Source organism: Pelmatolapia mariae, linkage group LG22 (genome assembly GCF_036321145.2).
Source record: "Pelmatolapia mariae isolate MD_Pm_ZW linkage group LG22, Pm_UMD_F_2, whole genome shotgun sequence".
Classification (NCBI taxonomy): Eukaryota; Metazoa; Chordata; class Actinopteri; order Cichliformes; family Cichlidae; genus Pelmatolapia; species Pelmatolapia mariae.
This window is the reverse complement of record NC_086245.2, coordinates 26,114,597-26,345,154: the sequence shown is the minus strand read 5'-3', so window position 1 is coordinate 26,345,154 and position 230,558 is coordinate 26,114,597. Positions and strand designations below refer to the sequence as shown.

General features: G+C 42.0%; 4 protein-coding genes, 1 long non-coding RNA gene and 1 pseudogene across 14 annotated transcripts; 2 read left to right on the top strand and 4 right to left on the bottom strand.

Moving 5' to 3' along the window:
• The first annotated feature begins 6,752 nt into the window (after window positions 1-6,752).
• LOC135933210 (triple functional domain protein) lies at window positions 6,753-87,330 on the top strand. 6 transcript variants are annotated; one of them, XM_065471238.1, is made up of 63 exons: window positions 6,756-7,067; window positions 25,488-25,538; window positions 40,684-40,758; window positions 43,870-43,984; window positions 45,620-45,812; window positions 49,453-49,557; window positions 49,775-49,971; window positions 50,262-50,502; window positions 51,232-51,354; window positions 52,191-52,382; window positions 53,484-53,615; window positions 53,726-53,956; window positions 54,626-54,748; window positions 56,082-56,273; window positions 56,713-56,882; window positions 58,806-58,980; window positions 59,910-60,105; window positions 60,591-60,757; window positions 60,883-61,002; window positions 61,079-61,270; window positions 61,348-61,497; window positions 61,605-61,719; window positions 63,125-63,240; window positions 63,323-63,445; window positions 63,539-63,733; window positions 63,817-63,935; window positions 64,609-64,675; window positions 64,831-64,940; window positions 65,046-65,115; window positions 65,358-65,447; window positions 65,531-65,623; window positions 65,714-65,825; window positions 65,940-66,130; window positions 66,267-66,368; window positions 67,410-67,439; window positions 67,960-68,102; window positions 68,217-68,316; window positions 68,438-68,681; window positions 69,281-69,388; window positions 69,600-69,793; window positions 69,886-70,056; window positions 72,448-72,543; window positions 73,391-73,539; window positions 73,653-73,719; window positions 73,821-73,924; window positions 74,032-74,101; window positions 74,197-74,286; window positions 74,367-74,459; window positions 74,607-74,657; window positions 74,770-74,847; window positions 74,936-75,127; window positions 80,733-80,913; window positions 81,023-81,280; window positions 81,374-81,840; window positions 82,601-82,848; window positions 82,971-83,097; window positions 83,177-83,204; window positions 83,481-83,643; window positions 83,812-83,933; window positions 84,020-84,098; window positions 84,191-84,391; window positions 84,497-84,635; window positions 84,777-87,330. In XM_065471238.1, the coding sequence occupies exons 1-63, from the start codon at window positions 6,998-7,000 to the stop codon at window positions 85,326-85,328; spliced, it is 9,258 nt and encodes a 3,085-aa protein (XP_065327310.1). In that variant the 5' UTR covers window positions 6,756-6,997; the 3' UTR covers window positions 85,329-87,330. The 6 variants fall into 6 exon arrangements, with proteins under 6 accessions (XP_065327312.1, XP_065327310.1, XP_065327309.1 ...); XM_065471237.1 differs by having other exon boundaries at window positions 82,968-83,097; XM_065471236.1 differs by having other exon boundaries at window positions 69,266-69,388; window positions 82,968-83,097.
• Window positions 87,331-91,850: 4,520 nt separating this feature from the next.
• LOC135933201 (growth factor receptor-bound protein 10-like) lies at window positions 91,851-140,350 on the bottom strand. Of its 4 annotated transcripts, none has more exons than XM_065471214.1 (17): window positions 140,263-140,350; window positions 137,513-137,618; window positions 131,275-131,368; window positions 123,619-123,856; window positions 121,116-121,239; window positions 108,744-108,900; window positions 106,302-106,417; window positions 105,215-105,289; window positions 104,352-104,489; window positions 104,081-104,191; window positions 102,386-102,484; window positions 102,207-102,284; window positions 100,966-101,082; window positions 100,425-100,491; window positions 100,219-100,306; window positions 98,451-98,544; window positions 91,851-97,410 (listed from the first exon to the last, which is right to left on the bottom strand). In XM_065471214.1, the coding sequence occupies exons 2-17, from the start codon at window positions 137,561-137,563 to the stop codon at window positions 97,264-97,266; spliced, it is 1,794 nt and encodes a 597-aa protein (XP_065327286.1). In that variant the 5' UTR covers window positions 137,564-137,618; window positions 140,263-140,350; the 3' UTR covers window positions 91,851-97,263. The 4 variants fall into 4 exon arrangements, with proteins under 4 accessions (XP_065327286.1, XP_065327290.1, XP_065327291.1 ...); XM_065471218.1 differs by lacking the exon at window positions 140,263-140,350 and adding an exon at window positions 137,841-137,901; XM_065471219.1 differs by lacking the exons at window positions 131,275-131,368; window positions 140,263-140,350.
• Window positions 140,351-168,918: 28,568 nt separating this feature from the next.
• Window positions 168,919-174,203, bottom strand: LOC135932410 (uncharacterized). The gene is made up of 9 exons (XM_065469897.1): window positions 173,566-174,203; window positions 173,442-173,461; window positions 173,242-173,356; window positions 172,990-173,163; window positions 172,203-172,345; window positions 170,413-170,465; window positions 169,775-170,154; window positions 169,562-169,678; window positions 168,919-169,361 (listed from the first exon to the last, which is right to left on the bottom strand). The coding sequence occupies exons 1-8, from the start codon at window positions 173,566-173,568 to the stop codon at window positions 169,562-169,564; spliced, it is 1,005 nt and encodes a 334-aa protein (XP_065325969.1). The 5' UTR covers window positions 173,569-174,203; the 3' UTR covers window positions 168,919-169,361.
• A 4,347-nt stretch (window positions 174,204-178,550) lies between these two features.
• On the bottom strand, window positions 178,551-180,856 carry LOC135932409 (uncharacterized). The gene is made up of 5 exons (XM_065469896.1): window positions 180,776-180,856; window positions 180,652-180,671; window positions 180,452-180,566; window positions 180,200-180,373; window positions 178,551-179,555 (listed from the first exon to the last, which is right to left on the bottom strand). The coding sequence occupies exons 1-5, from the start codon at window positions 180,776-180,778 to the stop codon at window positions 178,941-178,943; spliced, it is 927 nt and encodes a 308-aa protein (XP_065325968.1). The 5' UTR covers window positions 180,779-180,856; the 3' UTR covers window positions 178,551-178,940.
• Window positions 180,857-208,385: 27,529 nt separating this feature from the next.
• On the top strand, window positions 208,386-209,756 carry LOC134615930 (putative nuclease HARBI1; annotated as a pseudogene).
• A 245-nt stretch (window positions 209,757-210,001) lies between these two features.
• Window positions 210,002-210,776, bottom strand: LOC135932407 (uncharacterized). 2 transcript variants are annotated; one of them, XR_010573517.1, is made up of 4 exons: window positions 210,741-210,776; window positions 210,276-210,475; window positions 210,132-210,191; window positions 210,002-210,049 (listed from the first exon to the last, which is right to left on the bottom strand). It is a non-coding gene; the product is annotated as an uncharacterized LOC135932407 (long non-coding RNA). The 2 variants fall into 2 exon arrangements; XR_010573516.1 differs by lacking the exon at window positions 210,741-210,776 and having other exon boundaries at window positions 210,276-210,513.
• Window positions 210,777-230,558: the final 19,782 nt, after the last annotated feature.

The following is a 230,558-nucleotide window of genomic DNA, read 5'->3' as shown; positions in this document are numbered from 1 at the left end:
TTTATGCAAACATAAGTGCTCTTTTTTCTAAATATAGCAACATGCTGTGGAAATCAGCATCTTAAGAGTATTCCCTCTGATCCACGCCAGAGGTTAGTTTTATTTAGAAATGTCCTCGTTTAAAGACAGCACATTCGGTGTCAGTGAAGGAGCACTCTTCCAGATTCCTTCTCAAACATTTTGATCACCCCGGGTTATATGTTGTCAAAATGTGCTGTCATTTTGGAGGAAACGGTTTATTCAGTGACTCAAAAACCTCACTTTGACACCATGGAGGAAAGATTCTGGGCGAGTTACAGCCTTTCCCGGTTAATGCTGGTGTTTTGTTGAATCTCCTGTGTGCTGCTGTTGTATTTTATACCACTGGCCCCTGCAGATTTTGACAGTTATACAGAGAAATGTCAGCACATATTGGAACGCTGTCTGTTTTCTTCAGATGTGCGACCGATATTGGTCCATCCAAACTGTAGACAACTCAGTCACCTGTCTACATTTCCTAAAGCATTTGCACGTGCTAACAAAGCATTCTCTTTATGTGACAAAACACAAACTTTTGCACAGAAATGGCCACAAAAGGAGCTTCTCGCACATGCACGCTTTAATCTATCAGTGTGCAGAGTGTGCACGTGTGTGTGTCTTGCACAGTAATAGTCAACTGAAAGAAAGCTTACGTTAGAGACATGACAGTCCAGTTAACCTCTTAGCCTTTTTCCATTTAGCAGCCGTGATGCACTGACACACCTCTGTTTCTGTGTGTGTGCCAGTCTCACCCACCCTTTTGTCTTTCTCTCCTTCCACGTAACTGTTACGGAGGAGCAGGAGACGGCCAATGAGAGGACACCGTTCTGCTGTTAGCTGGCCCTGACTGCAGCAGATCTGGGGAGCCCGGGTTCTGACGCAGAGGTTCGGCGGCACAGTTCAATAGGCGTGACGTAGAGGAAAGTCGGGGATGTGCGAACAAAAGCTGGGGGGAGGTGGGGGGGTGGGACAGACAGAGCAACGGAGACAGAGCCCATCACTTCCCGCTTCCTTTCATTTCATTTCAGAGGTTGTCTCAGAGCACAGGAGTAATTACTGCTGACATTTCAGAGGGATATATTGCTATTTGGCAGGGGTTACTGTGGGAATGAAACAACCTGAAGGAAGGAGTCAGCCGTTCGGTGGTCCCGAGTTATTAAAAGGAGATCACCACCACCAAGCCGCGTTCTCATCTGTATAGTTTCATCCCACCTCTTCACATCGTGTTTTATTAATGCGGAATGAAACGTGGCATATCCACCTGGTTTATGTCATTCAGAGCAGCGTCGGGTATTTGAAGTCCTCATCTGTGTGAGGCCGGATGCACGGCTTCAGCTGATGATGAGGGGTTTTTCTTGCAGAAGCGTTGTACAGAATGATAACTCACCTGAGCAGCAAATGACTCATGAAATGCTAATTAGAAACGATACAGGCATCAATTTAAATTCTAATCCAAACTGATTTAAAGTACTAAAGAAATCAACTTTGGACTCACAATTAAAGGCCTTGAAATTTGTTTTTCTCATTCAGTATCAATCCAAAAGCAGTTTGGTTCACGCTGAAAACAAGATTTTAGCGAAAGTTGAAACCTTTAACTGACCGGTCCCATATCTCTCCAGGCATGATGTCGTTATTGGTGTAGTTTCTTGTTCAAAGAAGAGACAAAAAAGGTTATATGAGAAGAATTTTGCAAGAGATTTCAAGCTCTTTTTTTATTTTATTTTATTAAAATCATTAATAACAACCGCTTAATTTAAAAGCAAGTACCTCCTCTTTCAGTTAAGTTTGAAAGTTTTAGTCTCTCCCATTGTTGTGGAGGAATTTTGGCCCACTCTTCTTTACAGTGTTGCTTCACTTCAATGAGGTTTGCAAGCATTTGTTTATCCACAGCTCTCTTAAGGTCCTGCTACATTATTTCAATGGGGTTGAAGTCTGGACTTTGACTGTGCCATTGCAACACCTTGATTCTCGTCTTTTCCAGCCATGCTGTTGTAGAACTGCTGCTCAGCCAAGTGTTAGCTTTAGGAGAGATGGCCTCACACATTTGACTCTAGAATACTTTGGTATACAAAGTGTCTGTGAAGGTTCTCAGTCATCCAGGTCATCATAGTCTAAGGAGCTTGGAAAGAAAAGCATCTGGACTTTAAGTTTATTCCTTTCATCTGAGAACTTGAAGAAACTTAAAGAAGTCCAGACGCTTTTCTTTCCAAGCTCCTTGGACTTTGGTATACAGAGGACATCATGGTCGACTCAGTGACGGCACAGTGTCCAGGTCCTGTGGCTGTAAAATAAGCCTCCACCACCGTGCTTGACGATTGAGAGGTGTTTGTGCTGATATGGCATGTTTGTTTCTTTGCAAACACGACTCTGTGCATTATCGCCAAGCATTGAGAAGATTCAGAAGTCTTAGGGTTTGTTCGGATGCAACTTTGCAAACCTAAGCTGCGCTGCCATGTTCTTTTCAGAGAAAAGAGGCATTTTCCTGGAAACCTTTCAAATCAAACCATACATGTTCAGTCTTTTTCTAACTGTACTGTCATGAAATCTAACGTTTAACATAACTGAGGCCTGTAGAGTCTTGGGTTTTTTTGTAGTTTCTCTGAGCACTGGCTGGTCTGACCTTGGGGTGAATTCACTGAGACATCCACTGCTGGGAAGGTTGGCAACAAGCTTTAATGTTTACCGCTCCTGAATAATCTCTTTCTGTTCAGACTGATGGAGTTCAGAATGTTTGGAAAAGGTCTTCTGTAGATGAGCCAGACAGCTTCCTTAAGGTCATTGATGATATTTTTCCACCTTGATCAGTTTATCAAATGCAGTTGATTAGCAGCACTTGGATGCCACTCACCCTCATTTTAAGGCCCGCTAAGAACCACATGATGTTTATTATATCCTGATATGTAAAACCTTACATACCCATGTGGAAGAAGACCAGTCAGTCACTAGTGTCAGCCTGCCCCCTTCTGGATGTTTCACAAGCAACACATGAGCACCTGCATAAGAAAGCAAAGTAGGTAATAAATGAACTTCACTTGCTGATTTAAAATGCTAACATACTTTATTTTAATCAGCTGTTGGTGAGTGAAGAATATCATTTATTTTCTTGTGATATCAGCACAGATGTTTGACACAAACGCTGACATGGTCTTTGTCTTACTGGGTTTACAGGTAAGAGGCTGGGAATGACATCAGCTGTAGTGGATGCACATTAAGCCACTGACACTCGTCATCTGCTTTAAAGCACGGGTGTCAACCTAATTTTATATTTGCACAGCTTTTATACAGCCCGCTTTGATCTTAAGTGGACTAGAGCCAATGTAAATGTCATAAATGTCTGTACTAGATTGTGGAAAAACAGAAACTCCCTGTTAGTTAATTGTTTATGTATTACTTATTACCACTGGTGAAGTGTGAGTACCCATGGAGGAAGTCTTTATCATTAATAAAAGCTTTAAAACCTAGAAAAATACAGTCTCAAATATCTCCCCCCCTTCATGTTTTCCCAAGTCGTCCAGCGGACCAGATTGGAGTCTCTGGTGGGCTATTTCTGACCCCGAGACCTGATGTTTGACACACCTGCTTTAAAGTGAGACAAGGAACAAGAATAGTTCTCATTTCAGAGGGATTTATTTTTCTATTGGAACATTTTTGACATTTTGTTAATGAATGAATGGGCAGAAAAAAGAAACCCTGTCCAAAGTTGAATTCAACACCTAAAAGGCCGTAAACTGTGAGCACTTGCATCATAGTTTGTTTTTGTTTTGTTGTTTTTCTCTCATTTTGCAAACACGGGTAAAAATGCATCTTTACTTGTAGAGCTGCATTTGATATCATGTTGTTAACAGCTGCTTCAGAGGAAAGACTGCAGAGCATCTCCAGTCCTTAACCTAGTGCAGCGAATACATTACAGCTAAAGGTCACTTTCATGCTGAACTCCAGTCATAAGAGGACATTATAATGTCATCCCACTGATAAATCAGTTTTGCTGTGGGACACTACACCTCCCCAGACGTCAATATAACTGTTTTCACTCACTCAATTATTTGTTAGCGTGCTGCGTATACGGGTGTAGGAGGTAAGGGCCTGTTTGCGTATTACTTTCACAGGTTACACAAAGTGCTTTACAGACATGTTCATGTTATAGAAAACAAGCTAATCCTCCTTGTGTAAGCAAGCATAAAAAAAAACAACAACAACACTTCCTTGAGACAGGAAGAACCAGCCTCTGGGTGGACAGACGTCCGACTTAACCGGTTAGAGTGAAAGGAAAGAGAGAAGATGAGCTTAGAAACCATACAAACAATGAACACCTAGGTTAGTGTGAGTCACAGTAGCCACACCCAGCTGCTGTTCAACGCTTTGGCCTGTGAGAGGCCAATCAGAAGAAAGCGAGCTCAAAGGAAGGGCAAAGGGAGCAAAACCAGTCTACTTTAAACTGAAAAATCAGCTGTGTGATGCTGGAAGACCTCTGCTTGATAAGCTCAAGCTATGTTCTCGGTCAGGCCTGCTGTCCCTCGCAGAGTCAAGTGATGGCTATTAACTGGCTCAGTCTTATAAGACCTTACGTCATCCATTTGTTCATCTGGATGTATCTGAATGTTTTTACATTACTTCATCGATCTTCATTTCACAAAACTGCACATGAATTCTGCCTTTACTCCAGCTCTTTTATTATTCTTTTCTGAAAGCAAATCTTCATTTGACACCAGTGCCAGTCCCCCTCACCACAGTTACAGCTCAGCTTTCATAGCTTCCTGCTATTTTGTTGCTTGTCATCAAAAAACAATGAACCGTGACTCTTATTCACAAATATAATGCAGACATGATTAAGTTATCCCTCCACATGACCCACTGTGAGATTATTAGAAAAACATGGATTTCTCCCAGCCAATCAGCAAAGATCAGGTTATGCTACAGATAGTGACATATTTGCATCTGACCAATCAATAATGGCCTGGAGCATTTCAAACTTCAGTGTTTTTCCGGAATTCGGGAAATTTGAGTTTTTTGCTCCTAACCTACTCCCACACTTGTGGTCGTCACATCAAAACTACCAGTGGTAAGCTGATGAAAACCACGCATTACATAGTTTAAAAGTTATTCTATTGGTGAGCCATACTTGTGTTATTTCTAAAAAACAAACAAACAACTTTATTATAAACATAGAACAGCAGCAAGTGGTATGTTGGATGTGTTTTGGTTGTTTTATTTGTTTTATGAGCTTACTTAGTAATTTACTAATTCTACGTTTGTAATTAATTTTGTTTTGATTGAATTTCATATAAGAAAAATAGGGAATACCATCAGTTATAATGCTACTTTTTAGTTCTTGTTATGTATTTACAATTTATCTGTCACTGTACATTGTTTTCTGCAGCTCTATACTTCACTGTTGTTGTTTTCCATCAAATTTGGCTGGATATTGACTCAAAAATGCACTTTTTTTCTTTTGCAGCTGTCTACTTTGCTCTTTTATGGAGGACAGCCCATCAAGTACCATCCGATAGAAAAGCACAGCCTGTATTAGGACATATGCACATGCTCATTTCAGTGAATTAACATCTTTGAAGAAAAGTATAAATGTTGAGACACATTCTTAACATATTACAGCAGCTTTGCCACATACTGTGAAGCAGTTGCCTGTGACTAGACAGGGCTGAACTTTGATGTGTTTTATTGTCATGAAAACTGCCAGTGTAAATTTAAGAAAAATGATTATAAATTAATGTTCCTTTAAATCAATGTGGGTTTTTTTTGTATAGGTTTTGCATATATGTAAAATGTACACACTCAAGAACCAATATATGGTAACTTTACTGACTTTAATTTGCACTGTTAAAAATTATAAATTTGGAATGTCGATGTATTTCAGTGGGCTTCTTTTGTGGAAAAAACCCCCAATAATTTCTATTTTAGACAGAGGAAAAAAAGAACTTTTCTGTCATGTATGTGTTACTTTTGTATAGTATGAAAGACTGGAGGAAGTGTTTATCAGTAAGACAAGCTGTAAAATTTATTAAAATACAGTTAAAATTCCAAAATACCAATGTATTTTTCAAAGCCGTCCAGTAGGCCAAGTGGGAGTCTTTTGAGGGGCCGATTCTGGCCCCGGGGTCTTATGTTTGACACCCCTGCTGTAGACGTTATAGTGGGGGATAAATGTCTTGCTTTGTAAACATATCACTGATACAGCAGCACTTCCAGGATTGGCCGGCAGATGGCGTGAGTAGTCCAGGTCACAATCAGCGCTCCGGGAAAATATTATCATGAGATGGCCTGAATCAAAACAGAGGACCTTTCATGTATGGCTGTATCCGGGAGGGTTATCTTATCTCTGCTCTTTGCTTTCAGTAGGCTAACGTAACATTTATACACTTTTTATGGTTGAGTCGCTGAAACAATCAGGAGTACTTGAACCATATGGAACGGTTGTATATTTTCTCCTTAAAAGTTGGTGCTTTCCCCGAAAGTGGCGCATAATTGGTGTGGATTAGACAGCTTTTAAACGGGTCCTTTTTATGTATTTACCGCGACTGTCGGACTTTATTTTCTTTTCAGTGTTTGTGTGTCGGCTTTTTGTGACCTATATTTCGCCGTAAGTTGGTCGCACACGCGTTAACAGTGACCGCCGTCGTTCGTCGATGACCCAGCCTCTGCTCATTTCCGAAAGCTTACGGAGATTCACCGAGCAGCGACCCAGCCCCTCCCGTCCCCCCCTCTCGTCACCGCTCCAGCGACTCTCCCCTCGGCTCCACTCCGAGGAGGAACCCGGTGCCCCCGGCTGATCGTTTCCAATTACGTTACCCCAAGATGGAGGTCTGCAGATGGCACTGCTAGCGTCAGCGACTCCCCGCAACCGTCCGTGTGGCTTTAATGACGCTTTTGTCAGGACAGGAGTGATTGTGTGCCATCTTTTTGTCGATATTTTGGGGGGCTCTACTTGGGAGATACCGAGCTCCAGGTTCGGGTTGTGGCAGCCATGAGCTCCGGGGAAGGAGCGGAGGAGACCACGAAGGACGCCAGCGACATAGAGGCGTTCTTCAAAACCGGTAAGCCCAGGAAAAGAGTGGGAGAGGTCGGACTGAGCTCCGCGGAGAGCTCTCCTCTGGTCCAGCTCTGTGAGGGACATTTTTTCCTGTCCATGTTGAAAGGTTTGGGGCTCGCACAGTGAAGAATATGGGAGGTTTTAGCCATTGAATTTCATAACTGTCGACATAAATGAAACTCACAATAAATGCCAGTGACCCACACAGCTGCGGGCATCTCCGAAATATGTTCCTTGACTTCCTTTTCTGAGCAGCTGCATCCTATAGCTCAACCAGACTATGGAAAGACAACGCTTGCCGGGTTGCTAATGACCAGAGTTCCATCTCCGGACACCTCGCCTAGATATTGCAGTGTTACCAACCTCCCGATCCAATAACTTAAAACCACTCGCATCGATGTAAACTGACAGCAAAAATAAGTGAAATGAAACAGGCTGGCGTTAGGAGAAATAAAAGAAGGGGGTAAAACAGCAATTGTAAATATGCGTTTTCTATTCAAACGCAGCCTGACTGGTTTGGATTCTCCCGACTTTTGGTTATTGGGGTTAATTAAGCGTTAAAGTGGCACAACTGTAATGTATATTTAGGTTTAAGCCAGCGGAGTAGTTTTAGAGTTTATTAGAAAGAGACATGGAGCCGTACACAGCTGTCCGACAATGGACCCAGGAGCTTGCTTATTCCAACAGCAGCTACCAGTGCTGCTAACCTCAGAGCTAGTGAATCCCGATCAGATTTGGTGAATCCTGTTCGCTAGCTGGTTTAGCTTAGTTAGCCTGGCAGTTAAAGCTGGTTTGTTGGTGGGTGGTTTTTTTGTGTATTGGGAGGAAACGTATATGAGGAGTGTCCGCTTAGCTTTGGTATTCCGTCAAGTCGGTTTTGTTTGTAGTTTTCCATGCTGTCAAAAAAATAGCACAACGGCGCAAGCTATGTAAACAATACCCGGCGTGGCACGTATAGCCTGGGTGTGCACTGTGCAGGATAAGCTAGTTTTGTAACATGGCTAGCAGAAGCGAAAGCGTCTATTTTTCCTCGGTCAAACCTCAGAATGCCAGTGACACACATTTCTCCATGTAACACACACTTTATTATCTCAATATAAAGATGTTACCCCGTCGCATGTGCATAATCGCTAGCATTAGCTAAGCAGGCTAATTTGTCAGCGAGGACTGTGTTGAAGTCTTAACACGGGCCTACAGTCATTGCATCGGCTCCAACAATAGCTCATAAAACATGTTAATTCCTGGGGACACTACCGGACGTCTGAGCACAGTGGAATACAGGCCGTACGATTTGATATCACTTTCACGATTTGACACTGTGAAAACATGACTTAAGGATGGCGTTTGTTATGCATTTGCATGGCTGTCAGTAAACGTGCAGCATGAAACACACACACAGTTTGTACAGATAATCACAATATACTCGAATGAAATGCTGATTCCTGGAAAAAGGTCTGCCTGCAGTGTTTGTGGGTCTTTCATATGAAAATCCAGTTGAGCCTGTGGACTCTTGCATGTGCTGGATAACCCTTAGCTCATCTCAGGGGGGCTGCTGAATGAGATCCAGTGCTTGATGTCATGTCTGCAAGTGTCATCATCTAACTCCACTTAAATACACCCCAGTGGTTACTGTTGCACGCTGCAAGTTTGTAAGAGTAACCTGCTGAGAAGCGCTAAAACCATTTCTTAGTGAATCGGTTGTTGATTGTGTAGCATGTGTAATGGTATTTGCAGTTTGTTTGTTTGTTTTCAGGTGCTATGCATTTTAGTACCTGACACAGAAATATACAATAGTGAAGTGTATGAGGAATAAAATGCAGAGGGTGCTAATGTACTCTGCCAAAAATCACTGCATGTTCTACTACAGTATCATGTGTGGTAGATTTTGAAGTACACTTTAGAGGGGCTGTAAACAAGGATGAGAATGCAGCGTATTGACATTCAGCCTCTGGCTCCTGTGGTTTTGTGTCTAGTGAGATAATAAGCCACAGAGGGAAGTTTGGTATCCGTATTGAGCTGATCTGATGGTTTCCTCTTAAGGACAGAGAGGCAAGAAGAAGCATCCTGTAACTCGCTAACGACCGCACTTTGTGTGTTTTTGTTGATGTTGCACAGCTGCAGCCATTCTGCCTCACTGTTAATCGGATCTGTTCCTAATTTATTTATTGTATAATTGAAATTTCTAGATATGCCCCCCCCCACTCCACCCCCTGTTCTTATTACCACAAGCCCATCTGCTCCAGTTTTAATTTGTAGTTTAGAAATGGCTCTTTAGTTACCAAAAGAGCTCTTCAGCCATATATTAACTTTTGTTTGTCTGCGAGAAGCAGTGAGAGCGATAATTAGCTTGTGTTGTGTGTGTGAGCTTAGGGGTTGAACTTAGTATGGTTTGGGCTGCCTCTGTCGAATTATTAGAACTGAAATTGTTGATACAGTGAGAAGAAATCACACACTCGATGGATCGCGAATGAACATTTCGTGCCATTATCTGCAGCTGGCTTTGTTTAATCGTATGAATATTTTAACACCAGTGTCATTTATATTTCAGGCCAGTCTGTACTTGATGCGTTCAATCAACCCGTCAATGGGCAAAGATTCAAATCCTGCCTGTGTTCAAACACTAACCTTAAACTTTAGGCGACTATTGCTGATTTTTAACACTATGTGAAGCTAAGAGTGACAAGAGTGTGTATCTGTTTGTGTTAAGGGAAAGTATATCCCTGTTTTTCCTTAGAAATGAGCTGATGTATCGGCCGATACTAGGCCTCTTGTCTGAAATCGACGGCTGATATTTGTTTATGTCAGTTCAGTTTTCAGAGTTTACTGTAGTTAAGAGCTGAAAGACTTTATGCCCAACAACTGGTCTGTTTTAATGGGGAACTTAATTATTACACAGAAAAATTAAGGAGGTATAAAAACAATATCAAACATCTGTATCCATCCAGATTTTCTTAGTCGGTACATTCTCCGTTTTCCTTACTAAAGCCCACTTTGATCAGGAGTCGACCACACCAGAAGTTTAGCTACACTTTTAATCCCTCAAGTATATTTATTTTAGTGAAATGAAGTGCAATTTCAACAATACATCTCATATATGAATATGAGTGGAAGATCCTAAAAACTAAGGTGAGCCAAGTCGAGTAGGTACTAGTGGAAAGGTTTCAGTGCTCGTGTGTCCGGCACTTACAGGGTTGCTTTCAGCAGGACAGTGATTGACAAGACCACCTACTTTATGAGATAATTCTAGTTATGGATGGAGATTTACTGTAAATGTAACTGGACTGGGTAACAACCTGCGAGCCACATCCAGTGTGCAGCTCTTTAGGGTATAAGGAAATGCTTATTTGTCTGATATGCTGGTTCACACTGTGCACAGTCTCCACTTCCTTGAGCTTTCTCCGTTCTTTCTGATAATAAATGAGCTTTTTCTTATTGTTTCAAACCATTTTTAAATGGAGCATCCCTGTATTGCTGTGAGTCAGCCATGTCTGTGGTGAAACCAGTATTGAAACTAATACAGGCCTCAGCCTACCACTGTTTTTATACAGCCAGCTCGGTGGGAGCTTAAGTGTCACGTTCGGGCTCTCCACCTTTTTTGTTTTGCTGCCGAACTTGTGGGAATCTTGTTCTGACACGCACAGGTTTGAGTGTCTCGCCACAGGGCAGGCTATGCTTTTTTTTTTTTTTTTCCTTTTTTCTTTCCGTCCCCAGCTCCATCCTCGTCTCTTTTTTTCCATCCTTTAGCGTTTGGTTTCTTTGTCTTTCCATGTCTTCTCTCTTTCCTTTCTCACCTTCCATCCGTCCGTCTGTCTCTCTGCCTGCTGGCTGAGCGTTCATTTGCCGATGTCTGTTTCATGTTTTCCCTCCCCATTCGTTCATGCTGCGTCGTGTCGGTCCTCTCCGTCCTGATGCAAAATGACAGCTAATATTAAAAGAGAAAAATGCTTCCCTGCGTCTCTATCTATCTCTTTCCTCTCTGTCTCCCAGACTGGAATTAATACCAAGGCCTCAGAGCTGTGATACAGGGAGCTTTGTTGTGGCATGTTGTCAATCCTCAAATTATTCCACTCCGAATGTATCTTTAGCTACACCGACGATGACTCAGAGATTGATTTGGTGTCAGTTTCATACATTTATTACTTGTTGGTAGTGCTGGGGCACCATTCGCAGCGGGAAAATTTACAGTCCTCACTACTGGCCCCTCGTGAATGAACATTTAGAGGCTACAAAGTACCGTTCATAATGTCGGCCTGTGTTTGAATGGACATCAGTGTGTACGTGTGTTTGTGTGCCTCTGTGTGTGCAAGAAATTGAGTGAAACAGACAAGCAGGGAAAGAGGGAGGGAGAAATGTGATCCAGAGTTTGCATTTATGACTCAGGCCCATTCACCCAGGATGAAGTCTGTGCACACGCTCAATGCAAACACGCGCACACACACATGCGCTCTCTCTGAGACTAATGGATATTGATCCAGGAGATGGAGACTGATTGAGGTCCCTCAGTGAAGGTTTCCTCCAGGCTTAAAGCTGCCAAGTCAGACGCAGAGCAGAGGCTAAAGCCTAATGCTGCACAAAGCAGATTTCTTTTATCATCCCGTGTTTGTTGGATGGAGGCAAACGAAGGGATTGGTGCATCGCAGATCAATACAGACAAATAAGTCAAGGCTAAGGTTGTTGTCACTTTGTTTTGCTCTTTTATCCTAGAGGGGCCAAAATCCAAAATAAATGACTAAATGAATTAAACAAAGAAGTGATATTAATTCTGTTCTTTAATTGATCAAGTTATTAAAATTTAAGTTGTATCAGTTTTATTTACTGCATTCATTTGCACAAACTGGTTTATTTTTCTACATTTCTTTCTATTTGCAATTTGAATTTTTATCAATGCAAATCAACAAATCAATAGTTTGATTTGTAATTGAGGCATCTATTTACTTTCTCTGAGAAATGTTGGAGACTTGTAAGAGGAAGAATTAAATAAAAATGTTGAACTAGCTACAAAAATCTCCTCTGTAAAAATCAACCTAGCATGTAGACTCATTGGCCACTTTATTAGGTGCACCATTTGCCTTTTGAAATGCCCTAATTCTTTGAGACATAGAGTCAACAAGGTGCTGTAGATATTCCTCATAGATTTTGGTTTATGTTGACATTACAGCATCACACAGTTGCTGCACGTCCATGTTTGGAATCTCTCATTCCATCAGATCTCTATGATTGAGACCTGGTGGCTGTGGAGGCCATTTGAGTACAGTGAACTCACTTTCATTTTCAGGAAACCAGTTTGAAGTGATGTGAGCTTTGTGACTGTGGGTACACAGTGGGCATAAAGGGATGGACATGTTCAGCAAGGTGTGACGTTAGAATGATGCACAACTGGTATCAAAGTGTGCCTAGAAAATATCTCATCATCACCACCCTGAACCACTAATACAGGATGGGTTCATGTTGTTCTGACCCTACCATCCAGATGTTCCAGCAGAAATTTAGCTCTTGAAACTAGACAACATTTTTCCAGTCTGTTGTTGGCTAATCTTGGTGAACTTGTGCAGTTAGAGCCCCAGCTTCCTGCTCTTAGATGACAGGAGAATGGGCCAGTGTGGTCTTCTGCTGCTGTAGCCCATCTGCTTCAAGGTTCAGCATGTTGTTGGTGCATAGAAGCTCTTCTGCACACCTTGCTTGCAACAAGTTGCTATTTGAGTTACTGTTTCCTTCCTATCATCTCCAAGGAGTCCTCCATTCGCCTCTGACCTCTGGCATCGACAAGGCATTTTCATTCAGAACTGCTGCTCACTGGATATTTTCTCTTTTTCAGAACATTCTCTGTAAACCCTAGAGATGGTTGTGTGGGAAAATCCCAGCAGATCAGCAGTTCCTGAAATACTCAGACCAACCCATCTGGCACCAACAACCGTGCCACGTTCAAAGTCACTTAAAAGTCACTGCTGAAGTCCCCCATTCTGGTTTGAACTACAGCAGGTCCTCCTGACTTTGTCTACAAGGCAACACATAGAGTTGCTACCACATGATTGGCTGATGAGATATTTGCATTAACGAGCAGTTAAACAAGCATATACTTTAACCTGTTTTTTTTTCTTATTCTTTGTTTTAATAATAAGTGTTTGCATTAAACAGCTATAACCTGCCAAATATCAGGTAATGGGACAGTAAGGGGCAAATGCAGAAATGACAAGCTTGCATCCTGAAGATGGCAAAGGTGGGTTGTATATGGCTGTACTGTTTAATTCAGTCAGAATTCATTAAATGTTTCAGAATATAGAAATCAGTGCGTTTGAAACCCAAATGTTGAGATGCTCCGTCTGAGTAATCAAGTGGAACTCGTCTCTGCACTCGGGCATCACGTGGTTCGCAGTACTCGGGGCTTTGTGAAGCCAGTAGTCACTGTTCTCTGTCAATGGCGTTTCACGCTTACTCACACTCACAGGAGCACTTTCTCCCAATTTGGTGTTCCCACTGACCCCCGTCATTTGTATTGGTATTGTCACAGCGTGCTACATTCTGTCTTGCTTCACTACACAGGGTGGCTGTTTTTTGTTTTACTCAGGCACACATGAAAATCAGGTAGTCGACACATCTCAAAGTAACCACGCAGAAGAGAGTAAAAAGGGCAGAGTAAATGGGAGCCAGCTGGAGGGAAAGATGATGGTTATGAGAGTTAAAGCTTTTATTTGCCGAAGCAGCTTCAATCAAAAGCAAATGGATGGTTGAGTAAAAAGCCTTTTTGAAAAGGGCCGGAGATTAGGCTAAAACACAAGGATAAAAAAAAAAAAGCCTCTTTCTGCTTGAACTGTTCTCTTTATTGTGGCATTAAAAATGTAATGTTTCACTTAGAAAGGCATTCATCCCTTAAAATGAAGCACAAATGTAACGCGGAGCACATGGCAACAAGACCAGCAGCTCAGGCACTTGGAAACCATTAGTGCTGCAGAGAGGGGCGAAAACGTCTTTATACGTGGATAAGGATGGAAATTTCAAGGGATTTCATCAACATATAAAAATTTTTTATATCTGGTGCTAAAACTATAACAAATAATATCATTGAGAGCCATATGTGATCGCTTTTGTGCCAGCATTTGCTTCATGTCCCAAATAAGAAATAACCCTGTGATATACTCGTGTTTTTGCTCAGAAAATGCTGAGAATCAGCCAGCTAGCAAAATTTGGCATAAATAATTTAAAGTGCTTACATTTCCCATGAGTAGCTAAGTAAACACACAATCTTTTTCACCCTTGTAACAGGTGCAGGCGCATTAAATTTTAAAGGCATTTTGCAGAGCAAGCCAGACCCCCTAAATCTGCTCTGAGGTCAGTTTGAGAGGAAGGTTAATGTTTTGTTTGTTTGTTTGTTTTTTGTGGGAGGGTTTTGTTTTGTTTAAACTGTAATCTGTTGAAAGCTGAGGCGTTATCATCAAAGTTTTGGTAAATGATTAACAGGTTGCGAAAGCCGTCCTAACGTCAAACAGTCGTCTTAACAATCACAACGCAGACACATAAAAGCAGCTAATCTCACACCAGCAAGGACGGCAAAGAGAAAGTAAATTAATGCTGAGAAGAAGAGTGAGAAAGTGCACTTTAGGGTTGGACAATTTGTTAAGTATTTTCAGCCAGCCTTCATCAGTCCAGCAATCCACCCCTAAAAATTGGCTGGATTAGGTTGCTTTTAGCTAGCTGGAAGAAGCAGAAGAAGAAGAATCTAGCTGCGAATCAAGAGCGTGAAGAGAGCCTGTGAGCTCGGAGAATTGTTTAAATGGACACTTTGGGAGGCGCTTTATTTCCAAAATATAAAAAAAATCAAATAATTTTGGCCAACTGGTCACTATAGGTCCATACCTCTGGTTTTAGTCTCCATTAGGTTGCTAAACACACAGCTGTGGTTGTCAGCTTGGCTCTTAACATCTGTGGGTAAACTTTCTGCCCAACTGCCACATTGCATCATCTCGCTCAAGGCATTTGCCGCTCATCTGTGTATCGTATCACAGGCTCGTAAAGACCGGTCATCTGGTTCAGTGTCGGACTGACGTGTTCTAGTGTGCCGACTCAGGATTTGCTCCCCCGACCATCTTTTTAGCATTTTTTATTCTGGTCGAATTTGAATTAATGTCATGAGATGAACCAAGAGGTGACTTTCTAATGGTCGTCTTGTCTTAACTGTACCAAGTTTATTGATTACAAGCAAATAGATTGAAGGGAAAAAAAAGGGAGAACTTTATGAGATCACAACCAACTGATCAGCAATTTTAAAATGCAGTCCAGAAAGAAGATTAGACGCACAATTCTCCTGTGCCAAATGGATATTGGGAAATATCATAGTAACAGACAAAGAGGGAAAGATTATTGTTTGACCTCAAAGACTTGGGGTCCACTGCAGAAACGATCGGAAAACCCGACTCACAGATGACTGGGTGGACTATAAAGGCTGTAATTTTTCAATCAGAAGGCAGTGAGTGAAGCCATCAAGAGCCACGAAGTAGAACAAACAGCGTCACTGGATTTGTTTGTAGCCTAAAGGAGAAATGATGTCAGTGTGAACTTTTAGTTGTACACAGTAATATAATACCTAAACTCGAACAAAAAGCCCTAGATTTCTTTTCAGAGGGAACAACGCTCACTTCCTCGACAGTCAAATGCCAGTAAACTAGTTTTGTATGTCTTCAGATGTGCCATACATGCCAATGCAAAATGGTCTGCCGGAGCTTACCAATGAGGGAGGACTGGTTTTGGAAATCTTTAAGTAAGGGGGGGGGGGGGAGGTGTTTCTGTATGTGTGCAGTGAAGTTTGCTGAAAGATTAAACTGTACAGATTTATTTCTATGTGATGTGTTAGGCAGCCGAGCAGTGTGACAGTGTGATGATGTGAGCTCTAACAGCATTAGGCATTTTAGAGGTGAGAGTTCATTGGATTACACACGCTGACCTAATCCAATCTGGCGTTTTATTCTCTGGGATTACTCTTTGTGTCTGTGTGTGTGTGTGTGTGTGTGTGTGTGTGTGTGTGTGTGTGTGTGTGTGTGTGTGTGTGTGTGTGGGTGTGGCACACATAGAGGTGGAGCAAAGGGTGGATTTGGTGTGAGTCTGTGTGTGTGTGGGTTTGGTGCACATAGGGGTGGAGCAAATTGGTGTGAGTCACCACCCACAGTTACACACGCACAGAGGGGGTGTGTGGAGTTAAACAAACATAATGTGGTGATTTGTAAATGTTAGCAGTGCCAAGCTAGCTGTATCCCTTTTCTTCCAGGTGCTTGTTTGTGGGTTTTCAGTGGTATGAGAGTAGTTATCATCCCCATCATCTGCTTAAGAAAATGAATAAAGTTTTGCATATATATATACATAAAAATTGGCAAAACTTTAATGGGGTCCTACCAAGCTAATTTTCAGCTTTTTTTCCCTTGAAGTGTTAGAGTAGCTTTGCATGATTCACAGTTCAAAATAACCTCTATTTATTTTATACTGGGGCCTGGTTTATCCTGGCCTGGAGGTTGCTTGTTCTCACTAGGTAAAATTGGTTGCAAAGAGGTGCACAACTCTTGACTGAAAGCCTCCTTGCAATTGCTTTGGTCAGTAGCGGATTGTTGCAATGTTGGTGCAGATCTATTTATCTGCAAACTCTCACCACCTGCTCCCCAAGTGGTAATGAAACTGAGAACAGTTTGATAAAAACCAAGAACAGAGACGGTTGCCTTAAAAGTAAAAGTTGCACAACCTTTACTTCTAAGAAAAATGTTATCTCCGTTTCTGGATGAATGAATGCTGATTGGTCAGCTGGTTATGGATTTACAGCAGGATATACTCCATACTGATAGCACCGTTTTCTAACTATACTCTAGAAACACTGTTGCATTACACCATTTTTTTATATGTGTAAAACAAGCAGCTGCTTGTTTTGCTCAGAGGTGCCCACTATCAGGTGGCTACTAGTGGAGATCATCTCCGGGTACTGGCTTTGTGCATAAAATCAAAAGAGCAGATGCCATAAAGCGGCTTGTAGTGCTGTGATGTTGTTAATAATTTACAGTCAAAACCTGTAAAAAATCTAAAAATGAAAATAAATCCATTGTCTCTTCCCCATCTATTGAAAACATACGGATATTTGTTTAAAAGTGTTTTCCTGCAGCTGCATAGCCCTGTCATTCTGGGCTGTCTTTTGAGTAAACTCTGTGAAACAAGAAGTTCAGTGAGTCCGTGTTCACGAGTATTTAGAAGTTCTTTGATTAAAAATCGTGTGGTTGTACGACTTCTTTATTTACAGCCAGACAAAAAAACAAAAACAAAAAAAAAGAGTCTTAAAAGGAGCATTTAGAGGCGTTTAAAGCCTGAGATTTTGGCTCACAGGGATTAATTACACAGATGCTGACTTCATTATTTGGAACTGTTTTGGGGTTTTTGTTTTTTTCATATAATGAGTATCCAGAATTGTCACAGTGTCTTTATAAAACAGAGAATCCTAAATGGTATGTTTTACACAGATTTTTTTATGCGAATTAATCTGTTCATGAGTGAAAAATACTTTCTGCACACAGCAGCTATAGTTATAACTACACTGAGTGTGCCAGGGATACTTTGTTTTCATATTTAAAGCAGCGTTGAGGTTTTATGCATCGCTGTATCCAGGTATGAACGTTTAACACTTGCACAAAAAAGGGGAAAAAGTCTTTTAGTGCTATAGGGGCATGTTTTATCTTCCCTTTTTTTTTTTAATGTCCAGACTGAGTTTTCAGTCTGTCACCATGGCAACAGCAGCTATCCATGTCATCCTGTCTGACCACGTGTTATTTTTTTTTAACGAACAGGTCTATGTAAACCAGGTTGGCAAACGCCTGCACTCTCACTGAGCCTTTACTGCTCGCACAGGCGCGTAAGTCACCGCCCAGATAAGAGCAAAGGCCAGCTGATAAGAGCTAATAACCACAGTGAGCTTCTGCAATCTGCAGTTCAAGGGCGGATCGCGCTCTGCATTCGGTTGCATTACAAACAGATTTTGCTGTGTGGCGCGAACATGAGGCAGAGCTAAAGGGCTGCTCGTGAAGCAGCGTGGCTGTCCACGAGAATACGTGTTAATCAGAACCTGCAAAACGAGGTATTTTTGTCTTTAAAACTTTTACAAGGCGGGCGGGAGTGAGGAGGGGTGTCGAGCAGCAGTTGGCCTTTACAAGCACTGTTTTCCCCCTGTTGAATTAAAGTTGCTTAAAATTAAATATAATAATGCCAAATATAGGCCATTAGTGTGGTAAAGTGTTTGTCAGATGTGCAAATGGAAATAATTTGGGCTTTTTAAAAAATCCCCCTCAGGAGCAAGTGAACTGCACACGCACGCACGCACCTCCGCACACGCACACACATATGCAAACCTCTCGCCGCTCGCTGCGTGTTTATAAAAAGGAGCTTGTCCCACTTTTTCCCTCTCATCTACCGCGCTCTCGTTCTGTAATTTCTCCGGCGCGATATCTAATTGGTGCGAGCTCGGGAAAGATTTGCCGCCCCGCTGCCGTCTTCCTTAAAAAAAACCAAAACCCAAAAACCCAAACTGGAACAAGAGAGGCGAGCAAGTCGAGGGGGCAAAGAGAAAAATGGAGAGAGGATGGAGAAGAAGGAGACAGGAGGTACGTTTTGAGGGGAGAGGAGTCGGGAGGGCGGGCACAGGTTGCGAGTTGCTGTGAAATCTTGTTTGCTGATAGCTGCTGTCTTTACGCAACCTCCTAAGAGGAGCATAAACAGCCAGCTTTTGGAGCGAGGGAGTGATTATTGGGTCGTGCTTGAGCGAGATAAGTGAGTCTGCTCAGTGCAGGTGAAAGAGAAAGAAGAGAGAGAGCTGGGAAATTCAAAGAGAGCGAGAGAGGCAGACGTTGGAAAAACAACGACGAGAGAAGCGCACCTTTGAGTGGCAAACTGTGTTAATGAAAGGGGTCACTAAAAAGACTGAATTACCTCACAATTGATTTGGATCGGTTTGAAATATTTGCCGGGATCTCTGGGCTTTTTCTGTGAGCAGAAAGAGACTGAGAGCGAACCGAACTAGGACAGGTCCTGAAAGACCATTGTACTCCTTTTTCTTTGGGCTCAAGTGCATTCAAAACTGCTATCTCACTGTTGCCCTCCCCATCTCGCTCACTTTTATCGCTTCCTTTGACTACTTTTCACCTCCTTTTTTTTCTCCTAGTATCGAGTAATAAAAGAAAGAAAGAAAAGAAGCCGATTCACTGCAAACATCACAATTTGTAGCTTTTTAGGTCTTAAAGCAAAAGGCTGTTGACTGCTGAGCTCCTTGAGATGGTCCCAGAGGTACCAGGCGAAATGAAGAATAGTTTAAAGCGGTGGCCTTTAGCTCTGATCTTCGGGGGCAGAGCCAGGCTTTTTTCATTGTTTTGGCATTCAGCATGGATACACCTGGGATCCATTCTGAGGGCAGATACCAGTGTGGCTAGAAACACGTCTTTAAACATATAAATGAATATAAAGTACATTCCCAACATTTAGTTTCCTCTTTTCTGCCACAGTTGAGGTTTTGAGTAAAGATTGAGTCAGCTATCTCTGGCGTGTTTCCTGGTGAGCAGCGTTGGAGTGTGGTTGATGTTTGAGTTATGGTGAATGATGTTTGGGGTTAGATAAGGGCTCAGATTAGCTCTGTTTTTCCTGAGTGTTTGCGTGTGCGTGAACGCCAAGCTCTCCGGACTGTTGGTCATGTATATTTTACTGCTTTCTCTCAGTAGTGTGCAAGTAAGCACGTATATAGTGAGGTTCGTATGCCAAGAACAAACGAGGACGTGGGAATGTCACATTCCTTGAACCTCAGATCAGTCGGAGTGATGAAAGTCATGTATATTTATGTTTTTTATAGAGAATTAATCATTCTGAAAGAAGGAATTGTGGCGTTTCTGTCCTGATCACTACTCATTCCTGCAAGCACACCGGCTGTACAGGCAAATATATTTCATTATCTCAGACATATGACATGCATATTTTTTACTGATTCTAATCTCCATATTTTGGTGTAAAATAAAGTTATTAACAGTTATTCGTTGCTTTTGACAAATTAGCAAGCGTACATGTGATGTTTTTCATCTCAGCTTCATAAAGCTGGTATGAAGGTGTTATCCTGAGATCTAAGGGCTACTGCTAAAAATATCAGGAGCCATGAGCAACACAAAATTACTTGACTGTAGTTGTCAGGACAGGCAGTGTTTCCCACGCTTAGACTTTACTTGGGTGGAATGCCAAAGTTCGGCGTAAGCATTTGGCAACTTGGCAAAACAGTTGGCTTTGGCAAAAAAGGTCTTTCTGTATTGTCATCCGCAGTTAGTACATTGGTGCATGTTTTGTGCCCTTTTATTTTGAAAGTCCAGTCACTGTTGTCGTGGACTTTAGATTATTTGGTTAAGTCTGTCATCTCCCAGTTAGAGACCGCACAGCTGGTGATGGTGGTCCTCGTTCCTCCATGGAGAAGTTCGCTACAAACTGCAGCTCTAACCTGAATCTGCAGGGGGTATTTGACTGCTTCCTGCACTGGCGTGCACAGAAAAATGACTCTATCTGTGCGACTAGAGGATTATTGCTCTGTTCTTTTATATTTTCTTTTAACAGTCAAAGTCTTCTAAAAACACAGCAATATTGTTAAGCTTGCCTCTTCCTCCTTTAAAGTGCTCAGCACTCCCAACACTGCTTTTGCCAGTAGTGGAGTCCTAATCTGTTGAAAGGATTGACACCTCACGCTGATTTAACACTTATACTTCAGCAATTAATCTAAGTTGTAGCCCTCGTATAGGCTGTATTCTTTCCCCCAACTGCAAATGATGTCCTTAAAGTTAAAGTTGGTCAGTACCTGAGTCAGTCTGATATCAGTCTGTGGCTGAATGGGGTCAAGTTGGCAATTATATCCAGTCTGATTCTGATAAAACAGATATTAACTGTGGTAAATGATTAAAAAAAACAAACAAACCGAAAAATCACATCTGTTTGATCCTTCGTTCTGTGGGAATATAAGCAGAATACAATCAGCTGGAGTTGAGTCCCCTTGTGTTGTGCTTATTGACACACTCATTCAGAGTGATGGCAACATGTTGATAATTTGTCTGCATTTGTAAATTAGACAGGAATTATTTTCAAAGCTTTGACAATTTCTCTGAGAGCGACTGCAGTCCGTCCAAGTCAGGCTGCGACTGTTTTCAGAAAGGTGGCCTTCTATCATGAGATTTGAGCCCTCTTGTTTATATCGTTCCCGAAGTATTTTAATTTATTTAGTATTTGGTATTCCTCTATAGATGCAAAATCACCGCGCAAAAGACCGTTATACTATACTGCATCAAGTTTCCACCCCTTAATTCAGTCAGTAGTGGTACTCTCTGTTTCCCAAATATCTGTGTATTGTGTAATGATTCATGGCAAGCAACAAAAACCCCTCTCACACAGATGATCCCTTAGGTAATATGTTGTTAAGTGCTCTCTCTGTGGCCTCTGACATTTAAACATTTTCTCCACCCTGCAGCTATATCTGCCTCTAAACTCTCCAAGGCAGCCTTGACAGCTGGGTATTGCTCATTGTTTTTAAGACACTCACCTCAGTTCAGTCAGTGTGAGCCAGACAGTCGGTATTTTTAAATGAAAGGGACTCTTTCCTATTTGTGTGTGAGTCAAACGATGAGTGTGCCTGCCGAGAAGGGGAAGGCAGGGGCCCACAGAAAGGGTGGTCCCGTGTTAATGCGGGCTAAGAGTCAGAAACGGTGTGTGTCGGGACAAGAGAGAGCTGTCTGTTTTTTAAGGGGCTCCATAAGGATACAGTGCAGCCAGTGTTCAGCAGGGCTCGGTGAGTTCACTCTATCTCAGTTTTTGGGAGAGGAAAGTTTGGATTTGTTCAATGGGAATCGGACCGTTGGAGTTTTCGCCTTGTCATTTCCTCAAAAGCCGTTTGGTGTGTATGTGTGCGAACTCTGTTTAAGTTCATCCAAAGAGCTTGGCTGACGGTTCAGCAGTGGGCTTATCCTACTATGGTCTTAACAAAGTTGGCTCAGAGTGTATGCATGTCTGTTTGTGTGCGGTTGGATTAACCCACTGCTGTAACGGCCACATCGCAGAGGAAGAGCCTGTTTTCGTGCACACGTGTTGTGTTTTTATCCCCCCCCCCCTTCATGCATGTTTGACTACTGGCTCAGCTACAAGTGTTGTTGTTTAGATTGGGATAAGCTGTGGGCTACCACTACTGTAAGTCTGGTATTACATTGTTGCACACTGTGGCTTAAGCGGACATCTTTGGCATGGCAAATATGTGAAGTATGTAGGTGTTTGGTCTTTCTCTTGCCTTTTCCCTTCATCTCTTTCAGTCTTTGTGAAGATTTTGTTTTTCCAGGTACACGGCTTTAGAGAACATTTCCTTGATATCTCGGCTCTACTTTCCCATGCAGTGTTTTATGCGTGAGGCTGCTGTTGCCTGCAAGTTAGGTCTTGTGTAGTTTTATGTGTACTCTGCTGCTAAATGTTCATTACTGAGAACTGCCACCAGCAAAATGTTGCTTACCTACTACCTAAGCTCACAGCAGAAGATGTTTGATTTTTGCATGAATGGAGCCAGGCTGGACCTCCTTAAAGAAGATTTTTGCAAAACAAAGCAGAGTCACTAGTTTCAATCTTGGCTAAAAGTTTGAAACTAGTGCAGCTTTTGCTTTTTACTGTTCAGTCACACACCTGCAGGTGCAGATTCCTGATGGATCATTGTTTAATGAAAAATAATTGCAATCCTGTCAAAGAGTGTTATAAATCTTTGTCCAGAGCATTATTCCGCTGTTGGACTTCCTGGTTTGGATTTCATTTTCTTACCTTAAACCACCTGATTATGAACATGGTATATGGTGGATAAATGTCTCATAAGTTTGCAAGTTCAGTGAAGAGCAGGTTTTGCTGCTGCTTTAATTAAAAGCTGACTCTTCTGGGTGCGATTTAAGGAATTTATTTAATGCGGCTTAAACTATTACTTCAGAAAAATCTTTTTTCAGCTGTAAGGGAGGAATTGTAATGCCAGTGTAGAAATTTACAGGGATGCCTTAGTGCCATCTGGGCTGAAAGGGTTTCCTGGTAAACAAAAGTGTGTCGCAACACAAATGATTTGCATGCTTTCCTCAGAGGGATCCAGGTAGCCTCTAGTTATGTCTCAAATGAGCTTCTACACTGAGGGTGTTTTCACACCTGTTTGTTTACTCTGGTCCGAATCATTTGATGAGTTTGTAAACGTGTAGCTTTTCCCCGTGATTTGGTTTCTTTTTACACAGAGAAAAATCTAAGTGAACGCCGAGCAAACCACAACGTGTCATTACAGACCACGTGAGAATGTCCTGTCCGCTTATTGGCCAGATGTGTCTGGGAGCGACAAATGTAAATACAGGAACAAGGTGCTGCGTTCTGGACAACTGGAAAATACTGAGAATTTACATTCATTTCACGGCTAGTTGCCAACTTATACTGACATTTGAACATCTACAGCTCCTCAACACATCCCAGTACAGAAGTATTTTTACCCAAACTTACCCAAACCTGGATAGATTACTTTGTTTACACAGTACTCAGACTAACTGCACCAAGTGAGAAAATGAACTGCAGTTTGCTTTAAAAGGACTAAACAGGCAGGTGTGAAAACGCCCTAAGATAGACCTGCCATGCTGATTTCCAGCTCCATATTTTTAGTGATGGACTCTACTAGACTAGGATCGACAGCTCGAAACATATGTTTCCACAACACTGCTTTGCACATAAATTTGTCATGAAGTTCTTTAAGCTCAGATACGCACAGAATCAACTGTAGGCGTCGGTCACACCATGTCATGCGTGAGTACTCCTCACCAATGAGCTTATGCTGCGCTTTGCTCAGTAATAGGATAGATAGGTTTCAGAGTGTAGTAGGTACTGCTTCCTATGTGATAAGACCTTTATGCACTCAGTCTAACTTGTTTGAAGCTAGCTGTTTTAGCTCCCTTGCCCTTCCTTTAAACATACTTTCTTTTGATTGGTTGTCTCTTGCAAAGAGAGGGTCAGTAGGTAGAGATTCTGTGCTCACAGCTGGAGATCTATGCCTGAGATGACCATATTAGGGATATCCGCTCTCTGTGATATCATAAAGGGGGAAAAACGGTCTTCTGCTCATTTATACACTGACCCTATTGTTTGAAACGTTGGCCATGGTTCATATGAGCACCTACCTTAACAGTGGAAATCAAACTGCGCGTACCTCAGTGCATGTTGTTAGATACTTGGTATATATCATGTACTCAGTACCGCAGTCAGCTTCTCTCTGCTTCAGTGAGGCGCTCTGTAACATTAAACAGGAAGTAGTAATCCTGAGTCAGAATAGATCGAGCATGTGTCAGTGAGTCAGCCAGTCGAGCGTCCAGCCTGTTTACATGTTGACAGCACATGACGCTGACAGTATCTTCCCCTCCGTCACAGCAGCGGCCTCACTCACTCACAGGCTATAGGCTGCATCAATGGACTGATTGTTGAATTTGCAGAGAAACCACCGGGCTTCGGTCATGAGTTATAGGCTGATGAGAAGATGACTCCGGCATGCTTGGGTCCGGTGTAAGCAGAACATGCTGTTTAGGGGTTGTGGGAATCATCACATTCCTGGTACCTTGGTATAATGTTTTACTAGTTAAGGGAGGAGAGCATGATGAAGGTAGTCTCTTCCCCCCATAGTAAGGTGTTTCCTGTGACTAAGGCAATATCACTTCTCTTATTAATGTTGGGGATTTTTCCATCCTAAGTAATGCGGAAGCCCTTTCAAGACAGCCAGTTCTTGTTTATCTTCTTTATCTAAGGCTTTGCTGGTAATAAACAGTATTCTTAATTATTGAGATTTTTTCTGGCAGTTGATTAGTCTTCTGTTTTTTAGCCACATTGATGGCATGTTAACCTGACAAGTTTGTGTTTGTTGTGCTTTGGAGTTTTAAAGCCTCAACAAATATGGGATGGATTTTCATGGAATTGATCGCTAACATTCTGATCCTCCTCAGATCAACTTTAATCACTTTGTAGCATAGAGCGTAATTGTTATTATTCAAGTACTTTACCAGAAACTTAAAACACAGACTTTCCTTCAGCAGTAGCCGTACTTACCATTTATTCTATTTAATAGCAAATGCAGGAGCATTTTAATTGTAAGTGTTTATGATACACTGGTAGTGAAAGTAACTCTGATATTGAAAAAACATTCATATGATGTTTATCATTAATGCTGTTAATAAAAGATAACATATTAAAAGAACATTGTTTCATGAAGTCATGCTTACAGGACTTCTTTCCACTTCCGTTTTGAGTGAATTCATTTGCCAATTTCGTTTTGGCTGCGATGTGTATTTTTATTTCTGTGTCATGCATTTTAATTGGGGATAAAAACAGTTGCTCTTTTTTTTTATCTGTGTTTCTACAGATGGATCCCTCCCTAAAGAGCCAAAAGGAGATGTATCGAGCCAGATAGCAGGTAAAACATACGATTTTTTTTTTTTTTTTTTTTTTTTTGCAAGGCCCGTTTATATCCATGTGTGTGCTGGTGGTGCAAGAGGGGAGTGTATTTTACTGAGGGTGGAGGGTCGTGGAGGTCGGTATATTTCAAAAGAAATATGGTGTATGGTGTTTTTTTACATGCACACGAGAAGACCTAAGCCCTTTTACAGATGTAATGTAGACCTTTTTTAAATTTAAAAAGCATTATCCTGCTAAAGTAATAGTACAAGGGTTTTAGCATACATTAAGTGGGTAAAGAGATGTTCTCCAGAGATGTTCAGTCAGATTCAAGTCTGGTTGGGTCACTCAAGGACATTTACAGAGTAGTTCTGAAGCAGCTGCTTTGTTATCATGGCTCTTTGCTTAGGGTTGTTGTCCTGTTGATGAACCTTTGCCCCAGTCTGAGGACCAGCGCGTTTTGGAGCAGGTCATCATCAAGGGTGGCTCTGAACATTGCTGCATTCACCTTCCCTTGACCCTAACTAGTGTCCCACTGCTGAAAAACACCCCCCAGCTTGCTGCTGCCGCCACCATGCTTCAGTTTAGGGATGGTATTGGCCAGGTGGTGAGCGGCGTCTGGTTTCCTCCAGATGTGATACTTTGCATTCAGACCAAAGTGCTCAAGCTGGGTTTTATCAGACCAGACAATTTTGTTTCTCATGCTCTGAGAGTCCTTCAGGTGTCTTTTAGCAAACTCCAGGTCATGTCAAGAGCCTTTTATTGAGGAATGGCTTCAGCTTGGCCACTCTACTATACACCCCTGATTGTTGGAGAGCTGCAGAAGTGGTTGTCCTGCTGGAAGTTTTTCTTCTCTCCACAGTAATGCTGGAGCTCTGTCAGAGTAAGCATCAGGTTATTGGTCACCTGCCTGACCGAGGCCCTTTTACTTCGATTGCTCAGACTGGCCAGCCAGCTGTAGGAAGAGTTCTGGTGGTTCCGCAGTTCTTCCATTTTCAGATGATGGAGGCCACTGTGCTCATTACTATCCTCAGTGATAAAGACAGGTGTGTGTCTTTCCAAATCATAGCCAGTCGACTGAATTTACCACAGGTGGGCCCCAACCAAGTTGCAGAAACATCTGACAGATGATCACTGGAAACAGGAGGTAGCTGAGCTCGATTTGTATGTGTCATGGAAAAGGCTGAGAATACATGTACGTGTTATATTTTTGTTTTTCATTTTTGATAAATTTGCAAGAATTTCAAGCAGAGTTTATTCACTTTGTCATTGTGGGGGGAATACTTTTTGGATGCTCTGTACTTTGTTAAATTTCACCCCTGTTCCTGTCCATTCTCTTGTCCGCTGGTGTTGGACATTGTAAGGTTCTTGTCTAATAGCATTGATGAAGGGCGGTTCAATGCTCTGCCCCTCCCAGTATCAATACAGGTCATTGTCATCCTAAATCTCACATGTCCTCACTTTTCCTTTCATCCTCGTCTCCACCCCTCCCATCTATTCCCAAAACATACAGGATGTGGACAGCTACCCATGTCTGGCACCTCTCCCCATAGCTATAACAGGCTATTAGCAATGAGTTGAGATGGACACTTATGCTGCCTGCTCCATGATTTATTCACACAAACTGCCATTCACTCAGAATCACTCACCCTAAATGACCTTTTCCTTGTGTCCTTTCTCCAATCAGTTGTACTAAATCTTCCTTTTTATTATCCTCATGGTGCAGCTGACACTTAAAAAGTAGGCTATTTTCCTCATGTGAGGGTTAATATGTGCTGCTGAAACGACACATTTAATGACCAATTTGATATATAAAGTTATTTCTGCTCTGTTCTTCAGTGAGAAATTTTACTATTTCATAGGAAATTAGAATAGAGCCATTTGTGCAAACCTCTTAATTAGAAACTCTAAGACTATCAGCAGTATTGGCTTTGTAAAGAGAAACAAAAACAGCCCTCAAATTCTACACACAAAGGAGGACAGTGAGTTGGCAGGTTGCTCCAAAGCCCCAGGGTCTTTATAGAGAAAGCTTCAGTGCCCGTAGGAAAAAGGCGATGAAAGCAACACAAACGCGGTTATATCTGAAAAACACTTGGCTTTAGTGTGACTGTTTAGCCTTTCTGCATGGTGCTTTTCTTAAGCATCCTGCTGCTTAACAGTTATCACTTCGTGATTTAGAAGAGGTGGTGGTGGTGGTGGGTGGGGGGGATTATGTCTGTCCATCTGTTGGGCCTTCTCATCCACTGGTCTGACTGGGTGACTTGAAAGTGGGTTGCGAGGGATGGGAGGGTGAGGCGAGTGCTGTTATGTAATGATGTTAAAGCTTTCGAACCCTGACAGATGTGCTTTCTATCACGGTCTCACTCTCTCTCTCTCTCTCTCTCAACCCTTTTTCGTCTGTGTCTGTCCAGAAGTACCCGGTGTAATCTGCCTCAGTGCTTGTTGAAATGATTTGGCATAAATCTCCAGCAATCAGCTGCATTCTGCAATCTGAAAGCATCGCCTCAAGATGGCGTGTTTGAGCAGATTGGAAGAGCTGAAGCACAAAAATACTGCAGGAGTGTCTGATCTGCAGCAGTAGTCTGTAGAAGAGCCACTCCTCACTCCATCACATACTATGTAATCTCAGTAAGTGACAGGAGCAACGTGTGGAAGGAAAATGAGTTTTTATTCTCACTATTACAGCAGTAGAAGGGTTTTTTGGGGTGGAGGGTTAAAAAAAACAAACAAAAAAAACCAAAACAACTTGTTGTTGTAACGGTCTTTTTCTCTCTGTCTCGTCACGGTTCGTCAGAATAGGATCAGGTGGCATTAAAAGACCCGGCCGACTGAACTCTTGGCACCAATAACAAGCTGCCTTTTCTTTCTCTCTGTCTCTCTCGCTGTCTTTCTTTTATTCCTGCTTCCTCTACTCTCCCTTTTCCCTTCTCCCCTGCTGTGTTTGGGTCGCTGGGGTAACCCTGGCCTGTTTCTCGCTCGGTTAGCCTACCCTGCTATTAGAGGTCTGGATGGATGGGGAGAACAGGAAGAGGCGGGGGTAAGGGAAAGATGGTGTGTGCTCTGTCTCGGTCTCCCAAGCCAAAACTCCGATTTGGGGACACAAAGGGGAAAATTGGGAAGGACACGGAGAATCTGAACAGACTGGAAACAAACACCCAGGCTGTGCTGTTCAGTCTTGGATGCTGTCAATTCGGTGTTTTAGATAGCTGCTCGTTTTCATCAACGGCAAATGATTTTCACTACAATGAAAGTGCTACACAGATACCTTATCAGTGTAAGGGTGGTAAAGGGAAAGTAGTGACACTGTCCCTGTATTGGATTGAAAGAGTGCATTTCATAGATTGGTACAGAATTTACTTAGATGGCACCTAAACATGGTGGCAAGATGAACACGTTCTTACTTGTAAACTGGTTTCTAACTTTGTGTGTATGTACAGTCAGTGCCAACTGTGGCCACAGTGAGGTCATTGTTATATTGGCACAGCAGCCAGTCAAATTAGAGCTACTTGCTTCTTTGTTGTCCAGTAAGGTAAGCTGTGCAGCAGCTAATCAGAGCTGCTTCAGTAGGACTGATAGATGGGACATGAACCATTTGTCAAGAATTCAAACCACGTATAGACAAAAGAAGATTGTTTTTTTTCATCTGCACTGATCTGGCGTTGCGGCTCTGTTCTGAGATCTCACAGAACAGGAGTCTGTGACAACAGATATGACTGTGATTAAATCATAAACAGCACTAAAGGAAGAGCAAGGGCACAGGTGGGCTATTAAGCTGCTTGCAGGTTGTGCAAAAGTAGCAGCTCAAGTAGTCCAGTAGGCCCTGGTCACGTAGACGCAGAGACCTGTAGGCGACTGCATGGCAACCACCAGTTGGTAGGGAAAAATTAGCATTAACTGACTGGTTTTGAGTGATTGCTGGAGGTTGCTGGCAGTCTCAAAGAGGAAACCTCACTGAATGCTTAGGTTGCAAGCAGATTGCCACGGTCACATTTAGTTTGTAGAGAAGACTTTTGTGCAAACACTCACTAACCAACCACCAAGCGATTGTGAAACTGTCTTTGTCATTCTTCAAAGCAGAAGCTGCACTTTTTTTTTTTTTTTTTTGAAATGGGTTGATTTCAGGTTAAAAATCAGCTTTTACTTTGAAGATGGACCTTCTCCATTTCCAAATGGGGTTGCACTCCTTTAGTGGTTAGTGAGCATTTGCAGACTGCTTGCAACTAAGGCAATCGCAAGGAGGTTTTTGGTACAGCGCCCTCTTTGTGGCAGTTTTCCTCCTAGCAACCAGAAGTTCACCAACCAGTCTCTAGGTGTGGCGGAGGCATCTTATTTGATATGTAGAAGTGTATCTGCTGATGTGCCTGCCTAAAACTAAGCAAAATGGCATCATTGCATTATAAAAACATTGCAGAAGAACATTAAAAGTAACAGAGGAGTTTAACCAACTGCTGACAAAAAGACAAATATAATCGATTCAGTAGAGCTGGAACTGCAGTCACACCTGCGAACACTTGTGTGTCATGTTTGTTATTAAGTGCGACAGATCCAGGTTAGCTGTAATAGAGTTTGAAAGGGGGAGGAGGGCTGCTGTTGTTCCCCATTGCGTCTCCCTTTCTGTTTGTTCTTAAAACAATATTCTTAATGTGTTTTAACACAGAAAAGCAGCACTCTGTGGAACAATGCTAGGGGCACTGTAAACTTCACATGCAAATTGGGGGGGGGGGGGGGCTTGAGAAGCTTAACATTTACTAAGGAGGTAAGGCTCAGCAGTTTAGGATTTATCTGAGATGAATCTGTCTGGAAGATTATAGTCTTAAATAAATATATTTCATTTAGATTTTTATAGTACAGCTTTTTCTTCATAGGAAAGGAAATGCCTTCAAATTAACATTTAGACCACAGGAAACATAAAATAGCTTAATGCACGCTTCGGTTAAATCAATTTAAAGTGTAGAAATGAAATTAAATCCATTGAGCGTGAAGTATTTATGAGTAAAATGGGCATGCAATCAAATAAAATTGCTCTATCTGGTATCTTTTTTTGTCATGGAGACACTGCTGTCCACTCCTTTATCCCAGAGGAATTCCTGCCAGTCCCACACATCCCTCAGCAGGGAATTTATGGCACGCTGCGAATGTGGGAAGTCCACAGCTATGCACTGATTCACACTCTTGTGCGCGAATCTGGTTTCTGTTGACCCGTAACAGCTGGTTTAGGAGCGATGGCTCCCAGTCAGCTGCTGGATAGCCATCATGAGATATAACTGCTCTTTAATCTCACGGGAAGATGCTGCGAGTGTTTCCTCCTCCTCTCAGCTGACTGTACCACCCGTCCCATCTGTTGGTGTGCACACAGCTGTCGCATTCTGTCTTCATATTGAACTCAGGGGTCGGTGTGTGTGTGTGTTTCTGAGGTATTTGTTACAGTGCCTCTGGGGAAGACTTGTTGTTGTTGTTGTTGTTGTGGTGTTTAGCAAACTGAGTAATGCCCACTCAGAGGCCACTACAAATCTCAGGCCTCTGAGGTGTGTGCCAAGTATGTACATATTGTAACACAAGCACAGCCCAGTTACAGTCGTGGCCTGCAACGAAAAAGAACTCGTGATCCGGGAGTTTCAGCAAAGGATGATGGACATTCCTGGCATCACCCCCATGGGTGTAGTCATATCAGTGATAACTTTGTCTCGCCCACTTCATACAGCACAGGCGACACAGGAAATGTTGGGACTTTCTGTTGCCTTGGAAAAATTCACCCAGGTGTGCTTTTTTTTTCGTCTTATGGGATTCAGTTTTCCTCTGTCTCAACTTCTCAGATAATTCTTCATTTAGTGATTGGCATTGGACGCCAGTTTCCCTGAATTCCTGAATGTAGACATCAGCAAGGTAATGACCTCCTCATTGGTAGCTAATGGCTTATTGATCATAAAGAAAAGAGGAATGTAATTTGTTTTTCACAGTTTGTCATTGAGTTGGAAAGGTTAAAATGAGTACTGGCTGTGTACTTCATTGCGCTGCGAATGGATCGTAAATTTTCTTGTAGGCTGTTTGATGACTCTCGTAGCAAGCACTTCCTCGAATTCAGCATTCCAACGTGACTCAGTTAAATCATTGGTTGTAACATAAACTCTGTGACATCATACGTCCTTATACAGAGTCATGGTTGTATTTAATACACTATCCTCTTTAAGTTTTAAGAATTCTTAGACTTGGTGAACTAAAAACCAATTTGCATTAATTTCTCTGCACTTACTGAACATTGCATGTAGTGCTGAAATGTAGTTACTATACTAAGACTTTAATCAGACGATTAAAGTTTTGTAGGTCCCTAGAATTAAATCACATCTGTTTAATGCATTAAAGATGTAGCAATAACGTGCCATTAAGCACCAAATTGCAAAAGTTACCTCAAAGTGCTTTATATTGTTAGCTAAAGAGTGAAGGTCCCGACAATCAGCCACCAAATAAGCAAGTATTTGGTGACAGTGGGAAGGAAAACCCCTTCTAACAGTAAGAAACCTCCAGCAGAAGCAGGCTCAGGGAGGGGCAGCCATCTGCTGCGACCAATGAGAGGTGAGGGGACGGAGACGAAGGAAAAGATGCACAGTGAAAGCGAGGTGAGATTAGATGAATAATAACTAATGTTTAATGCAGTACTTCGTACTGTTTTTGTGCTGACAGAAGTCCTGATATATAAAGAACTTCTTTGTAGTAAACAGATAAACATAACAACGCTCCATCATCGGGTCATACTTTGTTCCTTTTCGTTTTTCTGCTTCTTTCTTGTCAAGTGAACACAGCTATGATCAGTCTTTTTGGTGTGCAAGTCCCACTTTCAACCAGTCAGCAATCTATCTTGGTATACCATCACCATCGAGTTAAGTGCTGTTGGCTCTTGAGAGGAGGTGCCGTAAATCCAAGTCGATACAGTCAGCGTTTACATATACAATCCCAGCCTCTACTAGCATAGGTTAATACTGAGCGGCTGCAGAGCAACAACATGGGCGATTTGAGCCGATTGAAGCAACTACCTATACGAGTGAAGGAAAAGCACTCGATTGACATATGGCAATCTGCTAAGTACGTTAGAGGGTTAGCTACAGTAGCTGCAAAGCAGTGAACAATGAGAAGATCACTTTGTACGTGGGCGGAGCTGAAGCGTTTTGCCTACAACCTCACGACTCACTTCCTGTGCTAAGCGGCTTCTCCTCGTTCATAAATGCAGTGCAGGCATATTATAATTGCTGCCCCTCCTGCACGTTGAGGATTACCTCCATTTACCTGTCTCTCCAAAAGACAGACAGATTAGCAGCTCACCTAATGCCACACGAGGTTCTCAGTGATACTGTTTATCCACAGAGCCCAAGTGTCTGCACCGGTAACCCAATTTCTCCTTGGAAATGTTTGCTCCAGCTTTCCATATGGATGTGTAGACATCACCAAAAATGGGTGGTTTTGGTTGTCTGCAGGGTTGGAATATCTCCCCTCAGGAATCTCAGGATTAGCTTCAGCTGCAGCAGCTCTGCCCGCAGCGGACTGGGATCCCGTCGGCACATCGGCCAGTCACTCTATGATTAGATGATGCTGCGAGCGGGCTGCATTTCTTCAGCAGCAGCCGAAGCCAAATCCACAGCAATTTATGGAGGTTTTACAATTTAGGGAAGAATTTTCAAGCATGGCTTGCTGGACAGCCAATCACAAGTGGCAGTATGCTTATACTGGTTCCTCCCTCGTCCAGCTGACAGGTACAGTGTTGCCTGTCTGGTGATGCACAGGAGAGGGGGACGTAGAATCTACCATGCAGTCAGCACCATCCTTTCCTTTGTGCTCTTCCTCGTCATCCCTCAGTCAACCCAATGGAAACTGAACTTAGTCGTCCCTCCATCGTTCCCTGACATCTACTTTATTCCTCCTTCGCTGTCATACACCACTTCTCTTTTTCCCCTGTCTCTCTTTCCTCAGCCTAGTTATGACACAATGATGTGTTTCATTAGCTTACTAATTTTCCTGGTTCCTCCTAGTTGGTTTTGTTCATCATTTACCCAGAAACCCTTGTTCTCCAGTCTGCTTCTGTGCGGGTGTGGGTGTGACCTGGCCACTCTATATTTAGCTGCTGTGCCACTTTCTCTGTTCCCAGAGCACTGCAGAGTGCTAGGAAGTGATGGAGGGTGGGGTGGCTGTGTCTTTAAACTTACCTTTTACTTTTGATGGTTAAAGAAGAAATCCACTCAAAATACTGCTCAGATAAACTGTGGAAATAAGAAGGATGGGGTGTGTATGTGTGTTTTGGTCAGTCTGCATGAAACCTTAATCCGTTAAAAGTCGCCGTACAGTAGCAAATTCAAACAACTACAAGGCCATCACTGTGCGCTCTTTTTACACGCTCACACTCTCTTCCAAACACACAGCGGTTTTCTGCTTGTCGTCTTGTCAACATTAGGTTTTTCATTGACCTTTGATTATCCTCCTGCTCAGTGGCAGCCGGCCAATCAGACAGCAGGTTTGCAAGCAACATCAAAGATTGTCTTTGCTTCAGAAGATGAATCACTCTGTGGTGAAAACATGCTGACTTATCTGTTTGTGCGCATATGCTGCAGTTCACCTCGATAAGCGCGCTTCTTGAGCATTTAGCTTGGCATCGCTGCTGTAAATAAGTGGCGCTGATAAACATCGCGCTCGAGCTAAGCTGTGAGGTAATGTTCAGGGAGCAGTGTGTAGGCAGCTGCTACAAAAGCAGCTTTCTTGTAATTTAATGGCCGTATTGTCACATGATGACCATAGCATTAGACAATCTGTTCCAAAGCAGTTGTATGTGTCGCATAAGGTTGTAATTCATAGAAAGTATGATCATTTTCATAGCTGGTCTAGATCAGTGATGTCAAACTCATCTTCAATCAAAGGGGACGTACGGCTCATATAGATCTTAGGATAGACCGAACTGGTGAAACTCAGCCTTCTGTCAATGTAAAGACATTTAGACACTTTTAATTCCTGAGTTATCCTTATATAAGAAAAAAAATAGATTTTTTTTTTTTATAGCACAGCTCAGTTTTTCTGAAGTCACTACTGGGCCAATTCTGGCTCCCAGGCCACATGTTTTACACCCCTTTGTCTAGAAAATGAAAAGCATTTATCCCAGTTTTCTAAAATCCAGCCAAGCCTTTTCATGTAAGTCAAAACAAGTAAATGCTCACAATTGTTATCCAAATTCTCACGGTGTTTACAATAAATATACCTTGAATAGGTGTTTAATTTCTTGCTAATGTATTAATCACTCAATGTACTGCATTAAAAACACCTAAAAGAAGTATAAACATTTTTTAAGTGACTTTTTTCAGTTCTAACTCCACTACACTAGCTTTACATGAGTTAACAAACAAAACAATCCCTGTTTATCTTTTACTTGGGCCCTCTGCAGCTCCTCAGTTCCTCTGCCTGAAACAAGCTGCCTTAGCTCCCTTCCCCATGACGTTAAGACGTCTTTCTTCTGATTGGCTGCTCGTTGTAAACAGAAGCTGTGATCAGCAGGTCGGTAGGCCAAAGCTTTGTGCTTGAGGGGACCATGTTGGAGTGAGCCACTCTCACTCACATTATAGAGAGCCAAGGGTAGAAAACATCACTGTTTGTTATGACGGTCTGTTGTTGGAACATACCGTCTGTGACAGATGAGAAAAATAGGCTAGCTTTTACCCATATTGATAGCACATTTAGCGATTCCTAATATCTTGTCCTAATTTTTCATAAAGAGACTTAAAGATAAAGCTGCCGATACAGCAGGATCATATGGAGAGAGGTGGGGGTGAGCCTTTCCCAGCTGTCGTAGGGTGAGGCAGGGTGTAGCCTGCACAGGTCTCCAGTCTGCCACAGAATAACTGTGAGTGTCTCACTGGCTGCAGCTTCTCAAACGTGACGGATGAATGCCTCTTTGACATTTTGGAACCATCCCTTTTTGGCTTTAAGTGTTGCTCGGACAACCCATGCTTATGTCTTTTTAAGTTTGATGAAGTCGAATTTGAAACACAGCGATCAATAAATAATCCTGAGATTCAACCCAGTTTGACTCCCCCAGCGCTCTCCGTCTCCTCAGAGAGTGGATCTGGACCATGTGCAGCTCCCAGAAATAGAGCCAGAGCAAGCGCTCTCTGTCTGCACTCCCCTCCTCTCATGCTTCATCTATAAAGAGCTACAAGCTCATTCTCTACAGGAGCGCAGTGGGAAATGTAGTTGATCATGCTAATTTGTTTTTTGTGGCACCCTGAGGGAGGGAAGGAGACAAATGAGAGGAGAGAAGAATAGTAAAAATAGAGACAAGTCCTGATTCTCATCCATCTCCTCCGGTGGCAGGAATGAATTAGCATCTCATTAGCATACAGTCGCAAATACGACGCCATGCAGAGACCAGAGACTGGAGTACAATTTCAAAAACACTTCAGTGCCCGAGAGGGGTGTGTTTCTGAGCGTTTGTATGATAATAATAGTAAAGGGATGACAGAGAGGGTACTCCTCCCCTTTACAGTACTTGTTATGTAATATGCGGTAACAAATTGTGTGTAAATGTGCGTCTGTGTGTGTCTTACCACTTTACCACTACACCATAAGACTAAAATGGAGTCAGATGAATTACATTTTTTTTCTCTCTCTCTCTGCTGCTCTCTTAACAGCTTTAATTGCACATGTTAGACAGCATGTCACATATACTGCGGGATTGTACCTCAGATGAAGAGCACGTATTGAAGGTGCTTGAGAGGACGCAGCGTAGGGCTCTTGAGTTTAATTTGTAGTACTGCGTTCAATTTCCTCTGCAGCGGGTAGCGTTATTATTTACGTTAGCTCTGTCGTCACGAAGCTGAGCTGGATTTGGAGCTGATAAATCTTGGAAAATGATTTATGTAACTGAACTCTCAGAAGGAGAGAAGACTTAAAATTGCCAGAACTATGAAAATAATACCAATGGTGTGTGTCTACACACTTACTGCACAATAATGAGCTAAATACAGTAACCGCTTGTTACATTTCCTTTCATGGAGGTAGTGTACGTGAAAAAGTCGAGATCCATCCGTTATTTCTTTATATTTTCCTTCCAAGAAGCCAGTCTTTGTTTTGCTTTATTTAAAGTGGGTTTGAACAAGGCTTTAAGGTTTTCTTGGACATCGGCTGCTTTCTCACTTTAGTCCGTCGATATCTGTGGTTCGTATCTTTAGGCAGTTTTTTATTAGCAGCCTGTTTCTTTAACTGAATCCATGATAAATAATTAAATCACATTTTTGCACCAACGTGGTGATTCCCAAAGAGTTCCTAAAACTTGGCAAATCTCGGCATGGTGTGAAGTGTGTCCTGCAGGGCCTGGAAAAATGGAGGGTAAAAGAAGTGGGAATATCCAGGTCCTGGGAAAACCATGTGGCCCTTCAGTTGACCCATCTTTTATTCACTGAAACCTCATCAGAAGGGTGGCTGTCAGTTCAGTTCAGTTTTATTTATACAGCATCAAATCACAACAACAGTTGCCTCAAGGTTCTTTATATTGTAAGGTAGACCCTTCAGTAATACATACAGAGCAAAACCCAACAATCACATGACCCCTATGAGCACGCACTTTGGCAACAGTGGGAAGGAAAAACTCCCTTTTAACAGGAAGAAACCTCCAACAGAACCAGGCTCAGGGAGGGGCGGCCGGTTGGGGTGAGAGAAGAAAGACAGGATAAAAGACACGCTGTGGAAGAGAGCCAGAGATTGATAAGAAGTAAAGATTCAATGCAGAGGTCTATTAACACAGAGTGAGTGAGAAATGTGACTGAAAAAGAAATACTCAATGCAATAGGTATAGACCCAGCAGCCTATACCTATTGCAGCATAACTAAGGGAGGATTCAAGGTCACCTGATCTAACCCTAACTATATACTTTAGCAAAAAGGAAAGTTTTAAGCCTGATTTTAAAAGTAGAGATAGTGGCTGTCTCCCAAACCCAAGCTGGAAGCCAGTTCCACAGAAGAGGCTGAAGGCTCTGCCTCCAGCTTTCTTCTTTTAAATACTCTAGGAACAACGAGTAAGCCCGCAGTCTGAGAGTGAAGTAGTGTAATGGGGTGATACGGTATTATAAGGTAATTAAGATAAGATGGGGGCTGATTATTCAAGACCTTGTATGCGAGGAGGAGTATGTTGAATACAATTCTGGATTAGGAAGCTATTCAAGAAGCTATTCTTAAGGAAGGGAAACGGGGAGAAGGTATGCCAAATTGCAAAAGAACTTGGCTGAAAAGTGGTTTTCAGCCAGTGGTGTTGGAGATCTTGTCAAAATCGATGGAATCAGATTTTAATCCACCTTGTGATAATATCTGGTTGCATCTGATTGGCAGCAGCTTCATTCTTTTCCCTGATAATGATCCCAAACACACTGCCAGGGCAGTAGAAGCTTACCTGGACAGGATAACACACAAAGGAGCACCATCAGTCATGTTTCAATAACTCTCCATTTCCCATTTTCCTAGCAAAATGTAAGGAAATGGAGAGTGGCTCAAGATTTTTGCACAGCACTGTATTATCTTTGTGCTAATCCATAGACTGTGTTTACACTGCATATTACTGCCAAACACCTACCTGCCGCCATGCTGTGCAGTTATGTTTCTGGAATTGCCCATAAGGGGATAGATGTACACCATTACACACAGTGAAGGTTTAACTCGGTAAAATAAATCAGGCATTACTCTGACACCCAGGTTGACAATAAAAAGGAGGCAAACGTCAGTGGGACACAGAATGTCAAGGAGAGAATAAGAGAAAAAGATTCACATGGGTAATATAACTCGTCTGGGCCATCAGTCATATAAACTAGACCTCTGCTCTGTCTGAAGGACAAAATTGGAGCTTATTCTGCGTGTGTGTGTGTGTGTTTTAAGGCTGTGTGTTTAATCACTTCAGGGATTTCTGTGTGTACAGGAGTTGCTTGAAAAGGTTTGCTCTTATTGACTATCCCCGTCCAGCTGTTCACTCTCTTCCGGCAAGGTGTCTCTTGTTTGACGCCGTCACACCCATGAGGTTCAGCTTGACATTTCCATGGCGACAGTTTACAGCCCACATTATCACTGTGGGGTTTTTCTCCAGTTTATTCTCATTATCTGTTCTAGACAAACCAGTATGTAAAACACATCAGTCGTTATGGTCTACGCCAGAGGAGTTTTTCCCATAAGAGCGGCAGTATCGGAGAAGCCGTGATGAAGAGAAAGTTTATGCTTTCATAAGGAAACCAAAGGGTCAGCCACCATTGTGTGATTCATCAGTGAATACAAGCAAGTACTATTTATAGGAAAATGTCACTCATTGGGAGACTGAGAGAGGAAGCGGGCAAGGTAACTTTATTTATATTCATGTTTTGTGGCTGACAGCTCGATGGCCTTCAATAACCGTGCCATTTAGAACATCATCATGTTTTCCTCAGATAGAGGAAGGGGAATTAGGAAAGTCAAGATGCTTTCTACATTCGTTGCTGACAGTCACTTGGAGTTGCCCAGGATTTATGGGTTGCAGTCGCAGAGACGGAAGTGCTTGCGGTATTAAAACACACAGCTGTGTTAGGCTAATAAGGAGGCAGGCTTTGTTACTTATGTAGCAGAATCCTCATTTTTAGCGTGTTTGCTTTGTGGCTTTATGGTTAACAGTGTTTGTCTCTTGCCTGCTGTTCCAACATTTTGTCAGCCACCTTTTCTAGAAGGTCAGTCGTAATGATATGGCATCCCTGACGACCCCTAAAACCACAATGAGGTTGACATTTATAGATATTTGATAGACTGCTGTGCAGTTTGGTGCCGACTTTTATAGTCCTGCAAGGTGAATAAAATGCAGTCAATTTGGCAATCCGTAGACTTCATGTGTTATAGTCATCTGTTGATATATAGTACAGTGTAGACTGTGACGACTATGATTGGTCCGCTTGGTGCCATTATGGCTGTCCAATAAAAACACAGCACACTACTTTATAATTCTTAAGTTGGACAGGAATCTTGAGCTATAACAGCTTTAAACAGTTGCAACATCACCCTCTGTATAGCTGTATGTCTGAGCTTCTGTGCGGGACTATCTTACCTGTACATTTAAAAAGGACAAAGAAAGCAAAACGAATATGTAAAATCCCAACACTAATCCCTTAAAAGTAAATGCTGCCCGGCTGCCTTGCGCTTTCAGAGTGCCGCGTGTTCATTTTCGTTACCTCCAACACAATCTGCTTGCAATCAAAGTTGCAGTGATTACAGAGTGACGTGGATGTAGAAGATATTCTTATTGAATTGAATAATTAGAGTTGTTATAAAAGAACTTTGGAAAAATAGGATCAAAGTCCGTGTCACCACGTGGTAACCATCATAGTAATAGCTCTGCCCTGGTATGTGAGCCGTTATTTGCAAAGCCTGTATATAAATGAGTAAAACATTCAAAACTTTTATGTGAACCGTATTCGCCACTCTCATTGGTCGTTGCATCAGTCGCTCACCTGGAAGTTGAGAAAAGTTTATCTCTTGTCGCCACGTTGCTTTCACTGTGAACACACTTTATGAAAAGGTAGTACATATGCTTTCAGTGACTCTCTTACACGGGGGGTGTCTCCTATGCTCTCTACATGTCAGGTGAATATGTTAATTGCTACACTGCAGAGCAAAGTTTAGTCAAAGGTTCATTTATGCTTAATCTTCATAGTCTAAGCGTTTTCACCACTCACTGTTTGGTAGATGTGAAAATTCACCAGCCACTCAGTCTTTTTCAATAAATGCAGCATTTTATTATTACTCTAGCTGATGGGAACTAAAGTGGCCTGTGACATTTAATGTTTCTTTACCCCGTTTCACCTCTGTTACACTAAGAGCTTTAGCAGCTCTGCGTCTGGCCTCACAGTCTCACCATTACTGTTTCTCCGACCGCTGTCTCATTCTGTCTATGTGTGAGCGTGAATCTTACAGACTTTTTCCTCATGATGCAAGCAATCCAAAATTGGGACTGAATACGCCGAGTTTTAAAAGCCACAGATCACCAGATTACAACTAGACAAAATCTGCTCTGTCCCAAATAATCTGCGCTCAAGGCGGGGGCTCTTCAACTGCACAAGAACAGGGAAAAAGGGAAAAGCTTTTTTTATTTTGTTCTTGTATTCAAACCCCATGTTTTCTTTCCTCATCTCTTCACAGGTTTCAGGAGAAATGAGGAGATGAGAGCGATGGAGGTGCTTCCCATCCTCAAAGAGAAGGTTGCCTTTCTGTCAGGTAAGGTTATGTGTGTTTGTCTGGTCTCAAAAATGTACCACCGCCTGGTGTCTGATCATGGCAAACAAAGCTAATAGAGCCTGATGTATACTTTGTACTACTTAGTTTGTATACACACACACAAACACACAGTTGCTAGGTATTAAGCTGTACTTTTGACTTCCTCTTTTTCTTGCGCACAGACACGCACACAGTAACAAGCTGTGCAGGGGTCAGACTGAGGCCCAGACACTTGGCTCTTGACCTGTCTTTAAGCGCGTGCATGTACACCCAGATGACACACACCACACATGGTGACATGCACACAGATATCTGTTGTTTGACTGTCATCAGCAAGACAGTTAGCGTAGAGAGCTACAGCAGCCTCCCCCCCCCCCCCAGGAACACAACCACGTCCGACACACACTCGCACTCACACACTCGAGTGGTGCCAGAGAAAACTCACAGGAGGCTGAGCTGGAGATGCGGATTGCCAAGAACATCCAGCAGGATTATTTGCACAACACACAAAAGCATTTTTTGCGTGTGTGTTACTGTCACGTTTGTGCGTATTCGTGCAAATGCAAGCACTCAGATCTCCAAAGAGCCAAATGGAATAACAAAGTGAAATCGGTGTGTGCGTCGTGCGCTGGCAGAGAAGGTCACAGTTAGAAACACAATGACGAGGAAAAGGACTCTGACAAACAGCGAAATTGAGAGAAGGAGAGTCAGGGCAGCGTTGCCATGGAGATGACTTACTGCCAGCTTCCCATAGTGGACACTGGTGGAATAATTGGCTTTGAAATGAAGGTAGAGGAGGGGCCGCTAGTGAAAAGGAGGGTAAATAAGCTAAGCCTATTATCCCCAATTTGGCCCCTTAATAAATCGGCCATGTTCGCCCTCTCTCATGTTTGTCTGTTGCCACGTGAGCGTTTGATTTTCTCCTCTGAGCGGCAGGGTCAAGCCTACAGGCGCACAGCAACCCGACTGAACTCACTAATTTGCGGGCTGAGCAGAGAGGGCCTGTGTTTATGAGTTCCCACGTGAGTGAAGCAGCCTTCTTCTTCTGCAAGTGGCCAGAAACTAGGAGCAAAAATATTATTACAGTACAAAATATAACTGCAGAGAAGATAAAAGGTCTGAAAAATCCTTTAAAAGATCACAAAATATCACAAACAAACACTGCAGAATTCAAACACCATGTAGAAAAAAACAGTGCACAGTTTCTGCATAACAAAATGTATGCATTTGGCTTGCTTGTTGTTTGGAGAGAGCCAATCATATATACATTTTGGATTTATTTATTTATCTTTTCTGTTCTTTTAAAGGAACAGAGTCTGCTTCTCCTTATTGTGTCATATTCTGTTATAGTGGAGTGTTAATATTAGATATGGCTTTAATAATATTCAGAAAATGCTCAGTCTCAACAAAACCCTTTTAGACTGCGCTGCATGCTTCAATTCAGACAGTAGTTGTTTTGTTTTTTTAACATTTGGCTCTGTGACATCAGGTGAGATCAGTCACGTAGCTATGGCTATGCGAACAGACTGTACATAGAAGATGTGACTCAGAAGGGGCGACTAACTGAGAGCCTGAACACTGCACATTTAAATGCTACCATGTAGCCATTTACAAGCAATGTTGGGCCGTGCACAAAAATGGTGTCACAAATTACTCGCTACTTTGTTTCTAAAGCAGTGCATTGCCTTACTTAAATGTTGCCAGGAAAAAGTCATTTGATATAATAGACATTACATTGTTTTCGCATTACTCAGCAGCATGGCCTGAAATGCTTTGTCACATAATTACCAGTTAACAATATAAAGCTTAGGCTACAGTCTCACTCCCTAAAATAAATCATTATACTAACACGTGCGCACACAAGATCTTTCTTCTAGCGATTAATTACAAACACAAAGCCAATAAAACAAAGCAGCGTTGAGAACCAGCCCAGAGAGGCTTTAGAGCAGTCGTCACGGTGATCGCGCTGTAGAAAAAGGTGCAGGTAGAAATGTAGGCTACAAGCCCGACTGCTCATCACTGCCTTTGTGTTGAGCTGGGCGCATCTTTAACTTCACTCTGAGTTCTTCTCGGCTCTCTGCACAGATGTTGTGTTAGCAGTATAATTCAGTCGTTTCTGCCCTGGATGCGGTTTGCACTTGGCCATCGCACTCTCATCCTTTTTGTTTACTAAAAATCAAAGTAATCTTCATATTTGAAGAAACAGTTTCCTCCTGCCTGCACATGGACTGAAATCAGTCTGTTCAGCCATCGTTCAGATAATTGAAGAAACTTTGTGGAGTTACGCAGTGTCATGTTTCACTTAACACAAAGTAAAGCTTTCTCCTCCTTTCTGGCCCTAATGGTGACGATCATTTACAAAACAAAATGTGTTTAGTAACTCATCAGGAGTAATGGAGGTCATAGAGGGGAATCAGGGGTTATTTCTGTATGTTTTGTTTCAGACAGTGGATGAACTGAGGGTCTGCACAGGACTCTGTCAAAGATAAAAGGTCCACTTCTCGTCTGTGACCTTCATCCTGTTAAGATAGTTTTTCCCTTTTTTGCTAATAAATGAAACCTTAACTTCATTATCATCACCAGCTGTGTTTTGTGTTTATTCTTAATTAGTGGATGTAAGCACACCACTGCTACAGTGAAGAACTGCTGCACACGCTGCTCATCAGCTAACGTGACCGTGAGCGCTGCCGTGCCGCGGTGCAGTCTCAAACAGCCTGTAGCGTGGCCACGAGCCCATTGCAAGCAGGTCCACTTAATTTTTCACAGCTCAACTGCACAGAGAGACAACGAAAAAACACTTTCACTCTAAATTGTTCCTATAAAATTATCTCCTGTCCTTTTTTTAAAAAAAAAACCCAAAAAACTTCTGTTTTTTATTTTATTTATTTTTATTTTTTTTAGCATTCGGTTCAGCGGCCTCGGGGTCACACATTTATCTAGCCTGTCGCTCATTTTTGGGTTAGCTAACTGCCTACGATCATGTCTGTTATGCTCCAGTGGTGCAAATGATACCACTAAACCTGCAAAACTCTGTGCCATATACACACTTGTTCTTACTCCAATTTTTATCTGTGTGTGTGTGTGTGTGTGTCTGCGTGTGCATCACCTCAGGTGGGAGAGACAGACGTGGTGGTCCTGTGTTAACGTTCCCATCACGCAGCAACCACGACAGAATACGAACAGACGACCTGAGGAGACTGATCGCTTACCTTGCCGGCATCCCCAGGTTACTTATTTCATTGCATGTGATTTTGTGTGGGTGGGTGGGTGTGAGTGTGTGTGGCAGTGCCTCAGAATGACATGAACTCCCACAGCAAGTGCTCAAAGCTCTATAAGCGAACACGTGAGAGGGCTGAGATGAGCATGTGATAGGAACGGAGAGCGTAATAATTCAGGAGCAGTTATCTTGCTGCAGCTTCTCGGCTGCCAGAAATCACTTCTAGAGATGGTGAGATGCTGAGACAGAGAAGAGAAGCCTGGAGCTAACAGAGGCGACATGCAACAGAAAAAGAAATGGAGAGGGAAAAAAAAGGAAAGAGGTTTAAACAGAGAGAGAGAGTGGAGGATGCTGAGATGGGCAGAGGGTGGAAGGATTAAAACTGACAGAGATGGAGAGCGCATGTGTGAGGAGGTGTGTGTGTCTGTGTGAGGGAGGGAGCGAGCGAGCGTGTGTATGAAAGCAAAACAAAGTGTCGCAGTAGCCGAGGCAGTGCAGCAGCAGTTCCTGTAGGCGAGCAGCTCCTCACCTCCCAGGTAAAGCGTCGCTCATCCGCCTCCTTCTCCTTCCTTTTTTGACCCGGCATGCTGCTTCTTCTTCTCCTCCTTGCATATCTCTCAAAAGCATCCACCCTCTTCATCTACACTCACCTCCATCACATTATCCATGTTTGCTTTTTTTTTGCTTTTTTTTTAATTAGACTCCAAGTTGAATTTTGGGCTTTGAAAACCTCATGTCATCGTGTCACGTCTTGCACATCTTTCTTAACTTTGGGGTTTTTGGCATCCCTGTGTTTGTGAAAGGGAACATCTGCACATCGCTACACACTGTGTGTGTAGCGACAAGCTGTTCCACCGAGAGAGGGAGGGAGAGAGGTTTGGGAAAGGATGGAGGTATTTAGGGATGCAGTGATGGAAAGATTTTAAAGTGAAACACGATGACATACTAGAAGGGAACGCAGTGACCTGAGTTTGTGGATTGAATAAAGTAGTTGTGGTTGGAATGACATGGAAACGGACAGATGGCAGATGAGCTGCAAAATATTCTAAACCCTGAAGACAAATTCTGTTTGTTGTGGCATGTCAGATAACTGTGACAGGTTTCAGCTTCAGTGCGTGTATGCAAGCTTGTGCGGCGATAATAAAGATGATGATGGTCAGAGCAGAGCACCACAGGGGGAAGAGGCTGCTGACGCACAAACGTGCTGAACTGTATTTTTATATATATACATATATATGTATGCATATATGCGTTTGTGACTCATTCGTCGCAGGTTTCTGCATACGTGTGGGTGTGTGTGTGAGTGTGTGTGCATAGGGGTGCGTGGGTGGGTGGGTGTGTGGGATTTGCTGCGTAGGCTTCTCACAGTATAGAAAATGCGTCATCTCACTGTTTGTTTTGGTTCTCTTTCCTCTTCTTCTCTATTCTTCCTTCTTCCATCTGTCCTTTCCTTTCCTCTCCATCATCCCTCTTTCATCCTTTCCCACGACTGTCATCTCTTTCTCTCTCTCTCTCTCTCTCTCCGGATTAAACTCTCACCAATCTCTCTTGGCCCCCTTCCCCCCACCCACCCCATGCCCACTCTCCATCTCTTCTCTTTAATTCCTCCCACTCCCGCCGACCTCCATCCTCTGTCCATCCCAGCGAGGAGGTGTGTAAACATGGCTTCACGGTCATTGTTGACATGCGTGGCTCCAAGTGGGACAGCATCAAGCCTCTGCTGAAGATCCTGCAGGAGTCGTTCCCGTCCTGCATCCACGTCGCGCTCATCATCAAACCGGACAACTTCTGGCAGAAGCAGAGGACCAACTTCGGCAGCTCCAAGTTTGAATTCGAGGTAGGATGTTGAGCCGGTGTTCGAGGCAGTGATAGAATATTTCGATGTCTTACTCAAAAATAGCCTTTGAAGCTGTTGAGTGAATAGAAGCAACAGACAGTGATTTTCATTGAAATAACAGGTTCTGGTTTGTTTCGCACTGCCAGATTAATCAGTGATCTTAACACTGTTATATTTAAAGACTTGGACTCTGTTTGTGGAGGGGTTGTACTATTCACACTGGTGATGCGGCGCTTTATCATCCAAATATGAGCAGATATCAGCCATGTTGACTGAAATCACCAAATAAGATGGTAGTTATCGAGTGTGTGGCATCAGTTGTGCTCTAGTTTATCAATCAAGAGCTTAAAGACTTTAAAACAGGTTAGTTTGTTTTTTGTTTTTTTTTTTAAATGAAGATTTATTTTATTTCCCTGGTGCAAAGGGGAATAATAAATAACAAGGGGAAACAATATTGCCGTCAACTAAATTCTTACTCAGAATTTGTCCAGAATTTCATTACATTTTTTTCCCTCCCTCTAATAAACGTTATGCGATAAGCAATAACATTTGCAATAATCAGCTGCGTCTCCAGGGAGCCTCGCCTTCTTGGACTGCAGCTGCTAATGCTCGTTCTGCTGTGCAGCCTCGGTCGGTGAGCTTGGCGTAGCGGCGCACAGAGCAGACCTCCACCTGCTGCAGGTTCTGGTTAAAGTGGCCCCAAAAGAACAAGGACTGGCGTCACCAGCTGCAGTCCAAGCTGGTGGAGTTTGAGTCTGTTTGAATGTTGGCAGATGTTGGATGTTTAGCAGAGACTGAGCTTTCAAAATAAGAGCGAGAGGGTTTAGTAGGTGGCAGGGCTGGATGACCAAAATCTCATACCCTGATTATACTAAAAGTAAGAGTATAGTATATTTTCTGTGAAATAATATAATGACTACATGCAAAGGACTACTTGTTCTACATTTAAAATTTAGCATTTTAAAGTGGAAAAAAAATCCATCCAAATGATGAAATAAACACTGGTGTACACAGTTTTGCAACACCGTGAAATAAACAATAATATAAAACCGATGGTTCTATGTCGTCATCCGACATCGTCGTCTCCACAGCATAGTGGTCAAACGTTTACCTTACACCCAAAAGATCCACGGTTGGAGACACAGACCTTGCCCGGTGAACTCTTAGTGCCGATTCCGAGCTCGGATAAATGAAAGTATCCATCTACATGCCGAAAGTACCTTTTTCATCCAGTGTACATCACCTTAATCCTCAGAAGGATTAATAATTATTATCTAACGATTTATATCGGTCTTTAAAGCAAGGAAGATTTAGGACGAGGGCGTTAAACATAAAGCTCAGGGGATGGGGACCAGAATGGGATCGCCAAAGACTCCAGTCCGGCTCACTGGTTGACTTTGGGAAATGTGAAAGAGGGCATCAATTTTGGACTTTAAACTGTATTTTCTTGCTTTTTTCTACTGATAAGGACCTCCTCCATCACCATTCATGCTAGACCAAAGTTAATAAGTTGTAAACAATTAAAAGTAAGGAAGTTCCTGTTTTCTACCATAGAGATGTGTTATTTTGCACTTCTTTTTATGTTAAAATAACTTCTTTACACCAGCCCGGCCCACTTAAGCTCAGAGTGGGCGGTACGTTTCCCACAATGTAAAATGAGTTTGACATCCCTGATTTAGGGGAACTGTTGCAGTTGATATGTGAGCATATATATCTCACAGCTGCCTGTTCTCAAGCGTATCAGTTTTACATTTGGCATTTTAAAGGAACTCGTCACAAAAGCATTTTAAAAAGCCCCCACCCTCACCTCCCTCCAATTTGCTGTCAGCTGAGCTGTGATAACAACCGCTCTGCCGCCTCCCCTCCCTCCACACCCCCGAGCTGCTCATTGTCAGCACATTTCATTATTTTCCTCTCCCCGCTGCTTTGGGTGCGTACACCACCAGCCAGCTGTCTGCCATAGGAAAAAAAATTTTTTTTCATCACATCGAACCCAAAAACGGCTCGCTGCAGATCACGAGGATGAGTATTCGTTATGCTGTCAGTCAAGCGATAGAAGACATTTTCACAGCTAATTAAGTGATGCGTTCACACGAACAGGCTTATTTTTTACCCTCTGACCATTTCGTCGTCATACTCGACACTGAAATGTGCACCAGCGGAGCTCTCGACTTCATCTGATTACAAGCCTGTGTAGTAAATGTCTTCCGATGAGAGCGGAATAACAATTCCCCTCCTCCTGTTTGATCTGTCATTAGCCAACCTTGCTTACTACGATGATCATCAGCTCTCATTTGTTGTGGTGAAACTTGGGTTGGCATAAGCTCCTGTGTTGTCTTTATTGTTTTTTATGCAGTGTGTTTTTCTGATACAGAGTGGAAATTTTCCCCTCTAGCTTCTGATTATAGCTACGTAGGAGAACGCACGAGTGTGGAAATTTACTGTGATTGCTCACATGTGTATGCACACACGGCCTCACTGTAGTCTCATTATATCATATTAATCTTTTGATAGGAAGAATAGCCACAGGGAACGTTATAGTTATCCATGCACCGGTCTGTCATGCCGCACAGGCATTGATTGGATAGCTTGCATGTGCATTCATGTGCAGGCTTCATTCCCCCCCTGTCCATGCTTTATGTTTTATTAAGATTTCAGAAGTTTTCATCTTGCACTCTTCATGCAAAATTGATATAGGGCTGTTGCTAGGACTACAGTTGCGTGTATGTGTTTGAGCGTCCAGCATTCAGTGTGTGCATCAAGGATTTTTCTCTCGCTTCGTGTAATAGAAACCAGAAGTAGGACATGTTCCTCCCTTTTAGTGATCAGTTCATACACAAAGAAAGGAAAGCTCAGAGAGCCGGTCGCAATCTCTCTTTTTTCGTTCTTTCTTTTTTTTTTTTTGATTGTTGATAAATGGCACAGTTCAGCACAAGCATAAAATGCTACCCGAACGTCCCTGGCCGACTATCGCTCCATTCAGCGGAGTACAAATCGGTACAATAGCGAACGCGGCAGCATCAGTATTTTTCCCTGGCAAGAGCCGCTGTGCTTTTTTACCCAAGGACAACAGTGCGTCTCTGCATTGTTTGGCCTACACAAAGCCTATCCAAGCGATCGCTCCGACTCCATCCATCTCTGGCCATGTGTGTGGGGGTGTTTTGTGCGGAGGTGGAAACACAGGCAACACAGGGAGACTTTTCCTCGGCGTATCACTGAAATTGATATTGTGCTGGGGATTTGAAATTCACTTAAGTCTAACATCAAGGAGGCAAAGAAAAGTTGCGGCGGGCTGTTAAAGGTTTAGTTCTGAGTTTTGAAGTCTCAAAAACAACATATTTGTTTGTGGAGGATCTCTTTGGTAGGCGGTAGACGGGAGGAGTGTTCTTAAATTAGCAGCATCTCAAGGCATGTTATTAATCACGGAGCTTCTGCTGAAGGTCACATCTCTACAACTCTGCCATAATTGGGGGGGAAAAAAGGACTAGACGTTAGTGATGTCTTTTCTGTGAGTAAATAAAAATCGTACTTTTCAGCAACGAAACACGGCAGAAGGTGAAAGATTAGAAGCATTTACCACTCAAGTGTCCACCTATACTCCCTCCTTTAAACCCTCGTTCTTTGCTTCTCGCTCCACTAGACCACCATGGTGTCACTCGAAGGCTTGACGAAAGTGGTGGACCCCTCTCAGCTGACGGCAGACTTTGACGGCAGCCTGGACTACAACCACGAAGAGTGGATTGAGGTACGATCAGCTCAGCCGTCCTGTCACTTCAGACTGTCTGTGCCAAGATCCCCCAAATCCCCAGTGATGTCCAAATCGGATGATTAAGACACAAGTGGACGCAGGATTATTCATCTTTCTGATCTGATTGTTTCCTTCTTAAGACAGTCAACCAAACTGCCCATAAGTGGGTCACCATAACTCAGTGTTTTTTTTGTTTGCTGGTGTTTCCGTCCAGGTGCGTGTAGCATTTGAGGATTTCTCTGGCCATGCCACCCAGATGCTGGCTCGACTAGAAGAGATGCAGGAAACCGTGTCAAGGAAAGACTTTCCCCAAGACCTGGAAGGAGCCAGACGGATGATAGAAGAGCACGCCACACTGAAGAAGAAAGTCATTAAAGCTCCTATAGAGGAACTGGACACTGAAGGGCAAAGGTAAAAAAACAAAACAGTGGTTCTACATCTTTCTATATATCATATATAATGTATCAGAAATGCCTGTTTTTAAGTCTTTGTTCTGTTTGTGTATGTGAATCCAGGTCATTTGTATGAAAGATGGACAGGGCAACAGCTGATCAAGAGTTAGACATTTGGGCAGTGCTCTTTTTTTTCCCCTTTTTTCTCCTTTTTGGGGTTATCAGTTAACAACGGAGGCTAGCTTGACTGAAACAGCAGCAAAAACCTTAAGTCTTTGATGTTAATGCAAACATCAAATCTGTTTCCAGATTGCTCCAGCGCATTCAGAGCAGCGAGTCTTTCTCCAACCGCAATGGCAGCAGCGGCGGCAGCAGCAGTAGCGGCAGCGGAGTGTGCAACGCGGACACCCAAGGCCTGGTGCCGCGCATCACCCAGCTGCTGGACAAGCTGCACTCCACCCGGCAGCACCTCCACCAGGCGTGGCACGTCCGCAAGCTCCAACTGGATCAGTGTTTCCAGCTGCGCCTGTTCGAGCAGGATGCAGAGAAGGTCTGTGGCTGGTTCTCTGTGAGCTGTGATGTAGTGATAATCTATAACCAGAGCTGGTGATCACTGCAGGGCACACAAATGCCAATATACATATTTAAAAAAAAATGCGGTTACACACACTGAGAAGCATCGACTGATGCTGTTTGCAAAGACCTCATGTACTGTAATCGAGCCCTCGGGATCTTAAACACTAAACAGGTTTGCCCTCCTCCACCGTGAGAGGCGGGAAGATGGAGGCTAGCTCACGCAGGTGCACCGCCACCTACTCTGGCTGCCTCCCAGACAGCTCGGGCGATGACAGCTGCGGCACAAAATAAGAAGAGACAGGGAGAGAAATGCACAGATCCGTGTTGGAGTGAGTAGAATAAAATAGCAGGTTGCAGCAACACAGAGCGAGCTGCAGTCTTGGATACACTGCAGTAGTAGGAGCTTGTTGCTAGGACACCATAGGCAACAAGTTGTTCTCTAAGAGAGCCAGAGAGGATGCTCTTAATAGAGGCAGTCCATTTCTCTGTATGCTGGCCTGGATAGATGACAACTGTTCGAACACTGCAGCAGTGAGCAAACACACTCAGGTTTGCCCACACGGCTCAGTCCCAGCTGTTTGTGCCTGTTCTTGCAACAATCTGCAGGAGTTAGTAATGATCCCGGCCCTTGTGTGTCTGTGCTTTTATTTTTTTTATTGATATTTTTTCTGTGTGTGTGTGTGTATTTGTCGTCATGCCTCAGATGTTCGACTGGATCATGCACAACAAGGGTTTATTCCTGGCAGGCTACACAGAGATCGGCAACAACCACCCCCATGCTGTGGAGCTGCAAACCCAGCACAGCCACTTCGCCATGAACTGCATGGTGAGACACACACTGATTCGCAGCAGGAGATAATGCTTTTCTTCCCACTTGGACTCAAGTCGGTGCCCTGCACTGTATAATAATATAGTTATTGCACTTAGTGTCAAGCTCTACTGCTGGGTTTGAGTGTTTGTTTAGAGCAGCCTGCGCTTCCGTGCACTTGCACATTTTCTCCGTGTTAGGAGCAACACAACCAGGTATTAAGTAATCCTATTCTCTATCCACAGTCCGCCTTACATAACCATTATGAAACTGCTGAGACGAGGAATCAATCTAGCCACTGAGGGTTTCTGCTCACAGATGAGAGAAAAACAGTAGCAGACCAATAGTGTCTTTTACTTAAGCTCCTCAGTTTGCCATTTTCTCTAGCCTATTCACTTATTAAACGATGATGTATTAACCGTGTTTCCAGGTCTAAGGCACTTTTTTTTTTTTGTCTTTTTTTGCATATGGAAAAAAATACTTTTTTTTTTAAACCAAAAAACAATATTTATTGGTATTTCAGAAATAAAAACACAAAGAAATGTGCATTATTTTCTGGGTAATGTGCAGCCGTGTGACCTAATACCGATGTTATAATGTAACTTGAGTAATCGTGCAAGCTTTACCTTAAAAATATACCTGAGTACCTGAAGTAAACATGCTCAATGTGCAGAACGACCCATTCTCACAATAATATACCGCTTTAAACCTTCTTTTGGTTCCTCCTCTCAGTTCCTCTCTCCTCTGCACGTACCTGTGGCCTCGGATGTTAGACCAAGTTTTTGCCTCTTTATGAATTAGTGATTGAAAATATTCTGCCATTTCGCGCCTTTCTTCCTCATCGTCCTGTACAGAATGTGTACGTCAACATCAACCGGATCATGTCCGTGGGGAACCGGCTGCTGGAGTCGGGTCACTACGCTTCCCAGCAGATCAAGCAGATCTCAAGTCAGTTGGAGCAGGAGTGGAAGGCATTCGCCGCCGCATTGGATGAACGTAGCACGCTGTTAGAGATGTCAGCCGGTTTCCATCAGAAATGTGACCAGGTGAGTGTGACGGTTTGGTAAATGGCAAGAAATGTTCATGGACTGAATCTGTTAGAATTTATTGTTTGAGCCTTTAATGTTATGATTTGAAAAATGCTGGACTCATGCTTTAATTGTTTTCTTTATAAATGAATGGAAATGTAAAAAGAGAATATATCCTGTACCTTCACTTTAGTAATTAAGCTCAACCCTATCAATTTTTAGCTCTTATGATAAGTAGCTTGTTTCTCAAAAGTCTTAACTAGTCCTTGAACACTGGTTCAGTGGGAACCAATCGGTAAACCTCGTGCTGATGTGCTGTTCAGGTAGCCGAGGTGTTGACCTTTTGTAATGAATGCAAATGAACACACATGTGCACACTTTTTGGATTGTAAAGTACCCATTTGGCTTAATTGAATAAACCCTAGCACATACATTTCATTTACATATATTTGCATGAATAAATTCTGAATGTAAGTACTGTGTGTGTGTGTGTGTGTGTGTGTGTGTGTGTGTGTGTGTGTGTGTGTGTGTTATCTGCTGGTCTTTCTGCCTGTGCTCATTAGTCAGGCCACTATGGAATGATTCATGGCCTTAAAAAGTACACAAGCAGAATAACAGCCAGGGAACATGGGTGGTGCGACTTTTCCGACCTGGAATACTGCCGTCATCAGACCAGCCTTTTATGTTTGTAAGATGAAATAGAAAAGGGCATTTTGTTCCCAGAAGTTTTGCCACTCCACACATACATGAAGAGAACAAAGACTTAAAACAAGCTTCTCTTCTGTATGTGATTCCAATTATGATGTGAGAGGTGTTTAAAAGGCAAATCATTAAGATGGAGATATTTCTCAGAGGTCAGTCTTAATGATTGTTATGTTTTCCCCCATCACTCCTACAGGGGGGTACAGGAAGCTTCTAGGAAGTCACCACAGGTCAATGAACAGCAGGTTCAGCCCTAGATAATTCTTCTAATAGATCTCATGGGCAAAAGATGATTTCTGCAGGTTTACACCCAGGCGATGTCGTTTTATGCTCTGCTGTTTCTGACCCCTGGGAAGAGCACACAGATGTATAAACCACCAGTGTGTCATGTGAACTATGCTTCTCCTCTCGCTGCAGTACATGAGTAATGTGGACTCCTGGTGTAAGGCATGTGGCGAGGTGGACTTGCCTTCTGAGCTACAAGACCTCGAAGATGCCATCCACCATCACCAAGGCCTGTACGAGCACATCACAGCTGCTTACTCGGAGGCAAGTTCACACACACGATGGAGTTAGTCTGCTGTCCAGAGGGCAGGGTTAGCTTTAGTGGCATTTATCTTTCCGATTCACCTCGAGTTCAAAACATTTTCTAACCTCAGGTGAGTCAAGATGGCAAAGCTCTGCTGGACAAGCTGCAGCGACCTTTGACCCCGGGCAGTGCCGATTCACTGACGGCAACGGCAAACTACTCTAAGGCAGTGCACCACGTCTTGGACATCATCCACGAGGTGCTGCATCACCAGAGACAGCTGGAAAACATCTGGCAGCACCGTAAAGTGCGTCTGCACCAGCGCCTGCAGCTCTGCGTGTTTCAGCAGGACGTCCAGCAGGTACGCACACGTTTCCAGTTTACTGCGTGTATTTTTGTTTATATCTTCATGCATGCGCGCATTTGTTCGAGCACACTGCAATTCCAAGGACCAAGCTTAATTGCCAGGGTTAGACATTAATTTGAAAATAGCAGGCTAGGCTTATGGCTAGATGAATACTACACTTAATAGAGGGTTTGATTGCAACCGCAGGCATGTTTCCTATCGACATGTCCTTGAGTTATTTGCTGGAACGATGCACGTTCAGTCCTCACATGTCGCTGTGGATAGGAGCACTGGATGAAGGCCTGAAATAAAAAGGCTTTCTGCAGAATAAAAGCTCGCATACTGTAATCAAATGGTCCCAACATGACAATACCGCTGCACACTGTCCAAAAATCATAGGCATTCCTCAGTGTGTTGACATGGCAACTATTGCTATGGCAACTGAATTGGGTCATATGGCCATGCAGATGCTGTTCATCCTATGAAGGACAAAGTGCACAGAGGGGAGTGTGCAAAGAAAGACTCCATGCTGTGGCTCCTGTTAACCGAGCTAATGGTTATTTCTGCCATTCCTTTGCTCTCATGTACAGTTTTGATCGTTAACACTTGTGGCACTAATACCACGTCAGAGCGCCCCCTTGTGGTTTTACACGTTTCACAGTGGGTAATGTGGTCTTTGCACAGGTTTTGGACTGGATAGAAAACCATGGCGAGGCCTTCCTCAGCAAACACACAGGGGTGGGAAAGTCTCTCCACCGAGCCAGAGCTCTCCAGAAACGCCATGAAGACTTTGAGGAAGTGGCACAGGTAGCTTGATTCCTGGCCCTTTTTTCAGGTTTAAACCAGTGCACCAGTCACTGCATTGCTGGTGTTTTTATTGTTTCTGTGTGCTGTTTTGTCTTCTTCCTTTGCCACTGTAATGTCTTCTACTGTGTTGTGTTGTCTCCATGTTATTATTAATTTACAATCTTTGGGCATTTCACTATTAGCGAAAGACACTCTGACTCATTATAGGGGGAAAAAATGAAAAAAAGTAAAGGTGCGGTGAGGGTTAGCAAATCTCAGCTATGCTAAAGCTTATTAGCTTTAATTTGTTAATGTAAAATATTAGCTATTCAAGCTAGCAGAGATAATTTAGTTTTTGTTTAAAAAGACTTAGTTTCTAGGTTTTATTGTTTGACATTGTTGGTTTTATTAGTTTCACTGTTAGCTTAACTCTATTTTTTTAAAAGTTTTTTATGAACAGTATTTGTCCCAAGTAAAAGTTAACTCCCAGCATTTTGTGAAGGTATTTGGCCAAGGTCAGGTTCTTGCCTTGATTTTAGTTGATTAAAATAATTTTACAAACTAGATAAGCTCTCAGTAGGTTTTTAACAATTTCAAGTAATGTTTAAACATACCTGCTGCACACACAGGTACACAGTCTTGCCTGTGCATGTGCAGCTGTTTGCAGTAAAAATGTCTTTTAATACCAGCTTACCCCGTGACTCTTCAGTTTGGGTTATACTGCCATATATGGTTGAGATGTTGTATTAACTGTACTGTTATTTTATTATTATTATTTTTATCTGTTTATATAAACACTAAGAAGTGGTGTGCACCTGCTACATCTGTGTGTTCCTGCTCTTTGCTTGCATATATTTATCTAACACCTTCAGTTACTGCATACTATGTTTATATTTTTACAGCAAGCATGTAAAATGTCAAATATTACTTGCATATACTTAAAAATACTATGTTTTGCATTTGTTACAGCTATAATCCTTTTATATTTCCACACTAGTAGTGTAGAATACTCCGACAGCCTCATTAACTTTAACCAAAAAATATCATCAACTTGTTGACGTCCCACCCTAACACAACCATTTGTTTCCATTTGTTTCTGCGCCTTTCTTTGTATGTCCCCTTCACCCGCTGTCTGTATCTGTTTCCTTCCACTACCTATTTCTGTGAAGCTCTGTTGTCACTGATTTAATCAGTATACACGTCTTCATATCCTGTTTTTCATTTTTGTCTCTGCCTGTACGATTTCTCTCTCTCTCTCTCTCTCTCTCTGCCCATCTTCGAAATGCATTGTGCTCGTTTTACACTGCCTTCTTCAGCTAATCCGTCTCCCCCTTTACCTCCGGCCTCGGTGTAGAATACGTACACCAATGCAGACAAGCTGCTGGAGGCGGCCGAGCAGCTGGCCCAGACAGGAGAGTGCGACCCAGAGGAGATCTACCAGGCCGCCCACCAGCTCGAAGACAGGATCCAAGACTTTGTTCGCCGCGTGGAGCAGCGCAAAGTCCTGCTGGACATGTCTGTCGCCTTCCACACGCACGTCAAAGAGGTGGGCAGGAGGGATGACATAATGCTGAAGTGGATGGTGGGCTGCATGTGTGTGTGGTTGAGAGCTTTCACAGGGCTCTCTGAGCAAGAGGGAAATAATTACCAGGTGAAATGTTTATATTTTGTGTTTAATGGACTTAGTCAGAGAGCAATTAAGGTTGTTCAAACTGGTGAGAGGACTTGGTCAGTAACTATACTGTCCTCCCTTTAGGTTCTGATAATCGCCATTTGTAATACAGAAAAAGGTGATAAATGTATGTCGGATCCTGTCCTGTGGTCAGGGTGAGAACATGAGTGTTAACCAAAAAGAGGTGTCACACAGGCTCATGTATATGCAGTGTATGAGACTTACCAGAAACCCAGTGGATAAACCATTAGACTAGTTTACCTGCAATCAAACTGAATAAGATTTCTAAAAAATCTGACATCCCTTCTTCCAGTTGTGGACATGGCTGGAGGAGCTCCAGAAGGAGCTGCTGGACGACGTTTATGCCGAGTCTGTGGAGGCCGTCCAGGATCTGATCAAGCGCTTCGGCCAGCAGCAGCAGACCACGCTGCAGGTCACCGTCAACGTCATCAAGGAGGGAGAGGACCTCATCCAGCAGCTCAGGTAGCGCAAATGAGATTGTATTTCGAGTACGGACTCTCTCAAAACAAAGATGTTCTGATGCAAAAGTAATGCAATCCAACCGATCCTTAAAATCCGTTCAGCTACTAGTAACAGATAATGGTGCACATGTTCTGCCCACGTATATGCAGGGATATTAAAACGTGTCAAGACAAGGAGGGAAGAAAAAAATCATGTCTCCTTATGTAATAGTACTCTTCCCGTGTTTCTCTCAGTTGTAGTTTTGGCAGGTTAATTTAACCGGGGATGAGTTTGGAATTCAAATTTGTGGCGAAAGCTCAAAATATTCAATATGTGTCATTTTGAAGACGTTAATGGCGGTGCGTGAAAAGCGACAAAGAAAGCTGAGAGGCAAGGAGGAGGTGTTGGAGAAGAGGATTCAGTTGACCCTCATTATCCAGCTTTATTTTTATGCAGAGGACGTTCCAGTCCCCCCCCCCAGTTTTTTCCTCTTTCTTTCTCTCATTGCTCGCTCTCCACGGTGTATTGGCTCCACGGTGAAGTCTTACATAACACTGCTTTTAAAAATGCGTGTCCAATGGTGTGACACTCTTCCCAGGAGGCAACTGTAACTCCACACACCTTCTGCTAATGAGTGTGCGCAGGACTAGGAGTGCACCCGCTGCACAGATTAACCAATGCGATCGGCCAATCAGAACACACCTGACCTCCGATTCTTTGCTTGCTCATATTTAGCCTCTCAAAAACTGTCGTTTGCATGTTTGTGCATCATACGTGTATCTGTGAGACTGATGAGTCAGAATCTGTATGAGCTGCTTCATTTTCTCTCTTCTTAAACAAAAATATATGCATCTTTGCAGACCCCGTTGCCCACGCTACATGTGAGCTTCGGAGCGATTTAGGCCGTTTTAATTTTTTATAAATTTGAATGATTGGCATCTGGTTGAGAGTGAGAGCTGTGAAAGGCTGGGACTGGGTCCACAGTTGCCACTAATTTGTATTTATTAATTAATTCATTCACCTCTTGTAATAAATACTTATTCATTATTATTTTTTCTTGCTCTAAAATCCCTGAAAATATGCAATAGTCCTTCTCTTTAAAAAGATTTTTCTTCCTGTTAAACGGGAGTTTTTCCTTTCCACTGTTGCCAAGTGCTTGCTCACAGAGGGTCGTCTGATTTGTTTATTCAATTTAATATTCACATTGATTAACACTTCTGTGCAGGTTTAATGTTTTGTCTTACTTTATGAAGATCCCAGCTTGATGGATTAAATGCACGACTTCAGTTTTCCTTTGTGGTGAAACAGTAAAAATGTGTTGCTATTTTTGGCTCCAGTGCTGTGTTATGGACTAGAAATCTTTCTCATTAAGTAATGAAATCCATTTAAGACTGCTGACAGGCTGCAGGATTTCAAAGACTGAATATATTGTTACAAAAATGAAGGACAAAGGGAACCAAAAAAATCTAATAGTGAGTCATAAATAATAATGAATCATGTTAAAGTGGACACATAGGGGTTTCCATATTTTCTGCTAATATAATGCACTGTCACGATGCTGGGTGCTCCTATTAAACATGGCCACAGTTTTAATATGTGCATTGAATATGTAACTCCTCTAATACAGCGTCTCAGTTTCTTCTGCTCTGTGTGGTGTAAGTGAGCGGACATCCCAAATATTGTCCCCTTACAAACATAACTGGCACAGAAGTCTCACTCGGGAGTCATTCAACCCTTCTGTTTAAGAGGGGCAGCCAATCAGAAGAATGAAAACATAAAGGGGCAGCTGCTTGTGATCTGGCTGAACCAAAGTCTGATATAAGACAGCATATCGGCACAATGGCCCTCCCTGTTGTGCCGCGGTGTCCCTTTAAAGCTGCTCTGCGTCCGTTGTTTTTATGGTCAGCACTGCATCACATGGTTTAATGTGCATTTGTGTTGCAGGGACTCCGCCATCTCCAGCAACAAGACGCCCCACAACAGCTCCATCAACCACATCGAGAGCGTCCTCCAGCAGCTGGATGAAGCCCAGGCACAGATGGAGGAGCTCTTCCAGGAGAGGAAGATCAAACTGGAGCTCTTCCTGCAGCTCCGCATCTTTGAGAGGGATGCCATTGATGTGAGTCCTCATAGGTGGATTTGTTTCCACAGGAAGCTGTTTATACGAAAGAAACTCTCAGTTCAGCCTCACTCACTGCACTTTTAGCTGTAAATGGTTCAGCTACAACTGATCAGTGTCACTTTTCTCTCATCAGACATTTGAATACGTCCCCTGTACCCTTAATAACGAATTATTGACTATTCTAATGATCGTTAGAATAGATTCAACTTTTGGAGATTTACTTTCCTGGATGATTGAGAATGCATCAAAATCGTTAGAATAGTTTCTGTATTTTTTCCAAGGTTAGACTACCCTTGCTAACTGCTGATGCAAACCCAGTCATTTTATTTGATAAGCAAGGTCTGAAATGTGACACAAACTGCTCCGTTCATAAAAGAGCTTCAGTGCTTACTCCTAGTAGGCTTTCAAGAGGTAAACATTAAAAGAAAGGGGAGGAAATTAGGACATCAAACACTGTCAAGACGGGTGGAGGAGAATTGAACTGTTCTCAGTGACAGCCCAGTTATCTGCCATTATAAGAATGTTTAAACAGTCTTAAGCAAACTGTAGAGACCTGATGTCCACAAAGAAGGAATGCAGAAGCACTAGAAACCGTTTTTTGTAGCTAAGCAACAATAATCCCTCGATAGCTCTGAAAATGAGGTCACGGGTGCTTCAAGTACAAAGACTGTTGCGTGTGGACACAGAATCGAACAGCCTGTGCTTTTGTTTTAAATGTATAAGTGAAAATGTGCTGTTCACACGTTTAAATGTAAAAGTATTTTTCATTTAGAATTAATGATATTGGAAGAATAATGCGTGTAATTTGTATGAAAAACATCTACCCACGCAGCATTGTGCCTTAGTGCAGCAATCTCACAGACTCGTGACTCACTAAAGCTACTCTATACTACGCTTCCTTTAAATTCAGTCTCTTCCCTCCTCAGATCATCTCTGACCTGGAGTCGTGGAACGAGGAGCTGACAGGTCAGATGAATGACTTTGACACGGAGGACCTGACGCTGGCCGAGCAGAGGCTCCAGCACCACGCTGACAAGGCCTTGACCATGAACAACCTCACCTTCGATGTGATCCACCAGGGCCAGGAGCTGCTGCAGTATGTCAACGAAGTCCAGGCCTCCGGTGAGTCCGCTCCTAAGACTCCATTATTTTTTAGACATTTTCTTATTACCAGTTCTTCATCTGCCCTTAAGTGCTGTAAAGTAAAACTGTGGAGGTGTTTGACTGTCGCCCGGTGGCCTCCCTCAGACCTCGGTCATCTTCCATCTGAGGGTGTAGTCAGGATGTAGCTCATGTTGGCTGCTGCTGCACAGATTTCTGTGTTGGCTACGTTAGTTTTAATATTGATGCTGTGTAGGTGTCGCGGGTCAGATTCAGTCAGCGTTTGTGATGAGAGGCACCCACTCACTAACCATAATAACTCACCTGTGATCTCACATGCTAATAGGTGCTCTGTAAAACGGCACAAGGAATGGTTGCGCCATGCCACGTGTATTAAACATGAGTTTGAATTGATGCACACGTGACTGATAATTAAGACCGTCAGGGAAGTTATTTGACTTGCTCCTCCACACCACGTCTTATACGGTTACGCGTCTTCCATCCAGGTGTGGAGCTGCTGTGCGATCGGGATGTGGACATGGCCACGCGGGTTCAGGACTTGCTGGAGTTCCTTCACGAAAAGCAGCAAGAGCTCGATTTAGCTGCTGAGCAGCACCGCAGACACCTGGAGCAGTGTGTCCAGCTGAGACACCTGCAGGCAGAAGTCAAGCAGGTAAAATGCCTGGTCACATACCTGCAGCAAGGCGCCATCTGCAGGTTAAACAGGTTCAAACGGCAGAATACCAAGAAATCTGCAAGTTCTGTGAGGAAAAAGCTCTCTCTGTCTGATTCTTACAGGTTCTGGGTTGGATTCGTAATGGCGAGTCGATGCTAAACGCTGGTCTGATAACAGCCAGCTCCCTGCAGGAAGCTGAGCAACTGCAGAGGGAACACGAACAATTTCAGCATGCTATTGAGGTAACAGAGTTTGTGTTATCCCATCAGGCTGTTTGAAGCTAGATTTCTGTAATCCTGATCTTCCCCCTTTCTGCAGAAAACACACCAGAGTGCCCTGCAGGTTCAGCAGAAAGCGGAGGCTCTGCTTCAGGCCAACCACTACGACATGGACCTGATCAGAGACTGTGCCGAGAGCGTGGCTTCACACTGGCAACAGCTCATGCTAAAGATGGAGGACCGACTCAAGCTTGTCAATGCCTCTGTCGCCTTCTACAAGACCTCTGAACAGGTATGAGAGAAGAGTTAGCTTTACCGTCTCCTCGACAGTCCACACAAACACAACTGACTGCACGTTTCTCTCAACAGGTGTGCAGTGTGTTGGAGAGCTTGGAGCAAGAGTACAAGAGAGAGGAGGACTGGTGTGGAGGAGCTGACAAACTGGGACCCAACTGTGAAACAGACCACGTCACCCCCATGATCAGCAAGCACCTGGAGCAGAAGGAGGCCTTCCTAAAAGTAACACACACACTCCCACACACACAGAGAATGAGTCAGAATCAAAGCGGAGCAAAGCTTTAACTCACACTTCTGATCTTACTGTGCGTGTTTTACGTTTTAATTAGGCGTGCACACTGGCAAGGAGAAATGCGGATGTCTTCCTCAAGTACATGCACAGGAACAGTGTTAACATGCCCGGGATGCTGAGCCACGTCAAAGCACCAGAACAGCAGGTCAAAAGTGAGTATAAGAAGACACGTTAAACAACATCCAGACTTTCTAATCAACAGCCTCGTTAGCCCTCATTTTGATAAAGTCCAGCAAAAGTTTGTTTTACCTTTCATTTGAATTTCAATCACATTGACACATATTTAATAGCGCTGCGTAAGACATAAGATGGACACCAACTGTGCGCTCACTACTCGCGTTGACACTAAAAGAAAATGAATGTTTGGTTTTTTCCCCTGCAGTTGAAGTGGAGGCACTAAAACACCATAAACAGACAAATTTGAACTAACCGAGATTTAAACTGTGTGCTCGTTTGAGCCGTTGATGCATCGTGGGTGGTTGCTGCAGAGACGTTGTACTCATTTGATTTGATTTGATTCCAGAGGCTGAACCTTACCTTTGCTTCTACACTGAGCACTGAGATCACTGGAGCCAGTTCACAGTTGAGCAGCTGTACTAGATTCACTTTAGGGGTAAAAGTACTAAATAAAAGCAACTAAATACAAGAACACGAGTGTGATGTTGTAATAGGATGGCACTGTTGCAACAAGTCACAGAGCGATGTCGCCGAGCGCATAAACGTCACGAGCTCTCTGCTGACAAAAACCGTGCTGTAGATGTGACGCTGTAATAAGATGGCACTGTTTTTGAATCTTGGTGGGAAGATTCTACAGTTTATGTTTAATGTTCGGTTCTGAAATAGATCGACCAACGGTGCTGCCTGCACCTTTGTTGATATTGTTACATGTGAATTATTTAATGTTATAGTAACTGTAAATAATTCACTCGTGCAGTCAGTCATCTGTCTGAAGACGGACCTCCTTCAGATTTTTCCACCATTTTTAAAAAAAATAAAAATTCTGTCAGTGGCAGAAAATAATCTGTTACATGGCTGCTGCTTCAGTCTGTGTTTGTTCCTCCATATTAGAATTAAGAAAAATTCAGGATTAAGAACATTAACGGTAAACAAACAGAAACAGTTTAATTCACTCTAGAAACTAACTGAAGCTAAACTGAATTGAAAAAAAAAATATTAAAAAGTATTCAAATGAAAAAATATCTAAGAAAATATAGGAACTCAAAGATGATGGAGTCCAAACACTCTGAAAGACTCCGATAGCCGGATAAATGATCAAAACCTCTGGCTCCTAACGTTTGAAGTAGGAGCACAGTGTAAGTAAAAAGATTACTTACAAACATGTTTGGAACACCGCCGGTGGTGCTGGGAAAACCTGACCCAGCTAACTCAGAAATGTTGCCCTGCAGCAGAGCTGTGGTGACGAACACTGAGCCAAATCATAGTGAGGGGAGTTTGAGCAAAATGGTTCTTACTACATCAAGTGAGCACTTTGCACTGTGGCTGCAGGAAGGTTCTTACCTTTTGGCTTAAATTTCTTTCTCCCTGTTTTGCGTGTAGACATCCTTAATGAGCTACTGCAAAGAGAGAACCGCGTTCTCCACTTCTGGACGATGAAGAAACGCAGGCTGGATCAGTGCCAGCAGTACGTGGTGTTTGAACGTAGCGCCAAACAGGTACGCAAAGAACACGCTGCAATTTTACAGCGACACATCTACACACTCTGCTTATGACAAACATCCTCTGTGTGTTTTTAAGGCTCTGGAGTGGATTCACGACACTGGGGAGTTTTACCTGTCCACACACACATCCACAGGCTCGAGTATCCACCACACGCAGGAACTGCTGAAAGAACATGAGGAATTCCACATCACAGCCAAGGTTGGGCTTGCAAACGCGCGCACAGAAACCTCATGTTGATGTTTGCATGCATGTGCGTGAGGACCACATTGGCTCTGTTTCTCTCCTTCTTAGCAAACTAAGGAGCGTGTTAAGCTGCTGATCCAGCTGGCCGATGGTTTCTGCGAGAAAGGCCACAGTCATGCAGGGGAGATCAAAAAATGGGTGACAGCTGTGGACAAGCGCTATCGAGACTTTTCGCTGCGCATGGACAAGTATCGCTGCAGTCTTGAGAAAGCTCTGGGCATCTCCTCCGACTCCAACAAGGCGGTGAGTGCTCAGGTTTTTTGCTAGGCAGCTGCTCGCTCTGTACCCCGAAACCTAAACTTTCACTTTGCTTCTCTCCATGTCAGAGCAAGGATCTCCAGTTGGACATCATCCCAGCCACGGCTCCAGGGTCAGAGGTCAAGCTGAGGGATGCTGCCGCCCATGAGCTGAATGAGGAGAAACGTAAATCTGCACGCAGAAAGGAGTACGTTACCACCTCCTGCTTTATAATATCAGAAAAACAGAAGAATTAATAGATAAGGAATAATTCTTATTTAGCAAACTGGCAAGTGCTCCAGGTTATGCCTGAAGAATTGTTTAGCTAGTAGTTAAAAGCTCCTCGTGTGAACCGTCTTTGTTGTACATCAGCAACATTTTTTCCCACTTGTTGAAAAATGTTTTATTACCCCAAAGCACTCAGAGTTAACAGACTATGAGCAGGTTACCCGCCAGTGTCCCTGTCCACAGCAGTGTCAGCACTGAACCTGGTCAATAGCTGGAAGAGGAGCTCAGTGTAAATGTATATACATAATGAAGCTGCTTGATTTACGCTCCTCCGTCCGGCCTCTTCTCTGCTGTGCCAGCACAAAAACTGCAGACTGAACCATCGAGCTGTGGCTCAGAACAAATGAGTGGACAGACACAGTCCAGGAAAAAGCGCCTGCATCATTTTTATATGAGCGGCACAAATCACGAGCATGATTTCCATCATTCATGGCTCGCTTTATGACCACGTCTTATGGCCCATAAGTCATCATTCATTAATGTAAATGGTTGAAGTCGACAGGCTGAAAGGGAGCTGCTGATTTATCACCGCGTGAACAAGGATGATATGAAAATTGCTAATTTGTGTCGCTGTGTGTTTTGTGTGTGTTCAGGTTCATCATGGCAGAGCTGATTCAGACAGAAAAAGCCTACGTGCGAGACCTGCGGGAGTGCATGGATGTAAGTTCAACTTGTCAACCCACTACTGTTAACCTGCTTAGTGCCAGAGTTGTGCAACAACTTTTCAACTAAATTTAAGTCTTTCAGAATCCTATTATGAAAAATAAAACCATTATTATTCTTATAGTTATGATCTCCTCTTTCCTCCATTGCAGACCTACCTGTGGGAGATGACCAGTGGAGTGGAGGAGATTCCTCCAGGGATCCTCAACAAGGAGCACATCATCTTTGGAAACATGCAAGACCTTTATGAATTCCACCATAAGTAAGAAACATGTCCTCCTTCCACTATCTTTCATTTTTAGAGAAAGCTCTAATCTTTTCTTCTGGTCTCTCATGGTTCTGTCTCTCTTTTTTTTTTTTCAATCAGCATCTTCCTCAAAGAGTTGGAGAAATATGAGCAGCTTCCAGAGGATGTTGGGCATTGCTTCGTCACATGGGTATGTATTATTGTGTCTTACAGAGAAATGTATTTTGTACTGTGTACGTGTGCATTTAGATTTCTAATTAATGCATATGAGCTTTTTTCTACTCCTGGCTCAGTATGATGTCATGTCAGGCAGTAGCTGAAAATGAGCATCAATGGTCCCTTTAATATTTCTGGGTGTAAGAAAAATGGTTCATAAGTGGAGATGTGATGGGTATTAATTTTTCATCATCATCTGTTTCTTTCTTGTTCAAGGCTGATAAGTTCCAGATGTATGTGAACTACTGTAAGAACAAGCCGGACTCCACCCAGCTCATACTGGAGCATGCTGGCAACTACTTTGATGTGAGTACCACCTTTGATCACTGAGATGAGACTGAATGTCAGTCACGTACAGTCACCTCACCGTTCTCCTCTGTTAATGATAGGAAATTCAACAGAGGCACCGACTGGCCAACTCCATCTCATCCTATCTGATCAAGCCAGTGCAGAGAATCACCAAGTATCAGCTCCTGCTGAAGGTAAGCCGCCACAGCAAAAAAACGAGATGCTTGTGATGAGCGTCTCCATGGTTCCTGTTGTCATGGTTTCTGTGCCCGCGTCCTGTTTAGGAGCTGTTGACGTGCTGCGAAGAAGGTAAAGGAGAGATCAAGGACGGCCTGGAGGTGATGCTCAGTGTTCCCAAGAAAGCCAACGATGCCATGCACCTCTCAATGCTGGAAGGTCAGTCATTGATTCTGTATTTGTACTATTAGCTATAATTTCACAGCAAACCTCTGTGTGTTTATTCTTTAATGTTGATTTTTCATCAAGTCATCCTCTGGCCTTTTTCTCCAGGTTTCGATGAAAACATCGAGTCGCAAGGCGAGCTCATTCTCCAGGATTCATTCCAGGTCTGGGATCCAAAGACTCTGATCCGAAAGGGACGAGAGCGCCACCTCTTCCTCTTTGAGATGTCTCTTGTTTTCAGCAAGGAGGTCAAAGACTCAAATGGCCGGAGCAAATACATCTATAAGAGCAAACTCTTTGTAAGTACACGATGATAAAATCAGGAGCATTTTTGTGCTTATGGAAACCTCAGAACTTTACACAATTACAAAAATAAAATCATTTGACAGTCGGCAAAGTAAAGTTTACGTTTTCTCATATTACTCTTCCTTGCAGACATCAGAGTTGGGGGTGACTGAACACGTTGAAGGAGACCCCTGTAAGTTTGCTCTATGGGTGGGACGCACCCCGACCTCTGACAACAAGATTGTACTCAAGGTAAAACACTCCTCCTCCTCCTCGCTTCGCAGACTCCTCCTCCTTTTGGGTTGGACCAATATAGCTTCCTGAAGCAAATCTGATGAGTAATTTGGACCAAAAGTCTCGATAAAGTCGAAATACTAGCATTGAAAATACGTGAATCTTCCATGTGAGTGTGCTGAAAGCATAAATATTGGTCTAACCCAGTTTCCTCTCCACATTCAGACCTTTTCTATTCTTCTTCTTATCTCTACTGTCCTCTCTTCTGTCCCGTTTAAATGCATGAGCAGCTTCAGGGTGGCTGAGAAGCTTTCTGTAGTCACTCTTCTGTCTCCTCCTTCCTTCTCGTCTTCCAGCCTGGTTAGATTTCTGCTTTTGTTCCATCTGTTAACAAAACACGGCACACATGTGTATATCTGGGGCTGTGTTTTCTGTGGATGTTTGTATCTCTAATTCTCTATGTGGGCCGACATGCTTCCACCAACGCTGGTGATGCTGATTCAGCCCCTGAACGCCCACAATCGCCCAGCCTGGCTCGCTGCTGCTTTATCAAAGCAGCGACTTAGCTATCCTTCTCTACCACAAAATATATATTTAAAAAATGATTTACAGCCACTGTTGAAGTTTTTAATTAATTTTTCTAAATATCGAATCACCCATGTTAAGACTTCTTCCTGCTGAGTAGTGTCACAGATGGATTAAAACTTGTCAGCTGTTGGACCAGCATGAAGCCAGAGTCCTAGCACGTTCAGTACTGAGCATTTCAACATAAATACACACTGACTACCAGACTAACCACTGAGAAGCAGTCATGTGTTATGTGTATTGTAAATTAGGTGTGTCTTGTTACTAACCACACACACACACACACACACACACACACACACTATCCATTACTATTCACTAGGCATTTTATTGGCCTTCATTATACTGTCAAACCAAAATGTCAGTGTTGTGCACTTCTATCATTTCAAATCATTCTGTCAGCTTGTAAAATGTCCTGTACACCTTCTAAAAGCAAACCAGTGAAATTCCCTTTTTTATATTTTAAATTCAAAGCTAAGTCAGGGATCCAAACATGGAGCCATGGTGAGTACAAACAATCCCACAACACAGCCCTCAACCATTTTTCAAAAGTCTTAAAGTTAGCTTAGTGTCATGGGTAAAAGCAGCATATTTGAGCTTTAGCATCAAGCCGCTGTAACCTTAGCAATATCACATCTCCAGACCTGAAAGGTACAAAATAATCAATAAAGGTGATTCCCAAATGAGGGTAGTAAAGTAAACCTAAACACTGACTGTTCACTGTTCATGTTTGTATGACTAATACATTAAGTAACATCCACTTTAACTCAGATTATTCAGATGGTGGGTGGTGTTGAGGAAGTGGTTCTTCATCTATGAGAGCTGTTGCAGTGGCTGTACAAAATAAATGCAGGGAAGCCACTGTGTTAGGCATTTACAGGCAGAGGGAACCTGAGTAAAATGTATATGTGAAATAATGGCTTTGTAACGTATTAAGAGATCAGATATGTGTGAATCAAGAATTCAAATTGAGGATTTTTTGACAAGCTTTGCCTTCTTGACAATGATTGACTGCCGATAACAGGCATCCAGCATTGAGAACAAGCAAGACTGGATCAAACACATCAGAGAGGTGATCCAAGAGCGCACCATTCACCTGAGAGGAGCACTTAAAGAACCCATTCATATTCCCAAAACGGCCACCACCAAGCACCACAAGGGACGAAGGTAAACACGGCTCTAAATGGGGATTAATCTATGAACAGGAAGTTTATCTTACTGTTTTTATACAAGAAGGGAAGAAAAATTCCACCTTTTATTGATCGTGTGTGCTCCCGTTAGGGATGGAGAGGACCTGGACAGTCAGGGTGAAGGCAGCAGCCAACCAGACACCATCTCTCTGGCATCACGCACCTCTCAGAACACACTGGACAGCGACAAGGTGAGAACACACACACACAGCTCAGAAATGATGCCCAGTCTTCAGACCTTCTGCATTCATCAGATTTAAAAACAAATGTCATATGGAGCAAAGGTCTCAGTGATGGTCTCGTCTTCCACAGCTCTCCGGCGGCTGTGAGCTGACTGTGGTCATACACGACTTTATGGCCAGCAACAGCAACGAGCTGACGGTGCGGCGGGGTCAGACGGTGGAGGTTCTGGAGCGCTGTCACGACAAACCAGACTGGTGCCTGGTCAGGACCACAGACCGCTCTCCTGCCCAGGAGGGCCTGGTGCCCTGCTCTATGCTCTGCATCGCCCATTCCAGGTCCTCCATGGAGATGGAAGGCATCTTCAATCACAAAGGTACAAAAATTTAACCTAATTTGCTTCACTGGCAAAAAGTCACTGATATAATTAAGTTTAGAAAATCCAAGCCTGCATCCATGTTGCCATGGAAACACTCATATTTCTGAAGGCACCGTTAATGCTGAATAACTATATACTGTTTTGGGGACAGATGCTGCTATCTAGCTTGTGCTGATGATTATGATGATGATTTCAGAGAAGATCTTTCTTATTAACCATGCACTGCACATATTACAAACATTGGCTCTGCAGTAAAGGGTCTGGAATGCAGGCAGGTTAGCAGCTGAAATCCTGGGCTTTTTTAAGCATTTCACTTAGAAAGCTGCAACATCTCCTCAGTGTCCAGATATTTTTTGGAACATATTGCTGGCATCATATTCAAAATCAGATGATGTTCTTCCACTAAAATGAATTTTCTCAGCCTTCACATTCTGATTTGCCATCTACAAAAATTAATAATATTTTTAAAATATGCTTTAAATTTACAGATGACTGCATTGTTTCTTGTCTTTCTTGAGTAGAGCTGTTGTTTTTGGTCTCATTTCTGGAACTGGCATCACAGGGCTTGTTTTCACTTACAGCTCTGTATTTCACAGACACACTGTCAGTGTGCAGCAATGACTCCATCATGCCAGGTTCCTCTGCTACGCTGCAGCCCGGTCACGGCATTGGCTCCCACACTTCCCCAGGTCCTAAGCGACCAGGTGAGATCGCCAACCTTTATTTGAAAGGCTATGAAAAAAAATCTGTTTAAAAAAAAAAAAAGTACAAAGTATTTAAAATTTAAAACTGAGGAACAAAGTGATGAAGCTGTCAACTGTAGTTGTAGATAAAATCCAGAGCTTTTAACTGTACGCTGCAGTTTCGGTGAATTAACTTTAACCTGTGCTTTGTGCGTGTGTTTTGGTTTCTTAGGTAACACACTACGGAAGTGGCTGACCAGCCCGGTGCGACGGCTAAGCAGCGGTAAGGCAGACGGCCACGTGAAGAAGCTGGCCCACAAGCACAAGAAGAGCCGCGAGGTGAGGAAGAGCGGAGAGATGACGATAGGAACTCAGAAAGACTCGGACGACAGTGCTGCTACGCCTCAGGATGAAACTTTGGAGGAGGTGGGTGGATGCAGAACGCTTGACACTCTGTGCCATCCTCAAACCTGTTACAAGAGAGTTAACTCGTGTTTTGTCGTCCTCGTGTTTTGCAGAGGGTTCGTAACGAGGGCCTATCGAGCGGTACGCTGTCCAAGTCCAGTTCTTCGGGAATGCAGAGCTGCGGAGAGGAGGAGGGCGAGGAGGGTGCAGACTCAGTACCTCTGCCTCCACCTATGGCCATCCAGCAGCATAGCTTGCTGCAGCCAGACTCACAGGATGACAAGGTGAGGAGAGTTAGGGCGTTACAGCGGGGGACCGGGGACCAGATGTAATCAGCTTTTCAGCTCACATCATTCTTTAAGATTGTAGGTCAAGAAAGGACATGAGGAATCGTGTTGTGAGGCTTGCTTTTTAGGATTGTGTTGATCTGGAAATTGCCGACGTGCTTTGTGTTCTTAACTTCTGGTAGACAAACGGAGTCACACAGATTTTGTCTTCAGTATTTATAAGTGTTAGAAAGTGTTAAATTTACTATCCACAAAAATCTAGCCCATTAAAAATTGGCTTGTTTTGCTCAAAATGATGAGACGCATATCTGAAATCATCTCTAGCTGCCTGCAGTGTTTTCTTTCCAATAGAAGTGTGTCCTAAAGGTTTTTTTAATACATTTAGTTTTGATCTAGTAAGTATTCATTTTAAATCTGCAACCGAGTCAAACCCACATTTGGTCGCTTGCCGAGGCCCGGGGTTGGTGTAAGAGGTGGTGTAACATCTGCAGTCGTTGGTTTCTGGAAAACACTTTCACTCATTTAAGTTTCTCCCACTTTTTCCCAAATAGGACCATTTCCTGACACGGTTTAAGTGACCCTTAGTTTCAGTTGTGCATAGCATTTTATCTTGGCGTGTTGCATCATATTCTCCCCTCTCTTCTAAAACAGAAAGCAATGCAAAGTCTCACGCAGCCCACGTTTCCTCCTCGACTCAAGTGGAGACTCCTCTGACACTAATTTCTGTTTCTCTTTTTTTGTTTTGTTTCCTGGTTGTATTGTTTGCTGTTTTCCATGCTGTAGCATTACCTTGATTTATGTCCTGTCTTTGCTTTGTCTCAGTTTCCATACCTCTCCATCTGAAGTGTCCCGCTCTTCCCCTTCTGTCTCTTCCCTCGGTCACTTCTTCAGTTCTCTATCGTTTTCCCCCTTACTCTTCAACTCAAAATTGTATTTTCTAAAACCTGAAACATGAAGATAGAAGCTTTTTTCTTTTTCCTTCTTTTTTTGAAATCCACCTTTCTCTGTCCCTCTGCCTAACTTTTGTATTTTTTGCAAACTCTTAAACATTCCTGGATTTCTCTACTTAAGATTTCCCCCTTTTTCTTCTTCTTCTTCTATTTTTTTAAGCTTTACATGTTTTGACTTCTGCCTCGTTTCTTTGATCACACCTCTGGAGCAGAGAGGTGTCTGGCGGATGAGTAAGGGCTTTAAAGCAAAATGTACATAAGGAGAGGATGCATGTAGCTCCTAACTCTTTTTTTTGTTAGAGTGTGTAAGCATAGCGCAAGACTGCAGCTTTTTTCTGCATGTTTGTCAGTCATAGGCTGGGATTGACCATAAAATTAGTGGATCTAAATCTGAAAATAAAGCGGTAAGATCCCACAGCAGCCCTGCTGGATAATCTAACTAAGAGGCCACAATGAGGTGAAAATTCAAAAGCACCCCTTCTTCCTCTCCCCCAACTCCTCACCACCCACTCCGTCCCCCGCCTGCTCGTCCTCATCTCCTTTTACCCTCTGTGCGTTAACCTCATTAACCATGCGAGTAATTGGCATCTCTAAATGCTGGCGAGGCCAGAAGGGCACACAGCATCACCCAGAAAACCTAATTGGGGAATGTCTTGAAGCACAGCACAGCAAGGGTGAGAGTCTCCTGAACTATATATATATATATCTCTATATATGCATACTTACATATTACCTCTTTCATTCTAGCTCTGTTAGCATTCTTTTTTTATTCCAAAGGCCGCTCATCACCATCTGAGAAAGCAACACAAACATCTTTCACTCACACATCACCATTTTTTTGACCTTCTGCCCATCACTATTTGAAAGACTTCTATTTTTCTTCTCTTATCTTCATTTCAGTCACCCTACTTTCAGCCTCATGTTTTGTTTTTTTTTACCTTTTCATTGGCCGCTTTATGAAGTTCATATACGTTTTGACTTTCTTTAACCTTGAGTTATAAAAACCCCGCCCCCTGTCCTGGGGGTTTCACTAATGGGAGCATATCGTGGATGAATCTCTTCAGATTACAACATTTAAGAAACATTTTCACTAAGTCATTGGTCGCATCAACAACTAAAATCCACTTAAATGCCACCACCAAAAGATAATTGAATCTTGTCTTCAAGTTATTCTCAATGAAAACTCCAGCATGGGTTTTAACTGTAAGCTCTTACAACTTACTTTAGGATTATGTTAAAAACAGACTTATTTCTGTTTTAGAAAGGATGGAAATTACTGTTCCTAAAGTGTGATGAGGCTTGATTCAGTTCTGAAAAGTTTAGTGGTTCCTTTTTTCCCTAAAGAGAGTTATTACTTCAAAATTTAGACTGTCGACTTGCATGGCTTTTCTCACACTTGTTGGTTTTCCTTCCTCTCATCTCTCTGCTTTTTGCCTAGACCTCTTCTCGTCTGTCGGTCCGCCCGTCCAGTTCAGAAACGCCCAGTGCCGCTGAGCTGGTGAGCGCCATCGAGGAGCTAGTCAAAAGCAAGATGGTAGGAAATACCAAATACTCACACCAACCAGGCCCAGTTTATCAGAAGATACCACAGACTGTATATAAAAGATGGACGTAGCCACCATGCTATTGCCAAATCCTTATTTTGAAGCATCAGCATTTTGACTGCCATCATGTGAAATTTTGGAGCCTGGAGTGAACATATTTAGACGAGAGGGTGGAGTGCTAAGTTATTGCTAAGCTAATGCTAGCAAGCTTGATTAGCAAGTTGCTGAGTTTCACTCAGTAAAGTTGAAGTATAAACTTCTCGAACAGAGGTTGCATTGTTTGTCCAAAATTTGTTTAAAATGTTCAAAAAAACACCAACATTAAGAAAACAAAAGAAAGGAAACATGGTTTTGAGGTCCAGTTGAGTGACTCTGAGTAAAAGTGGTGAGGACAGGTAGCTAGCAGCTATAGCTCTAGCCCATGTTAGCATAGCTGTCACTGAAAGTGTCCACATGCCCTAAACTTTAAAGAAGAACAAAATCTAATTAGGTGAGTTTAAAAACAACAGTCCAGTGTTTACAAAGAGCGAAAGTAGCTTTAGAAACCATTTAGCAATCAAGTAAGTATGATGAAAATGAGTCTGCCTCAAGTGGCCACTAGAGGAACTGCAGGTTTTGGGATTAGACTTTTCCTTTGTTTTCCAGCTCCAGAAGTTTCTGCTTGATTCAATCGCATTAACTGTTTGTTAGCTTCATATCAGCTAATTTAAATATATTATTCTGCATTTTCTGTTTATTAAGCTTAGTTGTGTCCATTTCAGAGTCATTACGATTAAGAGACTTTATATAAAGGAAAGAATGATATATTCTTGTGAACAAACTGCTTTTGTTGTGCAGGCTCTGGAGGACAGACCCAGCTCTCTGTCTGTAGAACAAGGAGACAGCAGCTCTCCCTCTTTCAACCCCTCTGACAACTCCCTCCTCTCCTCTTCCTCCCCCATTGAAGAAATGGACGAACGCAGGGCCAGCATCCTCAAAAAAAGACAGTACGTCTACTGCGATCTCACGCAACAGTAGACTAATGTTTAGGGAGCTCTAACGCTGCTTTTTTAGCTCTCATTTTAAGTCTGCCATCTGCGTTTCTCCTCTCTTGCTCTAGTTTCATTCTGCTGGAGTTGGTGGAGACGGAGAGAGATTACGTCAGAGACCTCGGCCTGGTGGTGGAGGTAAGTTTAGTGAAACATTTTCTATGTGATGAATATTAAAATTAGTTCTGCGAGCTTTGGCGACTTCCTGTTGTGAATTCTTCGTGTGTTTCCATCACAAGGGCTACATGAGCAGAATGAAGGAGGAGGGTGTCCCTGATGATATGAAGGGAAAAGACAAAATTGTGTTTGGCAACATCCATCAGATCTACGACTGGCACAAAGAGTATGTAGGGCATGCACACACACAGACACACACAGGCGTGTGGAGACTGTAGAGTTTTCCCTGTCCAGAATCCGCGCTTCAGTAACTTCTGTTTCTGTGTCGCTCAGTTTCTTCCTCAGGGAGTTGGAGAAGTGTTTGGAGGACCCTGACAGACTGGGACCACTCTTTCTCAAACAGGTTGGTCTGCAGGGAATTTCCAGCTCCTGCCTTCTTTGTAATTGCTTCCACACATCTGATGAAAGTGTAATTGTGTGTGTGCTTTATCTATCCAGGAACGGAGACTAAACATGTACATAGTGTACTGTCAGAACAAGCCCAAGTCAGAGCACATCGTGTCCGAGTATATCGACACCTACTTTGAGGTTAGACTGGTATTTTGGCAGCTTTAGGTTCAAGTGTAACTCATTATGCAGCTGTTAAAGAGACACACTTGATTTTGTAGGACCTGAAGCAGCGGCTGGGACACAGACTGCAGATCACAGACCTGCTCATCAAGCCAGTCCAGAGGATCATGAAGTACCAGCTGCTGCTCAAGGTTAGGCTGTTTCTATGCAGTAGAGGGCGCCAGAGCTCCAGCTGCTGCTTACTTACCCTTTATTTTTGCACTGTATCTAAATGCCCCTCGCTGTTACACGTAATGTACAAAGCTATTATTTTACTTGTGTTTGTTTGTGCATTTTAGGATTTCCTGAAACACTCTAAAAAGGCTGGGCTGGAGTCTCCAGATTTGGAAGTGAGATCTTAAAAAAAAAAAAAAAACACACACAAAATGTAAATTTGAAAAAGAAATTATGCAAAACCATTTGAGCAATTATACCAATCTTGTTCATTTCTGACTCTTCCAGAAAGCAGTGGAGGTCATGTGCATTGTTCCAAAAAGGTGTAACGATATGATGAATGTCGGCCGGCTTCAAGGGTTTGATGTAAGAAGCCATTTTTCTCAGTGATCGGTGAAGTAATACAACATCTTCCTTAAAGCGTGCGTTAACATTTCTCTCTCTTTGCCTCCAGGGGAAGATTGTGGCTCAGGGCCGCCTTTTGCTGCAGGACACATTCATGGTGTCCGACCCCGATGGCGGTCTGCTCGGCCGGATGAAGGAGAGGAGGGTTTTCCTGTTTGAGCAGCTTGTCATCTTCAGTGAGCCCCTGGACAAAAAGAAGGGGTTCTCTCTGCCAGGCTTCCTCTATAAGAACAGCATCAAGGTAATGATTTAAGGAGGGAGGATGTACACTTGTTACTTTCCCCACTTGAAGAATGTCTGTTAATATGCTAACAACTGAGGAACTTCAGCTTGTGAAACATTTCTCCTTGTTGTTTGCAGGTTAACTTGATTTAATTATTCCTAGTTGTGTAATCTTGTTTTAGTGAGCAATTTTAAAGTCAGAAGAATATCTTTCTCAGAAGAATAAACCATGTTTTCTCAAAAATTGGCCGCAGGCTTAGTTTGGCTCAGCTTCAAAAGCAAAAGACATTTACCTGAAGCAGAGCTTAGTCTGTGAGTCTGTCTGGCTCCTCATCAAGTTCATGTAACAAAAGCTCAGACGGTGCTCTTTTTCAGTTACTGCATTGCCCTGATTTTAGCAATGGACTCTTGACACGTGGCGCTGTCACTTGGTGTTTCGCTCGCTCTGCGGTAGAGTATCACTTCCTGTTCCTGCTCAAACACAGTGGTGTTTCTGAGTAGCTTTTCTGCTTAGCAATTTAATTGAAATCTTTTGATACATCCCTTTTTCATAGTATAATCTTAACGTGCTTCATCTGAATCACCCTTTCTGTGTGCTCACTACCTAATTTATAGCCAAAGTATTCACTCACTGTCTCTTTACTGTTTCGCTAGCTTAGCTTAGCTCGTAGCTGACTCGTTAGCACCATGGCTACTTCACCTGTCCCTGTTGCACTTTCCTGCTCATTGTGTCAGATGTTTAGTTACTCCTCGGCCTCCTTTAGCAGTAATGATACCTGTAACAAATGTAGCATATTTGCAGCTCTGGAGGCCAGGATTACTGAATTGGAGACTCGGCTTCGCACCCTTCATTCACCCGTAGCTAGTCAGGCCCCTGTAGCTGGTGCAGCCGAAGATAGCGTAGGCCCCGCTAGCTGTTCCCCGGCAGACCCCAAGCAGCTGGGGAACGAGGGCGGTTGGGTGACGGTGAGGAGGAAGCATAGTCTTAAACTGAAGCCCCAGGTACACCACCAACCTGTTCATGTGTCTAACCGTTTTTCCCCACTCGGCGACACACCCGCCGGGGGTCAAACTCTGGTAATTGGTGATTCTGTTCTCAGACATGTGAAGCTAGAGACACCGGCAACCATAGTCAATTGCCTTCCAGGGGCCAGAGCAGGCGACATTGAAGGAAATTTAAAACTGCTGGCTAAGGGTAAACGTAAATACAGTAAGATCATAATTCACGTCGGCAGTAATGACACCCGGTTACGCCAATCGGAGGTCACTAAAATCAATATTGAATCGGTGTGCAACTTTGCCAAAACAATGTCGGACTCTGTAGTTTTCTCTGGTCCCCTCCCCAATCAGACCAGGAGTGACATGTTTAGCCGCATGTTCTCCTTAAATTGCTGGCTGTCTGAGTGGTGTCCCAGAAACGATGTGGGCTTCATAGATAATTGGCAAACCTTCTGGAGGAAACCTGGTCTTGTTAGGAGAGACGGCATCCATCCCACTTTGGATGGAGCAGCTCTCATTTCTAGAAATATGGACAAATTTATTAAACCCCCCAAAATCTGACTATCCAGAGTTGGGACCAGGAAGCAGAGTTGCAGTCTTACACGCCTCTCTGCAGCTTCTCTCCTCCCGCTACCCCCCCAAAAAACCATCTCCATTGAGACTGTGTCAGCTCCCAAACAGACAAAAAACAAACCAAAAACCAGCAATAAAAAACTTAAACATAAAAAATCAAAAAGAAAGAACAATACAGAATCCACATCTGAACCAAAGAGTAAAACAGTGAAATGTGGATTATTAAATATTAGGTCTCTCTCCTCCAAGTCTCTGTTAGTACATGACTTAATAATTGACCAACAAATCGATTTACTCTGCCTTACAGAAACCTGGTTGCAGCAGGATGATTATGTTAGTTTAAATGAATCAACACCCCCGAGTCATTCTAACTACCAGAAACCTCGAAGCACAGGCCGAGGGGGCGGTGTGGCAGCAATTTTTCACACCAGTCTATTAATTAACGAAAGACCAAGACAGACTTTTAATTCATTTGAAAGCCTGATGCTTAGCCTTGTCCAACCCAGCTGTAAAACTCAGAAACCAGTCTTACTTGTTATCATCTATCGTCCACCTGGGCCTTACACAGAGTTTCTCTCTGATTTCTCAGACTTTTTATCTGATTTAGTGCTCAACTCAGATAAAATAATTATTGTGGGTGATTTTAACATCCATGTAGATGCTAAAAATGACAGCCTCAAAATTGCATTTAATCTGTTATTAGACTCAATTGGCTTCTCTCAAAATGTAAAAGAACCCACCCACCACTTTAATCACACTCTAGATCTTGTTTTAACATATGGCATAGAAACTGAACATTTAACAGTGTTTCCTGAAAACCCTCTGCTGTCTGATCATTTCCTGATAACATTTACATTTACAATAATTGATTACACAGCAGTGGAGAGTAGACTTTATCAAACTAGATGTCTTTCTGATAGTGCTGTAACTAAGTTTAAGAATATAATCCACCCACTGTTATCATCTTCAATGCCCTGTACCAACATAGAGCAGGGCAGCTATCTGAACGCTACTCCAACAGAGGTCGATTATCTTGTTAATAATTTTACCTCCTCACTACGTACGACTCTGGATACTGTAGCTCCAGTGAAAACTAAGGTCTCAAATCAGAAGTACCTGACTCCGTGGTATAATTCTCAAACACGTAGCCTAAAGCAGATAACTCGTAAGCTGGAGAGGAAATGGCGTGTCACAAATTTAGAGGATCATCATTTAGCCTGGAGAAATAGTTTGCTGCTTTATAAGAAAGCCCTCCGCAAAGCCAGAACATCTTACTATTCGTCACTGATTGAAGAAAATAAGAACAACCCCAGGTTTCTCTTCAGCACTGTAGCCAGGCTGACAAAAAGTCAGAGCTCTACTGAGCCAACAATCCCTTTAACGTTAACTAGTAATGACTTCATGAACTTCTTCAGAAATAAAATTTTTATCATTAGAGAAAAAATTACCAATAATCATCCCACAGATGTAATATCGTCTACAGCTACTTTTAGTACCATTGATGTTAAGTTAGACTCTTTTTCTCCAATCGATCTTTCTGAGTTAACTTCAATAATTACTTCCTCCAAACCATCAACGTGTCTTTTAGACCCCATTCCTACAAAACTGCTCAAAGAAGTCCTGCCATTAATTAATTCTTCAATCTTAAATATGATCAATCTATCTCTAATAATTGGCTATGTACCACAGGCCTTCAAGGTGGCTGTAGTTAAACCCTTACTTAAAAAGCAATCTCTAGACCCAGCTGTCTTAGCTAATTATAGGCCAATCTCCAACCTTCCTTTCATATCAAAAATCCTTGAAAGAGTAGTTGTCAAACAGCTAACAGATCATCTGCAGAGGAATGGCTTATTTGAAGAGTTTCAGTCAGGTTTCAGAGCTCATCACAGCACAGAAACAGCTTTAGTGAAGGTTACAAATGATCTTCTTATGGCCTCTGACAGTGGACTCATCTCTGTGCTTGTCCTGCTAGACCTCAGTGCAGCGTTTGATACTGTCGACCATAATATCCTATTAGAGCGATTAGAACATGCTGTAGGTATTACAGGTACTGCACTGCAGTGGTTTGTATCATATCTATCTAATAGACTCCAATTTGTTCAAGTAAATGGAGAGTCTTCTTCACATGCTGAGGTTAATTATGGAGTTCCACAGGGTTCAGTGCTAGGACCAATTCTATTTACATTATACATGCTTCCCCTAGGTAGCATCATTAGAAGACATAGCATAAATTTTCACTGCTATGCAGATGATACGCAGCTCTATCTATCCATGAAGCCAGGTAACACACACCAATTAGTTAAACTGCAGGAATGTCTTAAAGACATAAAGACCTGGATGGCCGCTAACTTCCTGCTTCTTAATTCAGATAAAACTGAGGTTATTGTACTCGGCCCTGAAAATCTTAGAAATATGGTATCTAAGCAGATCCTTACTCTGGATGGCATTACCTTGGCCTCCAGTAATGCTGTGAGGAACCTTGGAGTCATTTTTGACCAGGACATGTCCTTCAAGGCACATATTAAACAAATATGTAAGACTGCTTTCTTCCATTTGCGCAACATCTCTAAAATTAGAAATATCCTGTCTCAGAGTGACGCTGAAAAACTAGTTCATGCCTTCATTACTTCCAGGCTGGACTACTGTAACTCATTATTATCAGGATGTCCTAAAAACTCCCTGAAAAGTCTTCAGTTAATCCAAAATGCTGCAGCAAGAGTACTGACAGGGACTAGAAAGAGAGAGCATATTTCTCCTGTTTTGGCTTCCCTTCATTGGCTTCCTGTTAAATCCAGAATTGAATTCAAAATCCTGCTCCTCACATACAAGGTCTTAAATAATCAGGCCCCATCTTATCTTAATGACCTTGTAGTACCATATCACCCTATTAGAGCACTTCGCTCTCGCTCTGCAGGCTTACTTGTTGTTCCTAGAGTATTTAAAAGTAGAATGGGAGGGAGAGCCTTCAGTTTTCAGGCCCCTCTTCTGTGGAACCAGCTTCCAGTTTGGATTCAGGAGACAGACACTATCTCTACTTTCAAGGTTAGGCTTAAAACTTTCCTTTTTGCTAAAGCATATAGTTAGGGCTGGACCAGGTGACCCTGAATCCTCCCTTAGTTATGCTGCAATAGACGTAGGCTGCCGGGGATTCCCATGATGCATTGAGTTTTTCCTTTCCAGTCACTTTCTCACTCACTATGTGTTAATAGACCTCTCTGCATCGAATCATATCTGTTATTAATCTCTGTCTCTCTTCCACAGCATGTCTTTCATCCTGTTTTCCTTCTTTCACCCCAACCGGTCGCAGCAGATGGCCGCCCCTCCCTGAGCCTGGTTCTGCCGGAGGTTTCTTCCTGTTAAAAGGGAGTTTTTCCTTCCCACTGTCGCCAAAGTGCTTGCTCATAGGGGGTCATATGATATGATTGTTGGGTTTTTCTCTGTATTTATTATTGTGCTATCTACTGTACAATATAAAGCGCCTTGAGGCGACTTTTGTTGTGATTTGGCGCTATATAAATAAAATTGAATTGAATTGAATTGAATTGACAGACAGAAGTAGTGCAGTCCCAAGCTGCCTTTGTTAAACATCTCTTATTATGAGTAGTTTAAATCTATAAGGCAGGTGAGCGTGAGGTGAGAGGACGGCGTGTCCCCGCTTACAATAACAGTGCTGGTTAAGCCTCAAAATGCATCCTGAACTTCACTGTACTCTGCAAGAGCATGTGTGAGAGAGGGAGGGGTCGAGATGTTGGGACAAAATACTGTATACCACTCTTGATGGAGCATGTAGTTACATTAATTTAAAAGCCCTGCGCTCAGTTGGCGTTAACCCTTCATTCAGGGCTGCTTTTAATGACATTTGATTTTATTTCTCAAACGTTTCCTTCTGCCTGTAGTGAACCTTTAAGCCTTTGTGTATAACAGAGGAAAGTAAGGAAATTTGAAAAATACAAATTTAGGAAAGGTTGACATGATTAAATCTCAATATTTCTGTGCCGCTGACTCTGTTTGATGTGTTTTCCCTGTTTTCTTTTTTTTTTTTTTTATACCAGATAAGCTGTTTGGGTTTGGAGGAGAATGTGGAAGGTGATCCCTGTAAGTTCATTCTCACTTCTCGGTCAGCCAACGGCGCCGTGGAGTCCTTCGTGCTTCACTCCTCCCATCCAGGGGTGCGTGAGGTCTGGACCCTTCAGATCAGCCAAATACTCGAGAGCCAACGCAACTTCCTCAATGGTAGGCTACTACACACACACACACACACACACACACACAGAGGACTTATAGGTGATGTAAAAGAACTGCTGTGTACATGGCCACCCTTGTCTCTTGCACCTTATCACAGCTCTGACCTCACCAATAGAGTATCAGAGGAACCATGTAGGGGCAAGCAGTGCGCCCAGCATCGGAGCTCCAGGTGGGGGCAACAGCGGTTCTAGTGCAGCCCCCGGAGGTGGAGGTGGAAGCTCCCAGAGTAGCTCCATCCCTTCGGGACCCCAGGGTGGCTCTCGTCGGCCGTCCAGGATCCCGCAACCCTCCCGCCTGCCCCAACCCCTACGTCACCACCCCGGGGCCGACCCGGATGGCTCCAATAAGATGTCAGGTATGAAACGTCTGTCTGTCCTTGTGAAATTTGACTTGTTTGACCCAATGAAAGATGTGACTGAAGTCTGAGTTTTACTCGCTTGTGATCCAGGTTTGTCCCCTCGTCCTGTCCCTCCTCCTCTGCTCCTTGTGGCGGGCAGCCCGCAGGGCAAGCGCCCTATCCACACCGCAGAGGACCAAGCTTATACCCCCATCCCACGTGCTACCGTTGGGCCTCTGCCCTCCACACCCACTTCTAAACCACGGCCAGGAGCCGTGTCTCCCATGGCCTCCCCCATGGCCACTCCCGCCTTTGGCAAGGACACTCTCCCCCCTCCCCCTCCCAGCCCAGGCCAAAACCAAAAGTCTGGATCTGGATTCTGGAGCTCAATGCCGGGCTCTCCAGCCAGCCGGCCTGGCTCATTCACCTTTCCGGGAGAGGCGGGAGAGACTCCGGTGCGACAAAGCTCAAATCAGAGCCAAACCCACAGACACTCCACGCACAGCAAGGAGGCCGACCGCATGAGTACGTGCTCATCGGCCAGCGAGCAGTCCATCCAGTCCACCCAGAGTAACGGGGTAAGACCACTACCTGCTGCCCAGTGCTGATCCGACTAACCCAGAGGCAGAGGGGGGGCCGGTCTGTCCTGTCTGCCTTGTTGTCTCCTGTCCTGCTGCCAGCGCTACTAATCTGTCCCTTACTACGCATCTCTGACAACCTCCACTGCTCTTCAGCATCATCCTCTGTAGCTTTAGACAGTTTCTGAGGACAATCTCTAGACAAGGCTTCAACTGTCAACATGTTTTCAGGCTCAAAATCTTTCTAGCGGACCTCGCTCACCTCTTCACTGATTATCTTTTAAGGCTATCTCTAGATTCTTAACTCTAACAAAGCTTATACTAACACTTGACTTCTTCTGGGCCGTCTTCATGGTGTGTTACTTAAATGTACTTTTCCTGCAACTAACTTCTGACGTTTGCGGTTCACCTGCAAACGTACTCAGAGATCCTTTCATTCAGCCTAATGTTTCTCCTCTCGTCTTTGCGTCGAGCTGCAGAGCAAAGACGAGTGAAATGGAAAACTTCATCTTATTCCTGCCTTTCTTCATCCAGTTAGCCTTTTCCGAGAAGAAATTAATAAATCCCTGTTTTGTCTTTCTTCCGCTCGAATGTGTTTTTACAAAGCCTCCGCTTCTTTTTCTCTTTATCTCATCAAAAGTGGCACTCGCTAGAGATGTCACCCCAGATTTTTAGATTTGAAAAAGTTACCGTGTTTAGTGCCTAATCGCTGCATGTCCATCTGAGTTTGCCCTTACCGTTTTCCATCCCTGTGGTGCAGAGTGAAAGTAGCAGCAGCAGTAGCGTATCCACCATGTTGGTGACCCAGGACTACACGGCTGTGAAGGAGGATGAGATCAGCGTCATTCAGGGCGAGGTGGTCCAGATCTTGGCCAGCAACCAGCAAAACATGTTTCTGGTGTTCAGAGCAGCCACCGAGCAGGGCCCCGCCGCCGAGGGCTGGATCCCCGGATTTGTGCTAGGACACACGTCGACCATTGTCCCCGACTGTCCCGAGGGATCCATCAAGTAAGAGCAAGATGATTGGGGGGGAATTATTTTCAAATTCATAATATGTGCACTTGAGATTCTCATCTGCCGTTTTTATCAAGACACTGAGCTCACTGCCGTCATTTTCATTCTCCTAGCAGGAAGTCTTCATCCTGGCACACGTCCCTGCGTATTCGCAAGAAGTCTGAGAAAAAGGAGAAGGAGGCAAAGCTGGAAAACGGTTACAGGAAGTCCAGAGATGGCCTGGCCAATAAAGTTTCTGTAAAGGTGAGTTTCACTTCACTTCAAAACTCTACAGCGATGCCTCGAAGTTAGACTGTTGACATTTGTTTATCTTTCTTTCCAGCTTCTAAACCCAAACTACATCTATGATGGTGAGTTTGAGCTCCAGACCTGATCCCTCGACATTGTTCCAGGTTTCTCTTTGTCACTGCAGCACACAGCAGGAGCTTGTCTGTATCAGATGCATTCTCACTACACTGCAAATATCAGTTGGCTTTAGGCTAGGTGTGGGGTAGAGGGTGATGCTCACTTGCTCCCTGCAAATTTTCCATAACCTGCATTCTCATTGGCTCAATGTGGCATTACACAGATTTGGAGCCAGAAGTCTGTCAAACAATGACAACAACAAATCTCTTCTTTCCTTTCAGTTCCCCCAGAGTTCCTTGTACCTCTGAGTGATGTGACATGTGACAACGGAGAGAGCGTCACCCTAAGGTGTAAGGTTTGTGGGCGACCCCGGGCTACAGTCAGCTGGAAAGGGCCCAACCAGAGCAACCTCACTAACAACGGACACTTCAGCATCGCCTACAGGTAAATAACCGAGCAGGTTTTACTCCTCGGCTGTAAAAGGCAGAGTATCACCACACCAGGTGGCAGGCATCAGCTTTGTTGAACACGATAACTCGAGAGTGAACCACAAAGCTACACTGACCCTGTTATGATGGAATAGATGAATAAAGGAGTGTGTGTTTGTTTCAGTGATACGGGTGAAGCGACTCTGCGGATAATCGGCGTAGCCTCTGAGGACGATGGCGTTTACACGTGTGTTGCCACCAACGAGCTGGGCAGTGTGACATCATCAGCTAGCCTCAGAGTGTTGGGTGAGCATAGAGACAGACGTGAAACGTATGCGATGAGTGTCACTGCAGATTTTATTGAACCACCCTCCTGCTTTCATGTGTCTCAGCCGTGTCCACTGACGGGGTCCGAGTGAGCTGGAAGGATAACTTTGAGTCTCACTACACTGAGGTGGTTGAACTGGGAAGGTAACAGACACGCTGTGAGAATTCAGAATATAAAAGCTACGGCAACAAAAAACTATAAAGTAAGCGGACCGACTGTGTCGTCTTCTCGTCAGGGGTCGTTTCTCTGTCGTCAAGCGCTGCGACCACCGGGGCACCAAACGCACAGTGGCTGTGAAACACGTCAACAAGAAGCTGATGAGGAGAGACAGAGTGACCCAGGAGCTCAATCTGCTCCAGAGACTCCAGCACCCGCACATAGTCACCCTGATTGACACCTACGAAACTCCCAGCAGCTACGCCCTGGTCCTGGAGATGTGAGTAAACAGCAAAGGCGAACACACAGAGTTAAACCCTACATACACATACGCACAGCTGTGTCACGCCATACCTCGGACCTGATGTTTTACTTTGGGTTTCAGGGCCGACCAAGGCCGTCTACTGGACTACATCGTGAGCTGGGGTAATCTGACTGAGGAGAAGGTGGCCTGCTACTTGAGGAACGTTTTAGAAGCTTTACACTACTTACACAACTGCAGAATAGCACACTTGGACATAAAAGTGAGTCCTCACTTTTTCATTTTCCTCCAAACATTGAAGCCATAAAAAGGTTGCCTGACATGTGGATGCACTGCGGTCATGTACAAACCATGATGATGAATGAATGAGAATCCATGAGGCTAATCTTTGCTCTCGTTACAGCCTGAGAACCTGCTGGTGTCCCACACCGCCAGCGGCCAGCCAATAGTCAAGCTCACAGACTTCGGTGATGCCGTGCAGCTCAACAGCGCCCACTATGTTCACCCTCTGCTGGGCAGCCCTGAGTTCGCCTCCCCAGAGCTGGTCCTCGGAGAGCCTGTGTCGCTGACCTCTGACCTGTGGAGTCTGGGCGTGGTTACCTACGTGCTGCTGAGCGGCGCCTCCCCCTTTCTCGACGAGAGCGCAGAGGAGACCTGCCTGAACATCTGCAGGCTGGACTTCAGCTTCCCCAGGGATTACTTCCAGGGCGTCAGCCAGGCGGCCCGGGACTTCGTCTGCCTGCTTCTGAAGACCGACCCGGGCAGAAGGCCCCCGGCCGGCCCCTGCCTCCAGGAGCCGTGGCTGCAGGCTAGCCAAGGCGACGGCCGGGCAGAGGGCTGCTTGGACACCTCCCGCCTCATTTCTTTCATTGACAGGAGAAAACATCAGACCGATGCCCGGCCCATCGGAGGGGTGAGGAGCTTCATTCACAGTCGCCTTCAGCCTCGGGTTTGAGCAGCTCTCAGCCTCAGCGCTCCGACCACAGCAGGAGACGCTGCTCAGTTTGGGGTCCAGCACTGAGGTTGATGAGTCTCTTTATGGTCTCAATGTAAAAAGGAGAAAAAAATGAAAGCTGATCTCATCCTCTTTCACAGATTTTTCACTAAATAAAATCCTGTTATCCTTTTAGGTTGTTTATTTGAGACCTGCTGAGGTCTTAAGCCAGTCAGAGCCCAAGAGAACTGAGTTCTCACCAATCATAAATGAATGGATGCCCTCGTCTACTGCTGCTTGCTGGTTTCGTCTTTTTGTAGTTAAGTGAACAAAAACAGTTTTAAAAAAACTATTATGAAGTAAGTTATTTTCCTCTGCGCGAGTTGAAGCTGATCAGAAGAGCCAATCGATCGAGCCTCAACGCCACCGCACGGGCGCAGCTCCTTCAGGAGAAACCGATGCCAACGGAGCTCGCCACAGAGAGCAAACCGCCCTCCAGGAACAGACGGTGTGTTTTTGTCTTTTACCCTTAAACAGTAACTGGGATACTTTTGAGAAGCAACCCTTTCTTATAGAAACAGTGTATAGAAAGGCACAGTAGTGTCTCTGCGATTCCAAGGAGGAAAAAAAGCAAACACATCATTGTAGAAAATGCTCATAAGTTGAAGATTCGTGTGCTACTCTGGACTCTGCAGACACGCGGAAACCGCGACAGAGCTCATCAGCTGAGACATTTATACATCAGAGCTTCTCGATGGCTGCGCTTACATTAACGTACCCTAATCTAATCTAAGAATACCATGATGACCATGTCGTGAGTAACAAATGCTGCACTGTCCAACCCGAGAAGAAACAATAGACGTTTGTCTTTTTTTTCTTTTTTCTTTTCCTGTGTTGCGCAGATATGACATGTTTAAGCCTTACCTTGTATAGAGACTTCGGCCTTCTTTCCCTCACGTTCGCAGTGGACTCGAGACTGTTGGAGCCCTCGGTGGCAGCGCTGAATGTGGAGGCAGCGGAAGATGAATTTACTGTAAATGCACTCATTGTATGTTATGTTTGATTATCATGTGCAATGTTGCGGCTTTAACATTTTATGCAACTATTTATGAAAACATCTGTTGTATCTGTAATAAATCTAGAGAAAAGCATGTACTTGGTACTGCAAGCACTGCTGGTAGTTTGTGTTCATTCGATCGCCGAGTGTTAACGACCGCTCCGGGGCCAGGCCGCGTCAGAGGTCACGATCTACAATCATCACGTTTTGATCAAAACTAATTTAACACTTTTTTTTGTACTGTATGCCTCTGTAGTATTGGTACACCAAAGTTGCTCTAGCTTTATAGTACTTAATAAAGAAATGGTTTTATTGTGATTACGTTTCACTTGCGTTAGGCCATCCATGACCATGTTAAATGATTGTTTACACGAGTAAATGTCAGAGGAACGCTTTTAGTTTACTCTCTTTATACCTTTATTAAAAAGGCGGGAGATTAAAGGACTGAAATGTACTCTTGGATTGGAGCTGAATGCAAGATTTTACTTACAAAGTGTTTTTTTCACTTTATGTATAGATACATGTTGCCAAAATATTTCTTCCATTAAAACAACAACAACAACAACAACAAAAAACACCTTTAAACTGTAACTAACCAGTAACCACACAAGATTACTATGGTAACAATAGCACACATAAGTCTAGTAAGGGGTTATGATTAAATCAGCCCCCTCTTAACCTTTTTTCATTTACCGTATTTCAAAAGGTGTACACACAGGCCATTTAAAAACAAAAAAAAACTGGACTGGATACCTCAGTTTGGGTTTTTGTTTTTTGTTGATTTTTCTGTTTTTGTCACTTTGTTGTGTTTTTGTTTTCCCGTTTTTGTTTCATAAATTGTTTTTTTTTTATTATTATTATTATTTTTGCATGTATATTTCTTTGTACAAATCATACGTATTCTCTCCTGTAAATAGTGTCATTTTGCCATCACTTATTTGAAAATTAAACGTCATGAACACACGGGCCCCGTTTGACATTTACGTTCTTTTGTGTTTGTTTTTTTATTGTTTGTTTATTTATTTATTTATTTTCTGTGGGGGGAGTGCCACGGAGGGTCTTTACAACGCTGAAATAAACATTAAAGCAAGTTTTGTTTAGATCGGGTAGCAACATTTTCAAGGCTTTGTTCATTTTTCCCATCATCTGCTCACCACTTTCTTTCCCTTTTTTTTCCTCTGTACAGGTCAGATGGTTTGATTTTGTACAATTCCGTATTCGAGTTTAGTGACGTGGGCTGACGTCATCATTTACAGAACTGGTAACAAACTGACGCTCACACTTGCCTAAAATACCTACAAATACTTAACACTTTCAAAACTCTTAATTGTGACTTTTTCTTTTCTTGATTTGTTCTGCATTGGAAAATCAGACCGTTTGAGCTCTATATGAAAGATAAACAGAACTTTCAGGTCTTAAAAGTAAAGCCAGTGCACATGTGCTTTAAAGTGGCATTAATCCTAGTGACCAGCAGGGGGAGACTGATGCATTTGCAAAGAAAATTAAAAGGGAATGCAATTAAAAATGCACATGATACAATTATGGTCTCAGTCCATGGTTTCATATTTTAACTGTTCCTACATGGTGTTATTATGAAATGCCTATGCTTAAACCCAACGTTTCCTCCACAGGGCGTCTGGGCTTAGCTTTAGCGAGAGGGTGAGGAGCTTAGTGTAGAGCTGTTACTCCTCCACATCGATGGGAGGCAGTTGAAGTGTTTCAGGCATCCCAGACCAGGAGAAAGAAGATGTCCCTCAGCTGGCTTGGGAATGCCTCACGCTTCATTCACAGCAGGGCAGTCATGTCCGTTTGTGCATGTATTTGCCTGCAGAAGACAGGTTTTCAACCAGTGCAATCCTCAGAAATCCCTGCTGCACGCTGCTCGACATGGATGACGCTGTGTGTCGCTCACATGCTGAGTTGTTGACGAGTGAGGTGAAACAGCAGAGTTCACCAGCAATGGGAGAAAAGCAAGAACAAATTAAAATGAAATATTAAAAACTACAGCATGAAAGGTAAAGACAGTGTTTCAGTGAACACTCTTTACTTTTTTTTAAGCATATGTTGCACTTCGGCTCGTTGTCTGTTAAACTGTACGTACTTCTTGGAAATCCGTAGGGCACATCTTTACTTTTATAAATAATGATTATATCAATATTTTATAAATAAATATATATGAATAATATATATTAGATGAAAAAGACGGGGGAAAGCAAAGGTTTTTCTGTGTGTCCATTGTTTATATATCTGGCCACAAGATGAAGAAACCAACGGGCAATGTCACAGTTGGCTGCATCCATCTTTTATATACAGTCTATGGTACAGACACTTACTCTGCATACTGCATATCTGGTGTTTCTTCACCATAACACTCATAATTTGCCAGCTGTTGTGTCTGCTAATACTTGAATAACAATTTTAAAGACTCCCACAACTAGTAGTGCTGTGGAGCCACTGGTTGTTGCTTACAGGTGGGGAGATGTATCTGTACTGGACGGCATGTTATGGTAAGTAAACTGAATGAAGAAAACTCCACAGGATTCTTTTAATATTGTCCGATACGCCGATATGCGTAATCAGTCGATTACATCATTTTACATTAACATTTTATATTGTATGTCTGTGTTTAGTTAGATTAACTTTTAGCGTCAGAGTTACCACGAAACATTTATAAAGATCAGTATCGGCCTGGCCTGGCTGTGATCACTGCCACAGGTAGTAAGGCAAGCTAAGCTTGTTTGACTATCCGCTACAAAATAGTGAAGTTTCTGTAAAGAACAACTGAAAAATGTCACCCTTTAACAGCTATGGAAGCGGCCTTTGCAGGGTTCTAGTCAAATATCTGGTCTGTACCGCCCCCAAGTGGCTCTCCTCTTATATTGACGAGCGGCTGCTTTACAAACCTCACAGATATTGACGGCTTAAAAGTAGTTTTGGGTGGAAAACAGATATTCTGTATACACATATCTACATTTCACCTTATGAACAGAGCGATAGGTCAAATATCCTATAACGTTTGCCCAAATTCATTCATTTAAACCATCCAGAATGTCCAAAAAGCTTCTGTAGAAAATGCCTTCTAAAGATAATTTTTTAGGTATAGCAAAGCCGTTATTAATTTTTTTTTTAATATTTTATTGTATTTATTTATTTAATCCTTTTGTCAAATGTGGCTTTCTGGTATTGTGGTTAAAACATCTGTATTATACGTAAAAGATCCCTGGTTTGATACTGTGAGGATACACAAAACCCACCCTCAGAGGGTCATTAGTTAGTGCACAAGCCCTGATTGTTGGGAAGTCTGTCTCATGAAGAGCATCCGGTGTAAAATCTGTGCCAAATCAGACATTTGGATCATTTTGCTGTGGTGACCTCTTGGGAAAGAAGGGAGCAGCTGAATGTAGCTCTGGTTAATTAGTATATAATAAAACCTGTTACTGCAGGGTTGAAGCAAGTAGCATTTATAATTTTCTAATCCTGGGTTAGTGAATATTTTTTGCTGCTGTAATACCGTGAAATTATTATTTCTTCTCCAGATGTGCACAAATGTGGGTTTAAAAACCCGATACGGTGTTTCCGTTTCGTGCTCACAGTTTCCACTCTTTATAAGACATTAAAGGCCAGTTAGAAACACTTATGTGTGAACCGATCTTTGCACCATCTGGTGCCTTATTTGAACTTGTATGACTCAAAGTCAGCAGGTTTCTGACACTGGGGGCGTTCACGTGCAGTGGGATGTTCCAGTACTTTTTAACTGAAATAAAACTGACCTCAGCATGGGCACACCTCTTCACATGTCTTGAACTGGCTTTGACAGCTTTTGCACAGGACAGGCAAGATTAAAGATTAAAGTGTGCAAACAGAAATATAACTCGTTACACAAGCAAGATCGAATTGCATCAATTTACTTTACTCGTGCTTTCGACTGTAGGTAAGTCAAACTAATAAAAGAAATTATTTGATTCAGGTGAACAAAAGTAATTCCAGTGACATACAACATGTTGCTCCAATGATGCAGTGGTGCAGGTTGAGGTGTTATCCTTTTCTGCTTCAGTAACATTTGATAACACTGATAACAGCAACTTGTGAGGTGATAGATGCACCACCATGTTGCCCAGCTATTTGTATACATTGACTTACACATTTATTTAACCTAACTACATGTGAGGTTAGTTAGTGTTCTACCCTGTCCTAGTTTAGTGGTAATTGGCCTCAAAAAAAGCACTGGACTGGGTTTTTGCACTGCAAGCTGCAATCCACACACCTAGATGGACAGATCGGAGGGTAGTGAGGGTTCACTGTCTTGCCTGAAGACCTTATGAGTGTTGGACAATGTGCTCTAAATCTTGAGCCACCATAAAAAACAGAATATTTGGGGACCTTAGTTGAGAGCCAGGTAACCAGTGAAGTGGTCCATCTGGGAGATGTGACTAAAAACAAAAAGTATCATTTGTACTACACTCCGCACAAATTATTAGTTCAATTAAAATCAGTTGTAATTATATAGCGCTAACTAACAATAACAGTAGCCTCAAGGATCTTTATATTGTGAGGTGACGACCCTACAGCAACACAGAAAACAACCCAACAATCAGATAATTCCGTATGAGTGAGTGGGAAGGAAAAACTCCCTTTTAACAGGAAGAAATCTCCAGTAGAACCAGGCTCAGGTAGGGGAAGCCATCTGCCGTGACTGGTTGGGGGTCTAAGGCTCATCTATTTTTACTCAAATGGCTAGTGGGTTTTATCAAAAGAAGTAAATAAAAGAATAAAATAAATAAACAAAAGCAATTTCCTTTTAATGTTACTTTATCTTCTGCACAAGAAGGGAAATGCAGAGGTATGCAAAGTATGCAAGACCTGGATTGAAAACCAGTAGGGAACAGGTCTGATGAATCCAAATTTGAAAGTTCTGGTGCAACAAAAACTTGCAGAAACTCTACAGTGACTTGCAGTATCTACAGTCACCTGTAAAACACGGTGGAGGCTCCATCACGGTTTGTGCTAGAAACCGGCATAAGGTGTCGGGTGTTTTTTCCAGAAATCTCTGTAGCTGTTTCCCATTTCCTGGAAAAATATAAAGAAATAAGGGGTGGCGCAATACTCAAAAGTAACAGGTTTTCGGATGTAATGGACAATCCTGGAAGCTAACTAGCTATCTCTGTAGCCTTTAAATTACATTATTTATTACAGTTAAATATATTTGCTTCAAACTTCAAATGAAAGATTAATTGATGATAAAAAGGCAAAATTAGAAAGACAGCTTCCTGTACCTTATTAGACTGGAATACTCTAAGGAGTATCTGATTTACTAATCCTGAAAATCTTCCATGAAGGATGAAAATTTCCAAAATTGGAATCTGGTTGCAAGAATAAAAGCAGTTAGGAAGACCTTTTGTAAATGTTCCAGCATACGAGTGAGAGTACATAGTGTATCTAATCCAACCTTCAAACAGCAGAGAACAACAGAGCAGGAGTCAGGCATGTTTGGTTTATAGCAATGTTGTCTTTTATTCTAATTTCCAATAAACAGAGAATATATCAGTCCCTTATTTGTACAAAAAATACCTGAAAAGGATACAATGTAGATCCAGGAGCCGCACAGACAGAATGAAGCAAAGCACAGTGGAGGGGTGTACGTGAGAAAAAATGATTACAGTTCATTTGATCCTTTGTTTTTGTTTTTTCCTCCCTGAAATGTTATATTTGACTTCAACTTATGATGACTTTGACCCAGCAATAAAAACACTGAGTTAGCTTCACTTGCACCTATACTGTAAGTCACCGAAGTTCAGTGGGACTGACGTGTGACGTCCACATTAGCATTTAGTTCTGGTAAGGTTGCATTTCACAGTCACAGCTAATTTGAAACGCAGTGTGAGAGTGGACGGACGGCAACTAGGGAGCTGTGACCGTTTCAGAAAGAGGCACGTGCTGCGAGAGAATACAAAAAAATGTTACGCACCTTTAAGAAAAATAATCAGACAACATAGACATTATAATGAGATGCACAATCCTCTGGAGCTACAGCTTATAATTGCACTACTTATGATGAAAAGCTTAAGAATTAGCGTGTGCGCTCTCCATCAAAAAACAATGCTGTGTGTGTGTGTGTGGGCTTAATATCCAAACATGGAGTATAAATGACAGAGAGGGAATACTGAAAGAGTTGAAACCTGGCAGAGATGAAGACTCCGACAGCCTGTCAGCTTATAAACACAACTGAAGTTTAGAAATTTGACACGTGCCAAAAATCCAGTTTGATTTCTTAAAATAAAAAAAAATATGTTTAATTTAATTAATACTGTATATGCTGTGGTATACGTCATTTTGTGGCAAACCAAAGACAATACACAATAAAGTCATACACACAATCAAATAATAAAAAAAAGGAAAGAACAAATCATTCTTGATTTTACATGGAGTTATGAGCAAAAGCATAACAGCCCATACATAGTGATCTGTGACCTAGGTACAGTGTTAGATCTACATCTTCTCCATAGCTTCACATACTTTGAAAACAAGACTTTATACTGGTATATATTCATATGATTGGACTTGTGTGAACGATTGCATTGTAGCACAGTGACTTAAAAAAAAATGGAGGGAGGACGGTGATTTTGTCCCTGCTGACCCATAGTGACGTGGCTTTCATCCTCTGTCAGACAGGGAAGAACCTAAACTGATGACCGGGAATGCTGGGAAACTTCCAGTCAAACTCCCATCTCCTCTAAATCTGCAGCTTACCCCCCAACTTTACCAGACTGTCTTCTTACCGCCTCTAAAAGGGCAAGCATGTTAGCCAGCAGACTTCCTGAAGAGTGAATATAACAGTCTGGTCATCCGCACACCAACACACACATTTACCACAGGGTCATATAGCTTACAGGCTGGACACAGGTGGGAGAGGGGGGCGGGGGATTCAAGCATTATCCAATCCCTGGAGAGAGTCTGACCTGACTGACCAGAAAGGCCTGATTGGTGGAGTGCAGAGCTGGTGAGTCGTTTAAGTCACGCGATTAGTTGGCTGGTGGCGGCAGTGGATTGTGTGTGTGTCTGTGTGTGTATCAGTGTCGGTGCTTAGAGTCTGGCGACCTCATTCTAACCCTGTGAATCTGGGGTAAGATGGATGGAAACTGCAGGTGAGGGCGGGACGGGTGCTGCACAAAAGCTAAAGCAGGTGTTATGTCACACGCGTTCGGTTGGTCACGTGACAGTAGGAATGACAAAAGGATTCCTCGTCTCCTTTCCTGGGCATCTTTTTCCTGTTACTATAAATAAGGTCAAAAATAAACTAACTCGTGATCTGTTTAAGCTACTTCGAGTGGAATTTCTATGTGAATCTAATTCTTTGGAACTGATCTCTATGCTGACTATTACAGATTCATTTTTAGAGACCTGGCAACAGCATCAACAATTGGCATTTTCTCCTACATGTCATGAATTGGTTGATGACAGCTCATTTTTTTCAGTAGACCAACTTTTTCTGCTTTACCTGCTATGAGTTGTTTTCAGTTCATTTTCCAGACTGCTTAAGGAGCGCCTGTGGGATGATCCTACGTAGGTGAATCCAAAAGTTAGCGTTACCCTGGTTCCCTCAACAAAAAGCCAGTAATGGGACCAAATGACACAAAAAAAAAAAAAAAATTGAGGGAAGGGTGGAGGGGGAAAAAAAGCTTATGATACCGACTGATTCACAAACTGATGCCACTTTCATGAGTTTTGAACCATGAATGCTAAGATTAGGCATAAGGTTAAGGTTCTGTGTTTAGCATTTAGCCACCTATTAGCAAACTCCTTCTCTGTAACATACATGTGGTATGTTCTAGTATAAAGCTAGCGTTCAACCAAAAATTCAAGGAAACCGAAACAGTAAAAAGCTAACACATTTTGGACACATTCACGTGACAAATGTTTTCCATGAGATCTACTATCACAGCAGTTAGACTTACAGACTAACCATCGCTAACATCCAATTTAGTCAATTTAGAAGATTTTGGTTAAATTTTGGCGTACTGAGATTTCTCACGTGGCATCATATTAGAAACGATACAACCACTGGTTGTCAGGGAAACGTATTTACGGACTGGTTGGTAGTACTTCCAGGAGGTTGGTGGCTCTCGCTGGGTGGGTCATTGGGGAAAAATAGGGGTCACTGACCACTCGGAAGGCCTGTGTGACTGAGACTTTATTTTTCGAGTGAAAACCATCAACCTCCATTAACTACTTGCAAGCATTCAAGTAATACTTATTTCCCCATCATGACCAGTGGTTTCCAGCTGGTTGCAGACCAGTCTGTAGGCTTGTGTGATTGGGGCCTTGTTCACTTTATCCTACATTGTCACATGTCCAAAATGGCCGACAAGTTAATGTCACATGGTTAGGGGTCACGTGTCTACAAAAAATAAAGAATGAAAAAAAAATCTCAAGAACCAAAGGTGACAGCTAGTACAACAATCTGAAACTAGAGGTTCAGTTCACTAAACCTGTTATTTGAGAAGCTTGAATAATTGAATACTTTTACTTTTTCAAAATGAAAGAACAAAAACAAATACTTGCTGGCCCTTAATTTACTCAAACAATGACCTGGTACTACTAAACTAAGTGAAACCCCTCTGTAATGTTAGCTTCCTATGTCTCTGTAGCGGTGGATTTGTTGTTTGATGGATTGGTTGTGAAATCAAGAAAGAAGCCATTTCTGCTTGATTGTAATTTAGCGACCCTGTTGATGTTTAGCAATGGTGCTCACTTCATGCAGCTAATGGAAATATCTAAATATAGAGTTGACTGACATTTTATCCAGATCTGAGATTGCATCACCAGTACATGTTTTCGAAGTTTTGTTCCAATGGATTTTTACTTTACAGGAATCTTTTAGACCTTTTGGAAAATATATTTTTTGCTTTCCTGTTAGAGAAGAAGGCAGAGATGAGAAGCTAGCTAGTTATGTGTGATGCTAGCTAGCAGTCTACAGCCAGCTAGCCAAGCTCAGTAAAAACATCAGATAACTTTCACAAACTGTTGTTTCCAGGATGATAAAACATGTTGATTACTGAGCTTTAGAGGTGGCTGTAGGCAGATTTTATAACTGCACAGAGTCAAGACTGCTAGTCACGCTAGCATTAGCCTCATATTTAACGTACAGATCCTGTAAGAGTGTTACATTTCTTGACAAGAAAGCAAAAAAGGACCGTTTCCCAAATCTCCCACCATTTCTCCCCACTCATGATGTTCTTCCACCACCCCTGGAAAAAAAAAATCCCAAACGTGTTACTCTATGTGCATTACTTTTTAAAACATAGCTTCAATTTTATACACAAGGCTCACAATTTTCACTTAAGGCGAGTGAAGCTCATTTGACTGCTTGTTGACACACAGACAACTGAGTTCACGTTTCAAGTCATTTGTTCAAATTCCATATTTAAAATGTTTTTAATAAAAGTTTCGCGAGTGCTTTTGTTGCTTTCAACGAGGGAACAGTGGTCAGAATCCGACACGACAGCTCCAACCCATCGACAACAAATCAGGCTGATTTTTAAAAATGTGCAAGCAGAGAGCTCAGAAATTATTTAGTAAAAGGAAAACATTCAAAGACAAATTCACCAACAGATAAAATAACCATTTTGATTGAAAAAAAAAAAAAAAAGACCGAAATGGTAGAAAGCTTGGGGTTCGACACACTTTTAAGTGAGTCTATTTGAAAATCTTCCTCTTCTTCCTTAAAGTCTTGAGACACCTACAGCTGGTTCAAGAGCACATTCATGTTTTTTAATTGTTGTGGTCTTGTTGGTACGACACACGAGGCTGGGGAGGTTAGTTAGATGTTCTTAAACCTTACTGGAAAGCACTGCATGATGTGACTGTGCTCCCACACCACCGTAATCCAGTCAGAGCTGATGGAAATTCACATGCGTGCTTTTCAGAAGGGGAGTGAAGGAGGAAGAGGAGGCAGCTTCTCTTAGCTAAAGAGCTGTCGTCTGTCCGCTCGGGAGTGCAAAACAAGTTCTTCATTGAATCAACAGTAATAAAACAGCATTAAAATGACATCAAGTAATCAACTCTACAAGAGAGGCTTGTACAGCCTTCCTGATAAACATTCCTCTGTCCTTTCAGCAAACCCTCGCCCCTGCTCTGCTCGTCTTGCCTTTCAGCGACTTCTCGTTTCTCTCCCGACTTTTTTCTGAGCTCGTGTGGAGGCGGGATTGGGGTTGCATCAGGGGTCTGTGGGTCGGGACACGGCAGCGATGCCACGTCATGCCCCGCTAAGGTGTTTCCGGGGGGTGGAGGGCAGGGTGTCAGCTTATCCAGACTGGACTGCACAGGTTGAGAAAACTCCTGGATCAAGTTTGATGGGACCCAGGGAGGTTCCCGTCCATCCCTGATGATCATTGAGGAAGTCAGAAGGTGGCGCTCCCCGCCCACCTCGGTATCGAGGACAGGGCGGGCACCACAGCTTATCAGGCCTGGAGGATGGGGAAGGTGGGTGGGTGGGGCTGAAGGGTTTGGGACTCTAAAGGAAGGGATCCATCCAAGAGACCCACTGGAAACATACTGTAGCCATCTTGTGGTTTCACATCACGCTGGTCTTTCTCTGGGGTCTGAACACCAATAACAAAACAACCGCAGGAGTCCACAGTCTTCGACACTTGGCCTGTCCCAACAGCTCTCATTCAAACAACCGAGCAGCAGTAAGGTGGAGACGAACGTCACCCACTGGGGGACATCGACTTCCAGTCCCGGCTCCTGCAGAGTTGTTCACATCCGCAAAACAGGACGTAACTTTTCTCCATCTCCTCAACCCCCACTGCGTTGGTAAGGGAAGGGGTAAAGGGGACAGAAGGGGAGGGAGGGGGATCACAGGGAGAGAGGTGTGCAAAGAAAGGTTTGGGGGGAGGAGTGTCACAAGGCCACAGCGGTGCATGGGTGTTTGAGCTTGCAGGGCAGCACTCCTCTGTTAAGCTGGTAAAACTCCACCAGGTGGATCAGATCGGTGAACTTGGTGGCGCCGTCGTCGAGGCTGAAGAATACCTGACCGTCCTCCTCACACTTCAGAGCAGAATCAGACGGAAGAGAGGAGATAGTTTAGACACCACATGACAGAGACTGATCTTTATGAGGTAACGATAAAACATGGAACATCTGACAGGAGTGCAAACAGATGATAACATCCAGATCTACATCGCCAGGCCACTGTACTGCATTTATAAGATAAGCAAATGATTTAATATCAAACACACTAATGAAGCCAGTTAGGTTTATGGTTAGGTTTAGGACATTATCCCTTCTCAGACCTGGAGATGACATTAATATTTTCAGTACCGTCTGTGGAGTGATCCGACTGGCTACTTTTTGCATTTCTTTGACGATATAAACTACAAACCAACAAATTTTATACTCCTACAGATTAGTTTGTCTATCAGTCACTTTGATCCACACTAGAATATCAGGGATGGATGAACATGAATGATTTTTATCAACTGGGCATTTTTAACATTTACACTTTTGACTGAACGGACAGAAACTCCATTGGAGGAGAATGGCCATCTATTATCAGTTCAATGTAATCAATCTGAAATACATATATACCTTTTTCCAAATAAAGTTAAAACACTTTCTCCATGCAACTGCATCTTTGTCAATAACTGATTGATCTGTTCCCTCTGAGCTGTTTCAAGCTGATTTCTGTCCTGCAGCAAAATAAATCTAAGTGCACGGCTGCCTGGGAGGAAGCAAAAAACACATTTTAAAATCTTAAAAAAGCACAGCGTACTTTGGAAACGGGTTGGTGGTGATGTTAAATGAGTGTAGCAGGCTCGCTGGGCAGAGTCTGCCGTAGGGTTTTTTTACACTATAGAATTAAACTGCATCGCAGACTATTTTTAAAGATGGACCTGCTTCTGGGGACAAATATACTCCTTTGCCGGTGATGCCAACAAGCCACAGCAGCTGGTTTTTGAGACTGTGACTGCAGTTTAGCAGTCAGACTATAACAAGAAGTCAAATTTGTGTCATTTTCACACCATTTCTCATTTCAGTGCATCTTAACAGAGGCAGTAAGATTTTTCTTGCTTTGTAATCACACTGACCGGTAGGATCTGGAAGTGCTTGATCTTCTGGTGGTGGCACAAGGTGAGCACGAATGCCTTGGGATTACTCTGACTGTCCCGCAACAAGAATAACCTGAAAGAAAAAGATTACATCATGAGAACTAGTTCAACCACCTTATAAAAAGGACTGAAGTATTTACCATGAATTTCCATATGCTTGATAATACACACCTTGAATATACTGCTCAAAAAAATTAATGGACCACTTTGAAAACACATCATATCTAAACTGAAAAAAATCACGTTGGATATTACTCCACTGGGTAATGTGTTAGGATGAAAGGATGCCACATCGTTTGATGAAAACTAAATGATCAACCTACAGAAAGCTGAATTCAAAGACATCCTGAAAATTTAAAATGATGCAGCAGGTTATGGATGGTGTACCGGGGCATCTCCTCCCAGATCTGGACCAGGGCATGACTGAGCTCCTGGGCTGTGTGAGGTGCAACCTGGTTGCTCAGATGGACTGAAACATAGAACATAATGTGGGGTGTTCTGTTGCATTTAGGTCAGGCCAGCAGGGCCAGTCAATGGTATCAATTTCTTCATCCTCCAGGAATTGAGTGGATACTCTCACCACATGAGATCAGAGATTCCCATTCAACAGGAGGAAACCAGGATCCACCCAGCACCAGAGTAGGGTCTGAGAATGGCTCCAAAGATTCCATCCTGATACCTAATGGGAGTCAAAGTGCTGTCACCTAACCTGTAGAGGTCTGTGTGTTCCTCCATGGATATGTTTTCCCAGGCCATCATTGACCCACCACTTAATCGGTCATGCTGATTTATGTTACAGGCAGCATAATGTTCTCCACGGCTTCTCCACATCCTTTAATGTCTCTAATACGTGCTCAGGGTGAACCTACACTCATCTGTGAAAAGTACAGAGCTGCCAATTCTGGTATTCTATGGCAAAAGCAAATCTGGCTCCAATGTCCTGGGCAGTGAGCACAGGGTCCACTAGGGGATGTCGGGCCCTCAGGCATCATGAAGTCAGTTTCTGATTGTTTGGTCAGAGACATTCGCACCAGTGGCAGCGCTCACCCTGTTCCTCCTTGCACAATGGAGCAGATACTGATCCTGCTGATGGGTTAAAGACCATCTACAGCCCTGTCCAGCTCTCCCAGAGTAACTGCCTGTCTTCTGGAATCTCCTCCATGCTCTTGAGACTGTGCTGGGAGACACAGAAAATCTTCTAGTAATGGCACATATTGATCTTGACTGGTTTGTACTGTCCAACCTGTCCAGCCTTTGTAGGGTCCAGGTATCGCCTCATGCTACCAGTAGTGACACAGACCCAAGCTAAGTGCAAAACTAGTGAAAGAAACAGCCAGAAAAGATGAGGAGGGAAAAATGTCAGTGGCCTCCACCTGTGAAACCATTCCTGTTTTGGGGGGTTGTCTCAACGTTGCCCCTCTAGTTCACCTGTTGTTTATTTCATCAACACCAAAGCAAATCACTTCTAGCTGATTAAAATCTCCTCTGCTACTAACCTGACCACATCAATTCCCAGAAGTTTAACTGACTTGATGCAATATCCTGATTAAAAAGTGCTCCAGTAATTTTTTGAGCAGTGTTCTTTTGCAGTTTCTGGAAAGCATTAAAACTTGCTGTGTGTGTGTTGTTGCTTTGACGAACCAAAGCACAATCATCCTGACAGCACTTGGACTACTTTGACAAAATTATCTTCCTCCCGGAGCCTTCACGTGAGGAGCGCTCTCCGTTCGACAATGTCGTAACTCACCCATCGACTTGGCCTTGTTGTATCATCATTTTGTGGGCTTCCTCTCTCATGATACGACCATGAAACCACACCTGTGTCCTGTGAATCACTGAAAAACACGGGAAGTTTTTCACACACACACACAGACACAGCCATATTATATATATTTGTAAATGTATTTATACTGCTCATGGTGTTATTGCTAGGCCAGTGTCACATGAGAGTACCTGTGCTCAGAGAAGATGGATGCAGGGGACTGGGACTGCCCAAGACATTCATACGCTGGCTCCTTTTCTATAAACACCACATTTATCGTTAGATATCATCATGTAAAACAAAACTCCCTGCATTAGTCAAAGTCCCTAAGCCATGCCCATCACGTGTGTAACCCTCATGGCAAACTAAACTATGTTTAAACATCACTTTGGACCAAAACAAACACAGGAATGTTTTACTGTGAATCACTCTCTTCAATTCTTTTTAGTCCAATAACAAACACTCTACTGAAGGATGCACAGCTTTGGTAATGTGCAACTACTACACACTTTAATTCACAAAGAAAAGGCAGCCTTGTAGGGTATGAAAGGCTTCAGTGCATACCATCCATAAAAGCAGTCAATTTTTAAATATACTGGGAAACTCCTGCATATTCTGTGGTAATCACACAAAGCAGCTGCGGCTTGAATACGTTTGCACTTCTAGTCAGATATCCTCTACTCCCTATCTAACCCCACCCTGCAGAACAGAATCCTTGCTCCCTTTGCTTACCCTCCAGGTATGCCCTTCTTCCAGGGCGGCGCTCTGGGCCTCGATGGGGTTGTCGATGACGCGACCGGTCCGCCCGGAGAAGTCCATGGCAACCAGGGAATTCTCAGATACGCTTCGCTGTTTGGAGAGCGGCAGGGTGGGTGGAGGGTGATGGTGGTTGGGTAGGGGTTAGAGGGAGGGGGCATACAAGAAAAAGGGTGGAGGGGTGGTAGACAAGGGTCAAGGGTTAAACAAGCCAGACACACTCACTGGAGCATGACAAATCCTGTCTGCACACAGACCCACTTTAGTCAACCCACAAATGCCTCTTTTAAGGAAAAGCACAAGCCTCTGCTGGCTATCTGGCTGTGGGACTCAAATTAGTCAAGACTTTCTTATAATAAATATAATATAATATAATATAATATAATATAATATTACTCTTCACAAAATAATCCAACATTAATTTTTCCCATTTTTAGGAGTCGTTGTTATATTATATCCTAACACCTTTCAGAAGAAGTTACATTAATTAAACATAATGCTCGAAGATCTGCTGTGTTAATTTTTTCTCACGGTCTTTCTGTTTCCTAAAAGCTTTGATAATCATACACCATTACTCTATTGAACAAGCGCAGTGGCAAACCCAGCTTCAGCTTCTAAACTGAACGCTGAGTTCAGGAAACATCAGGAAAACTGAGTGGAACTGCTTTTAGTTTGAGCTGCCTAACACTTTCAGATAGCGGGGTTTGTGAGTGTGCGTGTGAAGTTTTAAACACAGGCTAACTCGCTGTAGAAGTGTCTAATCTTCAAAAGGTTAGGGCACAGACTTCAATTGTGGAGAATTGCGACTAATTCTATTCACAATCTTTCCAAAGGAGCTTATGACACCTTTTTCAACACCTCATGGTGCGAGGGGATTACACATCACACCTGCAAAAAACAATTCTCCTGTTCCCTGTGCATGTGTTGGAACAGTATGTAAATATTCACTTATTAAAAAAATAGGATAAGATGTTTTTTATTGGATGTCACTTTGCTGTAAACTGTCTGCTTACATTAGCAGCAAACGTCAGCAGTAGCCTGGTCATCCGAATATAAAAATCTATTTCAGCATTTCAATAAAACAAGTTTTTTCCTCTTAAGAAGCTTTGAGCCTCGTCCCAAGATTACTATCGGCTAATTCATGCATCAATCTGGATTCGTCCCTGCTGTTAGAGCAGAGTTGCAATAAGGCGATGTCACAGAGAGCAGATCCTCACCACAGGTGCAGTAAAAGGCGAGAGGTTAGACTTCCTGTGCTGGGGCACGTTGTAGCTCTGATACAGCACTATCCCGTACTACGGGGGCAGGAGAGAGGAGAAGGCATCAGCTTAACATTCAAGCACCGACTAATTCATTAATGTTTAACTGCAACGCAAGAAAAGTGCAGGGTTTTTACTTTGAACAGCCTGAAGGCGGTCATCCAGCAAGTCCTGCTCTGCTCGTCCTCCGCACACAGCATTTTCAGTTCCTTGCAGTCGCTCCTCACTTTGCTGGGCTGTCGACCAAACAGGGGACGCAGCGGGGAATTAGATTAACGAGATGCACATCGCAAACATGAACAGTAATAAGGCTTCATGTGACCGTGCCAGAGCACAGTCACAGTGCAGCCACTGTTGTGTTCGGCAGCACAGGTCTGCGCTCTAATCACAGCAAAGATCTGACTGCTTTGGGGGTTAGAGTGGCAATTTTCCACATGACCCAATCTTTATTAAATATTTATACACTGCAGTCAAATAACTTGAAAGTAAGTGATACAGTAAGGTTAGGAAAATCTATTTTTTTATGATTTATTTATGGACGGAGTTGCCTGGAAAGTCGCAAGTTTGCGACTTTCCAGGCAACTCTGTCCAAAATCACAGCTTAGACTTTTTCCCTTTCCTCCTTCCACCACTAACAAGGGCATAAGGCACACTGCTCCCTAAATACAACCCCATACTGATAAATTCATTCATGTCGCCATGGCAACAAACCCCACCACCCACTCACCCCACCAAGAAAAATCCCTCACCCAATCCTGCACTGTCACCCCCGCTGACAGCATCTGACACGCCAGTCGTCTAGCACGTGTGTGTGTGTCTGTGTGTGTCTGTGTAAAAGAGAGGTGAAGAGGTCAGGTGGGCCAGATTCCCTGTGCCATCCCTGCTTATCCCCCTGAGCTTATCCCAGATCAGCAGGTACGCCCACCGCAGATACCACCCGGAGCGGGGCACAGTACTGAGAGTGTGTTTAAACCCCTGCTGTGCTGTTTTAAACCCATGTGTCCTCACAGACACGCCCACTACATACAACGTATGCAGAGAAGGACAGACTTTAAATAAAGATTTCAAAACTGTCAAAAAATCTGTTTTTTTATATTGGAAAAAATCAAATGAGACATTTTTTAGCTATTAAAGAACAATAATATTCATCTCTAGTGGGAGCCTGAAGTTAAAAACTGCACTTCCTGTAATGACCACTAGAGGCTGACTTTAAGACTGAACCAATCCCCACAGACTCCCATGTTAAAAAGCACAACTTCCCAGCAGAAATAAGCATGTTTACAGTCTGTTCAGCCAGTTCTTTCCTCTATAACCACAGAATGAGAGGTGAGATGTGTTGTAACTGACGCACTGAAACTTTATTAAAGTTGAAAGTTATGCAGTATTAGCGGATTAGCAGCTGTAGCCGCTAGCTGCCCGCTGAGCTACATTTCAGCTAATCTGAATCACTGCACTTTAACTGTGTTTGTGCTGTTGCTACCTTTTGGAGCATTTTGTGTGTAATTATGTGGCTAACAATAAGGCCTGAAGTGTGACTACTTCTACTAACAAACTATTCGAGAACTCTTAGCTTCAGTGTTGCTGAGTCAAGTTCTACTTCCATGTTATTTAGCAAAAATTAGGATGAAATCATGGCTAAATATAGCACATATCTGTTTATGGATGCAGCTTTCTGACCACCCAAACGCAGTCACCTCTGGCTCCACAAAAATAACAACCAGGCGGCCAAAATCCTAAAAATCAGAAGCCTCAAAACATGATTTCACAAACCAGTGGATGATGTCACTGTGGCTGCATCTTTATTTACAGTCTGTGGTTTGTCTGTGTGTTACCTTGATGCAGAACTGGTAGTCCGTGGGGGCGTTGTGAAGTTTTCGGCCCGTGATGACGGTGAAGACGTTACTGTCCTCCAGGTCTGACAGTACCTGCAGGTGCCGGGGCTCCTGTGGGGGTTGTGAGGGTGGCGATATATGATTTAAGCTAATGCACAACAAGTGCAAACACACACACACACACACAAATTGTGGGATTAGGCAGCTGACAAGCCCTAGATCTAGTTTACTTCACACCACTTCCACAATCAATAAAGCAATACTTTCTCACCTTGGATGTTCCTTTAGTGGAGTAATAAAGGCCGGAGCGGCGCAGGAACATGTAGAGCTTTTTCCAGGACTTGCGTCCAGGCTCTTTCACATACAGATAACCCTGAATCTCTGGACAGCTGCTCGAGTTCAGAAAGTTCTGGAAAACGAACGCACAACAACATCTATCGTTAATACTGCTGCAGGGCTAGGATATTATAATTAACCAAAACTAAATATGGTTTGTTAACTAAAATAAAATATAAATAAATAAAATTAACTGAAATAATTTGGTGAACTTGGAAAACAAACTAAAATAAATATCCTTAGTTTGAGTGTTTGTTAGTTGGGTAAAAAGTTTTATTACAGCTTGCCTGATGAGGCATTGGTGGATGTGTTTGCTGAAAGTCTAGATCAGTCTCTATGAGTCAACCGCTATCAACACGTTCTGTGTTTTTATTGCAATAACTGTGATGATTTTCCCCAAATCTGACCTGTGACCTTAAAACTCAAACTGAAGCTAAGAGAAAACAAAACTAAACAAACATTTTCAAATATTAAAAACTAAACTGAATTAAAAACAACAAGCCAAAATGAAATAAAAATAACTATAACAGCACTGCTGCAGGGGAAGTGAATACAGCACTGTTTGGGTATCTGCTTTTAAAATAGATCATAATGAAAATTTGAATTAAAAATGAATCTCGCAGTGAAATAATGAGGCAGCTTATTTTATATTTCTAAAAATCGGGAAGCAAATGGAGCGCAGCACCATAATCTGTCTGTGCATGTGCATGCATATTTTTGGATGAACAGATGGTAACGCTCTTGAGATATCAGGGCTCGTATAATTCGTAGTATTGCTTCACTGAGTCATCAACTCACCTGTAAGAGCTGTGACGGAGGAATTGAGCCATCAGACTCCTGACAAAAAGCCACCATCTGCTCCGGAAAAAAGTTCTGGATGGAAAAGACACACGGAGATCGCCAGTGAGCGAGAGACAAAGAGACAAAGAAAGAGAGAGAGGCACTACAGACCACTTAGGATAGTGCTTCTCTATCCAGAATGTGTGTGTGTGTATGGGATGTGTGAGTGTTCAATCAACACAAGGACTAAGAGCCAAAGTGGTGCGGAGACAGAGAGAGAGAGGGCACTCCAGCCCTCGGAGTAGATGCAGTATGATCTCACCCGCTGATGTAATCCCCTTTAACCAGCAGCGCTACTCTTAGCGTGATTGACAAGCCGTGGCCAGCACTCCCGTGTTTTACTGTGCTCATTACCACAGAGCTGAGGTCACCTGCTGGCTCTGACACACACCTAAATCACCCACAGCAATAATGTCACCGTATACCCGGCCAGCACACAACAGCAACAGCCCCACGCTGCGTCCACATCACCAGAAAAGATGCCACGCAGGCCGCGCGGCGCCGAGTCGCTGGCTGCCAGAAGTAGGGACGTGTACGTCTTTAAAAAACGACGATCAGCTTTGCATTTTGAGATTTTAGCACTTGTCTGAAGATAGGATAAAAGGATAATGATGAGTTTTAACTGAAACAGTTAGCTTCTTCCAGGAGGAAGAATGACACAGGAAACGCAGAGAGTGTTGCTAAAATACTTTAGCATTACCCGTCATGTAATGCGGACTTAAAACCCCAGCTGCGACTCTTTGTCTTATACTAATTGACGATTTCTGAATAGAAAAATGACTGAAAGGTGATTTTAAAACCCCGAAAACACGACAATCCTCAAATTTTTGGCTAAAACGATTAAACACAGAGGTGCTGACTGCTAGCAACAAATTTGTCGATGCATTTCAAAAACATCAAAAGATGAAAAACCTTTTGAACCCCAATTTTCTCTCTCTCTCTTTGTGTGTGTGTGTGTGCTGCTGTGTCTACGTGGCTCTGTGGGGGATGCGTGCTAAACCGAGGCAGTCACAGAAAGGTCACTTTAGGGATGCAGGCGACTCACCAGGGGGTTCCTGAAGAATTCATATTTGGCATAGTTCTTCCTGAAGAGGAATTTACTGTCACCGCTCATGGAGGCTTGAACCTGAACCACCAGCTCGTGGTCCTCCACACATCTCTCTGAATGAGGGCACAGACACAGGTAATGTTAAAAAAAGAAATTGCCCTCTGGGGACGGCATCTGACAGAAACCGTCCGGTTTTAAATCTGCGAGCGCGGCTTTTAGGGCTCATTTGTATACTAAAAAGATTTTCATGTCAAAAACACCGTTCATTGTTCTTATTTAGATTCATTTTAGGGATTCATCCACAGCATAACAAGCAGCTCTTTTGCATACATTTCCACTTTTTTTCCTCCCTCCTGTGTTGACAGCATATTTAGAAGTGTCCTTGTCACTAAAGGACTTACTGTGAGCTGTAACTGCATCCCCTAGCAGGCTGAACAAAACAGCTTTTGAGACGCTGAACCTGAATGTAATTCCAGTGAAATGTGCCATACACTGGAACCGTCGAAGGATATTTTTATTTTAAAGTCTCTCGCAGAGTCACAGAGTATTAATAAGCTGTTCACATATACAAATAAACACAAGAACCTTTTGTTTGCTTGCTGCCAATCAGAAGAATGCTGGCTTGTTTCGGATAGAGGATGAACAAAGATAATAATAAGGATTATTTTGAACTGTGATTCATGGAAAGCTGCTATGCCCATGAGTCCATGAATTAAAAACATGCAGAGATCCATATAAGATGTCTCCAGCAGAAATTTAGCCACATTAACCCCCACATCAGCACTGTGTACAATGATGCAGCAAGAAATAAATACTTTTTTTTTTTTAAAAACATCGCCTGTTACTAAGAGACGGGCGAGGAACTAAGAGGTTAAATAAGGAGGGGCGGTGAAGAGGAAGAAGCGCTGTGAGGCAGGGGAGGGAGGAGGTGAAGGTGGCGGTGTTGGAGGAGGAGGGGGGGGTTGCAGGAAGATGATGTCATTTATTTAGGCTGATTGCTGAGAGCAGCAAAGCCATAAGCAAAGTACAAACCACAGACAAACACACAACCACACATTAAAGGCTCAGATAGACCTAACCTGCTCACTGTGCACCACGGAGGCCCAGTTACTTTCTTTGTGTGTGTGCGTGCTTGTGTGTGCGTGTCCTCGTCTATCTTGAAGTTGAGGGCGTATGATCTCAGAGTGAAGCAGGTAAGAATTTGATAGTGGCGGGATGTTCCAGTTAGACGTGGACGTGCAGGCAGGGTTCTCCTGTTTCACTGAGGCACAAACACACATTTCTAAACTGAAGCTGTACTCACTTCTTTTTTTTCTTGCTTAGCTCTGGCTGTAGTTAAGGGTTGGAAATGTCTGGACTCTGCGCGCGTCCGCTCGTGCACGCCCTCGTTGGCTACAAGCGGGGGAATTTCCTGTGGACAGTCAGGAAAGGGCCGATTGGCTAGAAAGGCTAGGGGCTCGTCCAATAGAGACCGGCGATTGGTTCCTCACGGCTCTGGTATGACGCTTCAGTCCCAGGCCTCTCCGCCCTCCACCCCCACCTTCTGTCTGTCTCTCTCTTTCTTTCTCCCTTCATCTCTCCTTCCCTTCTTCCCTCTCCTCTCCTCTCCTCTCCTCACCTCACATTCCATCGCTCCGGTGCACTTTTTTTTTTCCCCAGAAACGCAGATCAAGCAGGAAAGCACAAAGCAATCCTTTGACTCTAAAAATACGACTCGAGAGGAGGAAAGCCTCATTGAGGACAAAGGCAGACCCAGAGAAGAAGAAGAAAAAAAAGTAAAGCTTCAAAAGGGACACACGGCAAAAGTGAAGAAGCGAAGCACGAGTCCTATGTTTTCCTTTTTTTTCCCGCCCCCTCTACCTCTTTTTTCTCGCTCCCCCCACCCTCTCTCTGAGCAAACTATTTGGGAGGGAAAAGCATGTGAGTAGAACATGGAAAATGCTTAATCCTACAAGCACCACACCTCCCTCTCAAGTGGTAAAGCCATGCAAACATTGGTGCTGTGATCAAGTGAATACACAGGGCACACACACCTGCAGAAAAGCACATGCAAGGCAAATATGCAGAGATTTAGCAGGAAGCTTTTATTCTCTTATTAGAAGCTACAAGAAAAAAACTTCCTTTTTTTCATGGATCGCATTATGTGGCCTACATACTTGTTTTTTCTTTTAATCTACAGGAAAGTAAAATCAAAGCTCCCAGTTTTTTTTAGAAAATGTTATAATGTAACAGATTTGTAACAATCTGACGACCTCACTGAAACTTCTAATGGTGTTTAATCACCTTTTCATCACTGCATAAACACAATATAAGACTAAAAAAACTGCACCAAAGTAGCTTTAATCCCTTTTCTTGCAAAAAAGAAAGGAGGGGAAAAAAAGGCGAGGATCAGGCATCGCTGTCCGCACTGGGATCCACACAGAACACTGAGATTCTTACCAATGCCGAGGATGGGGTGGTGCTCCACCAGCGACCAGGCGCTGTCGTCCAGGCAGTGGCTCTTGTAGACCAGCAGCTGGCACACATCTCGAGCCGTCATGTCGGCCGGGATCTCCACGACTTTACCGGCCCCATCCTCGCTCCACACCTTCACTATCTGAAAGCACATACACACACATAAGAGGGATGGTGAGGATATGTGTACATGACAGCAGCAAAGGTCATATTTTCAAAAACAGGTATGAGGCATGGAGTTGCTGTCAGGAAATTGCATTTGCAGAGAGAGGAAAAACAAAAGCTGAGACTACAACAGATCACCAGCTGCAGTTACCTCCATAACCAGGTGCTCTGGTTGGTCCCGTTCACAATATTCTGTCACTCGAACACGAGAAGGTCTTAAAATAAGAAGAAGGATGACGTCCAGGAAAGGCTGGCTGGTGCCTAAGTGTTTAGTTCAGCCCTTTTTGTCCGCAGCAAACGTACGTCAGCGAAACGGACGTTTCCCCTCACATACCAGAATATCTGCGCTTGGAAAAGCTTAAAAATCTGCCCCCCCACCCCGACATTTGAACTTTGATGGCGAAACCGTGTGGTGGATTTATACGTGTTGTATATTGTCATTAAAAATGTCACCGCTGGGAGCAGCAAGCGGGCAGAGTTCAAAGTACCTCCCAGTGTTGCGCCATTTTGAACCATTTCAGCCAAAGTGCCCAGACCGACATTTAAGCCGGGTGTATTTTTTTTTTTTTTGGCTTCTTCAAGTGTGTTGCTGCACAGATAACCACAGGCCAGCTGCTTCACACCACTCTACGAGCAGATTCACACACACATAGGGACAGATTGCCCTCACAAATATGAGCAAACCACAGAGGCAAAATTATCTTCTAAATCTCAGAAATGGTAGGTGGCTCTTGTGTGTGTTCTCACACGCCCACGTCCCAACATCCTCTGGTCACAGCCGGGGATTCGGCTGCCCTGCACTTCACAGACAGCCAACCAGGGAGCAACTGTTGAAAATTACATGAAACAAGAGAAAACCTAGTGATGGGCGAAGGGCTGGAAGGTGGTGGGCGGCTGGCGGGCGTGTGGGGGGTTCACGGAAAATTAATTCAGACCAAGGCCCCCGTAGAGCGGGAATACGTAAAAACGCCAAGTAAACGGCAGCCGCGGTGGTCTGGAAACGACACAGAGCGTCAGGAGCAACAGCATGCAGACATGGAGAAAAACTCCCAGCGCAACCAGAAACAACGTCACGGCACTCTTTGCCCCTGCAGAGCCCGAAGACCGCCTCCTCTCTTCCCAGATGCCACAAAGGAGGGGGAAAAAAACTGCATTTATGACGCATTAGTTTGTTTGAGAAAAGTTTTAAACACACTGACTTGAGGAGGGGGGGAATGCAAATATCCCCATCACTGCAAACTGGCAACCAGACACGCACACACGTGCGCGCGCACACACAAAGCTGATGACAGAGACCCATAAAAGAAACAAACACACACACCCACACATGCAGAAGTCTCTTACCTCCACAGCCTGTAAGAGGCAACAGTCTGGAGAGCAGGATGGCATTTTCACACTGAGACGCTCTCCAGTGACACACAGGGACAGAGCGAGAGAGAGAGAGAGAGAGAGAGAGGGGAGGGGAGGGGAAGGGAAACAGGAGGCGAGAGGAGAGGAAGTCAGGAAGAGAGAGAGAAAGAGAGAGGGAGGGACGGATTGGCAAGGAGAGCGCTAGAGAGGTAAAAGGAAAGAAGGGGGAGGAAGTGACAGAGGAAGGACGAGAGAGGAAGAGAGAGAGAGAGAGACAGCCCCCGACTTCTCCAGTCTTCTCGTGCTGGGCAGCATAAAGACTGAGCTGCGAGGAGTGGTATGAACAGTAGCTCCTCTCCTCCTCCTCCTCTTCTTCCACCACTCCCCTCCCTCCCTTCGTCTCCTCACACGGGATTAACCCAGTGTGGGATTTTTAAAACGGTGAGCTGCTACCTGTCACGTACGCTACCACTCTTATCTTCAGGGTTGCTTTTCAATCCTCTCCTCCAAACCCGACTTCCCAAAAACAAAACACTGTCAGCTCCTTTTACTGATGGCGCCGCACCAAAAGTAGCAGTCCCTCTCCCTGAAACACACCCACACCTCCTCACATGCACGAGGACAGAAAGAACAAGCTCAAACTACTAAGCCAATCACTGAGCAAACACACACAAACACACACACACACACACACACTGACATTTTCTTTGAGCTGCCTAATGGTTTCAATTTCTAACCCCTCCCTCCCGCTTGCCCTCCCTCCTCTTCCTCTCCTCCTCCTCAGCTGTATGTGAAATACTGTGAGACGGTGTTAGGACCAGAGCAACATGTGTAACGCACAATGACGGCTTCAAGGGTCGCTGAGAAGGCAGCAGGAAGTGTTAAAGGCAAAAAAAAAAAGGAAGAAAAGTTGGGGTGATTCGATCTGAAGCTGCACGGATCACGTGCCGGCTGGGCAAACAGTCGTTGGGGTGGGAATGGAGGGGAGGGCTAGAAATGGAGGGATGGATGGATAGGCGGGTAGGTTGCTCAGCAAATCTGGCTGGCCTCGGCAGAGGTGGAAGGAGGAAAAAGAAACATGCCGATAAAGAAAAAGAAGTGAGGGGGGGGAATAGAAAGAGAAAAGAGCGAGAGCTATGGAGGAATGTCAGTAATGCAATACTGAGTCATAATCAGGCTCATGTGTAGAGCACAGGCCGGCCCAGCTGGCCCCTAATACAGTGTGCACGCCAACTATGAGGTGCATGCGCTCCAACACACACACGGGTACAAAGGAGGAAGACAAAATGTAAACTATGAAGACGAGCTCCAGGAGCCTTTTTTTCCCCAAACGTTACTGCTCGACGTTTGCTCCAGTCTCATGCTGCAGTTTGGCACTCAGAGCTCTTTCTGAGTTTACGTTGATTACAGATATTAGAGAATCCCAAATATGATGAGAGAAGAGATTGGAAGAGATAATGAGCTCACTTTTGGAGTCTTCAATTTGTCTTTTTCGACTTTTTTTAGTCAATGTTTTTACTGCCAGGGTCCTTGGAAAGTTTAAAATCACGCATCCCTTTACCTAGTTTCATGTTTCCATCATGAAACTTAGCTCACCTTGCCCCCCTCCACTTTCCTCTCATCTCTCTCCAGGCTGAGGCTGAGGTTACACGCCTCCTGCTGCTTATAGCAACACACACAACACACGTAAAGAGGGCCGTGAGCAGCAATATACCAGACTGGAAGGTCATGGACAGACACCCACGTGCACACACACTGCTCACATCAGGTCAGAGGTCAAACAAAATAACTTACACCAGGGTCAAACCCACTTGACCAGTAAGTTTATGGGACCTTAAACCACAAGCTAAAAGTGACACACACACACACTCACACACACACACACACACACACTTTGAGTTTACTGTGTAAATCCATGCCAATGCCACTGTGAGAAGATCCACAGGGAGCATAGTTGAAACTTCTTAACATGTTTTTTTCCGTCATGTAAAAACTTTAAGTAGCACAACTGATAAACTCTGGAAGGCTTAACTATTTCTTGGCCATTGTGAGAAATGGAAAATTGCATACATACTGTATATAAATGTGATTCTTGTTGATCATCAACCATGAAATGTTCAGAGTATAGATTCATTCTCCTGTTTTCTGGCACGCAGGCCATTTAGTGCAGCCAGCAGTACAATCCATATAAACAGACAAAAGCTGCAAATGCTCACCAGCAGGCAGACTTTCCTAAATATTTTAAATAATATTGACAAATGAAAAATGATGCACGCGACACTTTTAAAAAGAACCCCCAACCCTCCAGTTCCCAAGCATGTTGGACACTGACGGAGCACCACCACCACCCCATTCTTGTCCTTGACGTTTCAAATCTTGCTAGATTTAGTCCAATGGCTGACAGGTGTAGGGTCTTTGACTACAGAGCCAAGCTGCTGTAATATATATACAATGCAATGTAGTGTCTTGGTATCATCAATGAGGCCGTACCATCAAACAGGCTGGTTTTGTAGTTGTTTTTTTTTAAACTGTGTGCTGATAAGAAGCCAGGTGGCTCCTCTCCTCCGTAACCCAGATGATGCAAGGCCTATAAATAAACATATATCATTGTGATGTTGTTTATTCTATTACTCTCGTTTTCTTCTGCTTGTTTTCTTTTTTCTTTCTCAACAGGTGATCGATATATGTATTTTTTGTCTGCTTATTTTGTTGGTTTTTGTTTTTTGCCCTTTATCCCCGTCCCTCTTCTCCGCTGTTTTTTTTTTTTGTTTTTGTTTTGTTTTTTCCCCCCTCTTTCTTTCTCCCTTTTCTTTTCCCCTGTCCCGTATCTAGCAAGTAAAAAAAAAAAAAATAAAATAAAATAAACAATAAAAGGTAAATCAAATGGACCATTACGGCAAGGCTGGGATGGTCCATTTGGTAAAGTAAATCCGTTGGGCATCTTTCTTCGCCTTTAGACAACAATTCTGATGGCAAAAGAACCAAACGGGACAGGTTTAAAAAAAAAAAATAAATAAAAAAAAATAAACATAAAGAAGTCCAAATTTTTGATTGGTCAGACCATAGGACAGTTTTTCACTTTGGTTCAGTGCATTCTTAAGGAGACATTTGGACCATGGAAGGCAGCAGTGTTTCTGGACCTTGTTCAAAGTTTTTGGTGAGGAGGTTTGGTTCTCCTTTAGGCATTGCATGCAGAGGATGAAATACAACAGATACCTACAATTTTCCATTTCCCTTAACTTTAACTGAATACTCTCTGAATTTTACTTATTACAAATCTTTTATAAGCACATGTTTATCTTAAAAAAAAAAAAAAAAAAAAAACTTCATTACTCCACCTGAATTGTTCCACCAGTTTATTTCAGCATCACACGTTTTCCAGTCTCCTAAACATTTTTAATGGGTTGTTATCATCCAATGCAAAATGAAAAATCCGACTGACACAGTTGAGAAATGTCTGTATGGACATCTGTTTCTTCCATCTTAACAACTGTTCATCTAGTCCCCTTCAAACTTTGCAGGTTTATTGCTACCCTTCTCTGAGCCTGGTTTGCCAGGGGTTTCTTCCTGTTAAAAGGGAGTTTTTCCCTTCCCACTGTCGCCAAGTGCTTGCTGAAAGGGGTTCATCTGATTGTTTAGCTCCTCCCTGCATTATTGTAGTTTCTGTACCACACAATCTGAAGAGCCTTAAGGTGAATGTTGTTGTTTGGTGCTATATAAATAAAACTGAATTGAACTAAATATTTTCAAACACTGAAAATTTATTACCGGCAGAAACCAACACTTCCACTGATAGCTGACTATGCAGCCACAGTCAGCTAACACACCCATCACTAATGCCAGTTTTTGAATGCTGGCCGCTGGTGACTCCCACCCTGCTCTGTTACAGCGTCATCTGCCTTTCATGTCTGAGTGGTCGGGTTTCAGGCCAGACAGAGCTGATTAGCTCTGCAGACAGGCCAAACTCAATTTTACCTCACTGGAGAGCCATCGCAGAACTTCGTCTAGTGGCTCGTTTCCCTGCGACCCACCACGGACAGGGCACACCGTCTGTCCCACACACACTTGCGCGCGCACACACACGCACAAACGTATGTCAGCCAAAAGTTTGATGGATATCTACTGTTCAGTTTGAGGAACTTATCGGGTTTAAAGATCATGTGGGCACGGTGAAATCAATCCAGTAAGACAGAACGTTCATCAAGTTTCTATCTCCACCACACAGCAAAATAATTCTTTTTTAAAAAGAGTTAAAAGAGCACATTATGTTTCCATGCAAAGGTCCACATCCCTTCCACACATCTTCTTTCATCTAGTTTGTCTGAGCTTACCATTCCCCAGTTCCACAGCAAAATCAATACCTGCTGCATAGTTTGGTTATGTAGAGGATGCAGTCTCATTGATCTTGTTTGATTAAAAAAAAAGTCCAAAGAATGTGGGTAAACTCCCTCTTCAGGAATTTGGATTGAGCGCATGTTAATATCAGAGCTGCAATCAGATGCCGACAAAGAATTTCTGTCTTCCAAACTGGGAGAAAAGGACCTGAAACAAGCACTGATCTGTACAGCACCCCCAAATGGTCAGAGAAGGAGGATGCAGCTGAGGATGCAGCTGTGGATACAGCTGTTGCTCTGCTTTACGGCCTCATTTGTGATGAAATCAATGGAGGCTTTGCTGTGACTGCTTTTTCAGCAGAGAACATGCAAAAAGTTCCTGCACCAGAACACCAAGGTCATTTCAGGGAAATATTTCCACAATATTACAACACTAGCAACTACATTTTGAATCCCTTAGAAGACTTTTCATTGTTTCCGTTCATTATTATGATTTCAATGGGAAAACTGAATCTACAGTCTATTATGACAGAAATGACCCATGTAATCCTCAGAAATTACATTCAAGCTTGAGTGAGTATGTGTGTCAGAGTCCTGTAAATCATCATGACACACACACGCACACAGAGACATAACTGTACTGAATCCTATTCAGGTAAGTAACTAAATTAAAATTGATCACAAAGCATGATGATTTATGCGAGACTATGCAGCGACCTCGTGACTATGTAACGAGGAGCTTGTGCATCCTGTCATTACAGGCTGACTTGGGTGAGCAAGCTTTCACTGCCATCTTTACACGCACAGAGACACACACACACACATGCACCTTATCTGATTGCAGTGGGTCAGCAGACCATTGCGTGCAGAAGTACATCAGCTGACCTCAGACAAAGAGGGAGGCAGGAGTACTAAATAGAGACTGAATGACTCAGGGCTTTAGTCTTAAATTAGTTTTTAATAACACAGCTACAGTGCTACAGATCACCACATGAATCTGCTATTAACACTTATGTATAAGAATAACGACTGCATACAGATCAGCTATTAAATAGCTGCTCACAACAATATTTTGCATTATTTATTTAATAAATGTTTTTAAAACTTCTGTGTACCAGTGAATACTTACATGTTGTACTCACAGTCCTGTGAAAAATGATTCAGCAGGTTTTAGAACCACCTTTAGCCACAAGTAATTGTTTTCTATATGACTTTTTCTCTTATCTTTATCTTCACATTGCTGTGGAGGAATTTTGGTCCACGCTTCTTTACAGATTTGCTTCAGTATATTGATGTTTGCAGACATTTGCTCAAGGACAGCGCCACAGTAGGATGGGACTCAAGAACCTGTTCTTGGGTTAGCCTGAACTGGTTCCCAGTAGTTCAATTCCTTGGAGTTGTTAGGGGAATTGTTAGTGTGCTTGCCTCTCTCTCTGCAGTCAGGCTGCAGCCTCTGTTTCTACCTGTTCAAAGTGAAATCACTGTGGAGATCACTTTGAAGTCTTTTTGTGTTGTTGGCTTTGTGTTCATATGTAATACTAAGAGAAAGATCACGTGTGTTCTCATTAGAATAGGGATTTGTGTTGGTGTGTAGGACTCTAGCCTCAGGTTTAAACTGTTAAATGGTAATTGTGAGATAGTGTGTTTCAGCTGTTTTACAAAGTAACATGAAAATAATGTAACAAGTAGTATAGCAAGTAATGTAATGCATTACTTTTAAGAAAAGTGTTTGGGGTAATAATTACTTTTTTTGAGTAACGACCACAAAATGATCACAACAAAGAGGGGAAATACCTCCAACATGCACAAAGATTTGACCACAATGCAATCAATAAATCTGTATGAATGTAATGTCTTTGATATGCTGTTTATCAATGGTGGTGACTCTCAAAGCCAATGAGAACCCAGTGAGAATCAATAAGGAATCAATAAGTGATATTAGTAACAGAATCTGAATCCTTAAATTCTTGTTTAATGTTTCAATTAAGGACTCGCCAAAACTAGCCATTATAGTGTGTTTAATTTGCTATGCCCCAATAAGTAACTCTTATTTTAGGATGGTCTAATGTTAAATGACTAAATTAAGCTAACGCGGAGATACAAAGCCATCGGATTTCACCCTCTGAGAAGTTGTTTTGATTTCTGAGTCTGGACCGAAGTGGTGGCAACACTGCTGAAAAATCATCCCTAGAGTCCTGCCGCTGGCACAGCTAAAGACCGTAGACCGCAGCCAAGTATGATTCCTCTTTGTACATAATCAGCTTTAACCTTTGAAATATTTTGCAAGCATCAAACATTTCAATAATGAAACCATGTGCTGAACAACAAACCATGAGAAAAAGGGGTTTTTCACATCCTTTTTTTAATTAAAACCCTCTTTTCTTTTAAATCTTTCCAGAAGAGGTCAGAGGTCAAGGTCACTGAAAAGGGTTCGGTGTCTTGCTCACTAACTACTTCAAAAGAATGGAGGTTAGCCAACACATGGGGCTTCGGTTGAGGCTGAGAGATTGGTCTCTATAACTACCGGGGCTCCCTGCTGTCACTGATGTTCGTAATGCCCTCTCTGGCCACAAATAAAAGCACAAGTTGCATCGCAGCCCCGATCGCGATGCCAAAGCAAACTCATTTGCCCAGCAATGACAGACAAAACCTGACCAAATTCTTGTGAAAGCCAGGGGAACATGACTGAACTCTATGGTGTAATACTGCAACAACATGCGTGGGAAATGGCCATTGTCCAGTCCACTATTGAGCAGAATCAGACCACTGAAAGAAAGCTTCACAAATCTGATGGAGATGCAGCATCGTGTTAGTTTTTTATATTTCCAGCCTGCTTATGATTCTACAAAGACACTGCTCTACTGGCTCACAATGTGAGCAGCATATCGCTTTGAGAAAGACCGAAGCTCAGTGAAGAATGTCCAGATTCCAACTCTACAGCTGGAGGGAGCGAGATCCTCCGATAAACCTTTGCCAATGCAAATACAATGCAAGTATGTCTGCAGACCAACGCACGCATGTGTGACAGTCCCATCTGCATTAATAATAATAATAATAATAATAACTTTATTTATAAAGCGCTTTCAAACAAAGTGCTGTACAACTATTTAAAACTAAAAAGATAAGTAGTATCTTTTTAGTTTAGTTTAGTTCTGGTGCAGGAATAACATTGTTGTGTAAGTCATACTCAGCACTCCTCAGGCTTAAATATATTCACCTGATCTGCACATATCAATGCACATATTTACTCCAGCGCCAGTAAAATTTAAACTCACTAACTTTCTGTTAGCTTAGATATAGCATTACACAAAATACAGTGAAAGCCTGAAAGGCCATGCTGTAGACAGTCTAACCCTAAATTTGCTGAATTTAAGGAATTTGATCAGTGGACGTTTTACTTAATTTGATTTAGAAAGAGCTCATTTTAGAGCATTAAAATCTATTAAAGTGTACAATGCTTCAAAAGGCATGCCCCAAAGCAGCCCAATCAATAGGAGGCTGGTTTAGGAAGATCTTACACAGTCAACAAATTAGTAAATAAGCAACCCACAGACATGCCTGCAGCTCTGTGAGAGTGTACTCAGGAACGGCAGTGCTTGGAGCTAAATGCTAACATCAGCCTTGCTCTCTCTACTGTGCTCAGCAACAAAGCTAACACAGACATTTAGAAAAATAAGGATTAACACATTCACCAGTGCGTTTATCGGCATTATAATCAGTATGAAGCATGCTGGTTATAAGTTACAGCAAGTTACATGACTTTTGCAGGTATTTAGTAATGAGCCGAAGTCATATTTGTCTGTACTTAATCAAGTACTGACAAATTTAAACTAAACTGCTTAAATGATTACTTAAGCCCTAGTTAAGTTTACACAAAGATTATTATTAATTATATGTTCCAGAAGGTCAACACCCAAAACAAAAAAGGATCTAGAGGCTACACCAAAAGCCGCTATAATTTGTTAGTCAGTTTCAAATAAAATTTTGGAATCCTGACTAGTCCTCATGTGTTTACCTACATGCTAGACGCACTACTGAGGTTCAGCAAAATGTAGAGTTTATGGTGTCAGATGACACACGCAAGCTATGACACAGATATTAGAACTATATTAAAATTATTATTTTTTCTTTAACAACTGATTAATTATTTTGAAGAATCATGAATAAAAAAAAGTTTTTTTTCCCCATTTTTATATTCATCACATTTGTAATACTCTTTTTCTCTAAGCCAGGTAGCATGGAGGTGAGCAAACGAGCCACGTGTGGCTGTGGAGTTGCTTGACTGAGACCCGTGATATAGTCAGACTGGGACTGGACTTGATATAATATCAGTATTCCTTCATTTCTCTTTCAGGGACTTCAATTTTGTCCATAAAACTTTAGCACTTTGATGATTGGTTGATTAGGACCTCAGTCGATTATGGTTTGGAGACTAACCTGGCAATATGCAGTAATTAGAAAAAAATGTGTATTTCCTGACCAGCTGGTGTGTGGTTGCTGGTTGTCGCCTCGTGAAATTAGTCACACCCAAAACTTCCTTGTGATTAATTTGTTTGCTAGCAGAAGGACGGTTTCTGTGTAGGACTTTACACCTCTCTGCAACCAGTTTCACACTGAACAACAGCCAGCAAACACCCATTCAGGCAGGTCTCTAAGCCTGCATGAATAGGGCTTTAGCAGTTTAGCAAGGAATAGTCCTTCGATGGTGCCAGTTTCCAAAAAGTATTTACAACAAGTGTTAAGAGTGGAGTTAAACCAAATAGCTGGTTGGGAGGATTGAACATGTTGTCAGAAGGCTGCTGCCAGAAACCTATGCTGCTGCTGTAAACCTCTTGAAAACTGACCTATATCTATTCCTTAGACTCCTACGATTGAAAACATGATTAAAATTGCTTAAAAAAATAATTCTGGACTTTCTTGCAAGCACCAACTATGAGACCCCAAACCAAAGAGGCAGAAGCCAAAGTCAAGAAGTTGGCTGGCTAAAAACTCTATGGCCATCCACCCGCCTGACACAGCCATCCCAGTTATTTATTAATGAATCATTGCTGACAGTCAGTGGAGATGTTTCTTTACATGGGTGGTGTCCAGTTCCCATGATCCCCATCACCCTCAGCCACACATTTATCAGTCTCACAGCCACCTCCTCTCCTCCTTTGGACAAAATGCTTTTGCTGACTATGATAAACATGGTGGAATGTTAGAGGTGATTTTTCCACATGCTTTTTACGCCTTCCACAAGCTCTATCGCCTAAAAAGAAATACTACCGCCATCCTGTTTTTGTGCATTTAAGCACTGTTAAAGAATGTCCTGCCTGCTCTACAGTGGTCACGAGCAATGAAAAATGAAGCAAAGACAAATGAAAATGGTGCCAAGCCTCAGCCATTATCTGTATGGATAACTGGACAGAAAACACAAGTTAAAGCCGCGTGAGATAAGAGCAAAATAGAAACGTAACTGCTACTGGCTGGTTATTTGGCTCGCTGAACGAACAAGAACTGCGGACGAAATGAAGATGATCTGGGAAAGAGAAATGAAGCAATGTTTAGTCAGCTCTCACAGACTCGACCGCGCACACAAAAGATCTTTTGTACAAACTGCAAACTTGCTCTCTGACTCCAGACCTTGTGAGTTGATGTCAACGAAATGCAAAAATAATGCTTTGGCTTATCACATGTCTCTGTGCGTGTGTGAACTGAATAATGCCACCTGTGTGTGTATAACTGCGTTAACAACACACAAAAAAAAGTGTGCATGTGTATGTAAAGAAAGCGAGCGAGTGAATAAGCATCTAAAATAACTTTTATTGTTCAGGGTGGGCATCCTGAAAACATCTTTGAGGAGGATGGAACATTCCTGGGACAGGAGGCTCAGCAGGGGGAAGGAAGGGCAAGGCTGTGACACACACACGCACACACACACACACACACACACACAGACTCTCTCGAAGTGACGCTAGGAGCCGAGGTTGAAGCGTGTGAACCGGAAAAGGGCGCCTGTCTTGCTGGAGCCAGCAGACGGATTCAGAAGGTTCAGAGAGATCCGACCTGCAGATGTTCCCAGCCGTATTCCCGGCTCTGCCACGGGAAGTCTGCACTCTGTCCGCAGCATCCTGGAGACGCCGCTCACCTCGTTCTTCCACAGCAAAACATGTCCGTCACATGTCTGCATGTGTGTGTAAATGTGATTGATGATGATTCCACAATAACACACACATATGTACTGCCAGATAACCCCGGCTGAGTTGTTGTGTAATGGATAAAGGATGTGCGGAGCCAAAGTCAACACATGCTGCTCTGACCCGCACATAACAGGCCAGTCAGCTGGTTTGAAAACACACAAAGACACACGTGGTGTATGCGCACACTAACACAAATGCAAGATCTAATTAACATGAGCAACAAAAATTTAGCCAATCCCTTGACCGCATGTGCCTCTACCAAATCAGCTGTACCATTTTCAGTGATTGCGTGCTGGTGCAGGTGGCATGCGTGTAGGTGAACTTACATGGTTGTCAGAGGTCTGTATGGGGCTCAGAATAGGGGATCCAGTTGGGCTGCAGAGCTCAGGGAAAGGGTTGGGGATGGCTGGCAGCGAGGCTGGACGCAGCTGGTGCTCTTCCTGCAGGTTCCTGCAGAGGGAGACACACATTCATGACACTGCCTCAGGTTACCAGTGAGAGACTAACACTGGAGGATATATACACATGATTATGGGTGTCATTTGGGTATAATAAGGAATACAAATCAACATGGTTTCAGCTTAAAAGTTAATCTGAACTCTGACTGGACCACATATCATAATAAATGAAGATGATCTGGGAAAGTTGTTACTAAACTTTTTAAAAAGACATTTAAATTCTAGCTACTGTAATTAATTCACACAGATTAGCAGAAGCTGTCCCAGGCTCACTCTGCTCAGTGTCACTCTGAATAATGACACTTTCAAACAGGGCGCACTGATCTGGATATTCTGTTAAAGTTCAGAGTGAACAGTGGAGTAAAAGGGCAAGAAGACAGTCGGTGCTCACTGACCACTGGACGGCCTCTGGCCTAGATATTAATCCACGTCAGTCTAAATAAACAACAAGCATTTGTCTTTAAAATAACTTTATCATGCTCAAATGCTCAGACTTGCTGCCAATTATTGCAAGTTTCTTTTAAAATCGTTATGTTTCCAAGCTTGCTTTACACTCATTGTGCAAGTATGTTCAGCACATTATACTACATGAAGATGGTTAAAATATTAAATTGCATAGACTTTTAGCTCTGTCGGGCCTCTTTATTAGATCTGCAGTAATTTATATACAGTAGAGTTTCCATTGCATCGGCCTGACCTACCCCGTTGTCCACTTTCCTGGAAAGCCTGAGGAAGAGAGAGCAGTAGCAAGAACTGCCAACGAACAGAGTTGCTGACAATAACAATGGAGATGGTCAGAAAAAGCAAAAACAGCTTGAACTGAAGAACCTGGGATGGGGGTGGGTTGCAAAGCACCTTGGACAGGCAGGGATTAACGTAAGCAAGTGACTACCTTTAGCTAATGCTTGTCCTTTAATCGCTTTCAATAGACACATTTGTTATGTGTACTCATTTATTACCTTGTTTACTCTGACTCTGCTTTATCAGCTCGTTTTTGTTTGTGCCATGTGGCCAAAAAGGAAACTGCAGTGCCCTCTGGTGAGTAAAAAATGCAACATCAACACTCGTAACATGTTTGAAGGGTGTCGTCTCTTCTTTACGTGTGTAATTTTAACTTATCAGCTGTTATTAACGTCAACGTCGGTCAATAACATTAAACCTCTCATCATCTGTCGGGTTCTAACTATTACATTTGTAATATTTCTAGGTTTGTACATATTTATGTCCCACTCTTTGGAAATTGTGGAAACCGATTCCCTGACGACCCCAAAATACAGTTACAGTAACATTAAAACGCTGGAGAACGCAATAAATATGTTTTTTACAGTCTCTTGTTTTACACAGTGGTGTAGTGGTCAGCACTGTCTCGTCACAGCAAGCAGGTTCTGGGTATGAATGTCCTGGTCAGCCGGGATCTTTCTCCCATATTCCAAAGACAAGAATCTTAGGTTAACTGGCAATGTGAGGGTGCCAAAGGGCTTAAAGTGAATGAAATAACACACTGTATGAGTGCAGCTAATCTGTGTAAGTGTTTATTGAGTGTACTCTATCTGAAAGTCTGGTGAGCAGGAACTCAAATAGAGTGAGGGAACACTGGAGGCAGATCGGTTGCCTGATCACCTGGTGCACCAGCCAGATTTTTAAAAACATGAGCAAACTGTGTGGGACTAGCAGTCAGACTGCAGTTTAGATCCATAAAATGAGAAATGCTCATCATCTCAGTTGAGGGTGTAAGGACGGTGGATGATGTTTGCACTTCAGACCTTTGATATCTATGTTGTTGATGTTTTGTTTTTTTTAATTTATGACTTATTTTGTTGAACTTCTATTTCATTAGTGCGTACGTTCACTGACAGTGATTAGAAGCAGTCAGTTTTCTTGTATGTATACACATGCTGTGGCCAGGAAAGCAGATTCTGATTAAACCCACAGAGAAGTTCAACACACGTCTTAAATGTGGCAGCACAAAAAAGCAATATATAATATCTCTGCAACTACAGAGTTACCAGAAGTTAATTCAGTTTCAAATGAAACATGGTCACACTCTCCCCTTCTGTTCCTGATCATGGCCTTTAATAGTGGCCAGAAAAAAAAGGGTTTCTGCAGAAAACTGTGATTTCACAGTGAAGCTGACCTTTGACCTTTCGGATATGAAACGTCATCACTCGTCCAAGGTGTTCCTGAGATAGCATGTTTACAAGAATGGCACAGACAGACAGATATATAATAACAGAGTGTTCTTTCGCTGGCAGTGCTGCGTTATCTTTTATTCATATCTTTATTTCTGCAGGTGTAGCAGCGCTATCAGCCGTCTTTATCTTGAACATAAACCAGTGCGATCAGTGTAGAGGCCCAGGTTATGAGTATTTACCTGACAGCTTTGATGTGCATGGGTTGAGAGTGTCTCAGCCTTTCTCTGGAGGGGGAAGAAGGGGGCAGGGCTGGGGTGTGGCGACGGCTGTGTCCCAGGTAGGAAGAGTGCACCTGATGGTGGTGGTGAGGGGCGTGGCCGTTGTTTAGAAGAACTGCCGTGTCTGTCTGTGTGGAGTACACACTCTCCATAGAGGAGTTCATGTCATTCACCAGCTGCTCCAGATCCACGTCATCATCTGTGGATGCAGGTGGACAGCAGGATGGGCAAAGGGAGAATGGAATGAGTGACAGTGATGCATTGCATCTACAAGCAGCTGACAGTCATCAAAATCATCCCAGTGTAGTTTAACACTACAGCAGCTAAAGTTAGTGACGAAGAAAACACAGCTGTGGAATCACAAGCTGGCACTGACCACACCCCAAAATGGAAATTAACTAGGCATATAAATATTTTCTTTCTCTCTTTTTTGCCATATTTCTTTTATTTTTAACCTATATTTGACAACAGAATAATAAAACTGGAAATTCTGCCATCCTAATATTTTTAGTGGCCCCTCATATGGCCACCACTATGAAAAAATTCTGGAGGCGTCCCTGCCGAGTATCTCAGCTAAACTTTTACCAGCAAGAGAAAAGGTAGCCAAGACACGATTAGAAGTTTCATCAAACAGAATCCCGATGCAAGAATGCTTCCGGAGGACGAGAATTGCCAACTTATTTATACTTTCAACTCACATGCCCACAGCTAACCCTATTAAAACATGTTCCCACGTCTATCTGCACAGTTTTCCCGCCTCGGCAGGCTCAGCAGTTGAGATAAAAGACTCAGTATAAGATGTAAAAAAAAAAAGAAAGAAAAGAAAGAGGAACCTATAAAGTCTGATTAGAGAGACAATTGTATCAGTGAACCTTTTCTTTATCTATGTCTGCAATTAAACACAGACTGGGCACTAGTTTTACTTTGAGCAAACAGCTCATAACCTTTGTATCATGTCTACAGTACATACTGAGACAATGACACTGAATTCTCAATGGCACTTTGATAGAGCAGCAATTTAAGCAATAAAAATATTGCCAGAAAAACATCACGGCCCTGAATTATCAAGCATGACAGCAGACAGAGAGAGTGAGAGAAAGCACAGCCCTGATGTGAAGTATCATTCTTCCTTGTGTTGGATTCCTCTTTGGCTTGGATTTCATTCAATGCCTGTGTAGTACACCACCTCCCTGGCTTGCCTTTGGCCTAACTGTGTGTAAACTGTCATTCGAGGGGCTGACAAGTCTTCCTGGCAGCCGGCAGCAGTTTCGAACCAGCACTCGCCCACAGACCGAACGACTAACCAAAGCAAACTAGAGTGAATGGGCCCCTGGTCGTGCAGGTCAGATGTCGACGCCGATCTTTTACCGTAAACTGTTATTAATTAGCTAAAGCCAGGCCCGGATTTGCAAGCCCCACTTTGGGCTTTCCTCAACGCTTTGATGCTGTTCATGTGCTACTTTCTGATGATGAATTGGTTCACTTCTTGCAGCACTCTATAATGCAAAATGAAATGCCCTCTGGGGACAGATGGAGATAATCCTGTGTATGGCAGTCACTACTAACCATTTTCCAATCTCGCAGCAATAGATTTTTCTACTCTAAACTTTCTAAAAAGTAAATGTGCACTGTCAGCTTGTGGGGGAAAAGCTTGCTAGTGGGAGAGAAATCTCTCTAGTGAATCAACTTTTACATAAGCTCTGTTAAACGTCCTCACAACTGTGGTCTCAATGTGTTTCGCTATGTGTGTGTATGTGTGTCTAAAGGCCTTTGGTCCTCTGTAAGTCCCACCCCAACACCACACACAGAATTCCTGACATTCCTCTCAGACGAAATTACAGCACTCTGGGAACGTTAACCAGGCCTGTTCATGGCACATGGTGGCCAAATGACTGGGACAAAGTAGGACATCAAAACAGACACACAGGAATGAGGATAGGACACTATGTGCACTCTGCAGTGCTGATGTACATGTGCGTCTAATTAAAGAGGAGAAATTTAAAAAGAAGCGCAGCAGTGCACCGAATGTACACAAACACTGTGAACATACACAGTGAGAGCAGGGGGGAAAGCTGCTGCACCAAAAACAACAGGAGTCGCTCATCTTAGGTTATAAAGAACATAGAGCACAGTCTGGGACATTGGGTCATGTGATGCTGGGGTTCATGAGTGGGACATGGTTGCTTGGGTGGGGGGGGGGGGGGTGGGGGGTGGGGGGGGGCTGTGTGTGCAAAAGATGTTCTAGGAAAAGAACAAGACCGCGCATGAGGACAGACAGTCATGGCTATTATATAAAGATGTAACATAATGTGGACTCATGATCTGCTTACAGAAGTAAAAGCAAAAGGTGTTGTCATTCGTCTCATTACTAATGCCTATGTTTTTCCTTCCATAGCATAATAAAAGTTACGCTACTTTGTGATTTTTAGTAAAGGTTGCGTCCTTAAGAAGCAGGATAAGTCCAGCCAAGACCTGACACAGGACCTGACAGATACATCTGGCCCTTCAGTTAATCCATTTATTATTCCCTGGAGCCTCATCAGAAATGGTCTCAGTGGACGGGTGGCTTTAAAGAAACCATTGCTAAGGAAGCGAAATGGGGAGAAAAGTCTGAGGTACAACAAATTACACAGGAAGTGTAGTAAAATCAGTAGCAGCTGGTTGTTGTCAATATGGATGGAGGAGATCAGAAGAGAGGTATAACAGTGAGTGTCTATATCCACCTATGAAACATAGTGGAGGCTCTGTCATGGTTTGGGGCTACATTTTACATTGAATGCAACACAATGATGAAACGATGAACACAGAAAAGTACCATCAGATCTTGACACAGATTTTTTTGTCTGATTAGCAAAGCCTTCACTGCCAGTGCAGTAAACACACACGTGGATATAAAAACACGCAATACCAATGTATCAACCCATAGGTTGGCCTCACAAGAGCCTAAACCACAACATTACTGAAGCAGTGTGGGTTCATCTAGACAGAAAACAGAACAAAAGGCAGCCAACATTCAAAAAAGAGCTTTGGAAGTCCTTCAAGAAGTCTGAAGAACTATTCCAGAAGACTACTTAAAGAAATTACAAGAGAGTTCAGCCTTTGTTGAAGAATAAATGTGGTCATAACGAATATTGACTTTAAAGCTAAGAAATGTACAAACTCTGTTTTCATCTTATATGCTGTATTTCCATCTATGTTTACATGCGTTTCTCTAAATGGCTGCAGCTACTTCCCATTTTACTAGCAAAATACAAAGAAATGAGGGTGGCTCAAGACTTTTGCACAGTGTTGTACGTTTGGTAGGATGCTAAAACTGGGTAAGTTACTTAACATTTAGTCTATTTTTCTCTCAACTGCTAATGTGCATCAATGCAATGGCAAACAACACTTGCAATAATATTTAAAGTTGCTCACAGGAAGATTCTTCATCATCCTAATTATTGTGAGTTTGAAAGGTTTTGTTCTTGCTGCTAAAAAAGAACTTTTACAAAAAAAAAAAAGTAGCCCAGTGCCACTTTAAGAGGATAATGATGGTATCATTGGCATTCCTCACCCTCCCCCTGTGGCTTGGCCCACACGGCGCTGTTGGCTATGGACAGGGAACCCAGAGGACATATAGAATGAAAATGTCTTCTCCGTCTCCTCCGCTAACTATAACTTGGAATGTAGATGACTCGCTGCAGCCGTCTGGCTAGCATCTGATGACAAAACCTACCATACAAACGTGGCCAGTTCAGTCCTGTAAGATCCCAAAATATACTGAATGAGTGCTCTCTGTCCCTGGCCACGACAACCTGCAATCATCGATCTCTGACAGCAGTCTAGAGGTCAGCGAAGAGAGCTGAATGTTCAAGATTTTCAAGGGCAAAGCGCAACGGAGTTCTTTTTATGCAACAAAAACACAGGGGTTATATTTAGCATCCTTTTTGCGTTGGTACTTTCTGAGTAGGTTTTTCTTGCTGCTGCTGTTTTTTTATTTGAAAAGCATTTATGTTGTCAGTGCATTTACATTTTGCATTGTTGGAGGCACAAACACTCTCAAAGTTACTTTAGTGTGTAACTACAGGTGCATAAAATGAATGATTTTCTATCGCGACAATGACTGTTACTGCTGTGAAAGCCTCAAGCTATCAGCAGAAATTTGCTTATTACTCAGCTGCAGGACCGGAGGACAGCACATAAATCAGATAAAAGAAAATTATGAACAAAATATTAAATCTACTGTTAATTGGTGGGCTTACATGCAGATGACAACATGTCATCAGATTGTAAGAAAAAAAACACACCTAGCATAAATGAAGGGCATGTAATCTGAGCCAGTCATGATCTAAAAATACAGCACATCCATCAGTGAGGCTGAGGTAAGGTTCAGCTACCAACCAAAGCCAGAATGAAACTGGAGATGGGTGACTTTGACTCTTGCCTTTTCAGTGAAGTGAAGTGTTGTCCTGCAAAACATTTTATCAGATAAACTATATACAGTCCTGTAATAAACTAAGTACATCCCTACTGCCTCCATAGGAATTAAGAGGGTAAGTAGCAGCCAAGTGTTGCTAACCTGATTAACTGAACATCATTCCTCTTTAATCACTATCTCTAATTTTAAGATTAGGCTTAAAACTTTCCTTTTTGCTAAAGCATATAGTTAGGGCTGGATCAGGTGACCATGAATCCTCCCTTATTTATGCTGCAATAGGCATAGGCTACTGGGGGACTCCCATGATGCATTGAGTTTTTCCTTTTCAGTCACCATTTTTACTCACTATGTGTTAATAGACCTCTCTGCGTTAAATCGTACTTGTTATTAATCTCTGTCTCTCTTCCACAGCATGTCTTTATCCTGTCTTCCTTCTCTCTCCTCAGCTGGTCGCAGCAGATGGCCCCGCCCCTCCCTGAGCCTGGTTCTGCCGGAGGTTTCTTCCTGTTAAAAGGGAGTTTTTCCTTCCCACTGTCGCCAAAGTGCTTGCTCATAGGGGGTCATTTGATTGTTGGGTTTTTCTCTGTATGTATTATTGTAGGCTCTACCTTACAATATAAAGCACCTTGAGGCGACTGTTGTTGTGATTTGGCGCTAGACTTCATTTGGTATGTTAAATGTTAAATTTCATGATTAAAGTACAATTAGAGGAAGACTAAACAAGTATAATTTATTTGGAAGGGATTCCAGGAGAAAACCTCTTCTCTCTAAAGAGAACATGGCAGCACAGCTTGCGTTTGCATACTTTCATCTGAACAAACCACGACTTCTAGAACCATATTTGGAATAACACAGGATAGAGAGCATACAGCACAAATACCTCATACCAAACTGTCAAGCACGTTAGTGGAAGTGTGATGATTTGGGTTTGTTTGGCACCTACAGGACCTGGACACATCCTCTTTATACCAAAGTATTCTAGTGACAAATGTGAGGCTATTTGACTGTCAGCTAAAGCTGGCTGGAAACTGGAACCTACAGCAGGATAGTGGTGGGACCTCAAGAGAACTGTGCACAAACAAATGCCTGCAAACCTCAGTGAATTGATGCAAAGTTGGAATGATAATGTAAGAGACTGATAGTCTCTAGCAAGTCTTACGGAAAATGATTACTTCAAGTTATTACTACTAAAGGTGGTTCTGCAAGCTCCTAAATCATGTACTTAGTTTTTCTAGTACTGCATAGAGCCCTGTGAATTATAAAGACAGATATCAAGAGAGATAAGTACACTGCTGAAAATACAAAGAAATATTTTTTAATCAGAGTATAGCATCAAATTAGTTAAACTTCTGGGACACTGATTCGGTCAGTCAAGTGGCAGAGGGAGTCGTTAATCAGTTTCAGTGGTTTTAAATCAGGAAGAGTTTTACAGGTGGAGGCCACTGACATTTTTTTCCTCCACATCTTTTCTGACTGGTTTTCACTAGTTTTGTATTTGGCTACGGTCAGCGTCATTACTGGTAGCATGAGGCGATACGTGGAGCGTAGAGAGGATGCACAGGTAGTCCAGCTTGTCCAGAATGGCACATCAACACGTACCATTGCCAGAAGTTTGCTGTGTCTCCAAGTACAGTCTCAAGAGCATGGAGGAGATTCCAGGAGATAAGCAGTTACTCTGGGAGAAGTGGACAGGGCCGTCAAAGGCCCTTAAACTATCAGGAGGACCGCTATCGGTTTCTTTTTGGAAGGAGGAACAGGATAAGCACTGCGAGAGCTACAGAATGACCTCCAGCAGGTCACTGGTGTGACTGTCTCCTTCCAAACAATCAGAAACTGACTTCATGAGGGTGACCTGAGAATCCTAGTGGACCCTGTGCTCACTGCCCAGCACCGAGGAGCCTGATTGATTTGCCATAGAATACCAGAATTGACACTGTGTACTTTTCACTGTTTTGTGTAAACAAACCAAAGCGATTCTTTAATTTGTTTGAACAGTCTATTATTTTGTTTACAAAGTATATATTACATAGCTGAGGGGCTGACTATTTATCTGCATGTTATCAGCTGGGTTTGGGAAATGGATGCATATACTGGTTATTGGCCATGTCCATAAATTTTTGCAGGCCAGTTTTGCTTTATTTTTATTGTTGTACTTGAGAATTCAACTTGGTAAATGTTTAACTTAAAAAACATTACAAGAAAAGCTACAGAAACTAGAAGCATAATTTCAGTGGTTCCTTGTGCAGACTTGTTCCTTGTTGGTTTGTTGAGTTACTATAAAAAGTTGTGCACAGACTGAGAGATTCTTGCGTCTATTGTGCCAATGCATTTACATTTGCATGATCTTGACCCCATATTTAATTGCAGCAGTTACACTTTACAAGCTATCACTAACAACAAGAAAAGATTCTGGAAGTGCTGTTTTACTGTATAGTGTGTGATAGTGGCAAACGGCTGATCACTCCAGTGGCGTCACTGCCTGGAATAGAGTATGAACCTGCTGACCTCCTACTATCTACAACCCTGACCTACAGACCTATGGCTTACTTTCTATGAACTCCCTTCTGCCCTAAACTGTTTGACCTATAGACCTATGTAAGCACCCATTCACTTATTGTGAAACCATGTTTACAATGCACTTACACGAGCATGACCAACAAGCCAGCAGAAGTGAAGCCAGTCCAATAAATCACCAAACCAAAAGAAAAAAAAAAGCTAATCCACAGGATAACCACTAGCCAAGAAGAATTCCCAAGATTTTCCTGGAAGTGTGAATGAAATTCTGGAAATATAATGGGGGCAGATTTAATACTGAGGCACTGTGGGGAAGGGAAGGGTTCAAAATAGTGCCGAGCAGCGGTAGAGGGAGGGGGGAGTTTAAAATTTGTCAATAACCTCTCCATCTGGAGAGCATAGCATGTAGTGATGGAGGGAGACAGTGTCCTAGATGGAGATGGAGATAGAGCAGGAGGGGGGGATTTCTAGGAAGACAGGAAGAGTGTTAAGAGGGCCAATAAATTGGTTTTGATCCCATAAAGAAAGGTATGAAGAAAGGAAATGACAAAAGAAATATAGATGGAAGGATTTCATTAATCTCTCAGGACATACCAGAAAAGACCAACCAAGTTATTATAATCCAACCTAAATTTTCCAATTTTCTTTAATAAATTCGACATAGGTTCAAGAAGGAGAAGAGTTACCATGGTGATGTGGCAAATTCTGACTGGCTGAGCGCTGAAAGCCAGGAACAATAAGCTCGTCAGGCCTGCGAGTGGAAGTGCGGTCCATCCTTTCCTGTCCAAAAAAAAAAAAGAAGTAAAGGACATAAAAAAAACATATAAAAAAAGAACGATTTTGACCATGTGGTTAAAAAAAAGCCTCATGCAATGTGTTTAAGATGTCAGATATTTTAGTAAAACGGGAAGACAGCGTGTCATTTTCACAGAGTTCAAATGGTCGGGCAAAGGGTGGGTTCAGGCCTCTGCTGTCGAGGAATGCCAAGTCAGGCATTCAGAGCCCGGTGACACTTTGTCACTGTGGCTTTCTGACCCCTCTGACCTTTCCTTTACGCACACTCTCTCCCTGTATCAGGTATACTGAGCTTTATTTTAAACTTGTGAAACTCACTAATTAACTAAACCTTTATGTATTTCATGAAAAAAAAAGATTATCAATCAATTCAATAATTTTTAGAACAAAAAACAAAACAAAAAAACACCAGTCCCAGCTCACTTATACAATCTCACACGTCTGGAGATACACGCACACATCCTGCCAAGTTCTTCACACATTGTCTAATTTGAAGCAGCCTCAAGGCAAGAAAGCTGCAGAGGAGAAAGAGAGGGAAAAAAGCCAATGAAATTTTCAATCTTCTCTTTTCCAGGAAAAAGAAGAACGCGGAAGCGTTGCTTCCAGGAACTGCTCGTGGCCAGAGGTCTCAGTCCGCATGCATGCACGTACACACACACACTCGCAGCTCCCCTCGGTGCTTCGAAAACATCCATAAATGCCCAGAGTAAGATTTATAGCTCTGAGAAGCAGCAGCAGCCAAAAGCTTTCCAAGGAAGGCAACTTGGCTGCAGGGCCTGTGGGCTGAAAGAGAAAGTCTGCAGGCCAGGCTACAGCTAAGACTGAGGCACAACAACTTACAAGCTGCTAAACACCCATAAATATATATATACACACATATATATCAAATACATACATACTGCACAACACCAGGCATTACTCCAAATCTACAGAAAGTGAGACTTTTACCAAATTAGCTGAGATGACCTTTTATTTGCATCTTAACTACTAGCAGATCTACTTGTGGCTCTTTCTTTAAAAGCTTCCAAAACAAATAGTCTAGTGGTAAGCTAGGCTATGTTAGCACAACGAGAGTAAAACCTTCCATGAGTATGTGGATATCCACCTCAATTTTTATATATTTTTATATATATCTTAAGAAAACAATATTATTTAATATCCTTTATAGGTAAGTTTTCAGCCAGAACACCTCTTTAATCCAGTGCTCAGTGTTTGTGCTAAGCTAAGTGCTAGCTGTAACCCCTTTTAATGGACCTAATCTTAATTTTCACACCAACCCTAAACACAAAAGCAAATCAGGGATGCTACTCCTTTAAGACAGATGGAAAAACTTTATCACCACAGCTATAAAGACAGAATATCTCCATAAACAGCAAAACCTGATAACTAAAGCTAAAATGAAAAGCTGGAAAAAGTACACAGAGAATTTATAAGTGAATGTTTTTAATCTGATGATATCAAGTGATCAAGTGATTTACTCACTGCAATCACACTAATCAATCTTCTCTCGGCACTGTTCAGAGTCTGGGCTTTCCCAGGCACAAGGGTATACACTGTTTGGAATTGGAGGCAGGACGATGTTCCAGGTCTTTAAAGAGCTATCAGTAGCAGCAGTGTTAACATATAGCTACAAGTAAACGTAGGGAAAATTACCCTTTCCTTTGCAGCGCTCTTGCAGTAAAAGGGTCAGCTTTAATGGCCACATTCCCCATAAAAAACTCACCATGAACTCTAAATCGAGTAGTGATGCTACATCAGCCGTCACCTGGGTGGTTATATGGGTAGAAAAAGCCAATTTTGAAAGACATGACCCCGTTTCTTAGAAAGAGGCACTGATTTCCCGCTAAAATCATTTACCAGATGTGGACTGTTTTGCACAATAGTTATAGCCAACAAAACAGCATTCTTCATATAACTAGTCTTAAGGGCATACTGAGTGGCACAGTACATGAAGGGAGGCTTTCTTCTTGTAGTTTTACGGCTTGTGAGTCATTCCTGCAGTCGTGTGTTTTCTGTTTCACAACACACAGCATCGTTTAACAAATCTCATTTACACTGAATTACTTTGAATGTTCATCTTAGTATTTTTCCATAGAAGTTTATTACAGTTATGGAGCCTTTTTAGCATTGTGGCTTTGCATTTATGGGCAAGATGCATGCATAAGTCTGATCAGGGGGCACGGAGGACCAAAGTTTATTAATACAGTACTGTGCAAAAGTCTTGAGTCAGTATTTGGTGCAACTGCTTTCCTTCTTCAACACAGTCTGAACCCTCTTAGGAAAGCTTTCTTGTTATTTCTTTAACTAGTCTTCAGGAATAGTTCTTCATGAAGGACATTTAAATCTTTCCTTTAGATCTTGCCTGCCTTTTGTTCTGTTTTCTGTCCAGATGAGCCGACACTGCTTCAGTAATGTTGAGATTTGGGCTAGTCCATGACTGATACTAGTCCTCTGTGTGTGTGTTTTTTCTATCCCGGTATGCTTTTACTACATTAGCAGTGTGTTTGGGATCATTGTCTTTTTGAAAAATAAAGCTGCTGACAGATGGTTTTGCATATTACCTTTCTACGTTTATATTTCCACTAATTTGGCTAACATCCTCAACACAGCTGACTGAAATGCAGCCCCCAATTCATTACTGTGCCTCCACCGTGTATAACACATAGCTTTTCTCCCCACTGATAGCCACCAAGATCATTTCTGATGAGATTTTGGTGAACAGCTGCTACGTTGTCTGAGTGAGATACCTTTTTATGTTTGAATGAGACATATAAAATAATCTGAAATAGAATGAAAATTAATGAAAAAGCAGCCAATGTCCAAAGAAAACTTTAAAAGCCTAGGGAACTGCTCAAAACCTTTTTAACATATTAAAAGAAAATCTGTCTCATTGGAAGCAAAATATAAAGAAATGAATGGCGTCAGATGCTTATTCACAGCACTGTATCTCTCATCATGACCCTAAAATGACTGGCTTGCCCAAAGCAACAACAACAACACAGCACGGTGTCATACGGAAGTAAACACTGAAGCCACTGTGGACGATGTTCATCTTTGTTTTATGTGCAGTAGAAGCACATCTTTTGTTTTTTTTGTGGGGCAATACCTGCAATTTCTGTGTGTGGATGCAGAGCCTAAGACTAGAAGTTGACTTTAGTTCTTAACGGAAAATTATAATTTCTTAATGGTGCCACTATAAATACTTCCGGTCTACTGATGGGAAGCATTTGTATCTTTGACAAAGCATACAATCTCATCCGACTTAATGCATCTAGAAGTATTTTGGCTAACAAAAATCTGTGCTAAAACCATCTTTGAAAGATTTGCTACGTTGGAGGTAGCGGTGTTGGCTGCACATTCTTTTTCTCAAAACGATGCTTTGATTCTCCGTCTCGCTGTCGCATTACGCTGATTTCCAGAATGTCTCTGGGCCAGAAACTAGCATTAAATATTGAAGAGCAGTTTTCCAAGATTTGAGTGATTTCTTGTCCTGGGTTTTGGAGCATTAAAGCTATATCTCACTGAATGAATGCTGTGGCTCTACAGTTTCCATCAGCTTGACATACTGGGGTTGCTTTTGGACAGACATCCTGTAACTTCTCTTGACATTGCCTTCATAAATAGCGAGCTCCCCTTTCACTCCATTGCCCAAAACACTGACATCAAGGCACTTCAACAAAGTGCTTTAAAGGCTGCGCTTCCTCGAAAGCACAAACACAACTGAGCATGCCCGTCACCATGCTCGCACATAACCACTTACCTGACCTCTGAGAATATAGAGACACAAACTGTCAGGCAGAACAGACATGTTTAGGAACAAATGGTATCAATGCTGATGCTGAAGGAGAGGAGGAGAGGTTAAACGCTTCATTCTTTCCGCTCTTAGCGGTTGAAGTCATAACTCAGCAGAGCTTTGAGACTGTGGACAGTGGTCTCTTGGTCTGTGGAGAGCGTGTGCGTGCACATTTACAAATACATCCATAAGAAAAAGAGGGAAAGCAAGAGTCGCTGCCCGTTTAATCTGAGACCTCCCTGGCACAGGTCCAACGCTCTCAGTAAGAGAGCGAGACACAGGAACACACATAAGACTTGGAATGCTGCCCAAATTCCCAAACATGACCACCATTATGTATAGCTTTATGTAAGTACAGAGAAAAGGGGCTTATTTGCTCCTTATCTCTAAACACCGAGCATAAAGTCATTGCCGCGCAGGGACTCCATGTGTGCCATGCTGTTTCATGACAACTGGCAAGCTTTACATGAGCAACATACACACAGACCAACACAAACACAAACAGAGCAATGTTGTAACCCACTTCTCTCCATCAAACTATCAAACTTTGGTTTTTCTCTGCTACATGCAGGGTGGAGGAATGTTGTTTTTCAATGGGGATTCAATTCACTATTCACTGCAGCCTTACTGGGGCAAAACTCTTTCCTGGAAGCTAACGTGAACCAGTCCAACTTAATGTCAGCTCAGCAGGGGCTCAGCAGTCCCACAGATTGGGTGAGCAGGATTTTTGTCCCTCCACTAAGAGAAAAAAAAAGACAGCTGAGACTACGTCACCTCCATCATTCCATGGGTCCCAGCAAGGCATCATACCATCAATCCAGTGCTTTTAGGCCTGTCACACAACAAAGCCCAAACTTGTTATTGTTGTTTGCTTAGCACTCTATTTATAGACGTCCACGAAGCTCTTTAGCCAAATTCTTTAGGTTACTGGAGGGTTGGAAAGGAGAAAATCCAAGCTGAGAAACAAAGGGCTCATTCTGCAGGAGTTGGACAGTGGAACCAGGTCTGTCGTGTTGCACCGATGCCATATTTCACCTAACTAAGCTGGGATTCGCTCACTTTGAGGCAAGCAAACTTTAGCCCACAGCTAAACTTAAACCTTGGTCTTGCCTCATAATCACTATTTCGGTGGTTTCATCTGTTAAGGTTTATCTTGGTTATCCAGTTGACATATTCAGAACAGCAGCTGGTTTCCACAAAAAAAGCTCTGCTCATCATTACGCTGGTTATGCTAAGCACTCAGCACCAGAGTGCATTCAAAGGTGGCTAGCTTACTAGGAAGTCGGAGAACTGAACAACTGCAATTATTCTTGGAGCAGCAACACAAATTTCAAACAAATGATAATTTAACTATCTGTTATATATGAATAGGCAACTGTTTGCTAGTCTCTTGACAATGTTATAAAATAATAATGTCATATTTTTTATTTACTACTCGGAGAATATCAATCTTTTCTATTATTTGTATCCGTTTTGATAACATTTTAGTCTCCAACTTATTTCTAGCACAGCAGTTAGCCAACTGCAAACTTTGTGCTGCTGCAGCTGGGCTGAAGACACCAGTGCATGGTCACGTTGGTTTTTATGGCCATTTTAATAGTCAGAGATTATACAGAGGGCGCTATTACAACAATTTGAAAACATGAGACGTGGGAAACACTTTGTAAAAAAACCCACTTGGCAATGGGTTTTTTTTTCCGGCTTTGACTTCTCCTCCTATAATAGCGCTGATGTGGCAGTATTGTCTTAGTGGCAACACTTATTGTATCGCAGCAGCGACCAAGGCCTTAAAAACAGGAATAAATATAAGTGACTGTTAGGTGATGTTGCCTAGTGCACAAAGCGACCAACCAACGTTAGCTACCAACCAACGCAAGCCACCAACCAACGCTAGCTACCAACCAACATTAGCTACCAACCAACGTTAGCTACCAACCAACGCTAGCCACCAACCAGTGCGCTAGGTAAGCAATGTCCCCTAGTGCACACTGCATGAAACAACCAACGTAACTGGTATACTGAGGCCTTTAGTGTTAGCATGCACACAGGACAGCACCATCTTCTAAAAGCATGGCGGTAAATGTGCACAATGTCAAACAGGCAAACTCATAAAAGTAAAATAAAATAATTTTTGTTCGGTCCAAGATTATACCAAAATTTGTCTAAAATTACACAAAAATTAAGAATCGAACATGCAGCAATTCTTCATCAACCAGCAAGTGTCACTTAGTCCTAAAGTTGATTCTCTGTTACGTGAAAACTAACTCCAGTTTAACATTACTTTGATTCACGTTCTACCAACAAACCCACATACAGCTGGCACATTAAATGTTTACCTGGTAGTTCGAATGACGTAAGAAATAGTCAGGGCATCCCGCTAATGCCATGATGTTCCTTCAGCGTTCCCTCTGCAGGGAATAACCCTCTGGTCTCACCAGCACTCTGCACAAAAAAGAAACAGACTGAATGAAGAACAGCACTAAAATCACAGAGAAAATTAAAGACTCATTAAGAAAAAAACCACAGGGTTAAAATGAAGTTTTAATTAACAAATCTCACTAACTACTAAAGGTGGATTTGGGATTTTGTGCTATACATTACACAACAACTTTGCACAACTGGTATCAATTTTCTAAAGACAAAAGTCCTGCACCTCCTTCTCACCTAAACAGCAAACAAAGCTCGTCTGTGCGACTTAGTGTGCATGCACGGTTGAACATGTGCACACTAAATCCAGTGTAAACACAGTCATTGTACACAATACACACACACACACACACACACACACACACACACACACACACACACACACACACACAGTTCCTTCACAAAGCCAGTGGCTTAGAACTAAATAAGAATTTCTCCTCTCTGAGTGAGCAACACATGACCACTCTCCACCACCTGCAGAATGATGGGGAAGGAAAGAAGAGTGTGTGTGTGTGTGGAGGGGGGGGGGGGGGGGTTGCACAAGTTGAAATAGGAGTTGTCTATTTCCACTGCATTATCTGCTGTGAGTAAGCAGCAGGAAGTTGCGCGCATGTGTGTGTTTGGAAAGAGGACTCGCGAGCACAGACACACACACACACACACACACACACACACACACACACACACACACACACACACACAAAAATCCATCTCAAGCTGTTCAGCACTTAGTCTTCTGTTTATTTTTCTGCAGCATTTAGAAAGAAAAAAACTCTTACTTGCATTTACATACCAAAAACTCCTTGCAGTCACATTCATATGAAGATAAACGGGCTCATTATAAGCTCCGTGTAATGTCACTTTGGAATCAGATTTCTGTCTTAAACTTGTTTCATCGTCTTAGCTCGCGATTCCTATCCTCGCCCGCTGGTGGAAGTCCCAGATCACCGTTGAAATCTAATCGCTGATCCTCTTTAACTCCTATCTGCCTGTCCAATTTCACGGAGAGCTGCAATAACATATTAGAGATGCCCAGCTCACAGACTGGATTCATCTGTGAGCTCGAGGAAAAATAATAAGCTTCCTCAAAGAGAGAAATGATGTTATACAGCCCACATACACATTTTTAGGGAACTGCTGCAACTGATACTGCTTCCAACAAAGGTTCAGCAAACCCAATCTGCTGAAAACACACACACACACACACACACACACACACACACACACACACACACACACACACACAGAGCTGCCTCTCTCTCTCTCACTAAATAGCTCCTCTCACTCTTTGACGATTCCTCTTCACTTTCTCTCCCAGCATGTCTCCATTGTACAGGTCATTATATAACAGATATCAGATGGTTCAAACAATATCCTCCTCCTCCTCTCTCCTCTCCTCCCTCTCTCTTCACCCCACTAATTACTGTTTCCACTGGGGCTCTGCTATCTTTAGGTTTGCTCTTCTGTCAGAGGATGTGTGCCTTAATGTGTATGTGTGTGCAAATTTGGACATACGTCGCAGTGCAGCCTCTGCGTTCCTGATAACTGCACACTTTTTTTTTTCTTAATATATTACATGTTATTGCACAGGCTGCTGGCAGCAATCAAAGTCCCGGCCAAAAGGGCAAGTGCTGCCGTCGTACGTGCAAACTAATAAGCCTGAAAGTGCCAAAGACAGAGCTCTGTGTGCTTGACATTTCCTGACATTTGTGATTCCTCCTGTGGAGAGAGGGAACAATTCAGCTTTGCTGGTCATATGGGGAGATCTGGAGAAATTAAACGGGGCAGGGAGCAACTTAATAATGCCACACGTGTGTGAGTGTGTTTAACACGCCCACTACTACTACCACATCTTTCCAAGTGCATAAGGATTCATATTTTTAGTTACACTCATGGTCTGTTGTCTTATGAAGAACACACACTCACATAACTCCTTAATATTACCTGAGCCCCAAACAGACATGAAGTCTACTTTGTGCATAAGGTAGGAAGGAAGGAAGTTTAACAGCATACAAAGATTAAACCTACATTAAGGCACAGCTTGGAGCTTTATGACAGCCCATTAACACACACACACACACACACACACACACACACACACACACACACACACACACACACCTAGCTTATGCTCTCTGGGGAAGCAGTTCCCTACCACGCTGATGCTTCAGATAACTCTTGTCCCAGTTCAAAATCGGAATTAGTGGAAGAGGGAGGAGATACAACAGCTTTAGGCACTGATGGAGCATCTGAGTCTGACTGTGTTATGAGGTGATATGACAGCTGTGAGCTGAAAGACTGAATCCCCTCCTTCACTATCACCACTACAGCCAACGCGTGTTTCTAATATTACAAAATAAATATATGGTAACTTTACAGTCATCTCCATAAAAGCGAAGAATCAGATCACTTAGAGTAGCCTGACAAATTTAAAGAGTTACATAATGACTTTGCATCTCACAGCACAGCAATAACTGTCATTAAATACTTTTTTTCTACCAATAAGGTCGCTCATAAATTGAGTTTACATCATCTCTAAAGCTCCTTTGCGTCCCGGCGCATGACCAGTAAGCATGTATAGACCGGCTGATACTGAGTTTAACAATATGCAGTCCTGATGAGAGATATTAGTTCCCAAACAAGTATGCAAAGCGCTTACTGTAATGAAAAAGGCAAAATCGTGTCCAGGACGGAGAAGCACCCGGTGCGCTCCGGCTATCCTCGTCTGGATGTCCACACAAACTGCTTTCCCCCCCCCTCACCTCCACCCCCCCAGGCTCCACTCTGTTGTCTTCACCTTGTTCCCCCCTCCCCACCCCACCCCGAGGTGCTTTCCTTGCACACGTACAAAGCTCACACACGTAACGCTCGCTCACCCGCGCTCGCACACATCCAAACACACGCATGCATCGCTCACTCCGCACTTTTCGACCAGCTGACTCCTCTCGCTCTCTCTCACATGCACGCAGACACACGCCAGCAAAGGACAGCCTCCTCCTCCTTCTCTCTCCCCGCCCTGTTCACTAGAACACACTGCAAAAAATACCCCTTTTTTCCTTTATTGGCTCTTCGGAAAACTCGACATGTCTGTAAAAGCGGACTATTTTTGCAGTGTGTTCAAGACCTGGCTGTAACCCTCCGAGCAGAAGGAGGACTTCAATGTATGAGCCAGTGGCAGCCCCAGAAAAAAAATTACATATGGTGGAAACAGCATATGAAAAATGGAGTCACCATGAAGTTTTTTAGTTGTTTGGGTTTTTTTTTTTAGCAACATACAGTGTTGTGCAAAAGCCTGGAGCCTCCTCCTATCTCTCTATATTTTGTTTGGAAAATAGGAAATAAGTGAAGTGTTTATTGAAACTTGCAAACATGCATGAAATAAAGTATATGAAGGCAAAAACAGAGCTTGTGCAGTTCTAACGAGCTTGAAAGTTCATATTTGACCACCTGTGCAATAGGGAAGGGTCTCTAGCAAAGTAGAAGGTCTGTTAAACAGCATGCAAGAGTTAGCATAGCAAATATTACCTTAAACCTTATTGACAGGTAAGCACGGAAAAAGGGGACAGATAAGCATTCTGCATCTAAATCAAATCACACTGAGCTGTTTCCAAGGCTGTACACTGTTAGTGTTGCTTGGGGTCATATCTTACATGGGAAATGGCGCAAATTTGACAGCCTGGGCTCCCCTCTTGGCAACGGCAATGGACACGCTGATGGACGAGCTCAGACTCTCTGTGGACTATATCTGAAGAGCACATGGTGATCTGTACTGACAGAGCAGGTTGAGGGGAACCTGGAGAGGCAGAGGTACGCTTTGGAAAGAAGAGCGGAGCAATGAAATTCAGCAGATCCGAGGTAGAATACGTTTGTGAATGAGAGAAAGGACGGTGGAAGGGTTAGGATGCAAGGAGCAGAGGTGGTGAAGGAAAGAGTTTAAGTGCTTGTCTTTCACTGTGTAGTGAAATGGACAAAGCCTAAAAGATGTGAAGAAGACAGTGAGGGCAGGGTGGTGTGGTGGAAGAAGAATGTCATGGACTGAGTTGGGTCAGAACGGTAGCATCAAAAGTGGAAAATAAGGATTACAGTATGAGACTAGCAACACTAGATTGCCAAAAGTATTCACTTGTCTGCCTTCACACGCATATGAACTTGAGTGACATCCCACTCTTAATCAATAGTGTTCAATATAATGTTGGCCCACCTTTTGCAGCTATAACAGCTTTAACTCTTCTGGGAAGGCTTTCCACAACGTTTAGGCGTTTATGGGAAGTTTTGACCATTCTTCAGAAGCACATCTATGAGGTCAGACACTGACGTTGGGTGAGAAGGCCTGGCCCAGAGTCTCCACACTAATTCCTCCCAAAGGGGTTCTGTCTGGTTACAGAATAGTCAAGTTCCTCCTATCTCGCTCATTAATGTCTTTATGGACCTTGCTTTGTGCACTGGTCCACAATCATGTTGGAACAGGAAGGGGCCATCCCCAAATTGTGCCCACAAAGTTGGAAGCATGAAATTGTCCAAAATGTCTTGGTGTGCTGAAGTTCCTTCTTCCTTCTTGTACTTGGTGAGGTAAGGCTTGGATGCAGCTGCTCGGCCTGGTTGACAGATCCTTCACTAGGGACACCACCTTTCTGGAAATTCTGTACATAAAGCTAAACTAGGAGGTCAGTAATAATAAGACATCTATCCACTCATTCTCTTCCGCTTATCCTCATCAAGGTCATGGTGGGGCTGGAGTATGCTGTGTTAAGCTGCCGTGGTCGTCATTCTTTGAGTACATCCCATCAGTGCAGTGGTGCATTTACTCTGTTTTGCCAGCCTTCAGATGATGTGCTTGAGAAGACAGCAACTGATGAGGAACTACTGGCTAATAAGGTTGTAGGTATAGGTCTATTTTATACTTAACAATACATTAATGATTAAATGAGTCACCTGTCACCTGTTTTAATTTTCTATACAAAGACAGCTGTCTGCCTGCTAGCTTTCACATCTCAAACTGCAGCTTGTTTATCTTCTCCAGTGCTTTTCCCGTTCAATCTCAAGGCTTAAACAGTCAGCATCATCAATATTTGGCTTAAGTGAGTGAGTAACAACCCATATCCCAAACCAACAGAGCTTGAAATAAGTCACAGCAGTGGTAGCTGCAATTACACAGCTCTCAGCAATACTAGCAACAACTTCTTTTACAGGCATTAGATTGTCTGTGCTGTGCTAGATTATCTTCAACACCTCCTTTTATTTGCATCTATCAGCCAGTGGCCATTTGCAAGCTCAGGTTTCACCCACTTATAGGTTAACTAAGCCCTCCACCTTATCTACTTTCAGACTGAGGACACATGTTGGGGGTTGACAGCAGATAACAAGGAGGCTTGGAGAAGTAGGTTCAGCAAGGAGAAGGACACTTTATTTGGATGACGATAACCCTTATTCCATTACAGCATTCATTTGTTCCAAGGTCAGACATTTCTGGACGCTTAAGGTGACGCTGCCTCTGCCAGTATGACAGCTGAACTTCTGACAGTAGAAATAAGCTTTTCTGTAGCTCCAAGCAGACATCCCTCTGTGTAGGCTGCGTAAGCCTGCAAAATCTCAAACATGAGCCTATATGTGCATGAGCCCGATGCCACGTGTATTTTGGATGTCCATGAACTTTTCAGAGGAAACTGGGCTCTGTAAATAGGTCAAAGGTAAAAGCTGGTTACAGATTGTGGGCTCCATGTAGGGCTTTGTTTACAAAACCCACATTAGAAGATAGAGTGGAAAAACATATGGAGTATCAAACCACCTCATCATCACATGGGAGTGCTTATACCCAGAACTTGGCAGAACTGGTCTGACATCTGAGGCAGTTCTGTAGCAGTTGTAGTCATTAACATAAAGACTCCAATTCTTATCAGATTGAACATTTTAAGCAGTGTGTTGTGGTCTTTGGGCTGGTGTTTACAGCAGCCAGAGCAGAGTATCAAAAATAGTACACAATCAGAGCTCAAAATAGTACACAGCACAATAAGAAACCTCAGCCCAGCGAGTCTAAAAGCGACAATTTTGACACAAACTGTAAGATGCAAAAATAAATAAATAAAAGAAAAAAGAAGTCTCACCCACCTGCTGTGAAGGGCGTCTGTTTGCAAGAGGAAGCCAATCGGGAGAGAGTTGGTTTAAAAGGATGGGGAAGAAGATAAAATGGTACGTTTCAGACAGAGGATCAACTTATTAACTGGGAATCATGCAAAGCTGCTCTAGCAGAGTCCAGGAAAAGAAATGTGGGGCAGGAAATCACTGCTGAGACTACAACATATTAGCTTAATGGAAGCACCAAGCCTCCAGTTGTGCACATCCCCTGATGCTAGTAGTTATTAGACAGCAGAACTGTGGAAGAGGTGATTGGCTAGGGAAAAAAAGCCCAGACAGTTGGAGCTCTGGTTAATTCTGCTCTTCAAAGGTTACTAAAGTCAATCCTCAAACACTCCCAACCATTTGTTGAATGCCTGTCCTTCACCAGGTTTTTACAGGAAGTCAAAAATGATGAGTATTACTTTCTCAGGTCCAAAGGGTATTATTCAAAGACTTGAGCCATCGAACATTCAACATAACAGTATAGTTGTCATTTATTCATAATCTGCATACAATTTTAGTGAATTCTGAATGTTTCAAGTTTCTTTAAATTAATGGCAGCTTTTGTTTTCACTGCAACATCTCCTGTTTCTAACGGGCTATATAGGAAAGCATCTGGAACCTATAAAAAGACAAAACACAAAGAACAAGGATTTGTTCAGTTTTTAATCATTTCCCCCTTTCTTTACTAATAGGTACAGTGCGACTGTAGAAATCAGAGCCCAATTGAAACCAGAGACCCAGAGCCACTTCAAAGTAAAGTGCCTTCTAGGAACGCTTTAAAGGTCTGGCTTGGTCCAATGACCAGTTGGTCCCTCCGCTCTGTTTGTTTGCATTCATTGGCTAAATGTAGCAGCGTTATGCAACGGACAATGGCAGCAGAAGCAGCTTGACGCTTCCCACTGAAATGGGTCAGCCGCACAAACACATGGACGTGCGCAGTGTTTTGAAAACACAGGAGAAGCGTGGCTGTTACATAAAAATTCCTCTGACCCTTGTTGGGAAACAGCCTTCCCAGATGTGGTGGAATCTGAGTCTCTCAGGGACATGGGAGGTCAGTTCAGAAAACACACACACCACTGTGGGCTTAATTGTCTCCATTTGTAAGTTCAGTGTGCAGCATGTTAACACGTGACGTCTGACAGCCTAAAGTAACTTCAAAGCACTACCCTGGTCTGGGTGTGAACGGGAGACTTACGTGTAAAACGGGTGGGATGCCATGAATGGTTACGTCACAGACTCGACCTATCGTGCCACGAGCGTCTTGAAACCTGTGAAAGCTCCACAGAGTTCACAAAAATGAATCCGATCACATGGATTTAGGTCCGAGCATGCCGGTGTTAGTGTGTGTCCTTTCTTGCAGGGTACAGCGTGTGCACTCACAGCATGTTTTGCAGGTGATTCATTGTGTAAGTTTGTGTTTGTGGGTGTGTCCGTGTGGACAACCTGACTGTGGTTGGGTGGTCTAGGAGCTGTTGCTGACAGCCTGCTGGTTTTTTAATTGATATTCACCTCTGAGCTGGAATGCCACTGCTTCTCCAAACATAATAGAGCACAGAGGTTTCGGTTTGGTGCAGAGAGGTGGAAATGGTGGCCAAGAAAGCAAAGACCTACATGAAATAATGCACAAGAGATGATTAGTTCTTTCTAGGAATAGCAGTGCGGTCCACCCCTCCAACACTTTGGACCAGATGGAAAAAGCTCAGCAGTACTGGATGATTCGTCCTGTGTTACGCCAATGTTCACAGTGATCTTATTGTAAATTTTGAAAATTTGCTGGATTTTCCCAACTTCTGCTTCAGAGATTTTTATACTGCTATAATTTCTATTAGACATCAAGAAAGGGAGATTTGCTTTTCACAAATTTGAATAGTACTCCTGGGCCATCAATAAAGGTTATATAAGAAAACAGATATGTGACACAAGCAATAAACCGAGATTTTTCCAGTCGGTGTGTCAGTGGTGGTCTTTTAACCCATTTCACAAAACTCAACAAATTTTAGTTAGAGAGAAGACAATGAAAGAGTCACTCACTATGCCAGGAAGCTGGAATTAGCTCTCTGCTAGCAACTGTAAGCTTTTTCCAAGCTTGAATTAGCAAAATGGGGGCTAAATACATAAGGAGCAATCAAAATTTATGGAACTCTACTGCTGAAAATCAAGCACCACCCCTTATTTGCATTTGGCCCCTATCACCTTCAAGCCTGGCTATTTGGCCAAGACAGAGAGCAAATATGTCAAAGTCTCTGGCTATGGCCCTGACACCAAACAGTAGTCTTCAGTGTAAAAATTCCCCCCTTGGTGTAAGACTGTCTTTACAGCATTCTACCATAATGTCCTGATACGTTCCGAGACCATTTCATCCAACTGACCTACACCAGCCTCATTCATTAGAACTGGCACCCTGTGACTTCATCCTCTTCCCAAACTGAAATTCAAGCTGAAAAGTTGCCATCTTTAAATTTTTTGAAGTGATCAGTGGTGCACTGAAAAGTGCAAGAACAAGTTGTCTGAACAGAACACCCAAAAAAGTGAAATTTGAACAAACACATTTGTTAAATTTATTCTTGTTGCGATGACGTGATACAATCTAGCAAAAGTGTGGTTAGTTGCCTGGACTCACAAGATCACAATGTAACAAAAATTCTGTATTAGGCTTTGTAATCATAGCTTCCCTTGTTGTTTGAAGTATGCAGTAACAGCTCGGTGGTGCGGGGGTTAGCAGTGTTGCCTCAAAGTAAGAAGGTGGATTCAAATCTCTCTGGGTATTCCTGCTTCCACCCACAGTCCAAAGACATGCAAGTGTGGTTAGATTAATTGATGATTCTAAATTGCCTATGAATGTGTTAATTAGACTTTAGACTTTGTTGAATGCACCAAAGAACAACTCTTTAAATGAACTTAAAACAATCATGGAATGGATTTCCACATAATAAATGAGGTTCTATTTGCATTAAGTACTTTTGTTGGACTAACGTAATTTGCACGAGTTGAATTAACTCAATTAAATTAAGTTGGACTCACCTGCAGTAAATAAGTTGATTCATATGATGAAACTGAACTAAACTGAAAATATGATGGCATCACACACCACAGCACTTATACGTTTTAAACACTATTAGAGTTTTATTGGTGATGTTGGCGAATCGTTGTGAGGGAATACTTTTTTGGCACACTTTAGGCCCCTTTGTACCAACTGAGCATGTTGCTGACAATTTCCATTAAATTTTCAGAAGAATGTTTCCAGCACCTTGTTGAATTAAGGCTTAAAGTAGCTCTTAAAGCAGTTCTGCAGCTATTTCACTGTTTAGTGTGTTAATATTTAGTTTCAGCAGGTTTCTGATTAACCCTGGAGAACCCATGGGGTCAGAGCCGACCCCATTGGTTTTCTAGGGAACCCATGGGGTCAAATTTGACCCCATGGGTTCTCCAGGGTTAAGTTGAATAATTCCTGACCGTGTTATGGTTAAAAGCCTTCAACAAAACTCTCCCTGTAGCCATGTTAGCATGAAAACATTACCACATATTAATTTCCACTCAAATAAAACTTCAGACATTTTCCATAAAATGTATTCCATAAATTTTCCCAAACATGAGATGCAGAATCTCACTGCTTTCCAACACATATCTGGCACATTTCTCTGGGCTTCACTGTTGTTTTAAAACTAACCCTGGTTGTTGATATCATTTCAAGCCTCATTAATCCCCCAAAATCTTTGTAATCATTAAATCTATTAGTTACAAAAATTTTTTTTTTCAGTCTTTTCTCCTCCTTGTGGGATTGGGATATAATCAGGCATCTACATTACAAACTTAAATCTTATTAAGAGCTTGGAACACCGTGCTTGGATTCAGAGATTTGGAGTTCGTCTTGATGTCGATAAGCCCACAACACGCACACACAGACATTCACAGACAAGTACATTTTAATTGTTTTATTAACAGTAAATCTATATCCAACACAAAACCTCCTTTGATCTCCACTTCAGGATTTAACATGGGAACATTGGTGCTAATTGGGTGAGGAATTGTACAAGCTCCATTTGTTTGGGTCAGTTTAAAGCAAACTGTCACCATTAGGAAACTTCAATAGAGTATTATTGTACTTTTTTTGTTGATTAACACTGAGAAATTTGACTGTTTTGACTCACTGCGAAAGAATTAACCGTGTTTTCAACCTAGATTATGTGACACATGATGGACATTATTCACAGCATGTACTGTATTCTCTGAGCGTGTTGATGTGTGTGCTGTGAATTGTACGCTGCCCCCACTCCCCTCCAAAGTCGCTTAGAGTGACTCAGAGATCAAAGTCAAAGCTGTAGATTAATCCACATAACAGGAGCTTTTCCACTAATAACAGAACATTCTTTTCATTCTGGCTGCCTGGTACGTCAGTGCCAGCGAGCCTCGGCAGCAGCACCAGCACACAGATATCATATCTGAGCTCTAATTTTAAAAACAACTACTAAATACCGTAGATCTTAACAATGGAGATTCTTCTGTTATGATTGGGAGATTTATAAGGGTAAACTGTCGGCCAAAGTGTGAGGGAAGCCACTTGATGTCCAAAGTTGAAGACAAATTGAAGTGTGAAGTGTTTTTGGATTTTGTCCTGGCTGTATTTCTAAAGGACACGCACTGCTTGCAAGTGTTGAACTCAAGTTTCAAAATGTCTCTTTAGCATTTGACCTGAAAGCAACAGAAGCTTCCACTTCTCTGTATGACAGTTGATTGAGTGCCTGGATAAAAATCAGCATTAACTGGATGAACTTCCAGTACTACCAAATTTATTTCCTATGCTCATCTCCCTGCCTGAAGCAGCTAGTCTCCACCGAAAAAGGAAAAATGATATTGCACGGGGCCTTGGCTATTGCCAGGCAGGTGTTTGGGTTGCACTGCTGTTTGCTTGATTGTCATTCAATAACAAAAAAGTGAGCATTTTTCACAAAAAAAAAAAAAAAAAATGAAAACTAATGTTAGAAATCTTTCACATTGTTGATAATGTTTCTATCATTAGCTAGATATAATTTCCAGTTTTTCTTCCTGGGCTTTTCTCTGTATTAATGCAGGATCTTTACCTTACAATATGAAGTGCCTTGAGGCAATCATTGTTGTGATTTGGTGCTCTATTAATAGTGCACAATTAAATTGAACTGAAGTGAATTTATGATGGAGACTAAAAAATGTTTTGTTATGATTTTTGCTACTTCCTTTCAGCCAGACTGAACAGAATACTCAATCAGAAGGCATTTAGTCTCTTTAGGCCAAGGGGATCGTGGTAACAAAGTATATTTTCAAGGCAAGCTGTAGATCTTTAGCTTCAGAGTTTTAAGCATCAAGAGGTTGTTGCGATCAGAGAAGCCCAGACTTCCCTGATCCCAACCACCTCTCCCAGTTCATCCAGTGGGACAGTGAACCATTTACAAGGCATCTGAGAGATATAATTGCTCCAGCAAGTCCAGGGTCCGCCCATGGCCTCCCCCACCTCATCTAACGAGGAGGTATCCTAGTCAGATGCCTGAACCATCTCAGCTGGATCACCTTATCTTATTGCTAAGGGACAGCTCAGCCACCCTTTGGAAAAAGCAAACATCTGCTGCTTGTATAGAGCATTTTACCCATAAGTTTAAACATCACAGCTAAGTGCAAGACACTGTGCTTTATGTTTAAGTAATGAACTGTTAGTTCTGATTATTATTATGATTTGTGATCTTCTGTTTGTTATATTCTTGGTCTTTGTATTAGGGTTTTCTGTGTTGCTTCCCCATGCCTCATCATGCCTGCATTGTCCCCAGCTGTGTCTCCCTCCTGTTTCACATTCCCTAATCACCTCACTAGGTGATTAAGCCCTGTGTTTTTCCCTGCCTGTTGTTGCACCCTCCGCATTAGTTGTGTGTTCCTCGTGCGTCATGTTTGGTCACGTTATGTCATGCAAGGTCATTAACTCCTAGTTCAGGTCATCCGGTTTTATTCAGCGGGAGGCCTCGGTGCGAACTGTGAGGAGGCGCTATCTAACCTCTGAAGTGGCTGCAAATTTTACCAGGGTTTTAGACGAATGCCCCCCTGTGATTTTACCTGCACCCTGTGATTTTATTTTTAATCATTTTAACAGCAAACTGAAGAAAAGCCTTGACTCCGTTGCTCCACTCACCACCAAAAAGATTAACGTAAAACGTGTATCACCCTGGAGAAACGAAGAAGTCAAAACACTCAAAAGAAATTGCAGGGCAGCAGAAAGGAGATGGAGGAAAAATGAAATCAACTATCAAATACTTTGCGAGCAACTTAAAATTTACAATAATACACTAAGGAATTCAAGAAATTCATACTTCGCCAAAATAATCAGTAATAACAAAAATAATCCCAAGGTCCTCTTTTCCACCATAGATTATTTATTTAACCCTGATTTTAACAGCTCCCAAAGACTCCCACAGACTCACTCTGTGAGCAGTTTGCAGACCACTTCAGGGGAAAAATCAACACCATCAGATGTGATATTTTATCTTCTCGTGATATGATTTTAAACACATCTGAGGGCTCGATTGTACCTGAGGAGACACTGGACAGGTTTGTCCAGGTTAATGCTGAGAACCTTAAGAAAGTTTTCTCCACAGTGAGACCCACCACATGTCTTTTAGATCCAATCCCCTCTTCACTTTTTAAAACACTTTAAGGATTTTTTGAAGCTGAGCTTTTTATACATGATGAATTGCTCTCTTCAGTTGGGCGTCTTCCCTGCTGCCTTTAAAACAGCGGTGGTGAGGCCCCTTCTGAAGAAGAGCAATTTGGATTGTAATGATTTTAATAACTACAGACCTGTATCCAACTTACCATTTTTAAGTAAAATTTTAGAAAAACTTGTTTTTACTCAGATTAATGATTTTTTTGAATGATAAACAGATCCTAGAGATATTTCAGTCTGGATTTCGGGTGAACCACAGCACAGAGACCGCTCTCCTAAAGGTTTTAAATGATCTTAGGTGTAACTGGGACTCTCAAAAGCTCTCAGTCCTGGTGCTACTGGATCTAAGCGCAGCCTTTGATACAGTAGACCACGCTATACTTTTAAACAGACTGAAACACATGGTGGGCCTCTCTGGTGCTGTACACCACTGGTTCACTTCCTATCTCTCAGACAGAACTTTTATGGTGAGTATGGATACATGCTCCTCTAAGATCCATAAAATGACATGTGGTGTGCCCCAAGGGTCGGTTTTAGGCCCTGTACTTTTCAATTTGTATATGCTCCCTCTTGGCAGTGTCATCAGGAGGCATGGAGTGAACTTCCACAGTTACGCTGATGACACTCAGCTGTACATCTCCATGTCTCCTGATGACACCAGACCAATGGATGCCCTTTTTAACTGTATTTTAGATATAAGATCTTGGATGGCAGAAAACTTTTTACAGCTTAACCAGGACAAAACTGAAGTTTTAATCATCGGTCCTGAGGCTCAGAGAGAGAAACTCTTGTCTAAATTACAGGCATTTTTCACTATGCCCTTCACTACAAGTGAAAAACCTGGGTGTTATTTTTGACTCTGAGCTTGGTTTTATCTCACATATTAAACATGTAACCAAAATTGGATTTTATCATCTAAAAAAAATATAGCCAGAGTCCGCCCTATTCTCTCTCGGGCCAACACGGAGATGTTGATGCATGCTTTTATTACCAGTCTCATTGATTACTGTAATGCCCTGCTCTCTGGTCTTCCTAAAAAGAATATTTCATCTTTACAACTTTTACAAAACTCTGCAGCTCGTGTGCTGACGAAGACCAGAGGGCGGGCCCACATTACACCGGTTTTAGAATCGCTGCATTGGCTCCCCGTGTGTTTCAGGATCGATTTTAAAGTTCTTTTATTGGTTTTTAAATGTCTTAATGGTCTTGGGCCTTCTTATCTTTCAGATCTGCTTTTACCATATGAACCCTCGCAGACCCTGAGGTCCTCTGGTACTGGCCTTTTGATTGTCCCTAAAGTCAGGACACATACTCACGGAGAGGCAGCTTTTCAGTGGTATGGTCCTCGTCTGTGGAACAGCCTGCCGGAGGAGCTCAGGGCCGCAGAGAACGTACATGGTTTTTAAGGACAGGCTCAAGACCCACCTTTTTAATTTAGCTTTCACCTAACGTTTATTTATTTTATGCTTATTTATTCTATCCTGTTATTCTATTTATATTATTAATTTAGGTTTTACCTAATATTTATTGATTTTATTCTTATTCATTTTTTATCTTCTTACGCTATTTATATTTATATTGTATCCCATTCTTATTTATTTTATCTCTTTATCGTGTGTGTGTGTGTGTGTGTGTGTGTATAGATAGATAGATAGATAGATAGATAGATAGATAGATAGATAGATAGATAGATATTTTTTTTTTTTTTTTTTTTTTTTTTTTTTTTTTTTTTTTTTTTCTTATTAGGTCATATCTCCAGTGTTTCCTCGGAGGGGGCTCTCTGCACCGGGGCTGTGATCGACCGTGGCTGCTGGGGCTCTGTGGGTCCTCTCAGCCTGGCTGGGGGGCTTCTTTGCCTCCCTCCTGCTGTGTGCCCAGCCTGGAGGCTGCGGTCTGTGACCGGCTCCCGGTGCAGATGGCTCCCTGTGATAGTGTTTCCTCACTTGGCTCATGCGTACCCAGTCCAATTTTACTCTTTGTGTGTGTGTGTGTGTGTGTGTGTGTGGGTGGGGTGGGCTGCTTTTAACCATGTAAAGCACTTTGTGCTACATTTTTTGTACGAAAAGTGCTTTATAAATAAAGATTGATTGATCCTTCCTAGTTTGAATTTTGGTTTTGTTTCTAGCGTTCATGTTTTGCGTGTCTTAGTCATTTTTTGCCAGTGAATAAAAACTGCCAACTTTAAGTTTAATACTCCGTCTCAGAGTCCTGCATTTGGGTCCAATCCCTACCCACCACACAGCTCACTGTGACAGACACTAAATGTAGCACAAACCAAATTTCAACTTTGAACCTAAAATCTAATTTTGTCCCTGACACTGGCTTCTGGGAAAAAAAAGAACCAGCCAAAAAGTTCCTACTTAATCAAAATGTGGTCCCTAAAACTTAACAGAGTTCTCACTCTTGGAGTTTGAATAAGCAGTTCACAAGAAAGCTATAACGTGCAATCTGGCCATTTTGAACGGGCTCAATCACAGAGACACATTCATTGTGTGCATCCTAACAGCTGCCCTCTTTTCAAAACTAACTTAATTACTGCCTCTGTTTTGACGTCTTTAGCAAAAGGCTAAAAAAATGACCTTTGTTACACTCTCTGCAGACGGATACTACTACTGGAGTCTGCTGAGAAGTACAATTGCGGCATATGCTTACTGAATTCTCTAATCTGTTTCAGTGGAATTTCAGAAACAAGAATGGATGCAGTATAATAATCTAGTTAATGGTGTTCATGGTGGAGTGCCCTCCTTTCTTCTGGTTCAGCCTCTGTAGGCCACAGCAATCGAGTAAGCAGGGAACAGAACTCCCGTTCTAAAAGAGGAATGTTCTTCCTGCATCGCTAAGTATTCACTTTTATGAACACACCAGAACAAAACAGTACTTGAGCAATAATCATTTGAGGAATTTAATTTTGCCTCAGCTAAATCACTTGGAATGTTTGCATTGCACCTTCAAAACGGGGTCTGTCCCGGCACCACAGATTTTTTATTATGAGAAAGTGGAGGCTGGCAGGAAAAATTAGAGCTGTCAAGTGAAAGATAAACACAGCAACAAACACTCAGTGAGGACTGTAAATTAGTTTCTGAAGTAACAAACAAAAAGGTGTTTCACATTAATCTTTTCGCATTTGTCATCAAGTTCTCAGAGTGAGGATTTATCTGGATTACAACCTAAACTGCAATCAGATCTGAAATGTCCAGAGCACACTGTGAACTGCTGGGTAACTGCTGACATTGGATAAAAATCAACACGTTGCCACAGTTTAGATGGATCTTCTCATTTATACAACCCCTCAAACGGAGTCATACAAATAAAGCAACTGGACTCCAATCGGTGCTTATCAGCTCTACTCCAACTCAACAAAAAAATTATACCATACCACTGAAAATACTGCTGTGTAACTGCAGACTCCTTGATATATTAAACTACTGACTGTGAAACAGATTAAAACAAACTTTTCTTAGGTTATGCAAAGATTTTCCTCTGTGCACCAAGCAGGCAGGCAGTTCCCTCCCATCATGCCCCGTCTCCCTCTTTAAGTATCAGCTATCTGCTGCCAAAAGCCTGACTGGATATTAATAGCAACACTCCCAGAATCTAAACCACATTTGTTTAGGTCAAGGCTGAGCTCAGTGTCCATTAAACAGAGAAATTCAAATGACTCTGGCAGTGCAACGAGATAAACTAAACACATCTACGATGAGCTAGCTGACTGAGATGGAAAAATCGATTGAGGACGTTAATCATTTTGAAACTGGTGGCAGTGAGTGCGAGCTAAGCATTCAGCAACTTGGAGGTGGACTAGCCCAGCTGGAGTGAGGGGGATCTGTGAGTCCTGCTGCACAGCAATCAACTGAGCTTTCTGAGCAGTTTATTTTTAGCATTTATAAATATGCATTTGAATTCAAATGGCAGTGTTAGGTTTCATTACATTTGTCTTTTCTTTAGTGTTCACTTTAACAGACTTTTCTGCAAGTGTCAAAACTCAAATAAGTGGAGGCGTCTACTTAAAACAGCGACATCTAGCGCACAACGCTGATTTTGGTGGCAGTTATCAGAGCTGTAAAGAATCGAAGGACCCATTGCTTGTCCACTCGGGTGACTCAGGATCAAACTGTTAGCTAGGGAGGAGGGTATTTTTCAGAGCATCTCTCCAGGTGCAGCACACACTGTGACACCCATAATCTAAAGTGTAGTACAGCAGATTCCTGCTTTCACTGCAGCCCAACAGCTCAGTTCGGAGCAAAAGATTATTACTCTGTCTGTGCCCAGCAGGACTTTCCGTTAAAAGTAGCGAGGAAAGGTCAAGTAGGAGCAAATCTGAGGAGCATGATGTAACAAGTAAGACTGCGAGTGCGGCTGGGCGGCCGGTACCAAACCCTGCTGACAGAGTCCAGAACATTCTCTTTTAAAAGTCAAGCTTCATTTTTCTCAGAACAGCAGGAACAAAATCCAACAGGAAGAGGGGGGAAGGAGGGTGTGTGTGTGTGTGTGTGTGTGTGTGTGTGTGTGTGTGTGTGTGTGTGTGTGTTCATGTTTGTGCATGACAGAGAGCCTGTTCTGCAGGGCCGTGTCTGAACTTCTTATATCTTTGGAACTGGCATTCCCCCAAGCCCTGACACATCTGTCCAGAGTCTAACGACCAAATGAGAGGGAGGAGGGGGAACACAGTGTGGCTGTTTAATATTTCCAGGTGTGTGTGTGTGTGTGTGTGTGTGTGTGTGTGAGCTCGGGATATTCTATAGGTTAATTCCAATCACACCCGTGACGGCTCATTTCAAATAGTAACAAGGACACACACTGTACTGTAAAGACCTGCAAAACACTCTGGAGCTGTGAACACACGTCCACACGTGCTGTGTATCTGTGGTGAACATGGTTAGGTAAATAGTAGCTATGATAACCCTGAGGTTAACCTGGCCGCTCTGATTGGCTTATCTCTTCACGATGGCTTCAGAAAACCTGGTTGCCAGCCAATAAAAACATTGGAGGGAACACTCTGCCCCAGTCAATGTCGAGAAAACCCGTTGTGCTGAGACACAGACAAGGAGTGCACCTGTGAGGAGTGTAATGTATTGAGGATTGGCTACTGTACACTAGATATAGCCTTTCATTACATGCAAGGCCTTGTCATTCCCCTTGTAGGTTGTGTTTCCACATATTGTTTTTAAAATTTAATTTCTTTTAGCTGGTTTATGAAGGCATACAAACTTAGCTTTACAAAGTGATAATATGTTTGCTGCAGCATGCAGCACTACTTTGAGTATGCAAAAAAACAAACAAAAAATAAAGCAAAATATGAATTTAGGTATAACCACAGTAGCTACATTAGCAAGCTTGCTGTAGCTACTTAAGCAAACGATACACCTCTGTACATTAGACGTCTGCTCAGTTTTAAGGTAGGCCAACCTGTACCGATCCATAATAAAGCCACACATTATTCAGCTTCTTATTCATTTCCAGACATATAGTACATTTAAAAGCTCAGGTCCAGAGTAGCTGCAGATGGTCTTAATCCTGCTCTCCATGCCAGACATGACAGCATGATTTTTTTTTTTCACACCCTATGCAGAGCTAATGTAGCAGGAAACACTGCATCATAGTGAGGTGTGGCCACAACAAGTACAAGATGTGATGTTGAGTGTGGTTCAAGAATGTCAGTAGCCAGCGCAGCTACTTTTTTTCATGGTTAAATCAGATTGAGAATAATCAACAAGAAAGTTCCAAAAGCTGCAGTTCCCCATATGGCCACTTGGGGGTTGTTTTGCTTTTGCCACAACACTGGAATGACTGCAGGTGCCTGTAAGTTGCGGTTGCAGTACTTCGGGATCTTGCTAGTCCTACTGAAGAGGAGCGAGCATGAAAGGGAGTTACTTTTGTGTTAGCCAATTTCAAATGCAGAGTTTCTATTAGCTCAGCAAACACACACAAACTGTTTGTGTGCAGTTTGTCGCACAGTGTGTTGCTAATTACAGGTCCAACTGCTGTATTTCACAGGGAGAGAAAAGAAAGAGCAAACTTTACTCAAAGATGGAGAAAGATGAGAAAGACAGGACAGGAGAGGAAGAAGAGAGGTTAGAAGGTAATAACTGCTCAGTGGGATTTGATGAACTGCAAATTTAAAGCTTACATCTAAGTCCTCATGTTATTGGGTCTGTACATGTAACATGTTTTTTCATATTGTGAAACATGCTGCAAAACAAACTGAGGTAGACTGTGTTATTTAAAGACTGCATGAAAATCCTCTGCAGGATAAACAGTTCAGTTTGCTGTCCTGTGATGGATTTAAAGTAAAGAACAGTGTGTGACTTGTACACAGTGGCTGTGGTTTCACAGTCAGGTTACATCAAGTGTAGCCGAGATTCATATCATTTTTAGCTGATGATGCTTAGATTAATTCACTGAATTCCACCTTCATACCAACTTTATACCGTATAGAAAATAAACAGCATAAACCGTGTACTATCAGTGTAGAGGATGGAAAACACGCCAGGACAAGATGAAACATCTGCTGACATCTGGTTGAATTAAGTTGTGTACATCCAAGAACATCCCCACACTGAGCCACTACAACTGATTTCAGGGTTCCCCCACCTGCTGAATCCCACATTAACTTTTTCCCTACTCATTTTCCTGTTTCTCATATATATATATATATATATATATATATATATTTCCTCCTCCTATTAGAATTTTAAAAAAGTTTAGTGTTCCCATCGATTATTATCGTTATGTTAATATAGCACAAGGTTCAGTTAGCTTTGCACAGAAACGTCTTCCAAAGATCTACTTTTTCTTTCTTCCTCTGAGTACATTTCAGAGCTGGTACTTTATTAACTTTTACTTGAGTAAAGAAGTTGAATCAGTACTTTAACTTTTACTGGACCATTTATTTAACAATACTAGAAGTTTGTACTTAGCTGTACAGACACTCTGTACTTAAGACCTTGGCATATCTCAGCTTGGTGTGGAGTGTGTCCTTAAAAAAAAAAAAAAATAGCAAACTGGACAAGTGGAGGACAAAAGAAATGGGAGGCCTAAAATATCTACAGCAGATGAAGATATCTGAAAGTCATGTTGTTAGGAAAGGGGGGAAAATCCAGCAAAGTCCTGACAGAGGACCACAGAGATGCATCTTCATCTGGCCTTTCAGCCGATCCATCTACTGTTCACTGACGCCTCATCAAAAATGGTATTAGTTGAGATGGTGGCTGTCAAGAAGCCCTTCTTAAAGAAGGGAAACAAAGACAAGAAGCCTTAAGTATGGTAAATTACACAAACTGGACCAGGGTGTTTTGTTTGTTTGTTTGTTTGTTTGTTTTGTTTTTTTTTTTAAATTAAATCATTTTGACCGTATATGGCAGTCAGAGTGATATAACAGTGAGCCTACAGCCATCTGTAAAACACAATGGTGGCTCTGTCATGGTTTGGAGCTGGATTTCAGTCAGTGGTGTTGAGGATCTTACAGAGCTTGATGGAATTATGAACAAGAAGAAGTACCATCAAATTCTGATCCACTATGCATCTGTGTGGCAGCAGTTTCATTTTAGATAGATTTTTTTTATTTCTAACATGCAAATATAATTGAAATAACAAGAGGAAAAAAACATAAACAAAAACAAAACTTAAAAATCATCAAGTTTTTATGTATATACAGCATCACAATGATCTCAAACACACTCACCAAAGCATACCTGAATAGAAAAACATCCAAAAAAAGAGTTTTGAATGTCTTCAAGAAGCCTGGAGAACTATTTCTGAAGACTGCTGTGGTAATGGTGTCCTGCTATTTCATGGGAAGACTGCGCTAGGAACAAGTCAGCTGGAAAGCTGTACAGAGCGATCTTGAACAGTTGCAAATAAATCGTGAATGTCTAACAGTGTGTACATGTGGGTTCTTTGTGTCACAACTACTTAAAGAAATTACAAGAAGAGTTCAGACTGTGTGTGTGTGTGTATATATATATGTGTGTATATATATATGTGTGTATATATATATATATATATAATGTGTGTGTGTGTGTGTGTGTGTATGTATGTATGTATGTGTGTATATATATATATATATATATATTTTTTTTTAGTTATATACTGTATGTCCATTTCAGTAAATTAGTGCAAATATTTCCTAGCAACATATAAAGAAATGAGGGTTGGCTTAACACTTTTGCACAATACTTTAAATTGTGCTCCAAAAAGATTGGGGGGGGGGATACAGGAAGTATCATAAAAACAGAAGTGGCATAACCAGCTAAGAACACAGCAGAAGCCTGAAAGAGAAGGATCTTTTTGTTGTTGTTGTTGTTGTTGTTGTTTATGGGATTGCTCTTCTCTTATTGCCACCTGGTTGTTAGGTGACCTTTGCATGTCATTTTTAATTAGTCATAGCAGAAAATCAGGTATAACTAATGTCATTGTGAGCCAGCATGAACAGCACCAGGGCACATTTCTGATTTATTATACATCTTTGCTGTCCTTGGGATAAATGTTGTGTACAGTTCACATTAAAATGGATTATCAGTCTATTTTTCTTTGCCAGGTTTTTATTTAACTTAATGAAAATGGGCCGAGGAACTATTTTCGGTCATTTTTGGAGTCAAGGAAGAGACAGCAAGCCTTATTTCCCATCATGCATACGCATCAGCTGGCCTCAAACCCTGAGTAAAAAATCTAGTGAAAAGTTATCCCTCTGCTGTTCAGGCTGGAGCTGTTTTTATTGGAGAAAAGCTCTTGTTGCAGGCTCTGGTGCTGGTTTAATGAGCAGTCTGCTTCAGCCTGAGAATCTAGGTGAAAGGTCAGCATGTCCCTTTAAGAAAAGGTCAAATTTAAAACTGTGAGAAGAGTGTGTGCCTGTGTTTGTGGGCCTTATAGCGAACAGACCATACCTCCAATCACTAGCTATATGACACAAGCTGTTACTAGGAGAACTGAAAGTTTATATCGTATTATAGAGTTTTAAAGGGGACAGGCATCCCGATTAAGCCCTTGTTGTAAAATAAAACTGTCTACCGATCTTTTTATTTGACACCACGTATCTCGGTTCCAGAGGGAGGGGTGCCGAACACATTAGTGCACTGGAAAGTGATTTTACTGGCAAGGTTACATTATGAGCTGTTGTGGTGCTGCATAGCTCGGAGCTCCGGGCACCCCAGTGTACCAGTGCGGCAACAAGCAGTTTTGTCAAAAGAGAGCCCTAAATATAGCCATCACACAGTGTTATTATCACAGCAGGGGAAGGGCTCTGTTATCTCTCACCCTTCACTCCCATTGTTTTACTACTCGAGCAGATGACAGCTTCACAGAGGCTGGGGCCCATTTGCTCGGTATATGACCTGTTATATAAGACCTCCAATGATGCGGGTGCGTTTGCTGTATTTTCCAACAGCAACACTTTATAAATGATTTCATGTCAGGTTTTACGTGCCAAAGAGGAGCGCCTATTCTCAATTTGTGCTACAGTCACACTCGTACTCTTGTTTACTCATGTTTATCTCTGTGACAAGTATTCCATTGGCCCTAATGGCTCAACAACCGTGACGCCAAAATGTTGGCAAAAATACATCAGTGGAGGAAAACATACAGCACACACACAGTCTTATTAGAGACTGTATAAGCAACACCTGGGCTCTGATAGCCAGACTTAATCTATGCACACAACAACGTGGGGCATTATGTTGCTTTCCTGTCTTTGTTACAGAGCGGTGACATGAGAATGGCCATCGTGGGCTCGCTGAGTCACTCATTCAGAACTAGCTGTACTGAACGGCATGATCGGAAATGGCGGTCCAGTGGTCCCCCAAACCCCCTGCTGCGCTGCCTGACCTGGATCGGTCTGGATCAGTGGTTGTAGGACAGACTCAACAACACGACAGACACGCAAAAAAAATTCATTCACAAAAGCTATTGTTAGTGCAGTCGATGTGTGTGGCAAGGACTGGCCCGTTTCAGCATTCCCTAACAAGCAACAAGTAGCTGAGTATGTCAGGCCACTATTCTTCTCATCTTTCTCACACACACACACACACACACACACACACACACACACACACACACACACACACACACACACACACACACTGTCAGTTTCTCTTCTGCACTATTTACACACAAACAAATGATACTGCTCCCTGCTTTGCTAATAAGGTCTGTACTAAGAAGAGCTTAGCATTAGCTACAGAAAGTAGTGTTCACTATGAACTATATGGCCAATGCCATATTGTTCATGTTTTGTTTGTTTGTCTGGACTGGAGACCAGTCTGCAACCATCTCTGCGATTGCTTTGGTCACTGGCAGGTTGCTGCTATTGCCTGTAGTTTGCATGGATGACATCAACAAGCTATTGGCTAAGTAGCAGTGAAACCAAAAAGTACAGCACAAACCGCAAATAGGGACTGTTTCTGTTTAGTGTGAGTTGTGGATTTTGAAACGTGCTGGTTGCAGCGCTGAGACGCACTTTTACTTTGAAGGTGACCATTCGCTATTTGCCATTTGTGCACTTCACTATCGCTCAGCTAGTAGCTAGCCAGCGTTTGCTAACAAACTGACATCTTCAGCAATTTCTTGCCATCTAGTTGGAGAATAAATATTTTTACTTCGAAAATGGTGTTAGAAGTATAACATCCAAGCAAAAATAATAATAAATTTAAACTTTATTATAACTTGTTACATTTATTATTTACTATATTTGGATTAGAAGGTGGGATGCTAAGCTATTAGCTAAGACTAGCAAGCTTGATTAGCAAGCTACATCTATAAACTGCATGGCTGTAACACACTGTCATACAATTATAGACAGAAACTCTATAATTTCACTCACCCAAACTGAAGTTCTTGGGATCCCTTACATCAAACCACAGTATTTGTCAGAAAATTTCATTAGAAAAGCTTCAAGTGCGGCTAACACTAGCAACAGTAGTCCAGTTTAGTTCCTAGACTTAGCTAAGAGGAGGACAAGTATGCAGCTAGCAACAGCCCTCAGTATCAGCATACCTTGTGTATTTAGTGCCAGGCTGTAAGTATGTTTTCTGCATTTCAGTATGGAAGTATATGACTATAGTATCCCTTTTGTAGCCAGCATCAAGTGGCCACAGTTTTTGGCACATGCTCATTTGCTTAGTTTTTCAGGCCCAGAACAAGCTGGCACTAGGTGCACACAGCTTAAACACACCACTGAGTCTCCACTGAACCATAAATGTACATTGCTCTGGGAGTGGGAGCTAATGTGATGGCTTCCTATTTCAGGAGGTCTAACTGGAGCTGAGGTCATTAAATCATGTCCAGAGGTAGTGGGTTGGTTTTTGTGTACTGGTTTGCCACTCACTTAAAAGACATTGACAAATATAGCCTTTATGAAGCTGGGCTTTATTGCAGGACTCTCGGGCTAGACTGCGTTAATTGAAGCTAAGGGTAGTAAACTGGAAATGGAGTGCAATTTCATGATTGTAGATATACCCTGCACACATTTGGAATTAAATGATTAAACAGACGGAAAATAAACTGCGCTGCTATTAATCATACTGTAAATTAGTACAGCAACGATGCTTGTTAATTATCTGTGTGTTTGCTTTGCCCACAAAAAGGCTTTAATGCATTATAGGGTGATTAAACAAAGCCTACATTAGATCAGAGATTATTTGACAGAGAAGCATGACTCAGATTTTCCAGACATGAAACACCAAGGGCAACTTCAGCAAAAATATTACAGTCTAAGTGCAACCATCTGTGTGTGTTTGCGTGTGTGCACGCAAGCGTGATGCAGCACTCATCATCTATGTGTGCTCCCATAGTAAACAGTGTTTGAGGGTCCTGCCATGGCAGCCACTTCCACATCTTTGTGCTCCTGTAAAGCTCCCAGGATTGTCTGTTGAGACACAGTTCTATATTACATAAGGTGTAAAGAAAAATTTAGTGTCTCGGACGTCACAGAGTGCCAGTGTTTTCACCAGAAACAAGCTGAAAAGGTCAGACAGGATTTCCCTCACCGGTAGCAGTTGGCTACACAAATATCAACCTGAAAACAAACATGTTATTGGAGAGAGGGCCACAGGAAAGCTGGACAAAGAGTCTGTGACGTGGCAGCTGAAAATAAATCCTGTTTCCCATCACTCACTAGACGTTAAAGCCTTCCTGATGAATGGCATTTTGTTTGGTTCTCAAGACTCAGAAATGACCACCTTGGCAATGCATAGAAACACACAAAAGCACAGACAGGCTCTGTGATTAATGATTAATCAGTCTGTCCTGATTGAGCTACTTCCCTGATCACTGTTAGAGAAACAATCCAAATAACCTGCAGCCTAATTTTTAGTTTGTTTGCATGGTTTTTAATCAGTGTTTTGTGTAAATTAATTAGATTCGACGCTTGATTTCCTCTCCTCTGAGTACCCCTAAAATAATTCCTGATGACAGGTGAATTATTTGCTCTTCCTGTTGCACAATGAGTTTTTTCCCCGTAAAAGAAGTACAGACTCTTTGTTTCCTCACATTGTTTGCAGTTAAAGGGATAGGCCTTAGCTCAAGGAGTAGGATCTGTAAGATTGCAATACAAGAGTGAGTACATTTTATTAGGATTACACGTTATTTCCAAAGTCCAATCAAATCCAGGGTGGGATGTGAAAATGTGTTTCTCCTGTGGCTGCCAGGAGCAAAATAGTTTTACATAAGCTGGAAAAATGACTTTGATTTGCCTCTTACAGCAAATTTTAACTGAAATGATTGTGCTGCCATCTAGTGGTGCACATGTGCTAGTGGATGAGCCCCCTAGAGCAGGGGTGGGGAACTCCCAGGCCTTAAGGGCCGGTGTTTTAGATGTGTCCTTGATCCAACACAGCTGATTTAAATGGCTAAATTACTTCCTCATCGTTTCTCCTTCTCACACTGCAAATGAACTCCAGCTCCAGATGAACAGAATTAACCTTTTTGGGCTCCTCAACATGTCTTCAAGTTCTCCAGAGGCCTGGTAATGAACTAATCACTCGATTCAGGTGTGCTGGCTCAGGGTGATATCTAAAAACTGCAGGACACCGATCTTTGAGGCCTGGAGTTCCCCCTCATCCTGTGTTAAAGGCAAGCGTAAAACTGGTGAGACTTTTTTGGGGACATTTTGACAATACAGATGTTTCACTTGTAGAAAACACACAAAGGGGGATAAACACTGTCCACTTGCTGCTTCTGTCATTTTTAGATGCGTGAAAGTGAAAAATATAAGATTTGGAGGTGTTTTTGTTCTGTGTACTGTCTTTAGATGAGAAAATGTCAGTAGATGTTTATTTTAAACACTTAATGTGTCGTTGCCAGTTTATGCAGATTATGAATGCACGGTTATTAAGATAATACCTCAGCTGTACTATGTTTAAGCATACTTAAGCAACTTCAAAAAGCAATTCCCTTATAATATAAGTCATCACATGGTGATGTCTCATGGTGATTTCTGATTCTTAAAATTAAAATTCTTACCTAAAAGGAATAGTTTTTATTATAAGTGTATAAATTTTGACTAAATAGCTCTAAGACGAGACAAGAAGTCTTCTCTTCAGCAGCACTTGGAAAGAAAGGATGAATGGATGAATTTGACCACCATATTTATTCACAATAAAAACCAATCAGGTCATCACCAGATACATCACCAAAAAAGAAAACAAAAGCAATCACAAAAACAAAGAACTGAAAATTAATTGATCATCCACAACAGAGCACACCGTATTCAGACAACACCACTGGGAAGAGAACTCAGATAAATTATTCGTCAAAGAATAAAACCGAAATTCAGCTTTATACTATACTTAACCAGTGAAACGAAAAGTCTATCAACCTTTACCTCTGCAATATCATTAATCTTATCTTTTCTACTTTTTTTATATATAGAAAATTTTGCTTGACCCACCACAAAACTTAATAGCTTCCATTTTGAAGCCTCTTTTTTCGTATATCCAGCACCAAACAGAAACGCAGATGGAGACCAAGCTATTCCACAATTTTTGAAGACATGCATCACCATACAAACAGTGGCTCCAGGCATTTGCAATCAAGAAACATGTGAAAAACAGTTTCGATCTCTTGACAAAACGAACATAACCCACTTACATCTGTACTGATCTTGGATACAAAGCTGTTTACAGCAATGGCCCCATGCCCCACCTGACCTCTTTTCAAAGGGGGTTTGTAAAAAAAAACAAAACAACAACAACAAAACAAAAAAACCCCTCCATATAGGTTTTACCTTCTCTTCCACTCCCAACCTGGCTCTCCACACTATCTACCTTATTACTCAATTGTCTTTTATTTAACCCTTGGACAGACACTTTGTCCAACATCTTACCACTAAGCATGCAAAAATCCAAATCTTCTTGAATCATGAGCAGCAGTCCCTTCAGTCCAGTAAAGTCCAAGTTGAGTCCCAATTCTGGAAAAGGGTCTTTTTTATCAGGAAACTCTAGTCCATTGGCATAGTCTAACAGCATCTCCTTTTCAGATGACGTTAGACTCCTAAACCAGAAGTCCAAAACACTCCCCATAATTCAGCTCGATTTTCAATCAAAGATGCTGCTGCCTCGCTTTGAAGTTCAGGCCTGGCCACCTTCATGATTTGCCCCAGTTTAACTACCTACTACTACTACAACTAACTACTACTACTACTAACTACTAAAAGGCAATTCTAGTTTCACCATACGTATCCAGCCTGGCCCCAAGCACCAACGGTTCCTCCAGGAGCCAGAACAGTGAAGAAGTTGGTTAAATTCTTTTCCACTTGAAAATGGACCAAACTTTGAACAGGCCTCTACAAAACATTGGCATTTCATAGGAACACAATGAATGACAGTCCAATAAAAACAGTGAGGCCCCCATCCCCAGCCTTCCTATCCCTCTTAAAATCACACTAGCAACTGGTTTCCTGACCTGTGTTTAAGATTTGCAATAAAAACATTACACAAAACCTGAAATTACTCATCACCAAAGAAACAAGGAAGAGGGACAACGATAAAAAATAACAACACAAAAAACCCCTAAAATCCCTCGCACTCATCAGTTTCGCAACTACTTTCCTCAGTCTGTAAACTTCCTTGTCAGTATACTCGCCTTTTCCCTTATTGCTCAACTGGGATCTTACATTCACCAGAAACAACTTCTTGTCTGGAAAAAACTCTTCTAATTTCACATTTTTCATATTTTTTGTGACCCTCAAGAAATGTTTAACATTTTTCACCCCATTCCCTCTCATCTGCAGTTTGCCAAAAGATCTACTGGTTAAACTGGCCAGATTATCTTCAGTCCAGCCTTCCTCGTCACCTTCATCTTCATCTTCCATCTCACTATCAGATTCCACCTGCCTGAGCTTTCAGTTTCCATTCTATCCTTGACATCATTAGTCAATTTAGAGCCATCTTCACTCTCCAACTGCTTTTCCCAACACAAAGATTTACAGAGTCTTTCAGCACCCCCTACATCACTCGCACTCGCTTTCTCGCTCTGAACCTTCCCTGACCCCTCCTTCACTACCCCCGTGTTAACATCCCGACTAAATTGTGTATCCGCCACGGTCTGAGTCTGAACAGAATGGTCATCCTTATCTTCTTCTGCTCTCAGTCCCTCTTGCACATCAGCTACTTCCTCAACAGATCGCTCCCCAATTCCTCCTACTCCAGTATCCCCCTCATCTCCAACCCCTGTTGCTCTCTGTCGCTGCTCTCCTCCTTCCGTCTGATTTTGTACCACATCATTGGAAGGAACAGTCTTACCAGAACAGGCCCGAGCTAAGTGGCCAACTTTACCACATCCAAAACACACCAACGAAGTTACACACAGATTATAATCAAAATCATCCACGCGCACATTAAACAACAGATTAAGGTCTTCATCTTTCTTACCTAAAGTCATCAGAACAACTTGCTTTAACAGCGGCGATTTGCAGCCTGACGACAGCTTCCTAGTCGGAGAAACAACTTTTCTATGCCGGGACAACTCTGTCACCAGTAAATCATCACTGATGAACGGAGGAACATTTGCATTACTGCTGTTCTTTTCCCACATTTTCTGCCGCTATTGCAATAATATTAACATTGTGAATTGTGCATTATTTCACCATGATTCTCATGCTGTGACATCCCTGGTGTTAAATCATGGTGTGCATTCAAGTTTAAACTTTAAGCTGTGATGTTTTGTACTGGCTAAAAACACATAAGGTGTATAATGTTTGTCGAGGACATAAATGAGGCCTTTACTTTTTATTATACAGTTTATATGTTTGTTATTGCTGACTGTGTTATTTGGCCATGCAGTAATTATCAGATATTATTACACAGGGAGAGACAAAGGTCACAAAAAATCATTTTAACTGTTATCCCAGACTTGAAATCAAACCTTTAATCTGTGCTAACTGACTTTGTCGCTCAGGTAGGGCTGTCAAAACATCTGCTGAATGCAATCTTTGTTTAAGATGATGTGTCAACATTGTGGATATTTGCACATCCATGAACTGGACAGTAATAAAAATTATCACCTCCCTGGATTTGTGTTGATGTCCTCAAGGATCTAAGTCCAATATTGACATTCAGTCTTTTAGCTTTGTGTTTGCAATCTACCGATCCTGAAAAAAGTGCTTGACTCTTTTTGGTGCTGAAACATAATGTACTCTAGGTCCTGTTTTGAAAGCTTGCAGTTTAACCCACCTCGTCCATTAAGTGTTCCTTCCACCTCTTGCTTCCTTGATGCATGTTTCACCACTCCTGCATCTTTTTCAGAATCTTGAAGGCATTACCTCTGAAATCTTATTGAATTCTCAGAAATTCTGCTCTCCTAAAATGATAAAGATTGAGCAGTTATGGATTTAAAAACACATCACAGCTCTAATAACTTCATCAGTGGAATCTGCAGACCTACCTAATTGCCTCTTGGTCAGCCTTTTTCAAACATGAGAGAACACAAAAATAATATTGAAATGAAACAAAATCTCAGAATAAGATGGTGGCTAACAATTCAAATATTTATATGTGGATAGTGTCTTTGATAGTTTTGCCAATTTGTCATCGCGTTACGGTCTCCCCGTTACCCATCTGTTTCGCTATTTTCAAATTCGAAATTTTGTTGCCAAGTGTTTCCCTAATTTCCCCTCTCTACCTCTGGAACAGCAGTGGGAGCCCATGTTATCATTTATTCCTCATTATAGAGGAACCATTTCGAAACTCTATGATACTATCTTGTGTCTTAGTGACCACTCAAATGTTAAGCTTAAGTGTACAAGGGAAGGAGAACTAGAAATCCAAATACATGATGAGTCCGGGTAATAGGCTATAGCAAGGGTACGGTCTTCCACCTCGTGTGCTCGCCTTGGTCTTATTCAATTTAAGGTTATACATAGGGTACATCTCTCTAAGTCTAGACTTTCTGAATTGTATCTGGAAGTGGAAAAAGCATGTGACAAATGTCATGGCTCTCCTTGTCACCTTAGCCATATGTTTTTTCTGTGTCCTGAGCTGGAAGGTTTCTGGACAGGTTATTTTGCTATTATGTCAACTGTTCTTGGGGTAACTCTCCAACCTTGTCCTCTGGTTGCTATATTCAGGATTCCTGATCGCTCACTTACACTTAATTCTACACAAAAGGATATCATATCTTTCACATCCTTATTAGCGAGACGTTTAATATTGTTGCATTGGAAGTCTGCTAGATCTCCTACTATCTCCCAGTGGCTTAAAGATGTCATGTTTTTTTTAAAACTTGAAAAAGTTAAATACACGTTGAGAGGATGTACAGCCAAATTCTTCCACAATTGGCAACCCTTTATTTCTTATTTTACTAGTCTTGAGGTATTGCCTGATTAAACGTATACCTGTCACCTGTCACTACTCACCATTGCAGCAGTCTGAGAATGAAACACAAAGCATTGAGCGAGCAGCCTCCACCTTAAAATGATTCCTGGTGATTTACAGGAAAACTGAAATTTAAACTGTGATCATTTCCTTACAAAAGAAAGTCTCTATGATCAGTGCATTACAACTAAGGTTACTCAGCTATAGGTAATGAACTGCTCCTATCCAGAATCTTCTATTGAAATATGATACATCCTTCAACAGACACAGCTGTGATGTCTGATGCTGTTGATGTATGCATTATACATAAAGTATTATTAAAATTATATAATTGGCACATTTAATGGTGAAATAATAAAATAATTGTAAATACTTTTTTCTGGTATGTTTCCTACTATTTAGCTTTGATTATAAAAAACACTGTTTCAGATACAGTACCATGCATATTAAAGCATTGTGCGGTACTGTTAAACAGCATACAATACTGCAGGTGTTCTGTATATAAAGGAGATGAGGAGCAAAGGTCAGAATCAGAAAGAAATTAAAGATTTTACACAGAAAATGTCAGAAGTGTAAGAAAATAATCCACACACAACACAAACAAGTGTTAACTGTGATCACTTTAATTATTCATTATTTGTATTAATCAATGGTGATGTAAGTGAGGATGAAATGAGCAGTGGAGCAAGAAGAGGTTGAAGTTCACAGAGAGAGCAGCTGACATCAAGAAGTGAAACTTTTACTTAAGAATAAACCTGCACTGTCATTAGACATGCTTTTATTGCTGTCATTATCATCCAGCTTTCCTCCCTACAGTTCAAAGGAAGTTCAGTGAATTGCAAAATAAAAGTGTGTAAAAGTGTGTTCATTAGCTTTTTTTTTTTTTCTTCCTGTCGATGTTGTGTAACTTGCAGTGGTAAACCACACTGTCGGAAAGTCCTGAAGTACTGTCGGTTGCCTTTAACAGATGTAAAACAGATCAAGAGTCCATGGAGAATATAATCCGTATAATTTTAGATATTCAGCTCTGCTTTAACATCAGTGTGTGGTCAGAGGGGCTCATGCAGTAATACTTCATGCCACAGATGATGATGATGTTTGTTTTTAATGCTGTTGAAGCCAAAAATGTGAAGCTCTCTTTTGGCCAAATACCAGAGTCTGTAAAGAAAAAAATGTATTATTAAGAGAACAACCTCTCAATGATTATCCACAATATCTCTGAATGTCATGTTTCTCCATCCCAGCAAACACCAGCTGTGTTTTACTGAAATGATTAATAAGGAAAGAGCTTCAACCACTGCAGTCAAACATAAAGGCTTCAATCCTGGATCTAAGTCTAAGCTGGGATGGATACCCACCTATGATTTTAGGCTTTTTAAGAACGCTGACTTTGTTTCCTTCACCAGCTTTTGATGCTCTTCCTCCAGTTTCCTCCCCACGCCTCTCATCTTCACTGCTTCCCAGTCCTCCTCAGTCTAAACAGAACACACCACAATACACAGAACCTGTCTAGCGATCGATCTCTACCACCAGGCATCTCCAGTCTTATTCTTGACACTCGAACTTCTCACCATATCTTTGAAGGCCTCTCCATTGTAGTAGCTCTTGGATGCTGGATACTCTATGTCTTTGTCACGTAGTTGCTGGAAACTGGAAGCCACCAGATGCAGCTCCTCTCCATCGTAGGCGTACAGCTTTTTGTCCTCACACGTCATCAGCACGAGCTCATCACATGGACACGAGGTGCCCTCCACCACACCGATGACCTGCATGTTTACGATCTTGGGAAGGTAGAATTTTCCCCAGCCGTTCACTTCATCATGTTTCCCTTTGTACATGGTGTCCTCCAGCCCTGCTATCCTCAGCATGGCACCAGCTGGATTCTTCAAGCTTAAATGCTTGTTTTTGTATTTGGAAACAAAATCTGACACCCATTCCAAGTATTTTATACCTGGAAATAAGCAGAGAAGATGATCTCACTGATCTCATATGCTCGGACTACTGTCCATGTGCACAAACAGCAAAAAAGGGCACACTGGAGGCTGACAGAGTGGACAATGGTGTGAATCATTTTACTGAACTCATGCAGTACACTAAGGCTAAAAAATTACTGCATTTTAAACAAATACAAAGACAGATTTGTTTCTTTGTGATTATTCTGTCGTCAGACCGAGGTCTCTGGTACATAGAGGAAAAGCATGCCATTTACCTTCTGCCTTCTCACACTGATGCAGATCTGGCATAACAAGAGAATGATGAGCACTGAAAGAAATAAAAAGGTTACATTAAAATGAATCAACGTGACAGTGATCACGTATCACAACACTAGCTACGAAATCACAAAATGCAGTGTGGCGTCTGTAAGCACCAAACGTGACATCTCTGCACATTTATCCTCGGCTCAGTTAGCTTTGCACAAAAACATCATCCAAAGAGCTACTTTTTACTTTCTTACTTTGAGTACATTTCAGAGCCTGTACTTTTTTACTTTTACCTGAATAAAGACGTTGAATCAGTACTTCATTTTTTTGAGTAGTTTTTAACAGTAGTATTTGTACTTCTACTTAAGTGAAGAATGCCTGTACTTTTGCCACCTCTGCTCATTATACATTTGAGTGTATCAGGTTTGTCCAGACCCGAAAAAACTCAAATCCCTCTCTGGGAAACTGGTTCCAGAGCCCAAGCTATGCATTGAGGTGAGCCTGACTATATCTAGCGGTATCTCTCAACCTCATGCACTAGTCTCTACTGCGCCTCCTGCAGGTCGTGGGCCTACAGGAGGGCAGACCCACATTGTCTCTAAGGGTCTATCAATAGTGTGATTTTCATTCCCCCCTGAAAAATCTGAATAAATCAGACAATAAATTTAAAAAACAATAAATTGCACAAAAATGCTGGATGTAGAAAAAAGAAAGGAAACTCACATATGCAATTTATTTATTTATTTTATTTGTTAGAAGGTTCAATAAAAACTCCAGTTGAGATTTCTGCCAATTATTTCATGGTTGAGACTTTACAGGGTTAAAGTGAAACAAGTTACATTTTACAGAGCAGAAATATAACTAGTCCTATAACTACTACAACTACTATAACAACATGTGTAATGCTTTTACTTATGAACGAGGTTATAGATGGATCATAAAAGGGAAAAAAAGGTTTTATTTTCTGTGCATCCTGGGTATAGACCAGTATAAAGATGTGGTTCTTCCCTATAATTGCTGTCTCACATGCTTCATATTGCATTAAAATAATAGAAGCCTGATTTTATTATTAACATGATCAAAACACCCTTTTAGTTTTTTGCACAGTTAATTTTTACATGCTGATATTTATTGTTATTATAATTTCTACAAAGCACATTACACAGAGCTAGAGAATAAACTGTTTCAGCGCGCTAATGTGTGTGTCTGTGATTACAGCAAATCCACACTGATGCTGTCAGAGCAGAGCATCTTTCATTCATCAGAATCAGATCAAAGCAGATGTATCAGGTCACCTTATGCAGATGATTTCATGACATCTCACTCTGACTCTGGGTTGTAAAATTCACCACTCCAGGTGTTAAAGTGAATCATTCTCAACACTGCCTGAAGATCCTTACGAACCTCTTTCTCAGCTCTCTGCCTGTTTTCAGCTGAGCGGTCATGCACAGTTGTGCCATTTTTAACTTCTTTCTCATTTTTAAGCAAGTTGCTCAGGCTCTCGGGTTCAGCACAGTTACCATAAGTCCACTCTTTGGTTTCTTCTGTGTTCAAGCCAAACAAATTGTGACATGATCTACAAGGGCTCATTTGTTCACCATGACTGAGACTAAATGCCTCACACCTGATGTTTCCAGGTACTTCAATGGTTCCATCAAAGTAATCTTTCTTTTTCTTTTTTGGGTAATAGGTCATCACTGCACCAGATACATATTCATCCCATTTGCTAAGACAGGAGGCACCAATCACAATTGTCCTCGGGTTACGACCGTTGGTGGACATGGAGACTCCGTAGTACCTCTTTGAATTTTGGTCGGTGTTGGATTTCTGAGAAATGCAGATGATGGAGGAGACCAGACATTGTGGAGCTAGCTCTCTGATGAGTTCTTGAAGACTCTGCTTTATTTGCTCTTCATTCTCTGGATTTTCCCGCAGGACAATCTGGAAACAGTTACAAATACAGTCACAATGTACATCTGCATCCTTAAAATGATCAACTTTCATTTTTTATATTGTAACAGTGGCTTTTTTTTTTAAATATCTGCATCTAAAGCATGCATAAGATCTTATATTTGTTTTTAATATATAGTTGATCAACAGGTTTGTTTAGCAGACTGAGTTATTTAGCTATGCAGGCCAACTGGATGCCTTTTATTTAGATATTATAAGACACGGAGTGGAACAGGTCACAAAAATGTATTTAATTTCAAATCAGTGCTTACTGATTTCTAATCAAATTTGCTAATTGACCTTTTTTTCCTATTTTGCCATGTCAGGTTATCACAAAAACTAAATTTAATCTTGGAGTTCACTTAACAGAACCAGCAGCTACACAGTAACAGCATCATATATGCCCTGAAGAGTGTAAGTATGTCCAGTATTGAGTCTTTAAGATTTTATTTAGAACGAACACATTCTGAAGCAAGCCCCTAGCTCTCCTGCTATCCTGATCTGTTGAAGTATAAGGTACAGTATACTTTTCAGCCTCTCGTTGGATTTGTCAGTGTAAAAACAGTTTGCATTATACTTTCCCTAAAAGTGGAAGTTTGACAGATTGACTGAAAATGTGAGAACTGTTATCTTACCATGTCGAGCACACAGGAGAACGGACTCCGTCTGGGAAGCTGAGTCAGATAGAATTGAAAAGGTCTGGGATATTTTTCCTTTAAGGCTTTCAAAATATCACCATCAGAGATGATTTCTTCTGGAGAAAAGGGGATGCTGTTGATTTTACCCAGAAAGAAGATGCTGTGAAGAATCTGTTGAGTGAAAACAGATTTACTTATTGTTACAAGTGATATAACAGGACTGTGTTAAAGGTGCCAAAGGTAACCCACCTCATCCACTAAGTGTTTACTTCCTGGAGTCATGTTAGACCAGTCATCCATCTTCATGATAATCTTGTAGGCATTTTCTCTGAAACCTTGTTGAGTTTTCAGAAATTCTTCTCTTCTAAAACGATAATGAGTGAGCAGTTAGGGATTTAAAAACACAAGAGATCTGATAACTTTGGCTTCAGCAGAATTTGCAGACATACCTGTTTTGCTCTTGGTCAGCCTATTTTGAACATGAGAGAAAACATATTTAATACTGATAGAATCAAATAACTATCATTGGTGGCTGAGAAGACGACAGTGAAGAAGTGAAAAGCTGCTACTCACCATTGCTGCAGTCTAAGAATGAAACAGAAAGCACAGAGCGAGCAGCCTCCGCCTTAAAATGGTTCCTCGTGTGATTTAAAGAAGACCAACACCCAGCCCTGCACTGGACTCTTACTCTACTGTAGAAAACAGCTCCATTTACCCTGCACACCCATGATCTTCTGTATTGTTGTAATGCATTATATTTAAAGTACGGTTAAAACTACTTTATTGTACTGTAACTAGTGGTGCAACGGATCACGGTTGATCTGTAATCCGAACCGCTCCCACTCCGCGGTTCGTGGATCCGAAGATTCGAAAAAGAAGAAGAAAAAAAGTATGGTGTGCGTGGTCAGTCTGTCAAGCAGTAGTTATGGTCAGCGCTAGCGGTCCAAGTGGAGAAGCAGAGGAGTTTGCGGCATTTAAGCAGCCCTTTGCTGCCCAATCCGACCGGGCTAAAGCTGTTACAAAAGCTAATGGGATGTTTAGCTGCAGACGGGAGGCCGTACTCCGTTGTGCAAAACAAGGGGTTTAAACTATGATGAACGTGCTTGAGCCATGCTATGATATCCCGTTGTGCGTCCACTTGAGTGACAAGATCGTTCCAAGCATGTATGAGCAGGAAAGGTTTAAAGTTATGGCTGAACTGTCCCAGGCATCTTCTGTTGCCCAACTACAAATGGGTGGAGCTCCAGGGCAACGGAAAGCCATTATGGTCCATAATGTCCATATTGCACCTTAATTTATTTTTTATATAAGTGAGTGGAATGAGTCTTGAGTTGATTGTTTTTTAATAGGCAAAACATACTTAAATAAGTAAATGGTGAGTCAAATTTTTTGTCTTTTTTTTCTATTTTTGCTGATCCGAAAATTGATTCGATCCGTGACTTAAAACCGTGATCCGATCCAAACTGTGAGATATTTGATTCGTTGCACAACTAACTGTAACTGTGAGGTATATTCATGCATGAAACAGTGAGATGAATATAAGTACTTTTATAACATGTACTATTATGCTCACTCTTGTTTAGTTTGTAAAAACACTGTTTCAGACGCACTCACTGAGTTTGCAGCAGGAAGTACCAAACACATTACAGCATTGTGCAATACTGTTAAACAGCATACAATACTGCAGGTGTTCTGTAGATAATGTCAGAAAATAATCCACACACAACACAAACAAGTGTTAACTTTGATCACTTTAATTATTCAGTATTCATATTTATTAATGATGGTGTAAATAAGGAGGATGAAATGAGCAGTGGAGCAAGAAGTGAAGTTCACACAGAGAGCAGCTGACATCAAGAAGTGAAACTTTTACTTAAGAATAAACCTGCACTGTCATTAGACATGCTTTTATTGCTGTCATTATCATCCAGCTTTCCTCCCTACAGTTCAAAGGAAGTTCAGTGAATTGCAAAATAAAAGTGTGTAAAAGTGTGTTCATTAGCTTTTTTTTTTTTCTTCCTGTCGATGTTGTGTAACTTGCAGTGGTAAACCACACCGTCGGAAAGTCCTGAAGTACTGTCGGTTGCCTTTAACAGATGTAAAACAGATCAAGAGTCCATGGAGAATATAATCCGTATAATTTTAGATATTCAGCTCTGCTTTAACATCAGTGTGTGGTCAGAGGGGCTCATGCAGTAATACTTCATGCCACAGATGATGATGATGTTTGTTTTTAATGCTGTTGAAGCCAAAAATGTGAAGCTCTCTTTTGGCCAAATACCAGAGTCTGTAAAGAATAAAATGTATTATTAAGAGAACAACCTCTCAATGATTATCCACAATATCTCTGAATGTCATGTTTCTCCATCCCAGCAAACACCAGCTGTGTTTTACTGAAGTGATAAATAACAAGGAAAGAGCTTCAACCACTGCAGTCAAACATAAAGGCTTCAATCCTGGATCTAAGTCTAAGCTGGGATGGATACCCACCTATGATTTTAGGCTTTTTAAGAACGCTGACTTGGTTTCCTTCACCAGCTTTTGATGCTCTTCCTCCAGTTTCCTCCCCACGCCTCTCATCTTCACTGCCTCCCAGTCCTCCTCAGTCTAAACAGAACACAACACAATACACAGAACCTGTCTAGCGATCGATCTCTACCACCAGGCATCTCCAGTCTTATTCTTGACACTCGAACTTCTCACCATATCTTTGAAGGCCTCTCCATTGTAGTAGCTCTTGGATGCTGGATACTCTATGTCTTTGTCACGTAGTTGCTGGAAACTGGAAGCCACCAGATGCAGCTCCTCTCCATCGTAGGCGTACAGCTTTTTGTCCTCACACGTCATCAGCACGAGCTCATCACAGGGACATGAGGTGCCCTCCACAACACCGATGACCTGCATGTTTACGATCTCTGGAAGGTAGAATTTTCCCCAGCCGTTCACTTCTTCATGTTTTCCTTTGTACATGGTGTCCTCGAGCCCTGCTATCCTCAGCAGGGCACCAGCTGGATTCTTCAAGCTTAAATGCTTGTTTTTGTATTTGGAAACAAAATCTGACACCCATTCCAAGTATTTTATACCTGGAAATAAGCAGAGAAGATGATCTCACTGATCTCATATGCTCGGACTACTCTCCATGTGCACAAACAGCAAAAAAAGGCACACTGGAGGCTGACAGAGTGGACAATGGTGTGAATCATTTTACTGAACTCATGCAGTACACTAAGGCTAAAAAATTACTGCATTTTAAACAAATACAAAGACAGATTTGTTTCTTTGTGATTATTCTGTCGTCAGACCGAGGTCTCTGGTACATAGAGGAAAAGCATGCCATTTACCTTCTGCCTTCTCACACTGCTGCAGATCTGGCATAACAAGAGCATGATGAGCACTGAAAGAAATAAAAAGGTTACATTAAAATGAATCAACGTGACAGTGATCAAGTATCACAACACTAGCTACGAAATCACAAAATGCAATGTGGCGTCTGTAAGCACCAAACGTGACATCTCTGCACATTTATCCTCTGATATGTAGATACCTCGCACATACAGCTGCAGCCATCTCAGCCCTCTGTCACCTAGAAAAACAGGTAATTGTTAAAACAGTCTTTGAAAATCCAACTTCACATTAATTCTACTTAAACACATTTTTGGACTCCATAAAAAGTATTGTAAATAAAAAATGTTTTCTTTTCCAATATAATTTACATTGTCTGCAGTAAATAACATGAAATAAAATGGGCCTTTTCTTTTATTTGCTTGCTACTCAGTATATTTATTCTAAGCCTCAACATTATATGCTAGTTTTGTGTTTAAAAACGAAACTAAGGTGAATGTGAGAAACAAAGCGCTTTCTTGTTCTCTGCGATAATGTAAAGTTCTTCATATAAACACAAACCGAAACACAAGCGAGTAGAAACGGACTGAAAACATTTCTTCATTAAAAACTCGCACAGAAACGAAGCAGCAGCCTCACTTCACTGCGACAGCGCTTTAAAAATGAAGCTAGGCGTTACGTACCAGAGCTTTCTACGCAGCGCTTTATCAAGCCGAGAGAAAGTCACGCGAAAAAAACAACTCATTACTAATTACGAGTATCAGAGAGGTTCAGCTGAGAGTAGTTACCAGGTTTACAGACGCACACTGATGTTTTCTGTCCTCTAAGGAGCAGCTGTGGTATCAGTAACAGCAGACTCGGTACCACTGCCGGATGTGCTGCCTTTACGTGCTCATCAACCGTTGGGATTTACAGTACTGTGCAAAAGTCTTGAACCAGCCCTTATTTATTTGTATTTTGCGTAGGAGAGTTTAGACCCTTTTGGGGGGGGGGGGGGGGGGGTGCTCAACCAAAAGTACCCCTAAAAATGACTATAATAATAACATCATAACTATAACTATATTATAACTACATTATAACTATATTAAAAAGGCTAAAATAAAAACATAACTAAAAATAACTATAATAATATTAGCCTTTTTTAGTATTATTTTCTGGAACTATCTTCAAATGTTATATTTTCCCAACTTGTCCATTTACAACAGTACAGGATGGCCTGTAAACAGGTTTCATGTTGATGTCACGATGTTACACTGCACTCACACAGACGCGTTGCTGCTTCAGCAGTGCGGTTTGTTATCAAAAGCCTCAATAAGGCTTTCGTTGCTGCCAAGCTCCAACGTGGGTTAGCAGACAAGCTGGCGAAGACTAGTTGTGAGCGCTGGTCTTAAATACTGCCGGTTAGATCACCACCAGGTGCGCAATGACAAGGGCTCCATCTAGAGGTGGAGTTCATGGCACTGTAGCGAAAAAAAAAAAACCTTACCCAGACCATGACACTGACTGTACACATTTCCCTGTTTAGATGCAGTCACCCTCTATAATGTAGGCAACAGAACACAGAGATGTTTTCATTTTCCTTTTTTTCTCTTTTGATTTAAGATGAGTACAAGCAGAATTAAAGTTTGTATTCTCATCCTCTTATATTGTTTTCTGATTACTACATTAATATACCACAATGCTCAGTTAGCTTTGCACAAAAACATCATCCAAAGAGCTACTTTTTACTTTCTTACTTTGAGTACATTTCAGAGCCTGTACTTTTTTACTTTTACCTGAATAAAGACGTTGAATCAGTACTTCATTTTTTTGAGTAGTTTTTAACAGTAGTATTTGTACCTCTACTTAAGTGAAGAATGCCTGTACTTTTGCCACCTCTGCTCATTATACATTTGAGTGTATCAGGTTTGTCCAGACCCGAAAAAAATCTGAATAAATCAGACAATAAATTTAAAAACCAATAAATTGCACAAAAATGCTGGATGTTGAAAAAAGAAAGGAAACTCACATATGCAATTTATTTATTTATTTTATTTGTTAGAAGGTTCAATAAAAACTCCAGTTGAGATTTCTGTCAATTATTTCATGGTTGAGACTTTACAGGGTTAAAGTGAAACAAGTTACATTTTACAGAGCAAAAATATAACTAGTCCTATAACTACTACAACTACTATAACAACATGTGTAATGCTTTTACTTATGAAAGAGGTTATAAATGGGATCATAAAAGGGAAAAAAAGGTTTTATTTTCTGTGTATCCTGGGTATAGACCAGTATAAAGATGTGGTTCTTCCCTATAATTGCTGTCTCACATGCTTCATATTGCATTAAAATAATAGAAGCCTGATTTTATTATTAACATGATCAAAACACCCTTTTAGTTTTTTGCACAGTTAATTTTTACATGCTGATATTTATTGTTATTATAATTTCTACAAAGCACATTACACAGAGCTAGAGAATAAACTGTTTCAGCGCACTAATGTGTGTGTCTGTGATTACAGCAAATCCACACTGATGCTGTCAGAGCAGAGCATCTTTCATTCATCAGAATCAGATCAAAGCAGATGTATCAGGTCACCTTATGCAGATGATTTCATGACATCTCACTCTGACTCTGGGTTGTAAAATTCACCACTCCAGGTGTTAAAGTGAATCATTCTCAACACTGCCTGAAGATCCTTACGAACCTCTTTCTCAGCTCTCTGCCTGTTTTCAGCTGAGCGGTCATGCACAGTTGTGCCATTTTTAACTTCTTTCTCATTTTTAAGCAAGTTGCTCAGGCTCTCGGGTTCAGCACAGTTACCATAAGGCCACTCTTTGGTTTCTTCTGTGTTCAAGCCAAACAAATTGTGACATGATCTACAAGGGCTCATTTGTTCACCACGACTGAGACTAAATGCCTCACACCTGATGTTTCCAGGTACTTCAATGGTTCCATCAAAGTAATTTTTTTTTTTGGGATAATAGGTCATCACTGCACCAGATACATATTCATCCCAGTTGCTAAGACAGGAGGCACCAATCACAACTGTCCTCGGGTTACGACCGTTGGTGGACATGGAGACTCCGTAGTACCTCTTTGAATTTTGGTCAGTTTTGGATTTCTGAGAAATGCAGATGATGGAGGAGACCAGAAATTGTGGAGCTAGCTCTCTGATGAGTTCTTGCAGACTCTGCTTTATTTGCTCTTCATTCTCTGGATGTTTCAGCAGGACAATCTGGAAACAGTTACAAATACGGCCAAAATGTTACACCTGCATCCTTAAAATGATCAACTTTCATTTTTTATATTGTAACAGTGGATTTTTTTTAAAATATCTGCATCTAATGCATGCATAAGATCTTATATTGGTTTTTAATACATAGTTGATCAACAGGTTTGTTTAGCAGACTGAGTTATTTAGCTATGCAGGCCAACTGGATGCCTTTTATTTAGATATTATAAGACACGGAGTGGAACAGGTCACGAAAATGTATTTCATTTCAAATCAGTGCTTACTGATTTCTAATCAAATTTGCTAATTGACCTTTTTTTCCAATTTTGCCATGTCAGGTTGTCACAAAAACTAAATTTAATCTTGGAGTTCACTTAACAGAACCAGCAGCTACACAGTAACAGCATCATATATGCCCTGAGGACTGTAAGTATCTCCAGTATTGAGTCTTTAAGATTTTATTTAGAACGAACACATTCTGAAGCAAGCCCCTAGCTCTCCTGCTATCCTGATCTGTTGAAGTATAAGGTACAGTATACTTTTCAGCCTCTCGTTGGATTTGTCAGTGTAAAAACAGTTTGCATTATACTTTCCCTAAAAGTGGAAGTTTGACAGATTGACTGAAAATGTGAGAACAGTTATCTTACCATGTCGAGCACACAGGAGAACGGACTCCGTCTGGGAAGCTGAGTCAGATAGAATTGAAAAGGTCTGGGATATTTTTCCTTTAAGGCTTTCAAAATATCACCATCAGAGATGATTTCTTCTGGAGAAAAGGGGATGCTGTTGATTTTACCCAGAAAGAAGATGCTGTGAAGAATCTGTTGAGTGAAAACAGATTTACTTATTGTTACAAGTGATATAACAGGACTGTGTTAAAGGTGCCAAAGGTAACCCACCTCATCCACTAAGTGTTTACTTCCTGGAGCCATGTTAGACCAGTCATCCATCTTCATGATAATCTTGTAGGCATTTTCTCTGAAACCTTGTTGAGTTTTCAGAAATTCTTCTCTTCTAAAACGATAATGAGTGAGCAGTTAGGGATTTAAAAACACAAGAGATCTGATAACTTTGGCTTCAGCAGAATTTGCAGACATACCTGTTTTGCTCTTGGTCAGCCTATTTTAAACATGAGAGAAAACATATTTAATACTGATAGAATAAAATAACTATCATTGGTGGCTGAGAAGACGACAGTGAAGAAGTGAAAAGCTGCTACTCACCATTGCTGCAGTCTAAGAATGAAACAGAAAGCACAGAGCGAGCAGCCTCCGCCTTAAAATGGTTCCTCGTGTGATTTAAAGAAGACTAACACCCAGCCCTGCACTGGACTCTTACTCTACTGTAGAAAACAGCTATTTTTACCCTGCACACCCATGATCTTTAATGTTGTGTGTATTGTTCTAATGCATTATATTTAAAATACTGTTAAAACTACTCTATTGTACTGTAACTGTCAGTGAGATGAATATAAGTACTTTTATAAGATGTACTATTATGCTCACTCTTGTTTAGTTTATAAAAACACAGTTTCAGATGCACTCACTGAGTTTGCAACAGGAAGGAACAAACACATTACAACATTGTGCAATACTGTTAAACAGCATACAATACTGCAGGTGTTCTGTAGATAAAGTCAGAAAATAATCCACACACAACACAAACAAGTGTTAACTTTGATCACTTTAATTATTCAGTATTCATATTTATTAATGATGGTGTAAATAGGGAGGATGAAATGAGCAGTGGAGCAAGAAGTGAAGTTCACACAGAGAGCAGCTGACATCAAGAAGTGAAACTTTTACTTAAGAATAAACTGGCCCTGTTCCTCAGAAACACTTTGATTGGGTGGAGTTTTCCTGTTGTCGTTATCACGTCTAACTGATACTTCATTAGTTTTTTTTCTTCCTGTTGATGTTGTGAAACTTGCAGTAATAAACTACAGCATCAAAAAACACTTTCTTCCTCCTTTAGCAGATACTATCATCTAATAAATACAATCTGGGTGGAGAAAAAATGGATCAGAATTCCATGGAGAATATAATCCGTATAATTTTACACATTCAGCTCTGCTTTAGCGTTAGTGTGTGGTCAGAGGGGCTCATGCAGTAATACTTCATGCCACAGATGATGATGATGTTTGCTTTCAAGCTGTTGAAGCCAAAAACCTGAAGCTCTTTTGGCCAAATACCAGAATCTGTAAGAAAAAAAAAAGAATTATTAAGAGAACAACAACCTCAATGATTATCCACATCAACCTCTGATAACTCTGAGACACAACATGTCATGTTTCTCAATCCCAGCAAACACCAGCTGTGTTTTACTGAAGTGATAAATAACAAGGAAAGAGCTTCAACCACTGCAGTCAGACATAAAGGCTTCAATCCTGGATCTAAGTCTAAGCTGGGATGGATACCCACCTATGATTTTAGGCTTTTTAAGAACGCTGACTTGGTTTCCTTCACCAGCTTTTGATGCTCTCCCTCCAGTTTCCTCCCCACGCCTCTCATCTTCACTGCTTCCCAGTCCTCCTCAGTCTAAACAGAAGATAACACAATACAAAGAACCTGTCAGGTGATCGATCTCTACCACCAGGCATCTCCAGTCTTATTCTTAACACTCGAACTTCTCACCATATCTTTGAAGGCCTCTCCATTGTAGTAGCTCTTGGATGCTGGATACTCTATGTCTTTGTCACGTAGTTGCTGGAAACTGGAAGCCACCAGATGCAGCTCCTCTCCATCGTAGGCGTACAGCTTTTTGTCCTCACACGTCATCAGCACGAGCTCGTCACATGGACACGAGGTGCCCTCCACCACACCGATGATCTGCATGTTTACGATCTTGGGAAGGTAGAATTTTCCCCAGCCGTTCACTTCTTCATGTTTCCCTTTGTACATGGTGTCCTCAAGCCCTGCTATCCTCAGCATGGCGCCAGCTGGATTCTTCAGGCTTAAATGCTTGTTTTTGTATTTGGAAACAAAATCTGACACCCATTCCAAGTATTTTATACCTGGAAATAAGCAGAGAAGATGATCTCACTGATCTCATATGTTCTGACTACTGTCCATGTGCACAAAGGGAAGACTTTCTTCAGTAAAAAGACAACAAAGGCTGACGTGAATCATTCTGCTGAACTCACTAAAGACCAAAGTTTGAGACCCTCCTGGAACAGATTTTTACACTTAGGCTAAAAAATGACTGCGATAAAGGAAAAAAGATATAGATTGTTTTTTGTAACTATTATGCCATCAGACAGAGGTCTATGGTATGTAGAGGAAAAGCATGCCGTTACCTTCTGCCCTCTCACACTGCTGCAGATCTGGCATAACAAGAGAATGATGTGCACTGAAAGAAATAAAAAGGTTACAGTGATCATGGGAAACTGCAAAGTATCACAACACAATCTATGAAATCCCAAAATGCAGTGTGGTGTCTGTAAGCACCAAACATGACATCTCTGCACATTTGTCTTCTGATATGTAGATACCTTGCAAATACAGCCATTTCAGCCCTCTGTCACCTAGAAAAACAGGTGATTGTCAAAACAGTCATATAAAATCCAACTTCACATTGCTTCACATGAAAACTGCTCCATAAAAAGCATTGTAAAAAATAATATAAAAAATCCTTTTCAAATATAATTGACATTGTCTGTAGTAAATAACATTACATAAAATGATGGCTTTTTTCTGTTATTTGCTTCTCACTCAGTATATTTATTCTTAGCCTCAACACTGTATGATTACGTTTAAAAACGAAACTAAGGTGAATGTGACAAACAAAGCGCTTTCTTGTTCTGTGATAATGTAAAGTTATTCATGTAAACACAAACCGAAACACAAGCGAGTAACAAACGGACGGAAAACATTTCTTCATTAAAAACTCGCACAAACAAGCAGCAGCAGCCTCACTTCACTGCGACAGCGCTTTAAAAATGAAGCTAGGCGTTACGTACCAGAGCTTTCTACGCAGCGCTTTATCAAGCCGAGAGAAAGTCACGCGAAAAAAACAACTCATTACTAATTACGAGTATCAGAGAGGTTCAGCTGAGAGTAGTTACCAGGTTTACAGACGCACACTGACGTTTTCTGTCCTCTCGGAAGAAGCTGTGGTATCAGTAACAGCAGACTCGGTACCACTGACTGTGCTGCCTTCACGTGCTCATCAACCGTTGGGATTTACAGTACTGTGCAGAAGTCTTGAACCAGCCCTTATTTGTATTTTGCGTAAACGAGTTTAGACCCTTTTGGGGGGTGCTCAAGCAAAGGTGTTATGCTAAAAAAGCTATAATAAAAACATAAATAATAATAATAATGATGATAATAATAATGGTATTCACCGAATTTCCCAGAGGAACCCACCCGAGGGATTAATAAAGTTTTATCTTATCTTATCTCTTAGTAGCACATTTTAGTATTACTTCCAGGAATTATGTTCAAATTTTATATTTTCCCAACTTGTCTATTTACAGCAGTACAGGGTAGAATGAAAACAGTGTTGTTGATGTCACGATGTTGCCCTGCACTCACACAGAGGCGTTGCTGCTTCAGCAGTGTGGTTTGTCATCAAAAGCATCAATAAGACTTTCGTTGCTGCGGCAGAAAGATACAGCGGCGGAGCGGTGGGTTCGGTGTGTGGTGTCAGGGAAGGCTGGTTTTCACATCCTGCAAGCATCATCTAATCATGCCTTCCCTATTTCAGTAGCGGCCAGGCTGGAGAGGAGGAGAGAGCTGCCGGAGCAGAGCCGGAGCAGTGAACACTGCAAATTGCTGAAGCACACAGTGTCCACAGTGATACTGTAAATAAAATAGAAAGCAATAACGCAAGCTTGTGCGTCGTGTTGGGTCCTTTGGGGTCACATCCAGATTCCCCAAACATTCAGAAAGGGGCTTCATCAGAGAAAACGACTTTACCCCAGTTCTCACAGTCCACTCGCTCTAATTTTTGCAGAATATCAGTCTGTCCCTGGTGGGTTTTTTTTTTTTTTTGGAGGTAAGTGGCTTCTTTGCTGCCCTTCTTGACACCAGACCATCCTCTAGGAGTCTTCGCCTCATTTTACGTGCAGATGCACTCTTACCTGCCTGCTGCCATTCCTGAGCAGGCTCTGCACTGGTGGCACCCCGAACCCGCGGCTGACTCACCTTTAGGAGACAGTCCTGGCGCTTGCTGGATTTTTGGGGGCCTGAAGCCTTCACAACAATTCAACCTCTTGATGAAGCGATAAATGGTTGATTTAGGTGCAGTCTTAGCTGCAACAACATCCTTGCCTGTGAAGCCCTTTTTATGCAACGCAATGATGGCTGCATGCGTTTCCTTGTGGGTAATCATGGTTAGCAGGAAGAACAATGATTTCAAGCATCACCCTCCTTTTAATGCATCCAGTCTGCTATTCTAATTAAATCAGCATGTCATAATGACACATATTCTCACTTGTGTTAACAAGAAGATTATTGAAATGATCTCAGCAGTGGAAATGGGGTTTTTGGGATTAAGTTCATTTTCATGCCAAAGAAGGACTTTGCAATTCATCTGATCACTCTTCATAACATTCTGGAGTATATGCAAATTGCCATCATAAAAACTGAAGCAGTAAAATGAAGGCTAATATTTGTGGCATTCTCAAAACGTTTGGCCATGACTGTACAAACACAAAGAGCAGTGAACGTCAGAGCAGCAGTAGCCCAGATCAGCTGATTGTAGTCTGTACACAAAGAAGATCTACTGGAGCTCTCAATAGAAATGGTTGCAAGTTGTGATACTTCCCCTCACTGAGCCACTACAAATGATTTTAGGTTTCCTACACCTGCTGAATCCCACTTCAACCCCTGACTGTTATGGCAGCAAGGGCTTAGTGCACGAAGATGGACCCAAATGCAGATCTAGGCAGAGGCACAATTGGTAGGTTTTCAAAGAGACTTTATTTAAAGAACACAAGGTAAATACTTATACTCAGGAAACACGAGAGGAGAACCGAAACGTGAGTCAGAAGCAGTCGTGGGTTGTAGATAAAGGTCACTGAAACGGAGGGACAGAAATGTTAGTGGAATACTGAGTGAGGTGATGGGAGATAAGGCAACTGAATGGCTTTCCAGTGGCTTACTTGCTTGCAGGTGGAGTGTGACGTGAGGGGGAGGTGGAATGGTCCGGGTGAGGATCCAGAAGGGGTGAGCGTGGATTGTGAATCCAGCCTGAGTGATCTGGTGGTACAAGGTTATTGTGGCAGGAGGGCAGGCAGATGAAGAGCAATAGAACCAGAGCTTGAACCAGTGGTGTGAGATTCACAGAACTGACCAGCATCCAGGTAAGCAAGGTTATTGCCAGGGTGAAGGAATGAAGGACCGAGAGAAACTAGAACACAAGGAGCCACAGGGTAAGCAAAACAGAAACTTGATGTACTCCACAGTGATGGCCCGTTTGAAGCTGAAGCTCCGTCGCATGTGTCAAAAAAAAGAAAAATCAACACACTGCTTCAGAAACACTCAGCTGAAGCTTGGTTTGTCTGAACAGAGTCATGTGATCAACGCTGTCCGAAGCTTCATTCAGCATGTCACTGCTTCAGTACCCATTTCAATTGTTTATAAGGAATTAAAATCAATGGCAGGATTTTTGTTGTGTTTTGATGATTATTTTGTGTGAGAGGTAGCGAACCAGTGTGTGACATAATTAGAGACATGGAGACAGACGCTCTGCCTATTCCCAAATAAAAACCAGTTCATCAGCAATTCTGCTTCCAGGTCTAAAATGTACATAAGAAATACACTATACATACAGTTATAATTATAGAGGTTAGTGTATATTATATATAAACGTACCTGTTCACTTGTTAATTGCATAATCATGTGGAGGCAGGGACCTCACAGCACAAGCATGCTCCCAACCTATTAGAAGATTGTGCTGTACATTGTTATATATATAGTGGGGTTTTTTTAGTAGTGAAAACACCAAGAAATCACAAGTAAAAGGAGAACACACTATAGCACATGCTTAAACAGGGAAGGTTTATTCATCAAAATGATTTATTATTATTATTATTATTATTATTATTATTATTATTATTAAAATAGACATATTTTCACCCCCCAAAAAAACATGTTCAAGGCACCATATCAGCCTGAAATCAGACAGCACTGTCACATGATATCAAACTGAAACTGTCAATTCAGCTCTTTAGAGTGGGCAATCATGATGAAGCAGTTCATTATAAGTTGTAGATTGAAGCAGAGCTTCATATTTTTGGCCACCAGATGTCACAAAGATGAGTGAAAAAACTGCATTGAAAAGCTTTGAATAATGAACTGTTTTTCAATACAAGCCTCAATGCATCAGAAAGCTTCATTTGGCCATCACTAATGTACTCTCTAAACTCGATAGCCAAGCTCTAATGTGGGTTAGCAGACAAGCTGGTGAAGACAAGTTGTGAGCGCTGGTCTTAAATACTGCCGGTTAGATCACCACCAGGTGTGGAGAGCAGGTGCAACTGTAGGGAAAAAAACCCTTCCCCAGACCATGACACTGACTGTACACATTTCCCCTGTTTAGATGCAGTCACCCTCTATGATGTAGGCAACAGAAAACAGAGATGTTTTTATTTTCCTTTTTTTCTCTTCTGATTTAAGATGAGTAAAAGCAGAATTAAAAATCCGATTAAAGTTTGTATTCTCATCCTTTTATGTTGTTTTCTTATTATTACATTAATATAGCACAAGGCTTAGTTAGCTTTGCACAAAAATGTCATCCAAAGAAGGTTAATCAGTACTTCAACTTTTACTGGAGTATTTTTTAACAGTAGTATTTGTACTTAAGTGAAGAATCTCTGTGCTTTTGCCACCTCTGCTCATTATACATTTGGGTGTACCAGGTTTGTCCAGACCTGAACAGACTCAAATCCCTCTCTGGGAAACTCGTTCCAGACCCCAAGCCATGCATTGAGGTGAGCCTGATGATATCTAGCGGTAGCTCTCAACCTCATGCACTAGCCCTCCCTGCAGGAGGTGGGCCTACAGGAGGGCAGACCCATATCATCTCTTCAGGGTCCATCAATAGTGTGGACCATGAAAAAATCTGAATAAATTACACAATAAATTAAAAAAACAATAAATTGCACAAAAATGCTGGACGTAGACAAAAAAAGAAAAGAAGAAAACTCAAATATGCAGTTCATTTATTTATTTAATTTGTTAGAAGTTTCAATACACACTCCAGTTGGGTTTTCTGTAAATTATTTTATGGTTGAGACTTCACAGGGTTAAAACCCTTTAAACCAGGGGTGGGCAACTCCAGGCCTCGAGGGCCGGTGTCCTGCAGGTTTTAGATATCACCCTGGGTCAACACACCCGAATCACCTGATTAGTTCATTACCAGGCTTCTTGAGAACTTCAAGATATGTTGAGGAGGTCATTTAGCCATTTGAATCAGCTGTGTTGGATCATGGACACATCTAAAACATGCAGGACACCGGCCCTTGAGACCTGGAGTTGCCCACCCCTGCTTTAAACCCTAACCCGTCACTGGCGACAGGTTTTTCCGAATTATTATTTAAATTATCGTAACTTTTGAACCATTTGCACAATTGAAAAAGTTCCAACTTTTTCTGAAAGCAGAGTCTCTGCGCTTTCCAGTGATATTAGGGTCATTACGGTACTCCGAGGCATGGGATGACAGCAGCCCCGGGAAAACGAAGGTTGGTTGAGAGAAAAGAAAGCGAGCGAGTACAACGGAGATCGAGAGAAAATTGATATTTTATCTTACATTTGGGTGTTTTTTGTTTTGTTTTGTTTTTATCGTGGTTTTATATTGCTTTCTTTTTGCAGCTGTTTGCTGTGTTTTTTTTTTTTTGGGGGGGGGGGTTGCCGTGACTTACCTTTTTTAAAACTGTGTTTTTATCGTGTTTTGGCGTATTTTTCTGCTGTAGTTTTTCTTCGTGGATTTTTTTTTTGTGCGATTTCATTCATGATGAGGACGACAGGACGGATCTTTGCCATTCATGGCCAAAGTTGAGGCTGGTGCTATGTACGTCGGCATGGCCGTGGAGATAGTGGTGATGCCTCTCGCAGCCGGTCACCACATCGTCCAGTAGCTTGGAAAACGGAGGCAGAAACGGATGATGCTGTTCGTCATCCTCCAAGGTTCAGACTAAAGAGAACCCTCGGAGTTCAACCTCCTCTCAGTGCTACACAATCCCCAGGTGAAATCTTCTCCAATTTTTTTGATGATGAAGTACTAAAATGCTTGTGTGCAAACACAAACAAAAATGCTGCAAAAAATAAGGAAAAGGGCAAACCATTTGCCTGGAATGAAATAACACCAGAAGAGCTACAAAAGTACCTGGCCTTGTTACTTTCCATGGCAGTCTGCAATTTTCCAAAAATGTCAGACTTTTGGAGGAAAAACACAATTTTTCATGTTAGTTTTTCTGCCACTGTAATGTCCGAGACCGGTTTATGGCCATCACGTCCAATCTTCATATCAGTGATCCAGAAGAAGATGCGGCCAATGACAAAAAAAAAAGGGCATAAAGGACTATGACATACTTCACCGGGTCAGACCTCTCCTTGAGAAGATGAGAAATCTGTGCATGAGTAACTACCACCCAGAGCAGCATATTTCAGTTGATGAGAGGACGGTTGCTTCAAAGGCAAGAATAGCCATCAAGCAATACATAAAGGCCAAACCCACCAAGTGGGGGCTAAAGTTTTTTGTTGTTCCTGATGTCAATAGCTACACAATAGACTTCAAGCTTTATACAGGGAAATCAAAGTTGTCATCAGGGAAAGGACTCTTTTTATGTGGTTACATCACTGGTGGACGAAGACTATCTGGGATCGGGTTACATTGTTTACTGTGACAACTTCTACACCAGTCCAGCCCTCTTCCAACACTTGAAAAAGCAGGGATTTAGGGCTTGTGGTACATACAAGCAGGGCACACTTAGTGTTCCACCCACTCAGGAAAATGCTCTCCATAAAAGATCACCAAGAGGCTCCATTCGGTGGATCAGGGACAGTGACCTTTTATTTGTAAAGTGGATGGACAGTCGAAAAAGTCTCTGTCTGTACTACCTTCCACCCTGTGTACAGTGGGGACACAGTGTTACGCTGGCAGGAAAAGGAAGATGGACATTTTGAGAGGGTTTCTGTCCCCAGACCGACAGCTGTGACTGAATACAATAAATACAGACAGACTAGAAATGGTAATTGTGCATGCACTGGAATGCAAACATAGGGACGTTGCTGCCACAGTGTAACTCAGTGTAACACAGTAAACTGAAAATGCCAGTTACAGATGACGTGGCATCACTGTTTGAAAGTGACCAATCATATTAAGGCCTTTCTCCCTATGGTCTCCAAACTGTCTCCAAACTGTCAAAGGTCAGAGTGATTTGAGTGAGCAGCATTCATCTGTGAGAGCAGAGCTGCCTATGAGGGTGTGAATCTGCTGCAAGTCTCACAAAGCAGACAGCAGGATGGCTAAATGAAGCTTTCTGAAGCATTGAAGCTTGTACTGAAAAACTGTTCATTATTTGAAGCTTTTCAACACAATCATCTTTGGTGACATCTGGTGACCAAAAATATGAAGCTCAGCTTGAATCTACAACCTATAATGAACTGCTTCATTATGATTGCCCACTCTAAAGAGCTGAATTGACAGCTTCTGTTTAATATCATGAGACAGTTCTGTCTGATATCAGGCTGATATGGTGCTTTGAACATGTTTTTGGTGGGAGAAAAATTTCTATTTTAATAATAAATTATTTTGATGAATAAACCTTCCCTGTTTAAGCATGTGCCATCGTGTGTTCTCCTTTTACTTGTAACTTCTTGGTGTTTTCACTACTATAAAAACACTATATATAACAATGTACAGCACAATCTTCTAATAGGTTGGGAGTTCGCTTGTCCTGTGAGGTCCCTGCCTCCACATGATTATGTAATTATTAACCAGTGGACAGGTACGTTTATATATAATATACACTAACCTCTATAATTATAACGGTATGTATAGTGTATTTCTTGTGTACATTTTAGACCTGGGAAGCAGAATTGCTGATGAACTGGTTTTTATTTAGGAATAGGCAGAGCGTCTGGCTCCATGTCTCTAAATATGTCACACACTGGTTCGCTACCTCTCACACAAAATAATCATCAAAACACAACACAAATCCTGCCAATGATTCAATTCCTTATAAACCATTGAATTGGGTACTGAAGCAGTAACGTGCCAAATGAAGCTTCGGCACATCATTGCTCACTTGACTCTGTTCAGATGAACAAAGCTTCAGCTCAGTGTTTCTGAAGCAATGTGTTGATTTTTTTTTTTTTTTTTGACACATGTGCCGGAGCTTCAGCTTCAAATGGGCCATCACTAGCAGACACTGTTGTGTGTGTGACGTCTGCTTTGTTGGCTTGGCTGCTTAGCTTCTCTGAATTTACATGAAAGAAATTTAACTGGGTGGCATTGCATAACTGTGCCGATGAAGTTAAATTATTTCCAGGGACAGGGGTGATTTCAGGTAGGAATGGAAATGGAGAACTGCTTCCTGTAGAAAACAGGCTCCTAGTAGTCCACTTCCTTTGAATTCCTAGTCTGTCTATTGATCCTGCTTATCGGGTCTTGCACTAGCACGACAAACAGCTGATTACAGTTCGTGTGTCAGAGGAGGAAAATAGCGACGCAGTATACAGCATGGATATGAGCATTTATTTTTATTGCACAAAAGATGGCATAAATGGTAAAGTGGAAAACTGCATCCAGGTCAGAAACAACAAATAAAGCTGGTATCATAACTTTGGTTCTTAGCAAGCATCTGCCAAGACAGCATGGTAACGCTAAACTAGCCAAGAACCCAGAGTAAAAGCTAATTGAACAAAAATGTTACCTTCAAAAGCAATTAGACAATCCATTGTAGCGTCTAAGAATGATTCAGAATAAATAATCACAATTTACAATACAATAGACTGGTTTTAGGGTGGACACTTTAGTTATTAAATCTCAGGCAAAGGCTCAATCATATTGACCAGAAATTTTCCAAAGCAAATAAGCAGTTAAACATGCACACCAATTTATTCCGTCACTTAACCACATAAAGGCAGTCCATTTCACTTTTAGCAAATTTACAAAAAAAATAATAAATTCCACTGTGTCTGAGTGAGTCTAACCTGCTTCTCTCTCCAGTGTTGAGTCCTGCCTTTGACAGCTGACTCCAATCAGCTATTAGATCAAAAGTACTTGACGACGGCTCCATTTCCAGAGTAGCTGTGTAGTGTGGTTTTAATGTTTCTACCTGCTTGGTGGGCATAAAGGTGGTTTTCTTAGGGAATCATCGATTAATATTCCCTTTGTGATCAACTTCTAGGTATAACAGTATAAATTATTTCTTTTGATAATGGTTTGTCTGTCTTTTAATTATTAACAAAGCCTTCTAGTTTGAAAACGTTGCCTCCTTGTCTCCCTTTGGACTCGTGTGCTCTGGATTTCTTGGGAAATAAATGTGTGGGGTTTCTTTTTTTTTTTTTGTCTAAGATTTTGAAAATAAGGAGGAGGTCTGTAAACGGAATCTATTGTTCTTCATACTGAGCTTGTTCCTGATGGTAGAGGTAGCGAATGTTCCTGGTTGAATGCCAGCTGAGCTTTTTCAACTTCTTACTTTGTACACTTTTATTATTTTGCCCCCTTTTTTTTTTGCTGCTGGAGTAATCCTAAGCAGATATAAATTTCCTGTTGGGGGGTTGGCAGTTCACAGCTCCAGCCTTTGCCTTTCATGTTTCTTTGAAAGGCAGTTGGGTAGATAGTTGGGTAGGTTGGTGTGACTAGGAGAACTGGGGAAGTGTGTATTGGTTGTGTAGCGCACTGTGGGTAAATTGTTTTAAGTTCAGCTAAGGCATAGGTGTCAAACTCTGGCTCACGGGCCAAATTTGGCCCGCAGCCTAATTACATTTGGCCCGCGAAGCCATACCAAAATACTATTAGAGTTGGCCTACTGGTATTATACAGCTAATATATATATATTGTTTAGTATTAAGCTTTGCTTGCTCCATATTCAGTTTTTCAGCAAAACTTGTTTGAGTCCATAAGAAAAGATTCATTCTTATATCTGGAGGAAGATATATATATATTTTTAATAAATATTAATGTTAGCCCGCGACTTTGTTCCAGTTTTGAATTTTGGCCCACTGTGTATTTCAGTTTGACACCCCTGAGCTAAGGCAATTTAAAAAAAAATAGCTAAATTTGTCCTGGGCCATCATATGACAGCTTGTTAGTAATGGAATGAAAACGAATGGCTGTACTCGCTCATGAAAAAGAAGTGTAACACATCCAAACGTTATGTTCTTTTGTCCTTACAGAAATAGTGATTCCTTCAGAATGTCAGGTAAATGTCAACTTCAGAGTCATAAAGGCAAACTACCTGCGATGCTTCTTGATAGCCTGAAGAAGGCCGAAACTAAACTGTGTTCAGTATCCTGAGCGAAGAAGAGGCTGGGGAGCTAGGTCTTGGCTTTGCTGAAACATAGGCCTGTCATGTCACAAGGGACACAAGTCTGTAAAGGCATCGATCCTTCAAGGAATGAAAATTATACCTTTTTTGGTATTATGAGACATTTCCTCTTATCTGGATTATTGGTTTAATATAATAACAGAGTCTTTGCAAAATCCAAGAAAACCTGAAACGGGAACTTAGTTTGTTGACAAAGTTAATACCTTTGGTCTTTCAGCAGTGGATTCTGTTTTTTCTTTCCTTTGTGAGAAAATGGATCACTTCTCTTAAATTATGAAACTTGTTGATTTTTTTTTTTGCTATCAATGTCATCTGTAAAACAGGATCTGTAAAAATGTTCACTGTTGTTTTAACTTTGTATTGAGTTAACTGTTGAGCAAAATGTTTGGTTCCTAATCCACACAATATTACGTAAGTGACATTACATATCGCACAAATGTGGCAAAGAAAGAAACAGATCACATATGTGTTAATATAAATGTATATGTGTCACAGTCTTGGGTTTCAGTTAATTTCCTGTTTTATTTTGTGAGTCTTGGTATGTTTACACTGTTGTCATTTTTATTTCCTCTTTGTCTTCCCTTATTAGTGTTACTCTATTGAGTCAGTCTTATTATTTAACCATCAGATAATTACTCACTTTGAGTTTGTGTATGCTCCACATTTGGATTGGTGTCTGACTCCCCATGCTTGAGTTGTGCCTGTCTATTGTATTAAAGATTTAGATGTTTGGACTTGTGTGCCTATTAGGATTAGGATCAGTGCAATTGGTAATTGACTGGGTTTAAGTTAGTGGCCTGGAAAACAGGCCCCAGGGATCTGGTCATTTTAAAGACCGGAGTAATCTGTGAGAGCTATTTAAATAGATGTAAACTTTATACACAGGTTTTTACCTTTAGTGTTTCAGAGGGTTAAAAAGATAATGTCCATAATTTATAATTTTTGAAGAGATATTTAATTTAATTAAGTAGGAGCAAAGCAAAAGCCGAATCAAATAATCATAGAATCAAATCACTTGCACTATACTGAAATCCAGTCTACTCTGAGCTAATGCTGGTTTCTAATACTGATGTTGGGGTGAAGGAGAGAGAGGAGGGTGGGCACACCCTGGCCACTGGGGCATTAGTTCTGTTCTGTGTTATACAATCCAACAGGAAAGCAGCCAAACCATTGGACATTGGTCAAGTTAACTTTCCTGAATACATACACACAGAGAACCTCTGAGCCCCAAGGTCAGCATTAGCACAAACATTCCACTTTATAGAGAATCTCAGTGAGAGGTCAGATATTGAGACTCCTATTTAGATTCTTCTTATTCATCATTATGACTAGACTTATACCTGGTTATATTCTTAATTGCAATTAGGCATGATTAACTTTTAGCAAAATCACATACCGATAACTCTATTATAGTACTCTGCATTCAATCATAAAAAGGCTGGATGTTGAAACCTTTTACTTCCCTTTTGGATGACTCACAGGACCTCAACCTCTGCCACTCCATGTCCAAAAACCGCCAGGTACTGTTTTATGGAGCAAGAAATTAAGAGCGATGATTTTATGAATAATACCAACAATTACAAAAGCAGACCTTTAGTAGTAATAGATAATACTTTATTCATAATGCATAGTAATATAAAAATAAGACCCTACTGAAAGATGACGGGCACAGATGAAGCAGTACAAAATACAAGCAACCAACCTAAAGTAATGAATAAAACACATTTCAAATAACACCTGCTTGACAGTTAGAGACCAAACAATTTCTTTCCTTGGCAGAAAGTTAAGACAGCTATTCAGCTTTAGTTTTCAATAAAGTTAGGCAACTAAAGCAGTCCCTTTGAAATGTCTACATAAGATGCAGAGTCTACTTGTACTTGTGCATAGACTTGGCTTTAACAGTTTCTAAAACATTTAGTTTTTCAACAGCATCTGTGCATTTCTTGTCTGTGCTTTGTACTACACAATTATCTTTCAAAGTTGATAAAGGAGTTTTCAGAATGATTTTCATTTGTTTAAAATGGCTACAAGATATTATAGTGTTATAGTAAGAGAATGTACAACAAGTGCACTGAAGTGTTTCAACTGATGCAAAAAAAACAAAACAACAGATTTTCAAACAAACTTGGTATTTTTTTTTTTTATCACTTGAGTCCTCACAGTGTACAGAGTAATGCCTTTCTTTCATTACAAATTTTGCCAAGGTACAAATGTCTGTTTCCATGTTTGGATAGTTGTCATTGTCCAGCTCTGCTAATTTTGCAAGTAGCACTAGATCAGGGGTGTCCAAACTTTTTGCAAAGAGGGCCAAATTCTATAAAGTGAAGATGCCTGGGGGCCAATGGTTCCTTTTGACTTTTTTTTCCATAACAAAGTTACATGAAAATATAATGAAGAACAATTTTAATAGTCACAATTACCTTTATTTTTAAAATAGAAATGTATATCTAAATAAAAGACACTCAGGCAAGCATTTACAACTCTAAAGACACAATTCCGCCTTTCATTTATATCTGGAGAGTCAGACAACATTGAACAAACTGTATAGATACCCTAAATTTCCATGAGTTTGCAATATCTTTGCCTAATGAACATTTAAACAGGAGTTATAAGTAATGAAAAGTGTTCTGTTATCAATAAAGTTTTTTTTTTTTTAAGTGAATTTTGCTCTTGACTTTTACAAGACCTTTCAGGAAGCCAAAGTTTTTCACATCTACTGGAAGATTGCATAACTGGAAGTTCACTTGCCGAAAGAAATAAACACATTTGTAAATTTACACAATATGTACACAACACAATCAACTATGAATTAAGAGCATAACATCAACAGTTAAAACCAAATCCTAAGAGTTTAATCAAATACGTTTCCTTTTGTGGACTGCATTAGCGTGCTTTATGCTTTTTACTGTTCAGGAACACATGAGTTATGCAGGGATGTCACTCCTGGAGGGCTGCTCTTCATTTGATTCAACTGTGCTAAACCAGAAAGAACTAAAACATGCATAGCAGCTCTCCAGTACAGAATTTGGACATCCCTGGACTAATGAGAGGGGTGATACTGAGATCTAGATTTTAGTAAAGCAATCAGGTCTGGTTTGAAGGCAGTGGTTGAGATGCGTAAAATATCACGCAAGTGGGAGTCACTCATCCTTGATCTCAATCGGTTCTTGTTTAAGTTCATGACAGAGAACGTTTGCTCACACAAATATGTGGAGCCAAATAAACTCAGCATTTTCTTAGCAAGAGATCGCACTTCAGGAAACCTGTCTTTGTCTAGCTGCCGATAAAAGTCAACAAGAGAACACTGCTGGTGTTTTCCACGGCACTCATCGTCACACTGCAGCTCAATGAGCTCCAGCTGAAGCTGCGGAGGAGCATCATCAGGGTCCACGGAGAAGGGAGATGAGAAAAGCAGCATGTCTTTTTCAATAGCTGCAAAGTCCTGAAAGCGTTTGTTAAATTCTCCAGAAAGAGACGCGATAGCTGTTGCGTAACTCTTCATTTGGACATTAATGTCCACTGGGAAACTGTCAATAACCTCTTTCAAAGCTGGGAAGTGTGCGGTACAGGGCTCTGTTAGGGACAAGTGTCTTTGGAAAAGTTGCAGTTTGGTTCCAAAGGCCTTGATGTGAGCGTATAGTTGGCTCACCACTGCGTCTTTTCCTTGAAGATTAACATTCAGCGCATTCAGATGCTTCATAATGTCAACCAAAAAAGCCAGATTTGCCAGCCATACAGGATCAGACAGTTTTTCCATTGGTTGTCCCTTCTCATCTAAAAACTGTCTGATTTCCTCTCTGAGAGAGAAAAATCGCTGTAGTGCAGACCCCCGACTTAGCCACCTCACATAATAAATTACGTCACCATATTCAAATCAAATCAAATCACTTTTATTGTCACATCACATGTGCAGGTACACTGGTACAGTACATGTGAGTGAAATTCTTGTGTGCGAGCTTCACAAGCAACAGAGTTGTGCAAAATACAATAATGTAAAACAAGCAAAATATAAAAATGGCTAATCTAAAAAGTAATAAATATATGTACAATATGTAAAGGTATATACATTACTGAATGTGTATACTAAATATGTTTTTCTACGTGTGTGTGTTTGAGTGTGTATATAGTATGTATATACATGTTTTACAAATGAAATAAAGTAAACAATAAAATAAGATATATAAAATATACAGAGGTTGGTATGTGCAAAACAGTGGTATTTATATACAGTATGGAGTGCATAATGTTGAAGTTCCAGTAGTGAGGGTGAGGTGTCTATGACGTGTTCAGCAGTCTGATGGCCTGATGGAAAAAGCTGTCTCTCAGTCTGCTGGTACGGGACCGGATGCTGCAGAACCTCCTTCCTGATGGAAGTAGTCTGAACAGTTTATGGCTGGGGTGACTGGAGTCCTTGATGATCCTCCCCGCTTTCCTCGGGCACCGCTTCCTGTAGATGTCTTGGAGGGAGGGAAGCTCACCTCCAATTATCCGTTCAGCACACCGCACTACTCTCTGGAGAGCTTTGCGGTTGTGAGCGGTGCTGTTGCCGTACCAGGTGGTGATGCATCCAGTGAGGATGCTCTCAATGGCACAGCGATAGAAGGTCCTGAGGATGCGGGGGCTCATGCCGAATCTTTTCAGTCTCCTGAGAAAGAAGAGGCGCTGCTGCGCCTTCTTCACTGTTTTGTTTATGTGTACTGACCACGTAAGATCCTCAGCCAGATGTACACCAAGGAAGCGGAAGCTGCTCACTCTCTCCACAGCGGCGCCGTTGATGGTGATGGGGGTGTGTACTCCTCTGCACCTCCGGAAGTCCACTATCAACTCCTTTGTCTTTGCGACGTTGAGGGTGAGATGGTTGTCTTGACACCAGTGGGTCAGGGCGCTGACCTCCTCCCTGTAGGCCGTCTCATCACCGTTGGTAATAAGACCCACCACTGTAGTGTCGTCCGCAAACTTCACAATGATGTTGGAGTTTCTAGTGGCCGTGCAGTCGTAGGTGTAGAGTGAGTACAGGAGAGGGCTCAGTACACACCCCTGTGGAGCACCAGTGTTCAGTGTGATGGGGGATGAGGTGGTGCTGCCCAGTCTGACCACTTGGCGTCTGTCAGACAGGAAGTTAAGGATCCAGCTGCCGAGGGAGCTGCTCAGTCCTAGATCCTGCAGTTTCCTGTCCAGCTTCGAGGGAACGATGGTGTTGAATGCTGAGCTGTAATCTACAAACAGCATTCTCACATACGTGTCTCTCTTCTCCAGGTGTGACAGGGCAGCATGGAGTGTCAGGGCTATGGCATCATCAGTGGACCTGTTGTGGCGGTATGCGAACTGTAGAGGGTCCAGTGAGTCGGGTAGTGCAGAGCAGATGAAGTCCCTGACCAGCTTCTCGAAGCATTTGCTCACGATGGGGGTCAGGGCTACAGGTCGCCAGTCGTTCAATGAGGAGATGGTGGAGGATTTGGGTACAGGGACGATGGTGGCCATTTTGAAGCAGGCTGGGACTACAGACAGAGAGAGGGAAAGGTTGAAGATGTGTGTAAACACTCCAGCCAGCTGAGCCGCGCATGACTTGAGGACGCGGCCGGGAATCCCGTCCGGACCAGTAGCTTTGCGCGCGTTCACCCTCCTGAAGCACTTCCGCACATCCTCCTCAGACACAGTGTGCGCACTGACGTCATCCGCGGTGCGCACACTGTCCGGTCTCATGGTGTTCGCTGTGTCGAATCTGGCGTAGAATACGTTCAGATCCTCACACAGAGAGGCCGTGGTCTGCGGTGTGCTGGTTTTCCCTCTAAAGTCTGTGATCGTGTTTAGTCCCTGCCACATACTCCGAGGGTTGTCAAAATGTTGCTCCACCTTGTCCCTGTACTCACGTTTGGCTGCTTTGATCGTCTTCCGGAGTTGGTAATGTGCGTGTTTGTAGTCCGATGTGTTCGCGGAGGCAAAAGCGGTGCTCCGTGCCGCCAGTGCTGTGCGAACATCTCCGTTAATCCAGGGTTTTTGATTTGGGAAGGATTTAACTGTTCTGGATGGGACGACATCTTCCACGCATTTTCTGATAAATCCGCAGACTGAGTCTGTGTACTCATCAATGTCTTTAGCAGCCACGTGAAACATTTCCCAGTCCGCGTGATCAAAACAGTCCCGCAGCGTAGACTCCGATTGGTCCGACCAACGGTGCACCGCCCTCAGGGTTGGAGCTTCCTGTTTCAGCTTCTGCCTGTAGGCGGGCAGGAGCAGGATGGAGCGGTGATCTGATTGGCCGAATGGGGCGCGGGGGAGGGCTTTGTATGCATCCCGGAAAGAGGTGTAGCAGTGGTCAAGAAGCCGGTTTCCACGAGTGCTGAAATGGATGTGTTGGTGTAGTTTTTCTTAGACTTTCTTCAGGTTACCCTTATTAAAGTCCCCGGTCGTGATAAACGCCGCCTCTGGGTGTGCGGTTTCCTCACTGCTGATCGCGCTGTACAGTTCCCTGAGTGCTCGGTCAGTGTCGGCTTGTGGGGGAATGTAAACCGCCGTAATAATCACTGCTGTGAATTCCCTCGGTAGCCAGAATGGCCGGCACTTAATCATCAGGTACTCCAGGTCCGGTGAGCAGAAAGATTTGACCGGGTGCACGTTCGCATAATCACACCAGCTGTTGTTGATCATGAAACATACACCACCGCCTCTGCTTTTCCCAGTAAGCTCCTGTGACCTGTCCGCGCGGTGCACAGAGAACCCCGGTAGTTGTATTGCGGAGTCCGGTACCTTGTCCGATAGCCAGGTTTCTGTGAGGCAGATCACGCAGCAGTCCCGCATCTCTCGCTGGAATGAGATCCGTGCCCGAAGCTCGCACAGCTTGTTCTCCAGAGACTGCACATTAGCCAGTAATAAACTGGGTAACGGTGGTCTGTTAGTGCGCCGTCTCAGTCGAACCAGAATGCCAGATCTTCTCCCTCTGCGTCGGCGTTTGCGGCCTCCACGGGCCCAGAACAAAGGCGTCTCAGGTGAGATGAATGGGGGGTCTGCAAACGGAGGGTCCGTGTTGCAAAACTTGAACTCCGGAAAGTGATGAGAAAGTCCATCTTTTATGTCCAGTAAGGTTTGTCGGTCGTACACAAGGAGACATGTGCTACTCGTGAAAAAATAAAGAAAAAGTAAAATTAAACACAAAAAACAGCTGTTGCTTGGGGGAGCTCGCGACGAGGCGCCATCTTGGTTGGTTTCAGCCTGGATGTCATGCAGAAACTGCTGAAACTGTCAGTGGTACAGAGCTTTAGAGCGAATACAGTTGATTGTCTTTGCTACTGGTTTCATAACATCATCAAATTTGAGATGTTTGGCACAGAGAGCCTGCTGATGAATGATACAGTGAAGTTTAACAGCGTTACCTGCTTCTTCGCTGACTTTATTGCGGACAATCCGCTTCGCTCACAAGCCATGGAAGGTGCACCATCAGTAATGATCCCAGAAACTTTACTCCATGGTAGCTTCATATCATCAACAGTTTCACAAACAGAAATGAATAAATCCATTCCTCTGGTTTGACCCTTAAGGCTTTTGAGATCCAGCAGCTCCTCTGTCACGTTCATCTTGTCGTCGACTCCTCGTAAAAAAATCAGCAGTTGCGCGGTGTCAGATGCATCGGTGCTTTCATCGCAGGCTAATGAGAAATAATCAAAATCCACTCCTCTGTCCCGCAGCTGTCTGTGAATGTCTGACGATATATCCTCAACTCTTCATGCCACAGTGTTGTGTGCCAAGCAAACGTTCAGAAATTCTTGCTTCTTCTCGGGGCAAATGTTCTCCACCATTTTCATGACACAGTCTTTGACAAACGTACCTTCAGTGAAAGGTTTGCCATGTTTAGCTATTAACATAGCCACTTCGTAGCTGGCTTTCGTGATATTTTCATGTGTCTCACAGGCCCGCATGAAAAATCGCTGTTGCGAAGCCAGAGCAGCTTGGAGTTGCTTCACTTTTTCAGCGCGCTCACTCCCTGTTAGCTTGTTATATATGTTGCAGCATGTTTAGACTCGTAGTGTCTCCTAATGTTAAAATCCTTAAACAAGGCAACAGTCTCTTTACAAATCGGGTAAACACAATTGCCTCGAATTTCAGTAAAAAAATACTGCAATTCCCACCGCTCCTGAAAGTGGCGGCCCTCACCATCAACCTTTCTCTTTTTTTTGTACAGCCGCCATGGCAGAAACGAGCAGAGAAGGGCGGGCTCGCAGCAGAGGTGCAAGTAGCAGAAAAAACGTGCTGCCACCATGTGGTGAAAAAAGGAATTACACCTTTAAAGTCATGATTTATTTATTCAGACTTAGAAAGTGAGCCATAAATTATACATAATTAGACTGAAGCTGTGGGCCACTTGAAATGTGACGGGCCGGACTTTGGACATGCCTGCACTAGATGCTTGCAAAGAACTCCACTTATGAACAGTTGCAGTAGGACTCAACAGGGCCGACACACATACTGTTGGAATGTGCATCTTTTGGGTCAGAAGGATCATGGCCATAATGCTTATCATATGACACGCTGCACAATGACTGTGTGGGCTTTCCAAAATTTTATTATTTTAAATAAAACATAGGCCTTAAACCCCACACTGCTCTGTAGGTGTTTTGACTTTTTTGTAGCTCTGATGCAGTTAAATTGTAATAGTCTCTTTTCTTGTCTTCACCTGATATACATTGAAACATTTATAATGGAGGGTTAATGAGTTCATTTTTTTCAACACAACACTGAGTCCTCCTGGTGTTTTGACACATAAACACAAAGTAGTGCATCTTTTCCAGTTCCCTATTTTTCATCATTCATGGCAGTTCTTCTAATGATATTGTCCATTTCTGGTGGAAAAATAAAATTATTTTAATTAGTAGATATTAATTAATTCACATTAACTTGTTTTGGTTTTTCCCCCCAATACAATTTAAATATTAAATTTGAACAAACTCGGGCCAAAAGAAATGCCTAAATTTTCATATGGTGCCTCTGGGCTATACTTTATATATGGCCCAGGACAAATTTAGCTTTTAATTAATTATTATTATTATTATTTTTTAATTACTGTTAATCTCCACAGACAATTCAAGTCAATTTCCACACCTATGGGTCAGTTTATTATGTTTACGGCTGATATTTTTATTCATTAATTCAGCATACAACCATTAGGCTAGGTTATTTAGATCCTTTTCTCTTTACTTATGCTAGTAAAATGATCAGGGAAGCTACTGCAATTTTTCCTGACCACTTTTTTATGACAGCCATAGTTAGCTGAACATTCATACTAGATCATAATACATTGACATTAAATTCTCTGTATAGAGAACACTGGTTAGCTAATGTTGTCGTCAAGTAGCTTATCACTAGCAAACAAACAGCAGGCCAAACGATAAATTTATACATGAAATTCCACTTTTCCAAAGAAAATATGTATAATGCTTACTGTTTATTAAAGAAAGTATCCTAAAATGTGCGATCTTATTAAGGGTAGAGAATTAAAATTGCTATATCTAGTAGAGATCTCGCAAGTGAAGCAGATTTTTTTTAAGGCATTTCTTTTTCGAAGTCACAAAACTATGACATCACAACAATATGACTGGTCACTTGCAATGTTGAACCTGGAGCAACATTAATTATGATGATGTGGGAATAATATCCACACGAGGATATCAGATCGCCCGCCATGTTGATCCTTTCTGTAGCATAGGTATTGTGTTTCTGCGTCAAAATGCTGGAGACTTTGTTCTTTCTGGAATGTGGCTGTTTTTTCCATGTTGTCCAGTCTTTGTGTTGTTCAACAGTACTTGCCATTCTCCCTCCTTTTTTTAAAAAAAGGTGGCATTTACAACGGGAAGGGGTACAAGTTAAGTGCAGCAAAACCAGAGTTCACGTACAATCACGTACACGTGACAGCTTACATTTCTGTCAGTACAGCAGTAAGCACTACACTCAGTATAAATGGAAAACTTCTTGCCCTTTCAGTCAAATTTAATTTCTTCAGAGAGCTTTTTCTTTAAACATCATTTTCTTTTTTCCTTGTTCTCCTCAGTCCACACTGATGCTTGTCATGCTCGCTCTTTGGCTTTATTCCAACTCACTTTTTTAATAAGCGGTTCAGACTTCCAACTTCAGCACAGTGGCCTTGGTCCCTCTTCATGTCGCTTCAGTGATGAAGAGAAATATTTCTCTTCATCACTGAAGTGAAATATGTTCACCTTAATGGTTCCACCAGTGGCTTCTCCTCTTTTTTTTCTTTTTTTGTTTAAAACGTAGTCATCACTGCACCATATGCATATTTATCACACTACAGAAGGCGGTAGCGATCATGAATCTCCCAACTTTATGAAGAGAAGGGGACATGGAGTTTCTGGAGTATATCTGTAGTATTTAAATGAATTCTTACCTGCCTGAGAGATGCAGACAGTGGTGATAGACTTTGTACGTTCATTTGGGTGAAGGATAAGCTCTTATAGTACATCTGTTATTGACTCTTCAGTGTCTTGTCCAATCTGTTTTTTTTCTTCAAAATCAAAGTATTCCACTGATAGTTATCAGTACCTTTCTGTGGTAAAGCAAAAGCAATAATTAATTTGGCAATCTTTGTTATTATTATTCAACCTTGCTTGGAGGCCTGTTAGGATCCGCTTAATTTGACAACATACATATTGGTTGTAAAAATGTGCCTGTACAAACAACCTATTTTGTCTCCACATCCATTACTTCTGCCACAGGGGAACAATCAGACAACCCCAAAACAGAAATGGTTTTTCAGGTTGAGGCCACTGACATCTTTTCCCTCCTCATCCGTTAAGGCCCTTAACCCATCAGTATTGATAGCCAGATTAAGCCTTGAAGTTGTCCATCTAGTCCAGACGTTCCCAAAGTGTGGGGCCTGCCCCCTAGGGGGGGGGGGGGGGGCGCAGAGCTATTGCAGGGGGGGTGCGGCATGAAAAGGGGAAAAAACAAAAACAAAAAAAAAACAACAACGCTTGGACACTGCTAGCACGGGGCGCCCACACAAACGCAAAGCAGGAGATGAAGCATCGCTGAATATGTTTCCAAACCAACTTCATTCTAAGCCAAATACTAGAAAGTATGGTGAAGCATATCTTCCCTTTGGCTTCACCTGCACAAGTGCTGAGGTAGGTCTCCCTGCAGAATTAGTTTTCCCTGCGTCGGGAGCAGCGCTGGGCTGTTCAAATCACGGACAAACAGTATCCCACAGTTGTTTATGTTTTTGAACCCATTTTGCAGAGGTATTTTTTGAAAAATGTATTGTTAGCAATGTTGAACATTATTACACAGGAAAAAAAACAACTACATGTAAAATAATTACACCGTGATGCCTCTGCCTTTCTAAATGCAGGGACAGTAACTGCCTGTATATTTAAGCGTGTAAAACCTGCAGAGTCAGATTAACAGTATTTTGTCTCTATCTGCCATTCAATTCATCTCATGTAAACAATAACGTGGCGCACAGCGTGACGTGAAAAAAGGCACATACCTTTGACATTGCGTGACAAACTCTGTATTCCTTGTCCACACATAAACGCAAAAAAAAAAAGGAGTTTTAAAAAATCTCCGTTCTCGGTGATTCGATACGCTGTTTACATGTGGCCTAAACAGCTGCGTGTACAAAAATACCCGTGTAGGTGCGGACGGAGCGTAAAAGAGTTGGTAGTTTATTTTCTTACTACCTGTAATTTATTGCAGATTATTTGTATTTGCTTAATTGTTTAATAAATGTTTGAGGTGTGAAATAAACCGCAATGGAGCAAAATATGGGTGTGTGTGGTTGAAGGATGTGTTTGTGCGTGTGCACGCGCGGGGGTGGGGGGGCGCGAACAAGGGGGGCCCAGCAAAAAAAGTTTGGGAACCACTGATCTAGTCGCTTCATGAAAAGGTTCATTTCTCGAGGCTTCGGATGCACATGCCCCCTCTACTTTCAGGTCCTGAAAGCAGACAGAAAAACCTGGTACCAACTTGGCAGGACATTGACGTGTTGGAATCTGTGAACAAGACACTCCTCCCGTGATGGAGTTCACAGATGCTGTGTCGGGAGAAGAGTATGTGAGTGTGTTGTTTGTCAAACCTGTGCACCACTTTTTAAATAACGCTGATGAAGACACAGACCTGACGAAGGACATGAAGAGAGCCATCCTCAAGTATTTAAATGAGAAGTACTCAGACCCTGCAACTGTTGACCTCCTGGAAATGGCCTCCTTTGTCGGCCAACGCTTCAGATCATCATATATAGCTGATGACCGAAGAGAGTTCATCTTGACAAAAGCAACAGCAGAAGTTCAGTCACAACCTCTGATGTGCAAGAAAGTTTAATCACTGCACACAAGGACCATAAACACTGATGTTGTGTTTGTATTTGTATTACATATCGCAAGTTTGAAATTTGTTGTGCTATATTTAACAGAAAAGGAACCTGTTAAACTTGAAGGGTTTTCAATTCAAATATGTGCAGCTTTATTTTTGTGCAATACAAACAAGTAATCAGGACAGCAGGGAGAATTGTAATGTTTATTTATTTACATTTTTCACTTTATTTTAAACCATTTAGAATTTTGTGTTTTACTGATATTTTACTTGGATTTTATTCAAAAATGTTCGTGCATTTATCTTCATGTATATTTGTTATTTAATAATTTTGTGTTACATTGTTTGGAAAAAGTTAAAGTTTTGTAATTTAATTTTTTTTAATGTTTTGCACAATAAATGTTCTTAAAATGGCATTCTGTGCTTTTTTGAAGTGTGTTTATTCATCTGCAATGTATCTGGTATGCGAGTATTCAAAGGAGCTTGCAAAGAAAAGCGTCTGGACTTCTTTAAGTTGCTTGAAGACGTTTCACCTCTCATCCGAGAAGCTTCTTCAGTTCTAAGGTCAAATGGCCGAGAGTCCCAGATTTAAACCCAGTGGGAGTATCCCCCCAAAGAGGGACAAAAGGACACCAACGACACCAACTGTCTACGACACCAACTGTCTGCCATTTATAATCCAGTTTTGAGTTCCCTCCCCAGACGCCTTAACGCCCACTCACATCCTGGGCCATCTGACCTCAAGAATTCGCATGACAAGGTGGGGCCAGGTTTCACAATGAGCTCACCTGAAACCCTGGCTGATTGGGACCCACACCCGCTTTCACACCTTGGCTCAGGTGATTAGAGGATCATCAGGGGGTCCTTTTGTCCCTCTTTGGGGGGATACTCCCACTGGGTTTAAATCTGGGACTCTCGGCCATTTGACCTTAGAACTGAAGAAGCTTCTCGCGTGAGAGGTGAAACGTCTTCAAGCAACTTAAAGAAGTCCAGACGCTTTTCTTTGCAAACTCCTTTGACTACGATGACCTGGATGACTGAGAACCTTCACAGACATATGCGAGTATGTTCAGTCATTTTGAGATTATACATATCTATATATCGATAGATCTATATATCGAGATATAGATAGATAGATAGATAGATAGATAGATAGATAGATATTTTCGGCCATATTGTCCAGCTCTAATATGAACTGTATATTCTTAACCCCTGTATTAATTTTAATGCTTTGTAGCAGCTTTTGAACATCGGTGGCATCTATTAATGTCAAATCTATCCATAAACAAACCGCATTTATATTTAACCAACATTTCTGTTTAATAACACTTTAAATGATCATAGTAATAATAATAACAATAATAATAATAAAATTAAAAATAATAGTATTTGTTTTGTTAAAAATGGTTGTGAAAGTCCAAAGTCATAAACCAGATTAGTGGCCTTTTAAAAGGTTAAAGTCTAGGTTGGCTTTATAGTTGAAAATAAAGTAATTTACATTGTCCTTCTAAACAAATATGTTAAGTTGATTCATCAGAAACATTTTTTGGTGGTCTGTGTTAAATATCAACACTGCCACATGCTTTATCTGGTCATTGTGCTTTTTAGAAAGTGAATATATTGAAAGGTAGCTTTTAACAAGTTTTACTGTTTTTTATTGGGACTTTGTCTTTCTTGGAGTATATTAATATTTGATTCATTTTGTTTTAGTTTATTCTTGCCTCCTCTTTACCACTTTGTATGTTCTTGTAAAATTGCTGTCTCCATGTTTATGATTATAATTCAGTGTCTCTTGCGCCTTGCTGTTGGTCCTGCTTCCTTTGTCATAATTACTTTCAGCTGTGACTTGTTACCTTATGTTTCCACTCTCCCTGATTATCTCCTGCATGTATTTAAAGCCTCAGTTTGTATCGCTTCTTTGTCTTGTCACACTGTGTACACTGTCTGGTCGTGTTGCTTTAGTTTATATCAATTTGATGGCTAAGATTCTGGTCTTCCTTGTCCCCTGCTAAGTTTAATCAAATCAAATCACTTTTATTGTCACATCACATGCGCAGGTACACTGGTACAGTACATGTGAGTGAAATTCTTGTGTGCGAGCTTCACAAGCAACAGAGTTGTGCAAAATACAATAATGTAAAACAAGCAAAATATAAAAATGGCTAATCTAAAAAGTAATAAATATATGTACAATATGTAAAGGTATATACATTACTGAATGTGTATACTAAATATGTTTTTTCTACGTGTGTGTGTTTGAGTGTGTATATAGTATGTATATACATGTTTTACAAATGAAATAAAGTAAACAATAAAATAAGATATATAAAATATACAGAGGTTGGTATGTGCAAAACAGTGGTATTTATATACAGTATGGAGTGCATAATGTTGAAGTTCCAGTAGTGAGGGTGAGGTGTCTATGAAGTGTTCAGCAGTCTGATGGCCTGATGGAAAAAGCTGTCTCTCAGTCTGCTGGTACGGGACCGGATGCTGCAGAACCTCCTTCCTGATGGTAGTAGTCTGAACAGTTTATGGCTGGGTTTATGCTTTTTGCCTTCTTTTTGGCCTCTCTGCGGCCTTGTATTTCGGTCCCAACTACACTCCACTTCTTATGATACATGAAAGAGACTGTGTGCATATGTGGCAAATAAGCACATAACTTAATTCAGACAGAGCATACACAGAACAGATTGCGAAATAAAAAAGGTTAGCGTAAATCATGTAATGTAGCTGAAAGAAAAGAACTTCAATAAAACTCAAACAACTGGTTTCAGATGGGTATGATAGGTGACATTTAGGTAATATACTCCTGTATATAAAAGCAGAAGAATAGAATTTTGTCTTTTATAACATAGTCAAACATTACATGAAACCATCATCCTGGGCCCTGTTTCAGAAAGCCGGTTTAGTGCAAACTCTGAGTAAGTATACCCTGAGTTAACGAAAACTCTGGGTCTTCGGTTTCACAAAGCGAGTTTAGATTAATTCTGAGTGAGTCACTATGACGACACACTCCGTGAAGCTAACCTGCCCCCTAGCAGGTTTACTTCAACTAACCCTGACTTTCTCCGCCTCTTTGTCGGAAACCTGACTGTAGGAAGTGTCAGACATGGCGTGCCCCTTCCTTGAAGAGCCAGTAGATGTTGAAGCCCAAATTCTCCGCAGAGCTCTCCGCCGGGAGAGAGTGATTAGAGCGCGTTTGGACAGCTTATCATTTCCTGATGATTTTCTGTGTGAACGTTACCGTTTTTCAGCACAATCTATAATTTATTTGAATAACATCCTCAGGCCTTATATTGCTCATGTGACACATCGCGGACATTCTCTCAGTTCTGTACATATTATTTGTATTGCACTTCGTTTTTTTGCAAACGGGAGCTTTCTGTATAATATTGACGCTGAGCACGTTTCCAAGGCTACCGTCTGTCGGGCAGTCAGGAATGTTACAGTTGCACTGAAACGTCTCCTGTACTCGTTTGTGGTGTTCCCCGGTCATAGACCCACAAGATATATCAAAGAGGGATTCCACAAAATTGCAGGTATCAGGATGAACAAAACTTAATTCATGATGTGGTGATACTTGAACTACTACTTAAATTTTACATTTATTTTCAGGGTTCCCAGGCGTGATTGGCTGTATAGATGGCACTCACATTCCAATCATTGCTCCTTCAGTAAATGAAGGAGACTATGTGAACAGGAAGTCTTTCCACAGCATTAATGTACAGGTACATAGTTCCCTGTAGCATTTCAAACTAACACATTATTTCATTATGGTAATGGATGCTAATTTGTGTTCTCTGCACTGTGAATATCATATGTGATGCTGCCAACATTATCACAAATGTGGAAGCCAAGTGGCCAGGCTCTGTTCATGACTCACGAATTTTTCGTGAATGTACACTGAGCACAAAATTTGGACATGGTGAGTTGAAAATACTTTAAAATATATAAAGACCAATTGCTACAGGGACATTTGAACTGAAGTGTATCCTTCTGTCTTAGAGTTCACTGGCTACTTGCTTGGTGATAGGGGGTATCCATGTTTACCCTAGTTGCTTACCCCTTACCCTGACCCTGAACCAGGCCCACAGCAGCGATATAATCTGGCTCATTGCAGGACAAGAGCCAGAGTTGAAATGACTATCGGAATGCTTAAGGCCCGGTTCCAGTGCCTTCAAAGACTCAGGGTCACCCCAGAAAGGGCATGTGACATTATTGTGGCATGTGTGATTCTTCACAACATTGCCACAATTAGAGGAGAACACTGTCCTTCTGAACCAAACATCAGCAGTGATCCAAACCATGAACATCCTGACCCTCCCACGGACATACAAGATGGAAGAGCAGTCAGAGACACCATATGTCACAATCATTTCCTGTGACCCATCACCTCAACATGTTGAAAGAAGAATAAACAGATTTTTTGTTCAACTGGCTTTATTGGTCGCCTGTATTTCCTGTACACAAAGTATTAATAAGTATATTATTATGTTGTTCAAACACTGAAATAATTCGTCCATCTCTGACCACTTCACCCACCCTTAACTGATGTTCCAGCAGTAAAATCTCAGTCTTGGTCTTTTGGATCTGCTGCTTGAAGTGTTCCATTTCCAAGTCGCATTTTTTATTTTATTTTCTTGATCAAATAGGTCTTGTACAGCTGCTTTACAGGGAGCTATTGAAACACAGAAAATAGCATTGACATTCATAGTACATGCCTACTTAGGTTGGTTGTAAATCAGTGCTGAACATCTTACTGAGGAAAGGTTTGTTGGAGAAGTGGCTGGACCCTCTTCCTCTGCATTTCCATCATCACTCTGTTAGAGAAATAGAAAGTCCATGGTTTTATTATAGTACCACATTTTATTCATTTGTTATATTTTCCATTGTAAGATGTAAACCTCATAAAGTGTCTCTGTTGCTTCCTCCTCTGTAACAGCTGTCAATGTTTCTTCATTATTTTCCTGTAGTAAAGACATTAACAACATTGCTGTTCTACTGTAAACTCATATAATCTGTGGAGTATTAAGAGTACTCACAACTGCATGTTGGTCTGGCTCAACAGGAGGCTGCACCAGATGCAGTACACCATCACCATCAACTGATAGAATATGAGGTTTATACAGGTCACTTATAACTTACAAGGGACCAAATGGCAATTAACAAACATATACCAATCACCTTACACTTCATTGTCATTATGCTCTCAAAGACAACCAAGACTGAGGGAAGGCAAAATCAGTAGGAAAATAACTTCACTACAAAATAATTCATTATGGTAAAGAGTTTATCAAATGAATGAGTAGCACTGCAAAGGTGACTGTGAAGAAAGGATGTATGCACATCATGTATTATTTTGAATTTACCTCTTATGTAGGCACTTGTGTCTTGCGGGGTTATTGGCTCAGAGGATGTCCCCGCAGAGATGCCTTCAGCCACAGGGCGCCCACTGTTTTGGCTGAGGGCCAACTGCTCAGCCTCTGTGAGTGGTGGTGGTGGAGGACCCCCACCTGTTTTTCGGGCCTCCGCTTTTTTTCTGTTGGCTATAACGGGTCACATTTGAGCATACAGAGTAAGCAAATATGTACTTGTAATGTGCTCAGATAATTTCAATAAGTGCTTACAGAAAGAAAATGAATGTAGCCTCTAACTGCAATTGATTTACATAGGACAAACAGACCAAGCACTATGGCTCATAATACAATTACACCTTACCTGTTTGGACTATATTTTTATATTTCATTTTTACTTGCTGCCAGGAACGTTTGGGGCCTGTTGGGTTGCACCTGCACTCACATCACAAAATAAAATGTATAAAATAAAAAATAAAATGAAATATAATAAAATAACGTGTTAAATGGGTGGAAATCCCTAGATCAATGTTTAAATTAACACTCACGCATTGACTCTGTCGGCTATGTTTTGCCATGCATGCTCCCTTTCTTTTGCAGCTGAGGCTGTGTTACTTTTTTTCCGCAAAATTTGCATGTTATCGGCATATGCTGCCATCAGAATTTCGGCCTCAAGCGCTGTAAAATACATTGACCGCGCCTTCTTTCCCAGTGGGTGACTCGCTTAATCTGTGCTCCACTAATCAGGGCTTTATGTATCCTCATGCACGCGCTTAACTTGGGGTTAGAGCAACTCCGCGTTGATTGAACTAATTGTTATCAGCCTTTCTGAAACCGAATATTCCGAGTTGGACAGTTCGGGGTTACTCAACCCTGAGTATCATTTTTAACTCTGAGTTTTCTAAACCGGCTTTCTGAAACAGACCCCTGATCTGGGATCCCTTAACAACAGCAGACAAATCTTTTGTGTCCTCCTCCTCCTCAATGCACATGGTATACTCGCTCTTGCATCTCATTCGCAAGCACTTTGTTCAGATTTTCAACTTTGTCACAGTTGCTGTAGTGATGATGGCGTTCCTCTACAGTCATGTGCACATGGGCACATGAATTGCAAGGAAACATTTGTACACCATCAGTGAGGCTAAATGTTTCATAACTGACACCCTCGGCTAGTTTAATGGTTCCATCAGTTTAATCATTTTTCTTTATTTTTTTTTTTGTAGTCTGGAAGATGAGTCACCAGCACCAGCTACATATTCGTACCAGCCACTAAGGCAGGAGGCAGCAATCATGATTCTTTTAGATATATTATCAGAACTGGACATGGAGACTCCATAGTGCCTGAGTGTATTTTCACCAGTCAGAGATACAGATTTGGAGTATAATAAAGGTGTCCTGTTTGTTTGTCAGTCCACCTTAGATGTCCATTTCATGATGTCCAATCAGGGAAGCAATCTGCTGAGAGTCACATAAATTACGCTGTTGTAATCCACAAATCCAAATACTTAGTGATTTGGTTTATTTGTGAAATGCATTAGTTACAAACGGACATTTTAAGTGTGTTTAGGGAAGGTAACAAGTCTATACAATGTTACAAGGAAAAATAATCTTTAACAAGCTAGTCTTACCTCGTCTAGCACGCATGGAATGGGTTTTTTCTTTTGACGTTTAAAAGGTTGAGGGTATTTTTAACGGGTACTCTTATCCAAAATTATTTCTGGGGTACAAAGCACATTTTGCATTATTTCCAAAAGATGCTGTGAAGAACCTGTTTACACTGACTGTAGCATGCATACAATACCTGATTAACCATCAGTGGAGTTTTGTAGGAATGAAACTTTTTTGTGATAATCATCCAGGATTCCTTTTGAAAACATTTTCCACTGAAATGTTAACCGTCAGTTGCCTTTTTAGGGATTAAAAAGCATTTACAGTAGCATACGCTCAAATTCAGTCTTTGCTGATACCATTGATGTTTTGTATGCCCGCTTAGGAGCCCTGGTGCACTGGCCTGAGAGGCACTGTCTACAAGCTGCAATGCCTCCTCAATTTATTGAAACTTTTGGGAAACGAGTAGCCATCATTGTTGGCTGTTTTGAAATTCGTACTGAAAGACCATCAAATTTAAAAGCATGTGCACAAACATACTCTCACTATAAGGGTACACACACCAAGAAATACCTCATCGGGATTACACCACAAGGTTCAATTTCATTCATTTCCATGAGTGGGGGGCGTGTATCAGATAAACATATCACAGAGAAATGTGGCATTCTTAACAGGCTGTTACCAGGGGATTTAGTTTTGGCTGACAGAGGCTTTGACATCAGAGATGCTGTGGGAATGATGTGTGCAGAGGTTAAGATCCCTGCGTTTACAAAAGGCTTCTGTCAACTTAATGCCAAGGACATTGAAGACATGAGAGCTATTGCCCATGTAAGAATTCATGTCAAGCGAGTTATAGGTAGTTTGCGTAACAAGTACAAAATGCTACATGCCACCATACCAATCAGATTACTTCTTTCATGTGAGGGTGAAGAGGTGACCCTTCTGGATAAGATGGTGAAGGTTTGCTGTGTGTTGGTGAACATTTGCCCCAGTGTGGTAGTAAAACCAGCGAAAAATGAAACTTGCTCTTGTTAAATACTTAAGTCTTGTGCTGTGTGTGTGTGTGTGTGTGTGTGTGTGTGTGTGTGTGGTGATAATTTTTCAAAAGATACAGTAAATTACAGAATGTTAGAAGTGGGTGATATCATGTAAATGCTGTCATGATTTTATGTAAAGATTTTGTCATTGTAAACTATAAATAACATTGATTCTACATTATAGAAAATCACATTAGTTACAAAGTGGTTTTATTTATTTATTTATTTATTTATTTTAAAAGGCAAATTTGTTTGTTTCTTCAACTTTTGAACAGTGGTACTTTGTAAGTACATATTCAGTAAATGCAAATTATTTGCATGGCAATGCACTTCAGGCATAAATTTAGACCCCCTGCATAAAGATTTATGGGTTATTCACAACAGAACTATGCTTGGTGAAATATTTTCCCACTACTTTTTTTTTTTTTTTTTTTTTGAAGAACTCTTGTGCTTTCTTCAAACGTGGTTCCCAGAAATCCACATCAGGGAAGATGCGTACCACAGCCATATCTCTTTAGGTCCATACAACGAGGTCACAGTGATTGGAGCTGGTCACAGAGATTTGTGTTGCACCTGTGAGTAGTAGGGGTGCGCCCTCTTTAGGTGAAGTCCATTTTGAGCTGACTCCATGCAGAAGTCTTTATCCTGTGCATCCAATGCCTGCTTAATGCTGTCCATTCTGTATTTCAAAGGACACTTAATCTCTAGGCACCCCTTCCCACAGCAGTCACACATTGAGTCCGTCCGGAGATGCTCCAAGTTCAAGAAAACTGGTCTTCACAATAAAACCGCACAATCAAACCTGCAGTTTGTAGTGATGTGCTGCAATGTTTTGGGGGTGTAGGCCTTTCGTGCGTCCTCTTCATGCTCCACTCCCCGTCTTGTTTGTGCAACAGACAGAGTTTTCAGGGTAGCACACACGATTAACAACACTTTGGGCTGGTGTTTCCAAGCTTGTGGCAAATGCAGCATGCATCACTGAAGCTATGATTCTCCCTGAACACCATCGAAACCAATCAGGGCTCTTGTGCTGAAGTCTTGTGTCCTTCAATTGCTTCTTCCTGCTCTTCAGTCACTGTTGCAGCATTTAGATACTTTACACAGTGCAGCTGCAGATCTGTAAGGCCAAAGGACTGTGTGCCTTCGTTGTGTAAACATGCCAGAGACTGGGGTAATGTCTCTGGTATGTTATACACATGTACAGTGTATTTAGTGTGATATTTCCATTCCTGACAAACCCACAGTTTTACTGTGTTCCAGCAGTGTATGCAATGGCAGTGACAACTCCTCCAGTGTAGCATCTTTTTTGAGGACGACTTCTTTTGCCTTTCACTAGAGATGGTCTGTTTATGTTTTGATCGAGAGCCTTTTTTGGGGCAGCTGAAGAGAAGTCTATCTTATGGCCAACCTCTGGCTGTATCTTGGTCATATTACCTGGCAAAACCCAGTATGCAGGTTCATCTGTAATAGTCCTTGTTCCACGGATCCGTACTGTTGCTTCTACTTTAAAGAGAAGAGCAGCGACATGGGTGCAGATCTCTGTGACTGTGGCCATATAGGTGCAGTGGGCAGCTTCAACCTTCCCTGTGATGCTCACAATGAAACATGGCTGCAGTGCTGGTTCATTCAGTCTTTGAGAGTGCAGTACCTAAAACATACAAAGTAAATTTAAAGACAAGAACTTTAATGAACCGAACCAATTGCAATCAAAGCTGAACTTGGGAATGTTTATTGAAACACACAAAGCAACACACACATAAATGAATAAATAAATAAAAAACGAATTAATTTTGGCTAAAAGGATACAAAACACAAAGCAATTACAAACCCTAGAAAAAAACCCCAGAGACCCTAACCCTCTGTCCGGCATGCTTCAAAAACAAATGGGTCTTTTTTTGCTCATGCGGGGCTTCTTGGCACAGTTCCTGTGGTACCAGCGTGGGCAAATGTCACAGCCAATCTGAATTACACAAACAAAGAAACACAAGTATTATGTTAAAATGGTTTTACAAATAAGTAAAAGGTTGCAAAATACTTGTATTATAAAGCAGTCCACCATACCTTACAACTACACTAAGTCATGTGAAGTGTTTACATGGTCTGTGAAATTTTTTAAATTGCATTTTGTTACATGATTGATTTATTTTTTCACCTTTTTTCAGCTGACACTAAGAGAGAAATGTAAAACATAAGCATTTAGCCAGTGAGTGTCACCATCGTGGTTCCTAATAATAATAATAATAATAATAATAATAATAATAAATTTTATAATAAATTTATTTAAAAATAGCGTCTTTCAGAACATCCAACGAGACTGTACAGCGTGTGTGTGTGTGTGTGTGTGTGTGTGTGTGTGTGTTCATGTGTACACACACACACACACACACACACACACACACACACACACACACACACACACACACACACACACACACACACACATGAATATGAGGGTGGACTTAAAAAGAGGGAATGAAGTAATGTTTCTGAGGTAAGGAATAAGGAATTCCAAAGTCGAGGGGCAGAGCAACTAAAAGCCCTGCCCCCCATTGTAATAAGACGAGTGGAAGGAACAGAGAGAGACAGAAAGAGAAGATGAAGATGCACCGGGATGGGAAGCTCATCTGTACTAAATCAAAAAGGTTTGTTGGAGAGAGAGAGAGAATAAATAGCCTTAAATGTATAAAGGATTATTTTAAAATGAATGCAAAACCGGGAGCCAGTGAAGCTGCTTCAGGATTGGGGAGATGTGGTGGGTAGAGTAAGTCCTAGTAATAATACGTTCAGCAGAGTTCTGGACACGTTGGAGCTTGTTGATGGATTTTTGTGTAAGGCCAAATAATAGTGAATTACAGTAGTCAATTCGAGAGATAACGAGATTATGGGCGAGAATGGCAGTGACATGAGGAGTGAGGAAGGGGCGGAGGCAATTGATGTTACGGGGTTGAAAATATGCTAACCGTGTGACATTATCCTACAATAATGGCACAGGTCAGTCAGGTCATCTTCAACAACAAGAGGCAAATGATTTACTTTTAGTAATCATTAACTCTGTTTGCATGACTTAATAATAAGACTATAGCAATACTATACACAGGGGTGCACAAAATAAAAGACGCGCACCAGATAAGAAGTTGCAACACGCGTTTGCGTACATATAAAAGGCACTGTTTTTGTCCACTAGAGTGGGATTTTCACGGCATATTCAGCACCACATCTCTGTGCGTTCATCATTTGTTTGAAGCCAGCTCACCTCCTGCAACCACTTTTCTGAGAATACGCGCTTCTTTTGCCGTTCGGACTCCTTCTGACATTTCTTCCGAGGTGGAGGAACACCAAAGTAATTGCTTAAAGGAGCTTGCTTCTTTGACATCTTTAAGAGTTCTAAACAAATGTCTGTCCTCCTCCAGAAAATCTTATGTACGCAAACGCGCGTTGCAACTTATTTGGTGTGTGTCTTTTATTTCAACAGCGAATGCGCACATGCAGAACACTTATGTGCACCCCTGACTATACAAATATTACAAACACGTTTAAGCTAAAAGTTTGTAGTTTACCATTTAATTTATATTTGTAATGATACCTGTATTCCCAAGAAGCCAAATTGCAATCTCTTGTCTAAGGGTTACAATGCTTGAAGCTGAGTTATTGAACTCTACTGGCACATCATCCAAGATGCACTCTGCAAACTGCGAATAATAGTGGTGGGCGGATCGATCGTGGCAGGACCTCCGTGGACCTCGACCTCCGTCTCCAGCTCGGCAGGTCCCGTTGGCGTGCCAGCCTCCGGCTCACCCGAACCAGTCCTTCCCGCGCGCTGTCCACCCTTAAAATAATCACACGGTTGCTGTAACAGTACATTCAAAGGCTGCAGCTCTCCCGCTGCCAGCCCTACACATCACCACCAAAAAAACAACAACAACACAAACAGAGCAAAGGTTTTAAGCTGGCGAGGTGTGATTATAGATCCTGTGCAGGTGAGTCCATTTCACCTGCAGCGGCATCGCAGACCACGGCCGCGCACAATAATAAAGCATTTTCTGTTTAATTATAAACTTTGTCTTAATTATGTCCTGGGTTTTAACTATTTAATAATAAAAGAGGAAACATCACAAAAAACACTTAAGGTCATGAAAATTTATTCAGACTTAGCAATTCAATGACGCATCCACCTTATTTATTGAAAGTATCAGTATCGGTATTGGCGATACAGGCCCGTATTTACTTGGTATCAGATCAATACCAAAATATGCAGTATCGCACACCACTAGGGAATAAAATATGTAACAATGCAGTCATTATTTGAAGTAACATTTGCTTTTCCAAAAATTGCATTCTATTAACTTTTTGACATTCATATTAAGTGCTTGTGTTGAGCGACAAGGAGGACCTGATTCTGATTCTAAATGCAGACACTGGAGGAGATGGAGCGGAGACTACAACCAAAAGCAAGCGGTTTTATTGAGGCTGGTAAACATGAACAAACCTCCAGCAAAGACGGAACGGGAGCGACAACTAAACTGGGAAACTAATTATGAAAACTGTTATTAAACTATGATACAGGACATGAACCAACAAGGGAGGCTTAACAACATGAAACACACGGACAAAGAAATACATATACTGACTCAGAGGACAAGAACTGGCTTACACAAGGTGACATAGATTAAAGCCTAAAGTAACATAACACTATTAATTCTGAACTGAGATTACCAACAAAAGACTCAAGAAATCAGAAATCAAAAATACAAAATTAATTCAAAATGCTGGGTCATAGACAGAGCCCCTGACAGAGCTATAGGCTATATGCTAAATGTTCAGACATCGTCTGATCTGGCATACGCATATACAGTCACTGTGCACTTTTATCAGTTAAACCTAAAAAACTGCTTGTTAACACAAGATGTAATTATGCAGGACATGCAGAGGGTTGGTGTGACAGAGAAAGATGTAGGGATAAGGTGAGATATAGGCAGATGATCGAATGTGTTGACCTCCACATGAAGCAGCTGAAAGTATAACAAGATATAAATTAGTGCCTTAAGACATGAAATTAACTACCAAATAATAACATTAAGATGTAAAGCATCAACTGTTATATAACATGTTAAAATACTGCAAACGTTGAAAGAAAAGATGACATTTGAGAACAAGAAAATAACAATTGTGTTTTAGATTAAATGAGGCATAACTTACACATTAAGTAATTACACATTAATTACATAACTAATTTTTGAAATAATGTATACACCGAAGATGCAGTGCTGCAAAAAAAAAAGTTGATATTTTTAATTGACAGATTTGTGATATGTAAGCAAGACTGTTAAATACAGTTAAGTAACATTCATGGAAATCCATTTTTTTTTTTCAAATGTATTTTCAAAAATTGATTGTCTGACTGGCTTGTGTATTTATATTTTTGGCAACATACATCAACTCCGAAATGCCAGACGAGGATTCATAAGATAGGTTATTCTAAAGATCACTGCAACTACTACAGTTTTATGTTAACTTTAAATTTCAATGTCTGAGTTGTCAATGTTTTTGTGCTACTGTATTTACATTGTGTTTACAAATATGCAGAGACTACTTTATCTTGTAATGTCTGGCAGTGTTTGAAAACAGGAAAAAACAAACAAACAAAAAAAACAACAACAAACAAAAATAAAAATCATCATCAAACTGATCTCCCTGGTGGAGCTCAGTCTGGGGGGAGTTCTTTTTTCTCCTCATCTTTCCTCATGTTGTGCATTTTCCATTGTTATACCTCTCTGACCTGTCTTCCCCATGTGATGTTTGTGTAATCTATGTATGGTCGGAAGGGTAAGATGGCGCTGCCTAAGGTCGGCAGCCTTAACCCAGTTTCCTTTGGGGCCAACCTTCGGGATCAATAAAGTTTTATTGAATTGAACTGAACTGAACTGATGTTCTTTTTGCTTTCACCCAGTGGGTCTAGAAAAACGCTTCTCTTCTCACCAGGTATGATCACCTAAATCAGAGGTTCCCAAAGTGTGGGGCCCGTAGAGCCATTGCAGGGGGGGCGCGGTATAGGGACAGAAAAAAAAGAACACTTGGACACTGCTAGCATAATTGACAGGTTTTTGACGGGGCTCCCACACAAACGTAAAGCAGGAGATGAAGCATCGCCAAATATGTTTCCAAACCAGCTTCATTCCAAGCCAAATACTAGAAAATATGATGAAGCATGTCTTCCCTTTGGCTTCACCTGCACAAGTGCCGAGGTAGGTCTCTGCGACAGAATTAGTTTCCCTTGTGTCGAGAGCACGCGCTGGGCTCTCCAAATCACAGACAAACAGTATCCCACATTCTTGATTTATAGTTCACAAACACTTCTTGTAATGACTAACTACTCCTGACATTTTGGAGATGTTAGCTCTTTATACAGTAAAGTTACAGTGGGATCCAAATAATATCAGGCTGATCCTGCCACGATTTGTTTTCCCGGTTCAAATCACAGACTAGCAGTATCCCACAGTTGTTTATTTTTTTGAACCCATTTTGCACAGAGAGAAATTTTTTGAGAAATGTATTGATAGCAATGTGGAATATTATTACACAGGAAAAAAACAACTACACGTAAAAAAATTACACCGTGACGCCTCTGCCTTTCTAAGTGGAGGGACAGTAACTGTGTGTGTGTGTGTGTGTTTGTGTGTGTATGTAAGCGTGTAAAACCTGAAGATAGTCAGATTAACAGTATTTTGTCTCTATCTGCCATTCTGCAACTCATCACATATAAACAATAACGTGACGTGAAAAAGGGCACATACCTTTGACGTTGCGTGATGAGCTCTGTATACCTCGTCCACACGTAAACGCAAAAAATGGCGTTTTAAAATTTTTTTCCGTTTTCGGTGATTCGAAACGCCGTTTACGTGCAGACGTAAGGCCCAATCGCATAGAAACAGCTTTGTTTTCAAAAATACCCGTTTAAGTGTGGACATAAAAGAGTTTGGAGATTATTTTATTACTACCTGTAATTTATTGCAGTTTACTTGTATTTGCTTAATTGTTTACTAAATGTTTGAGGTGTGAAATAAACCGCACTGGAGTTTGAAAACAAAATATGGGTGTGTGTGGTTGGAGGATATGTTTGTGTGGGGGGAGGGGTGTTTAGGTGGTGGGGGGGGCACGAACATTTTTCTTGTAAAACAAAGGGGGCGGCCAGCAAAAAATGTTTGGGAACCACTGACATAAATGTTGAAGTACTAGAGTTTAGAGTTACAAATAAATAAACTTTTGATGTACTTGTGTCTCAGAAAGCAGACTGAATGCATTACTTTATTTATGCTTGAACATGAGATCGAGATGAAATTAAAACAAAAAAAAAAACATATTTACAATACTACAATTACTGAGATTTTGTATGCTACAACATACTTTTCTTGAAAAAATTAAGCATATAAACCATAAAAATATGTCACCTTACCACTCTTTCAAGTTCCCTTTGTGGAGCTGTATTGTAAACCAGTATACCAGTAAATGTTTGGGTTAATTTTAAAAACAGAACCTTCAATCAGTACAGAATTCAGCTGACTATTTTTAAGCATGATGAGAAGACAACATTATATCGATTTTAGTGCGCCTTTGGTGGTTGCATGTCAATTTAAACATTAAGTAAAACATTTTACTAATATTCTTAAACACAAAACACTAATGTTTGGGGTTTAAACACATGCAAAAGTATTACAAAACTGCACATTAGGTTTAAGGAACACATCCTCAGGGCTATTCAGATATTCTTAATGTTCATAAATCTTGGATTACGACTGAAACATAGACAGAACTTTTGCAAATAGGAGCTCACAACTTGTTGTTGTTTTTTTTTTTTTGTATCAACAGTTAAAGTCTACACAGTCAGTAAATACTTATTCAAAAACTTCAATAATTTTGTTAATTTTTAAAATGAATAAACATACTCTTGATGATTGATGGGTCTGTTGAGGATTTGACAGCGGCAGTAGAGGCATGCATCATGCCTGAAGCGGCAGTGGCCAAAGCATTTGTATCTGACCCAGATGTGGATGTGGAGGTGGCAGTGGATGGCCCAGAGGTGGATGTGGTGGTGGTGGATGGCTTAGAGGTGGACGTGTCGGTGGATGGCTTAGAGGTGGACGTGTCAGTGGATGGCCCAGAGGTGGACGTGTCGGTGGATGGCCCAGAGGTGGACGTGTCGGTGGATGGCCCAGCTGTGGATGTGGTAGTGGTGGATGGCTTAGAGTTTGATGTGTTGGTGGATGGCCCAGCTGTGGACGTGGTAGTGGTGGATGGCCCAGAGGTGGAAGTGTCGGTGGATGGCCCAGCTGTGGACGTGGTGGTGGATGGCCCAGCTGTGGATGTGGTAGTGGTGGATGGCCCAGAGGTGGAAGTGTCGCTGGATGGCCCAGAGGTGGACGTGGTAGTGGTGGATGGCTCAGAGGAACAAGAGGAAGGCATTAGTGGAACACTTACGTGGAACTCTTGGCTGTTCCTCTGTAAACACCATCAAGTGATCGATGTTGATTTTCGGTATTTTCACACCTTGGCTGTCCAAAAGATACACACTTTTTCCTGCAATAGCAGCAATCGTATAGGGGCCAATCTAACTTGCCCCCTTTCCTCTGCTGGATCCTCTTGTTCAGCCTCCACACTTTCATGCCCACTTGAAAATTTGGAATAGGTCTGCCCTTTTGTTTTTATGATACCTTCATTGTGTTTTTTTTGCGATTTGAGATAGTAGTCTGAAGCACTTCATCAAGCTTCAGTGTTAAGTCAAATTGTTGAATGTTGTCATTGTGTTTCCTAAATTTGTAAAGTCTTAGTTCAAACTATAGGATCAAGACATTCCTTTGTCCCCCTCCGCAGCCTCTCGAGGTTCTGGGAGGAGGCTGTAGTGTTTTATCACAAGCACATCCCTTGTGAAGATTCTGTTTGATGTTTGGTAAGCTTCCTGCTTTTATGATCCTTTTGGTGAGCAGGAGGTCACACAAACGCACCCCCATGACACACACACACACACACACACACACGTGTTTTTGTGATATATCAGTACGTATGACAAAAATGTGACAAATGGGTACGTGCCTTTCCAAAGGTCCTACAGGCATGGGAATCACAGAAAGTTTGACCCATGCTTCCAGGAACACGCCCATCTGTTGAGATTTTGGCTAGGGCTACATTTTGGTCAAACCTGAATTTACTGCTACTTGTGAGGACACTGTCAGGTTTATGTGACTTATGAGTACCATAAGGTCACACACTGATATTTCATGTTTAGGTGAATTGTGAAGCCCATGGATACACACATAATTTTCAAGTATACATGACTTATAAGGACCAGGAAAGGCTAGAGTCTGTATTTTCATGGAACATTATCTGCCTTTCTTATTTTTTAATTACAAAATGCACCCATAATAAACAGATTTATGGGTAAGAACAACGCAATGCAGAGACCTGCAATACTGAAATAACTGTGAGAGTAACAAACTATCTCCCTTGCTTGTTTAAACTGAAAACAGAGTATGAACTTATGATGGCAAAAACCAGGAGAAGGGACTGAGTAACTTAGTCATTACTAACCCAACAGACATAGAGTCAAAAATTTAAAAAAATAAAATGAAAATAAAGTTAATTTTAACTGATGCAGCATTCCTGAACCTGCATTTTATAATTTTATTTATTCATCTTTCTTTTCAATGTTATGATCCTGTTGTGGATGTAATACTTTACGGCAACCCAGTCTCTGCCTTTCAGAGCTGCCGGCTCTGCTTGGATGCAGGAGTCACATTCCTTTTTGCCAGGTACTTTGCAGCTTGTTATGAAATGAAGCAAGTGCCGCTCAACAGCCTTTACTTCATCATTTGTCCACTTGCTTCTCACCTTCCCAGCTGTCATAAATGGAAACAAAAAAAAATATCTTAATGCGAATGTAAGATAAGAGAGAAAATATTCTAGTTTATAATGTCAATACAAAATGTTCTTAAACCTTGCTTTCTACTGGAGCACTTTAACCCTAGAACACTATCGCTATAAATAGTAACACAATCACTAACGCCGGGTGATTTTTACCCGATATAATATGACCAACTAAAAGTACTTGTCATCAAAATATATCAAACACATGGGAAATCAGAGTGGTCAGCTTTTACTTTCAACTGTGCCATGTCTAACAAAATGAAAAAAAGTGTCATGGGGAATGCTAAAATAATGCTCCAAAATTAGAGAAAAATCTGGAATTCAAGAACAAAAAATTCCTAGAAAAAAAAATGATGCTGGAAAGCTGGTCTTTGATACACCCATTCCTGGGACATTTGAGACTTCCCTGGTGAAGGCACAATCTCCTCGACACACTAACAGCTGCAGGAGAGAGAAATCATGTAAATGTATTTGCTCGGGTGAAAATCACCCAGCGATAGTGTTCTAGGGTTAAAGGAGCAATAAGCACAATTCATCATACTTAGGTTGAAGGTATTAAAAATGGCTATGTGAAGAACTAGAGGTGTAATTTCATCTGGAGTACAGCATGAAGTCACACTCCCTCTCTCTGTGTTGATCTCCAGCCATAGAATTTGGTTTCGTTTACAGGCAGTGCACAACAGCACACCTAGCAGTGAAAAGATATTGCTTATTGCTCCTTTAAGGATGCTTGAGATGAACCATTTGAAGTGCTGTGTTCTGCTGGGAATCAAAGAAGATGAAACGGATTATGATAAAAGCTCTTAATAGTGTCATGCCTGAAAAGAATAAACATGTCCATTGATAACAAATATATTCACTTAAAACATTTTGTATATGGGTGCCTTTACCTTTTCTTGGTGCAGTGTTGCTGATGTTTTTGCTGTCCAGGGTGGTTGAGGCAGAAGTGCCCTCCATATTGTCCAGGGTGGTTGAGGCAGAAGTGCCCTCCATATTGTCCAGGGAAGCTGAGTAAAGTGTGTGGCTTTGGTTCCCAGAATTCTTGGTCCTTGAGCCTTTGAAAAGTAACAGTGAAATATGAGAATTAATGCATGCAATAGGTTTGTTTGCTTTTTTGTTTGCATTGTAGGCAAAGTCAGCATTGGGCAGTGTGTAATTTTACATTTGATATGAATATTTTACATGTGAACATAATCTACTAATAATACTCATCAATACTCAGGTGTAACCACGGTAACTTCTGACCCCACTTCCGCCAGTCCCTTTATTGTGGCGGGAATGAACCCCGTATAAGTTCTGGGTCAATCAGCTGCATGTTCCCTGCTCCTCTGGCTGCTGTTGTCCCTGTGGTTGGCGTACTTGTCAGATATTGACAACTTTTACACTACATACTAGTTGACAGCGTGCAATAACCCGGCCGATTCATTCATCTTTACACCACCTCACAATTGACTCAACGGTCAGGTTTTTTTTTTCCCCGTGATCATCCCTGATCAGCGCGGGATGGCGAGCCACCCAACCACCGCTACGTTGCGGTAGGACTTGTAATCCTATGGATTAAATCGAACTATTTCCACATGACCTATCACAGGTCAATGAACCTAAACTGATCTCATACCGGACTATACCTCATCCCACCTCCTTTTGGAATTTAATAAGTTGTTTTGTATTGTCAACATCATTATCGTTTGTGATATATATGCATATATTTTTTTTATCTTTTTTGTACATCTGTCTATATAATTCCCATAACAAACATAATATATATATTTTTGAGCTCTATTTTTGTTTCCTGTGTTTTATTCACACACTCAGGCTCCATAGTCGAAGCTACTTCTGATAGCTCATTGTCTATGCAGCTGCAGTCAGGCGCTCTGGTCCTTTACCGCGTTACAAGTGGCGAGCCAGCCAGGAGCCTTTGTGTGTGAATATGTTGGTCATACATGCAATTTTTCTTTTCTTAATTACATTGTTTTTGCTGAAAATCAAAAATGAATTCAGTTGCACTTTCCGGCATCAATATATCACAGTCTGTGATGATCTCCGGTGTGTCTAACACAAAAGCTGATAACGAAATTCTTGATTACTTGCGTTCTTACGGTAGTCTTAAACGTCATTTTTACGTAAATGATCCTGCGAGTACTTTCTTTAAAAACCTGATCGCTGAGTTTGTAGATACCACTGCTTTTATAACTCTAGAGCCGTTTCTGCCATATACTTACGGTTCTAAAACTGTTGCCGACCTTGTGTTCCGCGTCACAGCTTTGGCCTGTGAGTACGCCGCCACAGAGGACAGCAGCAGTCCCCCTCCCAACTACCTCAAGGAGCTCAAGCATATTGCTGATCGCAGCGGGCACCGGTTTGAGGATGTCTTGAAGACAGTCATGAGGCAGATCGGTCAACATTTGCATGAAGCAGGAGCAGGTGATGATGGAAAAAGTGAACAGGAATATGATGAGGAACATGGAGTAAATGAGGACAATGGAGTAGAAGAAGAAGAAAGGGAACTAGAGCAGCAGCAATTGTCTTCACCTCCTGCCAGACAGGTTTCTACTGACCAGCAGGGGGCACGACCTCGGCAAAGCCAGACTGGACCAGCTCCAAGAGTATCACTCACAGCACATGATCTCAACCCACCACAAATACAAAGGGTTGTTGTTGAGCATGTGGTCCGAAACCCAGACATTAGCGCCACAACTTCACTACGTCTCCGTGCTTTTTCAGGAAGGGTTCCTAAGCCAAGTAGTGAATCAGATTTTGAATCATGGCGTTCCCAAATTGATCTACTGCTTGCCGACCCCAGTTTGTCAGCTCTACACGTCACCAGACGTATTATAGAGAGCCTGTTGTCACCTGCTGCTGATTTGGTTAAAGGTCTAAGTCCCAACACATTGCCTTCAGTCATACTTAGTGTACTTGACTCCGCTTTTGGAACAGTTCAAGATGGTGAAGAATTGTATGCTCAATACTTAAATATTCTTCAAAATCCAGGTGAACGACCATCCGCTTATCTCCAAAGACTGCAGCTAACCCTCAGCACTGTTGTAAAGCAAGGAGGACTTGCAGCTGCTGACACAGATAAACATCTGCTGAAGCAGTTTTGTCGTGGGTGTTGGGATAACACTATACTATCCAAATTACAATTAGAACAGCAAAAGAACAACCCACCACCTTTCTCTGACTTGTTGTTGTCGTTACGGACAGAAGAAGACAGACAAATTGCCAAGGAATCACTTATGAAAAAATACATTGGTTCATCTAAACAAAAAGCCAACATCCAATCCCAAAGCACTTGTTCTTGTGGGCACTCTACAGCCAATGAAGAGCTAAAAGAAATGAAAAAACAACTCCAAACCCTCCAACAGCAAATGTCCCAACTTTTGTCCCGAAAGAGTTCAACAAAGTCAAAGTTTAAGCCACGACAAAACAAGCCCAGTCACTCTTCACCTCAGTCAAATACCAAACCCAAGCCATGGTATTGTTTTAACTGTGGAGAAGATGGCCACGTTTCTTCCACCTGTAACAACAGAGCAAACCCCAGTCTTGTTGAACAAAAAAAGAAACAATTAAGGAAAAAACAGCAAGAATGGGATGCGAAAAATACTTCATCTTTAAACTAGAAACAGCTTCTGCGGTGGGACACACAGGAGCTGTGTGTACTAACAGTCCCAGAAACCACAACAAGTTTCCATTGCTGCCAAAAGGGCTTGTGGGGACCAAAAGCACAGGACAAATTCAAATCAAGGGCAACCATTTCAACTGTCTTCTTGATTCTGGTTCTCAGGTTACTACCATTCCTTATTCCTTCTATAATACTTATCTTTCAGATCACCCCATCAAACCACTAAATGATCTGTTGGAAGTAGAAGGAGCTAATGGACAAGCCGTACCTTACCTGGGGTACATTGAGATTAACATGACGTTCCCAGCTGATTTTCTTGGTTCATCCATTAATGTTGATACACTTGCTCCTGTCGTGCCTGACATCCAGCAATCATACCCAATGATACTTGTCGGTACCAACACCCTTGACGTTGCGTACAGCAAACACTGTGATACCCGCTCTGAGCAGTCATTCCTGCCAACTGGTTCCGGTTACATTGCAGTTTATAAAATCCTCCAGTGTTGCCATGTGCAGAATTCGAATGACCAGTACGCTCCGGTAATCTTGAAGTCAGACCAACCACATACCATTACTGCCGGCCAAACCACTGTCCTTGAGGGATGCCTGGTCACAAGGCTATTCCAAGGTGAGAAAGCAGTTATTCTGGAACACCCCACCTCCAGTTCTCTGCCTGGTGGACTCATGGTAAAAACCTGCCTTGTGGACTTACCTCAACGTCGGCCATGTTTTCTGCCTGTTGTAGTCAGTAATGAGTCTGACCATGAAATCCACATACCAGCTCGAGCTATTATTGCAGAAATCAGCGCCTTTCAGGAAGTCATTTCCAAAGAGCAACACCTCCAGTATACAGACCAGTCCACAGAATCATTATCTCCATCTCAACCACAATACAACTTTGGAGATTCCCCTTTAACTCCAGACTGGAAAGAACACATTGTTCAAAAGCTCAATACTATTCCTGAAGTATTCGCCAAACACGATCTGGATTTCGGCAGGACCGACAAAGTTAAACACCAAATCAAATTGTCTGATCCAACCCCTTTCAAGCAAAGACCACGACCAATTCATCCTCAAGATCTTGATGCTGTAAGGAAACACTTGCAGGAACTTCTTGACTCCGGAGTTATCAGAGAATCAGACTCACCATTCGCCTCCCCAATTGTGGTTGCACGCAAGAAGAACGGCAGTGTACGTCTTTGTATCGATTACCGCAAACTCAACCTGCAAACAATCAAAGATGCTTATGCTCTACCCAAACTGGAAGACACCTTCTCCGCACTTGCGGGATCCAAGTGGTTCACGGTGCTAGACCTCAAGTCGGGTTACTACCAAATTGAAATGGAGGAGAAGGATAAAGCAAAGACTGCCTTTGTCTGCCCATTAGGATTTTGGGAATTTAATCGGATGCCACAGGGGATTACCAATGCACCAAGCACATTCCAACGGCTGATGGAAAAATGCATGGGAGAATTAAATCTAAAAGAAGTCCTGGTTTTCATTGACGATCTCATTGTGTTTGCACCAACTCTTGAGGAACATGAAACTCGCCTGATGAAAGTTCTCACCAGACTCAAAGATTTTGGCTTGAAGCTTTCACTTGAGAAATGCATGTTCTTCCAGACATCTGTGAAATATCTGGGCCATGTAGTGTCCCAGGCTGGTGTTGAAACTGATCCGGACAAGATTTCCACACTCACTTCTTGGCCAGTGCCGAAAAACTTGAAGGAATTAAGATCTTTCCTTGGTTTTGCTGGGTACTACAGACGTTTTGTCCAGGGATATTCAGCCATTGTCAAGCTGTTGCATGATCTCACTGCTGGTTATCCACCTTCCCAGAAGAAACTCAGACCAACTGTAAAGCCAGAGAATTACCTCAACCCCAAAGAGCCATTTGGAGGACGATGGACGCAAATATGTCAACAAGCTTTTGAGTCCATCATTGACAAACTTACTTCTGCCCCAGTTCTGGCATTTGCTGATCCCAGAAAACCATACACACTCCACACTGATGCCAGTGCCACAGGTCTTGGTGCGGTGCTGTATCAAGAGCAGGATGGAAAAAACAGAGTTGTAGCATATGCCAGCAGAGGTCTTTCCCGGAGTGAGTCAAAATATCCCGCCCACAAATTGGAGTTTCTTGCTTTGAAATGGGCGGTGACTGAAAAATTCCACGACTATCTTTATGGTGCTCAGTTTACAGTTGTGACAGACAGCAACCCATTAACATACCTCTTATCATCAGCAAAACTTGACGCTACCGGTTACAGATGGCTTTCAGCTTTGTCCACTTTCACCTTCAAACTAATCTACAGAGCTGGAAAGCAGAACTCTGATGCTGATGGTTTGTCTCGCCGACCTCATGGGGAACTGTCTGATGATCCTCTGTCACAGAAAGAACGTGAGCGAATCTGGAGATTTGCACGGCAACATCTCAATGAACCCGATTATGTCTCTATTGACCAGCATACCATCAAAGCAGTTTGTGACCGTCATCTGGTGTACAGTTCAAGCACTGATCCTGATCTTGCTCTGGTGTTATCCATGTCTGTCAATGTCAACAGTCTGCCTGACAGTTTCACGGACGACATCCAGTTCACCTCCATGGTACTCCCCCAAATCTCAACAGCTGACCTTGCCACCAAACAACACCTTGACCCTGTCATTCGGCATGTCATAGCTCAGGTTGAGCGAGGGGAGTCACCACCGCCATTGCTGAGGGAAGAACTTCCCGAGCTACCTCTATTACTGCGAGAAGTAAATAAACTGGAGCTCCATAACACCCTTCTCGTCAGGAAGAGACAAGTGGGAAGTGATTTCACATACCAGCTAGTGCTACCTGAGGAATATCGACCAGGTGTACTACACCAACTTCATGATCAAATGGCTCACATGGGAATTGACAGAACGCTGGACTTGGTCCGTTCCCGGTTTTATTGGCCTAAGATGACTAATGATGTGGTCAATAAGATAAGACACTGCGAAAGATGCGTGAGACGAAAATCTCCGTTTGAACGAGCCGCACCTCTGGTCAACATCAAAACCTCTCATCCCATGGAACTGGTGTGTATGGATTTTCTCTCTGTGGAACCAGATCGTGGAGTCAAAGACATACTCGTCATAACCGACCATTTCACAAAATATGCCATTGCTGTGCCAACACCAAACCAGAAAGCCAGGACCGTTGCCAAATGTTTATGGGACAACTTTCTTGTGCATTATGGTATCCCAGAACGTTTGCACAGTGACCAAGGCCCTGACTTTGAATCCAGAATCATCCGAGAGCTTTGTGAAATGGCTGGGATCCACAAAATAAGAACCACTCCATACCACCCAAGAAGCAATCCTGTTGAACGGTTCAACCGAACATTACTGGACATGCTAGGAACACTGACAGCTCAACAGAAATCTCATTGGAAAGATTTCGTAAAACCTCTGGTACATGCATACAATTGCACAAGAAATGATGTTACAGGTTTCTCACCATATGAGCTCATGTTTGGTCGCCAACCTCGCTTACCGGTGGACTTAGCCTTTGGACTACCCCTTGCCAAAGAAGGATCAACATCCCACACACAATATGTGGAAAAGTTAAAGTCCCACCTGGAAGAAAGTTATAAGCTGGCCATCGAAAACTCAGAAAAGGTGATG

What these genes read in the sequence shown, in the direction of transcription:
- LOC135933210 (XM_065471236.1), top strand. Translation starts at nt 6,998, where the DNA reads ATGAGCTCCGGGGAAGGAGCGGAGGAGACCACGAAGGACGCCAGCGAC. An exon ending in ACCTCGGCCTGGTGGTGGAG is followed by an intron (nt 73,720 to 73,820) that starts GTAAGTTTAGTG and finishes TTCCATCACAAG; the next exon opens with GGCTACATGAGCAGAATGAA. An exon ending in GACCACTCTTTCTCAAACAG is followed by an intron (nt 74,102 to 74,196) that starts GTTGGTCTGCAG and finishes TTATCTATCCAG; the next exon opens with GAACGGAGACTAAACATGTA.
- LOC135933201 (XM_065471214.1), bottom strand. Translation starts at nt 137,563, where the DNA reads ATGGCATTAGCGGGATGCCCTGACTATTTCTTACGTCATTCGAACTAC. An exon ending in CCACCCCATCCTCGGCATTG is followed by an intron (nt 106,418 to 108,743) that starts GTAAGAATCTCA and finishes GCCCTCATTCAG; the next exon opens with AGAGATGTGTGGAGGACCAC. An exon ending in ACTACCAGTTCTGCATCAAG is followed by an intron (nt 102,485 to 104,080) that starts GTAACACACAGA and finishes TTTGGTCGACAG; the next exon opens with CCCAGCAAAGTGAGGAGCGA.
- LOC135932410 (XM_065469897.1), bottom strand. An exon ending in GTAAACACTTAGTGGATGAG is followed by an intron (nt 173,164 to 173,241) that starts GTGGGTTACCTT and finishes TTCACTCAACAG; the next exon opens with ATTCTTCACAGCATCTTCTT. An exon ending in TCAGTGTGAGAAGGCAGAAG is followed by an intron (nt 170,155 to 170,412) that starts GTAAATGGCATG and finishes GCTTATTTCCAG; the next exon opens with GTATAAAATACTTGGAATGG.
- LOC135932409 (XM_065469896.1), bottom strand. An exon ending in GCTGACCAAGAGCAAAACAG is followed by an intron (nt 180,567 to 180,651) that starts GTATGTCTGCAA and finishes TTATCGTTTTAG; the next exon opens with AAGAGAAGAATTTCTGAAAA. An exon ending in TCTCCTGTGTGCTCGACATG is followed by an intron (nt 179,556 to 180,199) that starts GTAAGATAACTG and finishes AACTGTTTCCAG; the next exon opens with ATTGTCCTGCTGAAACATCC.